The 254,795-nt window shown below is 31.9% G+C and overlaps 31 protein-coding genes and 2 long non-coding RNA genes across 58 annotated transcripts; 17 read left to right on the forward strand and 16 right to left on the reverse strand.

Annotated features, from left to right (window-relative positions):
• The first annotated feature begins 3,913 nt into the window (after positions 1 to 3,913).
• On the forward strand, positions 3,914 to 30,136 carry LOC116765788 (uncharacterized PE-PGRS family protein PE_PGRS54-like). Of its 8 annotated transcripts, none has more exons than XM_061521883.1 (51): positions 3,914 to 4,089; positions 11,512 to 11,686; positions 12,090 to 12,306; positions 12,411 to 12,607; positions 12,777 to 12,956; positions 13,186 to 13,365; positions 13,595 to 13,774; positions 14,004 to 14,183; positions 14,412 to 14,591; positions 14,821 to 14,982; positions 15,212 to 15,391; positions 15,621 to 15,764; positions 17,087 to 17,161; positions 17,474 to 17,584; positions 17,735 to 17,971; positions 18,060 to 18,287; positions 18,372 to 18,539; positions 18,690 to 18,890; positions 18,979 to 19,206; positions 19,291 to 19,458; positions 19,609 to 19,827; positions 19,916 to 20,143; positions 20,228 to 20,395; positions 20,546 to 20,764; positions 20,853 to 21,080; positions 21,165 to 21,332; positions 21,483 to 21,710; positions 21,799 to 22,026; positions 22,111 to 22,278; positions 22,429 to 22,665; positions 22,754 to 22,981; positions 23,066 to 23,233; positions 23,384 to 23,620; positions 23,709 to 23,936; positions 24,021 to 24,188; positions 24,339 to 24,575; positions 24,664 to 24,891; positions 24,976 to 25,143; positions 25,294 to 25,530; positions 25,619 to 25,846; positions 25,931 to 26,098; positions 26,249 to 26,485; positions 26,574 to 26,801; positions 26,886 to 27,053; positions 27,204 to 27,431; positions 27,520 to 27,747; positions 27,832 to 27,999; positions 28,150 to 28,377; positions 28,466 to 28,693; positions 28,778 to 28,903; positions 29,213 to 30,136. In XM_061521883.1, the coding sequence occupies exons 1-51, from the start codon at positions 4,060 to 4,062 to the stop codon at positions 29,797 to 29,799; spliced, it is 10,233 nt and encodes a 3,410-aa protein (XP_061377867.1). In that variant the 5' UTR covers positions 3,914 to 4,059; the 3' UTR covers positions 29,800 to 30,136. The 8 variants fall into 8 exon arrangements, with proteins under 8 accessions (XP_061377867.1, XP_061377868.1, XP_061377870.1 ...); XM_061521884.1 differs by having other exon boundaries at positions 14,821 to 14,976; XM_061521886.1 differs by lacking the exon at positions 15,621 to 15,764.
• Positions 30,137 to 34,781: 4,645 nt separating this feature from the next.
• LOC116765994 (uncharacterized) lies at positions 34,782 to 36,039 on the forward strand. Its single transcript, XM_032655648.2, has 2 exons — positions 34,782 to 34,951; positions 35,049 to 36,039. The coding sequence occupies exons 1-2, from the start codon at positions 34,807 to 34,809 to the stop codon at positions 35,642 to 35,644; spliced, it is 741 nt and encodes a 246-aa protein (XP_032511539.2). The 5' UTR covers positions 34,782 to 34,806; the 3' UTR covers positions 35,645 to 36,039.
• LOC116765550 (peptidyl-prolyl cis-trans isomerase G-like) lies at positions 36,032 to 44,621 on the reverse strand. Of its 4 annotated transcripts, XM_061521821.1 has the most exons (14): positions 44,352 to 44,621; positions 42,823 to 42,912; positions 42,165 to 42,287; positions 41,119 to 41,289; positions 40,878 to 41,008; positions 40,346 to 40,452; positions 40,058 to 40,214; positions 39,765 to 39,850; positions 39,548 to 39,650; positions 39,221 to 39,346; positions 38,891 to 38,965; positions 38,147 to 38,272; positions 37,795 to 37,919; positions 36,032 to 37,670 (listed from the first exon to the last, which is right to left on the reverse strand). In XM_061521821.1, the coding sequence occupies exons 1-14, from the start codon at positions 44,364 to 44,366 to the stop codon at positions 36,307 to 36,309; spliced, it is 2,799 nt and encodes a 932-aa protein (XP_061377805.1). In that variant the 5' UTR covers positions 44,367 to 44,621; the 3' UTR covers positions 36,032 to 36,306. The 4 variants fall into 4 exon arrangements, with proteins under 4 accessions (XP_061377805.1, XP_061377807.1, XP_032510939.2 ...); XM_061521823.1 differs by lacking the exons at positions 41,119 to 41,289; positions 42,165 to 42,287; XM_032655048.2 differs by lacking the exons at positions 42,165 to 42,287; positions 42,823 to 42,912; positions 44,352 to 44,621 and adding an exon at positions 41,867 to 41,883.
• A 1,969-nt stretch (positions 44,622 to 46,590) lies between these two features.
• Positions 46,591 to 49,152, forward strand: LOC116765946 (uncharacterized). Of its 2 annotated transcripts, none has more exons than XM_032655597.2 (5): positions 46,591 to 46,872; positions 46,950 to 47,085; positions 47,242 to 47,421; positions 48,176 to 48,281; positions 48,811 to 49,152. In XM_032655597.2, the coding sequence occupies exons 1-5, from the start codon at positions 46,823 to 46,825 to the stop codon at positions 49,137 to 49,139; spliced, it is 801 nt and encodes a 266-aa protein (XP_032511488.1). In that variant the 5' UTR covers positions 46,591 to 46,822; the 3' UTR covers positions 49,140 to 49,152. The 2 variants fall into 2 exon arrangements, with proteins under 2 accessions (XP_032511488.1, XP_061378047.1); XM_061522063.1 differs by having other exon boundaries at positions 46,591 to 46,812.
• A 1,650-nt stretch (positions 49,153 to 50,802) lies between these two features.
• On the forward strand, positions 50,803 to 60,680 carry LOC116765600 (phosphoribosylformylglycinamidine synthase). The gene is made up of 23 exons (XM_061521970.1): positions 50,803 to 51,212; positions 51,296 to 51,609; positions 51,704 to 51,840; positions 51,930 to 52,042; positions 52,133 to 52,386; positions 52,462 to 52,593; positions 52,671 to 52,799; positions 53,257 to 53,385; positions 53,607 to 53,681; positions 53,869 to 54,060; positions 54,463 to 54,636; positions 54,718 to 54,866; positions 54,955 to 55,158; positions 55,456 to 55,651; positions 55,876 to 56,005; positions 56,249 to 56,364; positions 56,927 to 57,195; positions 57,445 to 57,577; positions 57,644 to 57,745; positions 57,886 to 58,032; positions 58,279 to 58,489; positions 59,015 to 59,241; positions 59,771 to 60,680. The coding sequence occupies exons 1-23, from the start codon at positions 50,935 to 50,937 to the stop codon at positions 59,944 to 59,946; spliced, it is 3,987 nt and encodes a 1,328-aa protein (XP_061377954.1). The 5' UTR covers positions 50,803 to 50,934; the 3' UTR covers positions 59,947 to 60,680.
• A 1,102-nt stretch (positions 60,681 to 61,782) lies between these two features.
• Positions 61,783 to 63,439, forward strand: LOC116765971 (uncharacterized). Its single transcript, XM_032655623.2, has 5 exons — positions 61,783 to 62,034; positions 62,110 to 62,242; positions 62,432 to 62,608; positions 62,748 to 62,847; positions 63,065 to 63,439. Exons 1-5 carry the CDS (start codon positions 61,985 to 61,987, stop codon positions 63,409 to 63,411), a joined length of 807 nt encoding a protein of 268 aa, XP_032511514.1. The 5' UTR covers positions 61,783 to 61,984; the 3' UTR covers positions 63,412 to 63,439.
• An 884-nt stretch (positions 63,440 to 64,323) lies between these two features.
• LOC116765647 (fas-associated death domain protein-like) lies at positions 64,324 to 65,571 on the reverse strand. Of its 2 annotated transcripts, none has more exons than XM_032655208.2 (3): positions 65,457 to 65,571; positions 65,027 to 65,347; positions 64,324 to 64,825 (listed from the first exon to the last, which is right to left on the reverse strand). In XM_032655208.2, the coding sequence occupies exons 2-3, from the start codon at positions 65,334 to 65,336 to the stop codon at positions 64,467 to 64,469; spliced, it is 669 nt and encodes a 222-aa protein (XP_032511099.2). In that variant the 5' UTR covers positions 65,337 to 65,347; positions 65,457 to 65,571; the 3' UTR covers positions 64,324 to 64,466. The 2 variants fall into 2 exon arrangements, with proteins under 2 accessions (XP_032511099.2, XP_061378019.1); XM_061522035.1 differs by having other exon boundaries at positions 65,422 to 65,511.
• Positions 65,572 to 68,020: 2,449 nt separating this feature from the next.
• LOC116765536 (glycine dehydrogenase (decarboxylating), mitochondrial) lies at positions 68,021 to 73,863 on the forward strand. The gene is made up of 18 exons (XM_032655021.2): positions 68,021 to 68,338; positions 68,524 to 68,602; positions 68,684 to 68,819; positions 68,896 to 69,060; positions 69,140 to 69,368; positions 69,463 to 69,686; positions 69,757 to 69,932; positions 70,370 to 70,599; positions 70,680 to 70,856; positions 70,971 to 71,155; positions 71,229 to 71,430; positions 71,561 to 71,710; positions 71,928 to 72,040; positions 72,230 to 72,377; positions 72,542 to 72,749; positions 73,248 to 73,420; positions 73,491 to 73,571; positions 73,651 to 73,863. The coding sequence occupies exons 1-18, from the start codon at positions 68,138 to 68,140 to the stop codon at positions 73,759 to 73,761; spliced, it is 2,988 nt and encodes a 995-aa protein (XP_032510912.2). The 5' UTR covers positions 68,021 to 68,137; the 3' UTR covers positions 73,762 to 73,863.
• Positions 73,864 to 73,979: 116 nt separating this feature from the next.
• Positions 73,980 to 82,338, reverse strand: LOC116765535 (uncharacterized). 2 transcript variants are annotated; one of them, XM_032655018.2, is made up of 14 exons: positions 81,956 to 82,338; positions 81,762 to 81,847; positions 81,607 to 81,692; positions 81,384 to 81,536; positions 80,139 to 80,275; positions 79,138 to 79,263; positions 78,919 to 79,010; positions 78,757 to 78,850; positions 78,513 to 78,669; positions 78,147 to 78,318; positions 77,766 to 77,982; positions 77,564 to 77,656; positions 77,318 to 77,465; positions 73,980 to 77,167 (listed from the first exon to the last, which is right to left on the reverse strand). In XM_032655018.2, exons 1-14 carry the CDS (start codon positions 82,142 to 82,144, stop codon positions 74,352 to 74,354), a joined length of 4,566 nt encoding a protein of 1,521 aa, XP_032510909.2. In that variant the 5' UTR covers positions 82,145 to 82,338; the 3' UTR covers positions 73,980 to 74,351. The 2 variants fall into 2 exon arrangements, with proteins under 2 accessions (XP_032510909.2, XP_032510911.2); XM_032655020.2 differs by lacking the exons at positions 81,384 to 81,536; positions 81,607 to 81,692; positions 81,762 to 81,847; positions 81,956 to 82,338 and adding an exon at positions 80,575 to 80,871.
• Positions 79,231 to 85,810, forward strand: LOC116765706 (piercer of microtubule wall 1 protein). 3 transcript variants are annotated; one of them, XM_061521945.1, is made up of 5 exons: positions 79,231 to 79,347; positions 84,026 to 84,184; positions 84,565 to 84,651; positions 85,098 to 85,223; positions 85,634 to 85,810. In XM_061521945.1, the coding sequence occupies exons 1-4, from the start codon at positions 79,311 to 79,313 to the stop codon at positions 85,220 to 85,222; spliced, it is 408 nt and encodes a 135-aa protein (XP_061377929.1). In that variant the 5' UTR covers positions 79,231 to 79,310; the 3' UTR covers position 85,223; positions 85,634 to 85,810. The 3 variants fall into 3 exon arrangements, with proteins under 3 accessions (XP_061377929.1, XP_061377928.1, XP_032511178.2); XM_061521944.1 differs by lacking the exon at positions 85,098 to 85,223 and having other exon boundaries at positions 79,239 to 79,347; XM_032655287.2 differs by lacking the exons at positions 79,231 to 79,347; positions 85,098 to 85,223 and adding an exon at positions 81,077 to 81,147.
• An 868-nt stretch (positions 85,811 to 86,678) lies between these two features.
• On the reverse strand, positions 86,679 to 136,118 carry LOC116765789 (synapsin). 3 transcript variants are annotated; one of them, XM_061521799.1, is made up of 15 exons: positions 136,006 to 136,118; positions 132,527 to 132,615; positions 132,246 to 132,372; positions 131,151 to 131,266; positions 130,701 to 130,907; positions 129,833 to 129,993; positions 128,360 to 128,445; positions 127,915 to 128,041; positions 127,209 to 127,313; positions 91,486 to 91,578; positions 91,135 to 91,247; positions 90,798 to 90,894; positions 90,495 to 90,662; positions 89,857 to 90,073; positions 86,679 to 89,660 (listed from the first exon to the last, which is right to left on the reverse strand). In XM_061521799.1, the coding sequence occupies exons 5-15, from the start codon at positions 130,891 to 130,893 to the stop codon at positions 89,437 to 89,439; spliced, it is 1,584 nt and encodes a 527-aa protein (XP_061377783.1). In that variant the 5' UTR covers positions 130,894 to 130,907; positions 131,151 to 131,266; positions 132,246 to 132,372; positions 132,527 to 132,615; positions 136,006 to 136,118; the 3' UTR covers positions 86,679 to 89,436. The 3 variants fall into 3 exon arrangements, with proteins under 3 accessions (XP_061377783.1, XP_061377782.1, XP_061377784.1); XM_061521798.1 differs by having other exon boundaries at positions 131,151 to 131,287; XM_061521800.1 differs by lacking the exons at positions 129,833 to 129,993; positions 130,701 to 130,907; positions 131,151 to 131,266; ... (1 more) ...; positions 132,527 to 132,615; positions 136,006 to 136,118 and adding an exon at positions 129,119 to 129,263.
• Positions 97,373 to 127,145, forward strand: LOC116766016 (tissue inhibitor of metalloproteinase). The gene is made up of 7 exons (XM_032655670.2): positions 97,373 to 97,595; positions 124,044 to 124,164; positions 124,361 to 124,443; positions 124,533 to 124,641; positions 124,819 to 124,940; positions 125,983 to 126,101; positions 126,532 to 127,145. The coding sequence occupies exons 2-7, from the start codon at positions 124,056 to 124,058 to the stop codon at positions 126,587 to 126,589; spliced, it is 600 nt and encodes a 199-aa protein (XP_032511561.1). The 5' UTR covers positions 97,373 to 97,595; positions 124,044 to 124,055; the 3' UTR covers positions 126,590 to 127,145.
• A 1,025-nt stretch (positions 136,119 to 137,143) lies between the features above and the next one.
• LOC116765922 (uncharacterized) lies at positions 137,144 to 153,291 on the forward strand. Its single transcript, XM_061522123.1, has 12 exons — positions 137,144 to 137,349; positions 147,032 to 147,153; positions 147,467 to 147,575; positions 148,794 to 148,910; positions 149,095 to 149,206; positions 149,366 to 149,444; positions 149,612 to 149,742; positions 150,865 to 150,978; positions 151,123 to 151,268; positions 151,761 to 151,867; positions 152,241 to 152,342; positions 152,432 to 153,291. Exons 1-11 carry the CDS (start codon positions 137,290 to 137,292, stop codon positions 152,326 to 152,328), a joined length of 1,185 nt encoding a protein of 394 aa, XP_061378107.1. The 5' UTR covers positions 137,144 to 137,289; the 3' UTR covers positions 152,329 to 152,342; positions 152,432 to 153,291.
• Positions 153,292 to 154,180: 889 nt separating this feature from the next.
• On the reverse strand, positions 154,181 to 162,440 carry LOC116765999 (carboxypeptidase E-like). 2 transcript variants are annotated; one of them, XM_061522122.1, is made up of 9 exons: positions 162,345 to 162,440; positions 162,031 to 162,252; positions 161,753 to 161,949; positions 161,478 to 161,633; positions 161,104 to 161,270; positions 160,832 to 160,980; positions 159,995 to 160,255; positions 157,161 to 157,303; positions 154,181 to 155,278 (listed from the first exon to the last, which is right to left on the reverse strand). In XM_061522122.1, the coding sequence occupies exons 2-9, from the start codon at positions 162,248 to 162,250 to the stop codon at positions 155,147 to 155,149; spliced, it is 1,425 nt and encodes a 474-aa protein (XP_061378106.1). In that variant the 5' UTR covers positions 162,251 to 162,252; positions 162,345 to 162,440; the 3' UTR covers positions 154,181 to 155,146. The 2 variants fall into 2 exon arrangements, with proteins under 2 accessions (XP_061378106.1, XP_032511544.2); XM_032655653.2 differs by having other exon boundaries at positions 162,031 to 162,398.
• On the forward strand, positions 155,211 to 156,566 carry LOC116766000 (uncharacterized). Its single transcript, XR_004353206.2, has 4 exons — positions 155,211 to 155,346; positions 155,436 to 155,542; positions 155,985 to 156,150; positions 156,379 to 156,566. It is a non-coding gene; the product is annotated as an uncharacterized LOC116766000 (long non-coding RNA).
• A 1,337-nt stretch (positions 162,441 to 163,777) lies between the features above and the next one.
• On the reverse strand, positions 163,778 to 167,465 carry LOC116765727 (glutamate receptor ionotropic, kainate 2-like). Of its 2 annotated transcripts, XM_032655307.2 has the most exons (9): positions 166,664 to 167,465; positions 166,472 to 166,596; positions 166,312 to 166,405; positions 166,077 to 166,236; positions 164,922 to 165,149; positions 164,744 to 164,852; positions 164,487 to 164,671; positions 164,310 to 164,414; positions 163,778 to 163,986 (listed from the first exon to the last, which is right to left on the reverse strand). In XM_032655307.2, exons 1-9 carry the CDS (start codon positions 167,365 to 167,367, stop codon positions 163,897 to 163,899), a joined length of 1,800 nt encoding a protein of 599 aa, XP_032511198.2. In that variant the 5' UTR covers positions 167,368 to 167,465; the 3' UTR covers positions 163,778 to 163,896. The 2 variants fall into 2 exon arrangements, with proteins under 2 accessions (XP_032511198.2, XP_061378105.1); XM_061522121.1 differs by having other exon boundaries at positions 166,077 to 166,405.
• A 1,674-nt stretch (positions 167,466 to 169,139) lies between these two features.
• Positions 169,140 to 172,864, reverse strand: LOC116765987 (protein THEM6-like). Its single transcript, XM_032655640.2, has 3 exons — positions 172,613 to 172,864; positions 170,389 to 170,603; positions 169,140 to 169,427 (listed from the first exon to the last, which is right to left on the reverse strand). The coding sequence occupies exons 1-3, from the start codon at positions 172,752 to 172,754 to the stop codon at positions 169,197 to 169,199; spliced, it is 588 nt and encodes a 195-aa protein (XP_032511531.2). The 5' UTR covers positions 172,755 to 172,864; the 3' UTR covers positions 169,140 to 169,196.
• A 1,241-nt stretch (positions 172,865 to 174,105) lies between these two features.
• On the reverse strand, positions 174,106 to 175,092 carry LOC116765852 (protein THEM6-like). The gene is made up of 3 exons (XM_061522026.1): positions 174,893 to 175,092; positions 174,540 to 174,754; positions 174,106 to 174,404 (listed from the first exon to the last, which is right to left on the reverse strand). Exons 1-3 carry the CDS (start codon positions 175,035 to 175,037, stop codon positions 174,168 to 174,170), a joined length of 597 nt encoding a protein of 198 aa, XP_061378010.1. The 5' UTR covers positions 175,038 to 175,092; the 3' UTR covers positions 174,106 to 174,167.
• Positions 175,093 to 177,215: 2,123 nt separating this feature from the next.
• Positions 177,216 to 181,370, reverse strand: LOC116765854 (doublesex- and mab-3-related transcription factor dmd-4). Its single transcript, XM_032655478.2, has 5 exons — positions 181,070 to 181,370; positions 178,488 to 178,661; positions 178,253 to 178,350; positions 177,772 to 177,931; positions 177,216 to 177,685 (listed from the first exon to the last, which is right to left on the reverse strand). The coding sequence occupies exons 1-5, from the start codon at positions 181,226 to 181,228 to the stop codon at positions 177,416 to 177,418; spliced, it is 861 nt and encodes a 286-aa protein (XP_032511369.2). The 5' UTR covers positions 181,229 to 181,370; the 3' UTR covers positions 177,216 to 177,415.
• A 2,239-nt stretch (positions 181,371 to 183,609) lies between these two features.
• LOC116765627 (integrator complex subunit 12) lies at positions 183,610 to 184,582 on the reverse strand. The gene is made up of 2 exons (XM_032655175.2): positions 184,071 to 184,582; positions 183,610 to 183,917 (listed from the first exon to the last, which is right to left on the reverse strand). Exons 1-2 carry the CDS (start codon positions 184,494 to 184,496, stop codon positions 183,627 to 183,629), a joined length of 717 nt encoding a protein of 238 aa, XP_032511066.2. The 5' UTR covers positions 184,497 to 184,582; the 3' UTR covers positions 183,610 to 183,626.
• Positions 184,583 to 184,791: 209 nt separating this feature from the next.
• LOC116765905 (uncharacterized) lies at positions 184,792 to 187,615 on the forward strand. 2 transcript variants are annotated; one of them, XM_032655542.2, is made up of 5 exons: positions 184,792 to 185,287; positions 185,460 to 185,681; positions 185,832 to 185,969; positions 186,053 to 186,272; positions 186,735 to 187,615. In XM_032655542.2, the coding sequence occupies exons 1-5, from the start codon at positions 185,030 to 185,032 to the stop codon at positions 187,136 to 187,138; spliced, it is 1,242 nt and encodes a 413-aa protein (XP_032511433.2). In that variant the 5' UTR covers positions 184,792 to 185,029; the 3' UTR covers positions 187,139 to 187,615. The 2 variants fall into 2 exon arrangements, with proteins under 2 accessions (XP_032511433.2, XP_061378013.1); XM_061522029.1 differs by having other exon boundaries at positions 185,155 to 185,287; positions 185,441 to 185,681.
• A 937-nt stretch (positions 187,616 to 188,552) lies between these two features.
• On the reverse strand, positions 188,553 to 192,142 carry LOC116765900 (GTP-binding protein Di-Ras2). The gene is made up of 4 exons (XM_032655532.2): positions 191,783 to 192,142; positions 191,499 to 191,594; positions 191,162 to 191,422; positions 188,553 to 191,084 (listed from the first exon to the last, which is right to left on the reverse strand). The coding sequence occupies exons 1-4, from the start codon at positions 191,918 to 191,920 to the stop codon at positions 190,950 to 190,952; spliced, it is 630 nt and encodes a 209-aa protein (XP_032511423.1). The 5' UTR covers positions 191,921 to 192,142; the 3' UTR covers positions 188,553 to 190,949.
• Positions 192,143 to 192,279: 137 nt separating this feature from the next.
• LOC116765898 (constitutive coactivator of PPAR-gamma-like protein 1) lies at positions 192,280 to 205,267 on the forward strand. Of its 3 annotated transcripts, none has more exons than XM_061522028.1 (19): positions 192,280 to 192,524; positions 192,712 to 192,924; positions 193,249 to 193,427; positions 193,582 to 193,695; positions 193,824 to 193,970; positions 194,043 to 194,204; positions 194,269 to 194,464; positions 194,577 to 194,686; positions 194,965 to 195,141; positions 195,430 to 195,712; positions 195,917 to 196,076; positions 198,389 to 198,514; positions 198,786 to 198,897; positions 199,681 to 199,914; positions 200,684 to 200,887; positions 201,583 to 201,755; positions 202,110 to 202,198; positions 202,270 to 202,400; positions 202,522 to 205,267. In XM_061522028.1, exons 2-19 carry the CDS (start codon positions 192,777 to 192,779, stop codon positions 202,588 to 202,590), a joined length of 2,814 nt encoding a protein of 937 aa, XP_061378012.1. In that variant the 5' UTR covers positions 192,280 to 192,524; positions 192,712 to 192,776; the 3' UTR covers positions 202,591 to 205,267. The 3 variants fall into 3 exon arrangements, with proteins under 3 accessions (XP_061378012.1, XP_061378011.1, XP_032511421.2); XM_061522027.1 differs by having other exon boundaries at positions 192,280 to 192,452; XM_032655530.2 differs by having other exon boundaries at positions 192,280 to 192,452; positions 199,690 to 199,914.
• A 726-nt stretch (positions 205,268 to 205,993) lies between these two features.
• On the reverse strand, positions 205,994 to 207,993 carry LOC116765899 (GPN-loop GTPase 2). Of its 2 annotated transcripts, none has more exons than XM_032655531.2 (2): positions 207,832 to 207,993; positions 205,994 to 207,334 (listed from the first exon to the last, which is right to left on the reverse strand). In XM_032655531.2, the coding sequence occupies exon 2, from the start codon at positions 206,905 to 206,907 to the stop codon at positions 206,008 to 206,010; it is 900 nt and encodes a 299-aa protein (XP_032511422.1). In that variant the 5' UTR covers positions 206,908 to 207,334; positions 207,832 to 207,993; the 3' UTR covers positions 205,994 to 206,007. The 2 variants fall into 2 exon arrangements, with proteins under 2 accessions (XP_032511422.1, XP_061378014.1); XM_061522030.1 differs by having other exon boundaries at positions 205,994 to 207,061; positions 207,832 to 207,991.
• LOC133319028 (uncharacterized) lies at positions 206,907 to 207,323 on the reverse strand. Its single transcript, XM_061521910.1, has one exon. The coding sequence runs from the start codon at positions 207,321 to 207,323 to the stop codon at positions 206,907 to 206,909; it is 417 nt and encodes a 138-aa protein (XP_061377894.1).
• Positions 207,994 to 208,463: 470 nt separating the features above from the next.
• On the forward strand, positions 208,464 to 209,390 carry LOC116765981 (large ribosomal subunit protein eL37). The gene is made up of 3 exons (XM_032655634.2): positions 208,464 to 208,578; positions 208,744 to 208,879; positions 209,214 to 209,390. Exons 1-3 carry the CDS (start codon positions 208,576 to 208,578, stop codon positions 209,351 to 209,353), a joined length of 279 nt encoding a protein of 92 aa, XP_032511525.1. The 5' UTR covers positions 208,464 to 208,575; the 3' UTR covers positions 209,354 to 209,390.
• Positions 209,391 to 212,846: 3,456 nt separating this feature from the next.
• Positions 212,847 to 220,921, forward strand: LOC116765567 (PDZ domain-containing protein GIPC3). The gene is made up of 4 exons (XM_032655080.2): positions 212,847 to 213,399; positions 219,013 to 219,243; positions 220,060 to 220,311; positions 220,434 to 220,921. The coding sequence occupies exons 1-4, from the start codon at positions 213,160 to 213,162 to the stop codon at positions 220,671 to 220,673; spliced, it is 963 nt and encodes a 320-aa protein (XP_032510971.1). The 5' UTR covers positions 212,847 to 213,159; the 3' UTR covers positions 220,674 to 220,921.
• Positions 220,922 to 222,475: 1,554 nt separating this feature from the next.
• LOC116765566 (succinyl-CoA:3-ketoacid coenzyme A transferase 1, mitochondrial) lies at positions 222,476 to 227,579 on the forward strand. Its single transcript, XM_032655079.2, has 9 exons — positions 222,476 to 222,806; positions 222,932 to 223,130; positions 223,226 to 223,344; positions 223,532 to 223,672; positions 223,756 to 224,176; positions 224,672 to 224,827; positions 225,715 to 225,836; positions 226,172 to 226,342; positions 227,211 to 227,579. The coding sequence occupies exons 1-9, from the start codon at positions 222,735 to 222,737 to the stop codon at positions 227,361 to 227,363; spliced, it is 1,554 nt and encodes a 517-aa protein (XP_032510970.2). The 5' UTR covers positions 222,476 to 222,734; the 3' UTR covers positions 227,364 to 227,579.
• LOC133319050 (uncharacterized) lies at positions 225,711 to 227,215 on the reverse strand. The gene is made up of 3 exons (XR_009752746.1): positions 227,059 to 227,215; positions 226,156 to 226,807; positions 225,711 to 225,834 (listed from the first exon to the last, which is right to left on the reverse strand). It is a non-coding gene; the product is annotated as an uncharacterized LOC133319050 (long non-coding RNA).
• A 16-nt stretch (positions 227,580 to 227,595) lies between the features above and the next one.
• Positions 227,596 to 229,687, forward strand: LOC116765569 (peripherin-2-like). Its single transcript, XM_061522017.1, has 6 exons — positions 227,596 to 227,832; positions 227,906 to 228,032; positions 228,512 to 228,725; positions 228,802 to 228,929; positions 229,120 to 229,273; positions 229,373 to 229,687. The coding sequence occupies exons 1-6, from the start codon at positions 227,730 to 227,732 to the stop codon at positions 229,565 to 229,567; spliced, it is 921 nt and encodes a 306-aa protein (XP_061378001.1). The 5' UTR covers positions 227,596 to 227,729; the 3' UTR covers positions 229,568 to 229,687.
• Positions 229,688 to 232,543: 2,856 nt separating this feature from the next.
• LOC116765916 (large ribosomal subunit protein bL20m) lies at positions 232,544 to 233,330 on the forward strand. The gene is made up of 2 exons (XM_032655557.2): positions 232,544 to 232,692; positions 232,790 to 233,330. Exon 2 carries the CDS (start codon positions 232,791 to 232,793, stop codon positions 233,265 to 233,267), a length of 477 nt encoding a protein of 158 aa, XP_032511448.1. The 5' UTR covers positions 232,544 to 232,692; position 232,790; the 3' UTR covers positions 233,268 to 233,330.
• LOC133319065 (protein PET117 homolog, mitochondrial) lies at positions 233,268 to 234,007 on the reverse strand. 2 transcript variants are annotated; one of them, XR_009752759.1, is made up of 2 exons: positions 233,788 to 234,007; positions 233,268 to 233,469 (listed from the first exon to the last, which is right to left on the reverse strand). XR_009752759.1 is itself a non-coding variant. In XM_061522065.1 (2 exons), exons 1-2 carry the CDS (start codon positions 233,872 to 233,874, stop codon positions 233,340 to 233,342), a joined length of 225 nt encoding a protein of 74 aa, XP_061378049.1. In that variant the 5' UTR covers positions 233,875 to 233,994; the 3' UTR covers positions 233,268 to 233,339. The 2 variants fall into 2 exon arrangements, 1 of the variants encoding a protein (XP_061378049.1); XM_061522065.1 differs by having other exon boundaries at positions 233,780 to 233,994.
• Positions 234,008 to 234,332: 325 nt separating this feature from the next.
• On the reverse strand, positions 234,333 to 239,186 carry LOC116765915 (pancreatic triacylglycerol lipase-like). 2 transcript variants are annotated; one of them, XM_061522094.1, is made up of 15 exons: positions 239,100 to 239,186; positions 238,372 to 238,535; positions 237,913 to 238,033; positions 237,675 to 237,822; positions 237,143 to 237,295; positions 236,886 to 236,975; positions 236,649 to 236,784; positions 236,139 to 236,351; positions 235,814 to 235,889; positions 235,602 to 235,738; positions 235,360 to 235,421; positions 235,213 to 235,289; positions 235,067 to 235,136; positions 234,869 to 234,993; positions 234,333 to 234,789 (listed from the first exon to the last, which is right to left on the reverse strand). In XM_061522094.1, the coding sequence occupies exons 2-15, from the start codon at positions 238,517 to 238,519 to the stop codon at positions 234,684 to 234,686; spliced, it is 1,662 nt and encodes a 553-aa protein (XP_061378078.1). In that variant the 5' UTR covers positions 238,520 to 238,535; positions 239,100 to 239,186; the 3' UTR covers positions 234,333 to 234,683. The 2 variants fall into 2 exon arrangements, with proteins under 2 accessions (XP_061378078.1, XP_061378077.1); XM_061522093.1 differs by having other exon boundaries at positions 236,139 to 236,369.
• Between the last annotated feature and the right edge of the window lie 15,609 nt (positions 239,187 to 254,795).

A 254,795-nucleotide genomic window follows, 5' to 3' on the forward strand; every position in this document is an offset into this window, starting at 1 on the left:
CAACGAAATTAAGGGTTACTCAGAATAATGGCGGTGTAAAATTATTTCACTGTTGCACATTTAAAGCCAAAAAATAAATAAAGCATCATAATACTTTTTCTTTGTTTTATTCAGAAATTTACGTTTAAGGCTAAGATCTTTTCCTAAAATATTTTAAGCTACACATAATTTAGTACTTTATTTTTCTTGTCACTTACTGAATCAAAAAGATATTACCAAATAACAACGACAATATTTTTGAATAAAGACGTTTCAATCAATTTTTATTAGCACTAAAGCTTCATAATTTATATTATTATAAATTATATTTTTCAAATTTGCAAAACTTTGGTTGGTTAAAATTTTGAGAATCAAAGGCGAACAGATTTATGATAAAATGAAACATAAATATAATTTACTTTCGATCCTTATTTGAGGTAGGCACTTCCAAATATTAAAAACGTTATGATTTACCTGATGATGATATTTACCTTTACGAACAGTACATATAATAATCGAATGTAAATTAGATTGAAAATTAATGTTATTTGATATGGTTTATCAAAGCATTCTTTATGAAGGATTTTTTTATTAAAATGTTTGATTTTGTCCTAAAGTATAAAGTAAAGTTAAACTAAAATATTTTATATGTAAAATTTAATTATTAATTTACAGCCGCAAGCTATAACAATTCAAAACTATTAAGCACGTTTAATAAAGTCGCTTGCTTTATGCACTGTAAAAAGTATCAACACAACTATAGATCTCTTATCTCAAAGAGCCAAAACGCCCATTATTTTTTTTTGAGGTGAATATCCTCTCTTATATATGTATATTTCTTAAAGTAGAAACGGCTCTGTGTTAATATCTTATTTTACCGAAAAACATAAATTTAAAGGATGTTCTCATAAATATAAAAAAAAATGTCACTTAATTTGTGACTAACAGAAAATACGGTAACTAAAAACAATGAACGGTATTATTTATGTATTTTTTATTATTATTTTTACATAAAATATTTTAGAATGTTCCATATATCTAGTGTTTGTAGGTGGGGAGAGTTTAATGTTCACTATTTTATTCACAAGACGTGTATTTACTAAACAATAAGTAGCTATCTTTTTAATCTTAATGTGTAAGTGGGTTTTTTGGCAGAATTTTTGTTTAACCACATATCCTGTAACTTGATGCACAACTATTAAGAATGTAAAATAAATATCTTAATACAAATAACACGTCTTATACAAAAGTTAAGTTCATCAATTCAATTTCTTTGTAAATTTCATGTTAAAATCCAAGTTTTGTAACGGCATTTACATAAATATTATATACATATAAATTTCACAACAAATAAATCATTTGTCGACACACCGATTGTATATTAATTAGTTTGTAACGTTAAACTCTTGATATGTACTAGATACAAAAAAAAAATGGATAATATCAATGACAGGAAGTTCAACAACCGTTTACATTGAATAACTCTACCTAACCAACGAAAAAGATTTAATATGAATTATTATACTAACTTGGACTAAATGATTTATTTAGCTTTATATGTTAATGAAGCTTTTAACAATTTATAAATTAGAATTTTGATTTAGATAAAATCTACCAGTTCAAAAAAAAATATCGCAAAGGCGCTGACTGCAATTATTTTAAATATTTAAGAGTCAGAACAAAAGATATTAAAATTTTTTAAGTAATTAACTTGTAAAAATTTGAGAAATAAAAAGATAAAGGTGTGACGAATCATATATATACATATTTCTTTAGGGGTTTTGATAATATTAATCTAATATTAAAATATAACAAAAATTAAAAAAAAAATATTATAAAATTTTAAACACATCCTCAGTTCCTAAGACCAAAAAGGTTTTCCATATATGTATGATGTACGTAATATTGTAGGTATGAAAGTTGCGAGAGGATTTGTGTTGCCTCAAGTTTAAGAGTAGGGTTTTACCGGTTCTGGTTTAAAACGTATTAAATACTCCTTGACATGGTGTTTATTCTTTTAAAAGATTTTCGATGATGCAATTAAGAAAATAAAATGTCTTTATAACCAACAATTGAAAAAAGAAGCCGACTTATTACATTTTTAATTTTTATGTGTAGTTAATACAAAGATTTATTTTAAGATTTAAAATCTGTTACATTTGTTCACAAAAATTTTATTAAATTGGATGTAGAATCTATGGACACAAATAGTTTATTCTGAAAAGTATTCATGATTAATGAAAGAAGGAGAATTGAGGAGAGAAATGAGGAAGAAGGATGCAAAAAATACGAAAAACCAGACAATTGAAAGCTTGCCTTGTAATCCAAATGGGTTTCTTAACAAAAACAAATTAAGCCCTGGCCCTTTGTTTACAGTTATAACGTCATTCAATTATGAAGTACGTAATAAAAGTTTCGAACATTAAATTTAATAATATTAACATTAACATTTAGCGACGAAAACTATTATCTTGATAATTTACTATTGGCTTGTTTCCTTTCCTTATATTACATGACATTCTTTCATCCAACATCACGACTGTAGGCTAACGGTTACACTGTAGATTTTATTTCCCATCCGAGAGAACAAACATCTCTATATTGCCAGTATGTCAACTCAGTCTTGCATACTTTATGCTAACACCTGTTTGATGCCTCCGGCTGCTTCTAAGTATATGTCTCTTGAAAGGCTGATATACGAAAGGAAAAAAATAGAACAAAGGTTTATATTTAATAACAATTTATATATATTTTGTCACATTAATATGCAAAGTATTTATAAACTTTCAATTTATATACTTTCTATAATTAGCTATAAAACTCCAGATAATGTTTGTTCTAAATAGTTTGTGTAACTAATAACATTTTAAACAAGAAACATATCAACATATTTTTGGGCCTTTAATTTTGGTCATTTTTACAATGTGTAGCGGTTTGCAAATAACTCGCTTTGCTATTGCGACATATTTTAAATATCCTAATTTTAACACTAAATCTATGCTTAATTTTTTACTTTTTTTCTATAATATAACCGGAATATCAACACACAAGAACTTTCAGTGTGAGACGAAGTAAATAAAAATGTTGGTTGTTTTTAAATTAATGACAAAATATGAAATTGTTCAGATATTATATATATATATATATATATATATATATTATTTCAATATACCTGAATGCAGAAAAATCATAAAGAAATATAATAATATACAAAAGGTTGTCTAATAAGCTCAAAACTTGAGTAGTCCTTGGGTTGTTTAAAAAATTTGCTTTCCCAGTAAAATTGTTTTAATAGGATTACGGAGCAACTTTAGACGGTAAAACTTTTTCTAACGTCACAATAATAACAGAAGACAATTATAATTTTTTATACATTTTATGTAAGAGTTATTAAAGCTGTAATTATTAACTTATAATATAGTCACACCCTAAAAAGGTTAGACCAAAAATTTTGGACATCGGATGCTTAACTTATGATTTTTGTTGGATAATATAAACATTGCACACGCTACGCCGTATAAATTGCACAGAAGAATCTATTTTGCTCACAAACGAAATGTATGTGCATATGTAATTTAATGACACTGTTGAACGAAGTAATTAGAATATTTCCATTTAAATTTTGATAAATACAAAGCTCAATGTCAAGATCAAAGTTATTTGAAATACCTACAAAATCTTAGTAATTAAAAAATTATAACTTATTTCAAACATAAATAAGCTCTAATGGTAGCTGAATAAAGACAAGAAGCTTACATGAAAAATTATGGTAAAAGGATGCAGATAGCTTTCGGCAAACAGCTATCACACACACATAGACAAATCTCCAAAAATACTCACACACACGCCGTAAACGTATGCCAAATACGTTGCGGTGTCATCGTATAGTAAGAAGTAATATAAGAGGCGCTTCTTCGAGTTTGCACAACTTAGTTTTGAAGTCAACCGCTGGTGAGCGGGGCACGTTAGCTAATTTTAGCAAGACATGAGTATAGCGGGCTCTGTGTAGAGGCCTAATTGTGTTGTTGCTGGAGCTTCTTTTATCATCTCGAATTGGCCAGCCAGGCCAAAACCCGGGCTATGGCTCCGGGACTCCTCTTTTATTTTCTGGTAAGTTTAATTAAAAAAAATAGTTTAAGTAAATAAACAATATAATAATATTAAAACCAGTTATAGTATCTCTGTACAAGTACTTAATTTATTATTATTATTCCTGAATAATAATAATAAATTAAGTAAAACCAATCAAATTAATTAAATTACTCTTGACATTGGAACTAAAATTAAAAATGTTGTCTTATTTATTAAAATTAATACGTATTAAAAATAACATTCTTTAGATGTCATGAATATTAATAAATATTCGTATTGGTGACTTAATATTTTCCGTTTCTAGAAGTTTCAATATCATGTGTAATAAATTTTAATATTATAAAAAAATATATATTTTCTATCGACCTTGACCTTATCACTTACATTGGTTTCGTCTGAGTCATAGACTACACGGTAGTCTTTATTAATTTATATTGATATTGCATACAACTAAAATATTTTCAAATCAGTCAACATTTATCTTAACTACACTAATCTTTGTTGGTATAAAAGTAGGTTTTAGAAAAAAAAAAATCACGTGTCCGTAAAGTTATCACTTAATGCTATTTTGACCAAGGTCCTATGGATATTAAATGTATAATTTGTATTATGAACATGTATTTTACTGACGTGACGCAATCATGGGTGTCGCCAACCGCTGGATGTGTAAATCTTTTCTAAGCATCTTGTTATCCAGCTTCTTGTATATCTTACAAGATTTCTTGGCTAAATAACGCCTTTGCTAGTGCAATAAATTATGATATCAAAAATTATATTTCATCAATAGCTGATAAGTTTTAATACTCTGCTTCTTCTTAATTGCTCTTTAATTTCACGTCCAAATAATAATGTGAAAAATATTCGGTGTTTAAACGAACGATAAAAAAATTATATCAGACAAAAAGACATATAAAACATTTTTTAAATTTTACATTTTACCTGACTTCTGAAATATTAAAATAATTAAATGTTCTTTATCGATGTAAAACCAACATAAAAATTCAAAGCTCCTACTAACGACTAGACAACATGTAAATACAAGAATAAAACTGAATAAGTTAACTACATATGTCGCAAAATATAAAATGTCCAATTCCAAAAGCAGGTATGTCAGGTTATAAATTTTTTCCGACTCGCAATAACAAAGGAAGATAAGCGTGTATGATGGATCCAGCCTCAATAAATCAACCAAATACAGTGTTTTCTTAAAAGCGCTAAAGTAACAATATATAAAATTGAACATCTTGTGAAATATTAAGTTACAAAAATTTCGAGTTAGCGAGAAAATTTTCGTTTTTTTTTCATCAGCCTATCGGAGCCCACTGCTGAGCAAATACCTCTTTTTACATGGAGAAGGTTAGAGCATTAATCACCACGCTTGCTCCAGGCGGATTCGTGATTTCAAACTTATAATTTGAAATTTTAAGTCCAGGTTTCCTCACGATGTTTTCCATGACCGTCCGTCTTTTTTTTGTATTTATTCATATTATTTACAGAAGCTATAACAATGCAACATTTTATAACAGTATCAAAACTGTCTTGAAAAAAGTTCCCTATACTTATTTCATTGAATATAATTAGTAAATAATGTTATTTTTATAACAACCTTTATTTATATATATATATTTAATTGAAGCTATAATCGTATCATAATATTAATCTGCAATTTAAAACTAAGTTTAGTGTAAAAAAAGTAGTTATCAAATGAACACTATAATAATAGTTAAAGATTAAAAATTACACGTTGAAAAACCATAAAACTCGCGTTCAGAAGTCATTGAAATATCAGTCTTAATTTGAGTTTAACAATCGTGTCTAAAATTTTTAACGACTTCCCATTTAAGGATATCTACTACCAGATGAAACACTAGATTTCCTTGGCGATCTTTATAATTTATTACATATTAATAACATAAAAATTTTTTGTCTAACTAATTTGAATTATTTTATTTGTCTTAAAAGGTCATAGAGCCGCATAACTCAATGTAATCTTCCGTTATCAAATTTTTTGATATTTATGAAAGATATGTTTAAATTTTATTAATGATAATGATGTTATATAATTTATGATAGAATAAAATGTTAATATCGAGAAGTGCATATTCATCACATGCAAAACGTAACTTGTGAAAACTTGATCTCCTCTAAACTGACTTATTTGAAACTAGTATGAATTCGAAAATTATTCCATTGTTAGAACGTACCTAACAAATTTCTGTTGGACAAATAAATGAACGACTATTAAGTTATAAATATGTATAATATAAACTATAAATAAATAATATAAACTAAAAAAAATAGCTATAATAATATATGTGTTTGGAGTTATAGGTGGTATATAAAACACGAGACGAAATCCAAAATATAAATTTAAAAAAAAATAATGAACCATACAATAAACCACACCTGAAAGTTTCTCGTTCACAAAAAAATACTTAAACATTTAACAATTCGGGAACAAAAAACATACATTCATGATTAACATTACGATTGTCTGAATTAAACAATGAGTTCCGTAAGAAAATAATTTATACCAAATTAATATGAAAAATTTATGAATAATCTTGTTGTGTTCAGTGTTGGTTTATACATTAATTGCGTAACATTTAATCTCTCTTATTGATTCCCTTTATTAAAACAACCTGTTGCGAGCCGGTGATGCAAGGGATATAACATAACAGGACATTGACATCGGCATCGGCATCGGATGGACAGATTTGCACAAGTATTTCCTCTTTGTGCTGTCAATCATTTAATCATTCAGTGGGCGGCATAATGACTGAATTTGACATAACTGGTTGCGTATAACGGTATCCATATAGTATTGTGACAAAACTGGGGTCGAATTCACCCATATGGGGTACTATTGAGGACTTCGTTACATAAGGGACTTTCGAATAAAAGATGAATCATATAGCAAAAACATCCAGCATTAATAAAATTACGGTGTAATTGTTAAATTTCATCCAAGTTAGAGATCCCATTTATGACAAAAGAAAACTTTAGTTTTCTGCAGTGGTTGTAAAAATGTCTGTCTCTCTTTTATTTCATCCCGCTCTAGACAAGGCTTTGACATTTTATAATTCCATTTATTAACTTGAACTTTATAACTTTAGCTGTGGAATTTTAAATAAAAAACGCGTTAGAAGGTTAGTCATGTTGAATTTAAAGTTTTATTTTAAGTTCTCAAAATATTTCCTTCAAATTGTATACCTGGGTATTATTCGCCACGATTTAGACGAGGTTGAGTCATTTCTATTTTTACATCATACGTTTTATCCAGGTTGTGAAGGTGAATGTGACAATGTAACGGTTAGAGTATATGTCTTAAAGGTTGAGGATCCACTCTAACTCACCTTTGATATCTTATATGTTCGATTGTAACGATGACGTAAGTGACTCAAACGGCATTCCAAATATATAAAATATCAAAGCTATAAAGACATCACAACAACTAAAGAAAACTAGTATAGAAAAATTATATATAATCTTCACAGCATTTGCATTTCGCTTGTGAAATGCGTTCTGGGTGTAGATCAAATGAATATTAAATTTTGAAAATTATTTATATTTAAAATTAATGCTATAGATAATTATTTAATTATTGAGGCTGATATCGAGTATTACTTCAGAAGATAGTGATTTATTCATTTGAATAAATTTTTAACAATATAATAAAATATGAAGCGACACTTAAGGTTAGAGCTTCATAGCTCTAACCTTAAGTAACCTTATTAATTATATATAGGAACCTTATTTATTTCCGAAGAAAATAGTTGTGATGCTTATTTTTTTTTTGCCTACATTTCCTGCTAAATATTAATTAAAACAACAAATACAAATTATACAGAGAACTACAGGAAATTAAATATTAAGGTAACGCGACGACACAAGTGGTTTTTATTTTAATTTATTATTAATTTCAAGGCAGACGATCAGTGTTAGCAATTTAAATGGGGTCCTTCGTTAAGCTACTCATCTTACTATAGTCTTTTTATATTTATTAGCCGTGATTTTAAATATTGATGGATTAAATGAAAGAGAACGAATGTTGCAAAAAATTATAAACCTTATGATTTATAATATAAGAAAAATGCGGTCATAGTATTAAAAATATTTAATAAATGAAAAGATTATTAAAACTGATCAGTTAATTATAACCATAATGGAATATACATGCCTTGAGAATACAATAAGCCTGAACAGAAATAATGTTTTAAAGTATATAGAACGTACAAATATAATAAAATTATATAATAACTGACGCTTCTCAAATGTTGAAATACATATTTCAATAGAAACATATATATATATATATATATATATATATATATATATATATATATATATATATATATATATATACAAGCACCAACTATACTTGTTTTCTTGACCCTTCATTTAAAATATTTTTTACTCACGTATATTTCATGTAGTATAGACATTCAAGCATAATATATTAAATGATTGAAAGTATTTAATGAGTCCAAAATTAAAAATTTGTTCAGTCTAATGAAATTTTGCATAAAAAAATATTCTTCTAAAGCTTTTTACTAACATACTTTCAATTGCAATAATTCAATGCGCAAGTGTTTTGTGAACAATCTTCCATTACTTAACTTATGTAGCAACATATACCAATATTTCATGGCCCGCGCTAAATAAATACAGATAGTATGCAACTGTTTAAAGTTGCTAACAGCGTTAGCAAAAATATGTTTACATTATTAAACATTATACCGCTTATCGTGATCAGATTCTCGCGTTAATATCTAACGATTAACATCCGTCAATGTCAACTTTAAAAATGTCCGAATATTTTAATATAGAAGAATATATTAACAAACACAAAAATTTCAAAGATCTCCATTACTTTATCGAGGTACATTGTTGATGTAATTGTGCAACTTATTGAAAAGAGAGTAAAATTTGTTACTGTTTGTACTGGCTATTAAAATCCTTTGACAATTATAGGATTGCAAAATACTACAAATATATATATAATACAATTCCATTACAACAAATATTATAGGCTTAAGAAAAATAATATCTTCTTACATCAGTTCTGGTCATACAATGAATAGGGTTGAGTTACTGTTACCGATTAAAACAGGCATAAAATATTTGAATAAAGCTGAAATAAAAATACAACTTTCGCCGCGTCTATAATATTATATTCAATAGAGCTGCCGGATCCCAGCGACCTTCAGCGTCGTTTACTGTCTAACACAACACACAAACATACATTCTCCTTATGACAAACTTCTGGCGTCACTCGCCGCACCTTGGCACTACCAAATTACAAATGATAAATGGATTTAGTGTTGATATATCTACATACACAGAAACATAAATTGCTGGTAATATTACGCAGATGAAATCACTATAGCATTTTCTCCTGGTAGTTAACTTTGACTTTCAAGCCTTAAAAAAGCTAGAACTTAAAATAGAATCATTCAAAAAAAAATCATTGTAAAGAAAAAGTAAAGAAAACCTAATTCTTTTAATTTTGTCTTAACCGCTGTTCAATTATTATTTTGTGTTTTTTGCATACAAAGACTCGGAGCAGAAAAGCCAATAAAATATTATGCAAATTTTCTGCGAGACGCCAATGTCGGAGTTATGAAAAGTTTAAAGCAGCCAAAGATTTATCTCTCAGGAAGATAAAGTTATATTCACTTCTTTTGTTACGATAAGCGATCAGACATTTTAAACAAAATTATGTATTTTTCGCTACTGTTTCTACGGTCTGATTTAAGAGTTGTTAGTATTTATTGAAATATAGAAAATGCCTTAGAGTAAAATGAATATAAAATTGAGAATAGAAATTATTATGTTACATTGTTTAAAAATAGGTGATTCTAAATAATTTTACATGTTCTCATTACTGATTAAATAAATATTTCCATAAATTTGTTTACAAACTTTCTTCTAGAAGTACTAGTAAAATGTTTTTTTTTTACATATGGACAGTTCGAACGCTACATCGTAACAAAATATTCTTGCTACGCACAACCTTTTTTTATTTACTTACAAAAAAAAATGTAATAGGCAACAAATTTTGTGTGAAATTGCAAAGCTTACTACTGTCTTAAATTATTGCCAAATACCTACGCGTGTCAACGTATCAAACTCTATTTTCTCGATTGTTGTCTTGTGTACGTGATCCTGAAACTTAAGATGGTTTGTTTGTGCCGAGGTTACGGTCAAGAACACCATGGTCGTTACTAAAATATAAACCGTCCGTGAGCCGAATTTTTAATCCGTCTTTGTATGGAAAAAGATTCGCTATTGACCTGACCGAAATCTCAAAAGTAATCCGTTTCCGTAAAATTAATGTTAATATAATCAGAATTCTGTTTTCGTAAAAAAAAATATTCTCACATAACCCTAATACATTATTAATTTTTTTGTTAGGAATTAATGTGGATCTTATCGGTATTTTACACAATATATTACATAATCAACTAATATAAGTAAGTGTGAACAGCAATTACAATGATAGTACTTAAACCAAATTATAAAAAACACTTTTCTCGTTTACATTCAACTTTTTATATATTTTTTAAACCACTTCCTAAAATAAACTACCAACAAAGTACTCAAAGAGCGCCAGCAACTTTGAGAAATAAATAATTATGAAGGTAAAACAGAAAAATCTAACATTTCTCTTCGTCTTTGCTGTTTAATGTTGTATTCGAAATGAGTTTCATAACTTCAAGTGGTATTTAACTAAGAATTAATTATGTTAACTTTTATGAGCGTCACATGGTTATGTCACTTCTTACCAATTATAGAAAAAGTTTCTTTAAGGCTGGACTAAAAGAAGAACTTTTTTATTACATATAGAGTGATAAAATACATATATAATGAGATTGCTATGTCAATAATTTTGCATTCACAGAAATTTTCTATTCACTTTTCTCTATACTTTCTAAAATTAATTAAAATCAAAAAAGGTAAATAAATAAGGTACAGGTATTGTTGCTCTTTGGAAACATTTTCTTTACAATCTAAGATTGTATAAAATATTCATAACAAACATTTTTATTTTTTGCAAATACCTTTAACAAATTTCAATGATCTATTACGTGATAAAAGTAGAGTTAGAAGTTATTTGTATTCAACAATCAATTTAATGAAATATTTGTTGATTTGTGTGACAACAACGCCCTTAAAATTCATTTTCATAGCATATTTTGTATGTTATTAAGTCACATTAACATGAATTAACATATCAACTTTCGGACTCGTGATTATAATATACAAGACCTCTTACAATTATTTATACCAAATGTAAAAAAAAATAATGAGAAGCCTCTAAACAAGTAACTTGATTTGAAAGTATTTCTGTTGCTTCATAAAGAATATAATCCATTTAATCAAGAATTGTAATGTTACATCTTTGTTATATCTGAAATAACTTATATCTGTTACTAGGTGTCTCTGGTAGTAGCGCATGCTACCGAAGATGCTAATGAAACGAGAGCATTGATTCAAGAAGACGCCCGCGAGGCTCGAGATTACGGAACGTATGGCGATAACAGTAAGGAGACCGTAGTTAATATTGAGGACGATGAAAAAACACAGTACTATGAAACCAACTACGACACTAGTGAGTATAACATATCTTTATTGTCCGATAAAGTAAGCGTTTTAAGTTATTAAAACCAAACATACCTAAACTATTATCCGTCTCTTAATTTTCCTGTATGTCATATTTAAAAAATCTCAAAACATATAAATGAAACTAGTATTTTTCGGATGAACTACACGTGATTTATTTTTGTAAAAAACTACATACTCCCGGGCAGACGAGATGTGGTGATATCTCGACTGCCCGTGATCACGGTTGCTGCAAAGTAACCGAAACGTCGGGAGTATGTAGTTTTATACAAAAAAAAATCGCGCGTAGTTCATCCGAAAAATACTAGTTTCATTTAAATGAATACTCGCGAAAATTTTAGATCTCATAATCTCAAAACATAGTCTGAATGGAATGTAAACGTACATTTTAGGTGCATACGGATTCGGTTACGATGTAGGCCCCAACGGTCAATTTCACCATGAAAATAAAGGCCCCGATGGTGTGACTTACGGTTGCTACGGCTACGTTGACCCTGACGGTTACCTTCGCGTCACACACTACGTCGCTGATAGCCACGGCTACAGAATTATAGAACCCGAAAAACCTGTGGAAGTTTTCCCAGAGGAAAACCATGAATACGATGAAAAGTACGTATACTACTCGTTACTTGTTCATTGCATATTACATATTGGAAACAGCATTCATCCTAATAATAATGAGTAGACTATTAATACATTATTCATATTTCTAGTTTGGTGACTCCGAGTCCTCTTCCTGGTCAGATAGTACCATGGAAGAAGCTATACATGCCACGAGGATGTGGTAAAACTCCTGGTGGAATTCCTCCTCGCCCTCTACCAAAACCGAAACCGACAAGCCCACCTCGTCCACCACCAGATAGCGCTGGACAAAACAGCAACCCAAAACCTGGTGTTGTGTATCCAGGAGGTAAGAATTCATTACATAAAATCGTTTTTTTTTTCTTAATAAAAATTAAATTGTCCTTAGATTAAAATTATTTTGGTATTGATGAACAAAACAATGAAAAAAATAAACATAGAGAAACACTACTTTTTGCAATGAATTTCAAAAATCGTTTACAATAAATATTCTAAAGGACAAGGTGGTTACTATCCTGGCACGCCTGGTACCTCTGGTTCCCCTGGTACACCCGGCAGCCCGGGTATACCTGGCAGACCCGGTAGCCCTGGAACCCCAGGCAGTCCTGGCGGACCCGGAGGTCCATCCGGACCATCTGGCCCAGGAGGACAAAATTCAGGCTATTACCCCGGTCAAGGTCAGTTGGTTTTTTATAAGCGCACTGAAAACTCACTTCAGTACCATTATTGTACTGGATTTCATAGTTAACTACATTCTAAATAGATATGTCGTCAAGTAATTCTAGTCTTCGTATAACTTTGAGATCAATTTTATCATGTTACGCCAAATTGACGAGGTGGGGCATTGAGATAAAAAGACAAAATTTAAGTCACTGGATTAAACATGTGCCAAATATCTATTAACAGGACAAGGTGGCTCTTATCCCGTGAGACCTGGAGCACCCGGAAGCTCTGGAGCACCCGGAAGCCCTGGAGCACCAGGAAGCCCCGGAGCACCTGGCGGTCCTGGCGGACCCGGTGGACCCGGAGGTCCATCCGGACCATCTGGACCAGGAGGACAAAACTCAGGCTATTACCCAGGTCAAGGTCAGTCGGTTTTTTATAAGCGCACTGACAACGCACTTCAATACCATTATTGTACTGGATTTCACAGTTAACTACATTCTAAATAGATATGTCATCAAGTCATTCCAGTCTTCGTATAACTTTTAGATCAATTTTATCATGTTACGCCAAATGGACGAGGTGGGGCATTGAGATAAAAAGACAAAATTTAAGTCACTGGATTAAACATGTGCCAAATATCTATTAACAGGACAAGGTGGCTCTTATCCCGTGAGACCTGGAGCACCCGGAAGCTCTGGAGCACCCGGAAGCCCTGGAGCACCAGGAAGCCCTGGAGCACCTGGCGGTCCTGGCGGACCCGGTGGACCCGGAGGTCCATCCGGACCATCTGGCCCAGGAGGACAAAACTCAGGCTATTACCCAGGTCAAGGTCAGTTGTTTTTTTATAAGCGCACTGAAAACTCACTTCAGTACCATTATTGTACTGGATTTCATAGTTAACTACATTCTAAATAGATATGTCGTCAAGTAATTCTAGTCTTCGTATAACTTTGAGATCAATTTTATCATGTTACGCCAAATTGACGAGGTGGGGCATTGAGATAAAAAGACAAAATTTAAGTCACTGGATTAAACATGTGCCAAATATCTATTAACAGGACAAGGTGGCTCTTATCCCGTGAGACCTGGAGCACCCGGAAGCTCTGGAGCACCCGGAAGCCCTGGAGCACCAGGAAGCCCCGGAGCACCTGGCGGTCCTGGCGGACCCGGTGGACCCGGAGGTCCATCCGGACCATCTGGCCCAGGAGGACAAAACTCAGGCTATTACCCAGGTCAAGGTCAGTTGTTTTTTATAAGCGCACTGAAAACTCACTTCAGTACCATTATTGTACTGGATTTCATAGTTAACTACATTCTAAATAGATATGTCGTCAAGTAATTCTAGTCTTCGTATAACTTTGAGATCAATTTTATCATGTTACGCCAAATAGACGAGGTGGGGCATTGAGATAAAAAGACAAAATTTAAGTCACTGGATTAAACATGTGCCAAATATCTATTAACAGGACAAGGTGGCTCTTATCCCGTGAGACCTGGAGCACCCGGAAGCTCTGGAGCACCCGGAAGCCCTGGAGCACCAGGAAGCCCCGGAGCACCTGGCGGTCCTGGCGGACCCGGTGGACCCGGAGGTCCATCCGGACCATCTGGCCCAGGAGGACAAAACTCAGGCTATTACCCAGGTCAAGGTCAGTCGGTTTTTTATAAGCTTACTGACAACGCACTTCAATACCATTATTGTACTGGATTTCATAGTTAACTACATTCTAAATAGATATGTCATCAAGTCATTCCAGTCTTCGTATAACTTTTAGATCAATTTTATCATGTTACGCCAAATAGACGAGGTGGGGCATTGAGATAAAAAGACAAAATTTAAGTCACTGGATTAAACATGTGCCAAATATCTATTAACAGGACAAGGTGGCTCTTACCCCGTGAGACCTGGAGCACCCGGAAGCCCTGGAGCACCAGGAAGCCCCGGAGCACCTGGCGGTCCTGGCGGACCCGGTGGACCCGGAGGTCCATCCGGACCATCTGGACCAGGAGGACAAAACTCAGGCTATTACCCAGGTCAAGGTCAGTCGGTTTTTTATAAGCGCACTGACAACGCACTTCAATACCATTATTGTACTGGATTTCCCAGTTAACTACATTCTAAATAGATATGTCATCAAGTCATTCCAGTCTTCGTATAACTTTTAGATCAATTTTATCATGTTACGCCAAATGGACGAGGTGGGGCACTGAGATAAAAAGACAAAATTTAAGTCACTGGATTAAACATGTGCCAAATATCTATTAACAGGACAAGGTGGCTCTTATCCCGTGAGACCTGGAGCACCCGGAAGCTCTGGAGCACCCGGAAGCCCTGGAGCACCAGGAAGCCCCGGAGCACCTGGCGGTCCTGGCGGACCCGGTGGACCCGGAGGTCCATCCGGACCATCTGGCCCAGGAGGACAAAATTCAGGCTATTACCCCGGTCAAGGTCAGTTGGTTTTTTATAAGCGCACTGAAAACTCACTTCAGTACCATTATTGTACTGGATTTCATAGTTAACTACATTCTAAATAGATATGTCGTCAAGTAATTCTAGTCTTCGTATAACTTTGAGATCAATTTTATCATGTTACGCCAAAATGACGACGTGGGGCATTGAGATAAAAAGACAAAATTTAAGTCACTGGATTAAACATGTGCCAAATATCTATTAACAGGACAAGGTGGCTCTTATCCCGTGAGACCTGGAGCACCCGGAAGCCCCGGAGCACCTGGCGGTCCTGGCGGACCCGGTGGACCCGGAGGTCCATCCGGACCATCTGGCCCAGGAGGACAAAACTCAGGCTATTACCCAGGTCAAGGTCAGTTGTTTTTTTATAAGCGCACTGAAAACTCACTTCAGTACCATTATTGTACTGGATTTCATAGTTAACTACATTCTAAATAGATATGTCTTCAAATAATTCTAATGTTCGTATAACTTTTACCCGTGGCGTACACACCATAGATGCAAATTAGCACTGCTTACCCTACCCATATCACAACTAAACCCACATTGGTTAATTCTTAATTACATATTTTTAATAATACATTACGGAAAACGAATTTTTACAGATATTTAATTTTTTATTTGATTCATGACTTGTTAAATTTGTAAAAAGTGCTATCTATCAACGTAAAAACTAACATTGTCAATCGGATGCTGCTAGCAGCTAGTGCCGCTTTCCAGTCAAAGTGGCCGTAAGCACAAGTACTCAGTGTATATATTCTATACAAATAATCTCAAGGACAATGTACAAATCCCGAGTTGAATGCAGGAAACATTTGCATGTGTGTGTGTGCAAAAACTATGCATATGTTAGTGTTCAAGAAGCACTGCTTCCATAACCCTACTCGTTTAAAACTTCATAGAAATTGAGTTGATTGTCAAATGATAAGGGACTATTTAATATGTCGGTTTACCATTCAGATATTTTTTTCGCCATTTTGTTACTATGGTCTTTCTAAGCGCAAGTGAATAACATTAAATAAACTAATTAGAAAATTTAGTAAAAAATTACGGAAAGTTATAGCTTCGAGCTCTGTACTAATTATTTATCTTTAACGATATTAATTACGAGTACATTTTCAATGTTGTCATTTGATGATAAAAATAAAATTATTACAAAGGGAAAGTATGTGACCAGTTTAGATTTAACTAAAAAAAGGTAAAGTTACTCGTATTAATAAAAAGTAATATGATAATTAAAATTAGCTAGCAAGTTATGTAAACACAGATACATTATTTTGTTTTCCTTGTTTGTTGTTTTAAAATAATAATTATAAGAATGTTTGGATCTCCTCTGGATATTCCGATTTAAATAACTTTCATAAGGCAGTGATCAACAGATCGTTCTAAGGTAATAGCGGGCCTCAGAGGTAGTTGATAGATTTATAAAATATATGTTAGTTCTGTTCGGACTCCTGTAACTTTATGAGCACATATTAAAAATGTCTTAGAAGAGGAAATTATTATGAATTTTTTTTTTTTCAAACATTCTGTTTACACTACCCCAAATCTCTGTGTACGCCCCTCCCTTACACATAAATTTTATCGTGTTACGCCAAATTGAAAAGGGGCATTGAGTTACATAATCAAAATATAAGTCAGCAGATTCAACATTTGCCAAATACCTATTAACAGGACAAGGTAGCTCTTACCCCGTGAGACCTGGAGCACCCGGAAGCCCTGGTGCACCGGGTAGCCCTGGAGCACCTGGTGGACCCGGTGGACCAGGAGGGCCTGGCGGTCCCGGTGGACCAACTGGACCAAATGGACCCGGCGGACCCAATGGACCGAATAGACCCAATGGACCCAATGGACCGAGTGGGCCAAATGGACCAAGTGGACCTAATCAACCTTTAGGACCTGGTGGACAAACTGGACCTGGTAAACATTTTGCAACGTTGTCTCAGAAAACTTTTACAAAATGTGGAAAATATATCTTTAACTACCCAATCCATCTGCTTACAGGACAAGGTGGATCTTACCCGGTTAGACCAGGAGCACCCGGTAGCCCGGGAGCACCAGGTGGTCCCGGTGGACCCGGCGGTCCCGGTGGTCCCGGAGGACCAGCAGGACCAAGTGGCCCTAGCACACCTCCATCGCAAGGACCTGGTAGCGGATATTATCCCGGACAAGGTAGGGAAAATACTGATTTAATTTCAATGACATATAAATTGACCGTCACTCTGCTATAGTCGTAATAAAACCAAAGTTAGTGAACAACATATTTTCTGTCTACTCTCTTTTTAATAAGATTAATTTACAACATAAAATTTCTTATTTAAGGACAAGGTGGGTACTACCCTAGCGGTCCTGGATCTCCCGGTCAACCGGGAAGTCCTGGCAGCCCCGGTAGCCCTGGCAGCCCTGGCAGCCCCGGTAGCCCTGGATCACCAGGTGGACCAGGTGGATCTTATGGACCCAGTGGACCTAGTGGACCGGTCGGACCCAATGGCCCGTATGGACCCAATGGACCGAGTGGACCAAATCAACCATCAAGCCCCGGTGGACAAATTGGACCCGGTAAGGATTTTGCAGTTTTCATTTAAGGAAACTTCTAACATATCTACATTTTTATATTTATCGACTGACCTCGATCGTCTCTTTGCAGAACAAGGTGGATCTTACCCTGTCAGACCTGGTGCACCTGGTAGCCCTGGAGCACCTGGTGGACCCGGTGGACCAGGAGGGCCTGGCGGTCCTGGTGGACCAGCTGGACCAAATGGACCCGGCGGACCCAATGGACCGAACAGACCCAATGGACCCAATGGACCGAGTGGGCCAAATGGACCAAGTCGACCTAATCAACCTTTAGGACCTGGTGGACAAACTGGACCTGGTAAACATTTTGCAACGTTGTCTCAGAAAACTTTTACAAAATATGGAAAATATATCTTTAACTACCCAATCCGTCTGCTTACAGGACAAGGTGGATCTTACCCGGTTAGACCAGGAGCACCCGGTAGCCCGGGAGCACCAGGTGGTCCCGGTGGACCCGGCGGTCCCGGTGGTCCCGGAGGACCAGCAGGACCAAGTGGCCCAAGCACACCTCCATCGCAAGGACCTGGTAGCGGATATTATCCCGGACAAGGTAGGGAAAATTATGATTTAATCTCAATGACATATATATTGACCGTCACTCTGCTATAGTCGTAATAAAACCAAAGTTAGTGAACAACATATTTTCTGTCTACTCTCTTTTTAATAAGATTAATTTACAACATAAAATTTTTGATTTAAGGACAAGGTGGGTACTACCCTAGCGGTCCTGGATCTCCCGGTCAACCGGGAAGTCCTGGCAGCCCCGGTAGCCCTGGATCACCAGGTGGACCAGGTGGATCTTATGGACCCAGTGGACCGGTCGGACCCAATGGCCCGTATGGACCCAATGGACCGAGTGGACCAAATCAACCATCAGGCCCCGGTGGTCAAATTGGACCCGGTAAGGATTTTGCAGATTTCATTTAAGGAAACTTCTAACATATCTACATTTTTATATTTATCGACTGACCTCGATCGTCTCTTTGCAGAACAAGGTGGATCTTACCCCGTCAGACCTGGTGCACCTGGTAGCCCTGGAGCACCTGGTGGACCCGGTGGACCAGGAGGGCCTGGCGGTCCCGGTGGACCAGCTGGACCAAATGGACCCGGCGGACCCAATGGACCGAACAGACCCAATGGACCCAATGGACCGAGTGGGCCAAATGGACCAAGTGGACCTAATCAACCTTTAGGACCTGGTGGACAAACTGGACCTGGTAAACATTTTGCAACGTTGTCTCAGAAAACTTGTACAAAATGTGGAAAATATATCTTTAACTACCCAATCCGTCTACTTACAGGACAAGGTGGTTCTTACCCGGTTAGACCAGGAGCACCCGGTAGCCCGGGAGCACCAGGTGGTCCCGGTGGACCCGGCGGTCCCGGTGGTCCCGGAGGACCAGCAGGGCCAAGTGGCCCTAGCACACCTCCATCGCAAGGACCTGGTAGCGGATATTATCCCGGACAAGGTGGGGAAAATTATGATTTAATTTCAATGACATATAAATTGACCGTCACTCTGCTATAGTCGTAATAAAACCAAAGTTAGTGAACAACATATTTTCAGTCTACTCTCTTTTTAATAAGATCAATTTACAACATAAAATTTCTGATTTAAGGACAAGGTGGGTACTACCCTAGCGGTCCTGGATCTCCCGGTCAACCGGGAAGTCCTGGCAGCCCCGGTAGCCCTGGCAGCCCCGGTAGCCCTGGATCACCAGGTGGACCAGGTGGATCTTATGGACCCAGTGGACCGGTCGGACCCAATGGCCCGTATGGACCCAATAGACCGAGTGGACCAAATCAACCATCAGGCCCCGGTGGACAAATTGGACCCGGTAAGGATTTTGCAGTTTTCATTTAAGGGAACTTCTAACATATCTACATTTTTATATTTATCGACTGACCTCGATCGTCTCTTTGCAGAACAAGGTGGATCTTACCCCGTCAGACCTGGTGCACCTGGTAGCCCTGGAGCACCTGGTGGACCCGGTGGACCAGGAGGGCCTGGCGGTCCCGGTGGACCAGCTGGACCAAATGAACCCGGCTTACCCAATGGACCGAATAGACCCAATGGACCCAATGGACCGAGTGGGCCAAATGGACCAAGTGGACCTAATCAACCTTTAGGACCTGGTGGACAAACTGGACCTGGTAAACATTTTGCAACGTTGTCTCAGAAAACTTGTACAAAATGTGGAAAATATATCTTTAACTACCCAATCCGTCTACTTACAGGACAAGGTGGTTCTTACCCGGTTAGACCAGGAGCACCCGGTAGCCCGGGAGCACCAGGTGGTCCCGGTGGACCCGGCGGTCCCGGTGGTCCCGGAGGACCAGCAGGGCCAAGTGGCCCTAGCACACCTCCATCGCAAGGACCTGGTAGCGGATATTATCCCGGACAAGGTGGGGAAAATTATGATTTAATTTCAATGACATATAAATTGACCGTCACTCTGCTATAGTCGTAATAAAACCAAAGTTAGTGAACAACATATTTTCAGTCTACTCTCTTTTTAATAAGATCAATTTACAACATAAAATTTCTGATTTAAGGACAAGGTGGGTACTACCCTAGCGGTCCTGGATCTCCCGGTCAACCGGGAAGTCCTGGCAGCCCCGGTAGCCCTGGCAGCCCCGGTAGCCCTGGATCACCAGGTGGACCAGGTGGATCTTATGGACCCAGTGGACCGGTCGGACCCAATGGCCCGTATGGACCCAATAGACCGAGTGGACCAAATCAACCATCAGGCCCCGGTGGACAAATTGGACCCGGTAAGGATTTTGCAGTTTTCATTTAAGGGAACTTCTAACATATCTACATTTTTATATTTATCGACTGACCTCGATCGTCTCTTTGCAGAACAAGGTGGATCTTACCCCGTCAGACCTGGTGCACCTGGTAGCCCTGGAGCACCTGGTGGACCCGGTGGACCAGGAGGGCCTGGCGGTCCCGGTGGACCAGCTGGACCAAATGAACCCGGCTTACCCAATGGACCGAATAGACCCAATGGACCCAATGGACCGAGTGGGCCAAATGGACCAAGTGGACCTAATCAACCTTTAGGACCTGGTGGACAAACTGGACCTGGTAAACATTTTGCAACGTTGTCTCAGAAAACTTGTACAAAATGTGGAAAATATATCTTTAACTACCCAATCCGTCTACTTACAGGACAAGGTGGATCTTACCCGGTTAGACCAGGAGCACCCGGTAGCCCGGGAGCACCAGGTGGTCCCGGTGGACCCGGCGGTCCCGGTGGTCCCGGAGGACCAGCAGGACCAAGTGGCCCTAGCACACCTCCATCGCAAGAACCTGGTAGCGGATATTATCCCGGACAAGGTAGGGAAAATTATGATTAAATTTCAATGAAATATAAATTGACCGTCACTCTGCTATAGTCGTAATAAAAACAAAGTTAGTGAACAACATATTTTCTGTCTACTCTCTTTTTAATAAGATTAATTTATAACATAAAATTTCTGATTTAAGGACAAGGTGGGTACTACCCTAGCGGTCCTGGATCTCCCGGTCAACCGGGAAGTCCTGGCAGCCCCGGTAGCCCTGGCAGCCCTGGCAGCCCCGGTAGCCCTGGATCACCAGGTGGACCAGGTGGATCTTATGGACCCAGTGGACCGGTCGGACCCAATGGCCCGTATGGACCCAATAGACCGAGTGGACCAAATCAACCATCAGGCCCCGGTGCACAAATTGGACCCGGTAAGGATTTTGCAGTTTTCATTTAAGGAAACTTCTAACATATCTACATTTTTATATTTATCGATTGACCTCGATCGTCTCTTTGCAGAACAAGGTGGATCTTACCCCGTCAGACCTGGTGCACCTGGTAGCCCTGGAGCACCTGGTGGACCCGGTGGACCAGGAGGGCCTGGCGGTCCCGGTGGACCAGCTGGACCAAATGGACCCGGCGGACCCAATGGACCGAATAGACCCAATGGACCCAATGGACCGAGTGGGCCAAATGGACCAAGTGGACCTAATCAACCTTTAGGACCTGGTGGACAAACTGGACCTGGTAAACATTTTGCAACGTTGTCTCAGAAAACTTTTACAAAATGTGGAAAATATATCTTTAACTACCCAATCCGTCTGCTTACAGGACAAGGTGGATCTTACCCGGTTAGACCAGGAGCACCCGGTAGCCCGGGAGCACCAGGTGGTCCCGGTGGACCCGGCGGTCCCGGTGGTCCCGGAGGACCAGCAGGACCAAGTGGCCCAAGCACACCTCCATCGCAAGGACCTGGTAGCGGATATTATCCCGGACAAGGTAGGGAAAATTATGATTTAATCTCAATGACATATAAATTGACCGTCACTCTGCTATAGTCGTAATAAAACCAAAGTTAGTGAACAACATATTTTCTGTCGACTCTCTTTTTAATAAGATTAATTTACAACATAAAATTTTTGATTTAAGGACAAGGTGGGTACTACCCTAGCGGTCCTGGATCTCCCGGTCAACCGGGAAGTCCTGGCAGCCCCGGTAGCCCTGGCAGCCCTGGCAGCCCCGGTAGCCCTGGATCACCAGGTGGACCAGGTGGATCTTATGGACCCAGTGGACCTAGTGGACCGGTCGGACCCAATGGCCCGTATGGACCCAATGGACCGAGTGGACCAAATCAACCATCAGGCCCCGGTGGACAAATTGGACCCGGTAAGGATTTTGCAGTTTTCATTTAAGGAAACTTCTAACATATCTACATTTTTATATTTATCGACTGACCTCGATCGTCTCTTTGCAGAACAAGGTGGATCTTACCCCGTCAGACCTGGTGCACCTGGTAGCCCTGGAGCACCTGGTGGACCCGGTGGACCAGGAGGGCCTGGCGGTCCCGGTGGACCAGCTGGACCAAATGGACCCGGCGGACCCAATGGACCGAATAGACCCAATGGACCCAATGGACCGAGTGGGCCAAATGGACCAAGTGGACCTAATCAACCTTTAGGACCTGGTGGACAAACTGGACCTGGTAAACATTTTGCAACGTTGTCTCAGAAAACTTTTACAAAATGTGGAAAATATATCTTTAACTACCCAATCCGTCTGCTTACAGGACAAGGTGGATCTTACCCGGTTAGACCAGGAGCACCCGGTAGCCCGGGAGCACCAGGTGGTCCCGGTGGACCCGGCGGTCCCGGTGGTCCCGGAGGACCAGCAGGACCAAGTGGCCCAAGCACACCTCCATCGCAAGGACCTGGTAGCGGATATTATCCCGGACAAGGTAGGGAAAATTATGATTTAATCTCAATGACATATATATTGACCGTCACTCTGCTATAGTCGTAATAAAACCAAAGTTAGTGAACAACATATTTTCTGTCTACTCTCTTTTTAATAAGATTAATTTACAACATAAAATTTTTGATTTAAGGACAAGGTGGGTACTACCCTAGCGGTCCTGGATCTCCCGGTCAACCGGGAAGTCCTGGCAGCCCCGGTAGCCCTGGCAGCCCTGGCAGCCCCGGTAGCCCTGGATCACCAGGTGGACCAGGTGGATCTTATGGACCCAGTGGACCTAGTGGACCGGTCGGACCCAATGGCCCGTATGGACCCAATGGACCGAGTGGACCAAATCAACCATCAGGCCCCGGTGGACAAATTGGACCCGGTAAGGATTTTGCAGTTTTCATTTAAGGAAACTTCTAACATATCTACATTTTTATATTTATCGACTGACCTCGATCGTCTCTTTGCAGAACAAGGTGGATCTTACCCCGTCAGACCTGGTGCACCTGGTAGCCCTGGAGCACCTGGTGGACCCGGTGGACCAGGAGGGCCTGGCGGTCCCGGTGGACCAGCTGGACTAAATGGACCCGGCGGACCCAATGGACCGAATAGACCCAATGGACCCAATGGACCGAGTGGGCCAAATGGACCAAGTGGACCTAATCAACCTTTAGGACCTGGTGGACAAACTGGACCTGGTAAACATTTTGCAACGTTGTCTCAGAAAACTTTTACAAAATGTGGAAAATATATCTTTAACTACCCAATCCGTCTGCTTACAGGACAAGGTGGATCTTACCCGGTTAGACCAGGAGCACCCGGTAGCCCGGGAGCACCAGGTGGTCCCGGTGGACCCGGCGGTCCCGGTGGTCCCGGAGGACCAGCAGGACCAAGTGGCCCTAGCACACCTCCATCGCAAGGACCTGGTAGCGGATATTATCCCGGACAAGGTAGGGAAAATTATGATTTAATCTCAATGACATATAAATTGACCGTCACTCTGCTATAGTCGTAATAAAACCAAACTTAGTGAACAACATATTTTCTGTCTACTCTCTTTTTAATAAGATTAATTTACAACATAAACTTTTTGATTTAAGGACAAGGTGGGTACTACCCTAGCGGTCCTGGATCTCCCGGTCAACCGGGAAGTCCTGGCAGCCCCGGTAGCCCTGGCAGCCCTGGCAGCCCCGGTAGCCCTGGATCACCAGGTGGACCAGGTGGATCTTATGGACCCAGTGGACCTAGTGGACCGGTCGGACCCAATGGCCCGTATGGACCCAATAGACCGAGTGGACCAAATCAACCATCAGGCCCCGGTGCACAAATTGGACCCGGTAAGGATTTTGCAGTTTTCATTTAAGGAAACTTCTAACATATCTACATTTTTATATTTATCGATTGACCTCGATCGTCTCTTTGCAGAACAAGGTGGATCTTACCCCGTCAGACCTGGTGCACCTGGTAGCCCTGGAGCACCTGGTGGACCCGGTGGACCAGGAGGGCCTGGCGGTCCCGGTGGACCAGCTGGACCAAATGGACCCGGCGGACCCAATGGACCGAATAGACCCAATGGACCCAATGGACCGAGTGGGCCAAATGGACCAAGTGGACCTAATCAACCTTTAGGACCTGGTGGACAAACTGGACCTGGTAAACATTTTGCGACGTTGTCTCAGAAAACTTTTACAAAATGTGGAAAATATATCTTTAACTACCCAATCCGTCTGCTTACAGGACAAGGTGGATCTTACCCGGTTAGACCAGGAGCACCCGGTAGCCCGGGAGCACCAGGTGGTCCCGGTGGACCCGGCGGTCCCGGTGGTCCCGGAGGACCAGCAGGACCAAGTGGCCCTAGCACACCTCCATCGCAAGGACCTGGTAGCGGATATTATCCCGGACAAGGTAGGGAAAATTATGATTTAATCTCAATGACATATAAATTGACCGTCACTCTGCTATAGTCGTAATAAAACCAAACTTAGTGAACAACATATTTTCTGTCTACTCTCTTTTTAATAAGATTAATTTACAACATAAACTTTTTGATTTAAGGACAAGGTGGGTACTACCCTAGCGGTCCTGGATCTCCCGGTCAACCGGGAAGTCCTGGCAGCCCCGGTAGCCCTGGCAGCCCTGGCAGCCCCGGTAGCCCTGGATCACCAGGTGGACCAGGTGGATCTTATGGACCCAGTGGACCTAGTGGACCGGTCGGACCCAATGGCCCGTATGGACCCAATAGACCGAGTGGACCAAATCAACCATCAGGCCCCGGTGCACAAATTGGACCCGGTAAGGATTTTGCAGTTTTCATTTAAGGAAACTTCTAACATATCTACATTTTTATATTTATCGACTGACCTCGATCGTCTCTTTGCAGAACAAGGTGGATCTTACCCCGTCAGACCTGGTGCACCTGGTAGCCCTGGAGCACCTGGTGGACCCGGTGGACCAGGAGGGCCTGGCGGTCCCGGTGGACCAGCTGGACCAAATGGACCCGGCGGACCCAATGGACCGAATAGACCCAATGGACCCAATGGACCGAGTGGGCCAAATGGACCAAGTGGACCTAATCAACCTTTAGGACCTGGTGGACAAACTGGACCTGGTAAACATTTTGCAACGTTGTCTCAGAAAACTTTTACAAAATGTGGAAAATATATCTTTAACTACCCAATCCGTCTGCTTACAGGACAAGGTGGATCTTACCCGGTTAGACCAGGAGCACCCGGTAGCCCGGGAGCACCAGGTGGTCCCGGTGGACCCGGCGGTCCCGGTGGTCCCGGAGGACCAGCAGGACCAAGTGGCCCTAGCACACCTCCATCGCAAGGACCTGGTAGCGGATATTATCCCGGACAAGGTAGGGAAAATTATGATTTAATTTCAATGACATATAAATTGACCGTCACTCTGCTATAGTCGTAATAAATCCAAAGTTAGTGAACAACATATTTCCTGTCTACTCTCTTTTTAATAAGATTAATTTACAACATAAAATTTCTGATTTAAGGACAAGGTGGGTACTACCCTAGCGGTCCTGGATCTCCCGGTCAACCTGGAAGTCCTGGCAGCCCCGGTAGCCCTGGCAGCCCTGGCAGCCCCGGTAGCCCTGGATCACCAGGTGGACCAGGTGGATCTTATGGACCCAGTGGACCTAGTGGACCGGTCGGACCCAATGGCCCGTATGGACCCAATAGACCGAGTGGACCAAATCAACCATCAGGCCCCGGTGGACAAATTGGACCCGGTAAGGATTTTGCAGTTTTCATTTAAGGAAACTTCTAACATATCTACATTTTTATATTTATCGACTGACCTCGATCGTCTCTTTGCAGAACAAGGTGGATCTTACCCCGTCAGACCTGGTGCACCTGGTAGCCCTGGAGCACCTGGTGGACCCGGTGGACCAGGAGGGCCTGGTGGTCCCGGTGGACCAGCTGGACCAAATGGACCCGGCGGACCCAATGGACCGAATAGACCCAATGGACCCAATGGACCGAGTGGGCCAAATGGACCAAGTGGACCTAATCAACCTTTAGGACCTGGTGGACAAACTGGACCTGGTAAACATTTTGCAACGTTGTCTCAGAAAACTTTTACAAAATATGGAAAATATATCTTTAACTACCCAATCCGTCTGCTTACAGGACAAGGTGGATCTTACCCGGTTAGACCAGGAGCACCCGGTAGCCCGGGAGCACCAGGTGGTCCCGGTGGACCCGGCGGTCCCGGTGGTCCCGGAGGACCAGCAGGACCAAGTGGCCCAAGCACACCTCCATCGCAAGGACCTGGTAGCGGATATTATCCCGGACAAGGTAGGGAAAATTATGATTTAATCTCAATGACATATAAATTGACCGTCACTCTGCTATAGTCGTAATAAAACCAAAGTTAGTGAACAACATATTTTCTGTCTACTCTCTTTTTAATAAGATTAATTTACAACATAAACTTTTTGATTTAAGGACAAGGTGGGTACTACCCTAGCGGTCCTGGATCTCCCGGTCAACCGGGAAGTCCTGGCAGCCCCGGTAGCCCTGGCAGCCCTGGCAGCCCCGGTAGCCCTGGATCACCAGGTGGACCAGGTGGATCTTATGGACCCAGTGGACCGGTCGGACCCAATGGCCCGTATGGACCCAATAGACCGAGTGGACCAAATCAACCATCAGGCCCCGGTGCACAAATTGGACCCGGTAAGGATTTTGCAGTTTTCATTTAAGGAAACTTCTAACATATCTACATTTTTATATTTATCGACTGACCTCGATCGTCTCTTTGCAGAACAAGGTGGATCTTACCCCGTCAGACCTGGTGCACCTGGTAGCCCTGGAGCACCTGGTGGACCCGGTGGACCAGGAGGGCCTGGCGGTCCCGGTGGACCAGCTGGACCAAATGGACCCGGCGGACCCAATGGACCGAATAGACCCAATGGACCCAATGGACCGAGTGGGCCAAATGGACCAAGTGGACCTAATCAACCTTTAGGACCTGGTGGACAAACTGGACCTGGTAAACATTTTGCAACGTTGTCTCAGAAAACTTTTACAAAATGTGGAAAATATATCTTTAACTACCCAATCCGTCTGCTTACAGGACAAGGTGGATCTTACCCGGTTAGACCAGGAGCACCCGGTAGCCCGGGAGCACCAGGTGGTCCCGGTGGACCCGGCGGTCCCGGTGGTCCCGGAGGACCAGCAGGACCAAGTGGCCCTAGCACACCTCCATCGCAAGGACCTGGTAGCGGATATTATCCCGGACAAGGTAGGGAAAATTATGATTTAATTTCAATGACATATAAATTGACCGTCACTCTGCTATAGTCGTAATAAAACCAAAGTTAGTGAACAACATATTTTCTGTCTACTCTCTTTTTAATAAGATTAATTTACAACATAAACTTTTTGATTTAAGGACAAGGTGGGTACTACCCTAGCGGTCCTGGATCTCCCGGTCAACCGGGAAGTCCTGGCAGCCCCGGTAGCCCTGGCAGCCCTGGCAGCCCCGGTAGCCCTGGATCACCAGGTGGACCAGGTGGATCTTATGGACCCAGTGGACCGGTCGGACCCAATGGCCCGTATGGACCCAATAGACCGAGTGGACCAAATCAACCATCAGGCCCCGGTGCACAAATTGGACCCGGTAAGGATTTTGCAGTTTTCATTTAAGGAAACTTCTAACATATCTACATTTTTATATTTATCGACTGACCTCGATCGTCTCTTTGCAGAACAAGGTGGATCTTACCCCGTCAGACCTGGTGCACCTGGTAGCCCTGGAGCACCTGGTGGACCCGGTGGACCAGGAGGGCCTGGCGGTCCCGGTGGACCAGCTGGACCAAATGGACCTGGCGGACCCAATGGACCGAATAGACCCAATGGACCCAATGGACCGAGTGGGCCAAATGGACCAAGTGGACCTAATCAACCTTTAGGACCTGGTGGACAAACTGGACCTGGTAAACATTTTGCAACGTTGTCTCAGAAAACTTTTATAAAATGTGGAAAATATATTTTTAACTACCCAATCCGTCTGCTTACAGGACAAGGTGGATCTTACCCGGTTAGCCCAGGAGCACCCGGCAGCCCAGGAGCACCAGGTGGTCCCGGTGGACCCGGCGGTCCCGGTGGTCCCGGAGGACCTGGTGGACCAAATGGACCCGGTCAAGGTGGGTTGAATATATATGCTTATAATTTTTAATGCTTATAAGTATTACTAGAATCTGACACTTTATTCTTACCTGCTTTCATAACCTAGGATCCAGTAGTACGAATCAGCCATCATGAGTTAACCTTACACTTTTCTTCTCAAATTAAGATTAATTCAAAATAGGCATTGATCTCTCCAAATTGAATTGCGTACTAGCAATGGAGAAGCAGCAACTAGACACGATTTCAAAACATGCATATTTTTATATTTATAAACAAAAAAATTAAAAGTGTATATTTTTTAAATATTTTTTTTAATGTTATTTCAGTTCCCGATTCCGTCGGTGCACCTTCCGGAACAGGTGTTCAACCACCAGTTTACCCCCCGCCCAGTCAGCAGCCGCCATTCCCTATATATGTTATACCATATCCATTGCCGATCGTGCCAAGCCCCGCATCATGTCCCTGTTATCTCTTGAATCCAGGCCAAAATAATCAACAATCTTCTCCACAAATGCAGTATAACCAATACCCTTACCAAGGGTACCAACCTTATGGCATTATAGGGTTCATACCAGTCGTATTCGTTCCCAACTGTCCTGGAAATAATACTGGTATGCAAACTGCGCAACAAAACTTCCCTAATGCTGTATCTGTTCCCTATAATTGTGGCCAATGTCAAGCGTCGAATGACATTTACCGGTACTTCGGAAGATTAAATGGAGGACGTAGCATTGAAATGAACGACTTAAAAGAAATCAAATCTCTACCAGAACTGGAGAATCTCTTGAAGAATCAAATTAAACCTCCAAGAAAGAGTTTAAGGAGGATAGCCGTGAATGCCAGAGTTCTGGACGACATGACGAACGACAAGAAAAATAAAAAGAATTTGATAATTAAGGCGAAAGAAGATTAACGATATCACTTTGTGATGCATTAGTATATATATTTAGACTATATATTATTACAGAATGAATTTTGAAATCGTCCGACAATACTTGGACGCTTTCAAAATAATTTTAGTTGAGGTAAACTTATATTTATTTACTTTTATTTATCAGAATGGCTGATTAAACACTATTATACTATGAAGTAGCTTATCACTGTTCATATGTCTGTTACTGCCAAGTATGTAATATTTACATCTTCAATTTATGCTCAACTCAAATACTTTTTTTATATTCTTTGTAAAAATTACTATAATGTAGTTGGAAGTCTTAAAATGCATAAATATTAAACGAAATAATTTTAAACTGTCTTTTATTTCACGCTTCGGTTAAAACCATATTATTTTATATTTTATACCAGGGAACGTCAGCCGTAGCACTATCCATTCACTTTAGTTGTGATCCTGCATAAATCATAATGTGCATTTAGTCTTCATATTAATTATCCATACCCTTGTTTTTGGCTTGTGTCTGTGAGAGGAAAAATGTATTTTCCAAACGCAGTGTATGGTGTGAGAGATTAACAATAATCTTAAAATAATTGATCACGTACAATAATTACACAAACATGGAGTAATCATTCTAAACGGGATTAATAAGTATATTTTAACTATTTTAAAGAATTGGCAAATAATTACCGGAGCTATATATATTAAATCAAATTTTTAATTGCATATTTTTAGTAGTTTCATTTAACAGTATCTAGGTATTTGAAATTAATGTAAATCAGGCCGTATAAGCAGAATCTACTGTATAATAAAATATAAACGAAAACCAATCAGGTTTTTAGCGAGTGTTAAAATAATCTGTAACAAGAATTCAATTTGTATTTTAGCTCTCAGTTTAAATAGATTATTATCAATATACGAGTATATTGTAGTAAACACTATAAAGATTTTGTACACACACTATTCAGACGGCCGTGACTTAAATACTTCGTCATGGGTCACTGCGAGGTCTTTGTTTTCCACTTACAAGACATACCACATACCTGCTAGTCAGCAGAAACTTAGTAAAACAATTAAGCTTTAAAGGATAACAATTTCGTAATGATGTAATAGTATCTACCCTGTCTAAAATATTTTGTACGAAAGTCACTATATTTGACTAGTGGCTGACAGTAATCCGGTAAAGATTGTTATGCTTGAAACGTTTCTGTATAAAAGTGTTTGTTTGAATAAAGAATAAATATAATAAACATAGAATAAATAAACGGTTTTGAAAATGTTACATTGTTGAAGTGTTAGTGATGATGAATATTACAAAACATTAAGAAAGTAGTAAAAATCCTTTGACGTATTGATTACAAAAGCGGCTCTTGTGGTCTACAAGCAAAGCGATATTCTAGCAACTGTGTTTAATATCCATTTAAACCTAAACATTTTCCGTAACGGTCTGGTATACAGTATGAACATTACCTAAGCCTAAAAAGAGATATGATATCTTTAAAATCGAAATAACTGGTAATTAGATCACTAAAATGAGTTTTGTTTGAATTGGTTCCTAAATGAATTAAAAAACTATGCCAAAAAGATCTTGATATCTATTTTTAAACCTTAAATTCACAACTGAAATTTATTATTTTCAAAATTATCAAGATCAATCAAACAACGTCTCCAAATTAATTAATCCGTTTTCACATACACAAATTTCTAAAACATAACGTTATCTCCCGGTTTCTGGTCCAATTGTATAAAATATATTAATTTTTGGGTCTCTTTCCTTTCGGTAAATTAACTTAAAACTAAATAAATTTATTTGAACAAAGAACGACAACGACGATTTTTATGTCTATCGAGAAGGGCTTATAAGTAAATATCATAAAAAAATTAACATATTGAAACTTAGATAGTTCATACAATCTCAAAGTTCCTTCACCCGTAATGGTGGGCTTATATATTTGTTATATGTTGATAACCAAGATAACGTCACGAAATACGAAATTTATATAGCACTTGTTCATGTGACAAATGACAACTAAATCATTGCTTTAATCCTTGTATGAAACGATTGATCTGTGTGGATGATTCATGTTAAGGAAATAATTACAGCAACAGATACTTCATTAATGCAATACACGAAGTATTTTCGAAAACAACTAAGGAAGGACTGTTATGTGTACCGTTTATATTATCAAACAATTTAGTGTATATATTAATAATTACTTAGATATATTTAAGTACCATGTCATAAAGTATCTTAATTCCAAAAGCATTAACCATAAAAACTTAAAATTCAACAGCTTGTCAGCGGTAAACCTCAGAAAACCATATTAGAAACTGAACTGCAGTTTTAAGTACGAGATTGCATCGTAAAATGACACACTAAGAGTTGGTAGGTATTAACGTTTTGGTTCACAACCATCCAATATGTATATCACAAATGATATAACAACTTTAAAGTGTGAAATCTTTTTGTTACAGATGAAAAATCGCAATAAAAACGGAATTTTGTGTTACTAAAATTAGAAACAATCATCTTTTCCGACCTTGTGGCGACATCCTCTACGCAGTGGAGCATAAGCAAGACGTCATGCATTTCACTGGTTTGTTCAAAACTGATGTCTGTAAAACCTACATAAGTGATCGTGTAGAAGTAATGTCCTAATTTTATAAACCTACTTTATCCTGTAAATTAATTTGGAAATCTTTATCAAAGTAAAAAATCTAAATGGTTTAGTAATCTACCAGCTTTTCTCAGCTTCCTGATATAACCTTAAATATTATCACAATAAATGCCACCTTTTTCAGGAAACAAATGAAGCTACGAAAAAACTAAAAAATATATTATAAATGCCTAGGCAGATTCGTTTTGACTCGACATAGCAATATATTTGCTCCTACTTTCCATTAATAAAATAAAAAATTTCAGAATTACTTTTAAATGGAGATATTAATACATTATTTTAAAAACACTTAATTTTTAAAACACTTCCAAATCCATAAGTATACTGTTGAATAATTTTATCACCGTATTTTTTTAAGTTGTGGCGTCAAAAATCTTTCACAACTCTTGTGAAACAGTCGTTTAAGTAAATACGTATACATAATATATGTACGTGTAGATAACGACTTAACAGCTGTGGCAGCACCTTTGTTAACATTCGGGTTATAATTTATAAAGGATTCTTTTAATCCCTTTGAAAGTACCTAAAACAATCCCCATGTAGACGTAAGCATAAGAATATAAGACTCAACCATATTTCCTTGTTCATTTAAAGTAATATACTTTTGAACATACAGATTTAAATGTCTAGAGTGTTGTCATAATACTTGTGACAAAAATAGCCGGAACTCATTAAATAATTAACTCCACAAACATATAAGGTTCCTGGCCTCACTTTTAACTGATATTATTACTATGATTTTATTGCTGAATGGCATATTGTATTATTCTAAATGTAGTCTGCGTCATAGCATCTTCGTAGAAGGACGGATCGCCTACAAACAGACTCATTACCTCCAAGCAACCATTGTCAGATCCAAGACAAAAGTCTCACGGTTTATAAACGTTGGAACGTATGATCAAGCACGCAGAGCGCATCTAAACTCATCCACAATAGAAGTGGACAGTGAGCATTTATTGGACAGATTAAAACAAACGTAAGTATAAATATATTATTTAAAAAATATATACTTTTTATATAGATTTGGTAATGGGAAATACTTCCACAGTTTGTAATGTTTTTATCCTAAGACAATGTACAAATGAAGACGTTATAAACATTTTTATAAATCTGATTTCAAATAATAATACATTAATTATTATATGTAGTGGGATAATTCTAAAGTTTAAACGGGATGGACAGTATGTGTAACACCTTAATTGTTTCATTACTTATTTACTTATGTGTACTTTACAATAACAACATTGAGCAATCCTGAAATCAGAAACAAAACCAAACATACAAACACATGTTTCTACGCTTTTAATATATGAAGTCTAAAATTTAAACAAAAACAAGGCACGTCACTATTTTCATGTAATAAAATTTAATAATTCGAAGTAATTGAAACAGCTAAGCTAAACGTTAAATTTCTCGATGTATATCATTTTTTTAAAACGTGTGTTATTTCGCGCTTCACTCAATTTTTAAGTTGGTTTAGTTTCTTTAATATTTTTCGATATTTTTTGTTAAAATTCATAAGCATTTTCAGTATTGTTCAAAGTAATTTTATTAATTTGCGAAAAGAATCAAATATCATAGCTTGGACAGAGATTTGCATTACGTAATTTTCGTGGTAATGAGATAATGTCCAAAAACTAGCCTTCATCAATCACCACAAACAACTTCGTTGCTATAGCTACATCTTAACGAAACTAATTCATTAGTTCTCTAAATATTAAACCAATTAATTGTTTTAATTACAAACTTACTTTACTGTTCGTCAGATTCTTCGGTAAAATGATATAGTAAAATATAATATTAATATAATATTTTTAAATTAAAGATGTAAGTAAAATTTAAATTGAGCCGTTGAAATGATACATACATCAGGTACCTTTGTCCTTCCATAACAATAGGTAAATTATAAAAGTGTATGACAACCAGACCAAGCGTGAAGGCGTAACTAATTTATTTTTTATTCATTGAATTAAGGAAATATAAGAATAAAAGTCTAGACAGCCATTTAAAGAATGTTAAATGTTAAAATATGGGAATTGTGGAATGCGATTAGTCAAATATTTTTTAACAATATATTTAGTTCGAATTTAATGTGAGAATAACAAAACAAAAGGTGATTATTGCATTGAGGGTCAAAATATTAAACACCTGTATTTAAGATTACCTTCATGGTGTCATAATTCTTGTTAATTTCCAGCATAAAGGCCCAATTATGACGTGAATCATTACCACAAACTCATTTTAACAGTATCTCTTTATGTCGCATTTTAATTTCCTTATTAATGTTGTAATCTTTTTCTGTAGTAAAAACGTTAAGCAAATTGAGGTCTTATTCATTAAATGGTTTCAGATGGTATTCCAGCTGTATCTGATATTTGCATTAGCGACGCTAGCATACGCAGTTCCTGCACCCGTTGCTGATGAAAATGGAAAGACTTTAATAGATTCTAAACAGATAAATGAAATCAATGACCTCAAGACAGCGAGCAGTTCATGTAAGTAAAACATAAAACGTTACTCCCTTTAAAAAATATATATAGAATCAGACATTGTATTATTTGTAGATATGGTACATCTTAATATATTTTTTAGATTCTCACCAATACTCGGATTGGGGTGGCAGAAATCCTAGCGGTTACAGTTATTCGGTAACAGGTTTCGGTACTATTGACGATAAATACACCGCAGATCCTTTGTATAAAGAATTCAATGGCTATGATAATTCACTCAAACTCAATAGTTATCCTGGTCTTGGAAATGATGGCTATAATTCCTATGGTGGATATAAAGGCGGTTTTGCCCCCAGTAGATTTGAACCTGTAGACAGTGTGCGAAGTGGATATGGAAATTATGGGTACAATAGTAATGACTATGATGTAGGCGGCCGTGGATACGGATTAAGCAACAACGGCTATGGAATCGGCAGTAGTGGATATGGAAAGAGCGGTAGTCCATACGGATTTGGAGGTAATGGATACCCCGGAAGTTATGGCGGCAATGGCGGTTACGGTGGTTACGGAGGTAACGGTGGCCTTAATTCATACTCCGGATATAATAACCCATATTACCAAGGAGGAGGCCATCTTGGATATGGATATCAAACAAAAAAATTAGGTTACGGAAGTATCTACAATAGTGGTGTTACACCGAGTTTAGTCACCGGTTATAGGGGATACACACGGAGATAATTATTAAAATATATCACTACATTTAATTCGTAAACGGGACAAAAAGACATTAATTTTACTCACATTCACTGGAGCTAACGAGAGGTGATAAATTATATCATGCGACTTAAGCTAGCGCCACAAGGGACTATAGCTCACTGAATCTCAATGTTGTCACAAATTATTTAATTTCATTGTCCTTAACATAGATGTGTAGATCATAATTAGTTTTAATTTATACTAACACAATTGTATAAAGTAAATAGTAAAGCTAGAAAATGTTCAATGACAGTTTGTTACTTCATATATTTAATAACCAAAGACAACCAAATGAAACAAATTCTTTTTAAGTTACCCTCTATATAAAAATATATTTTTAGTCCGTTAAGTATTGTAAATAAAACTATATTGAATAATTAGCAAATTTTATTACTAAACAAGACATACACATATTACTAAAATCATATTTGCTACTGCACTTCAAATCGTAGTTACCAGCGTAAATAAACACATAAAATGTTCTGTAATAAAAAAATATGTCAACACTTGAGATATGAAAGGACTGGCTTCTTATATTGTTCATCGGTACATTAATAGCAAATGTATGTACTGTGTTTCATCAGACGTGCAACTTGGTCGGACAAAGATGGGGCCTTAGCAGTAAATCTTAATACGAATCTTATTTAGTCGGAGCCAGACACGCTCGTTTGTTTCTTCATAGACTTCAAAGCCCGTTCGCGTAGTTTCTTTTCCAGGTCCTCGTTGTTTACTTTGCCGTCTTCCTCCTCTTCCTCCTCCGCTTCGTCACTGTCGGATGAATCGTCTTTACGCTTGGACGATTTCTTGTGTTTTTTGTGTTTCTTATGCTTCTTTGAATGCTTCTTATGTTTCTTAGCTTTCTTAGACTTCTTAGGTTCGTCGCTTTCTGAATCGGATTCCGAATCGGAAACCTTCTTGCGAGCTTTCTTCTTTGAAATCTGATCACTGTCCGACGATGAATCTTCTTTTTCCCTCTTTTTAGCTTTCTTTTCAGTTTCTTCGCGGCTCTTAGGCTTCACATCATCTGCATGTTTAGCTTTAGAACCTTTATCATCGCTCTTTCTTGGTTTAATTATTTCAGGGGAAGCAATCTTTTCTTTAAGCATTTCAGCCTTCTTACGCTTTACTTCCTTTTCCGAAGATGTAGAGTCATGTTTAGCTTTCTTTTTAGCAGATTTTTCATCGCTGTCAGAACTGTCATCTCGCGAGTCCTCAGAATTGGCTACTTTCTTGGACTTAACCAGTTTACCGTCTCCTTTTTCGGTTCGTGGCATACTGGCATCTTTACTCCTCTTCTTAGACTTCTTGTCCGCATCTGATTCTTCTGGAATGTTCTTCTGCTTACTTTTAGAACTCTTATGTTTCACCTCCTCTTCAGAACTTGAATCAGAACTGGAGGACCTAGCCCTCTTCTTCCTAGACTTCTTTCCCACTTTCTTTTTACCTGCCCTCTTAGCTTTCTTCTTTCTATCTTCTTCGGAATCACTAGAAGAAGAGTCCTCAGATTCACTGTCGCTGGAAGAACTCTCCTTTTTCGGTTTTTTCGACTTCTTTGATGTACTCTTTTCTTTACGCTTAAGCTTGGACTTAGTCTTAGATTTGGAGAGCCCCTCACTGCTTTCGCTTTCCGACTCCGACTGACGTCCTTTACGTTTCGATTTCTTCACCTCCTGCACTTTAACTTCCTCTTCATTCTGTTCCCTGCCGGATGCGTCATCGCCGGATCTGTCGGATTTCTTATTGTTTTCCATTTCATGTTTCCTAAGGAATGGCGAGGGTGTTCGCGATAGACTCTTTGAATACTCTCGAAGCACGGGGACGGGGATAAAGTCATCGCGCTCTTCGTCGTCAGATGATTGGGGCGGTTTATCTTGAGTCTCATTTTGTACAACACTTTTATCATTAGCCACGGATGATTCCCTGCTAGAACTTGACACATGCTCTTTGGAACGCTCCCTCGGTATTGAGACGCGTTCCGGTGACTTCTTACGCAACTTCTCAATATTTTCTGTAAAACCATTGTATGTTGCTATAGTTATATACATTTAGCTGGTTAAGTATTACAGTTTCGATATATAGGACTCGAATTAGATCAATTTTATACTGACAAAAGTAACTTATCAAAACCTTACCTTTACGCGGGATAGAAACCGATTTTTCTAAACGCTCTTTAATCAAATCGCTCGATCTTCTCTCACGGGATTTCCTGTCTCGTGATCTTCTATCCTTCACAGTCCTATCCCTTGATCTCTTGTCTCTAAAGTAAATTCAAATCAGCTTGAATAATATGTCCCGATCGTGGAAAACTTATGGTATAATATTCTTGATCAAATAATCAAGAAATTAATACATAAATAACACTTGAGAAAGAGTCATTCGACATGTACTTTCCTTTAAACATTAATCGAATAAATACCAACAAAGACAAATTAAAACAAACGTTACTAAACAATATAATAAGTATATGATCATTAAAGTGCTAACCTAGATCTATCCCGGGATCGCCTATCGCGTGAGCGACGGTCCCTGGATCGTCTGTCACGGGAGCGTCCCGAGCGGCGGCGAGAGCGGGAGCGGCGGCGGGAGCGAGAGCGACGGCGGTCACGAGATCTGTTAATAAATAACCGTACAATAACCACAAATTGAAATGAAACTCCTATTTTCGGATTACAAAGTTTAATTTTATTATTTTTAAAGCTACATACTATTGACATTTCGGTTAATTTTCAGCAACCGTTATCACGATCGACTCATCTCGTCTATCCGTGATCACGGTTGCTGCAAAGTAACCGAAACGTCGGAAGAAGTACGTTTTAAAAATAATAAAATAACGCGGGGTAGTCCCTAAAGTATTAGTTTCATCAAATGAATACTCGTAAAGGTCTTAGAGCTCGTTACACCACAAATTCGATCTCTACACAACTTATTTTACACATACATTTAATATTATAAGAATGAAATATCAGAAACATACATTGTCATATTGATTGTAATAACATCTAACTAAAAAACAACATCTACGATAACCAGCTCGCTAACTACACAATTTTAAGTTAGATTTTTAAATTCTTTATAAATGTATGTCTTTATAAATGTATTTAAATTCTTTATAATGAGGCACATTTTTAAACGTATCTGTGGTCGAATTCTGTGTATTTGGATTCACGCAAAACTCTCTTATACTATGTATATTTTAAAATAATAATTAATTTAAAATAACGAAATTACCTGTCTCTTGAACGTCGTCGAGAGCGTGTACGAGAACGTCTACGTCTTTCGAGCGATCGGCGACGTTCACGCGACCTGGTGTATTAAAATAAAAAATATAAAGTCACTTTATTAAAGTGAAAATGAGCAAGAGAATTGTATTCGCTACTAAAGCTGATTGTAAAAGTTCTCTAAAATCTACATTATTAGAAAAATACTAGAAGTTCACTATAAAATTTAAAAATATAATGAATTAAGCACGTAAAATTGTTAAAGCGTATCATTATGATGCAGAATTCTATTTACATAAGCAATATAGTATAAAAATTTATTTATAGAATTATGTATTACCTTTCCCTCCTCTCCCTCTCTCTTCGTCTTCGTTCTCTCTCCCTATCTCTTTCCCTCTCACGTTCTCTTTCTCTATCACGTCTTTCTATAGAACGTCGTCTGCTACTACGGTGACGAGATTTACTCCTGTCATTAGAAACGTCAATTAATTACATTTATTTTATTTATTAAAATGATAAGAGTGGGATTAACTACTATTTTATGTATATTTGTATTGAACAAGCTGGTAGTTTGTTTCATTGCACTTGGACTTTGTTTGTTTCATTGTAATAGTATTTGGCCTTAATTTGTACCTTAATTATTAACATATGTGTATTCAAAGGTTACCTTTCCCTGCGAGAGCTACGCCTCGGGCTGACACTGGTTGAGGAATCACGGTTGGAACGATATTGTCGCTTTTTGTGCGATGATCGCTTTTTAGCGCTTCCACCTGAGAAAACATGTAGAAAGTTAGTCATAGAAGGTTAATTCAAAGCCTTTTCTCATGAAAGATACCATATATGCATAATAATTGGATTACAGTTATAATTTAATAGATACTTACGCGATGAAGCTGATGTAGAGCGACGTTCGCTTGAAGAATTTCTAGTTTTATCAGCTGGTTTGTCTTCACGTTTTTCCAAAATAGTTCTGTCAAAATAAATTACATTAGGAATTTATTAGAAAAAAATGTGTATAAAAATTACCATCTTATTATAACAAAATATGGTAGAAAATCTATCTAGCCGACTAACATGTTACATACTGATGCGGTTCGACGAAAAATTGTTAAAAGATCCCTTTAGGTTATCAAGAAAGCTAGCTGCATTAAACAACTAATCTCAACCAATTACTCACTTATCGGCCGAAGCAGATCTTGATTTAGGTTCATCGTCTTTTTTTTCTTCCTTGACAGAATCGTTGGCTTGTTCATTAGATGACTCCGTATCAGGATGGTGGTTGACCTCCTCCTTCACTTCCGGTTCTTCCTTCTTTTCAGGTGACTTTCCGTTTTCTAAAATTAAAGCAAATATTATTTTTGACCATGCATTCGAATAGGTCGAACGTTAGATCGCACTTTTTGTATACGACGAAAGGAGTTGTTTCCGAGTGTTAATATTATAGGGGGCCACATAAAGGTAATACCTTTTGGTTCTGGTAATTTGATGTCGTCAACCTGCGACGGCTTCGACTGACTGCTCTTGTCCCTACTGCGCCTTCTCGATCGACGAGGGCTGCCTCCACTTCTATGTCTATAAAAATTTTACATAACCTTAAAAATTAATAACAATTTTTTTTACACAATTATATATGAACCTTTTTATATGACAATTAAATAATTAATATATATTTCAGTTTCTGAAATTATAAGTTGTCCAAAAAATAGACATTGATAAACTCTTTGTTTGGCAAACTTTTTTTAGGAAATTTTAATGTTATCATGTTGGTGAACTTGTCAACAATCTGTGTGAATGATCGATACAAAATTATTTATATCACTGAAAATATTGTACAATGTATTATGTGAACCGTTAGTCTGTTGAAAATTAGTGCTCTCGTACTGATTATTATTGAAATCGGTCAAGATATAAACTCAAGAATAACTATATATGTAAAACTCAAAAACGATACAAAGTAATAGTAATAGTGTTATATATAGTACAATTGTTCGTCATACTTTCTATCCGAAGAGCGATCTCTAGAGCGTGTGCGCGACCTGCGGCGATCCCTGGATCGTCGTCTGTCCCGCGACCTCGAACGTGACCGGCGACGGTCTTTTTCCTTGTCCTTATCCTTTTGTTGCTCCTCCTGTCAAAAATAACCTATTAAATATAACTTTCACTAATTTGATAATCACCCTTACAATTTCGGCCCCAACAGCTAATATATAATTTATTTTTAATATGTATATACATTACCATGCGTTTTTTAATCTCCTCCTTCTTCTGTTGCGTGAATGACTCCGGTATTCCGTTCTCGCTGGCCTGAGCGCTCAGCAGCAGCTCCCACAGCTCGCCCATGAACAGCCGCGCGTTCTTGCCGTTCAGGAAACCCGTCAGGTTGATCTGCATCTTCTTTGGACAAGGGAACTAGAGGGAGGCGGCGGAACGGGAAGAAAAATATCATAATTAATCTCATTCGTTAAACATTTAATACATCGGATAAACCCATACTGAATATGGCATCGTTATGAGGCTATTATCGGATTTTCGTATTTTCGGTTCGGAGAAAATAAAATATAAAACAACTCAGGGAGACGTTCAGAGCGTCGAACGAAAGAATACCTGGAACGAACAGAGAACACAGAAATGACTCGGGTAGGGAAGCGACAACACATTATAAAATGTACATGTTATTAGTATGTTCGGTGAGGTCGCACGTCGATGGCGAGCGGCACAGCTGCCCCGCCCGGCAGCGCTGCCAGCACCCACACGCACCAGGCGACACCGCACCGACAACCATCCACTCTTCATTTCTTGCATCTGTAAGGGTTTTGCGAACACAACCATATAATGCTGACCGCAAAGCCTAACGGGGACTTCCCTACCTCGAGTCAAATCTCTCTCTGAACGTCTCGGAGTTCCATATTTGACACGATTCATGTAGCCACAGCGCATTTCTTTATATAGTTAGCATTGTTTAAGTATTTAATTTCCCCGTAAATACCGATTGAGAATGCTAACGGCCTCCGAAAGAGTGTGGCGGGCGGGCGGCGGCGGCGGGCGGCGGCGGCGGGCTGCGGCGGCGGCGCGCTAACCGGTGGGGACCATAAAAATAGCCATAGGCAATCAATATTGATACATTTTATATTAAAACACTTCAATTCCAGTTCCTTTTATTTTAGCTGTGTATTTTTAAAGTATAAATGTTTCTTTTAAACATCGCTATTCAAACTAATTTCAAAGGAACTGCAATGATTACATGGGTTTATAATTATCGATAGGTAATAGTGTTTGCTAGCCACCTTCTCCTCGAGCTGGTTGTTGACGTAGTCGATCACGACGTCGTCTTCCATCTTAAGTATTTCTGTGATCTTCTGAGTTATCCACGGCTTCAGCACGTCTAGCTTCACCTTCGACATGTCAACCTAGCGACAACAATTAATTTTTGTTTTTGGATTGGAATTTCTCTATCAAAGTAACATAATAGAATTAATGAGATCTAAGATTTTCGCGAGTATTCATTTAAATGAAACTAGTATTATTCGGATTTACTACGCGGATTTTATTATTTAAAAACTACATAATCCCGACGTTTCGGTTACTTTGCAGCAACCGTGATCACGGGCAGACGAGGTGTCACCTCGTCTATATATATATATATATATAATACTAGTTTCATTTAAATAATAGAATTAAGTTAAAAAGATAATGAATTAATTATGATTTACAAAAAAAATAACTATCGAGGGCCAAAACATAAGGGTGATTAATGTCAATGTAAAATTATGTACATTAAATTGCAACCAAACAGTTCCCCCCTGTTCCACATATCAGAGCTAATTCTATCGTTTAAAATTTATCTTTTGATTAATCTTTGTAGTTTTATTTTGGGAATAAATTTAAACAAGTCTGACATGTTGTAAGGGTGAACAGATATAAATATTCCGCAATCAGCCTTACCTGTTGTGTTAAGCAGTCACCAAACTTCATTTGCTTCATGAGTTTCTTTTCTTTATCGCTGAAGCGAGTATCCTGCTCTGTACTTGTACCCTAAAAATAATATGTATGTTAAACATATCTCTAAAATAAAAACAAATTTATTGTACAAGTATGTATTATACAAGTGTGAGAAGTGTAAGACAAACACTATGTATTATCTTTATCTGTCACATGAAATTAAATAATTATGAATATCAAAAATACTTAGAATCATATACAAAAATTGTGATTTATTGTTTTTTTTTTTCTCATATACACGTATACCACTATGAAATTCATAATTATATCATAAAATTTTTGTAAGATGTCATAATTTTGATGATTTGAATCTTATCTTTTTCTATAATTTTGGCAATGTTCACTACAAAATTTTTATAAACAAAGTAAATATAATTTAACTTTGTATTCCTAACATGATACCAGATAATAACATGAACATGTAACCATGTAATGTAACAGTAATTCAATCTATTAAATGTTAAATAATATCTATTTATTGATAATAAAATGTATTTATGGGTGTAATTTTCTTAATTTTAATCATTATTAAAATACAAAAATATACAGCAATTTAAGCAAAGGATTTAACTGGATGCAACAACACAGACAGTAATATTGTGAATACTCCTTCAAATAATATATCACTTTAAAAACAACTTGAATGTATGTTATTATTTACTCAAATACCAATTTAAAGTCACTAGAATTCCTCATCAAATTGGCAGTTATATTCTGCATGTTTTGCAATTTGCTTTTACTGAAAAGTATTATCTAAAATGATAATTGCAATGCAGTACTAATTTAACAATATGGGGTCAGGAGTAAATTATTTTGTAGAATCCTTCAACTAGGAGTCTTTTATAGCTTCTTAAATATTTTAATTTTACAGGATCAAATTCCGAATTTCACTATGAAATTTATTGGTTACTAATTGAGTAATACAGATTGTCCAAGGAAGAAATGGGGTAAAACTTCATAATTATGACATCAATTACATATATTGTCCTAATAACGTTATCAAATTAACACATCACGTTATACTAGGTTAATATTTTCCAAGCTGGCAGATTTCTAGTGAATAAAAGGTTTCAATTGATGTATATTGATTTGTAAAGTCCAAGGTGAAATGTTATTAAATTACAAGACTCAAGACAATACTTTTATTTTTTTTTCTCGTTATTGATCATACGAAAGTACGATAAGAAATATAAATTTCTGAGCAGCGAATCAATTTATAACCTAAAATTATAAAATTTTAAACATCAATAACAAAAGAATAAAGGCAGTAGATAATAATTATTAAAAACCACAAGTGAAATTTAATCCTTATATCAAATGATTGGTGTATACTGTATAGGTGTGCAGTATATAGGACATTTACTGAACAAGCCCCGTTGTAATATGAAAATGGTTATAGATAATAGTAAAATTTGCCTGCAGTGTTAGTTGAAAGAGTTACAAATTAAACATAAGTGACAAAAAAAACTTACCGTATACATCATCATATTGGCATGGGTTGAATAATCAATAATATATAATAATATAGTTTGTCGGCGGCTTGGGTAAAAACTTCGCCAAATGGCGTGTTGACGCCTTACTAATTACAATATATATTTATGTTCTTATTATTTAACAGTGTGTGAAAAAAATGTGACTTATTTTCTACTAAGCACTAAAACCTTATCCATTTTAAATGAAATTTAAAATATATGACGCGCACACCACCTTCTCTAAATGTGATCCACCGCCATATTAAAACAAAATGGCTGGTTCATGGAAAATTATAGTCTGTGAACTACACCGCTTGCTTTTTTAGAATAAATATTCTAGTCACATATAGGTTAGAAAAATAATTCTCTAAATAAAATGCGAGAACTTAATGAACAATTGTCTTTATATTATGTTGCGTAAACAAATATTTTACTTAGATTATTTTTAGTCAACCTTAATAAATTTTTTTTAAGTCACACAAATCCTTTTTAATACCTAAAATTTTTGCTTTTTGAAGTATAGTGTCTATGATATGTTTTTATTTTAGGACAAATTACTTTAAATCCATTATTCAATGGCAGCACTACAAAAAAAATGTATTACAACAGAAGATACTGTGTACTAAAGAACCAACCGACTTTTTGTCACACTGATCACAAAATTTGAAACGAGAGATATATTGGATACATTTTATGTATGATTAATTTTGTTTCAGAATATATCTGAGTTCTTAACTTGAATGTAGGGTTTTAGCGACTCTAACGATTTAAAGTGTACTGTGTATGTGATGTGAGCCTCTTAATTAGAAGATTTAAAATAAAAATAAGAGACACTTTAGTATTATTTCCTTACAAAAACGTTTATTTCATGATAAGATTAAAAATACATTTAGGAATTACTACGCATGGCTAACATTACTACACATGTACCGTATTTCTGGTGTAAGACTCATTATAGTTATATTAAAAAAATTAAAAATGTAAATTGAAGATTTAATATAAAAGTAAGGGGCTTTTTATTATTTTTTCCTTGCAAACACTTGTATTTCATGATAAGCTTAAAAATACATTTAGGAATTACTACGCATGGCTCACATTACTAGACATGTACCGTATTTCTGGTGTAAGACTCATTAGTTATATTAAAAAATGTAAAAATGTAAATTGAAGATTTAATATAAAAGTAAGGGGCTGTTTATTATTTTTTCCTTGCAAACACTTGTATTTCATGATAAGCTTAAAAATACGATAAGGAATTACTAGGTATGGATCACCATCACCTATTTATAGCTACTACCCTTCTTACAAAAATTTGTTTGCGCAAGAAGCGTAGGTGTCATTAAGGAATAATATATTTGTAGTACCCAGTAAAATTTTCTAATTCTCTCTATTTTTTGTGACTGTCTAAATAGATCCAATATATATCCTTATTTACAGTGACTTTAGTGTTGGTTTCAGACTACATTTCTAAAAGAATTTTTTAACCAGTTCATATGAGACATATTTTTTATAAAGTCAGAGACAAATCCATACTAATATTATAAATGCGAAAGTAACTCTGTCTGTCTATCTGTTTGTTACTCAATCACGCCTAAACTTCTGAAACAATTTGCACGAAATTTGGTATGGAGATATTTTGATACCCGAGAAAGGACATAAGCTACTTTTTAGCCCGGGAAAATGATTCATTCCCATGGGAACATTCAGGTGGACCGATCGCTTATACGCCTAAACTACTGAACAGATTTAAATGAAATTTGGTAAGAAGACAGTTTGAGACTTAAGAAAGGACATGAGTTACTTTTGATCGCGGGAAAATAACGCAATCCCATGGGAAAAATTACTTTTCTGGCCAAGGAAGGAAGAACAAAAAACATCGTATATAAAAATGTATTGCAGTATCTTCTTCTTAAAATGTGTTAACCTGACCTAACCTATGACAATCATACTTAGTATGGCCTCATCCGAAGTCGGCACAATTCAAACATACGTACAAAAAAGTACAGCTTAGGTTTTTTCATACTACTGTACAAAAAAACTATCTAATGCGGACGAAGTCGCGGGTAAAAGCTACATATTACTAATTCTGAAATTTATGCGGACGAAGCCGTGGGCAAAAACTAGTAAAATATATATAATGTTGTTATTTATAATAATTAACTAACAAAAAAAATACCAATGTCTAATACAGTTTTTGAACGTTCTCCAAGATTATGCTTTTGATATAAAATAAAGTCAACGTCAGTCATCAAAACAGATAAAAGTTAAAACTACATACGATGTTGATCAGTGTACTTAAGGGAACACATATATTGTTATTAAAAATGGAATACTAATCGTAAAAATGTAAAGAGTGCCAGAAGTATTAAAATAAGTTTTTCCACATAAGAAATAAATGACTTCAGTTTTGCTTTATACAAGTTTTACTTTGCAAATTCTTCTCCCCAGTCAACAACCTAAGGTATATAAAAATGAAAACAAGTACTGCACAGTTCAAGACTATTGTAGATTTTATGGAGAGGTAATGATAGTCACACAGTATATTGATGAGTAGAACTAGAAGTCATAGAAAAGATGCCTTTATCTTAATTTTTTTAGGCATGGAGACCTTAACAGGCCCTCCTATGATGGACTTCAGGGCAAACTTGAAATAATAAAAAAGTGGCAGATGTTGGCAAATTCTCTTAATAGGGAACACGGTGGAGACAGAAGGTCACTTGAAAAATGGAAGAAGGTGAGAAGTCTCTGGATCCAATACCTTGTTTCACTTCACACTTCAGACATTCTCAAACAATTGTAACTATAAACTACTAAGGTCTATATTTAATTATTTTGTTTGATCTCCGAATACTTGAAATCTTTTGTAATAAGAATACATCTGATAACATAGGTTTGGAGTGACCTCAAAAATAATACCAAGAGAAAAAAATTAAAAATTCTAAAAACATCTGGTTTGCCTGAACATTTAAGGCCTAAGCTGGCTTTAAATGAATTGGAAAAAAGGGTGCTAAATATTGTGGGGCAAGGGACCCCTTCAAGAGTGGATAATGCAGAAGAAATGGGGGTCGAGGTATGCTTATATAAATAAAACTTTTATTTTATTTAGTCACAAAAAGAGTTTTTTGTATATTTTGGCTCTATACTCTGTACTTAGCGGTAAAGATTAGAGTTGGTTGTTGATTAGATGAACTGTTTTATTAGACTGTTTATGTGATGTGAACAATAATAGTAGTTTACCCTTAAATGGTAAACTAGTTGAATCATAAATGACATGTATAAACTGTCAATGATGAGTGGTGAACAATTAATAAGTCTTACACGAACTTAGTTGAACTTATGACAAAGTTAATAATCTATGAACAGTCCATCCACTGTTTGTTTTCCTTTCTTTTTGATATGTCTTACTTAAACGAAATTTAGCAATCATTGTGATGGCTGTTATTGAGTTCTGTTAAACCAGGTTTTTGTCAAATATTTCCTTATTATATGTAGGTCACTGTTGAAAGTAACGTAAATATTATTAAAAAAATGCGAATCACATTGGTGTGTTAATAAATATGAAAATTGATTGAACATATTAGTATTAATAATGGATAAAGTATGAAGATTCATTTGAAATAATTAAAAAGCATTGAAAAACTAATAAATATTTGTTGCAATATAGCATTGCTAAATGTCAACGGTTCTGTCTTTAAACTAGTTGAAGATTGAGACTGTTTTATAAACTACTTCATTTCTATAGTGCTGTGTAACTATTTGATAGAACTATAAATTGTAATAATTTTTTTCTTTGTATTTACTTGTAATTATGTAAATTTTTGCAGATACAATACACCGACAATTTAAACCAAGATGAAACTACTCCTGCACCAACAACAGTACAATTTCTATCAACAGAATTAGATCCCCAAATGTTTCATTTGGAGAGTAGTAAGTATATATATTTTTTGACAGTATATGTAACCTACATGAAAATTTTTTGTATATACATATTTCCATCATTAAATTTGTTTGTGGCATATTGTATTTTTTATTTTAGATTTAAGTATCACTGCTATGTTAAACTACAAATTACTTTTTTAATTTCTGAACTTGATTTTTTTTTTGCTAGTTTTGTTGCATTTAACAACACATCAGCCTCTCAATAATTTTGGGTATTTATTAATTTATACAGATTAAGATAGTCTCAAAGTGGGGTGTCTATATTTTGTACATTTAAAATATTTCTTTTTATAACCTATATTAAACATTTACTATTAACGGAATATTAAAAATAAGAACCAGACGTTCCTTATATTAATTTAAATAAATTGAACAAAAACAAAAGAACAACAAAAAGTTAAATTCGGAACATATTTATAGGTAAAATTCTCTATTTTTAGACTCGACATTCATAATTTATATTTTATGATCACCTTGATATGATACAACTTATAATTTGTTATCAATGTTTTTTCAGTGTCAGAAGAAAACAATAGTCAACATTTTACTTCCACGGAGGGATCACAAGAAAAGAGTTCTGATGCATCTGTTGAGAGTCGTAGAAGACTGTCTTCCCCTCGTTCGCGGCACATTAATAACCACGGGTCCGTGTTTCGTCGTACACGTCGTTCGAGAGGCCCATCTCGTCGTACATTCGAAGTCAGCGACAGTCGTTGGCGCAAACTATTCTCAGAACTTACAACTGAACACGTGCGACTGCGAAAGAGAGAACTCCGTCAGCAAGAACGGTGGCAAGACCTGTTTGAAAGATGCGTCGATTGTATGGAAAAATTTATTAATAAATGACTTTATAGAACTCTATTTGTTTATTATAAAAACATGGTAAAGAACCTTGTTCATAATAAAAAAATAATGTAGTTATTAACTTATATTATCTATTGTTGTAAAATTCTGCTTTTTTATGCACTTATTTATAAAAGAAGATATATTTCAATTGCTCACGTAATAACATAAAAGTAAAAAGAAAATATGTAGGCGTACATCGCGGCTTGCACGTATGGCCAAGACACGAAATGGCTTTTGAAAGTCATTTTCTCAATTTTCTGAGAACATCTGATGTCAGATTAATCAGTGACGGAGAAATAAAGAGTATGTAAAGCCTCTTAATAGTGATATAAACAAAAAAACTTATGCATCAATAACCTAAAATTCTTAAAGTTTTTTTTATTGTGATATTTCTATTTATATACTACATTCTAGAAGATTTACGTTTCGACTATTATCCCAATTCCATCTTTACTGAAACTTCGGTGTAGCTGACTTTATTTGTAAAGTATGGTATTATAATGTTGTAATTTTTGTTTTTAACTAAAATAAAAATCAACGACACCCGTTCAAACTTTCAAATAGATTCTACGTATTTCTACAAAATGTTTAAGTTAAATAATATAAGGCTTATACTCCATAAAAAATAAATAAAGACTTATGAACAAGTAACGAGTGTCGTGATTATTAACTAAAAATCTTATTATTGATTTAATAAGCTTATTATTATTAAAGTGTTATTGATCTATTAAGTACTAGTGTATCCTCTTACTTAATTAAGTAACCAATCGTCAAAATTGCCTCACATGATTTCGGAGAAGAGCTGATACCAACTCTTACACTGCTGGACCAATTTTAAGTAAACAGTTAACACAACAAAGAACCCCGGAAGGCACACTGGCTTTTAATGAAGAAATTGGTCGCTCCGTTAGAGTTACGATACTACATAAATCGACATCAAACTTATAAAACCCCTCTTTGATATTGTAATAACCATCATGCAATAATTAAAATAATAAAGTAGAATGTAAATCCTCAAAGCTGAGTTATATAGTTTTATTTTATAAGGGATATTATTTATTCCATCTATGAGTTTTTCATAATTTTATAGGCGGTATTTGATTACTTTTATAAATATTTTCATATCAGCGACCGGAGTCGTCGCTATTACATAAGAAAAGTCGAAAACATTTATATTTACTGCATTTTTATATGATATTTTTTGAATCTTGACTTGTAAACACACTAAAGAGCCGATATGTCCAGTCATATTTAAAATGAATAAATGTATTTTAATAAAACTACTTATACTGCGAATTACCTACTACTCAAAAATAACTCTATGTATAGCGACTTAAATGAATCAAAATTATCTAAACTAACAAATTTTTAAAATAAGTCTATCGCAGAGTAATTTTTGGTTCTTTTTAAAAAATTATAATAATTAACAGACATTCAAAGATATATATGTAAACAAAACGACATAATTAAGACAGGAAAAAGATCTATTTTAGTTTTATTAAATGAATCAGAATTTGAAACAGCGAATTCGTATAACATTCAAGTTTCATTTATAAATTATAATCATATATTTTTATTGCGTAAGCATAAGTCAAAGTATTTGTAATTTATTTTCGCCTAACGTATAAATAACTTATTGATACAGATTGATCTTTGACATTGATGTAAGATAGGAATTTAAGCAACACTTTACTGAAGGCGGCACAATCATTCAGTTCGTAATTCGTATAAGAAATTGAGAAGGAACAATTATTAAGTATACTAGTACTTGTAAATTGTTACGTTTTCGTTAACTATGGCTATAGTGAGGTTCTTTACCTGTGAAGCTTTTAGTGTTCACAAAACTAAGGAGATATTAAATAAATTAAAAATTGTCGACAATGATGTAAAGGAGTTGTCAACAGAAGTTTGCTACCATGTGGAACTTGCTGAAGGTTGTGACAATCTTTCCAATAACCAAATTCAAATTCTTCAATGGCTTCTTAGTTCTCCATTGCAACCACATTCATTAAAAAATGATTCTGCATATAACTTTGTAAAAAATAATCAAGTTATAATTGAAATTGGCCCCAGGTAATATACATTTTTGAATATTTTTTTTTTTAAACAAGATAGTGTTGTTACGGTATTAACAAAAATTATTTACTTAATTTCAGGTTTAATTTCTCAACAGCTGATTCAAGTAATTCTGTTCAGATTTGTGATAGTGTTGGACTTCATCAAGTGGTTCGACTTGAAGTGTCTATAAGATACCTCATTACATTTAAGGAAGTAAAAAATGTTGATAACAGCTTATTTGAAGCTCTGGCTGCTCCTTTGCATGATAGAATGACACAATGCATTTACACTAAAGAAAATTTACCACAGAAAAGTTTTAACGAAGGCCTTCCTAAAGATTTAGAACCTTGGTATGTGGTTCCCTTACTTAATGAGGGCATGGCAGCTATGGAAAAAGTTAATACAAAATTAGGTTTGGCCTTTTCACTTTTTCATGATTAACTTTTGATAATTTAAAATAATTTTAAAATAGGCTATCAACACCTTAATATCAATTATTATTCTAGGATTGGCTTTTGATGCCTGGGATATGGAATTTTATATGGACCTTTTTGTTAATAAACTGAAAAGAGACCCTACGAGTGTTGAGTTGTTTGATCTTGCTCAAAGCAATAGTGAACATTCTCGGCACTGGTTTTTCAAAGTAAATATTTTTAAAGATATTAATTTTTATTAAACATATGCCAGTATATAATCAAGTTAATATTAAATGTCATGATTTTATTCTAATAGGGTAAGATAATACTGGATGGAAAGGAAATAGACGAGTCCCTGATTGATATGGTTGCTTCAACACAGAACACTTCAAATAATAATAATGTCATAAAGTTTGGAGATAATAGCAGGTATAATTAAATATATATTTTCTCAATTATGTGTAATTGTTTAGAATTATGTTCTGTACTAATGTTATTAATCCTTATACAAAATTACAGTGCAATCAAGGGTTTCAATCACTTTAAACTAACTCCACTGGATGTAACAAAGCCATCTCAAGTGATGAAGGAATTGACTGAATCAGATATTATATTTACTGCTGAGACACATAATATGCCAACAGCAGTTGCTCCGTTCAGTGGTGCTACCACTGGCACTGGTGGCAGAATAAGAGATGTCCAGGGAGTGGGAAGAGGTGGTCATACTGTTGCCGGTACAGCAGGGTATAGTGTTGGCAATTTACTTATACCAGGTATGTAACTGATAGGTTAATAAAATATTGATGTAAAGAGGTTTTATATTATAACAATTTTAATTTTTTAAACAGGATATGATTTACCTTGGGAGGAAAAAAGCTGGAAGTATCCGAATAATTTTGCTAGTCCATTACAAATTATTATTGATGCTAGCAATGGTGCTTCAGATTATGGTAACAAATTTGGGGAACCTGTTATATGTGGTATGTATATATGTACTTTTAAATACCACAATAAGTAACTGTGTAATTTTTTTTTATTTAACATATTTGATTTTTAGGATTTGTACAGTCCTATGGTAATAAGAATGGGGACAACATAAGAGAAGAGTTCGTAAAACCAATCATGTTCAGCGGTGGTATTGGATACATGCCTCACAATATGATTAAGAAGGAAAAACCAGATAAAGGTAAACTGTTATATAAGAGGAAAATTATTATAAATGGAATTACATAAACAAAAATTTTCATATAAAATTTTTATTTTCATCAATGTTAAGTGGCTAATATAAAGATTTTTTTTTGTAATTCATTGTGTTATAAATAAAATGTTGAAGTATTATGATATATATGGTAAATTAATAAGTTAATTTATATTAAAATTAGGTACGGCTTGGGTTTTTTTAATCACCAGAAGTTTTAAAACTTTTATTATAATTAGAAAGATGTTGGCTAATTGTATTTCGCATGTATTATTAAGATGTACCGTACTGTGATGCAAGTAGTAAAAATATTTCTTTATATTAAGACTATTAAATTTAAACCCTGTCAAATTATTATTTCTGTATTATAATTTATAATGTTTCTGTAGTCGTGCGGCTGGCTAAGGCTTTAATCACTATAAAGTAACATTATGATTTATCACAGGCATGTTGTTGGTGAAGATTGGTGGACCGGTGTACCGTATCGGTGTGGGTGGCGGCGCAGCCTCCTCTGTGGCCGTGCAGGGTGGAGACTCCCGCGACCATGCGCTAGATTTTGGAGCCGTACAGAGAGGTCAGCACTCACACACATTAGACACAAACACACACACACACATATCTAAATAACTATATACAGGCCTATGAAATAGATTTTTAATGGTACTTATTTGAACAGTTATTTGAATTGATTTGTGCCAATGATTTGTATATAATGTACACAATTTATTCCGTCCCCTGGAATAGTGTTGGCTTTAATATTTCTAGTTAGGTAAATATCTACGATTTTTGTTACAGGTGATGCAGAAATGGGCAACCGTCTTAACAGAGTAGTGAGGGGTTGTTTGGAAGCCAAAATTAATCCTATCGAGTGTAAGTTGTTTCATTTATATTTTTATTTAAATACATCATTCGCTATTCATTTATAAAAAATAATATTTGTACTACATACATGCTTTCCTGGATGTTTTTAAGAACACGGGTCAGTATTCTATTGCAAATTAATTTTAAAGTTGTGTTGTATATATTTGTAATTAAGTTAAAAATATTTTCTTATTAGCAATCCACGATCAAGGAGCCGGAGGAAATGGCAATGTATTGAAAGAGTTAGTAGAACCTGAAGGCGCTGTTGTTTTTACTAAGGAGTTTGAACTTGGTGATCCTACGATCACCACTCTGGAGTTATGGGGGGCAGAGTACCAGGAAAATGATGCTTTACTATGTACTAAGAAGAATAGGGATGTCCTTGAAGGTTTGTATGGATATTTATTTATTTTGTGTAATAGACTCTAGCTGTTATCAATGAATTAGATTCTAAACTAGTTATCAAAGTAAATTAATTAATTTTCCCATAGAGTTAAAAAATTTACAGGGCATTATTGGTATATTTACATAGCTTTGGTTATACTTGCAGTTTCTTTTCAATGCTGTTTAAATATTGATTTAACCTCCAAAATTAATTTCTTCCCAACAAGAAAATATTTTTGCTTGATCTCACTTTTTAATAAGGTGCATAAACTATTTTTTTTTTTTGGTAATATTGATGGTAGTCACATGTTTGTAGAATTTTTATGTAATTTGAGTTTATATAAAATAATGAACGCCTCAAAAGTATAGAATTCCTGTATGAGTCCAAATTTCGTTTTATTTTTAGGTATTTGCCGCCGAGAAAGGTGCCCTGTGTCGTTTGTTGGAGAGGTGACCGGAGATGGTTTCATGAGTCTCGTAGAAGATAAATATAACAATGAATATTTGAACAGAAATAATCGGCTGAAGCCGGAAATTAAGTCTAAAATGCCATATGATCTGCATTTGGAAGCCGTTCTAGGTACAATTTTTATAAATATTTGGTAAATTTTTCATTTGTACTTAATTTATTAAAGATAAAATTGCTTTAAAATGTTTGCAGGTAATATGCCTCGTAAGACATTCGACTTGAGACAAGATAAACGCACTAAGCTACCACTAAACTTGCCCGCTGATGTCACAGTTGAAAAAGCCTTAGATAGAGTCTTGAGGCTCGTGAATGTTGCTAGCAAGAGATATTTGACTAACAAGGTATTTATAAGCATTTAAACGCATATACTCTTCTATCTATATATATATATATATATATATATATATATTTAAATATGTTTTTTTCCAGGTTGATAGATGTGTAAGTGGATTGGTTGCACAACAGCAATGTGTGGGTCCGCTTCATACACCGTTAGCTGATTGTGCCATAATATCTTTATCCTACTATGACTTGGTCGGATCTGCAACATCTATTGGTACCCAGAATATCAAAGGTCTGTTGGACCCCGCAGCTGGTGCTAGGATGTCTCTTGGTGAAGCTCTTACTAATCTGGTCAGTCTAAGTTATTAAAAGCTATTAAATGTTTGTAATGTTGCAAGAGATTATTAGTTATTGAATAGATTTTGATAGTTTCGCATATTTGAGAACAAAGGGATGGACACACAAAAAAATCTTTGATGGTTAAAGTTTTTTTTGCGTTCAATATGCGTTTTACTGTATTATTATTTGTCCTTGCTATTAACTGTATAAATTAATATCTTTCGCAAAAAATTTCAATATCTTCACAAAAATTTACATAAAACTATTTAAATATTGAGAATTAAATAATAGAAAATATAATAATGATAGGTATTTGCGGGAATATCTGAGTTGGGTGACGTCAAGTGTTCTGGGAACTGGATGTGGCCGGGTAAGACGGGTGCGGAAGGCGCGGCTTTGGTGCGAGCCTGCAGGGCGGTCAGTGACGTCATGAGTGTCCTCGGAGTCGCTATCGACGGAGGGAAGGACTCGTTGTCCATGTGCGCCAGCGTTGACTCCGCGCCTGGTACTTAGACTTATTATACTCCTAGCGAACCCTTCCCCTGGCGTACTCCCAACAATACCTACCCTTTTTGCACTCCTGACTATCCCTACCACTGGTATACTCCTAAAAATCCCTAAGGCACTATTAAAATTAATAAGTATTACCTACAATAGACAATTCTGTTTCTTACATGTAAGAAAATACTTCAAACCTTGAATGTAATGAGTTGTCTATAATTCCCTCAGTTAGGTCTCCCGGTACCCTCGTAGTGTCAACTTACGCCCCTTGTCCCGATATAACTGTGAAAATCGAGCCCGCACTGCTCGTAGAGGGCGCTGCAATCATTCACGTTCCAGTAACTCCAGGGAAATACAGGTATACTTGATTAAATATTTAATAACTGTAAATATAAACCCTTCATGGAGGAATACTTTTTCAAATGACAATAATTTTCGGATACAACCTGCGTTTCATTTTACGTTTGTATTATTTATAATCCTAAGTTTCGTTTCAGTGTTCTCGATTACGCAAAAATTGGATGAAATGGGAAATAAAAAACGCTAGTCATATCCGAAACTAATTTTTTTTTTAATAATTAATATCTATATTGTTCCACAGAATCGGCGGTTCATCTCTCGCTCAGTGCTACAAGCAACTCGGCGAAAACCCGCCAGATCTAGACGATCCTAATGTTTTAAAATCTTTATTCAACGTCACTCAGAAACTTTTGAAAGGTGATAAATTATATATATATATTTTATAATGATACATGTTATTGCATCAATTAAATAATATGAGATAATTATTATCAACGTAGGTTAAATGTCAAGGATGACTCAATAGCAAATAGATATGTGTAATGCCTTACAAACAAAAATATGCGTAGAATATTCAGGCCATTGAATTTACTACAACTACACATACATACATATATGACGCTGATTTCACTGCCATCCTTATCTCTTCATCCTATGAGTTACACGAGTAATTCAGACATACGAATAACATATAATATTATATATAATTGTCATAAAGCTTGATTATACTTACAATAGAAATTTTCGTAAACGCTGTCTGTACATGAAAGTTATGTGAGGATAACTACCGGTCTAATGGAACCCAAAACAGATATTGCTACAAAATCTCGTCGTATTCGTTTCGAGTGTGATTTTGACTTTTTTATTTTGGGAATTGGTTCATAAGTAACAGTTAATAAAGCGATTAAAATGAATATTGTTAATTCCAATAAAACATACAAAGTTACTCTCATTAATACTATTAAATATGTGCTTTCAGAGAAGAAATTGCTGTCTGGTCATGATATAAGTGAGGGGGGCTTTATAACAGCAGCCTTAGAAATGGGTATCGGTGGTGTTCGAGGGCTGGAAATAGATTTACAAGTGGAAAAGAATATTACGGCCATAGAGGCTTTGTTTAACGAGGAACTCGGCATACTGTTAGAGGTGGCACAAAGTGATTTGAGCTACGTATTAAAAGAATACAGCCTACAAGGGGTTAAGGCCAAAGTTGTGGGTAAAACTGGAAATTATGGCATGGAATCGCAGGTAGGCAATAATTTAAATAATTAATTCAAAGTTAAAACAAAACTGATATTTTTCGGATAACTACGCGTTAGTTTATTATTTTCGAAACTGCATACTCCCGACGTTTAGTTTTTTGCAGCAGCTCTCTTTTTTGCGGCAGACGAGATATCACATCAATACATTAGTTTCATTTAATGAATACTCGCGAGAGTGTTTCAATGTTTTCGTGATATTTGAGTAAATGATTTTTGCTAAAACATTTTTTTACAGGTCACCGTGAAGGTAAACGACGTGTCAGTTTTGAACTCCAAGCTTATAGATGTCTATAGAATGTGGGAGGAGACGAGCTTCAGACTGGAATGCCTCCAGGCTAATTCTGATTGCATCAACCAGGAATGGGAAGGTATGTTCAAGAAAAATAGTTTATAAAACATAAACCATATTATTATTAATAATTCGGATTCCGTAGGTCTGGCAAAACGTAAGGGTGTTACATACAACGTCACCTATGATCCGTCCGTGGGTTCCGTGAGGACAAACCCAGTAAGGGTTGCTGTGCTCAGAGAAGAAGGTTTGTGTAATAACTATATATATAAGGTGAAATGTGACCACATAAGTCAGCCCTCGTCTCTCCTTGCTTGAGACCCTGAGGCCTATATGAATTATTTCATATACAACTATATTCTACAAAATAATGTAAATACTCAACAGGTACAAATGGTGATCGTGAGATGATAGCATCTCTAATGATGGCTAACTTCGATGTTTTTGATGTCACTATGAGTGACTTGCAAGCAAACAAGATACATTTAGATTCATTCAGAGGCATTGTATTTCCTGGTGGATTTAGCTATGCCGGTAAGAATATATAAATAAGCTATTTGAAGCCTATGCTAATAAAATAGTTCAGTTCAAGGTTTATGAATGACAATAATGGTATTTGTTTTTAACTTGAATACTGATTTAATATTTAATATTAAGGGACCAAAAAAATATATTTTATCCGACTGAGTTTTTTTTTTCATCTTTTCGCTGGATAATCTACTTTTAAGTTTATTACTTCCTAAACAGTAAAGTACTAATTATTAATTACTCCCTTTTAAGATACCTTGGGATCAGCAAAGGGTTGGGCAGCAGGAATAATGTTCTCGGAATCTCTGAACAAACAATTCACTCACTTCAAAAACAGAAGCGATACATTCTCATTGGGTGTGTGTAATGGATGTCAACTGATGGCGCTACTGGGCTGGGTTAATGTAGATAATAAAAAGGAAGAGAGAGCTCAGATATTCTTAGACCACAACCAGTCGGAGAGGTCAGTTACACTGCTTTGAAACTTTAGTTTCATGAATATTAAATTAAATAAACATAAATCTCGTCCTTTTATGAACAATTAAAAATAATGTTTATTCTAAATCATCTACAACTCACATGTCAATAACTAATTCAGAACATCTGCAACTTAAATAAACTCAATTAGACGGACTCGATTTTTTTTAATTATAGTAACGTTTATTTTACTACTATTTTTTTGTGCGCGTCTTTCTTTGATACTTAATATAATACATATTTTAACCAATCGTCAGCGACATCTATCGTCTTGGTCACGTGACTTTATAAAACAATTATAATGTGCTCCCATAAACACGGAGTGAAGGTATAAATTATATCAATTATATTATTCTGATGCTTGAGCTATATTATTCGAAAGTTTTATCAGAACCCGTTCAGTATAAGTATTAAATAATTTTTGACTTTTTTTTGACCTCAATTTTCCAATTATGAGAGCATTTATTTAGTGTAATATTAATAATTAAATATTGAATATGTTTATAAACAGATTCGAATGCCGTTGGAGCGCTGTGAAGATAAACGAATCGTCGTCGGACGTGTGGTTCCGTGGTATGGGTGGGAGCGTCTTGGGGGTGTGGGTCGCTCATGCTGAAGGACGTTTCGTGACCGACAGACTGCAACAGTTGAAAGACAATGATCAGATAGCGTTACAATATGTCGATGATGAAGGGTCACCCACACAAGTATACCCCATGAACCCCAATGGAAGCATCGGTTAGTTGCACTAGTTATATGTTGCTGTTACTTCAATTTCATAATAATAAAGTTCAATGCATAAATAGAATGGTGGTTAAGTATTTAGATCCAAGGTAAATCAATTCAAAATGTGACTAAATATAAATGACTATGTAGAATATTCTAATAGTTTCGGAAGGTCATTAAGTCAAAACATAACAGTTTAAGAATAACTGGTCTATCATATTTTTGTTTTATTAAATATTGTAAGAGATACAGTTACTGATGTAATTTATATATGCTAATTTGTTTTTCATTAGCTGAATAGTAAATCTCTATTTGATGGCCATGTAAAAACAATCTTGAGCTAACTTCTCAAAAAAACTTCAGTTTGGATTTTGGGGCTAAATCATTAAAAACATTTGATTGTAAAGATTTTTTCTGGTAAAAGATATTTAAACTATATAAATCAAGATTTAGCTTGATTTGTATAAATTTTCATTAAAAATGATGGTGTCTTAGTAATTTTGTAAAAATTTTGGCCCTTAACGGCATTTTTTACTTACAGAGGGTATAGCGGGTCTGCGATCTGTAGACGGTCGGCACCTGGCGATGATGCCTCATCCTGAACGGTGTGTTCTATCTTGGCAATGTCCAGTACCACAGTCCGCAGACAAGCAAAGCAAATATTCACCGTGGATGAAACTATTCAGCAACGCATACACCTGGGCTTCACAGAATTAATGCGTCAAAAAGTAGTGTATTGACACTATACTGACAACGAGAAGCTCATATGGACCTCATAGCACTAATAAAACAGTAAATAATAGCAAATAGAAATTGCTAACATTAAAAATATATAATGATAGCAAGAATTTTGTTACATGTTATGTAATTATATATCATTTTAATACTAAATTTTTCTAATATTCTTAATTTTATTAATTTTGTTTTAAAAGAAATATGTCTTGAAAAGCTATGTGAGTTATCGCTCAAATGCCAATGGGAAACAGCTCATTCAGATGTTTACATTATATGTTTTTAATGTGTTTCAGTTATGTGGATTGTATAAACATATCAAGATATTTGTTACATTTAAAAATCATTCCATTTTGATGTTAAATAAATAGTATTAATATTGTCTTCCAAGAGTGCCAAATTTTACATGGAATTTATTTGATATCTTTCCATTTTGTATCATATATTAATGAAATCTCATTTAATGAAACTAGCTTCTATCTTAAACGTTTTTATCTTTTGTTATTGTAATTAAGTTTTATAAGAGAAATATATTTTCCTCGTCATAAAAATAAAAAATGTAATTTGCGCTTTTTGATATTGTAATTTTTTTTATGGGGATATAGATAAAAAATTGCATTCCTCCTTGATATTTATTTCTAATACTTTTTTTGTGTTAAGTTTTAAAATTAAACAGAACATGAAATCATACGTTCAAAAATATATTTTTTTTTATTAAAGTTTTTTTATTCACCTTAAAACACAAACGTCAGGTATTTTAAAATTTTCATACTTGAATACACCAAAATTTTATGTACAATGGCTTTTTTCCTGTTGGTTACTGATGCCACTACTGAGACCGGATAAGCTGCTTATAAATATTATTCAAAATACTTATATATCTTATAAATAATTTGTCAAATTCCTCTTCTCACCAATTATTACATAAAAAAACTATCTTTTACAATATTAAAATATATTCTTATAACCTATAAAGGAAAGTTTATTCTTAATGTACCAGTCTATATATAGGTTTTTTTTAAATTAAGGTTTTTATAGATTTATTATTTAAAATAAGACCATAAAATTTTGGCTATTGACCGCTTTATTTTTTAACAAAATGTATGGTAAAGGAAACTAAATTGACAATCTTCTATTATATGTTTTTTTATTGATATAAATAAAAATATAATAATTGTTAAAGTTTAAAAAGATGGCCTGTTAAGATCGGTGAACAAATAAAAAATTCGAGATATTTAGGCACTTGAACGAAAATATATTAAATGATAAAACATATAATAATGTGTTGACAATCACAGTTTACAAAGTAAAAATTGCATAATAAGTTGAAGAGGAAATAAATTGTTGAAAACGGCTATTTATGTTTATTGAAGAAAGAGCGATCAAAGCAATAAACATTTGGGTAGTCTTCCCATTAGAAAGCGAACAGTGATATTATATAGTACCTAATATCGTTACAATACGTGAGAACATTGCGAATTTTTCGTAACTGTAAAAGTCACGTTTCCGGTTTTCTAGATTCTTTTCAGCTTATCAAAAAGGGGCTCCTTTTAAAAAGGTAATACAAAATTTTAGGTAGGGTCCAAAAGACGAATAATAATTTTTAATATTGACAGCCATTAATTTATTTATAAATAAACTTTTATTATTTAATTATTTCCCGGTAGAAACTAAACACTAAATAATGAAATGACAATAATACATAATAACATATACTTTAAAAATTTATAAAAGTAAAAAAAAAATTAAACTTTAAAACCATAATCAAGTATGCGTGTCGTTACCAATACTATCAAAGTTTTCGAACGCTCCCCAAAGTAATCGTTTTCGTGTAAAGTATAATGACCGTCAGTGGTCAAAACTGGAAACGATATCGACTTAACCGTGTACTGTGAAGTGATTGTGTTGTTTATTCTTAATATTTATAAATACCCCATACTAAAATCTTATATTCATGAAATTTATGAATAATCATATTTCTTTACTGTCTTCTTTTTATCATAGAAGTTAAAGTGACATTAAAATGAAAACTAGTACGACACAGTTTAAAGTAATTGTAGATTTTATGGAAAGGTATTAGTTACAACAATAAAATATATAATCTTCCTTTACATTGTTTCTTTTCCAATCATATCTTATTTTCTTTAGGTACGGAGATCTTAGTAAGAGCCAAAATGGGCTTCAGGGCAGGCTAGAATCTATAAAGAAATGGCAAATGTTAACAAATTCTCTAAATAAGGACCCTACGGGTGATAGAAGGTCTATTGAAAAATGGAAGAAAGTAAGATCTTTTTTGTTTGGTATATTTCATCCTATATATGCAGTATTTATTCTTGATAATGATAAAATACAATCATTATAAACTTTGATTTATTAAACTATCACAAGTTCTTCTGTTTATTTATTTTAAATATTTTTAAAATTACCATGTCCTCACTCCGCACTCTACAAAAATCTTATTGTTCATTAGGTTTGGAGTGATTTCAAAAATAATACCAAGAGAAAAAGAACAAAAATATTAAAATATGCCGGTTTACCTGAACATCTGCGACCTAAGTTGGCATTAAATGATTTAGAAAATAGAGTTCTTAATATTGTTGATCAAGGAGCTCCTCCAGTGGATGATAAAACAGGTGTTGGGGTGGAGGTAAGCTTATCATATTCAAGTTATTGAAGGTAATAATTTAACATTTTGTATACCAATTTGATACAGATTTGAATTTTTGGTGTGATTTTTTAAATCTTTATTTTCTCTCTTTATTATAAGTGGTTTGATAATATTACAGATACAGTATATGGACACTGTACCTCAGGAAGAAACTACTGCGCCAACAGTGCAATTCATATCAACGGAGCAGAATTCACAGACATTTCATGCTGAGAGTAGTAAGCATAATAAGCAATAATAAGAAAATAGTTCTCAATTTTTTTTATACAAATCTATTCAAATATATATTTACTATACAATAGAATATTATATTCATGTAAACAGACTAAATGAGACATATTGATCATATAAATAGGTTCTGAATATTGAAAACTATTCAAGATTTTATTTTATAGGGAAAATGATTACTTTATGTTAAAGTGAACTTATTTTTAGTGTCAGATGGAAACAACAGCGATTATTTCACTTCATCCGATGAGTCTTCAGACAGGAGTTCTGATGAATCTATTGAAACTGATGAGCAGAGGCTGTCTTCGCCTCGTTCTCGTCACGTTAATAACCATCGTCCTGTGTTTCAACGTTCACGTAAATCCAAAGGCAGTCCCGCAGGACCGTCTCGTGTGGACCCATTCGAAGCCAGTGATAATCGTTGGCGGAAACTGTTCTCAGAACTTACATCTGAACACATACGACTGCGAAAGAGGGAACTCCGACAGCAAGAACGGTGGCATGCTCTATTTGAAAGATGTGTCGATTGCATGGAAAAATTTATTAATAAATGACTCTATAAATATCTACGGAAAGAGATAACTATTTTGATTTTAATGCACCTAACAAACAAATATGATAATTTCTGGAATGTTTACACTGAGGTGATAAATCAGACAACTATTAAAATATGTAGAGAATATGGTTAAACATTTTCATTCATAAATCACAATATTAAAAATGCAGTTATTAGTAGAGTATTAAAAACTCACTGCTTTAAAAATTCAGTTATTTATGTAATAAAACAAACCTTTTACAACAAGATCTTGTATGTAATCATCAACATTGCAAATCATATTAAAACTGAAAAGTATAATTTTGAAGTCTCTCGAGATTATTTAGCTAGGAATTAAATAATAGTAAGTAATAAGAAATAATATGTAAAAATATTATTCACATAAGAAGGTATTACTTAAGACTTTAAAAATTAAAAACTGGTTTAAACCAGTATTAACACAGAAAAACATGTGACATTAGCAATTGAAATGGATTTATGAATAACAATGTTAATCTCATTGGGAAGATTTTAAATGAAAGTCTCTTTAACATTAAAATGGATGTATTTGTTTATAACATCAGAAAAAATTAAAATTGAATTTTCAGTTGTAACTGAATAATTATATATATTCATATATATATATTTTAAATAAACGTTTTTATGACTTAAAAATTTGTAAATATTATATTTTAAGAAAATTTAAATAAATTATATCTACCTGTTCTTCACAAGAACTAATTTTATTTGAAACAAAATTCTTATAATAACAATGAAATACTGCGAAGTTTGTGAGTATGCCACTTGAATCAATCAATTAAACGATATGTTTCAAATTTTCTTATAAAATAACATAATAAGATTTTATTATATTTATCAACCCACAATTTATCTGCTTAGGAGGTTTAAATAATTTGAAATAAAACAAGGCTTTTCAGATTTCTTTATGATCATAAGTAAAATAATCTTCATTAAAAAACTACATCTTAATACTTATCAAAAAATTGTAGTATACTTTCTAATATATTTGTTTTCCTTAAAATTGTTATTTTTTACTTAAATGCCTAAGCGACATTAAATGTTCATTGCCATAATATTTTGCAGTGATTTACTTATATCTTTTCTTCTGGCTTTCTCTAAAGCATTACAAAGGTCAAAAAACCATCTCTGCGGATCTGCTTTTTGGTTGTAATATATATCCAGTATCTCCAAAACTTTATCAGCCACATATTGGTGATTCAGATCAATATCATCTATTTTACCTTCTGGTATTTTAAGATTTCGTCCTAGTGCCCGCCAAAAACTTCCGATTCCTTCTACAATTTGATTATTAATTCTATTTTTTTTAATTATACTAATGTTAGCGTAGGGATGGGCATAATTATAAACTTCTTTAATATCATTCTTTGATGTATTGTCTGTATTATCCATAGCTGTGGGAAAAATGAATTATTTCAACATAACTTCCTTATTCTTACTCTAACAAAACAAATTTTTATTCAAATTCATGCTAGGTATATAGCCACTCATTATATTTAATTTAAAAACTAGTAACAATGATAGCTTTACACAACATCATAATGGAGGAAGATTTAGTAAAGAAATACTACTATTATAATATTTAGTATACTCACAGTAGTAATTAATATATTCTCTTTCAACATGGTTAGTTTCATAGCAGTTTATTCTTTTTAACAGCTCATTATTGTTTAAACGTCTAGCTATTTCCTTTAAAGGTGCTACATTATCCTCTGAAAGTACATCGCGTATCTCCAATACTCTCAGCAATTGACTCATTGTAAATATTTTTTCAAATCTCCTATCCGAGTCTATATCATCTTTATAATATTGTTTTAATTTATCCAATAAATAGGCATGGTTATCACTTTTACTTACATCAAGCAGAACTTGTTGCTTTAGCTGTGAATATTCGGATAGAGTCATTTTTTAATTTACTGAAATTAAATCTTCGAGTTATAATCTTTCATTAACATTCATTAACATACACAAGGAGAAGAGAATTACAAACTTTAAACAAAATCTATTCTAAATAATATCACTTACACTATCCTTCAACATTATTCACTTGACTTCTGAATTGTGAATTCTGATTTTAATTTTTAATGTTATTATTTTTGTCTCTTCTATTCACGTTTCGTTTCACACAAACATCGTTAGAATTTAGACTGCTAAAAGCTTTCATAAACAATGTATAGATTAAATTTGAAAGTATTAACGAAGTAAATCCTAATTTTCACAAAAATAAAAGTTACTTTATACAGGGTATTACTTATTCAAACAACATTGTGTCATAACTTAAATAATAATAATAATAATAATAATTCTTATTGTTGTTTTTATTATTAAGTTCTAGTAATGGACAAATAGATACAGAAAAGGACAAACTTTCCGCATTCCCATTTATATTAGTTTGATTTGTGTTCAATTATGTTTTATTTAATTTTAATCTTAGTTTTTTATTTGTAAATTATTGTTATTTTTATATGTTATTGATTAAAATTAAAATACTATACTCAATAAAAAAGTTTTTTTTTACATCCCAGTATATGGTTGTTACAGGTGCCTGGCAGTTTAAGAAAAGTTCACATTTATACACCTCACTTTTTTAACCAAATGCTTTTTTATTAAATTTATAAATGTATTCCATACCAATATCTAATGTTTGAATTCTATTTTAACAAGAATATGAGAAGCATCTGCTCTTTTCGAAGTTTCTGATATTTTTCTTTTATTTTGGAAACTTAATCAAAGAAAATAAATAAATAAGCAAATAAATAAGATCAGAAGTTATAGCATAAAGGACTAATACAAACAAAGTAATTATACCTAAGCAGGTAATAAAAACATTTGTTTATGTTTTAGAGGTGATAGAGCCTAGTTATGGTCAAGTGACTACAGCTCCAGCTACAGGGAAGTACCACCCTCTTACAATCGACTGGCGTGAAGTAGGCTTTAATGGCTGCGTTTCGTCTGTCCTGCATTAGTCTATATCTGTTTTGTCGTATTGACCATGTCTCATTGGCATGGGGTTCACAAAGAGCCTGCAAATGGAGTCGGATCGGAGGCTCTTTCGTACCCCGTGGCGATACATAAAATTCGACTCTCAGATCAGACCAAGGGCAATGCTCTTTGACAAGATGGTTATTGGAACATCAGCGTCGTTCCATCAATCCCTTCATTGATTGTCTATGACATGTATATAATATGTTTTTATGATAATCTTTTTATAGTGGGGGCATTTATCACAGGTTTTGTTTTGAGATTGTTAAAATGCATTACTCAAGAAATAATGTGAAAAATCTTTAATTTTATATTTTTTACAGTAGAGAATTAAAGTCTTTAGTTGGGGTCACATTTTATAAATGGACCATATTAAAGACTACTATTTTGAAATTATCTTTGCCATCACCTTATTTTACAGATACGATGTTTTGTCTCGCACTTGATTTTAATTTTCGTCCCGTTTATGGATTACGTATTGATTCAATATAATTCCTCTTGGACAAATCCTTTGGCTTAACTACTCGCTTTCGAGACTTATTAACATTTTTAACAATTTGATCTTAATTCTACGATTGATGTACCAAAGATGAGATGCTATTAAAAGAATTTTCTTTTACCTCTAAAAATATTTCACTGTCTTGGTCTATTGTGCCCGTTTTGTGTGCGCAAATTTTTGTTAGTGTTATTTCTATTTTCTCGCTTCTTTTCGTTTTACTTTTCTAAAAATTTAAACGAACCTTTTCATTATTGTGACAGAAAGAATGTTTTGACTGACTTGCTAGAAGGCTCAATTGTTATTTTTACAAATCACGAAATATTTGCCCCACGCTATTTAGAGCCATTAATTTTTAAGACCGCGACCATATTACAAATAAAGTTTTTATAACATTTTCATATCTTTTGACTGTGTTGTTGTTTTTTAGAACCATACCATTAAATTACAGATTTATATATTATTTAAATTGGAAATGTCACCACTACCGTCATTTACATTGTAAGTTAAAACATAAAATGTGGTCTACATAAATACTAACTGCGTTATAATGTGTGATGTAATTGATTATATTGTTTCATTTTTGTATCGTGAAGATTTTATTTGTACGAGCACTCTGTGAGCTGACGAGATGCAAAATCCCTTCCAGAGTGACACCTTGTCGACGGTTGCAGTCTGCTTTTGTCCATGATTTAGGGATTTCACAATTTATTACATGTAATTGATATATGTTGGTTCGGTAAAATTACAATATGTATACATTCTACTGTAAAAATATTATATATCTAGATGAAGCACTTAACGTTATATTTACTTTCTTCAATATCGCTGAAATCGGAAACGTTCACATTTTTTTTACATATTCCCTGTACGTGAAATATACCGTAAACACCGTACACACATTTGCATTATATGGAGGGGTTTATAAAATAAAGGTGATGGACTAAAAATTAATATATATGTAATTTGCTAAAATAAAACATTTTAGTTAATTACGAGCACACAAATTAAAAGTTAATTTAGTGTATTTTGATAAGGGGTCAGAGATTGTGTTTAAATAAACAAAATTTACTAGTTAGTCGAAGTGTATTTGTATTATTAGTTTGCCTTATCAATTGAATAGTACTCTTGCAGCAACATTTCTGACCTCTGTATCAGTCTTAAATTCTATCTCTTATTATTCGGACCGTATTATGACCAATTATAAGACCCTGCTTTAAAAATTATAATGATTCGAATAATTAAACGAGGCATTTTGTTAAAATACCGCAATAGTAGTAGGGAACTTCAGCACAATGTGAAACGATGTGTTGCCACTCAGATTTCAAAGTCGGATGTTTTGTTTCCTGAGAGGGTAGACTTTCCTTCTCGCCACATCGGACCTAGGGATCAGGATGTAGTGACTATGCTGGATCTCTTAGGTTATAAGGTAAGAATTTTGTATATTTCTCTATATGAAAAAATAAAAACACGTGAAAGTTAATTCAGAAAATATATATTTTGGGATCAAATTTATTTATTGCTATTTTTATACAACGTATTGGAGAAATCTTTTTTGTAGTTACACCCTTTTATGTAATGTCTTAATAGGAAGAATATATTTTTGTCTTGTAGAGTTTAGATCAACTAACTAATGATGCTGTGCCTAAGAAAATCCAGTTAGAAGGTCTTATGAACATCACAGAACCAATGAGTATGTTTTCATATAACATTTAAATATCATATTTTTAATGGAACTTTATTTTCAAGGACATTTTAAACTTTATAATTTCAGGCGAATATGATCTTATTAAAAGAATTCGCAAAATAGCAGAAACAAATCAAATATGGCGTTCCTATATTGGTATGGGATATCATAATTGCTGTGTGCCGCATTCCATAATGAGAAACATGTTTGAGAACCCTGGATGGTAACATAGGTTTTAAATAAATATAACTGATTGAGTCAATGTTTTGGATAGAGGTACTAAATAACTAACTTTTTAGGACTACACAGTACACTCCTTATCAACCCGAAGTGGCTCAAGGACGGCTAGAAGGTTTATTAAACTATCAAACAATGGTCAGTGATCTAACAGGGTTAGACGTTGCCAACGCGTCTCTCCTAGATGAAGGAACTGCTGCAGCTGAGGCTTTGTCTTTGTGTCATAGGTAAAATTTTACTGACAATAATAAAATCTCTTTTCCTTATGCATTTACAAAGTTAATAAATAACTATTTTAATTTTCAGACACAATAGGAGGACAAAATTTGTAGTATCAGAACGATTGCATCCGCAAACTTTAGCTGTTGTTCAAACTCGGTTAGATGCGTTGGGCCTAGAAGTTATGGTAGTACCTGATGTTCGACAAGCAGACTTCGCACAACGAGACATATCTGCTGTATTATTACAATGTCCAGACACAAGAGGATTGGTTTATGATTACTCAGGCCTTGCTGCAGCTGCACAAGAACATGGGGTAGGTTAAAAAGAATAATATAAGTTTAGGCGAGAATTGTATGATATCATTATAATATTGCTTCTAATATCAGCAATTTACTTTTATTATTTAGACTTTGGTGGTCGTTGCGACTGATCTTCTAGCTATGGCACTTTTACGCCCCCCCGCAGAGTGTGGTGCTGCTTTAGCAGTTGGCACTTCACAGAGGTTGGGTGTTCCTCTTGGATATGGTGGACCTCATGCCGGATTTTTCGCAGCTGAACATGCGTTAGTTCGTTTGATGCCAGGTCGCATGGTTGGCGTGACTCGGGACGCGGCTGGAAGAGATGCTTACAGGTATAAAGTGTAAATCCATGTCCTGTTCAGCGTTTTTATTGCAATAACTAATATAAGGCCTTTTTTACAGACTAGCTCTCCAGACAAGGGAACAGCATATCCGGAGAGACAAAGCCACGTCAAATATATGTACAGCTCAGGCTCTTTTAGCAAATATGTCAGCCATGTTCGCTGTTTATCACGGGCCACAAGGTCTGAGGGACATTGCGGTGCGAGTTCATAACGCTAGTCTGGTTCTTGATGACGGTAATACATATTCCTATAAAACAGAATACTTTGATCGTATGATTCACTTCTGTATCACCAACAACAATACATACACTGAAATTAACAATTTAATCAGACAATTTTATTAAAAGTATTAAATTTTTTATTGTTACCAATTTCTATAAATAATCTGGTTAGCTTTGATTCAATAAAAATTTAAGGTTTAATTATTCGTGCTATAAAAAGACTGTAGATTATAATAAGTAATCGTAAGTGCGTTTAATAAATGTTAAAGGCCTTTTAGATAGTTGTAACAATGAATTTAACAGCTTCGTCGACCTTGAAAACAAATGTAGTTAAGTATTTGTGAAGAAAAGTTAACAAAAAAATTATTTTAGTAAATCACGTTTAAAGACTGTTATATTCAATAAATTGGGAAGAAGTTTATTAATTTTCACATAAAATTATCCTTTTAGGAATTCAAAAACGTGGTCATAGGCAGTTGAACGACGTATATTTTGACACACTCTACATCATTCCAAGTGCGGATCATGATGCCACTGCTATAAAGGCAAGAGCTCAAGAAAAGAAAATTAATTTGCGATATTTTGATGATGGAGCTGTCGGAGTAGCATTAGACGAAACCACTACAATGGAAGACGTTGATGATTTGCTCTGGGTATTTGACTGCGAGAGGGTTGCTGAGGTTTTTATTTATAATGCACCATTTGAATTTTTGAAACTACTAAAGGAACTACAATTAATGATGGGGTTGTTTGTTGGCAGGTGATGAAGAGTGGTGATGTCAAGTCAAGAAGTATCTTAAAGGGTCCGTTCAGAAGAACTTCTCCATACTTAACACATCCTGTGTTTAATATGCATCACTCTGAAACAAGAATTGTAAGGTATATGAAGAGACTGGAAAATAAGGATATATCATTGGTTCACTCTATGATTCCTCTCGTAAGTAGCGTCAAAAATATTAAAAAAAAAAAATAAATTTATAAAAAGAACTTTCTCTAAATACTTTCGCTAAAAACATCATCTGTAATTTTAAATATATCATATATTTTTAAGGGTTCCTGTACAATGAAGTTAAATTCTACAACCGAAATGATGCCATGTTCATTTAAACATTTTACTGACATCCATCCATTTGCACCTCTTGACCAATGCCAAGGCTACCATACACTTTTTGAAGAGCTTGCTAAGGATTTGTGTGCTATCACAGGTTACGATCGTGTATCTTTCCAACCGAACAGGTATGAATCTTGTATAGAGAAAAACGAGTCCATTAGGTTATAGATATATGTAAGTAATGGTATTGTATTTTAGTGGAGCTCAAGGCGAATACGCTGGTCTTAGAACAATCAAACGCTACCATGAATTCCGAGGTGACACAGGGCGTAACATATGTTTAATACCAGTTAGTGCTCACGGTACAAATCCAGCCTCGGCACACATGGCCGGCATGAGGGTCTGTGCAATCCGCGTCACACCCACTGGAGATATTGATATGGCACACCTTAAAGATATGGTAGGAAATTTTGCATCTAGATTTCTTTTAGTGGTACTAATTGCTAAAAATCTTTAAATTGAAATACTTTATGCAGCTTGATATAATATTCAGGGTAACAATTTAATTAGTGTTATTATTGTGTCATTAGGTGGAAGAACATAGTGAAAAATTATCATGTCTGATGTTAACTTATCCGAGTACATTCGGTGTGTTTGAGGAACGCACAGCCGACGTGTGCTCGCTCGTTCACCAACATGGGGGACAGGTCTATTTGGATGGTGCTAACATGAATGCACAGGTCTGATTGATATTAGCTAGTTTTTTGTTAACTTTCAGTCTATTTAAATAAAATATCCAAGTTACATTTATAGGAATTAATACATAGGACACTGTTCATAGTGTTCATTATCAAAGAATAGGTACTGGTGTAAAAGTAAAAAGAGAGACTATAGAATATGACTTTTTTTTGGAATATATATATAACATATTTGGGTTAACATAGATTTAACTTTTAGGTTGGACTTTGTAGGCCAGGAGACTATGGCAGTGATGTATCCCATTTGAATTTACATAAAACTTTCTGTATACCACACGGCGGAGGCGGCCCAGGAATGGGTCCAATAGGAGTGTAAGTATAGTATGAAACATTGGATCATAGAACGTAATTTTATAGTAGAACGTTGCTTTTATCAAATATAGAGTTAATATGAAGGAATTTTGATCTAGAAAAGGTATCTGGAATTTTAAACTATTTGCCTATATCAATGCAGTCTACCTACAACCTAAAGGAATTAGGGTAATAAATTTAACTCAACAGAAAAGCTCATCTTGCCCCATTTTTACCGTCACATCCCGTGGTGAATCCGTTAGCTGACTTGGGTGAAGATGCCCATAGTTTTGGCTCCGTCAGCGCAGCGCCATTTGGTTCATCTGCAATATTACCAATATCATGGGCTTACATTAAGGTCGGGATTAATTTATAAAATAGTGAATTCAATTTTGTGTCCGCTTCAATACTTTTTGAAATATATTTATTTTGTGTTAATTTATAAAAATCAAGTCTAGTCAAATAAGTTAAATATAACTTGCAAAAGTATACTGTAAAATATCTTTGTAATTGATTTTTTAGATGATGGGCCCTAAAGGCTTAAAGAGGGCGACTCAGGTGGCTATTCTTAATGCTAATTATATGTCGCGAAGATTAGATGGTCATTACAAAACTTTGTACAAAGGTGAAAGAGGACTTGTCGCACATGAATTCATTATAGATGTCCGAGATATGAAAAAAACTGCTAATATTGAACCCGGAGATATTGCGAAACGTCTTATGGACTTCGGTAAGAAGTTATATGTATAAAATATACTAAAGTAAAAAAACCACTTTATAAGAAGCTTTGGTAGACAAGAAATTAACAGGATAAAAAATAAAGAAACAAAACTTAAAGAATATTCTTACTGAATAGACATAAAAAAAATTATAGTAAGCGCTAATGGTAGTCACAATCAGATTTATGTGAGGGCAGGACGGGTAATGTAAACTTATATCAATTAAACTCAGTCTACCTCCGCAACTGATTCAAACATTAATTATTTCGTCTCGCTTGTTTCTTGCATACAATATGAGTATATAAATATTCTATAGTGGGTTCAACAATAAAGAAAAATATTTTTTTGAACCTAAATACAAAATAGGGTAATCGTTTTGTATATAGCTTCGTAAACATCTCGTATTCATTGTGATAATCACGCCTGCCCCCGTCTCATCGCTCAAATACTTGACTAACATTATCACTCAGACAACATTTAATAATAATACCCGAACGTTTTACTTAAAGGTTTTCACGCACCTACAATATCTTGGCCGGTGGCTGGCACCCTTATGATTGAACCTACCGAATCTGAAGACTTACAAGAGTTGGATCGCTTCTGTGAAGCCCTTATTGCTATTAGAAAAGAAATTAAAGATATTGAAGATGGTCTTATTGATAAAAGATTGAATCCTGTAAAGGTATTATGAGGAGTACTCTTTAATGATGCAAGTTTGTACAAAGTAATATAAAATATACTTCTATATACAGATGGCGCCACACACACAAGAAGAAGTGATTACGGAAGATTGGAGTCGTCCTTACACAAGAGAACAAGCCGCTTTTCCTGCGGTAGGCGTTGTAATATTTTATTATTTTATGATAATTCTGAAAATATTTATTAGAGTTCAAATGTATTTCTTTTGTTTAGCCATTTGTAAAGGGAGAAACAAAGATTTGGCCTACGGTTAGTCGCATCGACGATATGTACGGCGACAAACATCTTGTTTGCACGTGTCCTCCGGTAATCGATGACTTCTAAAAGGTGAGATGCTGGTATATGTAAATAAAATACATTTGCTGCGATTTCATAATGTATTTAATTTTTCAATATTGTCATAGAATAAATATTATCTTTTATCAACAGGCGTGTTTTTTTTGTGACGATAATTTTTTCTATCCTAAAATCATGTAAATAGTTAATTGCCATTATTACATTGACATCATAAGGAAATCTAATCTATGTTTATTGCGCATTTACTTTACAAAATAACGAAGATAAAGGCAACTTTCCGTAGTGTTTTCTTAATAATAATTTCTTCAAATATAATACGAATTGCTTATTTTTATCAATTTTAAAATATTTAATTATTTATATGCATTCTTTCGTATTCCAAATAAGCTGATAAAGCAAGTCTTATTAACATTATTTTGAATTATTTTATCTAATAAAATATATTTATGGCATATATATTTTTATTGCATAACAAAACAGTCTGCGAAAAAAAGCAGTAAATTAATCGAAAACCATCACAAAACAAACGCATTTGAATTCAAATGCTTATAAAACACATATTAACATATTTATTTCTGTAAAGGTATTACTATGTAAAAGTGGCAATATGCAAATATTCATTTCTGCGGAGAAGGAAAAGATTCTTTAGGATACATTCCTAGTTTAATTCCAAGATCTTTTGGCAGACGAATAGCAGGTCTCGTCGGAAAAGGATGGTAAGATCCAGTCGATGGACTGCGAGGGTAAGACAAAGAAGATAATGTATCCGTTTCTAGAAGAGAAGTAATGGCGCTGCAAGTATCGTCTGATTCTAGTTTAACAGTGTCACTTTTTTCTGTTGAATCTTTAGGCAAATTTGGTGTGTCTCTATTGGGAAAAGTTTTTGGTGATATAGGTGTAGATATTTGATCTAAAGAAGTAATTTGACACAATGTATCACTAGAATTACTTTTTGCACCCATTGGAGAATCGTCTTCCATTGATGGTTCACATGTAAAACTAATAGATGATGTAACCTTGTGTGAAAAGTCACTAAATTGACTATTTTCGGTTTTTATTACATTATCGATAATTTTAGGACTTCGATCTATTATTTTACTACATATATCACTAGCCTTTGATATAACAAAATCATTATATTTGCTGGAATTCGTCATAGGATAGTTATAATCGTCCGAAGTGTAGCGACGATCAAATGATGAAGTGTCCTTCATTTCTGATGAAGGAAGTGTGACTGATATTTTCGACTCCTCTGAAAATGAGCAACTGGACCAGTCTCCTTTTAAATTATTTTGATTCCTTATGCTATGCTGCGAATCATGACAAATGATGTTGGTTCTCTTTTTGTATTCATCCTCCGAAATTTCTTGTCGATTTAGATTGCTTCGAAAATCACATTTTGCTAAGAACCCCTTATTTTCCCAACCGTAATAATCTGGTTTATTTACGAGGCATTCAATGCTCGGTGTTTTTAAATTTTTAATATCAAATTCATCGTTTGATGTTAAGACATTACGAATTTCAAAAGAAAAAGGGTCATCAATTGATATAGGTCTTTCTCTAAGAAAATCATTTTTATCCTCTGGTTCGCCTCTTGAAGGTCTTCTTAAACAACCAATCAAAGAATCAGATGTAGATTCTTTAAGTAAATTAAGTTTAGCAGCGCTGTCTTTGACTAAAGAAAAATCCGTTAATATTTTACTTGTGTTGGTAGGTGTTACGTCGTCTTCGACTAATTTTGTTTTTGTAGTATCTATAATTTCTTTTTCTTTAGCTGCTGCATTAGAGTTTTGTTTTGTTAAAATTCTGCTCAATATTTGTGAATTTTCTTGTATAATTTGTAAAGCTCTTTCGCTATTTTTTCGGCCTGATTTTAGTACATACTCTTTGACACATGGAGGGCTTTCATTTACTTTATCTATTACAATATCTTCAATAATAGGTTTTTGAAAATCTTTTTCTACGTGTTCAGTGTGTTGAAATGACTTTTTCCTTAATTTATGGCCTTCTTTTTTCTCTTCCTTTACTTCTGGACTTACAGACTTTTTACATACAAAAGTATGAGGTTGTGGCAGAGATGAAGCTCTCTCTGCATCGTTTTTAACATTTTTTCCACTGTTATGAGTTAAAGAGTCTGTTTTTTTAGGTAAACGTGAATTTCTTTTTGTAGCTCGTCTACTCGGTATGTTTGAACTGTGAGGATCAGTTAATCGTGCTCCGAAAAATTCAGGGCTATGTTCAAAATATTTATCTACTTTTAATGGAATAGGAGGTTCATCTTCACTGACAATGAGGCTTTCGGATTCAGGGCTTCTCAAGGGACTTTCTGGGTCTGACATATATTTATCAGACAAGTCAATATCGGGTACGAAATTCGGGTAGCTTGCAAAAGTATCGATTATATCTGGAGATGTATATGAAACATCATCACGTTTATTTAAGGATACTGTTTCTAATTTATTGTGATTTTTTGTAGGTGCATGAAATTTTCTTACACAATTATGAGGGGACAAGTCGATGGGACTTAGGTGTATTTTATTTTTGGATTTTAATAAATTTGTATTTTTTTTATTATTCCTATGCTCATATTGTAAGTGTTTAAATGAATTATTGCTTTCAACGTCTATCTGTGGTGAATGAACGGGTTTAAGTGGACTAACAACTGTATAGGATTTGCTGTCATTGTTAACCATTTGAGTGTCTTTTAATTTCATTTCAAACCCATCTATATAAACGCGTAATGGCTCCCCGGCAGCGGAGCCAAGATAATCTGTTATATTCTTTACACTTTTATCGTCTGAATTAGATTTTTGGTTTGAAGTAGGCGATGGTAGCATTGACGTGTCTTTAGAAGAAGGCAATACATTATTTTGCTTTTCTATGTACAAAGGGGGGGAGTTTGTGGGTAAATTTATTTTGTTTTTCGTGCTATTTATATTATTTTCTTTATCATCATTGGGTAAATCGGCTTCAGAATCACTAGCTTTTTCATTTTCATCACAAAGACTTGTGTCTGTACTAGATTCAGACCGCGAAGAATATGACGATGTTTCACTAGAACTTCGTGATCTCATCGATGCAATCATTTGATTTGCTTCTATTTCAGAGACAATAATTCCATCTCCAGATTCATCTAAATCAATAGATGGTTTTCTAGCAAATTCTAAGGCCGTATCTTTTTTTATATCTTTCCATTTTACAGAATTTCTCCTATTGAGTGTTTTGCGAGTTTTTTCTTCTTCCCAACTTATAGTATCATTTGAAGATCTGCTACTGTACCGTTCGAATTTTTCATTAGAATTTGTAGTTTGACGAGATGGTGGTACTGCACCCGGAGGAGGTCCAAGTCTTCGTCCTCTTGAACTCACAATAGCACTTTTTCCCAGGAGAAGGTTGTTGACTGTAAGGGATGTTGGCGAAGTCGGGACACCAACTGAAAAAAGAAGATAGCAAACTTTTTTAGTGATAACTAATTTCAAGTTAATATTATTAGTTTAATTTAGCTTCATTAGAAGCTCCGTAAATAAACCAATTACTGTGTGTAAATATCTGCAAGTTTTAATAAAATATTAAAAAAAATTACCAGCTGCGTGACGCGCGCAGGCCGCCGCTAAAATGACATGAGCCTGTCGCTGCCTCTCACGAAGTCGAGCATATTGTCGTTTTAAGGCTCCAATATCGAGAGATAACCTATCACCAGCACCAGGTCTCTGTTCTCGTCTTGTAGCCACCTGGATATATGTATGATATAAAGTTATAATGTTAACATTGATACACGCACAATCATAATCAAAATTTGATTTAGAGGTAAATTTTAAAATAAACGTACCGTTGCTAAAGCCATTTTATTTCCTTCGTCACTAGACTCTCCTTCGTCTTCTGAATAGAAAAGTCTTAAACCTCGCTTAGTCATAGACTGCATCTGTAAGTGTTTCATTAGGTTTCATTAGCATTATAGTAACTTCGAATAAAAACCAGAAGAGATAAATCAATGGAATGGAATAATCATAAATTGTCGTATGAAAACGTACTGCTGATTGCAAAGGGGGGTGAAATACTGGGGGTGCATTTGGAGGTGCTGGCGGTGTTACTCTGTATCTATGTAGACTGCGTAATCTTGGCAACTCTGGGACAGAGTTAAACGCAACGACCCGCACTACCAAAGATTCTCCAGCTTCCCATACAGCTCCCACACCGCCACCCATACAGCTGTAGAACTCGTCTGCAGACCGCGCTGATAGAATCCGGCTAAAAATTATAACTTTTAATATAATTTTTAACAGTTATTCTTATTTTTTCACTGTTACACTCATTTCACATTATATGGTAAATACTAAATGAGAAAAATGAAAAAAATAAATGACGTAATGTAAAATATTGTAATAGATATTTGTAAAATGGCATTCACTTACTCCTGAAGCATATCCCAAATTGCCAAAGCAGTCAGTAACAAAACTTCATTGCCATCAAGTAAGATTAAGTCCCAAATTCTCAACAACGACTCACGAGGTAGCCATGTGGCGTATAATGTAAGAAACCATTGCATAGTGAATACATCTGGCAAAGGAGGCTCTACACCACCACCTTAAATAAAAAAAGTTTTGTGTTCGTAAAAGATGTGTTTTATTGGAATTCCTTTAACGCTGGCCTAAACTGAAGAATACTTTACAAGGTTTAAAAATTATTAGAATAAAAGTTATTTCCATTAAGAACTAAATCTTAAATTTAGCTTTAATACTAGGAAAGGTATAATATAAACCAGTGCCTCTGAATTTTACCGTCAGATATTCTTTGCAAGTGATCCATATGTTGTGCCAATCTCGGTAGTCTTAATCTCAAAAGATCTCTGAAAGCCGCCATATCAGCTGATAAACCTCGAAGATCATCTGCAAAGTAGCCTTCAGGTAGAACTGCCTCTACTAAATAAATCATTACCTAGAATGTAAAATAGAAAATATTTAATTTAAGATTACTTGCGATTTGTGAATAAAAAGAAATATTCGGCTTTGTTGTTGCTATTACCTTTAAAGAATCTGATTCCGATTTATCCATAACTTCCAAAATAATAGCTGCTAACATATTAAAACCTTGACAATAACCAACATCCTTATTCCACCTGAAAAAAATGTTTTTGTATGCATAATATCTTTCAAATATTATATAAATATAACACTTAGTCCTTACCTGGCGTAAGCTAACAAAACTCTTCTAAGCATTGCTTGATTCTCGCGACCTTCCACTCCACAAAAAAGGGAACAGCCTGTTCTGTGCAGATCCTGTAAAAAATGTTAATAAAAGTATGTTACATGTCGCATATGACCCGTTTTCAACAAAAGCTGAATATAGCATAAGAGTTCTTAGTAGTGCAATGTTCTTTTTAGTGTAATGCGAAGAAAAATGCACCTTAAGGATTTGAGCACTCAGTTCAGTATCATCGGGCTGGGCGGTGCCTCGAAAACACGCGCGCTCCGCGGCCGGCCAGTCTACCCCGCGCGCGGTCAAGTGGCGCTCTGCTAGCGTCAACCATAGCTGAAAATAGAAGTTATTAAACATAATTAATCATTTTGATATCAAATATGCCTCTATGTGACATTAACTCATTTAGAAGAAAAGGTGTTCGTGATGTTTTACAATTTCTGAAAAAAAAAAATATATACACTACTGAATTTTTTAAATATAACTTAAGAAACAATTGTTACTACATTTACTATATATGTATATTAGTGGAAAGTCATTACTGTTAGGTGAAGCAGGGAGCAAACTTAAATAATGACGAGAAGTTTCTTTAAGACTTTCGCGTGTATTCATTTAAATGAAAGTAATATTTTTCGGGTGACGCGTATTTTATTATTTTTAATAAACTACATACTCCCGACGGTTTGGTTACTTTGCAGAAACCGTGATCACGGGCAAAATTTTAAAATTTATGTTTAACTGACTTTTTAATAGAAAAATAATCTATGAACAGTCTATGACGATTATAACTTTAATGCACTCTTTACGCATATTGCAGTATATACATATGCCATCACATTGTACTATTCACCCTTTTCATTTGTTAAGGATGGTTCTATTTATAAAATGATGTAAAATTTTTACAAAAACTCTTACGTTAATGGAAATACTGAATTAGTAACAAAGAACTTAATCTGAGGACATTATTATAATAATTCTATAAGATATAAGAGATGTATATAAATTGTCCAACATGATTTGAAGGCTTTAAACATTAGTTGAAGCTTATATTATTAAAAGGATTTATGGTAATAGCGAATAATGATGTCTTTCCAAATAATCTATACTATCATTATAGTATAGATTATTTGGAAATATATTTTTATTAAAATAATTTCATTACAATGAATGTTACTATTGTCAAAGTGATATAAAAATGTTTAAGTCACCTTTCTGCGGAAGTGCTGTGGTACTCCAGCAGGTAGGCGAGCAACTAGACGCATAGCGTGTAGCCACTCCGTAAAACCACCCTCGCCGGGGGCTTCGCTGCCTGGCGTAACCCCAAATCGTATGTTTGCATCGCCAGCTTACATAAATAAAATATAGTTTTATAAAGAGCTTTAGAAACTAATGCTTTATCTTTAGTCGGAATAAAAAGGAAGGCTTTGAATAGGTTTGGTTTAGGTTTTATTATGAACAGTAAGAACAAATCTAAATTAAGAAATTCTAACACAATTCAACGGCATCATTTATCACGATAAAGCTATGCATGGGTATGGATCACTTTACGGTAATTTAATTATACACAAATATTTCAGAAATAGATACTGAATAAAATCAATATAACGTGTCATAACTGTTTTTGTTGCCTTTCATGTTGTATACCTGAGGCAGTCTTCGCAGAACTTGCCAAGTTCCTGAGAGAATTCAGAATAGCACTCATCTGTCCTGTACAACGCGTACATTTGACACTGAACGCATTACTTCCTTTTAACACTAAACACTGAGTTTATAATCGAACTTCATTTAATTAAACACGACATATTTATTTCGGATACTAAAAAATCTTTCTGTTTGTTATTCTCAACACAATAGTTACAAAAAAATCAAAATGAATCACGCAGAAAGCCATTTCTTTCAATAATTTATTGCTACGTTGTCGACCAGCTGATTTGCTGTTTACTGGTTGAGGCACGGATCAAAGTGGTAGGGCTGTGAACCCACTACTACATCATTGTGATGGTTTTATATATATTAAATCGATGCGCGGACAGCAGCTAAGGCAAAATGGGCTAAAATGCCGATATAGCATGTAGTGGTAGATGCCTGACTAGAGCATGCGCAATCAAGCTGTTAGACTTTATCTGTGTGAGTTGTGTATTGATTTCGCACAGTTGTGTACGTTAGTTACAGACAGAGGGGCATCGTAAAATGTTCTGTGTACAGATATACTTTTATGTGCGTATTTATTTAATACTTTGAATGGTATCGTGGCGTCTCAATTCTCTAGTCATGGGTATTGATATTTTCAATCATTCATGATACCCTCATTACAAAATACAGAGTCTATTCATTCACACATTATTTACGCTCTACCTCAAATTTACTTTGGTAAAGCGTGTGTAATTCGCAATTATTTTTAATTTACAATATCCAAATAGGTATTACTTATTATAAAAACTATTACAACTTACTTAAATGACGTAGAATTACTGTGAATGCTGCACATAGCTTTTTCTGTTGACGGTGCAGACGATCACGTAACCGTAAACATTTGGCTAAACGTTCCCCAGCTACTTGCAGACACCTTTTCCATTCCAGAACTTGGTCTTTGAGTTCATTGATATCTAAAAGAAATCCCGTCTCATAAAAATTTAAATTTAAAGAAACATTTATTAAAATATACAAAAAACATACCCAAAGATTCCAAATAGCTGATCTCGATGAAATCTGATTGTTCTCCACAGTTTGATTGCGAGGAAGTAAAAGATGCAGCAGTCGATCTGAAAAAGCACATTAATTCTAATATTCTATTTACATCGAATAATATCATAACAACCGTCTCTTCCTACCCGTGACCGCTAATGGTTGTCCAATCTCGATGATCAGCATAAATATCATTTAAAAGTTCTTCTACCAATTCTTTTACGTTTTGCTTCTGAAAAAAATGTAATTATAAATATAAACCGATAGAAGTATTTCCACAATTTGAAAACATAGATGAACACTATCTCTTAATTAAACTTAAAATACCCCTTTGTTATACCTTTTGTTTACATTGTATTTCTGGTGGATTTGGTATCTCGTTTTGTTTCTTTTCACAGTTTATATGCGGGACATTGATTGCTTTGCTTTTCTTGCGATGTTTAGGTTTATAGTCGTATAGCGATGAAAATTCGAGTTCAAACTTAACTACTCTTAAATTAATAGGCTCAGTTATAGTAATTGTTTTCATTGCAGAACATATGTCACACTGACGTATCAAGAGTTTAATGTTAAAAAATAAATATTAAAAAAAAGTTTAAATTGTAATTTTAAAAGCTTGTTTATGTGGAGGACGATTGTTCTGAACTACACATTGTGAAAAGGGGGCGCCCGATAACGCCCACTGAATTGTCTGTTCGTCCTGATACTACTGATAACGCCTAATATATTATTCATTCGAATGCATGCCAAATGAGATAAAGAGGGAAGCGTACTAACCATCTAATAAGTGAATATATTTAAATGTATATTTATTTATCATGTGTATCAGCGTTCAATATATATTGGTTGTTAAAATGTATATATTTTGAACTTTTTTATTTTAATTTTATTATGTTAACAAACATAACATTTAATTAGTTGTAAATCAGTACGCTATAAGTAATAATTTTGTAATTTTATATTGAAATGTAATTTCAACTAAAAGGAGCGAATTAATCGGAAGCTTAGGTATAAAACGAGACCAAGCAAATAAATATGTCTAATTACCAACTCTATCTAATTTTCTTTTTTTTTAAATATATTATTTGGTTATTACCGACATTTGTAATATACGTTTAAAATACTGTATTATTATTTAATATTTCAGTGTCCATTGTTCTTTAGATAAGATTTTCAGTAGCTCTAATTTGTAGATAGCGTTATTTACATTAGAATTATATTTTTAATTATAATGAATGATTATAGATAGATATTAGATTATTCATTAAAATACTTTTATATTTATACTTAATTCAGTTAAAATATGATTCACATACATTGACCAATAGTTGTACGTAAAAAACAGTTGTTAGTAGGAAGACAAGAAATACAAAACGTTCTTTTTTGGCTTGGCTTCGACACACCGGAATAATTTTTTTTTTCATAAATATTTTGATCCTTTTTAGCTAACAAGTTTATAAGTTAGCTCACGTTTTGGAGAACCCTTCATTAATTTGACATCATTGTAGGTTAATGTATCCCTCTGTAAATTTATCTGATGAAATAAAAAGGGAAATGAAAGCATCCTACTTTTATTTTTTTATGCTAAAGGGGGCAACCGAGCAGATGGTCTACCTGATGAAGGTAGTACCGCCGCCCCTGGACATTCATAAGATAGTTTTGCGGATATGTTGCCACCCTTGATTAGGGAAAAGGGGGAGATAAAAGTGCGAAAGGTTAGGAGAAGGTGGGAAAATAGAAACGGCGACCGGCTCTCTCTCTCATCGGACGAAACGCAGCTATTAAAGACTACTTCAAGCCGATCTTCTGTGAGAGGGTGGTACTTCTCCGGTCGAGCCAGCCCATACTCGGACTGTAGTTACTTGACCACAGCTAGGCTCTACCACCTGAAAAATACTTGGGCTGATAAATTTTTAATTTTAAAAACGTAGTACAATAATAGAAAAATATGTTCGGATTTCATCAAACTGTTAACGTTAGCGTTAAACATGAACATTGTTACATGTAAAAAGTACTGAATAAAAAATAAATATAATACAATAAACAAAATCTCCACGGATTTTTTTGTAAATTAAATCTAAAAATTAGTTTCATAACAAAATCAAATTATTATGCTTTAAAAAGCTATAATAAAATTATTGTATTATGAAATTATAATTATATTACAACTGGTGAAAGTAGTAATAAAATATGAAAATTTATGAGAATTCTCACAGTTAATATAAATAATGTTTTACTAGGTTATAGAAAAAATTGCGAAGTCACCAGTACCGGATGTCGTTGCTTTATAAACATTTTGATATTAATCTATAGCATAAGAATCTTTTGTTGATTAATAACCATAGCGACGTAGACAGTCACTAGGAAGAAAATTTTGAGCTTTGATTTTATTATTTTTTGCGAATTTTAGGAATGAGTGAGGCTGAAACATCAGATAATGTAGAACCCGGTTTCTGTTCCGCAATATGTACGGACAGAGAAAGTTTGCAAAGAGAGATTCAGAAGCCCGAACTGAAGACGTCTGATATGTTCGCAACTTGCAATCTACCGAAGAGATTCGAGCACCCTCGTGAGTTTATTCAAAAGAAATTATAATATAGGACACTTAAGAATATGTTAGATAAATGATTATGTTTGGTGACCATATTAGTCACAAAAACGCTAAGCATAAGTATTAAGTTTGTTTCTAATGTTTTTATTCTATACTTAATTGAAAAATTTAATTCATAGCGGTCGGGTTCGTTGATCCTTATTTATTCAATACAACACTAATGGGCCATGCGGGCAGACGATTGAAGATCAATTAATGATCTCACACCACGCTTACTTAACGAATAGCGTTAAGTTTTTTAAAAAAATTCCTTGCATGCTATTCTTAATATTTTTAACAACACAGTCTAATCCTCGCCTATATAATATTATTTTCATTATGATTTGTATATTTCTCAGATTGGTTTAATGGTTATGGATGTCAAGTTAGCAAGCAGCACCCGTTTTATAGAACTTCAGCCAATGAATACGGCTGGTATCCACCGGGTAATATTAACTTATATAATTATCTAATAACTAACAAATATCAGTTCTCAGTATATAAAAGTACTCTTGCTTAAATTGGTATTACATTTTCACTGATCTTGCCTTTAAAGGCATTTTGCCTTTAAAGGCAAGATCAGTGAAAATGAAATTAAATAACAAATGAAATTAAGTAACAAATCAAATTAAGTAAAATGAAATTAAGTAACAAAATGTTAACATAAATACAAAACATTAAGCTGTTTATTTTCTTTGGTATTCAAGCAAAGATAAAAGAATGCATATTTATTACTAAGACGTTCGACCGATGCTTTCTGTTGTTACCTTTTCCTTTGCGTTAAGATTCTGGAAGAAGAATAAATGAAAGGAAAGGATAATAATAAAGAAAAACCCGAGGAATTCAACATATCTGTGTATGACAAATGAAAGATTGAATACAAAAATTATAGGTCAACATTCAATACCGTCCGTGTTTTTTCCAAAGAGTCAAAAGTTTTCCAATCAACTAGCGAATGCTGGCATGTACAGGAATTACTCTCTCAACACATCCATGGATCCTCCTCCTCCTAAATAAGGTTTACGATAAAAGCAATTCGCACCATGCCGTCAGCTGTATGTTCAATTGTTTGCGAATTCTGCGTTTGGTTCTATCGCTTAACCCTTTTTTTTTACTGACTGTTTAAATGTAATTCTTATCTTGCTATTTAATTTACGCTTGTTTAAGTTATATTTCTAGAATTTTAAGAGAAGAATCCCTAGTTATGTATATGGAATATTTTGGCACTGGCATATTGCACACATTGTGAATATTGTTAACATTATTGTAGCACTAATTCTGTTAAGTTACGGATTATGTCATATGTTAATGATTAAAAGACGATATATCGTTAATTGAGTTTCCATTACACATTAAGCCTTTTTGTCACTGCACTTCAAGAGTAGTATTTGCTTGTGTGTTTTATAATAACTGAAATGTTTTGTTTAGGTTTCTCGTCAGTTCCCACTGTATTCTTTCCGGCTGGTCAAACGTTTACAAACCGCCTAGCCGCCGCTGGCATGTACCGAAACTACAGCCTCAACACCGGCATGGATCCTGTTGGTTATCGATAAACTTTTAATATTAATGTTTTAGAGAATCTTGAAATATATTGTATCAAACATATCAGGCTTTTAATTATTTCTTCTATACTTGTTTACTTTTCTATATTTACCAATAAAATGATATCTAAATTACGCGTTTTTTATTATTTCGATAACTACATACTCCCGACGTTTCGGTTAATTTTCAGCAACCGTGATCACAGGCTGACCATTACCATTACCTTATTTACAAATCTTTTATACACACTCGTTATTTGGCCTTTATTTCTAATTCATTACATAAAAGAAATATAATCTATGAAATTTATGGAATATACATTGATTTTAAATACCTCCGTTTTCGTTTTTAAACCCTAACATATAAAATATTGAAAAATATTAGGCACGTTCTTCATTTTTCGCAGACATCCTCTAAAAGTAAAGATTCTTCATCTTCATCTGGTGATTTCAATGATATTTTGAATATCATGTAATCAAGACATTCACAAATTTCAAAAAATATGTGTCCTCTATAATAAGATATAAGGGATACTCTATAGAGACGTCGTTGCTTTATTTCATGTAAAAGTAGTTGCAGGTCCCGATTACATTAAGCTTAAATTATGAATTAAATAAACTATGAAATCTAGTTTTATTGCACGGTAGTTTTCATTCCACTAAATTCACTGAAAAAACAACAGTAATAGGAAATTTGTTGATTCATCCCTTTTTTTTTATAAAAATAATTTCAACAGTCAAATACAAAGAAAAATCCTAATGTCATGAACAGATAATATATAATAATCATATTTAGCAGAAATGATGTTATGATATGGGTCAAAGAGGTTTTAATCTTGTATTATTTCTTTTGATTTGTTAAGTTGAACATTTACTAAAGCACTGGGTAATTAGGCATGTGGAATTAAAATAAAACCAAGTAAAACGCATAGTCATTACCGACTTACCAAAAGAGGTATTTATTAATTATATATTTATTATAGTATAGATTAACATGCATTCAAATTCCATTATGATATTATATTTCAAAAGACATGGATGTCACTTTTATACTTAACAAAAGGTTATTGCTCTTCTGTCATAACTATGACATTTGTATTTAATATCAAACTAAGAAATATGGAATTTAGTTGAGAAAATCAAGTAAAGTTTAATCGGTGACGACCATGTCTGTTGTAATTAAACTGAGATCGAGCCACGATAAAATCAAGGAAGTATTGTATTGCCTATTTTGCCGACAATGATTTTATCGTGATCAATCTTCAGAGCATTTCCATATGAGTAGACATTGTATAACTTGTTTAGCAACAACAACAACAGCATTATATTTAGTGTTTATTATAATTCTAATAGTAAACGCAGAACAATCTAATATAAAATTATCATTAACAACTCATTAAACTCAACCGTTTAATAACGTATCGTGATATCGATATAATTATAGTCATCTAATTGCGCATTTCATAGACACTTATTCATTATGAGCTAAACAATTTGTGTCAAAAAATTTTCCTACAAGTGCATATAAATTCTATCTAAGAATATTCGATTAGGTTGTCCATTACGAAGAGTTAGTTATGTTTAGAAATGTAAGTAATTGCCCTTAATGAATGCCACTTTGAAAGCTATAAATGCTTAGATAGTTATTTGTACCTGATTGTCACTATTTTGACGAAAAATGTCAAAACTATAACAATGCAAGGCATTAGTCCGCACGAAAATATGCATTTTCGGGAAATTTAGGTGGCTTTTAAATTTAATGAAAATGAAAAAATATTACAAGCTACTTCTCTTTTTATTAATGTAATAAAATTGTATGAACTAGCGTATCTCATTTTATATCACCCTTTTGAAACGATTTCGTTGTAAAATACCGTTTATCTGAAAATCAATAATATGACGTGAGTGACTTCAGCAATGTAGTTCTGAATATGTTTTTGAAATAAGACACGATATTGTATATGACACACTGTGTGGCATTGAAATACACGTTCAAGTTAATGAGAATGTTACAAAATATTTATAAACTATCGCAACTGGGATAACACATAAAATGTATTAGGAATAATGAAGTACTACTTTGAATAAAAATATAAAAAAAAAGCTTTCTTTAACTTATTGTGTATCATTGAAAAGCGCAGCGTATAACCATATAGCGTTGTATAACAATCCATTTTGCCGTATTAATCACGATTTCAGTTCCTAACTCCGTTTTTATAATTAAGGAGGTCCCGTTAAAATGTATATAAATGAAAGGAACAATTTATCAGAGTAAGAATCAAACAGTATACTCAGTTAAAATTTGTATATTATTAACAGTTATTTATTCATATATATTCGCACATTATACTATAAACGTAGGTTATTGAATAAAAAACGAGCAACGCTCCGTATGTAGCGTAACGAAGCAAAACTTAGACTAAGCATACTGTTTTATGTAAGTAAAGGGTTAAACACATTAGACTAAGCCTACGTTATAAAGATATTGCGTGAAGAACACTCGAATACAACATGACTAACCTTACGACTACAAGATACGAACTAGCAATAAGATATATAAAATGTGGAATATATTTTGCATTCAACAATATTGTCTTCAATAACATTACTTACACACCGTTGCGAACGAATCCTGAGACCTTTGCGTCTTCAGCAAAGTACTTCGCTACTAAGACACGACATTCGATTTCGATTCCTTTCCATAAAACAGATTTCATACCAACTTTCCAATCTAAAATGTTTGTCTTTTTGTTACAAAAACGTAGGACATTTGTTTTTAATGAATTCCAATCATCCTTGATCCGTACAATATCTTATAGCGATAGAACGAAGAACTCATGTCATATAGAAAGGTGAAGCTAATATCGAAGTTAGTTTATAAAATAGTTACTACGGTGGAAGTTTCTAAAGTTTTATAACGAGACGCAACTCGCGCACGAACGGAATCGATCACAATGTAGCTCAGTTGATTTATATTTTTATAACAAACTTATTGTAAAAAATCTATCTTTATATTATATTAATACTATTCTTAGTTTCTGTTGTATGATCTCAAGTCCACGTCTATTAAAACCAGTCGTGTTTTAATGGTTTATGAAAAAATTATAACGGATTGTTGGCTTTTATTATTTAAATGTCTAATACAAAGTATCTCTTATGACAGTTTGTTTGTGTATATAGATCAAGATTTTATGGCAAGCATTTAGAAATGCATTCGTTGGATTTCGTTTTGATTTTTTTTTAATTTAACACATGAAACGAAGCAGTGACTCCTTCTTAATGGTTTTGATTTTTTTAGGTAAATCTCTGTTTATTTATAGGATTCATTTCACTTTTAACTTTGTGTTAATAAAAATGATAACGTGGTTTATTACATTTTATGATGCAATTAATGTTAATATAAATATCCTATGATCGAAATAAAACTTTCCTAAAATTACTTCATGACATATAACAATTTTTATATATATTTTAATATTTGTTTAAAATTTATTTGATGGTAGCCATGTACTTATACGTATGCTTTCAATACATGACGGCTGGACTACTTATATCATAAAGTAATTTTAACTAATCTCCCTGCTAACTAGATCGTTCATCGAATAAAAAAAAACTGACGTTTGACAGGTCCACTTTAGTTTGACAAAGGGTCAATTGGTAATATCAATGAGAGCTTTTAATGTTTTTTGGTTACATGTCTCCGAAGATACCGGCGAAGGTCTTACGAAGGTTCTTCATGGTGTCTTCCGCGTCTTCTGTTAGTGCGGCGCTAAGAGAGCCCTGTCGGGCGAAGCCTCCGCGGGAGGGCGTACCACCTGCACCCGCGGGAGCTGCAGTTCCCGTCGCAGCTCCCGCCGCTGAGCTGGTCGTACTAGGAGCCGCCGACGCAGACGATACCGTTGATGATTGGGAAACTTTAACAATATTCAATTGACTTTCATCCTCAGATAGGTAGTATTTTAAGAAATACTGACATGTTGAAAAGTTGCACTAAGAGACATTAAAACCATTTATATGCACATCGTTGTCAAAATAAAAAATTATCCCTCAAGCACAATTTAAAAAAAAAAAAGTGTTTAGATAATTGCTAAAGAATACAAAGAAGTGAACCTTGTGAATCTCTCCGTGTGAGCGGGGGTGGTGGTGGTTGAGTTGGCTCCGCGGGTATGGGCGGCAGTGGGCGGTCGATGCTGGCCGCGGTGGCGAGTGGAGCGGGAGGAGGCACTGACGGCGGGCCGCTAACTGAACGCTCCTCGGGAGACGCCGCGCCGCTGCCGGACACGGAACTGCGAGATGCCGTTTTGGTTATACCAGGACGGCATACAGCCTGAAACGTCATAATGATCACATTAAAAGCTTTTTAGAGTGTAAATTCATTTCTACTTTATAATAATTTCATTACTTTGTTGTCTGTTGAAAGAGTACAGGAGGAGGAGAGAAATTCAACGACATTTTTAGCAAAAATGTAATAATATTTCTATTTGATTCTAATTTGAAGACATTTTGTTTTATATATTAATTTATGAGATGAGATTTTCCTAATTATTCCTTATGTTGCCGTTTAAGACACACAAAGAAACATTTTAAGATTGATTGCTTAACGCGTAGGTGATGCGAAGTCATTATGAAATTATTCACAATTATAATTTATGACCAGTTGTAATAAATGACTGTTTATTGACAACTAACATGATTCACGACAAATACTGGAAATTTAAAAAGTGAATAAGAGATGAAATGTATCTTACCTGCATCCGTTGGAAGACAAGTTCAGCAAGATGTCTGCGATCTTCTTCCTGAGAATCGCCCATGAATGATGTCGCGGAGTCGTTCAGCTCAATGATGTGCTCACGTCCATCCTTGCCGACTACTAGTTCAAGAGCGCAAACTTCTAGGCCGCCAAAGATCTCGCTCACCTTTGAATAATACAATACAATATTTCCATTAGATTTGACACCGAAGAATACAATAGTCTAAAAAAGACAAAAAAAGTTAACATATTCTGTGGGGATTCAAAATATCATTTTTAACCATGGGAATTATAACCATACCTCATCTATCCACATCTTGTATCTATCATTCATGCCAATAGCTTCCAGCATAGCCGAGCCCTGATTGGTCTTCCAGTTGCCAGATATAGACTTGCGCCTATAAACATGCATATAACACTATTAAAATCACAGCTTTAATTAATTCCATTGCGTGTGGTGCCTGCCTCAAATATCTAGTATAAATTTCACTAGTGGAAATGTAAATTTTATGTCAGGCGATTTGATTTATTTTATACTTACTAGAGTTTTTGTTTAAACAGAAAAAATGTTTTTTACTTTTCAAACAAAAACATTTATATATTATTTAAAGTTGTAGTTTAAAGTAATTGGTTCTTACATGAAGGCTTTATAGTTTGTTCCAATTTTCTGAATGTGAATGTCATACTTGGCGTCGATGTATGGCTCAACAGTGCAATACGTTCCCAACATGGCTACCACTCCGGCTATATCCTGAAGATTTATGAATTAAGGCTATTGAATTATTATAATAATAGCAGTAGCTACTTGGAGTTTTGTTTATTTTGTACATTTTAATATCTACGATACTCTTAATATATGATCCATCGCTATTAGGAGAACATACATAAAATTACGTATAAAGGTAAGATATTCATTTTTTAATGTCTTAAATATGGGTCACTAGTTTTATATATAATATTATTTCAACATAGTAATATAAAGTATGTACCTGGAAGTCGGCCAAAGTCTCAACTTTCACCTTGGCAACGCCGCTGTGTGCATGCCCAATCTTTATAACCACCGGGAACTTCGGTGCTGATACCTGCCCAAATTTCTCTTTATTATTGACTCTTTACTTATCTAGTCATATCAATTTAGGGTGTCATTAATCATTGAAATATATCCTTATGATTTCGTCTCTATACGTCAATTCAAATTCTTTGGCATTGACTTTCAGAGGAGAGTTTATTAAACTAAAAACTTTTGTTCTTAGGCTATTTCCAATTTTCAGATTATGTTTTAGTATCAAGAAAATATTTGCTATGATTTCTAGGTGGCAAAATAGTCTTCCATACATTTGTGTATGAGTTATCATTATTCATAGTAATTTGTCATGTTAAGTGTTTACAGGAATTAAATAAAGCTGGTTGACTGATGACTGTTTGCTTTATGTTATTGCTGAGAACAGTTTATCTAGTTCAAATAGTATAATTCTGCATTATAACGGTTCTTCTTACTAGCGTTCTAGTGCTCTTGTTCACTTATCATTGATAACAACCCCCTCTCTCATTTGCTTTTCCATGTTTAATAAAACGATAAAAAGTAACAATTGTTGGAATTAAATATTATTAAAATATACAATAAAAATTGGTATTATTTAAAAGTATATGTATATTTAATTGATTATTTAAATCAATTTTAATTATGTTGTCCATTTTGTTCCTTATAAATAAATATTCATAAATTACCTGACGACCAACATCAATGTATCTATTAATAGCAATTACTTCATAATGAATAATGGTATAGCAAAATTCTATTATTAATGTGAGTTATGTGTTAGCGGCAAATGTAATCATAGGTTTGTTATTCATAAATCTTGCTCTGCTAACGTTACTTTACAACGGAAATTATTACATTTCATATATTCAATAACAAAAATATATATACATATGCACGTACATAATGATATAGTCAAAAAATTATTGTGGTTACCTTACGAATGAGTACCTTTAATTGGATAACCATTTTTGTTGCGCACGGTATTGTAAGGACAAAATTTGCAAGGTGATGTAATTTAAAAATGTTAATTTAAGTCTACAAGAGATAAATTTTCTGTATAGGAAATACTAAATGTCAATAAATTTCAAGCTCGTCAATCAACATAACTTATTCAAAGCGTTCTAAAAATTTTAAAACAATTTTTTTTATTATTATTATAAAATATTCGTTTTGTTACAGGGGTGATAACAGTATTTTTAATTGAACAATGATAATTACAGCAAACTTCCCATTTGTGAATTATGTCACTTGCCTCCTTAATGGATTATATACATATTTTCAGGATTCATCGTTTTTTTTTTTGCAAAACGATACCAGGCTAAAACATAATATACATAATGGCTTGTTAAATAATGTACAATAAAAATAAAATGGCTAAAATGTTTATGACTCTCGAGAGAGCTATAAATTCAATGTGAAAATTCTAAGAGATTTTCAAAATAATACTAGAGCTATAAAATAATATGCTTCAAGCGCGATCACTCGACTAACACCTGCTATTAGAGGTTATTAGTTAAATGGTGAAGATTGTTCTTAAATATATTGAATATGAAAATGTATTACGATTTTCAAGAACAAATTTTAGCGGTTAAAAATAGCTAAGTAATTCATGAGTAATACGATTTTCTCTTATAAACATTGAAAATAAAAGCATGTTAGTCAGTTAGTAGCGCAATATAAATTATTTAGACCTCGTCTGGTCAAATTGTCTATACGTATATACATATATGCCTGTCTATGCAGTCTCTATGTCCAGTCTAATATGATTTGCAATTAATATATATATCAGTAACATTTCAAACAATTATATTTATTCTGTTTGTAAAAAATAAAACTTTAAAGATACAGGCGAGGTCGCAGGTAACAACTATATAAGTAATTTTCTAACAAATTTTTTATGTTAAGCTCTACATATTGTTCCAGATGAGAAACAGCTGTGGTTTGGTATCCACCTATATATTATGGACAGAAATAAGTATTAACATAAAAATCGTGAATATTTTCAATAAGCAAGCATTATTTATTGGCACAGAATAACTTTTTAAACTTTATCATTTTCTAAAACGATACGATTTTGACGATCAATAAATCTTCCATAAAGTTATATCATACATATTTCTTCTTTTACGATTCTTAGAATTATATATATTATTCGTTGTAATTTGATACGGTTGGATATATTCAGAATTCGAAAGAAACTTAAAGGAGAAAAAAAAAATGTTTTGCAAATAGAATTAATAACAGCACTCACAAATTTGCTTAATACAGACATTAACAGATATCCTTGTCTATATATAATAAATCTATTTTTGTCTTTACAATCATAAGTATTTTTGTGCGCGTAATAATATTCGTATTATAATCTCATTTACGACTCTAATTACGCAAGGGATTGTGGAGAGGTCTTATAGATAAAAGAAGGATTAAAGTTACAGACAGGACATTTTGCCTATTTTATTAAAGGATCTTTCGTGCTTGTGGCTATAAATGAAAAGCATAAATAATTCTATCGACATGATAAAAAGAAGAAACATGTAAGAAATATCGTGCGTGCAAAAGACGACATTAAATAGACAATATATCATGCAGGGTTTGAAACGTGTGGATTATAGATAATCGAGTTTTTTTAAATACATTTTAAGCTATTATTTGTGATTGTTTTTGTCATCATGTTTACTTGGTATTTTATGACAGTTTCAATAGAAGCGGGGGCGTGCTCGTGGGTGGCTAAGCATCAAGTGTTAGGTTCAACAGGACGAGCTTCGTGTTTCTGGTGATGACGCATTATCTTCGTCCACTCTGAGAAGTAGACATCTGTTTGTGTGTATTGCTATTTATGGTTGTCTCAACTTGTATATTGAGATGTTCTGATTAAAAGTTTTGTCCTCTCCCTTGTAATATCCTTTGCGCTCTGTAAACGCATTGTTACGTGTCAGACGCATCTGTCTTATGCGTAGGTACCACACGGTCAGAGAACGAATTGGCGATGAGTAAGTTTTTACAACACATGGAACATATTTGCACCGTGAAGTCATAGGTTTTTTGAACATTCAAATTATGAAAGACAAAGTTAAATAGCAAAATTTTCTTGTAGCAGGATTTTAAAAAAGAACGGAGTCGTACAGTGTTCTTTTTTGGAATATAATTTACTATCCACAATATAACTACTTCAATGGAGAGAAGTCATTTTGTACCTACTGTTTATTTAATACAGAACCCGCAGCGTTCGAATCTGATTCGCAGCTGGTCAATTGTTAATATGAGTGAGGACTTTTGAGTGACCCAGCACCGGCGCCGCAGTGTCGATCGATAATAATTAATTTCCACCATAACAAGAACTTATCTAAGATCGATCTGTTTGATAACTTTGCGGCGTTTATGGAAGCATTCAATTCAAATATCAATACCAGCGCTGACAGTAACTCTTAATGACTATAAGCAAGCGCAAAATAGTATTGCACGAGTCGATGGCATATATTGTCCTCAAAGGACAAGACAATTGTCATTTATCACTATAACGACTGCCTTTGATGTTATCTTTCCGCCACACAAGTACAAGAGCACACAATTATAAATCGCACATAGATATGAATTTGCTATAGTTGTGTTTATTATCTAATCGTTGAAATGGAACGCAAGTTTTGCCTGTGTTATGTGAATGTGAACTCATTACCACAGCTATTGACCGTAGCCAAGGTGAGTTGTATGTTCATCGACTGAATTAACACCTCGGAGCTATTTACATTTTTCATCCATCTTAATGCATGGTAATTTGAAATGTTTTAAGCTTGGCGCCGGGATTTCTGTTTAAGTAACTTAACAGATAAAACATATCCGTAAATGTGCAAAGATACTTTACCAGGATCAATTTAAAATACCATAGTTGAGCTATACGACATACAAATATACAAATTGATAGTAATCTTGTTTTATAAGGTTTAATGTATAATGAAACATCTTTATAGAAATAACAAACACCTTTTAATAAGTGCTGGTGGGTCATTAAGCATGTAGTATGTTTAACGTTTCTTAAACAACGAAGCCTATTGTTCGAGGGGTCTTTAAATGAAAATATTTTCGTTAAGAAAGGTGACGGGTTATTTAAATTGTTTTATATTATTGATACGGTGAAATTTTGTTGACCTTATATCATTATGCAGATTAAAAATAAAAGAAAAGCTTTTCAAAGCCAGTACAGGTACCACTCACAATAAAGATAAAAATATTGAATGGAAATAACACGAAGCTTTGTGAACCACTTAAAGAGTCTTTTATTTCACGAATCTTTGTATTTTGCTTTTAAAATTCTTTTTTTTTTTTTTAAACAATAATACTGATGTTTTTGTGTAGTATAAATATATTTTTATTATTATTTCTGAAGCAAATCTATGAAAGTGGCGATATAAATATCTTTGGGATTTGGTAGTTAAAGCTATAAAAATATATTGACGTACAATTGTATTATATACACTATATATATAAGAGGTAGTACTTGAGATCAACAGTACGCCCTATTACCAAATGTAGACACATTTTCAGACATCATATACATTAATGGTAGTTTGTAGCAAGAAATTATGTACATGATAAATCAAAATTCAATCAGTTTAGTTAACAACGTCTTAAAGAAAACATTGCTGCAACTTTGCTCGACCCATATTGATAACAAGAAGCATCAACAAACACTTGTATCATGCAACGAAATTAATTGAAAACTACTTCACATACCCGACTTGTACTGTAGTAATTTTTTTTTCAATCATTAACAAAGTAATTCTTTATAATAACTAAAATAGTCGCGGTATTTTTTCAATACCATTGAGTTGAATTGTTTAAAACAGATTCTCCTGCGTATTTAAACCTCAACGCAAAAATAGGGGTCTTATAAATTCGAGGTCGACTTTTGTGTGTTCGTCTATGACATCGTAGTTCTTAAATGTCGATGTTGATGAGATTTTTTTTAATTTAAAAGTCAGTTTTTTTGCAGTGTTTTTCAGTCCAGTATTTGGTTAATATCGATGCAGTTATTTAAGAGATCGCCTCTTTTCCAAAATGCAGTAAGGCTATTTCGGCATTAGATTATCTGACTTGACACGATCAGCCGATATGATAGCTAAATGACAATAAATTAAGATTTTTTAAATTTAACAATTTATTTATTATTTAAATTATTATTTATTGCTTAGTTAGCTAGTTTTAAAGCGATAAGTAATTTTTTTATATAAATGTAATTATATAATATTAAACTATTTATTTAAGTAAAAATATTTTTTTAATCACTTTACAGCTGTTTATATATCAAATATTTATAAATAGATGAAAACCAACGTATATCATTGATTTTATAATAATATACTGAATATTAATTTGTATGTTATTCTCCAAATATATTTAATATTTTTGTTTGCATATTTAATAATAATGTACCCAAAGTTACGTTATATTTATATTTTAAAGATATACATATGTATAAATTTGTTTGGGAGGACGTGTTACTTAGGCAGGTGATAATTTTGTTAGCGTAAGTTTCAGCAAACTTATGCAATACACGGCCTGTAAGTAAACGCCGGCGACGTATTAAAGTAAAACCCCACGTTATCTTAAAGAGAAACGTCTATGAGTTGTTTAACATTCTTAGACTAAACATTCTGTATCGTCTGAGTAAAGAAGCCGCTGATGTCATGCGCAAAATCTAATTGCGATGAATCACAAGCTTTTACTGCGATGCACCGATAAGCGTATTCTTCGTGTGATATCAGTGGTTCCCTCTGCATACCGAGGCCCACGTGTTACTGAAGTTATTGATGGCAGCAGTGGGCGCATAATAACTGGACCGATTCTAAAGAACGCTCAGTCGTTTATCGTCCGCTACGGAGAACGCATGCCGTTCTGTATTTGAAACCGGTACGCCGCGAGAACACATACGATAAAAAAACATTGTTGATATTTTGAACTATAGTTTAATATTAACAGGACGTATTGTGAATTAAAGTGGGTCACGTTGAATCAATATTATTCAAAAGGCTGAAAGTGAAACTGTAATATCGACGAGTGCAGGTGCAATGTTTACTTCTTTTATATACGCTAACTTAAATCACGTTCCACGATGTTCAATACGTATTTTTTGCAAATATACAAATATGTGTTGATTACATATTTACATTAACACGATCTTAAAAAGCCGGTAATATGTATATGAAAAATACTTCAAATAGTACTGTTACGTATTACTGGAATAATTAGGAATTATTTGATTTGATTGAAACTAAGTTGCTACCAACGGTTAGTTAAAGCAAACGTGACAAATTTTGTAAACATCGTTAGTGTTTAGTTACACAGTAATTCTTATCCTCAATTCGCAAAATAATTTCAAACTAGAATTAAGTAGTAAACGATCTGATATCACACCTTATTATTGTACTCACCAAAACACATTTTTTTAGGTATTTAACATACCTATTTATAATTAATATTATTTTTTAAATATAAAATGAAATCCAACTAATATAAAATATATCAAAATTTACGTACAATTTAGGCGACTGTATAGCTTAGCATGTCGACCAATCGTTCAGTAATTTGTTAACGTTTTGACATAAGTGCAAAGACCGGTAATAGTGGCGAAGGAAGAGCGTCGTTAGTACGAGTGAAGCAGGACCCACTACTTGCTCTATTGATTAATAAAACGCCTTTATTACATAATGACATTCGCGATGGATCTTTTAAAAATATTTAGAACTGAGAATAATTTCGAAAATAATTCAAACTTACATTAATTTTTAGTATTTTTTCTTTAAAAAAATCTTTTATTGATCGCCTGAATCGATCGCACGTCAAAATTATATGGGCGTGTATTAACATGAACAACTTCATTAACAGTAATCACGTAAAATTTTTGACTATCTCTGGAATTTAAATTTTTATAAAAAAAAAAAATTATATACTTACTACAAATTCTTTAATCGGGATGATTTTTAGTAAATTTGTTAGTGCTACGTAAAAAAATTTTTTTTTAGATTAAGGTTTATTAATAATTATTATTATTGTAACGAAAAGAATATCAAACGTTTACAAAACAATATTTGGTCATATAATCAATTAATTCTCGGTAAATTTCAGGTCGTTTTAATTTTTTTTTTAGCAGCCTGATTTGCAAGTCTGCAACATTTATAAATATATCATATAAAACAGAAGCGGCAAATCTACACATAATTAACCAACCACAATTAAGGGGCCAATGAGAAAAGATAATAAAACTAAATATATTGATTTAAAAATTATAACAACCTTCGAATTTTTATTACCGTTCAGAAAACTGAACATATTTAAGGGACTCTGCCACGGGCAGTTTTTGTACCTTTTGACGAACAATTATACTTTACGAGTTGGCTGTAAAAATGTCCAATTAAAACATAAATCTTTACTACGCAATTGAATACATGAATATTTGCTATTCATTATAATAATGAATACAGGTGCATTCAGAAGTAATATTACTCTATATTACGGTACTTATTTTTACAAGCACCCTTTGCATAGTTACTATGTAAAGGAAATTAGCTGTAGAGTTTTATACGAAGTACCTGTTTTGAGGCAATTACTGGAAATCGTATAAAGTATACACGTGAACTGAGGCATTTTAACACTCGACATTTAATATTATGTATGTTGTATCTACAAAACGGTTTTACATAATTTAAATAATTCTTTCTTCCCATAAACTGCAAGCTCAAAGCGTATAAATAGAAACTCCTTCGTAAAGTGACGTTTAAAATATATTACAGAATGCTTATTCACCGATTTGAGTAAAAGCGAATTGGGAAAGAACTGGGACGCAGTGTCCCGAATCGAGGGTTTATATTTTGGTCGTTTATATTTGAAACTGAATTTAAGTATAATACAAAATGTATAACATGTCAGATGACGTTAGCATGGCTAAGAGTGTGATAAACATAATGCTTTCGTTTCACAGTACTTGAAAACGATAACAGGAAATACCTGCACAAAATACCTAGTTATAAGAACAGGCGTGCATTACATGCATGTAATCGCAGAGATGGCTGAGACACGTTTCATTTATTTTACTTAATAAATCTCGACTTTCTAGAACGATACATAAATTATTAATAACAACGCCGCAATGATATTCAAATCAAAATGTAATCAAATCATGGTCAAGGGCCAGACAACGTGGTCCCACGCCATAAAGTTTACATTATAATGAAATAAAGATATCGGGAGGTAGACTCAGATTCTGAATTTAAAGTATAATCGCTGGAGACAGTGAAAGTCGTATATATTAACGGTATTGGAGATATTCCCTGTTCCGTGACCCGTGATTGTTGACCCTGTACACGGAAAAAGTTAATCATGAACCAGACCCGCACTCTGTTACTATGAATTACGACGACATCGATACTATTTCACGTGTCCGTTAAATTGAAAGGAAGTTTTGGTACCTGTTTTGTGTGTATGTGATCTTATGTCCTTTGAATTCATATATTAATATTCATTCTCTGTTTTCAATATTCCTCTGGAATTAATTATGCGATAACATTAAGCTGAAACAGTTGTTTTATTCATTTTCTTGGAAAGAAAAATGTAAAATCTCTAAATTGTCCAAAGGAAGTCGCTAAAGCTCGCTACAAAATTCAATTCAAGTTACAACTCTTAAAATAAAGAGCAAAACATTTCAGGAATTCTATACAATGTCTAGAATCACATTGAACAGATTAAACAGGATCTTCTGATGTATGTTTCTGAGAACAAAACTCTTAGCTGATAGTGGTGTCGGAATCAATTCTAGAAGACATCGCCTATTCACTGTTTTATGAATTAAATAGTTATAAAAATGATCGTAACTATCAAAAATCTGCAGTAATTTTTTAAAGAATTTCATGGTTTAGATCAAGTAGCTGCAGAAACAGGACAAAGATCATTTTAAGAATTTATATAGATTTTATACGTCCTGGCTTTTTTATTTATATTCCATTAAAAGTGACACTTTTGGAATGAACTAGAAATCTACGTATCGAGAAATATGTGTTTAAATTTATTTACAAGAAAAATGTTATCTTATTCAGAATTACGCATAGACGGACAACAACATGATCTATACGCATGTAACATTTTTGTTCCATCAAGGGTTAAATTCTTTCAAACCGTCTACTTCACTTCTAAGTCACTTTTTATGTACATAAATCCTACAAGAGAAAACCAGTATAAACACGTGTAAATATTCATATGCACTTATATATTAATAAGATACTGTAAATCAATATATAAATGTGTAATAAATGGCAAAAGATGTAAAACTTTATTGGTCCATCCTTCTTAAATGACTATATGGTCAATCTGTCACATATCTGCATACAATGAGAAATAGAACCACACACGTGTAGCGACATTGTAGCTTTAAACCTTATTAAGGATCCAGCCAGCAAGTACACTAGACAGATTTATGACCCTATAATATTAATTGTTTCAATGAATATTGTACATGGAAGAAGGAACAATCATTTTTACTTGACCCAATCTCAACTAATCATAGGCCAAGTTCAAGAAGCAAGGAATGTTGCTGGGAAATACAATGTGTGCATGCAAGCTCAATTTAAAAAGAATTCCCGTATGTTACGAGTAAATATAGATTCTTTATTTCAATTCACATTTATTTACTAATGATTTAAGTGGACCCGTTCGTTTTGTATCTATTTCGTTATCCGGAGAGTGAATCCAAATTAATTATATATATATTTTTTGTCCTAGAGATTTTGACGGTGATATATCGTTCAGGCATTTGTATTGGTATCTGTTGGTATCTATTCGATGTATTCAGAATGTCCGACAAACCTAATATATATCATTGATTTGGAGATTAAAGTTGCATCTTCATTATATTGTTGTTAGAATGTGAAAGTTAAAAACAGCTTTTTTATCAGCTACCAGTAAACCTTTCAAATATTACTTATGTCGTATTTACGATAAAATAAATTTATTTCATCATAAAGCATATTTTAGCCTAAAATAAACAAAACATTCTAAATGTAAACAAAAATGTTAATGTTAAATTAATGTATATCTAAATTAAAATGAAATTTATTTAATGAATATATTGTTTGTGCATCTCGAAGCTATAAATTAAGATATTTATGTGAGTTTCCACACAGTTTGAGAGTTATGTTAAAAATTTCGTGAAAGTACGTAAGTGGTTGAGATAAAGAAAAACATTTTACAAATTGAATAACAACCTAATAAAAACCTTATCTTAATTCAAAGCCGCTTGTTGTTTTAATTAAAAACTATCACCAATGCATACCGGAAACATATTTGTTATACACAATCGAAATTGTTTTTTTTGTCGTATTTTTATGTAATAATTATATTACATAAGGCGTGTTCGATTTCTTAAAATATGCATATGTTGCATTCTATAACAAAAACTTTCGACGATACCAGAATAATCAATACAATATAAACACGTAATATACAAATTAAAATGACTTTTTTACGTTACGTATCATGAATACGAGAAACGAAGTGAAATCATTCAAGTAGAAATAGATATAAGTTACAGAAACCGAGTATTAGCTAATATTACCTTTGGAAATGATATCACTTAACTCAATATTACGTCTACATATACGTAATATTGATGTTTGATACTACGCAGCTCGCCACAAGTGCACACGACTCTCATTTCTTCCGCGGAATTAATACAATGGTTCTACACCATACGGTTGATTTGAATTACGGTATTTCCCTTATTATAAATATTTTAAAATACATTTTTATTTTTATCTTGATTATTTATATTCAATCTTTTATAGCAATACTTAATTGAAGCCTTTAGTTTCAACGTCATTTCCATTTTGAAACACTACGTCTGCTTCTTATATCTGGAACACGAACCGTTTAGGTCCTTTGTTATTTAATCGACGCTACTTTAGATTTAAAATAGTTTCGTAATTCCGACTGTACCAAGTAAGGAATAATTTCATATAATGTAAGATGTAATAGTTGTTTAGCGCTTACATTTTAGTATTAGGTATGACCGAATTATCACCATTACGATACATGTCTCGTTTATAATAAAATCACAAAACACAATACATTGAATAGTTATACATGTATTACGTAACGACTCAAAAACGATAACTTTTTTCATTTACTCGACAAGAACCCCATCAATATTTTATCATTAGTTGTTTTAGATGAAAATCGTATAAGGCGTTTAATAACAGTTGTTAATTCGTAGGTAATATTAAAAATGCACAACCTTAACGGACTCTGCTGCAGTATAGCTGAATTATATTGGGAACATCGAGCTCTAATTACTTGTAACGCTCCAACAATCTCGGGGAGCGTTGTATCTAAATGTCAATTGTAACCGCAGTTTTTGTTATAAAGCACTTCTAGTATTCACATATCACTCAACCGGACAAAAATTTGGATTTAGATCCACTACATCTTTTCACCAACTTTCGTCTTTTGGGCTACTTTTGTAATTTGTGAGTCTTAAATAAACAAAAATATTCATAGCGCAATGTATATAATGAAAATCTTTTATTATTTTAAATAAATTAATTTAATAAATCATGTCATTTATACTCCTTTGTTATACTTTGTCTCCCGCAGGTCGTCTTAGTCATGTGGGTTCGTATTGTGGGATCAACAATTGGAACCCACGCAGATCTGGCATCAAACGAAGCGCTTGACGTCTATCCCTTTCGAAATCTTAACGATTCATATCTATTAATTAAATAAAAAAACTGTCCTTTAGTTTCGAGAAAAGGCTGTTGGTGATATTTTACATTTACTTTACCATTTCTAATAGATGTCGACATCAAAATAAATAAATTAAGACATTAAAAATCAAGTCAATTTTGATCACATAGTTATGTGAGTACCGACATAAGTTAAATCACCTGTACTTTGATATTTCAATCTGTTATAAGATGTATAATAACCAAATCTTAACTGGCAGTTAGTCGTAAATAATTGAGTAGTTTTTCGAACTTTGACCACCGAGAAATGTTAATTCGACAAAACGTTCAGGTGCGGGCATCAAATATCGCTATGCGGAATATGAGTTCGCACTGCGAGTACACACTACTATGACTGGCGCCGCTTTGCCGCTAACGGTAATACGAGATGCCTAACTTAACTTCACTTTATGTCATCTTTTTCCATACAAATAAGAATACTGGCTGACTGACAAATTTTCAAAATGCAATAAACGGTTTGAATTTACTTTAATGGTTGTCAAAAACTTATTTGGAACTTTTTATCGGAGTAACATTCTTACTAAATTAAAGCTTGACGGAGCATGACGATAACTTGCAGAACAACACTGCTTTGTTGAAGCACTTACGATTGTCCTAAAAGAGAAACGATATATACTCTCCAGTTTCGTCCGATGACAAAAACAATGTTGTATGAAAGGGAGAGTAACGAGCGATGATTCCTGCTATGGAATTCAATAAATGTTAAATGCTTTGATAAGTGTAATGGAAGTACTCTTAAGGATATAAGTGAATACTTAACAGTATCGTTGAAAGTTTTGTGATCCAAAAGAATTATAACGCTGAATCACGAAATCACGTTTGAAGCAAATGCATTTTGAAATGTTTCCGTGCCAAAACCTTAAGTCGAGCCAAGGCATACGCAGACGTGATCCATCCAATATCTAATAATAACCACAAATATCGAGACACATCACCGAAGTTTCGACTGCTTCTTGCCTATTAAAAGGTATTATGTAAATACGGATATCCTTTATTCACTAGCTTACTTTTATATTGTAATCAGCAAGCAACGAAATTAGAGCAGAACAGGGCTTGCATTTTAATCTGTGTGATTAAGTTTTATTATTTGCTGCACGGCTAATGATATATTTTCATGACAGGCAGCTTTAACATTCCTAGCTTTCACAAGTCTACTAAGACTTTTGATATTTATTGTACCAACATTATATTTATTGGGCATGGTCTAAAAAGTTGTTGTTTAAAACATGTACTCCAATAAAATGTCCATAGATATTATTACAACACAGTTTGTAATAAGTATTTAGAGTTTTTTTTTATGATGGCGTATAAATGACAACAATTAACATGTAAATTTATGTTGCTTAATATTATTTAAAGGTTTTATTTAGGCATGTATGTATTATATAAATGTAAAGTTTTCGTGAAAGAAGAATCCATAAAAAATACGAATTTATTTACATTAGAAGAATGAAAGTCATAAAACCTTTACTGCTGGAGATCTTGCCAAATTATTTCGTATGTATACTATTGCCAACCACTAGGACATAACACAGTTATTTAAGGATGCATTTGTTCTCTGCGTTATGGACTGCGACAATGTGTGACCTGGATTCATATCTGAACATTATATAACAAAAGACTTGGCTTTTGAATCGAAGTAAGATATTGGAATTTAAATAAATTATTTTTATTAATATTATATAAGAAGCATTTCGTTAATTGTCTATAATATTTTTGTATGTGTCACTGCAAACTGATTAATTTGCATTTGCATTTGATGTTCAGTTATTTTTAAATACCATGTAGTATCGCTTAGCTAAGGAATTCCATTTATGTTAACTTCATTGGCCACTTCTTTTCATATTTTAATATTATTTACACAGAATATATACATTATACAGATACTATAGAAGTACCGTTCATTTTATTCTAATTTATAGAAGTACCGTTAATTTTATTCTAACCCCTTGTATATATAGATAGCTATAAATAATGAGATATAAGTCATACTGACCTTTACGGTGTTCGGTAATGTATATCCAGAAATAAACATGACGAATGTAGATTTCGATAAAGCGTCACAAACGATAATCTCAATGCAGCCACATAAATAAACGGTAGCCGGATTAAATGACAAACATTTTTTTTGTACGCTCCTTTATTGTCCGCTACGTTGATGAAATGTTAGGGACGAGACGAGATAAACAAAGGTATAGCGTTCTTTCCTGTTATTCAATTACTCCTTGACATGAGATTTTAGTTTTCCCCGAAATTTTAAAATACATACGTCACATAGATGATGAATAAACTTTTTAAAACACACCAAACATAACAAGATTCGAAATTGATGATTTTAAAAATGTTGAATGAATTAAAAATATAAATGACGAGATTGTAGTTACGGAGAACGATATTTAGAGCCAAATTAAATCTCATTCATGACGTTATAAACAGAATGACGGTAACATAGCGTTACTTCATCTGTTTTTTAGTCGAAACAATTTTATACTGAAGGTCAGTTTTGCTATTATGATTGTTTACATAACTTTACCTAAGTTATTGGAGTCGAGCTGTCGGTTTTGTTCAATAAATCACACTGTTAGGCGAATTTATCTAAATTTTCGGGGAATAACCGACACTTTTAATTGAAATAGCAGGTATTGTAAACATCCTGTGGAAAATACGATCTAATCCAGGTCTAAGCGTCAAGGTTAGGTATATGTGAGTTTGGCAAAACAGACTGTTTACCTGCACATTTTTATGAGCCAGTTTACATTGAGCATTCTTAACATTATTATCAGCAAATATTTCACGTCGTAAACGATATGAGTTGTTTACCAATACAGCTCTCCTTATTCAGGTAGCCAAGATGATAGCAATTATAATTTGTTCTTACCTTTTTTATTTTATTTCAATAATACTTGACTACTTCTACACTGCTAGGATTAAGATAAAATGTATCAATACAAAACAAAAGTATTCGTCAGAATTTTTTTTGCTTACCAAATTAATACATGACCCAATGTTTGATCATCAATGTATGTCGTCATAAGTAAGACGCGTTTGGACTTTATCTATTTGACATTTCAAAAATACAATGCTTGTATAAATACTATTAATCTTCTCGTAGTCATAAATATATCTTAATATATCACTATTTAAGATTAACAAGCTGGCACGTTCTCATGAACTTAGCGATAAGACGACTGGCGGCTTCCTCATATTAAGAACAAATATATGACTATATATATATAAACAATAACATTGGAGTGTATGTTTGTAATATTAAAATATACTAATTTATTAAATGTGTATGGAGGCATGCACGGTACATTTACCAAAATTTATTCACAACTTTTGTCAGTGAGTTTGTTTCAGCTAAACTCTGAAACATCTGGATCGATTTTGAAGGGACATTCGGTGGTGTTATAAAAATGATATTTTATTTTAGTTAAAATAATAAAGAATTTATAAGCGGACGGACTCGAAAGTAAATCTAGTTTCAAATAAAATCAAAAAAATGTAGTCATGAAGGTAGGCGTCGTGTTATATAATTACTATACAGTTAAACTAATTGCTCCAATTAAAAATCATTTTACTCAGCTATAAGTATTTTATCGGTCTCAATGTTGTACTCGTTATTTGTATTAAGAAGTGCACTAATGTAGCCACTATTATAAGTGGGTACTGTAACATCAGTTTAATGAAAATGCCCCGGAAGGTATTCCCATGGGCACAAAAACGAGTACTGCTATTGTTCAGGGTTTTACCCTTTACAAAAAGTTATATATTGGATTTGTTTACAACGGGTTCAAGTTAAATTATCCATTTGTATACATATCCATCCAAATCCGATGAGTGTCGTAGCATATTTAAGGTTTTATCCGGCTAAGTCGACATTATAGTAACATTACTTTTATTGTGTTTGGCCTATTGTTAAAAATGTAAGCAAAAAAAATCTTTCCAAATCCCCTTACACCGTTACCAAAATTATTCGAAGCGATTCAATATCCAGATTTTATTATTCCATATTCGTAACCGCAACCAAAAACCGGTAAAATCTTATTAACATAATATCTTTATTAAACATTTAATATCCGTAACTTGTCCAACATAAAATACATTTTTAATATAAATAACATTTTTCATTAAATTATAAGTAATTACTTTAAGAAGTAGAATACACATGAGTGATTACTAAAACGTGTCAAGCCTCACCCTCGTTACATTTTAATAGATGGCAAATAAAATCTAGACAGTTGTCGGATGTTTTACATTTACGTCTACATATTGTATCGGCTTCTTGTAACTACAGGGTAATTAAAAATAAAAACAGCCGGGCGCCAAGCGTCGGCTAGAGTAACCTTGACCTTAGCGATGAACCAAAAATCCGTGCAAGTGTTTTGTACCCACCACTGGCATACGTCCAGAGCTTTCTAAAAACGGGTTAGCTGCAATGTATCAATTAAAACCAACTGTCGGTGATGAGCACTTGCAGTAGGCAATAAAACTTTGCCCGTCCAAACTCACTAAACAACATCCACAAATTAAAAATATGATTTATGTTCTCAGCGTAATTGTTTTATAAAACGATATCAGATGCTCGCTTTTAGCCATTCAATAATTACATGTTTGGGTTCGTGTTTACGATTCGTATTAGAATTACAATTTGAGCGTTTAAAAAGTTAAGACGTAGTTTTTTATTCCAATTAATGTAGCAGCGGTGTAGTTAATCGCTTTTATACATAATTTATTGTACATTACTCACATTATCTGTTTTATAGATGCTAATTAAAGTCATTATAAAGTTATAAAGTGTTATTCCAACATAATGAGAATTGAGGATATTAAAAGAATAAGATACATTTTGCTAAGTCGTAATCTCCCAGTTAGACGACTAGTGTAAACATAAAAAGTAAATGTTATTGGTTATTCCACAGTAACATTTAAGTGCTAATTGAAGTAACAAGATTTTACGTATTTTATTTCTAAATGTTTTTGTTGGGAAGGAAAAAATCTTGTATGTAATAATTTCGCGTTACTTTTTATCAGTCTTATAAAATTCAATACGGAACTTTATCATTTCAATTAATCTTCTTTGATAAGATATAATAGGAATGCACTTATTTTTATGTCTATTCTTTTATTTTTATGTTAATACTTATGAGAAAGATTACTATTGGCTTGTGAGCAAATAATTGGCATATTTAGTTATTATGATTGTTTAAAGTATGTGGCTTCTGTTTACGTCACCAGCATCTTTATATTGATTTTTATTATTTATTTATACACACATAGTTTTATTTTTCCATATGTAATATATAACGTATTAAAATTTAATAAAATATTTAAATCAGATCACTTGAAATATACATATGTAGCATAAAATTGAGCTAATGAAGTTATTACCATTCTTAAAAGATAATAAAGTGTATGTAAATAATCTTATGCTTTCAACCCTTTATAGTTTTCTAATACAATTGTATACACGGAATCTGAAAAAAAATAATTTCTTAAAATATGCAGTATGATACAAGGTCACTTGATAAGCGGTTTTTAGAAGCATACAACGCAGTACGCGACAGATATGGAGAAACAAGATACAGTATAAAAAAAAATAATCATATGACGTACGAGATACGAAATGAATGTGGCAATTAAATTCATTGAGCGTTGGATGTCGCATCACAGATACAACTGCACTATAATTAGACCACTAGTCAGGTTTCTCTTACGCAGCTCTTCATTCCATTCCTGGCCCATATACTACAATATCACTTGGCAAACGCCTCGTAAAAAGTATATTTTAATTTGGTCTCGACTTGTCTTCGAGTTATAAAAAATACATTTTCATATTAATTACCCTTTGATCGTTATTAAAAGTCTGTTATGATTCTTTATAAGAATTTTAAGGCATGTTTAACATGATCTTTTATATTTTTTTATATCTCTGCAAAAAAATAATCTTTGGAGACATATGAATGCTATTATTATTTTATATTACTTAAAACCCTAGATTATTATAGATGAATCTTTGTATATTATTTTGTATACAAATTTTATTATTTCATTCATATAAATTTTTTATGTTTTATCCCAATGTTATCACCTTGATATTAATATTGTCTCTTCCATAATGATGTTTACTATCGAGATGATTATCCATCAAATTATGACAGACGGATAGTGTTGTATCACTGTGACTATTTCATATTTTTAACAATTTTACAAAAGTCTGGGAGGTCCTAATAATTATTTTCGAAATATTTTACAGTTCCAGAAAATCAAGGAAATAAAAAAACACCTATTTGTATTCTCTATCTGTAACGTGAAATTTGAACTTACCTTTCATTCATATTTTTTGCTTCATTAATCCCTTTCTTAGGACCACCATTAAGATTCGGAAGAGCAAAAAATTTAAAGATATGTCAGAAAATTCTTCGAATCCATTATATTCTTATATAGGTACATAATTGTGTGTATTTAAACATGTCTGTTGATGTTGGTTATATAATCAACTGTGGAATGTCATCCCATTCAAGATCAAATTAAGGAGCGAGGACATTTAAAGATTAAAGGTGATAACTTTATTTCTTACTGAATTAACTCCTATCTTATATTTTAAACCAACTTGTAGAAATAAAAAGATTACGTTTAACCTGATCAAAATAACATAATTCAATATGCTAGTTGTTTTAAAGTTTCTTTATGTTTTACATTAATAATCCAAAATATGTTTTGATATATATTTATAGCACTGATTAAACAATATGTAGGGCAATGCCACCAACACAACACCTACATGCTAACTACTATTAAGTGACCGGAAATTACCAACCAATCGAAATTATTTTCTTTATCCGCACGTCACAGAGGTGTATAATTAAATAAATCTGTTTATTTAGGTATTTAAATTGTTGACATTGATTCCCTTCACCGGACAGGTGCCAAAAGCATCAACAAATAAACGTTTATTAATGTTTTTGGCATCTATTTGGTGCATATTTAAGTAGATTTGATAAAATTGTCGGTACAACTCAACCCACGTAATCGGATTATTATATCAAGACAATCTATAATTTTCTCCTTTATGGCCCTTTATGGGATGTAAACTTTGTTGTTTAATATGAAAATGAATATCGTAAATAGCAACAAACCGAGCAATTCTGGAAGTCTCGTCTTGAATGACGCATTCTTCAAGCTAGTATAATGTTCATAAATGTATCGAGATCGTCTATTGTTTATCAACCTTGGCTGTAATTCAGCCGCGATAAGCCAAGAACGCTATATGACTTTCGAGTCACCGCGGAGTCAAATAGTTGCAGCTACACGACCGCGGCGTGCATAAGATTAACTCGATAATAATGTCTCTAATCTGTTTACATAGTTTGGAATTTTTTATGACTATTAAAACAAATAAATGATGTTATGTAATTGTGTTTATCCTATGAGCTGGAACCACAATGATCAGGCAAAATACTTCATATTTTCTTTTATATCTACTATAACATGATTAAGGAGATACTTTTAACTTTATAGGTAAAGAAACTCAGGAGTTCTGTCACTTTTAAAGTAATTGGTTCTTATTAACAATTTTGATACAAGGTGCACTTAGCAACATTCCCCTTGGCCAAATAGAAACTAGGCTAATGATCGTCCGTTCTGAGTATTCAATGGCGCCATAAATTGAAATACACTATCGAATCATCAATCGCAAAATAACGAACCGTTTTATTGTGTCAGGCAAATGCATAAGGTGCAGCCGGCTATGAAGTCATAGCTTTAATGAAAATGTTTTATTAGTTCCCCACCAGTATGTTTGTACATCCAATAGACTATTCTGCATAATGTTACCTCAATAATAACATCTATTTTAAGATAAATTGGCAGAAATATCTGACATACGCGGTAACTGACACGGGCAGACAAGGAGCTGTTAAAATAATGTTCTGTTTATTTCGTAGAATTAAAAATTTATTCACTAGCAATTTACTTGATCATTTTTCTTTTTAATAATAATAAAATGATGTCGTCTTATTAATTCAATATAATGGGTATACAGAACAATTCAAGTAACGTGATTTGCGACAAAGTGAACAAAAGAAAATCAAAATAATTCTATCGTTTTGTATTCCAGCGGAAGAATTCCATTTGTCACAGCCGAATGTTTTCTCAAATTAAAGAAACGTAAGCGGCAGATTTTATCGTTTTGTTAATTTTCCTGTTCCATTATAATGCAAAGAACATTTCTTCACAGTAACGCTATTATGTACCATGTTAAATAAATAGTGATTCATGCGAAATGTGACTGGCAGTAAGAGTTCTACGAACAGTTAAAATTCGCCCTCAGAGCGTCTTTGATTAATCCGAGCAATTAATAAACCGTGAAATAATTCGTAATATGATTCACTTGAATGCAATCATTGATATGAATATATCATGAGATTTATTAAATCAACTTTATACATGGACGATACTTCTAAATAGACATATTTCTGTTTCACGAATTAGATTACGGTAGATTTACAATAATGTCTCAGGCATTACTTGGTATAGAAATATTTAGACTAGAGTTTAGTGGAAATATATTTGATACCTTTAAAAGCGAAATTACCTTGTTGACGGATTTTGTTTCTATGTTTTTTTAACCTGTCATTGGTTTAAATCATATCAAGATGTATTTTTACTAATAATTTTCTCCTAAAAGTTAACGTGTCAAGGCGATGGATAAATATTTTAAACATGAAATATCTTTTTTTATACACTCTTCTTGTATACAATGCATGTCTATTTTGCTTATTTCTGATAGACTCGTAGGCTAATACGGCTCTTAGTTGTTATCAAACCTGCCTCAACCTTGACAGACTGGACATGTTACAGATTAAACTGTATAAAGTCAGAGGTGTCAACATGCTAGCCTTAAACATATTACATTAATTACACAGCGAAAATTTTTTACAACTTATAGAATAAGAACGTTGTGTTATATTCCTTACTAGAATTATATTCTTACTTTTGAAAATTTCGTATATTTTATTCGCACGTTTTTTTTTACTGAAAACATATCTCACAATCACCTACCTGAAATGAACAATAAAAATAGTATAATGTTTTTTGTATCACTCAAAACTTTTTTTCTCACAAAACAAAATGTTTTTAAAATCTCTGAAAACATTTTATTTATAATTTAGTTATTGTATTCATATAAGGAAAATATAAATTAATTTAATTTATAAACGTCGCGGCATCCGACACAATAATTGTTCGAAATGTCGAATGCTCTCAATATTTAAACGAGGTGTCTGTATCCCAAAATTAGGTCGAGGCTGTGTCCATTACGACCTAGAGGAACGGCACTGGAATTAGATTCGCATAATGCACACTACATGCGCTGTAAACAAATTATTACGCGAAATGAAGATATGCCAATAAAATTGTTACGGCAGATGTTTTGATTTTATATTACTTAGAAACAATAAAACGTCGGAATATTTAATGCGTAAATAATAAACCAATATATATGTGTTTTAATGTTATTACAAAACAGAATATAGCGAGATAGGAAAGTACCGTAGGAAATAAATTTAAAGAGCGCTTGTAGGTCTTGAGATCCTGTTTCGTTTGGGAGAAAGTAAACACGCCAAATTTTGTATAACTACGATATATTAATATCATTCGAATTAGTAACTTCAAATCTACAACAAATACGGTATTTTAATAATCTTTGAATTTGTATGCAATTTGTCTTACATGAAAGATAGAACTGGCAACAAATTATGCAACAAAGTTAAACATTTGCAAGGGGAAATAACCTTTAAAAGCTATAATGAAGAAATGCGAAAGTTTCACACAATGTTTATTTAGCGCATCACTTACATATGTAACTTCATCTTTTGGAAGCCTTATGGGACAAAGAATGCTAATATACTATGCTCACACGACAGTTGGGAAAGCTGGAAAACAATTTAACAATACAATATTTATGGTAATGATCAAAGAAAGTTGCTGATGTAGGCCACAGAGAAAATCTGAGCAAACTACACGATATGTGCATTGGTGAGCGTTCCGGCTCGTGCGCATGTGGCAAAATCTAGACAACGTTAATGAATGTCCTGAATTTATAAAACTGTTAATATATTTTTATAAACAAAGAAATCAAGTTTCAATTGTTAAAAATAACCGACGTATGTAGACATTACGCAGTCCGGGCTCTCATTTCACACTTGAATTGTATTCCAAAACAAATGTAATACTGGTTGCCACCGTATTTACTGGAGTCATATTATGTGAGAATCTCAATAAAATGCGCCGTAAGCACCTCGCTGGCGGGTCCGGTAACAAAGGGTAATAAGTCTTGGGATCGACGTTTTGAGCGACGACCTCACCTGTTCAAAATGCCGTCATTCTGAGACTAGCCGCATTCACTTTTCTTCCAGACAGCCGAACAGCAAAAATAAATAACGAAGGCCGAATGCTGTTTTTATTTCCATGCCCACCTGGTTTTATGTTCCAACGTATTTCAGATTGTTTTGAGCATTCTTTCATAACCTAAGCTCCGTTTAAAGACTCCACCGGTCGTAAAGACCACTTTATGTCGGCACATTTCGAAGTCTCAATTTAGATGTTACGTAAGCATTTCTAGAATATTAAACAGCAATAATTATTGACAAAACTTTAATGATAACACTTTTTTTTAATGAAGATTATATATATTTTTTTCATTTGATTTTACATACATTTTTTGCTTATTTAAGTTTACAAGAATATCTGATAATTTAAAATGACAGGTTGACATTTATTTCGAAAGACATTACTGAATAAGATTTGTATGACTATTGTCTGATGCTGTAATTGGTAAATTATTTTATAATCATGCAAAACAATAAATGTTGGAGCCGATGCGCTTTAAAATTATATTTGTGCAACATAATGAACGTATAATTAATACTGCTTATGCATAACATGATGCACGATGATATCGAGTTCTCTAAGAGTGTCACGTCTAATTTAATTTGTTGTCCGGCGATAATTTAGTGACGTTAATGTCGCGTTTTGGTTCGTCTCATTACATACAATGAGAACAAATGTAGATCACGTGACGTAATATCAAAAATATATATATTCTAGTACATTATGTTTCTTCAATTAAGTTATTTTATGCTTCCGCTTGCACAATAAAATTAAGCGTTCGTATATTTTTAAATGTAATTTCATAAGAACAACTTTTATAAAACCGTCCGTCTCGGTTGAGTGACACAAATCCTTTCACGAATATATTTGGACTACATGTTTTTGACAAACGTTAAAGTCGACAACTTCGCTTGGCTCCAACAAAGACAATAAAATACGTACATATATATTTGAAAAATAGACAGTCAAATGACGAGTTGTATGCGTTATGCAATGTTCATACATGCCGGCCACAGTAGTTTATTGACATGACAGTTTGCTGTTTTGTTAAATGTTTGATTTATGACTAGAGACCCACGACAAGCGACTAACATCTTTACGACAGTTTCTGTAATTATCATAAATCGTTTCAAACCTAAAAACTTTCATATGTTTATTGTGTATTTAATATTATTGTTTTCTATACTCATCCTCTCACCTGAGCTATAGACTTTTGTTAGTAGTTATAAGCAGTTTAGTAAAGATATTTTATTATAATATTTATTTAAATTTTAAAATCATAACTAGCGTACTGACCCAAGTCTATTCAAAGTGACATGAGGAATATTCTATTTAGTAAACTGATAAAAGTCAAAACAATGACTTTTATTAAGAAGATAATACTGCTTGTGTTGCTTTTCTTTCAATAGAACAACTACGTCACAACATCCTATATATATAAAAAACATAAATAATATAAAGTAAAATATGTTATATGTGCCTGACAGCATTTTATACTTTAAAATATCCTAGTTAGTGTTGTACTCAATAGTATGACAACAACATAATGACGGCGTTAACATTTATGAACGGTTTTTATTGGACCAAGACCCGGTATTATAAGGCACAGCGTACACAGATGTCGCTATCTTATTGATCGACGTTCAATCTCAAACCGTTAAATTTATATTTGTGTGGAATAATGTCTGCAAACCGTTGAGATACTTGTATCGAAATTGATTCGGTTGGATATTATTAATTAAATTTAACAAATATAAATTAAAGCTACCCGTTGGAACTTTTTGAACGTTAATATCGATACCAAAAATCGGTCTCATAAATGACAAAAAGATATTTTTATCTTGAATGAGATGCGACATATTTGGACAAAATGTAGTTACACGGCTTGTCAAGACGATGTAATTAGCGCTATTGTTGGTATATTTTTTGTATTATCAGCTACCTGCGTGATCAAATTGGTAGACACATCCATCAGAGTTGATGGGAGTCAGATAAATCAGCATCAATCGGCTGAACAAGTGGACAACCTTGCTGATTCGAACGCCATGACTCATTCTGTACACTAATATATTGCTTAAAGGCATATAAATATCATAATTAGTGACACGTAGACAATGCTGAAGCACTCAGAGACCCCATGAATAAAAGATACAACGGAATGATAGATCCAGCAGATAGGGGGCATTCACGATAGAGTTCCATTCTGTTTTATTTCGTTTAAGGATTTCAGGGTGAACCACACATTCCAGACGGTAACGAAAAAATAAAAATTCCTTTGTTTAAGCTCTTTATAAAATTTTCTAGATATTCAATGGCATATACTAGTTTTTCTATAACGCCATATCGTATAATTATTTTTAACCACATTGTGCTTAAATTGTTGAATGTATATGAGCAGCTTAATTTATAACGTTACGAATCATTTCGATGAAGAACAACGTTCCTAAAATGGTATCACACACTCGTATCTGCACACATTACCATATTAATTAAACGGGCGTGGGAATTATCGTATTCCGTAGTAAATTACACAAATACCGCAATATACTAAAAATATGAATGTGAATCATGTTCCATTCAGCGTGGAGACGAGTGACGCAGCTTTATAGCGTACCTCGGTCGGGCGATAAAGGGAATTTCTACGAAATTATTAGATACCAGTTTTACGAGTATCCGCCATGGTTTTGCATCGGTGTTTGTTATGTTTGAAAACAAAACGTAATTTGTGTAGCGGCTGCTGTATCTTGTTCAGATAACTCAATGCTCCCGAGACTATTCCGATACTTACGTTATCTTACAGCTGCTTAGGAAATCATTATTATTAATAAAAAAAAAAATCTTCAATAACTTACATGTAACTGATAGTTAAACAAATTAAATGACGGTAGTCATGCAAAGGAGGAAATTTTATATTTTAGAAAACTATTACTATGATATAATGAAAAAAAAAATACAAATATCTTTTTTTATTTTTGAAAGCAAGGATGTAATGTTACTATTATGTCAAATTTATAGCTATTCTTATTGTTTTACTAATTATGAATTCATATTTTGAATGTCGATGAACCAAACAGGTTAGAGGCGTATACAATATTTTTTTTCCTTTAAGCTTTTGATAAATCAAATACTAATGTAAAAAAAAAATGTGACTATATTATTTTGTAATTAAGTCTATATTTAAAGTCCACATCGGATTCAACAGGTAAGAGTGTTATAGTGTGTTTTAGAATTCTTAATGACATATATTATAATTATATATTCCGAGCTCTGACATCATCTATACCAGAAATACTTATTATCATGTTTATAACTGTGTTTAATGAAATTGTAATTGTAATTACCACCATATGGAATAATGTTTTTAAAGGTTGACTTTAAACTTCAATTAATCCTGTTTTATTATTCAGAACACCTCTAGATTACCTTGTCCCATAGCGTGTCTGACTCATAGTAATGTCATAAGTGAAATCGGGAACCATTTAAAGACTGCTATTATTCAGTACCGTCAAATGCATTGGAAAGGTAGTTAGCCGCGAAAGTTAACACATAGAGTAAGATCAAGGGGGAACTCTACGGACCGCTTTCGCTAGCAAATTAGTATGGTGCAGCTAGTGAACTGATTTATAATAGAGATATATACTAAGTATCCTCTGCAGGGTACACTATATACATGCTGTTCAGAATTAAATAAAATAAACATAACAATGTCATGAGTCACGATAAGTCATAAATATTTATAGAAGGTTATTTGTAATGCAATTGTTGCAATTCGATTCACTCCGTCCACTTTTTAATAAGTATAACAAATAAGTTATTTTTATGAAATAATATTTTTGTTTCTCTTTCTACATATTATGACAAGATGTATATTTTTATAAGTAACTGTATTCAGCACATTTGTTGGTGTATTTGAATAATTATTACGAGACTAATACTTTGTTATATTTTTATATTAATAAATAAAGTAACGGAATAACAAAAAATATATACCTAAAAAGATTTTTTATTATACAAATAAATTTATTTGTAAAAGTTTTTTACTTGTGGTATAAATTACAATAGATTTGTGATTGACGTGTTGATTCCGTTCAGAAATTGGTTCGATTTATTACGTGGAGTTATCACGAGATCTCTCGACATATGTCGACAGCACCTTGATATCATCTCATCAAGCCCGGCTCATTATAATAATTGGAACGCTGTTCCGTGTATCAAAAAATTTTTTGCTTAAGTGATGTAATATCAAAATTTAATATTCATATAGACTTCCTTTTATTCAAGAATAATATTTGTTCGAATGCATAAGTTTTTGTACAATACTTTGTTTAAATACTCACAGGAATTGGAAGTAGAAACCAAAAAAATATGAAATTTTAATGCAATTTAGTATGTTCCGCATAAAAAAAATCTCAGTACGCCCTAAATATAGTTTTTAAATAAACGTTTAGAAGAAAAGGAATAAAAAACTTTTTAAATGAATTATTAATATGTATAAATATTTGTTTTCATAAAACTAAGGTTTAGAAGTTATAGTTAATGTACATACATACCTTTTTATATAAGGGTATGTTAATGTACATACCTTTAATAACTATCATTTCATAATTTGTTAGAAGGAAGATCTTCTCGGGCCTTATCAAGTAATGAAGATCTATGTTTATAAATGTGTAGGCGGTCAAGTCTGCTTATTGTTGTTGCTTGTTAACACAGAGGTTCAACAGTTCAACCTCTTAGAGCCATGAGTCATGGAATTGTTTTAACATAATCCTCTTTAAATTCTCGGTAAATGGTCAAATGGTGGTCAAATTGAGGTAAAAATAAATATTTTTCAGTAATATACACGACCATTTCAATTTACATTTTATTGTTGATCTGGACGAGGTGAAGTGACGTTGTTTTTGTAACTAGCCTTTAATTATGTTTCCAAATGTTTATTAGATTCTTGTTATTAAAGATATAATAGCCTTGTTTCAAGTGGTTTGTGTTTACTTGTGACATTCCAAAAACCTCAAAAACGTGAGTTGGCTAAACACCAAAAATCACATATTTTCTTATTGCTTCACTAATCTTTGTACAGAATGAACAAATTTATACTTGACTAAGCTTCGCCGTTCCAACCTCCTGAGACGTGTACGTTTTACTCAAACAAATTTAGTAAACCAAGCGCAATATTTGATAATATTGCTTTGTGGGCAAGATTTTAATTTATTTTGTCAAAATGTGTCATAGAACACTTCACTTGTTTATGATGTACTCCTTATTTAAACAAAAATACTCTTGAAATTCATCTTTAAAAAAAAATATTATATATTAATTTATTCTTAAAAAAAGATGGAGGATATATTTCACAATACAGAAAAGAAGATAAGAGTAGTTTCTTTGATAATTATAATTTCGAAACGTGCGAAATTATCAGTGAACGGAAGATTTATATCTTAATGATTCCATAGATCATGTTCTCAATAAAGATAAGGAATTGACTCAATTTGTATGATCATTAATTAAAATAATATTTTGTTACATTGCACATAAATATACATAATAAATTGAAGTAAATGTGTTCAGGGGAACACGAGGTGATCTTGTCCGACACTCATCAATTAATGTATCAATTTTAAACCATAATATAATTGTATGTAAACGAATTTATGTATCTAACAATTTGTTCTGAATATATGTCATTAAAACTCGACCTAAAGAAACTGCACATCATGAAGTGGAAAATAATAAGAATTCCAACGCCACGAATGTACTTGAATTGTATATGTACAGGCATTTCAATAATTGCATTCACAAGTGTCTTTATCCCGTCAACTTCGGGATTAAAATTGTGGCGTGCGTCTTGTTAAGTGATGTTATATCGATTGTATTTTAAATTCATTAAGATTCGATTGTAATTTGCAAAGTAAATTATACGTAATATTAACGAAACTAACAGTTTTCCTTGTATTACTCGAGTCGTTTAGTATAAAACGTTATTTTAATTTTGCTGCTATATTCTTCATACCTCTCAAGGGTGCTATTCATTTCAATTATAATTTAAATGTACTTTTAAGTATTAACACACTTTCGAGGTACTTCTATCATATGATTAAGAAATCACTTTCGCTCTTGCACAATTTGAATTTTGGAATTTTAAATTTCGTTATAACAAATAAGAACGGCTCGTATAAAGACAAATTTATATGTTGTTATGTTTGGATGTATCCATGTATCCGTGTATGTATGTATGTACATGTAGAGCTCCGGCGCCGCGTCTGTCAGCGGTTGGCAGGTTAAACATTTGGCTAAGTTAATTATAGCAAGTGGAAAATTATTTCAACCGTTGTAGTTAAAACCATTTTCGCAATATTTATTTCAACATTTTACTCACGAATTTTTTAGTAATTATTTATTATTGTCTTAAATATATTACAAGAATGAATACAACACAGCCTTCATTGTACAATTCTTCTAAAACAAACTTATAAACCACGTATGTATACCTATGACTTAACTTATATCTATTTATTTGATGAAAGTATTTGCAAAATTTATTTATATGTCCATAAAATTAATAAAACATTTGTTTCATAGTTTTTTGATTTGGACATTTGATTATTTTATAATAAATCTAACTCCATATGATTGTAACACACCTGTAGGTATACAGGTTACTGATTAATAGACGTTAGTGCGATGATAGATTGATTTGTTGCGATAATGATTGAGATGTCACGAATGAAATAATAATGTTGACACACTTTGTTATATATAGCGTGGATTACTCCCAACAGATGCAGTGCCGCCAAAGAGCTATGTTTACTTTATATACACGGTTTTATTTGAATTATAATTTGCACATTTCTTAAGCGGCTTAAGCGGTTTGTATTTCTTTGAAATTCATGTACTGTTTTCACAACATGGCCGACAAATAACGAACGTAATCATTTAATGTTGAATAATGTTATTGTTTAATCGGTTATCTTATATATTGTTTGAATTTAATTATTTCGTTCGAATTTTCATCGTGATACATACATGATATATTTTTATAACTAAAATATTTAAAAAAAAGTCAAGTTTAAAGGTTCCTTCTCAGTTTGTGAGAAATTTTGTTCAGATGCTTAACATCTTACTAAGCGTTGTTTACTGTTAATTTGTTATAGACTTATTAATTACTAATGTTCATTGCGGTTAAATAATGAATTCCATTAATTTATCTAGTTTAATGGTATATTTAAATAACAAAGTGCTATGTCCCAAACACCATTCATCACATACAAACCGCAGTTTGGAAAATTTTACACATCGAACGAAACCGCAAATTATTTTAATATATCTATCAGTATTAATAGATTTTACATACCGCTGAAGTTACAATGTAATGCTTACTTGCCTATTACTGTTGGCATGTAATACTCAAGCTAATACATGTTGCATATTGCGAAAATGAGGATTCATCTTTTAAATATTGACAAAATATTCATAAAATTTAAGTTCGCTATGGAAAGTAATTACTAGGCTTAAATGAAACTAGTATTATTCGGATTTACTACGCGGATTTTATTATTTAAAAACTACATAATCCCGACGTTTCGACCTCGTCTGCCCGTGATCACGGTTGCTGCAAAGTAACCGAAACGTCGGGATTATGTAGTTTTTAAATAATAAAATCCGCGTAGTAAATCCGAATAATACTAGTTTCATTTAAATGAATACTCGCGAAAATCTTAGATCTCATTAAGTAATTACTAGGCTTGTTATAACATAAACATAAGAAATTAACTCAATACCTACTATATTGTTAACAGTATAATCACATATAAAACTCGGTTTACTCAGCTTTATACCGTGGCTTAAAAAGTTGATACTATCAGCAGTTCCGCTAATAGACATGAATTGTTGTTCCGTGTGGGGACGCGTTCCAATTATATCAAAGCTAACTGTTTACTAAAACAAAATGGAAGTAACATTGTAGACAATTTTAAAACTAAACGACAAAATACCCCGGTGACAACACAGTTGTCGAAATAATAATTTAATTGTATAATTATATTTATTTTTGATCGTAAATTTTAAGAATCTGTTTTTGAAATTTTTGTTTTTGTTTTGCGTGTGTTATTATCATTAAGATTGTCTTGTCGTGTGAAGTGATTTAAGAATAATAAAATTAAAACGCTCTTGGTCAGCCGATGACGCAACTCAACAAAACGGAGGACACAACTTCATAGCCTCCCAAAATATTTCGATTTATATCAATTATTTTTTTATACGAGTTCTGCAAACGAAATCCAATGTATCTTTTTAGTTATGTAACAACCCTAACAAATGAGGTATTGTTGAACCGGAGTCAGGAGATACATGAAATGCAGCATTATAATTTCGTACTTCGAAGACGCATCGTTAGAATCTCAGTTTTCAATCAGTTTTTCGAACGAATAGTGCTGTTTTGTGTTTTTTATTTTTTGTCTTTCCATGTAAGTTTGATTTATTTTGAACAAAAATCATAGAAATTAAGTTTGAACGTTTTTACTTCGATAAATAAGTGATATTTATAAACCACACAATTCAAACCAAAGTTTATTTTGTAGTTATATATTTAAAAAAAATATATTAAAATTTTATTCCTTAACTCATATTCATTATTTAATATCGTCATTATACAGTTTTATTATATAACTTTATATTAAGATATAACTTTATAGAGAATTATAACCTAAGAGTTGGCTTTAACAGCTTAATCGTAGTAAAATATTTTATCACAACACATCCGACTTATGATAGAATAAGATTATAAAACTACACTCTGACTCCGTTGATAATAAAACTATACCCGTAATCCCGTGGTCCATTCCATTTCTCACGACATCGTGACGAGATATAGATTTTTGAGTCGTTTAAAATATGTTATTGTTGAACGATACAATCTGTAGAGGTCCGAGTAGTCATTGTTAAAAGAGATTATAACGCTGGATCCATATAACTACAATGTGACGACGAAGGTTCAACATTAACACCTGAGAATTTAATTGTAAGCGTTATACAGGTCGAGCAAAAAATAAATCCATGCACATCAACGCTCTAAATGTAAACTGCTATTTATATTAATATGTAAATCTTTGTACGTGAGATAAAACGAGCAAATCGGATTAAAGCAACACTCATGTGGAATGTCATCTATTTGAACATTTGCGCTTCACAGACCTTTTGTCGCATACAAGAGATCGTTTTTCGTTGTCATGGAATAATGAGAAGGGTTTCGAAAAAAGCATAGCTATACAGAAAAAGATTTAACTTTCTTATAAAATAATTTATTAGAGTACCAAGGTTAACAGAAAAATGGTAGGAGATATACAACAGGGTAATTTAAGACGAGACGAAAAACGAAGATGCTGCAACGAAATTGCATTCCAATTAACGAAATTATAGCAACAAATTGGGCTGTTTATGATCTGAAGTTGTTTGTACCATTGTTATTTTGTTGTAAAATACCCTAAACAGACGAGTTAAATACAAGATGGGACTTAATTATGGTCATTTGTAACAAATACCATTTAGAACGTATTTGGCAAAAGAGTAGGTGGTCACCTTTTGTGCAGTAACCTTTTGTATTGATGCATTCAAAATAAACTTTGACGAAATAAAATTCCCGAATATAATGGACAATCAGTAATTTATTTAATGATCCGGATCATTGATTTTCATTTTATGACAGTATTGTTTTGATTTGTTCGTCAATAGTGCTTATATATTTCAGTGTGAGAGATACAACTCTACAAATAGATTTTCTTTAGTATAATTTGGTACACTAATATTACTTCGGGTCGAAGCTGAGAAGTTGTTATTAAGTTTACTTGTAATTCAATTCTGAAAGATCAACTTTACCTCATAAACTTCACACTTTATTATTATATAGGGCTTAGAAGGCGTAGGCAGACCACCCTCGGATAAACATGTGTTTTAACGCAGCGCTGCACCGATTTGCATCAGATCTGATTAATATCTTTACGAGCCGCCTCTGATTTATTTATAAATCGCAAGTTCACGGTCAGTTTTTGATAGCCAGCGGTAAATATATGTGCTTTTTGTAATGGATGGGAAACATAATATAAATGTTTCATATAAATTATCGAATATTATTCAGAGACATAACTAAATCGATTTCTCGAAAAATATTTCTACGTTAGTTTATTAAGTAGTTTATTTGGGGGTTCAACAATATTAGAAATTTCATTTCGATCTAATGACTAAGTTTATATTAAACACGGACGTGTTTTGTAACATGTTGACTTAACCGATTTAAACTGATATTATTTTATGTTTATATTAATATAATAAACGTCATCAGATATCTGAGAGTATGCTGACGAGGCTGCTGACCTTTGCTCTGGTGGCCGCTAGCTGGCGTGCCGACGCCTGCACATGCGAGCCCGACCATCCACAAACACACTTTTGCAATAGCGATTTTGGTAAGCATTTCAAATGTATAATATTAATTTATTTTTAATTAAGAATTATTAACTGCCAGCTTTAGCAAGGTTATGCTTTTTTTAATTTCATTTCAAAGGTCGAACTGTTAACAGAAAGTTTAAAATAGTTTGAATTAGTTTTTTATTATTATTATAACGTTTATTGATTGTTATAAATATATTTTTACTCTCGCAGTGATCGTGGGACGAGTACAAAAAATGTTCAGAGGAACAGATTTCTACGACGCTTATAAGGTTAAAATTCGAAATATATTCAAAGTAAGTATTCCATGTTTCCTGCATTAAGATGCACTTATTCACCTTTATGAGCCCGGAGGCGCTATAAAATGTTAACGTTACTTTTAAAGGCAACCCCGAAGGCCGCATTAGCGCTGAAATCCGGCAGAATCTTGACGCCTTCACAAGATTCGCTGTGCGGAATGGCACTCCAGCCTAGAGAGACTTATGTTATAACAGGTAATTATAGAATTACAACGTTGACACAAAGAAATGATGCTCAGATATCAGATTTAATCAAACCAAAAGAAACTTTACAAGACAAATAGGAAAAAGTTTAATTGTATTCTTGATTTATTTATTTGTGAATAATTTGGAATACATATGTAGAGCAAATATGTTTAAATTAAATTTCAGGTCGTGTAGTACATTTGCAAGCACACATACACCTTTGTGGCTACGTAAATAAATGGCGTGAAGTAACGCCGCGACAACGGAAAGGTTTCAGGCTGCTTTACAAACAAGGCTGCACGTGTAAGGTAATCAATGCATGTATTGTAAAGCACCTATATATAATATTATGTTATTTTATTCGCAAAAGTTATTCTATTCTGTCGTATTGAAGGAATCGCATTTTTTTCGTATGGAATTAAAGTCTAATAATAGGTATTAAGATTATTTCACTTCTTGATGCACTGCCGAAGTTTTAACTTAAATTTACCTACTGAAATCTACAAAAAAAACTTTGTGAATCATAATTTATAGCGCTCGCGAAATACTTGAGGGCGAACAAGGATACTCGAGATAACGACGCTTATTAAATACGCTTGGAGACGAAATAAAAAATATTTTTAGCTTTGCCATCTTTACGAGTCTCAACAGAAACGAGTCACGCTCTTATAATACCTTAATATAAATTAGTTTCATTTATACAGTTTACGTGCTTGAATTATATCCCTACGTTACAAATTATTAAAAATAATACCATGTCTGCTAAGACAGAATAAAATAAGATAAACTTTTCTCAGCACATTTTATATTTATGATATCATTACGGCTATCAAAACTTGCGTTGTGTGGAATAAAACATATAAAATAATCCAGCAAGACAATTAAAAGTCAGAGACAAATAATTGGCTTTAAATACAGTCAGCTTTAATACCAATTAAATTGTAGAAACAAGTTATAATAATCGCTAATGTTCCGATACTAAAAGTTGAAACTTGTCAGCAGGACAGTGCCCAGGTTTACTTGTCTTATATTAATATCTTTACTTGTCTTTTAATATCAAGCGTTCTATATGAGAGCAAATTTATTCATTTATTTCTAATTTCAACCTTATTCTTACACGTACATATATTCTACATTAAGTAAGAAGATTTATGAACGAAACCTTGAAACTATATGTTTAGGTTGGAATGTAAACTTTTACCAGACACGTTGACCTTTATAACGGCTGAGAATTGGCAAAAACTAAATAAAGGATAAATTAGAAAGTAGTAGTAGTGTAGTAGTAATGGGTACAAAGTTCTTGAGAATCATGCGATCATATATTGAAAATTAATATCCTATAACATTAAGGTCCATGTGAAAAGACGCAGCACAAAATCTCCTAACACCTGCGTGACGGGTTACGACGAGTGCTACGAGCGACATGGAGTATGTCTTCACGACCGCGAAAGACGCTGTCGCTGGACTAGGTATGAAGCTTGAATTTGATTTGATTTGGTTTGATGCGATTTGATTAAGTTGAATACTGACGATGTCTTATGATATAAGTAAAATTATTGTTCACCTTAAACATAAACCAAATATTAAGTTATTATAGATGTTTCAATGTCAGTTTATGTAATTTTAATTGCTTTTGTGTAGTTTTAGAATAAGCATCTATAAATTATATACTACGTATCGCTATTAATCCTTTTATCTTTCGTTTACGATGCCGCTGTTCCATGAAAGGTTAAGAATAAACAATGAAGGTCAAATAAAGGGTTCAATAATGTTTCAGTGAACGCTAACCGTATTATCGGAATTAAAGTACTTAGTGAAGCCAATTTTAGATCACTTTGATGTACAGAGCAATGCTTCGGTCACTATCGTTGCGTTGTAAAATTAATGTTTATCTTTCAGGGCTCCAGCCCTCACAAGGTGCCTCCAGAAGCAACACTTCAACAGCACGATGACTTGATTGAACAAACGACCCGACGCATTAAATATTATATGTAACATTTGTATATCACTCGACTCGACTTCATTGAAATTCCGGTTACCTTGTCATTGTTACTAATATATTATACAAATACAACTATGAGTAACTAAGCCAAAATCTTCATCCTAACACGTCTTGTAGGTTAATCCGTGTCTTGGCTAACGTATCAGGAATAAATTGATGTTATTGTTTACACGATGTTAAGTTCTGGCTAGTCACAGTAATGTGTAACAAAATTATATAGGAATGTAAGGCAGCAAGTATGTGGTTACGATATTGATTTGCGAGAGGAATGTGATTCTATGAAATTTATGGCTCTATTAAAGACTTTAGTGACGAATTTACTGAGAATCATTACCAATTGTTATTTGGAAAATGTCTTAACAAACACATATTGTCGTCCCTTGGATGAGAATAAATTTGCCGTTATAATGTATTATTTATTTTAAGTTATATTTATGTTTAAGTTAGATCTTGTAAATTAACAAATGATAGGTATTTAAGTAAATTACAATAAAGACTTAAGAAAATTAAACCAATCTTGTTTTACTGTCGCCTTGTATTTTAAAAAAGCAATGTGCAGTGAAGTAGAACTTACCATATCGGTGTGATTGTGGTAGTAAGTTTGTTCGATGAGAGGGAAGTTCTCTCTGCCGAGGCGACGCTGCAGTTGAAGAAGGTGACCAAACACCCAAGGCCGATCCTATTATTAACAGCAATAAGACTATCAGGAATAATTGCGATAAAGTTTTTCTCAATCATTCTTCATATAAATTGAGTACTAAAATAATTTATTGCTGTCATTATCGAGACATCTGCCCTTCGTATAGAGGTTTCGAACAATCAGTTTGCAAACCGACGTTAAATGCTGAAATATTTATGCGCTAAGTGTGAAGTTACGAAAATGAGTGTGTCCGTTCATCATGTAACGACTACCTTACATTATCACCATAACTACCATCATATTTTGCTGGTTTGACATTTTTATGTTACCCCGAGGACGTAAACAATATATCATTATGCAAATCTACAATTAGGACACTTTTTCTACTCCAACGATATCAGCATCCATAAAACAATTTGATTTATACGTTTACGTAAAACGGTGACTTAAGAATTACGTAAGTTGTAAATCTATCTATGTACTTACAGATGGATTTTTTATATACAAAGTAGTGACAATGATCACCAAAACAATATTATATACTTGAAAGTTGCATTTAAAATAAATTATTACTTACGGCTGTTCCATATGATATCGTAGAACTATATTTAAACATATTTAATTTAAAAATAGGGTCTACCTGGAAGTGATAAATAGAGTTAAGGCTGTTAACAGAAGGCACTCCCCCGAATTTAAGTCCGAGCAGCAGAGCTCTGTGATCAGCACCGGCGTCTCGAACATTCTGACGAACCAGGACGAACTCGGGTCTAAAGTATTACAAGCAATTATTAAGAAATATCAAATAATTCCAATAATCAAAATAAAAAATACTAAAGCAACATTGAATATTTCTACAAAAATATCTAACTTTCTGCCCCTCTCACGAGAACTCTTTTTTGTGAACAACATGTTCGTGATCAAAATAAATTTGAGTAACAACCTATGTAGACTGAATACAAATAACTTATAACACACTTTAAATACAAATCATCAAATAAATAGATATCAAAATAAATACAGACAAAAATGAATTCAACAATTCACAATCAAAAGATTACAATTGTAATTTTATAATTTAAACTTACTTGAAACAACGGGTTACTTTGGTTCCGCTGCGATATACGGCCATAGAAACATTCGCCCCATCAGAACTTGCTGTCACCGACAATTCCTACAAGAAACTCGACATTTGTACTTTATTGGCTTACTAACTCCCGACAACGGGGAGCAAATTGTATTAATGTGTACACTGTTAGAGTAAATAACGTCTAAGTTACGAATTTCTCCGACGTTTATTGAATCACGGTTTAAGAATTGGGTTCATTAAAATAAGACGTTGAAGTATATTTTATTTCAGTTATACTTAATTATAATTGAGAAGTTAAACAGTAGAATTTAAGACTTAATTTCGTGAATTCGTCTACCATTTGCTTTTCCTTTTTTTAATTTGCATATAATTTTAACAAAACAACACAATAAGAACATCAATAAAATATAACGTAAATAACAATAGCTCTGAATAATTATAAAAAAAGAGTATAAAAACGTATGGGAATTAGAACTTTTATACGCATTTTAGAAAAGATTAATGAACTCCTTTGATGAAAAATACTATATATTTATGTAATTTCGACCCAAAAAAACAAAATTTTATATTTTAATCGAAGGCAAATTTAGGTTTTTATCAGAAAATTTTAAACCATTTATAGGCATTGTCTATAAGCATCAAATTACATGAATTTATAAAAATATTTGTTGTTTAAATACAATTAGAAACCTGATCATTGTGATGAAATGGAAATCAATAAAACGATCAGTTTGAAAGCTTTAGTGAATCGGATTACCTCCAAAGTTGGACTACTGAATGAAACATCTGTCGCCGTCTATTTAGTAAACTGAATAATTCATTTTATTTGTCTGGAATTAGCTCTCGATCTCGTTATTCAGCGAAGCCATTAATGTCGTTAACAATAGTTGTGTAACACCACAGACATGTAGCTAATGATATGAAAGCAATCGAATCATTGTATAAATAGCGTAGAACAATTCGATTTGCTTCTATTTAATCGACTGCTATCCTATTGGTTGTTTCAAACTGTTTGAAGTTCATTTTCGATTCACGGTACATGACGGAGCATAAAACTATTCTAGATATAAAATATACCACCGATTTGATATTTTTAATACGAGTGAGTCACAAACAGTCCCATGTGTAATATCGTATATTGGTAAAGCTGATGCCTTAACAAATTGTTGCCCAAGAGACGTAACATGTTAATAATTTGTGATGTATTTTTTTTTTTTTTGTTTTCTGAAATAAACTGTTTTGTGGTGATATATTCTGAAATTTTCTATTCTTTTACAAAAATCAGATTGTATATTTAATTAATATCACCTGCTTGCCAAATTAATATCAATCAAGAGAACAAATCTTATTATTTTATCAACAATTCATCAACAAAATTTATAATGAGTTCATAAATACTAAGTTACGAATTTCAGTGTGTGTAAAAATTATATATCAAAATGTATTTGTCTTGGATTCTATACAATCTTACCCTGAATTCAGCCTGTTCAACGCGGATGTCCCATTCCCCTGGTAGTCGTCGCCCACGGAAATATTTGGACCAGTCAGTATTCTGGTCATCCACAACCAGCAGTGTCACACATCGGTCCCTGTTGTAACCACGGCCAACTGACGCTACTGATGTCACGCTCCCTAATATATATTTTTAGACTTTTAGAGTCAAAACTTAAGTCATTCGATGGCTTTCTTCAAAATATTTGGGAATTCCATTTAGAGTTTAAGAAATCTAGCCATTTTACTAGTAAACAAAATTTCTTTCCGCGGGTTATTAAACATTTCTTGTTCTATTTTATCAATTAAAATAAGTTTTATACAAACTAAAAATAATAAAGCCATAAAAAATGTATATACTTTAAAATATATGTCAATATGAATGTGAAAACATTTCATTAGGTCCAACTTAATATTAAAATACGATCGCTTGTTTAATTACAAATGGCCCACAGTTGTATTTTAGCAGTTGTATTTCATAGTTATTCCCTTAAGTCCGTCTGAAAATCGTTTTCCATTTTGCGTCCCAACTCATTTTAAGGGCACTTAATGGGATCGGGGATTGAGCTAAAAATGGGTTAAGACCTTTTATTTTTATGCCATTGCTTTTAGTAGCATCCATTAAAATATTAGATAGATTAATTTAAAAAAATTAGCTCTATTTGACATTTGATGGAGGTACGCCTGTATTTATTTCGAAAGCAACACCTTAATAAAAGAGGATTTTATTATAAAAAAAAATAAGGCGTTTAATTCTCTAAACGTGAGGTTCTTTCTAAAGATTTTACTTTTTATAAGAAAAATAGACTTTATTCTAACTTAATAAATATTAACAAATGATACTTTACCTAATAAATTGGCTCCTTGATCTCGGGCAGCGCCGGTTAAAGATTGTACACGCTGCAGCAGCGATTCACGAGACTTCGCTGGAGAGGAGGGTGCTGAGGTTCCTCGTGAGCCACCGCGAAGGTTCAAAGATAAATCTGAACCACCGGCTGAAGCGGTGCCAGAGCTAGGCGCTGGCGGCGCACCGCTACCCATACTGCCTCCCGTAACTAAAGCAACAAGGTGTACAATACGCGTAATATATGCAGAATATGTTTCATTAAATCAATTACAAAAACAAAATATTTAAAATTTTAATATCTGCTTAGTAATCACTACTGACTAAATTTCAATATTAACAATTTCAACAATGATAAATAAAGACTCCGAGTTGTGTATTAAATTAAAATCTAATTTCGGTAAAAAATTCCCTATAGAGGCAAAGAATGATAAAATTATATGTTATCAATTACCCTGGGAGGCCGGCCTCTGAGCCTGCGGCTTGGGCTGGCTCGTTGTGGCCGGGCGGCCTGTGTAAGGATCCACTTCTCCCTCATCGCACTCCGACTGCAGGTCCCCCGAGCTGAATCTGCGTAACGCCTCCGCTGAGCTACTCCCGCCGCGAATAGGACAAGGAATACCGACACACAATGTAGCTACCCATTAACGCCCGCGCTTATATCTCTTTGTTTTCATTTCATTCATTATAGATATGGTAAACGTAAAAACATAACATTATTTTAATTTTATAGTATTATATAATTGCAAATACTATAAATCCTTTGATGTTAACTCGATAATAGAATAGTTTTATTTCAAAGGAACACACTAAGTATAATATTAAACATTAGTGATTGCTATAACACAATGAAAAGTAATGTCCCGTATTTTTCAAGAGACCTATCATACTTAAACTATCTGTAAGCACATTGAATGACAACATCGAAAGGAAAGCGTCATGCACTGACAATGATAGTAGTATTTGGTGAACAGCGCGGGCTCTGTAAGATCTGCATATTGATGAGTGCTACACGGTATACGGCGAGGAATGTGACAGGTTAGGTAAAATCAACCTCAATTATCAAGAAATTCATATACTATTTATATAAACAATGAAATTTTGTAATCTACCTTAAATTTCTTGATAATAGGATTGAGGGAAATGGCCGGTGCGGTCGGGGGTAAGCATTTAAAAGCTTTTGTTTCAAGCTTAACAATACGTTTTTAATTTTTCATACGCGAAATAGCAGGCTTTTTATTTCATTTTTTTTTTATTCATAAATAATTTAAGAGTTTACATTTTTCTTAAAACTACATCATGACCATGATATATGAGTAAACAATCGGGTATAAAACATACATATAAACTCGTTTTCAAGGCTCAACTAAAAAGAACTTCAACGTAAAAATATTTCGAAATAAAAAGAAGATCATGCCTTAAAAACATGAATTATGATGATGTATTAAAATTTATGTAAAAACTTAAAAGGGCTCCACAAAACAATTCCTAAAATATATTCAGAACAAATGAGTCCCCCGGGGCTACTCTTATTTCATACTCGACTTACCTTCTTTTCAGGTAATTGACATTGGAGGTGAATGAATTTCGGAAGCTTGAGAAAGACAGGGTTGATGTGGTCGCGGCCTGCGGGCCACAGATTCCAGGACACCCCGAACGATCTATTTTGACCGCCCCTGGTACGTTTAAACAAGATTATGTTAAATTAACAATAATCATTTATTACTTTAATCAATACCAAAATCAAATTATCATGAAATTATTATGAATCTATTAAAACATTAGTCTACTCATAAAAGTCAATGTAAAATATATGTGTTTGCTACATACCTCGGGAATATCGCCCGCAAGTTTAATATTCTATGTTACGGGAATTGATAGCACGACACGACGGCGACCAAGGAAATGCAGATCGTATTCTGTCAACAATATATTACTTAATTCAATTACTATTGAGAATATTCTTTACTCATACAAAATTCGTATAATTTTCACACAGTTCGTTATGTTGTTTTGTTCATCTGTAGACAAAAACATTATTTTCTTTGCTGGTCATTTTAATTTTAACAGTGAACTTAAAAAAGAAATACCAACACACTTTTAAGTTAATTAAAATTGTGATGACATTTCATAAATTTAATAACCCTTGTTATATGGGAAATAAAACGTCAAAATGATGCTTAACTTGACGCTAACAATAAAACGATGTTATCATATTACAGAAAACATTGTTACTTTTCAGTACAAGGATTACAAAGTAGGTATAAGAATTGTTCGAAAAATAAATACGTGCCTTTATTTTCAAAAGGGAAAAGGGTTTCAAAAGGTTTCTATTCTCTTTTGAGAACGTACCTATATATTTCTTTACAACTCTGGAAAATCTAAACCGAATTTGTTAAAGATATCGTCTGTTTCCATATTAATTTTGTATCAAATAAATCTATTCAAGAGCTTATAAATTTTATCATTTACTTTAGGTACTATACAGATAATTGAATGATCTTGCAAAAGGATATTCTGTATGACAACTATAGTTGTATGCTGTATAAAATCACTTAAAATTTTATGTCAATGAATATAATTATGAAATCGCTACATTTATATAATCATGGACAGCGTTCCACACTGATAACTATATCATATCTACTATATATAATCTTATATACCGTTCTAAACAGATTATATAACAAACCAATCACATTTATTGTACGATATCAAATACGGAAGATATTCCACTTTATTAGAAATAAAAATCTCTTTGGTTGGAAACAGTTATGACGAAGGGTTGTTTAAGATATGAGAATTTACCATTAGTTGGTCTCAAGAGATCAGTCCGTCGCTGAAAGCCGTCGGCTACTTGTTTTATACCGCTTTATAATGCTCGTATCTTCATTAGCAGTGAAAAATTTTAAAGATATTACTTTATATATTTTTTAAAATAAATACTTAGTGTTAAACTCCTCCTCCCGCGACAGCCAATGTGACAATTGTGCAGGGAATACCTCATCTTTTAATTTCTAATCAACTCGCAATTTGTTAAGATTAAAACCCGTATAAGATTGAACTTATGATTGTAATTTTGCTTAAATTGTGACTCAAAACCAACAGTCGCTCACTGTCATATTTATCTAAAAATGTTATTGATCGTGAAAAAAGATTTTGTTTATTTTCTATTACCCACCGTTGAACTATGTTTACAATTCATCTACTTTGTTTTTTGATATTTTAGAAAATAATTCTTTATAAACATTAACGCAAACAATAATCTCCTCAAAATTATGCATAAAGTATATTGAAAAATAATTTATCTAAAAGCCTCCTAACGCTCAAGTTTTCCAATATTTTCAAAAGATGCTCACTGCATTTCTATTGACTCACTTCTGAAGTTGGCCCTTGACCTCGATCTATTCAGAGAATACTAGTGCAAGAGACAGTTTTATAAATAATGCTAGAATAAATAATAAAAACATTTATTTGAATTTAGAATACAATATAATCTGTATCATACTTAAAAAAGTTACCAGTTACAAGTCATATTTAGAATTTTAAATTGATTAAATGAAAATTAACGAATAAAATTTATCACAATGTCATGTTTAGTTAAGAAATAAAATATGAGAAAGGAGAAAAGACGGTGCTTTCTTTATAATGAGTGTTCAGAACAAACCACTTGAACATCCAAACTTTTTTAATATGCTCACAAACTTACCTTTTCCATAATAAGTAATAAGGTTTATTTACAATGAATTCAATATAATTGTAAAATTATACGAGCACAAACTTTTGAATGAAATTTTGAGGCGAAAAGATTTAGAAAAATACGCTCAAGTTGATAAATATTTATATGAGTTATAACCAAATCTCGTTCGACAAATAACAGGCACTACCTGGAAAGCTGCCAATGCGAAAATCGATCTTCGACCAGAAATCATAGACGACATAATTCTCTAATAAGAGGATATAACATCCAACATCCTATTGTTTCTCCTATACTAGACGTTTTCATCTATATAGGAATTAATGTTATCTTAGAGAATATGAAAATTATTTATGAGAGATTTGCTAAGAACATACGATCGTCAGATTAATACTTCATTTACATAATCATATATATAGTTTTGAAATTCGATAACGACTCATAATAATTGTCAAAAGTCGAAATCTTTTCCGATTAAAAGCAAAATTGAATTCGAAATCAAAAAATGCTATAGACTAGCAAAATTAAAGAATATAAAAGTTATAACTTTAATAATACATTAAATTTAATTCCGTTAAGAAACTAAAAATATTTTACCAAAACATTAATACCTAATGGACAATTTACAGTTCTAACTAAAATCATTCATTTGAAACATTTTGTGTCAAAAAATCGATATGCCTTCACGTTAATCGTGCTAAAACCATTGGTATTCAAAGACAGGCAACGAGTTACCAACATAATCCTGTAAACCTAAAAAAATACTATTTATTAATAAATTTTTATTTATTTATTAATAAATAGTATTTTTTAGGTTTATAGGATTATGTTGGTAACATGGTATTCTATACTTTGAGGACGTCATATAGCGTATTATAAAGATATTTGATTACGTAATATTTAAATTATATGAAAATCTAAAAATTTCTGATAATAATCATTTTTTACCATATATTTATGATAAATAAAAGGCTGAAAGTTCGCGTGTTATATTTCTCTTTCATCATTTCCGATCATTTCACTACCGCCTTAAGTGCGGACCCGGCGAATAAATGCGTAAAGGAAATTAATTTTCTATTTTACTCTAAAGAATAATTATGTTAATTATCAGGCCATTTAATAACCACGAAAATTTCTGGCTCGGTTTTTTTAAACAACTTTATTTATTTATTCACGGTTATTTCTAAATCATTTAAAATTTTTAACTCAAATTATTTGGGTCTTATTTCATTAAATTAATCTAACCAATTATATACGTCTTATAAAAACATAGACACAATCAGAATGAATTAATGATCCAATCATTTATGACACACAATAATATTATTTATCAATAAAAATGTGGGTCAATCGTAAAACACATTAAAAATTGTTTTGCATAATAAATACCTAAATATGTACGATGATTGAAAATTAAATAGAAATATTATTTGACATATATTTTGTGTTAGAAAGTGTCCAAAGTACTTTAACATATTTCTTTGATCTCCGCCCTACATACCCATTTAAAAGTTTACTGCGTTTTAAAACACAACCATCGCCCCATATATGATATCTATAGTTAATTCAAACTTACTTCAATATAACATAAAATTACTTTAATTATACTCACAGATAGCAATGATAAATCCGGCAGTGAAGATTGTGGAGCACGGGACGCGTTTTAACGGGTAGGGAAATTATTGTAAATGGGGGTGCCTTGTGTGAGACTGTGGTGAAAATCAGCGGGACGGCGCGCGCGTATTGATTTTGGGCGGCAACTTGCGATGTAGACGCCATCTTTAATGGCATGTATCTTTGGAACTAATTTATAGAGTTGATACAAATGAAATATAGATGGTGCTGTTGAAATAAAATTATTAACTAATTAAAAATGCCTTTCATAGAGAAAAGATCTGTTAAAGTAAGACATTTTCAGGGTTGTATACAAAGAAAATTTTAATGGAATTAAAGAATATACATCTAAGTTCTTCATTAATTAACTCTAGAATTTAATAACTCAATAAGATAATGTCTTGATTCAAACAAACGTGCACCATTTGCCAGGCCGTGTGCATCTCTTATTATTTGTATATGAATATGCAACACATTCCTCCGTCCTCGCTTCTTCCTCTTTATTCAATATTCAAGTTGATAACTCTCAAGATTATGCACGGTTCTGGACGCGTTGAAGTCTTTTAGGTAACGGAGTCTTGTCCAAACATTTCTATTATTAGTCTAGAATTTATTCAGTTTTTATTGAATGTTTTATACATCCCTCTGACGAGTGCTGAGTGCTGATAGGCACTTCTAAGAGCAGGTAAAAAATTCTCAAAAGATCCGGGAGTGCCATACCTGCTTTACAGGACTGTGTATGTGTATGTGTGTAATGTAAGGGAAAGGTGCACGCGTGTGTGTGTGTCGTAATGCTGGCTGTCCGCCGACGCAACATTGCGTAGACGACTCTTGTTCACAGTAGAATAAATCTTTAATATTGTTGTCAATTTAACTCAACACTGCAAATGATCTAAATGCTTTCAAAAACGTATGTGACGTTTCTACTAGGACGACTAAGATGTATTAATCTTTTATGAGATTTTTTTTAATTTCTTGGGACACACAGATTACGTTTGTACTTGATCGTTGTCCTTTCATACAGGTATAACTAGAGCGCCGACGAGCGCATTGAATTATTGTTGGGCTTTTCCGTCAAGCTTTAAAATACCGCTCCAACGATATAGTGCACGCGCCGGGCAGTGTGAACGCAGCCGCTCGCAGAAAGTAAATTTTGTCGTTCGTAACTGGCAGTGTAGTTCGGTTGAGCGCTCCGACCGGCCGCCATGGCGCGTTAAGCGAGAGTGTTTTAGACAAAAAACTTAACTGGTTGACTTAACTTGACTGTGACAATACCGTCAACATGTGTCTGGTTCGAAGATGTGCCTTTGTCCTCACGCTGCTGGCGTCTGCGCTTGCGCAGGTATACACATTTTACATTAAATTAATAATACAGATGAAGAGATGATCTCATTGAGTCGTTTTTTAGATATATTAAAATTTTTCCAAGAATTAAAGATTTTAGATCAATTTTGTACATAGAGTCGAATCTCGAATAACAACAGATCTAATTATTTTGACATTGACGAGATTGTGCGCGGTGTTATAACTTAAAATATTGTAGTTACGTATTAATGTTTTATGACATAACTGCTGTTTTATCTTTTACTTATTATCTTTTACATACAAACTATGTAAAATATAAGTTTAAAATGTACAACTATTAAACAAATCAACTAGTTACATACATACCGTAAAACGTAATTAACTATACCCGGACAAAGAGAATCATGAAAGCAAAAATGTTAATTATAGCAATTATTAAACGCAGTTCCTTGATAGTAGAGTCAAATACAAATCCAATTAATATTCATATTGACTTTAAAACATTTTCTTTTTCATTCATACTTAATACACAAAATTCACATGTATGAATGCGGGAGTAACATCGTGTCATAACTTCTAACCCAGATACGCATAACACAAACAGTTCTGTGCTAGAAAACAATAAGAGAGCTGTATGAAAATGCTTTTCCATTACTATTCAAACAATAGGTAATAAACACCATCAGTGAAATTAATCCCAAGATACAATCCGTGTATACTTTATTGGTAGAATGGTTAAAAAGTTTACCTAATCAATTGAAACCTTACATGAAGAAGTTAAACCGATTGGAACGATACTGTAACGATTATGTTACCTCTATTTATTGTAAACAGGAAATAGTTTTTAGAACATTTGAATTACAAAGTTACAAAAAACTTATTGATCTTAGAATAAAAAAAAATTAATAAGTCTCTTATAAATAGTTTAATTGTATATGATTATGAAAATAACTATTTTCTGATAAATTGTAAAGTCGATAACTGTATGATAGACAAGAACATATCACAAAGAAACTACAAAAAGGATAAATAAAAATAAATATAAAAAATCTTCAACAAACATTTGTTATAGCCGTGTTCATAAAACAAGTTTAATTTATGTATGAAAATTCCTGAGATGTTATTAACAGCTGACGCAGTTGAATCAATATTACAATTTTGAACTTAACATAGCTCAACAATATCATTAATGAGTAATAATAATTACTTATTAATGATATTGTTCACTAATTCATTTAGAATAGTTATTAAGAAATAATAAGTAAATGTAAGAAATATCGCTGTTAAATTTAATTTATTATCCAATATACATTAACCTAAATCCCAGTAAAGCCTTCGCTAGTGACTTAAATTTTAATTAAAATCAAAATTATATAAATATTTTGATAAGGGTTTTAAAGTTGGATTATTCTTGTCTGTTCGTTTTATATTTAAAAAGTAATCCATACATTAGCGAGGAGATAATTGATTCGTAATTAAAGTTAATGAAAGAACTTTAATTAAGTAACTTCATAAGAGTAGCACGTACATAAATATGTGAGTATAAATCTTATTCAACAATAATAATATAATAGTAAGAAGAAATACCGCTATACGTTATATAAAAGCCAAGTCCGACGTGAAGTAATCAAACAATCTATTTGTGAACAAACATAACGCAGGACACATTTTGAAGAACAAGTTATTGAAACATAAATTCTGTGTAGGTAATGTTTAACTGTACCGTAAAAGGTTACCAATGCCAACAGAACCGAGGCGTTGGCAAGGCTACAGGCGCCCACTCGTGCCCCAATAAATAATATAAAATTATATCTGCCATTAACGAAAATATAGTTTATATACAAAGAAATGTAGAGGAAGTTATTCTATAATCGTTAAATCATTTAATTATAACATAATTGATTTCAAATCGATGTATGCATTATGCACAGCGACTTTCTGATATTCCTCTGGATTAGTTGTAAGTTTTATTGGCTTTTCTTGTAAATGTATTTTGTTGTGTTGCAAATTCTATGATATCATATATACATTATGGTTAATATAATTCTAAAGGGATTTTTTTTCAACTATCATTGCTATCATTCATGGAAACCAACCGTGACTCAAGAATCTTATTGACTCACAACGCATACATAACAGGTGGACTGCTTCGTCAATGAATCAGTTATTTTAAACCATTATTTCACTTATATCAATAATGAAACAAAAACAATGCATTTTAAATTAGAAATATTAATACTGATATTCCAGTTGAAAACTAAAATTCTGTTCGATTTTGTATTCGTAGTTTTCTGGTTTTCTGGTTCTTAAATACTTTAAAAAGTATATTTAATTTTATATGAACTGATATAGTAAAATGTTATACAAATTAGGATAACAATCACACACAAATTTTCGCATTAATAAGTATTTACAAATTTTAAAACGAATTTAAATAATTTTATGATCCGATGCCAACAACGTGAAACTTGCCTACAATGACGAATTGCACTTTGACCCATTCAATCACATTAGATGCTCTTATATGTTCAAGAAGTCTAACCCTGATACGAACTAAAGGATTTATTATAATACGCAAAAACCAATTGTGTATATATTAATTAAAACGTCTGCCAATATTGTAGTATTATGATATTGCCATGAAGAAATTTATAGTCGCAAAGAAATTATGTACTATTAGATAACATTTCCTTTTGCGTTGCCCATGAAAGTTACCTAATAAAGATTGGTTAAGTATTGTGTTAATGTTAAACGTTAATAGGTAGGAATTCTTTTATGTCAAAAATATTATAATTTCTACATAATGTCTATATGAATTTAGTTATAGTGTTAAAGGTAGGATTTTTTCGCCCTACGTGAATAGCCAAGATAGTCAGTGCAAATATGTAAATAATATATCAGTATAAAAATATATTGTTTGATACTACATGGTTGAATATATTATATAACTATTTAGAAATTTTACAGATTTAACACAATAACACAAAGTGAATAATCGGTACCTATACAATTTAACCAAACTGACAAGAAGATAATAATTATCTTAATAATTGGTTATACACTCAATTTACTTCATTTATTTTATATAATACATTGAATGCATGTTCACTTATATGCATAGTGACAAATACTGAACATACCAAACAACTCATCACGGTTAGCATAACAATACGATACTCAAGGCAACTACAGCGTCACGCTGAACAAATACACTCAAAGCAAATTTATTTTCAATGTTATTTAATTTGTTCGATATTAAGAATACGATCGGAATTAAAGTTCATAAATAAATTTCGTCTTAATAATATATGTATGTTTAATTTATTGAATTCTAGCTACAATTATCTCAACCGACCAGGATGCAAGTGGAGGAAAACAAAAATTGAATATCTGTTTTTATAATCTATCCCTTTGTATAATAAATATACTCATATTTATAAAAAATTTATTTTACGCTTAGAATTACTAGGAAACTAAGAAAGGATATTTAGAAAGATAAAACTCGCAGAAACCGTCCTTACAATTATAAATTGTTAAGTTTTGCTCGCTACTTATTTAGTGTCATTTTGTAACACCTCAACACCTGCCACACATATTTCTAATACAATCCCAGCTTATCTGACATTTTGCGACACGTCTACAAAATGCTCAGTGTCACGATAAGCTTGACAAATTGCGAAACATACAACTTCTGTTTCAAAATAGATGTATAATGAATACTCGAATTTAACAGAAATGACATTCAGTAGAAGTGTGAAAAGAAATGTTCTCTCAATTATGTATATATATATATATATATATGTTTGCCAAATCATAACATATTCACACCTGCATCTTAACCTCCAAAACATGAAACAAGGTCGTATGTACCTCAGATATTGCGTGCATTATTCTTTACTGCTTGAATATTAATTATGAATTCGCATTCAGTTATTTATATCCACTTGAGTCTTGTTAAATAAGCTAACATCCCTTCATACACATAAGTTATTTTTCGTGACGTAAACAAAAATAAAGTTAATATCATTCTTCATATAATATTCGTATAAAACTTAACGATAGCATTGAGTATATGCGGCCCGAAACGCTCTGATAAGCAGGAGTTGATTGTGCCATGATAACGATATTCGCGGAAGTACAATGAGCCTTGCATAAATTACAGAAATTTTAAATATAGTCATTATACTTATAGCAACAGAGGTGAGGTTTCATTAAAATATTATTAATTTAGCAGTACATTCGTTGCACATCGACTAACTTGAGCACATAACATCATCCTTTTCATCTATCAGATAAGGCTAGTGTTTCGAAACAGCCAAGCCGACCAACAAGGACGGCATAATACCATTATCCTCATCAGTGGGGTCATCGAGAAACATAAACGCTCAATTATTTCTATTGTCTTTAATAAAATCGTTAATAATAAATTGAGATCTGTTTAATAGATTTACAGTTGTTCTTAATCTGATTATGACCTGTATTTTCTATGTTTTAAAAGTCATTGAAATAAAACTAATATTTATCGGATTTTCTACACGTTTTTATTATTTTAACAACATACTCCGGACGCGACGTCTCGGTTACTTTGCAGCAACCGTGATCACGGACAAACAAACGCGTAATAAATCTCAAAAATATTAGATATATTTCTATGAATAATCGCGAAAATCTTAGATCTCATTATGTTTACAAGCCATTTCTTTTTGAGTTGAGGAAGTTATATAATTGAAAAGTTTGTTTAACGCTTTATAAACACGATGTGCAAGAACATTATATCCCTATATATGGGTGAATATACGTTACTTGAATTCAATTTGTGTCAACGAATTTTATGTAAAACTTATTAAAATTGTTGTCTCTCTATGCTTAAACAATAATGATTATGGCATTTTGTCTGGTCCACATAGACCATTCACGTAATTATTTAATTTACAGTATTAATAGTTTAAATTAAATAAAAACTTATACTCCTCTGGCGTCCTCATTAATGTATTATAATGATTTTATGACTGAATACTTTCAAAACTTATGCAGTTATTTTTTTTTTATTATCATAAGCTCTTATAAACATCGTAACATGTTTTATCAAATTAATGTGTAATAATATTTCTTTTCATAATATATATATATATATATATATATGTATATATCTAAGTATGGATGTCGAAATATCTTGTAGTCAAAATTTGTACATGTCTGAATTTTCGTAAATATTTATTGTTTGATAAAATTAAAAGTTTCGATTGAATTAATCCCATCTTCACACACTTTCAACTTTATAATTTAAAATATGTTCTACAATTTGTTTTATATAAACATGTATAGTTATAGTCGAAAAAATTATGTTGTTTTGAAATATGGTATTGCAAATACAAAGTAACATCCAATTTCGTACCATAACCAAATACTTTGTTCGTCAAATTATATATTTCCAAGCGTATCTTAAAAACAAAGTACTTTTTTCTGTAACATGACAACATAAATTACGGAGACGAATTTGCAAAGAGCTTGCATAATTATTAAAATTTAATACAAACAATATACATTACGGACATAATGATATATATTTAAGAGAATTGAACCCAAGAAAAATTTTTAAAAACTTGTAGGTAATTACAAAAATATACGATTATTAAAACCTTTTTGATAGGTTTTTATGTTCTGTTTAAAAACGAAAATTATTTGACAATTCTGACAGTTAGAAAAAATATATAATAATGTCATAACCATTAGTTACACCAATCGGTCCGTCTCCGCTATATAGTGGTAATCATCATTGACCGTTTCCTATACACCATCTTGGGTTTCCTAACAATGTATCCGTGAGAAACATCGCATATTTGTTATGATGTGTACGGACTATCATTTTTAGATTTAATTCGCGTGTCATCGGAAATTCAAGGCCATAATATACAATGGCTACTTTAAAACCTCTAACGAAAATAAGCCTATCAGATGTAATTGACATCAAATATAATGATAATGTGTGAGAGAATTGTTATTTTGAATCGTAGGTAGCTCCTCAAATCTTCATCATTGTAATTTGAAACCGTACATTCGTCTTACCGACATAAATATTTCATGGTTAGTAATTGTAAAAAAATATATAACAAAACATTCATTCCTAACTTCCAAATAGAGAGACGTTTGAAATAAATCAATTAATTTGGCAAAACGAAAATTCTGAAACTAGTTTTTTTGATACAATCTTAAGCCGTCCCAAATCAGCGAACATGACGAACGCTTCGCAAACCGGTCGACCCACAGATTATGTCAATACCTACATAGGTACGAATTATGTAATAGACTGCACTCTTACGTATCTGTGCCTACACTGTTGACAATTTCAAATATTTTTTTTCAAACTATTAAAATTATTTTCTTAATTTGTCATATAATGTGAACACAGTTTTTTTTTATATTGGCTGTATCATACACTTTTTATATCAGTATTTTTGTTAAAAAAAGGGAAGCATATATTGAAGTTACATGTTCAAATATCTTGATGATAAAATATTGCAATTAAAAACAGTTAAATTTATATTTCTGACCACAAGGAAATATCGTACTGAAGTATAAACAAGAAATGCGACTTTGTTCCTTGGCTGTGGCAACTCACAGACAACATCTAGAGTATTTATTCGTACTACCTTAAATGGAATTTAGAATGTCCATTTTACAATACAGAGTGCCCCGGTTGACAGGGGGCTTAATTGGAATCCAGGGAACGTAAATTTTAAATACTATAAAACTCAAATTTCTCTTTGAATAGCCATAATCTTTGTGAAATAAAAGTAAAAAAAATGCAGATTATTTTTATTATTACTATTATTAAAGTGTTAAAGATCCTTAAAAAATAAGCCTCTCAGAAAACAAGAGATCATTTTCTTCTAATTAAGTACATCACATAAATTGCTATTCTTGAATTATTTCAATGTACAGTTATCGTAATACGTATCTACCGGTATGTGAATTAATTTGGAACGTAGATTTTATCTGTACAATTACCCATAACGAAATCAATTTAAAGAAACGGTTCTATTCATTTTAATAACAATTCTTAGTGGGTCTCTCATATTAATGGAAGTAACTTTAATTTCCGCTGTAACTGTAAAGGTTATATGTATCAGTAAATCCCTTTTCGTATTTGCCCCGTTAAAGCGTCGTAAAAATTATACATATTCCTTGTATCGCTACTTACAATTCATTTGGTCGTTTAAAAAGTTTCTATTATTTAAGATGACCTCTTTTCTGCTATATAATTTATTTACTTTATGTAGATGATATTTTAAATACGCTAGTCTTAAAATAATTTTTGAACACACTTAAAAATAAGTTATTAGTTTTTAAATTATATATTTTCTAAATTCTTCTTGCTCGCAAAAGCGTTTCGTGTTGAATAAAATTACAAATTTGTATAGCTAATTACAGACACATCTTCTTTTTCCATAGCGTTGAAAATTTACTTAAACTGAACTTATAGGCTAATAGATAAACGAACTACTTTTAATATTAGATTATTTTTTGTTCTATTGTGTATCAATTTATTTTTGAATTATTTTAATATATATACTAAAATTATCTATTAAAAAGAGTATAAGTTTATCATTGGTACAATTATTATAGTTTTAAACAGGCGGACAGAAAAATGAAAGGTGCGTTTATTGTTTTCTGTACCTATTTTTATTTCCCCTATTATATTAAATCCAGACGAAGATTTTTGTTACCTTAAAAATTATTATATAATAAAGATATAGGTACAAGTAACAATTACACACACTTCCAATAAAAAATATACATCCTCTTCACATGTTAATTTTATTATGAATCACTTAAGTTTAATATTTTTTAAATATCAAGCCCTATGTGATTTCAGTTTATATACTATATCTCAATGACAAAACAATGTAGACAGCCAATATACTTAATAATACTTTTTTCCTCAATCGTTATAGTACTTACATAATAAAGATATTTTTGATGATATTTAAAGTTCTTTAATAGTTAACAAATCAAACCTAACACTTTCATTTTACACTTTAAAGAGAAGTTATAGGCAGTAGTGAATTGACCTGTATCTGAGAGGCTAACGTCCGTTGACCCCGGATCTGTCAGGAGAGACCACAGAACTACCCAACGAATACATACAAATAAGGCACACTGTGTAGGAACAGCAAATAATGTAAATATAACAACAATAACCCCAACTTTAAACTACAAGACGTATCTAAACGTAAGACGGAGATCTCTTATGAAAAATTTGACGATTGAATGTTTAATATAGTATCAACAAGGTGTTTCCCGCGACTTCGTCTGCGTTAGTTTCAGAATAAGAAATGTATAGCTGACCGGGCGAACTCTTTTCCTCCTTAAAAACAGTAAATAAGAACATTATGGATTTGATCAACTTTTTTTTTTCTTTTTCGATCGAATTAAAGTATCCTACATATGTTCTTTCCCTATCTCTCTAAGCTATTTCTCTACCAATTTTCAGCATAACCCGTAAAGCCGTTCTTGAGTTATAAATAATGTAACTAACACGACTTTCTTTTTTATATAAAGATATAATAATAGGAAATAATCATAATAATTATTTGAATGAGAAAATGTATGAACAAATTTACCTGGATGAAATTTTCAATTTGGTAAAACCACACGATTACTTGCTAAATAAAATTTTGTTCTTTAAATCAAAATCTCAATCAAAATTTAATCAAATCAATCAATATCAATTTGACTTTTGTTTGTAATACGTTCTGCAGTAAAATCAAAAAAAGCCAGCAATGGCGAATAAACTAAGTCTTTTATCAAAAAAGTGTCTATAAAAATTTAATTTTAATCACAACTTTAATTTCTATTCCCATACTGTTAAAGCTTCCTAGCTTGATCGGAAAGAACAACATTAGGACGCATATAATATTATAATATCGGAAGTATTATTAAAACAATATTTTTTATTTTACCTACGATACCATCTGCGACACCATCAACGATTGTGAGGCTTATATGCCATCAATAAATTCCTACCCATAAACAATATATCGTATATGCGTTTTAATACCAATCATTAAGGTAATTTGCCGGATCCACACTCAAAAAGGAAACGCCATACAAAAGATAATCCGTTTTCCCAGTATAGTTTACCGTGACGTTAGCTTTTCCATGTGGCCGTAATTGTGCAATAATTCCTGTGAGTCAGGCTGTGTCTCCACTAGCTATGTATATGAAGTGATAGTTTTATATTAAACAATAAATTTCTTCCTTCCTTTTCGTCAATATTTTTTACCTTAGGTATTTGTACATATCTTAAGGTACAGTACATTCTATGAATTGTAAAAATATTACCTTTTTTTAATAAAAAAGGTATATTTACCTATTTATCATGAAGAATAAAATTTATATTTCGTTTTAAAGTTTATTTTTGTAATATACATTATTTATAAACTTTGTTCGTAAATCCTGTTGCGAACAAAGCCTTATACTAGGAAACTATCAGACTGAGGTACGTAGATGGAATCGTGAGCGCCAGTCGCCTCCGGGCCGCGACCCCACTATACTAGCTCCTATCTGCCTGAAGATATCTCCGCTATTCTTAGTTTCCTCTACCTTAACACACATAATTTGAATGAAAAAAAAAATAAAAAACAATAACTCACGCATCAACAACTTTTATATAGATAAAAATTTCATATATTTACATATATTATTTTTGTATATAGAATACAGAGAGCAGTGGCGATTTTACACCCGTTGTCAGTGCAACCTGCAAGAATGGTGCTATGTCGATCAGGATTAACTTCAGTCAACCGTTCAATGGAGTTGCACATGCGAGAGAGTTCAGGTGATTATTACACACATAGGTATAACACTTCAATTAAATAACTATAAAGTATGTCGATAGTGTAGAATTCAGACATATATTTTCAACTATAAGATAAAGCAATAGTTTTTATTGCTCGATCGTGTAATTTTGTAATAATTGTAATACACTTAATGTACAGGTATGTAAGAAACTTTATCATCTAATTAACATAATTAATTACACGACATTAATGTTAGTTTAAAAACATCGAACTGAATTCTTTTATACTGTTATTAGTTTTGTTTTGGAAATAACGTAGTTTTAATCTTGCAATATGTATTTATATTTTCAGGACTCTGGCATGCATGGCCACAGGAAATGGATCTGAAAGTCTAACTTTCGACATCAACCTAACAGCTGCCCAGGGATCCCCAGATTACTGTGGAGTGTTCTGGAATAATGTGAGACAATATATTATTCATATATTTTCATGTTTTCGTTGTCATAGCGTGTTCTTAACCAGTATATTTCAAAGTCATTTGTAATAAACATTTTCAAGTATCAAGCGAAGATATGAATCTGAAAACTTGATTTTATTATTTTATTTGTAGAATTTCTTGGAAGAGTATCTTTTTTGGGCGTCCGTTTCTTTGTAAATATCTAGATGAGAAAACGTAGAAAAAAAGAACTCATCCAGATAAGGGATTTATAAAAATGTAATAGCGTCTAAAACGGCATATATTTCATTTTAAATTCTCGGTTTAACCAATACATTTAAAATTTTAATGAAATAAATGACGTCTATACGTAGAATCGAGCGTGTTATTGCATAATGAACAGCTGTGATTAATATTCGTGTTGTCAGGCTTTCCTATAGCAGGTAGTTATATAACATACAACCATAAACCCAATAATATAAAGAAAAACTAGGTTACTGTCGAGTTTAACAGATTATTGCCATAAGCAAATACCCACATGGCGGCAATTTGCATTCACCGGTATTGTACAAAAATTAAAGTAATCCTTGATTCTGTGACTATATTATTTCACATCTGAATCGAAAAACTGATCTGGAAAAAAATTTGTAAAAAAAAAAAAAATTCTGATAATGAAGGTGGGAACCTCGAGCAAAAGCTAGTTGTGACATTGAAACAGCTCACTAGAATTTCTTCTATTTGAAATTTCTGGTCACAAAGTTCCAAGCTTAAAAAGGATTATCCGTATCGTAAAGTTTATTTCACAAATAACAATGAACTTGTTTGATCTAGATTTATGATGATAAGCTTCCACGAAACAAACATAAACTTAAAAACTAGACGGAGCATAAATTTGCTGTAAAGAAAACTTGAAAATATAAATTATAGTGTACCATTTGTTCAAATTTTATATATTTTTTTATAATATCAAAGTTTGCAGCGTCAAACTAAGTACGCTAAATTTTCGAGGATTTTAACAACAGCGCACATGAAAGTGTAGTTTGTAAAACAACAACACACATTTCCCTAAACTCCCAACGCGTCCCAATTTATTCTATACATTATATGACCAATTTCTTTTTCAAATTAAAAACTAATGATAAAAAATAGTTATTGTTTCCAAAACTATTCCTTACATTATAAATCTCTAATTTGATTAAATATTTGTGAGAAAACATTTTAAGATGTATTTTTCGTCGTCAGCGAACTGATGAACGCTCGCTGCCTTTGGCCGTCCGAGTCCACAGGACGTTGGAGTTGGCTGACGACAAGTTTTACGTGATCACGTGTGGGAAGGCCGGCTTCAGAAACGCAAGGTCCGTACACTATACACACCACTGATCCATATCATTAGCAATGTTTAATAATTCCAGATGCTATAAGGAAGTTGTTTTGCATTTCATTACCTAATATTTATCCTTTGTTATGTACGATTTCACATTCTTTGCAAGAGATGTGGGGATATGTTTGATAGGAATTAATATGAGTGTTATAAATATTCCAGAACGAGACGTCGCTTGTGTCTTTGCGGATGCTGAACTCAGATGGACGTAAAGTTTTGAATGCTGCCTTCGGCTTACCTTACACACTGCGCGCGGAAATAAGCAGATCCGATGGTACTTATACAGTAATTAAATTTAAAAAAGGAATTAAATGTGTAATTACTCTGAGAGTTACCGATATTTAAGTAAAAAAGTGTATAGAAAGAATTAATCTAATACAGAATGAAATAACCTATCATTAATAAATTCAAAATGAACATATTTCCATTTCAGGAGCTCACGGCATCCGTCTCAGGAATTGCTTTGCATTCAATATGCGAAACAACACAGTGGACCTCCTGGATAAAAGAGGGTATGATTTAAAACATACTTATATGATTTATAATAAATGTACATATGTAGTGCTCTTAATAACAATTCGTAAATGTTTTCTGTACATTTAATAGACATTATGGATAAGCAAAACTGTCAGATATCACTAATATTAAGTAAAATATAACGAGCATCTTATTTTTGCAGATGTCCCGTTAAAGAGCAGTCGCTGGCTGTGAAAATGGAAAACGGTGCTGCTGAGCTCGCGATAGCTTCCATGTTTAGATTTCCGGATTCCTCACAAGTTAATTTTCAATGCGAGATCGGCATTTGTAAAGGTATCGTTATATTTTGAATAATGAAAAGTTTTTATAGATGCTTTTATTCTATACCAAAAGAAAGTTAGATTTTTCTTTTTTATTATATATTTTAACGGAAATGTATGTAATCCGTCATTGTATACAATTGATAGGAAATGTATGTAATTCCTAAAATCGCACGTAAAAGTGTAAAATAAATTATACTATACTTACACATTACACATTTCCTAGGAAATCTATACATTATGAGATCTAAGATTTGCGAGCGTTTTATTTATTTAAAGGAAACTAATATTTTTCGGATAAACTACGCGTGATTTATTTTTGTAAAAAACTAGGTACATACTCCCGACGTTTCGGTTACTTTTAAAGAGAAAATTTGATTTATCTTATTTATTATATACATATATATCGTTAATAAGTTGACTATACTTACATAGACAATCTCATAGCCAAAAGGAAAAATATGTATCGATTTATTAAAGGCAATAAAGTTGTAAGCTAAAGTAAAAGGGATCTCACATTGATTTATAAGTAAGAAAAATTTCCCGTAAGCATTTCTACTTTTTGTCGAGGATCGAATTCTAATCGTCAAAGAACCTTTTTAGGGATTTCATAAAGTTGAACGGAAACTCGTTGGGTAATTTATAAGAAAGAAATCTTCAAAAGGAATAAGTTACCTAAATAAATAAACATTTTATTAAAAGCGATATTCAAATTAATTGCCGCATTTTGTTATTTTAATAATAAAAAAGTGAATTCTAATTGTATGGGATATGACAATTTTTAAAATCTAAATTTCTATAAAAAAAAATGCGGTGACAATACTTATATTACATATAAAATGCGTAATGTAACAAACTGATTGTAAAACCAAAACATTGTCAAAAGTCATACTATTTTAAATCTAGGTACATTGCCCCAAAGCGGTTTAACGATTTACATATCTCAGAGTTTCTTTCAAGATACGTAGATTATCTAATTGTATTCTTTTATCAGTCAGACAAATTAATAAATATTAATATTCTTAATACACGTGTGTGTATATTTGGAAATATTCGGCCCAGAGAATTATCGTACATGCATTATAGTCCCTAATTTTAAGGGTTTTTATCGTAACTATTTTCATTTTATAATAAGGCAGTTGCACACCATCCGACTGCACGACAGAAGGCCGCACCGAGCCAGCAGACGAGGAAGGTGCCGTCACCGCCTCAACAGGAATATTTGTATTAGATCCAAACGACAGTGCCGGTAAGACCATTAAAGATACTTTCATAAGGATATTATATGATTAGGGTAATATATTATAATTTTCATTACTTCAGTACAATAGATTTTGCATGAAAGAAAAATCGATAGTTTCATACTATTTTATAAATATTGATAACATTACAGTGGCAGCTATGGCGTGTACTGAGAGCGGCGTACGTCCTCTCTGGCTGTTGTATCTGGCGATCGCGTTGGGGGTCATGTTCCTCGTGATGTTACTCATTAACTGCTTCCTTTGCACTGCCATGACATGTTCCTGCGCTAGAACTGATGTGAGTGATACCCTAAAGAACATTTTGCCAAACTTTACTTTCACGTTTCTTTTTGTTCAGTCATACTGTTTTGGTTTTTGATCATGCATATTTTTTTTTATTTCAACGAACTTATATTTCGAATAATTTTATTTGATATGTTATTTTTTCGACTATGGTGTAAATTTGGTATACCATAGATTACAAACCATTCTTCAATTAGAAATAGGACATTGTATTATTTTAACGGCACTGTGTACTGGACAGAATATATGTGTCACTATTAATAACTCAGTCACTTATATATGTGTCGCACAATACTAATTAATACAATTTATTACACGTGTATTATTCGATATCATTAGTGAATAATATTGATTAATTGTAACAAATTTTTGTCATTAACTAAAACCTCATACGAGTGTCTTTAATTTGAAGGGTATTTTATGTCTGTATACATAACCGAGGCAAATAAATGTGAGGTATAGGTTAAACATTAGTAATTGGTGACAGGTTATAGAAAAGGATCCTTCAGTGGTCGAGGACTATGACCCTTATCGCAGCTGGCACGGGAGCCAATACGGAAGCCGGTACCCCTCATCCACTATACACTCCGCGAGGTAAATGACTTTAAATTAAAGACGAAATGGATTTCGACAAGCTTGCCAAACCTCAATTATGAACGCTCTTCAGAAAATTACTTTAAAAGGATTTTTCATCTGCCAACACTAAAGTAATGAAGATATTTAGGTAAACTTCAAGATTAAAACAAACATGATTCCGTGTTTTGGAGAACTGACAAGTTAAGTTTGGGTTCCGGTTTCGATTCATTCCTCATAACTTGTCTGTCAACTTTATGGTCGATTATATTTGTGTTATCATTTGTTTCTAATATTTAATTTTGTTAACATTATGCACCGAATCACATCATATTCTTTTTATTTATTTTATTTGAAATTATAATATGTATTTTGTAACTTGTTTTTTCTATAGGTCAGTATCAGACAACAGCGACCACTACGCCATAGTTCAGTCGAGGCCGGGGAGTCGACACTCCGGTATGCACCGAAATAGACACTAATACGCACTAATAAGGTACATTATTGGAATCATTATAAATATCTGACTTTCAAAATATACTTAGATTGGTACGAAAAAATAACTAATACGCTAATTGTTTCTAGTTCTAATTATGGCGCTTACACGAAGAACTAGAATTTGGAAGTGATATTTAGTCATTTATGAACGAAAGTTTTTTAACAGCACTACTGAAATATTTTTATATTTTTACAAGTGTACGAACTCGAATATTTAACGTTAACTGAAGATTACTTTGTCATGATATTCAATTATATAATAATATTTTTAAACATATTTTAAATACACTCGTGCCATTTTCATATGACTATGAAATATTGTAAACGTATTTACATTTTTACCTGAATTATGCAACGAATCCATCCGTTAGTTTTAAGATATGTATATAACTATTTAGCTTGTAATTTAGTTAAGTATTAACTAAGAGCACAATCAGTGCATTTAAACATAACCACATCAATACTGTGAAATAGTTAATTTTTAAACAACAGTATTAACTTCTCGCTAATTGTTAACCACTTTTTTTAATATTAAGTACTTTATTTTGATTTAGATCATTGAATTAGTTTAAGAGTTTAACAATATACATAAATTGACAATGGTTAGAATCTGCTATAATTTTTTTTCTTCTTAGTATAAAATACGGTGCCTTTGTTCTTATGTATATTTATATAATTTTGAAGATTTTTTTATCTTGATTTAGCTTACGTTTCAATATTTTTTTCTATCTTTCTTATACATTATACCTCTGGGTGCTACATATAATATGTTTTTATTCTCTTTATTATCTTCTGTATAAAATAAGTTTATATTGATATTTTATCTATGGAAAAATACTTTTGGCCTAAAATACTTATTCTGTGAAATGTAACAAACTTATTTAGGAGTGTAGCTATGTTAAAGAAATGAGTGATATGAATGTAAAATGAATAAAATATAACAAATATCAAGTGCATTTTTTTATAAGCTACGGTTTCATTCGCACTGGAATCGTGAAATTTTACTAATGTCAACGTTTTTATTTGTTGGACGACAGAATCATTGAATTTTGACACTTAACGTCATTTTTGACAGGATAAGTTTCGTCTTGCATTATCTAAACCCTGTATTGTCTAAATCCAAAGAAAAGGATTTCTCTAACCATTTCGCGAAAGTAGCGAATCATTTGACTTTCATCTTGTATGTACATATGTTGTATGTTTTCTGTTATTAAAAAAATATATACAACAGTCACACTACACACGGAGCGTTCATAGTTTTTTCATTCATAGATCTTCACCCATTAAAGTATTTATGTCAAAGTAATAATAAAAAGCTTTATTGCACACCGTGTAAGTATGCAAGTACCTAATTAGAATTAAGAGAGAAGGCCTCATCTTTAAGCAGAGATTTCATGCTGACAACCTTTGTATGAAGATATTACGTTTCTCCTGATTTTGCCCTGAAAAAAAAAGATAACAGATATCCCTCTAGGGAACTATACCATTAAAGTTTTTAACGCGATTCGTAGTTTAACGTTTTTAACGCGAAAAACAATTGTTGGGTCTAAAAGTGAAGATCGATTTGGAGTATTTTGTATATAGATAACATTGTGTGTAGATTAACGCCATCTAGCGTACTGTCCAGAAGGGTACATCTGTATTCTGTAGCCGTCTCTAAGAAAGCATGTGTTAGTGCTCATCATGATGATCCTATTATTATACAATGAAACGACTACTAATGTACTAGAAAATAAAGAGAAAAAATAAATTAATTCCAAAAACAGGTAGTAAAAGATATAAATAAAGATATTATCATCACACAGATAATTTAATAATTTAAATGAAATACTGATAGAATTGCGCATTATTTATTAGAAGTGTCATACACAGAGTGACTAATATGAACTATAATTATATATTATATAATTGTTTTATTTGAGAAAACATTTTTATTATTCATGGGCTTTTAAGATGTAGAACTTCCCCTTATGACTTTTAGCCTGACTTGGCCTTAATAAAAAAACTCACGACTAAAAAAAAAATCCATTCAGTGGAATTATTTTGATAGAAAAGTAAAAATAAATCAATAGGCATGCAAGGAAAGTATTGACATTTTCATAACTTTTTGCAAAATATCTCAAAACACAGATACATAGTTATTCAATCAAATCATAGAGCACCAAAAACATTATTTATTGCCTTAAAAACAACTAACTCAAGATAATTACCTTTAATATGAATAAGATCGAAATCATTTATTTACAAATAATTTAATTATAAAACTGGTAACTTCATATAAAATTGATCTACAGTTCTAGCGTATGGATGTCACAAACAAACATACACTTAATGGACGATCTAAATATAGATCTCACAGAAACTTATTACACTGATATGGCACATAAATACGCTACCACAAGTTTGACTCGACGCACTACAAACGTGTTAAAGTTATAATTATTTTTGAATCAGAAACGCGAAACGCTTCGTATGTAGCGATGCAAACTCGTGTTAAGCATACACAGATCTATTTATTACCAAGGATGTGAATGACTTTAAACACAAAACACCTATTATTATACAGTCGAGATACTTTTTCTATAACGCATTTGGTATTTAATTACAAATAGAACGCGTATTTGAAAAACCTATTTCGATAACACGCATTTTGAATTTGGAATATTTTTAACTAATTATTTATTTATACTCTGTATATTGGTTTCAATCTAAAGATGATAGAGTTATTGTTACATAATATAAAATAAATTACAAATGTTATGTGTGTGTGTGTGTGTCTGTTTGTGTGTTCTCGTTCCATATTCAGTGCGTCTTATCCAGCATGGCGTTGGCGACTTTGTGGTAGAGCGATCGCTTGTAAATCCTCGGCTGGCCGTCTCTCAGACCGTGAGGGTATACGCCGAAAGTATAATCATCGAACCAGCTCGTTGTAGGCTGAAACAGTTTAGAAGATTCGAGTGTAACATACATACAAACATTACACAACACATGGTCACTATTACGTAAGTTCAGTTCACTCTTATCGTTTAAGGAAATTACAAGAAGAATTGTTATTGAAATAATTTTCCCCATTTATGTTTATATAATATAGTTGATGAGTCAGACGTACATTGTACTTGCACGAGAGTCGAGATTCGATTACGAGGGAATTACCCAGTATCATCACAGGGGTTCGCAACGAGCTAGCCACAGACGAAAGTAGTTATGAAATAAATACGTTTATTCTATAGTATTATAGAATTATATTAAATAAAAAAATTGTGCGTGGAGTCCCTCCGCGCGGAAGAAGTGTAACTTTGCAAATGCAAACAATCTTATCCACTAAATTTAAAATACTGCCCTATTATATGTATATCAAATGAAACAAAAATAATAATGAATATTATAGATAAAATATTTCTATATTTTCGCTGAAATACGTATTTGTTCTCAACAAATATGTACGTATTTCAGCTAATTTAATGACGCTCACACTGTTTGCTTCGCTACATAGCAAGAAAAAACTCCAAACTGTCAGTATTAAGTTATAATTATAACCTCGTGGTTATAATTCTCTATGATGCATATTCCTATAATAGGACTTTAATATTCAAATAACGTCTATTTAATTATTCATTATTATGACTCTGATATTTTTTAGATGATAATTTAAACGGAGGCGACCGTCGAACCAAATACGCCTACACTAACGACGAAGTAATTATCCTTAACCCAAAACAGATGTGGACGTCACTGACGCCTACTACACTGTTCACAAGCGATTTCTAACCGACGTCAAAAAATGGAGATTTGATTTGCTATTCATTGTAAGTTTTTTTTTTACAATGTAACTACATATGCATGTACAAGATGAATATATTTTTCATTATATACTCCCTACATTTGTCATAATTAGTCTAATATTGGAACTATATATAAATTAATAATATATCTCTTAGATAAAAGATAATAGTATATAGAAAATATAATAAATTAATTATATATTGTAGCCTTTTATTAGCAAAACTTGTACGATTTATCATTGTCCTATAAAGCTGATACCATGATCAATACCCATCAAGTGTCTGCAAACATCGCTGTGACGTCATTGTCGCGATCGATGACGTCATCGATGACGTCACGCCCACCCGAGATTGACACGAGATTTACGTTTTGATATTGAACGAGTATCAAAATGGATTATTCACAGCTGTTTACATTAATTTATTATGATTATGTTTTATTGGATGGAAAATAAAGTGTTAATATTTTTGTTTCATACAGTAATCTTATCTCAGTAATACCTATGTATCGTCTAACAGCTAACTAACTAGTTTCGAGTATTCGCCTGAGAGTATCAATTTAGATCAAATAATAAAAAAATTGAGGTTGCGATCTAATGGTAGGGATATTTTTATATTCGAAATTGAAATTTCAAAGGTTAAATTAAATATAATCAAAGTAAAGAATAATGGAATAAAAAAACTTATTCTTAAGAGTTACTTTTACTAAGCGTTATAACTTATAAGTAGAATATGACTTAACTAGAAGTCAAAGATCTCAACCTATTTACATCGTCCTTATAAAATTTCAAACTACATTCATAAGGCTCGACTTATTCAATCAGAGTTTCCCAAACTTTATACTTATTACACTTTCAAAACATTTCTAGATTATAATGAACCGAAAAAGTGAACCTGAAAGCTAAGCTTCTCAACATATCTGCCCACATTAAGTTAAACGAACATTTTAGTTTTTCACTATGAAGGAGGTATATGGCTCATGACAAACTATTTAGTTCTCCTGCATCAGTTTGGGAATCACTGACATTTCTCACCTCCAGCTTGAAGTTGAGTATCCTGGCCGACGTCTGGTGTGTGGGGACGGTGACGACGCGTGACACGGGGAAGTACCCGGGGTGACTCGCGGTCACCTCGTAGTGACCAGGGGTCAGGAGTCGGTAGTAATCACCGTATATACCTACATTAATTTAAGTATATATAAGACTTACGTATATTAATTTAAATACTTATACCTATATTCGGATGTACTACGCGGTTTTTATTATTTTAACCTGCATACCCGACGTTTCGGTTGCTTTGCATATGGCAACCATGACCATGGGCTGATCAGATGAAAACGTCTGACAAGTTGTCTTGTTATTTATAAACGATGTTTACAATTTATAATAACCGTGTAGTATATCAGAAGATCTTAGTTCTATTCATATATATTTTATTAATATTATTAGTCTTGGTCTCAATCTGTCTTAGTCTATAGAGCAGAACCTCAAGAATAATAATCTTACACCAAGTTTGTATCGTCAAAAAACGGCACTGTCAAAGTTTTTTATTCACAAATCATCGCATTTTGTATCAATATTCGTTTATATGTATATTAAATACTATTAACGCTCCGTCATTATCGTTACGATGCAGGTTTGTGGTAAGGAGTCCACAAACCAATAGCGACCTTAGTAACGTAAATCCAGTTTACGATTTAAACAAAGCAAATAAGTTATGACGAATCTTTTGGACCGTATATTAGTTGCCAATTTCATAGAGCTTAGATTTATTGGAAATATTAGAAGAGCACATAGATATTAACAGTTCATTTTATGCTGGTAACGTTGAATCATATTATTATTCTTGCTCTTTCTATTCCGATATATCTAGCTTGGCCAGTTAAAATATACCCTTGGACATTCAAAACACATTTCCGAAAGGTTTCTTTAAAAAAGAAAAAAATATATATTTGATGTGAAACATGTGTTTACAAGAAAATATAGAAAAAACTTAAAAAGTCAATCAATCAATCATCCGTCAATCAATCAATCATCGACAATACTCTTATACAAATAACTCTTCTACTTATAGAATACAAGTGACTTTTAATTATAGATACATCTTAAAGCTAACCGATTGTCACTTTCAGTTCTAAGTTATTTTTAAAAATATGTATATCGAAATTATTTATAAGCGCGATGGTAATACCTTTTACTTTGTATTAAAATAACTTTAGTACAGACATTAAATAACTGTAGCAATCTTCAGCAAATAATCACATCTATTATATCTGCTCTTATTTTTACATTAAAAGCATGTCTGGTAGAGATCTCTACTAAGGGGTAAGTCATCTTTTGTGAATCACATTTCTTTTATAATAAATTACTATTATTAATTACTACTGTTTTTTTGGTATATAAATAAACAAATATACAAAAACATAAGAAATATATATATATATATATATGTTTTCTATACAATCATTCATATCAAAGTGCATATAGATTTCAGATAACTGTTTTAATAAGGGTTTTTTCATCACGTAAGCGAAGTTTGTGAGTGATCCCTTATGAGGTCACGTGTTTTGTTTCAAACGTTCGTAACAATGGCTATATTTGTTATCTCTGATTATTCATTTCTAATGACCAGTCCTACTATGGCTTTTACTTCAACAAACCATTGTTACGTTCCCGTTATGGGTATTGTGAGCAAAAACATAGGGATTATGGGCTATATATATAAAGAGACATATTTTCGTTAAGATAAATTATATGACATTTAGTTACGAGAATGTTAATATAAGGTTAACTTGCGAGTAAAAGTTCCGCATACACGAGCTATTTATTTGGACATTACAACCATAATTTAATGAAAACTGTATCCGCTTCGTGAATATATGAATTAAAAAGACGTCGCAAATTAACTTAAAAATATTATCTTTTACATGTAACTGGCATTATTCTCAATGAAGATCTATTGCCATTTACCATTTGGAAACGTCTCAAGGTTCGTACCGCATTCAGCATTATAAGTAAGTACGACATTACGACAAACTTAAACAACGGTTACGCAATATTTATATAAACATTACCCAAAAGCCTTATATGTAATATATATACGAATAAAAAACTGGATACTTCACGTGTTCAGTTACATACAAACAAGTGGTAGGTGCGTCCAATTAATCTCTAATCTACATATGTATATACATATATAAAATATATTTCAAAGCAAGGAAAATAACTAAATATATTTTTAGTAATATAAGTCTTTATACAAATGATCTAACGTATTCATAATGTAATAAGTTCAATGACAAACAGGCGGATGTTTTATTGTTAAGAGTAATCATATAATTGACATGAACAATGAAATGTATCAGAACTGTAAGGACTATAGACTTGTTTTTATTTATATGAAAAAAAAAACTTAATTTTTAAAAATAGAATTATACAAAAAAGTTTTTATATAACTACTAATTATTATTATTATTAATTAATATGAAATTAATTTCGATAGTCATACTGAGTTATTAGAGCACTAAATATGCACGACCAGTTGTACTATTTGTAAGAGTAGGTTTAATTAAACGTAATAGTCCAATAAACGGTTAACGAGACGTTTCCTTGAAATTACCGGACTTGTGAGATAAGAGACTAATTTTTAACAAAGAAAAAACCAATTGCTCAATACATTAAAAAAAAATCGATAACATATCACTATGTCAATATTAACAGAATATATACATATAATAATTCTTTATTATTTCTTTTGGTTATAAATACCGAGCATAACGATAGATTATTATGGCACAAAAAATATTATTAAATTAACCCACCAAGCCATTTGTATTGGCGTGGCGGGTAATAAGTAATGTAATGCTCACCGCTGGTAATGTCGTGTCTTATCGGCCGTGGTACAGATCCAGTTATGTTGACGACGGATATCACAGCGTTTTGTATGAAGCCGGAGTCATCTTTCACAATACCCTTGATGCCAGTATGGGCTTTCCATATATAAGCTAACAACGCGTCCTTGTTACGAAACCACTCCTTTTCCAGGTCTTTCTCGTAAGGATACTTCTGGCATCCCAGCTCTAGAGTCACTTCGAAAGCATTCGTCGCTAGATAATTAAAATCCTGCATTCCTGAAAAAAACAATTTTGTTTAAAGAATTCCCTTCTAAAAACTTATACATTATGTATGACATTTAGAACAGTATACATTTTCTTTACGAATAATACGAGCATTAAAATTGTTTATGTGAATATTCGAAAAATATTTTAACAATAGTACATAATTAGCATCATAAAACCTGTTTAAATCTCACGGCTAACAAGTAAAATGTCAAAGAGAACTACAATTATAGCCACTGTTTCCTGTTATATAATTACAATTACTTCATTATTACCAATATACAACAACATAATATATTCATCAAAAAAACTCAGATTTAAAGTAATTAATTATTTTTTTTATCTGGAATGTTTAGTTTGAAAGCATAGCTTTTTTTGTATTATTTATCAAAAACTATCTAAAATTAAAGAAAAAATAAATATTTGAAAATGGAATATAAATTTAGATATTTGAATTTGAAATAATTTCTTATGAAAAACATCTGTATTAAAATATCATTAAGTAACATATTAAACAAAATATTCAATTTAGGAATGTTAGGATTTATGTAAAGCTATTTTTACTGTTTAATAATTTAGTACACTGACCTCCTCTCAGACTATACCAGGCTGCTCCGTTAGTAACACCTCCTTGCTTTCCAAAGTTGTATGCATTAGTTTCATCCCCAAAACGACAGCCTGGTCTATTAGCAGATGCCATATCTGCATGAGCTTCGGCATATGTCATAGCTAACTCCCTGAAAACATTCTCATTTATTTATAACTCTATTATAATTGGCTGAATAAGATGTATGTTCAATACCAATGAGGCAATAAAAAAAAGTTGAGATAAACTATTCAAGGAGTTTTTATATTAATACCTAAAAGTCTCATCATCCGGACTGGCTGAATATTCAGACACAGGAGCTCCACTTCTGCTCTCATCATAAGGATAGTTTGCTACCAAATCTCCACCATGCATGGCTGCACTCAGTACAAATGGAACGGACATTATCCATCTCATAACAGCTCGAGTTTCCGGCTCCAGCTATCAGAGCAAAGTATTGATTGTTCATTATATTATAGAAATTTCCCATAAATTTTGGCTCAACAGGTAACAAATATATTTCAAATTAGTTTATCCTGTTAAAATAATTTTGTCTGCACTTTCTAATTAAGAAAGAATCTGTATAATCAGAAATGAAAATAAATATAATAAGTAAGGGAATAAATGTTGATATAATATGTATCTTACTGGTGCTGCAAGACGTGTGAGGTCTTTGAGTAAATGATTGTTGTGACTGATGCCTTGTCTTTCAAATTCAAATGTTATTGCATCCAGATCTGGGAAGTTCCTGTTTAAATCCACTGAATGATTGTTGTTACGTCCCAACAAAAAATCCTGACCACCCTACATACATGAAAACCACTTTTAAAAATTTCAACAATATGTACAGTAAGTGTATCAGTTTAGCAGATATAGAAAACTTGTATTAATAATAAATAGTTCAAGTTATTGAATGAACTTACTGTGTCAGTTGATAACTGCCAGCCATCAGGGTTCATGGAAGGCAATAAATGTATGCGAGTGTTGTGAATCAAATTTCTTATACGACGATCGTGTTTATTATATTCTTCACAAAGGTAATATGCCAGGCCCAAAAGTAATTCACGTCCCAAAACCTCATTACCATGTATATTTCCGACATATTTAACTTCTGGTTTATCTATTTGGATATATACATTAAAAGTATAGTTAATTCTAATGTTTGACATAATGTATTTAATTTTCATTAAAATTTACTTACATGGTTGGTGAAATCCCGGGGTGTCAGAAAATTCAATAACATACAATGGTACATTCCTCACTGATGGTTCTGTTAAGGCATAAACTCTAGTAATATTAGGGCAGTTTTCGTGAACTTCTTCCAGTATCGAAGATAACTCCTCATTATTATGGTGTTTCCAAACAAATTCAGTTGATACCCCAAGAAAAAGAGCACAGTAGAAAAACGCATACATCGCCATAACTATTTCGAAACAAACTTTTTATAAATTCAAATTCTGGAAATTAATTTAACATACTACCGATAAAACCGCTGAATATTATAAAAGCGCTCACAATACAATCTCACCAACGTCCGCTACGCTCAGAACAACTAGAGACTAGTTATCGATCGATTTTCCCGCGATACCCGCAACCTTCGATTCAATTTACGCACTTCCTTTTACAATTTATCTGATTGGTCAAAGGTAGAATGTTGGCAGCATTGTGAACGCAATGTTACAAGTGAAATACTAAACTCAATTCCACAACATTACAAAATAAAGCATATTTTTAAAATATAATTAAAAATCATTCTTACTTATATAATTTCTAAAATTACCTAATGAAACAAGCAAGTTATTTTTTGATGTGGTTACATCATGACAAAGCAATATAATGTTGCCAGTTTATATTATTTTCAGAGTTACTGCTATCAGTATAAACAAAACTCGTTCAGCAATATTTAAACTAGGAATTTAATAAAAATAATTGTTTATTAGAAGAAAAAATATATGATTGAAAATATTTTTATTAGACATTACAGAATAAATATTATAGGTGACTACGTGTTTGTTACAGCAATATCGCTGTTATTCTTTTACTTTACTTTCTTTACACATTTACTTCTCTTTTTAACTGCTGCTTTTAAGTGATATTCACGATAAAAAGTAATATAAACCGTATCCAAGGATCACAAAGTTATACCAGGTAGGCATAAGGGGCCATCTATTACATACGTCACACGAATTTTAGGACTTTTGAACCCCTTCCCTCATCCTTGTCAAAGGTTGTCACATTTTTATAACCCCCCCCCCCTTCCTCATGTGACGTCACTTATTTTTTAAATATTTGCATTACAACCCTGTGGAAAAAGTCTTATAAATTCTGATACAAAACAGCTAACAGGGTATTAGAATTTATCAGTTAAAAAAATATTTATAAGATTGAAAAAATTTCTTATACAGATTTCTATACGAATCTATCAGTTACGAGAATTTATGAAACCGTTTCCACAGGGAACTTTCTCCAGATGTTAAATGACGTTGTATGAAAGATTATCTCATTGTAAGAATGCTAAATTATTAATTAATATAGATCGAGTTCGTAAATATAAGTTAATACTAGGTATTTGAATAGAGAGACATCGAGCTTATCTGAAAGATGAACAGGAACAAGATGTAAGTATTGCAGGTATTAGAATCTATTATTATACTCAAAATGTATAGCAACTTATATTTTTTTAGTACTCATCCAAGGGCTCTTTACTAGCTTATAACAATACTTTTTGATATACATATATAAAGGTATTGTTACGCAAGCGCGCATATTATAGAGACAAAATTAGGTAAGACATTTGTAAATTAATATTTTTAAAAGAATAATAATTGTAAGTTATAATATAAAAATTTCCAAGTAGTACATATGTTTAACAGATTATTACACTTTTGTATACAATTAAACTGATTGATTAATGATGCTTCTTAAGATTAAATAAATCGGTGAAATGATTATAAATGACTCAACAACTTTATTTAATTATATTTTAATAAAGGTTGTTCGAACCTTAACATAGCTATGCCTTAGTAATTACGTTTGTTAGAGAATTAAATAAATGTATAGTTTTCTTTCATTGTACTTTTTTTTTACAGCATGTAATTTCAGCCAGGAAAACAACGAACGAAATTGTTACACCAATACCATATATGATAAAAATTCCCTGCAAAAGAATATTTAAAATAAAAATATTTACCTGATGTTTAATAACAAAACTCAAACAAATATCATTTTAATTATGTATTATGTTAGTACAATGTAAATAATAAAAAAAATATACATATATTTTAATAAATCTTTATAATAGGACACTAACATTTTAGCCTCTGATGCTACAAAATTAAAAAACAAATAAAAAAAATCAAAAACAAAAAACATACTTTGTCGAACGTTGAACTAACTTCTATTAACTTTTATTTGATCTTTGTTATTAAAAAATCATATATACAAATCGATTATTATGATCTAACTAAAATAATATCCTACCACAACGTGGCGTATCGCAAGCGGTTCAATATTCTCTACGTCTCTTTTTGAACGTGAAAGTTTCACTTCTAACTGAACTTCATAATCCAAATGTTGCAGTGCTATCTAAAAAATATAAAAAAAAATAAATAGTTTTATTAAATAAATCTTAATAGATATAGTTTATTTAAACATTACTTGGGTCTCCCAAGCTAACAAGAGCCCGGATTCGTGAAGTCGCCCAATGAGCTTATTAATCTTATCTGTGAACACCGAACTCTTCCTCATCATGATAACACACTGCTCAAAATAGAATTGTTCAAGCATAATAGTTAAATCCAAAGACGCCTCTTTCGTGATGTATTCTCCGATAGCAAAGTAACCTTAAAAGTTATTTCTCTTGAAATTACGGATAATTTGTCTCTATTTCATCAATAAATTAAATATATTTTTACCTGCCGGCAATATTTCAATGCTGAACGCCAGGTTCCTCGTAAAACTCTTCTCTACCAATTCTTCGGCCGAATAAGTCTTAAATTGGCTTATCAACTGTTTAATCAAGGGCTGTGAATTCAATTTATCATCAAGTTAGTATTAAAGCACAACTTATTATATAAGCGTAAGTGTTTTTACCTCTTGGGAGAGAGTAAGAGAGAATGTCCAAGCGGTATGTGTAGCTCCCCATTCAAGTTTTCGGTCAACCATATCTCTGATAGTGTCTACCGTGGGCTCATATTTGGGGACTGTAAAAGTAGATGCTAAACCTCCTCCATAGGCGTTGTCTAATACAAGACCAGTTATCATCATCCATCCTAACACGCTGCGTATACGCCATGGTTGGAAAAAAGTCGAAGACACTGACTAAAAGAATATATTATTGTCCCTAATTTTAGAAGCCCTTAAAGTTTGCTCACTTTAAATATATAAAAATATATTAAATATTATATTGTATTATAACTCCCAATTATTTACTTAAATTTGTTAAAATAACACATGAAAATATGTTGCTATTTGTGATTAGACATTGATCAAATTTATATAGCTCTTGCCCATACATATAAAACAAAACAAAATTGAAAAAGCTATACGTTTAATCGATTTTACATCAAAGCTTCGTTGGCATACTTTTTCCTTTTATTGACTTTGTAAATAAAACAGTGGGTTTTAAACCATTATGTTTTTTTTTGCTTAAAATTAATTTGCGTTTATAAATATCTAAATAAGCAAGATTTTATAAGAGAAAAATGCAAACTCTTTTGTTTCTAAAAAACAAAAAGTTACACTATACACTACGAAAATATTTTCAAATTACTTTTATTATATTTTTTTATTTCGAATGGATAGTGCTGCACTGTCATTCCACCTGTGAGAAAGTGGAAATGAAGTCGTTGGCGGTGAACGCACAATCTCAGTGACAGCCTATTAGTTTTTTTCTTGACGACGCCCAACAGCCAGATGCGAGGAAGGTTTCCAACGAAAGGATGGACCCGCTCCCTTCGTCTTTTCCACCGATGATATAAAGGGGATGCAGCACCCGTCTTCGGATCCCGTTACCCTCCACTACCAAGAATTCAACATAACAAAGTTCTTGGCGCTTTGAACTCGGTTCAAATTACAAAGCAGCTATTCAGACCGACCCCAATACGGGTCATCAGACATTATGCCGGAAACTAACAAGTCAGTTAGCAGCATGACTTCGTCTGATGGACGGTAAGTATTTCGGCGGCCGATGTTATGGCCCTCCACCAACATATTTTATTTTAAATTAAAATAAAGTAAATGACTCACCTGTGTTATCAGAATAGCAAAAGTCGTAAAAAAAACCTTATCCAATTTAAAGCCTCTAGCGATACTAAGTGCCAGAGATGAATAAAGAAATGTAAAAAATATTCCAATCCACATATACAGACTGAAAGGCAATAAAGGCATTGTCCAGCTCGCTAATAATCTAAAAATTATAACGAATGGTATCAAACTGTACAGATTTTTTTTTACTGCGATGATAAAATATTCGGAATAAAACCTAGGCGATGGAGCAATACATGTTATACCAGTTCGTATATAGGGTGCGGAGAAATCCATCTCAACATATTCTTCATACCACGAATATAGTGCAGCTGGAAAATAAAGAGCATAAATTTTTCATACTTTCTTATGTAAGCGTTTTAAAATATTTTGAGTACTTATTCCAAGATCCGCTCTGTCTTCGAACACCGATCCTAAAACACCTATACCAGTTTGGTTTGCGTATATTTCACCCCATTCTTCTTCATCTTCTCTTATTATCTCAATGGTACAATTTATCCATCTATACAAAAGGAGGTGTTAATTTATTTATAAGGAATTGCTCGGATATATAGATATTGCAATTATACCTGCAAAATTCTTCTACAATTCGCACATCTATACCATCTTGTCCTTGTGGCACAATACTTTTGTCAATATCTAATATAACGTATGGTTTGTAAGTAAACGCGGCTACCGTAACTACTTTTCCGTATAAGTTAAGCATATTGTGAGGAAACAGATCAACGTTGTATGCAAATTGAAGAGTGCACGAATCCCATACATCGAGATATACTGGCAAGTCATTGTTGTCTCTACCCACGAATTGGTGCGTAACTAAATCGTACTTTTCACATTGATTTTCAAATCTTCCAAATTGAGGTAAAACAAGTAGAATATTTGCCACAAAACTCGTTTCCTTCATAGACAATACTTTGAGCAGTTCGTAATTGGAGTCATTCAATGGTAACTTCGTCGAAGGTATCATAACAATCTTTCGATCGCTCCTCCTGACATTCCCCATGTGAATAACCTTATCGAAATTCATCATAAAACTCTGTGGATCATCCATTTGAACAATGTAATCGGAACAGCCCATTTGCGACGCTTCGAGCATCATATTAAAGAGTTCTTCAGTATCATTATTATAAAAATGAATCAAACTATTATTGAATTTTAATTTGAGCGGACCTTCCGAAATCAAAGTCATGCAACTAGACGAAATAAGATATTTGTCTATTAACAGTTGTAAAATTATTTCAATTGAAAAAACAACATTTTCTACCGAAATCATTCTATCGCATTATTTCTGCAAAAAGTATATATACATATATATTCTTTTTTTCAAATAACGTAAACTTGTGTCACATATCAGGCGACTTTACATTTACTGAATGTATTTTAAAGGATTATGGAGACTTAACAATGGTTGTGATGACAATAGTCAAGCCTTTTGACTGGTAACATTATAAATAATACATCTTCTTACCTAATTGATACTTGAATGATAATGATGCAAACATAAACCCTGAATTTAGTTCCATTATGTATTCTGAATGACGATAATCAAATGATAACTATTTACCATTGTTTACGAGGTGGACTCTTCAAAAGAAATTAACGATTTGTAATTGTAGACTATGAAATGGAATCGTAATATATATATGTAAATGCAATGTTTAATATTTAACTGTCAAACGTTTTACAAACTGTCACCTATCTGTCAAGTGATATTTAATAGAATTGGGTATACAATTATTTTAAATAGCCGAACATATTACCAAAAAAAGGTATGTAACAAAAAATTGTTATCCCGCATTTCATAATTAGCCGTTTTATTTACACTACAAGTAATAATGTATTTCTAAGATGTTTTGCCGCCTTGGCCACTGACTGAAAAGCTAATGGATATTTTATTATTGTTACGCGACAAAACACACGCGGTGGTAAGCGCCACCATGGTATAGAGGAAATGATTGATTTTGATCATTTACTCATTTTAAAATAGGAACTTTTTTATTTTAAAAAATTAATTTATTCTTACAATAATTTTGGTAATTACCAAGGAGTAAACTACAAATTTAGCAGCTTTACGCATTTATAAACGGAGTCTTTTTATCACTGATTTCATTTTTATTTTAAAAACATACTATTCATTGATTTCACACAGAAAATAAATTAGACAAACGGAAATGTTACGTGATATAACTCATAATATCAAGATTTATTTAGCTGACTTAGATGAGTGTCACTTGTGTGGTCCAGTTTGTATAACTTCAAATATATCTGACAGCAAAAGAACAGATTGAAATACCGCTACAGCTTCTACTTACGCAACGGAATGTGAAAATAAATTAGAAAGACGATATATTATTATAAATTAGTATAATAATGTATGTCATATATAGTTACTAATTCAATAATGGAGAACATTACTTTTAGTATTGAAAATTTTTCAAGCAGTATGGATGCATTTATATTTTTTATTTTATTAACAATTACGCTACTATCAATTACACTTAAAAGTTAAATGATATATGCTTTTTACTTCCGCTTATATTCATCTAGCACTTTGTTAACGTCTGATGTTTATATAATTAAAACTAAATATATTAACGTATTTTTTTTTCAGTCTTATACTTAAAATAAATAATAAAAACTTCTTTAACAGAGTCTATTGTGAAAAAACAAACGAAGCAGGTGAATTTTTTGACAAGGCGTAACTTAAATATGTATATTCATAAATAACATAGTTTCCAACGTCATTAATATTGAAAAGTTTTGCATATGAACCAAAAACTTAACAATTCAAAAGACGGAATAAATAAGTTTACATTTAATTTTATTAAATACTCGTGTGTGTGTGTGTGTGTAAATGAAATATAAGGATATTTATAGCTTTATTCCCTGTAATCGACACCCCAAAGATACACTTAATACCCTAATACAGTTAATAATGTGCAGGTTGTGTAAACAGTAACCCGAAACTAAACGGCGAAGCGACATAATGTCCCGAAATTCAATATCCTACACGACATTGGTTGAGCTTAAAAAAAATGATAAATATGCACACTTTAAAAAATACATTTATTTTCATTAAATAATATATACAGTAGAATGAAATTAATCCTTCTTGCGCAGTCTCGCGCTGGATATCTCAATGGCCTGCAGCCAGTGTTTGATCTCTTCGGGGCATTCGGGTTTCTTCTCGACTCCCGGAATGTTCTTGAGAAGACCATCAGCGTCGATGTTAATAAGGTTCTGACGGGATAGTACTATGGCACGGACGAAACCGTCATGCAACGTTATGAACTTTTGTTCTATGAACAGAGATTTGTCTTCCCAATACACCAACTAAAAAATATATATTAATAAGTGACAAAACTTTCATATGTGCAAATCGTATAATGTATGACGTAAGTAATATAGAATTTTAATTTTAGAACTCAGATTCTTGAACGGTCTTATAAATTATATGAACCTAAATAATTTTATGTTTATAGCGTTTAAGTGTACAAATAAAAAAAACCTTATTTTTTAAGATGAAAACATCGAAAGAATTTGGATACGGGGCAAAATAAAATTTATATGCATGTAACTCTCTGGCAAGCATAGCAATTGCACTAGACAACTAGAAAGTACACCTAGCAGATATATAAGACGATAAGTCATCATCAAAAACGCATCAGACTATTTATAAGAAACTTAATAGCAAAAAAAAAAAAACATTTTAATACAGTAGTGTATTTAAATTTAATTACTAATGACTTTGCATTAATTTATACAAAATTATAAGCAATTAAAATTGATATAAAACAATAAGTTCATCAGTCAAATGAAGTGTGTGATTTTAATATTTTTATAAAGAAAAATATCTCCAATATATTTAAATGAAACTAATATTTTTCGGATATACTAAGCGTGTTTTATTATTATTATTTTTTTGTTTCATTTAAATGAATAAAACTCGCGGAAGTCGCGAGACACATCTCGTCTGCCCGTGATCACGGTTGCTGAAAAGTAACCGAAACGTCGGGAGTATGTAGTTTTTTACAAAAGTAAAACACGCGTAGTTTATCCGAAAAATACTAGTTTCATTTAAATATAAAATTGGAATCTGACTGTGGTTGACATTATGGTGTAGGCTTGTGAAAAATGTACTTAAAATATTACGTAAATATACTGACGTCATAACAAGAAATAATTACGAAGATATGAAATCAATCAATTAAAAACTAATTTCTTAATATACATTGGTATCAATGGCATTCATTTAAATAGTAACCACTAAAACAAATATGTTATCAATAATCACCCTCGTCTCCACTTTGTATGCATTAAATATGGGAATGGTTCTACGGTATCGTATACTGGATGCGCCCTGGAGGACATGTCCGTCGACTGCCTTAATATTCCTATAGATGCCGGTCCTGTCATAGAAATGGAACCTTGCGAAGTCCAAATCTCTCACGTAACGAGCATTATTCATGTGTCGCAAGAAGATGTCGACATCCTGGGTGGTACATATTCCTGAAATATAAATAATACATTCTACTCAGAAAAGAAGTACTTCAAGAGGGTTTAGCCTAAGTTTGACGTCTTTTAGTTTTTTTGTCACAATGTACATATAAAAAAATTTACTTTTGCGTTTTAGGTAAGGAGCAACTAGCAATTTTTACAGAATAAAGTATAAGACGAAGCACTTAAAGCGAGTGAAAGTGTTGTTAAAATACTTGTCCCATATACACTTTGTTCTGAAGTTAACAGTACATGGCAACAACCACCCGTGATGGTTCAAATATTCAATAGACGACTATTGGGAACGATCCCACATTTTATATATTATGCATTTTTCAGGTAAATCATGACAAAACAGTTCTGATAATTAACATACAAAGGATGTGTATACATTGTTTTGTTTATTCTTTACGTAATTTTATTGATTTGTATAGCGGCTATTGAAATTTATTTCACTTTAAATATATGACAATACAATGGAATAAGCCACAAAAATTTTAAAATAAACTTAGTTCATTATACAATTCTATAATACTCTTAATATTCTTAAGAATTGTAGATACTTTGAATTGATTGAAGGATTTTGTAAAAAAAAAGACGCAGGAAGCAAAAACATACAAAGTAAATTTATTTACTCTTCTTAATATAATCATTATTTAATATTTATCATAGGTGGTCAATCATTATTAGAAGGTTCTACATCAAGTTTTAAAATCACACGTCATGTATTTTCAAAACAGACTCCTTAGAAAGATCGGAAATTTTCATAATTTCGCCAGTTCTGAGAAAAATACCAATACTTAGTAGCATTTCATAATTCATTGACTTTTCCAAATCCACGACCACTGTTGAGACTTGTGCAGGAGGTATACCCATGATCGTAGACTGATAAAGGCTCTTATTTCATAACAGCTAGTAGAGTGACATATTTCCAGAATTAATTATTTTTCATTATAATATTGATTCAAATCTTGTCCGGACTAAATTAAGAATAAAATCCAAAAAAAAATCGTATTTAAGTTATAAGAGTATAATTAATACAGTTGATAGACAAGACTTTCATACAGAGGATGAGCACAATCAAGGCTATGGAAATAATTTACGCGAAAGTTTTGTTTTATTTTCTAAAAAAAACTCAACAATTTATATATCTTTTGGCTAACATCGCTCTTACCCTTAAAATAGGTTATTCCTTACGATTTGGTTTATTACTATATAGTTTATTTTAGGTTTTAAGTGTTTTATATAAAACTGAATATCGGAAAAATATTTACAAAAAGTATAGTTTTATAAGATATAACTTATTATATTAACTTAAAATTGATTAACATCAGAATCCGTATAACCACATATCATTATTAGTACCCTAGTCGGATACAATAATATTATTATTATTATGTTATTATAACTTCTTTAAACAGTACTTAAATACCATATATAGTAAAAAAAATGGTTGCAATCTATACAAAATATTTTTTCTTATATGAGATATTAAATACCATTAATGATATATTTATCATATTGTTCTTTATCTAATATGTTTATACATTTAAAACGTAATTATTTTTCTCATCAACCAATAGCGCTAAGGTTGATTGTAATTATATTTTGAGAAAACGTCCATATACCTATTATCTTTTATTAAAATAATATAATAAGCCCAGTGGTTATGATCAGACAATCCCAGATTGATCTCTTATTGGCCTATGTCAATATACAAAAAAAAAATTACCCGTTTTTGTTTTTCATTTTTTAACAAAATAAATAACTTGAATCTTTGACAAGTCAGAGCTAGTTCACATAGAACTATTAATAGCCGCTTACCGTAAATGTGACGTGATCAAAAGATTCCATAGAAAGATACAGCATAAAACAGTAATATTGAATTTAAACTTTGTAAGAAAATAATGAGTAAAATACTGTGATACAAAGAGAAAAAACATATCTGTTATTTACAGTGTAAAATAGATATTTAAACTGAAGATATTACATTATAGCTACTTAATAAAACTCACACTCACCGTAAATTGTTGTGGAGTCATTAACACCGCATTTCTTTTGAAACAGTCTTCCAAACAAAATTGTGAAAGCAACACGAATAAAATAGTTAACGTCGAAGAATATATATGATAGCAGAACTAACGCTACAATAAAACAATACATTTTTAATAAAAAAATAACTTTATAATAACAAAATTACGATATATTAATTTATTGCAAGGTAAGTATATTCCGGACAGGTGAAGTTTATATGACTCAAGCTGTTTGTACAATACACAAACCAAACAAGCGAAGCTATCGTACGAAGTTCATATCTGTCTTGTATAATAAATGTGTGCTGTACAAAACTAAACCTTATGTACGCGCCTGGCGGTGAACTCTAGGTAGGACTACATAATAAGTGAGCATAAATTAATTTTAATCTCTAACATATACTGTTTTTATAATTTTTGTTCTCAATTCATTTCTTATTTATCGAAAAGTTATTCTCATAGTGGGTGTCTGTGTTTTATAATTCTACATCTATCAGAAAGTAGTAAACTAAAGTAGTTAACTTAAAGACATAAAGAAAATTCTAAACGGTTCTTTAATTTTACATGTATTTTTTTTTCAGTTTACTCATTTTTAATGTGACTTAAACGAAAGGGAACAGTTGTATAAATAAAATATGTACAGTTGTATAGATAAAATATTTAATAGGACATATCGTCATATCCGTAATATATTAAAAACATAATAAGCATCTCCACAGATAAAACATAATAGCATTCTATATTATTTGAAAATTCCTTTTTATTCCGTTTATTTCAAGTCATCGGTAATCTCAATGTCATCTTCCAGTGTATTTTTTGTTGCGCAGTAAGTTTAAAATATAATTAACGTAAAAAAATACAACATTTTCGTTCTATGGATTTTGTGGTTGTAGTTTTTTTTAAAGTCTAAATAAAATACTTTATCAATTAAGACTACGTACTTGGTACATTATAAATATTTTACTTCCAAATCTATCCTAGTAAAGCTACATTATACTAAGATACAAAATTGTAGGTATATCTTATTGTTTACATGTTAAAGAATTGCTATATCTCTTTTAAATACAAATAATGATTATCCCATTGAATAACATTCTTACCTATTGACTAAAACCACAATGATATTATAATAAACCATGAAATATAATATTATTTAATAACTTTGAGATATTCTTTTGATATAAAGTATGTAAGATAACAATTTTATATTGAAAATGTTGTCGAAATATCATAGTTGTCGTACTTATTTTTTTTATTTCCATATATTTTAATGTTTTATGTAAGTTTACGAATGACGACATAGTTAAAATAAAATATTTTACTTTTATTAATTTTCCTTCTTGTTTCTATTTCTTTTTTTATTTATTTGTGAGTTACAAGACAAATTTAAATAAAAGATATCTAGGTATATGGGATATATTAGTTGAAACATTTATGGAAATAAAATACGATTTACTACTTACAAAACATTTTATTCAGAATTCTTTATACAGTATACCTACATTATAATTAAATTATTAATTTAATAAATTAAACAAAATAATTATATCCTGTTAATTTTTTTACTGGACATTTCCATACTTTGCAGCCATTTGGAAATGTAATTTGGACAATCTGGTTCACATTCGGATCCTGGGAGACCTTTTATGAGATCTTTAATATTGTTTGTGTTTTTGCCCATCGCATATTGCCGAGAAACGAATAAATATCTTACTTTTCCATCATGTACTGTTATCACTTCGTGTTCGAAGAAAAATGACCTCTCATCCCAAAATACCAACTGAAAATAATAGTGTAAATTTTAATAAGCTGATTTCACAAATATAACATACCCACTTAATTAAACTGTAAAACAAGTATTGTCAGGTCAATGACCTGACTTTTAATCTAACAAAAAATTAAGCTAATTTCTCACTTTTGTATTAATCTTATATGGAACAAATATCGGCATGTCTTCTTCACGTAAAATCAAAGTAGAACCCTGCAAAGAGTGAATACCTAAAAGCCGACTCCTCTTATAAATACCAGTTCTATCATAAAAATGATATTTCCCAAAGTCAATGTCGCGAATCAAACGATCCACACGCATTGAATTGAATGTTAATTTGCATTCCTTAAACGTACACATTCCTGCAAATAAATATAAATATGCATAATGTTTATTCAAATAAAACGATACTTTGTCGATAGTATTGTAATCAACTAGATAAAATTTATATTGAAAATGTTATTAGTAACATTACATTTAATAAAGTTTAATTAATATACCATAAATCACTGTAACATCTGCCAAAGAACAGCTTTTCTCACATAAACGCCCACTTAACACGGTGAACAATGTTCGTATACCGTAATTTATATCACTAAACATATAGATAATTGTTATAAAACATAAAATACATAAAAAAATCATGTTTAACAGAATTGGATGATTCTACAAGATGTTGGCACACGATCTTCCTTTGTCTTAACTTGTTAACAGTACCACAGTAACTGTTATAGTGTTGCTACTCAGTATGATAATGATTTTAGGTTGACCTTTGCACATTTGAAAATGTCTAATATATTCATAGAATGACTATTTTCAGACAATCTTTAAATAATTTTTAAGAAAAAGATACAAATTGTATAATATTTATTTTAGTACTTTACAATTCACAAATCTATACGAAACGTTATTTGAAATGCGGACTCGCTAAAATCTTAGATATCGTTATAATACATTTTTGACCAAATATAGAAAAATAGGCACAAAATAGACTCATAATAAGTTTGGACTTTGTATAGATTTGTATTGACTTTGTATTTACTTTTAATAAATAATAGACTTATAAAAAAGTTTGGACCTGAAACATCAATAATAATCCATAAAAATCAATGTTTTTCAGTTTTTTTTTTTATAACAAACCTTGAAACTGTAGGTATAATACGTCAGTTGCAATTTGTACTTTGGCTACTAAACACCTTCCTATTGAATAACTTATGCTTATTGTTTACAAAATTCCATGAAATTCTATTGTTTACATCAGAAATACCTTGTTATAGACAATTTAAAAGACATTGACCTAAAGACCTCTTCTTGCTGAATTTGTTCGAAGAACTCTATTACAACATGATAAAAATACACGTAACGTTATGTCAAATAGAATCATCAGCTACGTATTATCAGATTATAAGTAAATTCTGCATATTAATTTACGCGGTAAATATTATTTAATAACGAAAAAGTGTTCATTATAATTTCTTAGCTTAGCTACTTATTTTATTCAACTTTATACGTATAACATATTGATTTAATAACATCAAAATTTTATTCGGAAATTTAAATTATTAAAACATCATATCTAAATCTTTATTATATCTAAAACTTGGCAATATTATTTCATTAAACATAAACAACCAATGCTAAAAGGAATAAAAGCAAAAATAAAATCGTAATAAAATACGTGTTCCTTGGGAATATACGTCTTAATTTTAGAGTTGTATCACGAATTTGTTATTGTCCGTGATAATAGCCCACGGCGATAGGGGCTCGGTAATTGTATTTACTTAACTGATTTATATTAATTCGTTCAATCCGTGAGCTCTGTTTTCTTATAATACATCAACAATTGCTTATATTCAGTGACACTGAGCTGAAACTTTAGTATAACCTTTATTGCTTCAATTGAAGAATCATATTATTAAAAAAAAAATCCAAGTTAACTTATTCATTGTAACTCAATTAAAATAATTTAGTCCTTACTAAAAACATTGCTGTAATTTTGTTTATCCAACTATCTGTTTCCAAACCGTTTCAATCTTGAAATTTATAGAAACAACAAGGAATTACCAAAACTTTGTAATTAAAATCTTATTTGCAGTTGGTAATGAACCCAAGTCCGTAGTAAGATATGGAGACGACAGATTTCTCACGGCAAAGTTTAATTCACTGTTAAGTTCCTTATAATTCGCTTATAAAATATTCAGTGCTTCCAATGCTACGTTTTTCAAAATAATTACTTCAATACTTACTAACTACTTACTGCAAGACAGTATAATTGTTAAGTTTTCTGTAAGTACAGAATACTCTGGTCATAAGATTTTTCACAAATTTAAACCTAAGAAGTTTTTATTTTGTTTGCAGCAAACCGTTCTTATGATAATAACTACCCTCCCTACCCTTTAGTAAGTCATAGCATTTTCACGCGAGAATGTAATTTTCTAACGTATTATTTTTGATGCAAACTATAAGTACAATTACCATAAGTTTTGAACGTCAAACTAAACATATTTTAAACTATTTGTTATCAGTATTATCCACATACACATTGACTGTTACAACATGTTCAATTTGTATTTAAATCATCACCAGGTATCCTATTAACTATTAAGCAGTGGCGAAATATAAATACTTTTACAGATCAGACTCTGAAGAGATTAATAATTTTATGTGACTGAATCTTCCGTTTTGAACACTTGCCAACGATATTCTATAATACATAATGTTTTAATTTTAAATAGGTATTTATGTGTAGATGTGTTTATTATTATCCGATAAAGATAAAAAAGCAAACAAATTATTAATATTATTATATTTTATTAACCCAATAACACTTTTTTGGCATTAATCCTTTGGCATAATAATAATTATACTAACATTGCAGTACATGGAAATACGTAGCTCATTAGCCAATTTAAAAAATAATTAAGCATAGAAGACATTTCACTTAATTTATACTTAATATCAATAACATATATATCAGAGTCTGGATGTATTGTTACATAAAATAACTTTTCACAAGATATGTTCTAATGATGACTATTACACTGCCTACAATCTGGGGCGCAAGCTGGTGGAGTGTGTTGCAGGGGCAGTAACAAAGGGCCGGATAGAGCTGGGAGTGCCGGCAAAGGCACAAGCCATTCAGACCCGCACACGCGACCCATCACCAACGTTGGCAGCAATGGACGTGGCCCCACAGGTCGAAACGCCGACCATCGCGATTCAACTTCTTGAGAACTTGATACGTTCTCATAACGAACACCGCTTGAACTGGCAGTTGATTTGTCACGTTGAGCCTAGAAGTACATTATAGAATTAACTTAACGGACAAAAAGATAAAAATCTGTTTTAAAACGTTTACGAAACATTTTTGTTCTATTACGTGTATAGCATTGCAGTGCTCCACAGCTCGAAGCAAGTCATGGTTGCATCTTCGTAACACCAATTCAAGAACCGATCTCTTCTTCCCCGGGAACAACTTCCTGAGCATGTCCAGTCCTGCTGTACTCACGCTGCTCAAACTTTCTTCGTTTTCACTAGCACTAAATGAATGATTTATAAATTTTTCTAAATTGTTTTAACATGTTATTAATTATCCTAATAGCTAATAAGCAACCCTTACGACCGTTTGACTTTTATTGAAAGACAATCTGATCATGAATAAAAATTTTTTATTGTACAAATATTTTTATATAACCGTATCGCCGCGATTATAACTTACCTAGAGCAGCGTACTTTTAAAAATACGGGAAACTAAGAATGACTCAATTAACAAGATTAGAAATCGATAAAAAATTTAAACCTTTCCAATCTGAGCGGTCTCTTCTTGTGATTTAAAGCAACTAATAAATGATATTATATACCAAGATCGCGCATTTGCATTCGAATTTCCGTCGTTGTCTTGAGTTGCCGTGCAACAGTCAGGTAAAGAATCGCTCGTTTCACTGTCAATGTGGATGGGCTACAACAACAAAAAAGACAAAATATTGGCCTTGTAAAGACGTAATATCTTTTAAGCATTTATCTGCAATCACAGCGTCTTCTTCCACTTTCAATCTCTCTCTTTCTTTTTCTCTATCCCACTCTCAAATTACTCACGCTATGATCATCAACAACGGAGTCTGGATCAGGTCCCGAGCTGGGTGAAGGTCCTGTAACTCTCATGCCGTAAATACGACCCGGAGGCAGCGACGCGAGATTTGTGCCGCTCTCGACCGACGCCAAATGTAAGGCTATCTTGTCCTCCGCGGCTTGTTGTCTTTTTAAGGCTACCTAGGTGGTAATTTCGTCATCATTGCTTTGTTTTTACCATATCATGCTATATTCGATTGGCCTAAAATTATGTTTGCGATCTAATAGATAATTAATTATAACACAATACTTTGTGTAGTGTTAGGTAGTAATTAACTTGTTATAGTGAAAATACTTCAACAATAGGAAACTTGAAAAATATATCCCGTAATATTATCCATTAAAATGTTACACTAAAATGGAAATTCAGATCAAAAACTTTCATCGTCAACAAGATTTAAGACATTGACCGATTGGTAAACTGATATATAAATTAATTTAGCAGAAAATCAATGACAAACAGACAATGTTTGTGTTTGGTGAGCGGTCACCCAAGGGATCTCTGGGCGACAACCGTCGGCCGCCTCATTGGAAACGAAAATAAAACTTGATCCCTACAAATTAAATAACTAAGTCCCCGGAATACTTATACGGTAAATTCGATACTAAAACATTTGCTACTAAATATTTCATATTATCTCTTAAATAATACTCAAAAATGATAATATTATTCGTTCAACTAACGTTTTAGTTGTTTACAATGGAAAAAGAAGTTTTACAACTTATTAAATTCATTAATAAAAAAAATCTGTTTAAAGTTGAAAAGTAGGTACTGTTTGAAAACCGCACTTTAATCGATCTTATCAACATATTTAAATAAAGGAAGTGCCTCATAGTATTCAGTCCCGTAGGACATCGACAGCGATGCATTACTGAACAAACCGATCGATGTTTCATCCGGCGTCGACATAAACACGTGCCACTTGTTTAAATAAACCCGACGCATTAGCTGGTCTCGATTTCACTACATTAAAACACATTAACGCATCTACTTCGCGTTTTATTTCTGAACTAGGTAATGCGATGTCCGTGTCTTAAATATGAAGTTTCAGTATTTTTATATTAAACTTTAAAGCAAGATCAGTTTGTTATAGATACTTATATGAGAACCACTTATCTTAAATACTATTTATTTTTTCGCATTTTCAATTGAAAACATCTAATAATCTCTTGTTATGTAATATTGTATCTGTTCTATTTTTTTAATTACATTCTAACATTCAAGACGATCATAGGCGACACGGCTTGTCAAATAGAAACGAAAAGAATGTAGGAGTATCTATCTATTTTATATAATGTAAATAATGTGTCTGCAGTAACAAGGAAACAAAAATTCTTGGAACAAGACTTCAAATTAAATAGGTTTAATAGTAGTTGCGTTATATTGTGGACTATTATTATTCCCTCAGATTTCTTAAGTTTAGCAATAGTTAAGTAACCATTTTTTTTGTCTATGGTCGTAGTAGAATTCTACATAGATACTTTGGGATTTATAGATATATATGCTCAATGATTGTGAAACATACTATTCACTCGTATCCTGGAGGTGGAGATGGTCTTATAAAACTTATACTACAAGTGACAATATTTTTCTTATTGTTATCAAATTAGCTCTATTAAAACTGATAGAATAATTTTGAAGTTGTACATTAAATCAATTATAGTCAGCCGTATCATACACATATGTAAAAAACTAAATTTTATTCTCAACTATTGTTTTCATGAAAGGTTAAAGCAGTTGTGACACTATTCATAAGTGCAACATATATTTTCTGAAAGAATTCTTATTGATATCTTAATACCAACGGTTTTTTTATTGACAGGCTCGTAACAATGTATAAATAAAGATACTTATAACATCGATACTAAATAATGAGTACTAAGACTTTAGCGAGTTTTATTTTAATCGATACTAAAACTTAATAATTGCTCATTGATAAATTCTTTTAGTTTCTGACAAAGTTTCTTTCGAAATCGATTAGCTCATACACCAGTGATGCAGAAAAATCATTTATTAGGTTATATAGAATAAGCCTTATATTAGAATTGTTTTTATTTAGGAAATTAAAATAATTAGATTTTATTTTGAGACAAACGTATATTAAAACAAAAGGTATTAAAATAATTTATTATAAGTATTATTTACTAAATTTATTTAATTAAAATTTTATGATTATAGCAACACATATTTAAAAAGAGTTTAATTAAGTAATAATATTGCTTTGAGTTTTTATACTCTACTAAAGTGATAAAACAATACTTATACGACGGCATTATTGCTATTATAAAACAAAAACTACGACAATGTTAACGTAAAAAAATATATACGTAACATGAAACGTGCAGTGCATCTTATGTTTAGTTCTCTTCTCATCTCGTCTGTAACCAAAACGTCGAGAGTACGTTTTTAAAAATAATTATAAAAGCATATCTAGTAGATCCGAAAAATATTACCTACTCGCGAAAATCTTAGATCTCATTAGTTCTCGTATCTTTACAGTGCATCCATCTTATTATAAGTTAAGTTATGAAAACTATTATAATCTCACCTGTGCGGCCATTATTCGCTGCCGCTCCTTTATCAATCCACATTTCGGACACTGACAATCTCGATAAGCACAAGACTTCTTGTGTCCCCTGAGACTAGATATGAGACCGTGGTTGCGACATCGAGCGCACTTCGGAACACGGGCTCTACTGTTGTTCATTTTAGAGTCAAACTCAATAATATATAAAGATTAAAACTCACAAATGATATTAATTAAAAATGTAAAAAAAATCACATAGTAACTTTAAAACTGTTATAGGAATATAATTAGACAAATCTTCCGCCCACACAACACTCCGCCCTGAAACTATCGGTAAGCTTGAGTATTTATTTCTAAGCGTGAGACGGTAGGCGTCGCTACAATGAGTTTGTATCCAGAGCGGGAGAACATCGACTTCATATCACAGGAGATAGAGTCAAGTTCCTGATATCTTCCCAGCATCCCGTTCACCCCAAGCCGCCCCGCAAAGCTAGTCAACCAATGGGAATCGAGAGCAATCTTCATTGGTTACAAACTTCAGTTGGAAAAACAACGGAAATTGTGTAGCTTTTGGCTTGTATTACATTTATAAAAGCAACAATGACAGTGTTGTAGCCTATAGGTGTATTTAAGAGTGTGTTTACGTTATTATATTTCATACATATAGATTTAATTTGTTTCGCTTTGATAGTATGTACACTATTAATTTACGTTTGGGTACTTTCATTTTTCTTGGAATTTGTTTAGTAACAACAATTTGTTTAGTAACAATGTACTTATTTATGATACTCATGTAGTCCTTTCTAGCTATCCCAAATGCCGACAGAAGTATTTTATATTCATGTTATGGACATGGACAGAAGTATTTTACATTAATGCTTACTAGTTATATTTATTCTATCTGAATTACGAATTAAGGTTTTTGTTAAAGTACGGTACCTTTCTTGGTAATGTTGATTTAAATTTTACAAATTTCATAAAAATCTGTGAGGGTAGGTATAACTTAATAATCCACTTTATCATTTATTATTTAATAAATATTTCGCTAGTGTGGGTACTTATGACACTTGAAATCGAGTTTGAAAGTTAGTTTCATTCTGAAAGGGATTACAAAACTCTAAGAATAGAAGTTGATCTTCTTCACTCCTCTGATCATCGATGAAAGGATAGTAATATAACTTCGGGCTATTTATGACACCTTTAAAAGCTTAAAGTCGATTTTGAGCACAGAGCGCATTACGTTTTATAATAAAATTTAAATATTTCTATTATAATATTTAATAAATATAGGGTAATTTAGAGCCAGAACAATTAGTTTAGCGACGGACTTAACTCTCATGATGGTAAATAAAACATATGAATATATTTATTTAACCGATAATAAATATGATTATATTTCATACTAAAAATATGACAATTCCTTAAATAATAAAGTACTTTTAAGTTTGATAAGTAAGAACATTAAAGGTAATAAATCAGCCTTTATTGAGATGGAATAAAATAATTCGTCAAATGTTTTATAAACATTTTCGTTTAAATTATCGCTTTTAAAAACGATTACAGTATCGAAATCCAAATAATATTTAAAATCTCCAAAAATATAACAATATAAAAATACGTATTTAATAAAAATATCCAAAACGAAGATGCAACCTTCCATATTATATACCTAACCAATGCTTTAATTTTAAAATATCTCAATTTAATTATTAAGCAACTTAAAGTCCTCCACAATATTTAGAAATAACAATCATGACCGGTACAATACAAACGTATCTTCGGGATCCGTTCCAAAAAATAGACTAAACAGTATCTACCAATTCAACCGCAGTAGTTCTAATAATAAAAAGATAGATTACAAATGTCAATGTCAACACATGTGACATGACAGCACTCAGCAGGAACTTTCACATTATTTTTAACTTTTATATTTCGTTACATTAAATAATATACTGGTATGATATCAAGCAAATTCAAATCGAATGAAGCCATAGTTTAAATATAGAAAAAATGTCATTCTCTGGAAATGTTTCATATTCATCTATCGAAATACGTTGTGATTAGTTTTACTGCCTGCAAACGAATTACAAATCGCACATAAAATATAATCTCATCTTTGGATCGGGTTAATATAGAAGTTATATATTTCTATAAAAGTTATCAGTATTTTTTCGTATTCCTTCGACCTAATGCTTTACACGTTAAGACAAAAAGGATATCAAGTACCAACCAACCAACCCACAGACAATTGGACTTTACAAATCCTATTACGTCCATTTTGATGATTGAAATTCTAAACTCCGAAAGCTATTATTATATATTACATTTAAAAATATCTATATCAATATTCTTAGAGATCATATTATTATAAATCAAAACTTATCATGAAGTTATGAAAACTTTTTTAATCTTGATTTTAAAATTATAGAACAGTTAAATATTTTTTGTTGGAATGTAAAATATATTTATTTTTTTCTTAAAACCTTTAACAATTATTATTAACTTTATGTCATTTAATATAAGCAAAACCAAGAACTATTAAGTAATAATGAGACACATAATTTACATTACAAATTCTTTATTTGTTTTTCTTTTTTTCATGCTGTTTAGCTGCCTTTTTCTTCATAATTTGTATTCTTTTATCAGCGGATATGATGTTAATATTAGGTGTCACCACTTTGGACGGGGATGAGGAAGCTGAACTACTGCTAGATATTTTCACTGGTGTGGTAGACCCTGAGACTTGAGTGGGTGACTTTGGTTCTGAAGCCTTGTTTGGGAAAGCAGTTAGAAACTGAGATGACAGACATGATGCACACTTCCATCCCGACGCCATGTCATTATCACTTATAACAGGCTTGTGACAATCCTGACAACAATTAATGTAAAGTTACAGTAATTTTATATTTATAACAATATTATTGCTAACTAGCAAACAGGTCTAAAAGCTTCTGGAGTGAAATAAGTATGGTTAAATTGTAGTAATTAGTTTACAAGTCGATTTATAACAATTTAAAAATACCTGATGGTAAAGTGCATGGCAAACATCACATTCCACTAAACGATTTCCAGCCTGAACTGCAATTTGTCTGCATACAACGCAATTCAAATCTTCTTGTAGGAAATCGAAAGATAAATCTCCATCCATCACGGAACCGTCATCGTTCTCTCTTTCAGGTATTTGTATTTGTTGGGGGCTCTGTTGTGGAATTGCAACTGTTTTCGTAACATTTTTGTCACCTTTGTGCTTTGATCTCGAAGGTGATTCCATTTTTTCCTCATTTAGATATTTTTTTGGGAGTACATTACCTAAAGTTTTTGAATTACCGTAAGTTTGTCGAATCATATCATCCAGAGTCAAACGAAGTTGCTCTGTTGAATCTGACGCACTTGAATGTAGATACTTTAAACATAGTTTAATCGAAGGATCGAAATCAATCGAAGACATTATTTATATATAATTAACCAATTTCAATTTAATAATAATCCAAGTATTTTCAGTTTGTAATTGGCAAGGGAATTGACAGCTCCTAAAAGTCATAAACGGAAATGTCTTCACATAATTTATTTGTTATTCAGGTTGAGCAAATATATGCATTTAAGAATACTTGATTTTATGAGAATTAAATAAAATATGTATAATTATCAGTACAATAAAAAAGTAAAGTTTCCAACTCATTATTTACCTTAAAATTATGAAATAGTTTGTTTTAGAACTGATTGTTTCTTTCTAAAATGTCAAATGTCAGTAACAGAAAATGAGATCAGACCCTTAAATTCAAAAAGTAAACGTGCGAATAGTTATTCATGTTTTTTTACAATAAAACTTAAAGTATTTATAATTTCCATTTCCTAGACTTAAACTAGAGACCCTTCTTTTTTATGTTTTAAATAAGTATCTTTTTATGGGGAAAAACATACTGTGTTAGTCACTACACCTACGATTTCATTTGTTATCATTTATGTTTTTCTTACAATACAATGATGTTATTCAAGTGGACTTGTTGCGGTGTCCTTATTTTTTTAATAAATATTTCTGGGCGACAATGTAACGTACAAATAGGACCTGATCCTTGGGATTACGTTAGTCCTATAACTTTTGACACAAATAACAACGCAGAAATACCACCCGACCTAAGAACTGCGCCACCAAAGAAAGTGCAAACCAATAATTTGGCGACAGGAGAATGGTTTTACAAACGTATTCTAGCTTTTGTTTTAAAAGGAGGGCAGATTAAGGTAAGTTGTAATTTTGAAACATTTTCAATTGCTGCAATTCAAACTTGTATCGATTCTAAATAAAAACAAATTTTACTTCTAAACCAATGTTGTAATTTAATTCAAGCTATCAAAATTTATGTGTATTTTATCTCTACATTTCTATGGAAACAGATTATTAATTTTTCTATAGAAAAATGAAGATGGCAGTGTTGAAGTATCACTACAAATGAGATATAACACAGAGCATTGGAAAGTTCTTAACGAATATGTTCTGCCAAGTAAAGCTCTCTCTGAAGACATGTATAGAAGATCAATGGGCTATATTGAGGAGGCCATCTATAAACCGACCATTACTGAAAAAATTGTTATGGCTTGGCATGAGCATATTCAACTTTACATCACTGAATACAAGGTAATAAATTTGTAAGATAAAATTATACAAATTTCATATTTGGATAGAATAATTTATTTGATATTTATAATAATAGTAAAAATATTACATTTAAATTGTATGCAATTTATTTATTTTTTATTTCAAGAATATTACTTTTCCTTTTTCCAGACAGAAATCACATGGCTATTTAGTATTATGGCAGGTGTGGGTACAATTGTGTGGTTATGGAATCACATGTCTCATAAACACTTGATATTTGTTGTAATTATTGGACTGTATTTGTATGAAGTATTCACATCATATAAGGTTAATAAGCATTTTTATAAAGCATTTTTTTATAACAAGTAATTTCTAAGATGGTGTAACTTTCACTGATATTTTGACTTCAGGAGGCAGAAAAACAGGAAATGGAAAAGTTTATGCAGGCCATAAACACATGTAAATGGTATATTTGGACCTCAGAATGCGAGGTCCCACCACCCGATCCATTAATATTCATAAAACATATGAATCCTCTTAAGATTGGTGTAAGAATGTTTACAACATTACTATCAGAACCTATGTTATGTATCAGCGAAACTACTAAAGTTATGATACATGGAGTGACAGGTAAATGTACTATTAAGTTAAATATACTATTTCTGTTATAAACAATTCTTTTAACACTACATTAATGAGTTATGTATGTAATTATGCAGAATGAAACACTACAAATTTTTAATATCCATTATACCTCCTTAGAATTGCTTTAATGATTAACTTTTTTCATTTGCATCAATATTCTAAATGGTAAAAAATAAGTGACCTCATGAAGCAGACATGTGCTTTATAAACAAAAACATAAGCCAAACAATTGAAAACAATAATCAGTAATCTCATATTATTTACCAATACATATATTCATAACTATTGCTATGTAATTGTTAGTACAATAGACAGCGAGTTTGAATTTGATATGAAGCACAAAGATTTTTTTTTTAATTTTATACGTTTTTATTTAAGGTTTTGATACACCAAAATATCCAATTCTAAATGTGTTGATTATATTAATATAGTATATTATCTCAACAGATGGTCTGTGGTATCCGTTTGACAAGATCATGTATGGAGTTCTAATGATATCCTTCAATCTAACATTAGTATTATTGCTTGTAATGATTTTATTCAATTTTGTACTCAATATACCATTCAACCTCAGTTTTGGATTGGTAAAAATTGCATTAAAGCAGCGAGATCGATCCACACCGATAATGAGACACCAAGAAAGTCCACCAGTACAGGCAGTTGAAATTGGTGATAGAATTAGCGGAGAAAATTTAAATAAACTTCTGGATATTTGTTCAAGATCACAACTAGCTCAGAAAAAACACAAAGAAACCTTGGCCATAACATGCGATCCTAAAATTAAAAGATCAGCCAGCACCGGTAGATTGCCTAGTCTGGCTGCTTATGATGGAAATCAGAATAAATTATAAATTTATTTAAAATTACTCAAAGCTATACCTATATGTACAAATTAATTGGCATCTAATACAATAATTGAAAGTGTACAATGATGTTAATGTAAACCTACAGCTTTCTTTGTAGGAGTTTTCATGGTTTACTCAAAAACTAACAGTTTAAAGATTTTTCTTCGACACTACTATTTATCGGATATTTCCATGAAGCTAACGATATATAAATGATAAAAATTAAAACAGTTCAGGTTGAGGAGTTTTGGAAGAGTTTTTATCCAAGTTAAATTTGTCAACATTTTTTGTCGCGGGACGGAAACCCTGTTCCAATTTCTGTATGTTTCATATATTTTTCGTTAATCCGCCATAATAACTTTGTTGTGATAATTTTTTTTATGTTTACACTTAATGAATTGTGATTTTTTAATTATGAGTAATGTTAGAGTTAAGGGTATTTATATTTTTAAAGCTTGTAAATAAAATAACTTTTTTATGTAATATTTTTTTTTATTATTTTCATTTCGTGTTATGATGCTCGATGACAAGTGGGAAAAAATATTATGAATCGCTTTACCTTAACACGTTTGGTTCATATATAAGCATTAATTTATACAATAATCAGAAGCAAATTCTAACCTCAATTCAAATACAATAATTGCTATTGGTCAACAAACATTCGAAACCTCGTGGTAAATAACGACGTAATAATAACAAAAAATCATTTATTTCTATACAAATACTCCATAAAGTCTAAATTTTTCAATAATAATAATGAAACGGTTATAGATAAAAAACATTTTAATTTCAATTCTGGAAAAATAATCAATAATATTGACCCAAGTTTATTTAGACTTCCACGCGAATATATGGAATAATTAAAAATAATAAGAAGAAAATGCTATAACTGATGTTTAAATATATGTAATAAAAGATTTTTGATTATTTATTGCTAAAATATGTTACGCTGTTGAAATTTTTCTTTGACAAAGTAGGTAGCTCACTCGATTCTAAGAAGAGTTTAATAAGACTCACTATCTGATATATGACTATTGATTAGGTACTAATATTTTACCGGAATGATTTGAATTCAAAATAGTTAAAAAAATTCTTTAAAGGGATTGGGATTGCTACCATGATTACTATTATAAACCCCTATTTAATATTATTGCCATAATGTTCGGGCACCACGTTGTTACAGATAAAACGTTAGTATTTTATTGTGAATATTTTTAACCTTTATTGTGAGGTTACTATACTTTAGATTTTATTTTTATAAGCTTCTACACTACAATACTTGGAATCCACTAAATCTTAAGTTTTTTTGGCATAATTATTGTTTAATATGATACCTTTTATAGACTTATTATATCTAACCCAGAAATTTTATTACAGAAGGATTTAAATGGATGTCAAACTAATAAATGTAGTACTCATCGCTGTTTTATTTTTTAATCTGTACTTTTTAATAGTAACATAATTCTGACAAGTGACAACGGCCCGATAATTTCAATTGGTAAATGACTGTCATAAATATTAAATATATTTTTTACAAAAAATCAGAGCATGTTAAATTCGATGTGCCATTTATTATTTAATAACAAACTATTTATTTCAAGAGAATAGTCGGAAAGCTAAACTAATCAAGCTTGTGCTAAGAGTAAGCTTCCATAATCGCATCTATATAAATAGGACAATTGCGCCAAACTCACCTCCCTCTCATACGTCTTTTAAAGAAATGGAAATCTTAGAACTATTAAGAATGAGATCATTTATTAGAAGCTTAGACAGAGAGCAGAACTTGACTTCAAAGATAGATATTTTTGAAAACAATCTGAATACACTCAAAAATGTGTTAAAGTTTTAACAAACAAAACATAATCGCGCTCAAAACAATGGAAGATAGAGGAAGCTCAATCATGTAATTTATTAATGAATATTATATCACCATAATTAAAGAATATTATTAACAAGTAAAATGTTGTAAATATCATATCATACAACATTTTATTATATGATTGAGCCCCAAATACAACTAACATGTACATACCACATTAAACAAGATTCAATCATAATCAACACATAATATATAAAACAAACAGTTAAAAATACATCAAACAACATTAAAAAACTTTGGTCCAGTTTTAACTATTCAACAATCTCTCTTTAATTCTAATTCTTTGAATTCTGATCACAAGGCAATGTTTGGTATTTATTTGAATAAGTAATTTTTTGTATAACAACTGGAATGTCATAGACAAATACCGCTCTTCAAGCCTCGCGAATTGCCCATTTATAATAATAATTATCACCTACCGCTGCTTGCTAAGCAACACTATACAAATCAACTTTCCTATGTATAAATACCTTCCCTAAGGATAACCTCACTATGAGTTACATACATGATAAGGATAATCGACTAGATAAAATGTTAATCTATGGACAATTCTAATTGGATATGTAAGTGAATGATATTAAATAAAGTGCATTAAAAACTAGCGAATGCTACATTTAAAATACTCATTAATTATGACAGTTAATAAAAAGAAAAAGATGTCATTGTGATAGCAATAAATGGTTTACTACGGTATCTATTATTCTTCAAATAATATTCAATGGAAACTATTACTTAGATAGTAAACTCCTTGAATGTTTGACCTGTATTGAAGAAACTTTACGGTTGTAAAAAAAAAAAATTAAAGCAATTTGTTTTCTTTTTGGCACATTGTGGTATCTAACAATGACATCTTAGGGTCTAAGCATCTAATGATATTAAAAGCAAGTATTTATTACTTCGTAAATAAATTTTGATTATTTTATTTGAGCTGCTCATATAGTAAAAATCACAATTTCTGACTAATATACAACTATTAATGTTGAACTGAGAAGTTTGTTTACTAACTGTTAAAACGCAATTCAATATTAACCTAACTAAAACATATCTCTATAACATAAATGACTAGAAAAAAAAAGATTTTGTCTCTTATTCAAGTGTACCAAAAGCCGTAATGATTATTACGATAATTATAGTCATGAAAGATCAGTGAGTTGACAGTTACGTTATGATCCACATTCGAGGCAAGCTTGAAACAGTTCTATTTTCAGGTACTATAATCATTAACCATCCTTAATGTTACTTCAAATACAACATGATCATCAATAAATCAGCATATAATGCATAACAGTTGTCCTAGAGACATCATTTCGTTGTAATTTACACTATAAAATGGAATTTACCATTCGATAAGTGTCATCTCAGTCATTATTAATAATAATATTATGTAATATGCAACTAGTGTAAATAATTAATTCTTAATAGCAAAATATACATTTCAACACTAGGGACCATAAGTACATGAAAAATAATATAATAGGCATGAAATTATCATATTAATGTAATGTAATGTAACAAATAATTTAAATCCTAATAAATTTGGATTTGTGACTAGAAAAATTACAATATTTATCGTATAAGTAATAAACAACATCAGGCATTAATCATATAAAAATCAATCATTACAACTGATATAAACAGATTATAAATAATATCCACTACACGAAAAAAAAAAAGTGTGTAATTTTATGACAGTGGCATTAAAATATACTAATTTAATAATATTTTACAGTAGAATATTAAATTGACTTACATGTAGCTAAATAGCATAACAAGAATTTACATTATGTAATGAAAGATGTTTTATATGGCATGGATCTGAATTGTGATGAATCTAAGAGAAACTATCTTAATATACTCAAATATTGTCATTTTTATTACACAATGTTGCTTATTACTTGATACTTTTAAGATGTTATTATTACCAATTAATAATAATAATTACATGACAAGGCATTTCTCTCTACCACTAGCCGATGGTTCACCACCATCTTTAACAACTTTATCCTTTTTCTTCTTACCCTTTCCATCAACTTGAAGTGACACATTTCTATTCTTTTCCATGTTAAGCAGCTCCTGAAATGTAACAATAGTATATATAAGTTTCAAATAAGATTAGAAAAAAAACGTGTGTTTAATATAAATATAAACACCTGGAAAAGCTGTGTGACATTATGATTAGTTTTCGCGGAAGTTTCCATGAATGACACTCCCCAATTTTGAGCCTGAGCCTGACCCTCGGCAGCTGATACTTCCCGTATCTCAGGAGTCTCATCACACTTGTTACCAGCCAACATGACAGGTATATTTGGTAATTCTGCACCTTTAATCTCTTTTATTGTCTGCCATATTGGCTTCAATTCCTCCAACGATTGCCGACTGCTAACTGAATACACCAGTATGAAAGCATGCCCCTGAATTTTTTGAAATAATTTTAATTGTTATAGTAAAATCTAACATCTTCAATGGAAACTGATGTGAAATCATTACCTTACTAATAGATAACCTTTGCATTGCTGGAAACTGGTGTGACCCTGTTGTGTCAGTTATCTGAAGAGTGCATATAGTTTTGTTGCTGCTTATGACCTATAATTACATAATATTAAGTTATTTTCATATTTATGTAGAATGTATTTTTTTAAAGATAAGTAATAAAAATTCTACATTTATCAAAATGTTCTGTAACAATAACTATTTTGTTAATAATATAAGTAAACCATATTAAACGTCTATTACTGAAATTTTATTATTTAACAATAATCGGTATAACCTACTTGTCTGTAAGTATCTTCAATCGTTGGAATATATGATTCCCTGAAGGTACCTTTAACAAATCTCAACACTAACGAACTTTTACCAACACCGCCTGCACCAAATACAACAACACGGTAATCATTGCTTTGCTCCGGCATCACTACTTTTTGATCGAGACACTTTTGTAAAATCAATTACAAGATTGCAGTTTAATAGCAATGAACGCGAACCGTTTATAGCATCTTAGGCGTTGTGAATGAGATATCTAGACCGGACAACTTTATTTATACTTTACAATTGCATGTATTGGTAATTTATACTGCCTTTAAATAAAAACACATCCTTAAAATCTCCCATTTACAACGCCCAATCAACATACACAATGATATGACCGCAAAATGCTAGACGACAGCTGTCAACTGTAAAACAGGCTTGCTAAACAAATCCGAAAAAAAATTGTTTCTGTAAATAGTGATTTTAGTAAGAATATATATTTTTTTATTTCTTGTTAATATTAAAATTTTACTTATATACTATCACAATTTTTAAACGTGACGTTGTTATAGTCTGTTTAGACGAACATTGAGCATTGAGCAAGGAACAATTTAGAAAATTACTAAATTACAAATGGCTTCCGTTTTCAACTTTCGGCTGCCGTATTTTATTGTTGGCATGGTTTTTTGAAATAAGGTTCGTGGTCAATTTTAATCGTCATGAAATAAGAGATCCATTGCGGTATTTCCATGCACACATTTTAAAATAGTGTAATATCACATTTTTATATTGTACTAAGACTTAAGAAGCGTGCCGGTTATGTGTTGCAATTTGTGCATGTTTTTCTAATCTATTTCGCATATATTATGGTGATAAAGGAAATAAGTGAAACAAATTAAATTCTTATTATTTTTTTACCACAATCACATCACTTTAACTTGTCTTTTTTTTGCAGGCTGCGTAATTAATCGAGACGAACGTGTTCGATCGAATTTCTAGGTATTTTAGTTGCCAATAAACATGGGCATACAAGATTTACAAATATTTTTAGAAAATGAGGGTGTAGGAGTTGATTTGTTTCGAATTGCCCGGACACAACCAGGAGGCTTTAGACTTGTTCTTGATGCTGAAGGATGCCTAGACAGACTTTATGGAGGATATTTTTCAGGTAATTATTACTGATTTTTAAAAAAAAAATAACAATATCTATTCGAGCCACAATTAATAGCATATGAAGGTAGTTGAGTTCTTCCCTTATGTTTTTATACTTTTGTAAGTGGACAACAATATGTAGCATTCAAAGATTATAAGAGAAGAAAAAAATCCAATTGTTAGTAGATTATAATAAAAAACAAACCATTCGACATTTATTTGTGGTGAACTAAAAAACAATTAATTTTATAATGTACATATTTATGTTCTTTTAAAGACATTTCTGTTAGATCATAAAACAGCTTCTACTGATTATATAAAATCGGTAAACTTTTTATAGATTGGGCATGTGGCGGACAATGGGCTCGTTGTGTTCAATTCCTTACAACACTAGCACAAGCTTTAGCTGAACATCAAGTGGCATTGTGTGTTTGTTTCAACGGAGCTCATCCCACCCCTCCCGCTTTACCACAACACTGGATCCAAACACAATCTACCTATAGACAGCGAGTTAATTCGGTAAGAGACCTAAAACATGACATTTTCTTCTGGTATTAATTCTTTTCCTTGAAATAATACTTTGCCATGACTGATCTTAAATATCTCAAATTATAACTTGGAATATTAACTTATTATTATTAAGTTTAATTTTATAGAATATATATATTTATAGGTATTACGCCATATTGCTACAAAAGGTACTCCACCTCCAAAAGTATGGTGGGTTCCACCGACAGGACTCCATTCATGCCTAAGAACAGCTTTGCGATATCTCAATATACCAATTGTAAGTTTTTAATATTAATATTATTAATAAGTGATAAAAAACATAATTTTATTTTCTTTCAAAGCTGTAAATGAACAACCTTAATCAAATGATATTTTTTTGATAATAATCATATTTTCAAATTCTAGATGGTATCAACAGATGATCATTGTCAGGAAGTCGTTGGTTTGTGTCGTGAAAAGACCTATGCTGGCCTTGTAGGCTGTTCAGGGGAATACCTAGTATTCCAACCGCCGAGATATTTCAGTTCATCGCAACTGAAACTTACATATAGAGTGTGTATGAACATGTTCAATATATATTTATATAAAAAAATTGGTTTTAACTTATTTATATCATTGTTGCAGTCCTCACTGGAAACCAAAGAGTACATGGTACATGAATTACCTAAGCTTCTAGATGTTCCCCAAGATCGTCTCTGTTTAATGGCTGCATTATTAGGAGGTGTAATTCTATCTGAGCAGAGTCTCACTGATTTTTATAAACGTCTAGGGATTGCACAGAAAAAGGTGAGACAAACTACAGATCATTTAATGATTAGGGATGACATACATTGATGAGGATTATTTTCAGCAACAAATTCCACCAGAAACTTTAATCAAGACAGTGAGCCAATTTGTACATGACTTACCATCGTCTGATATTGATGCTGCCTGTATTGAAATATTTGGTGACCTTAATGATCTCCGTGCTGCCAAATTAAAACAAGCTGTACAATATTACCTTAATGGCACCAAAGATGGCTTCCTTAAATACAGGACTGCTTCTGGTAAATCAGATTTAATATGTCATCATCATTACAGATGTATACGTTTTTATTTGCTTCAACATTTCGACCCACAGAATGTATTGAGATAATATCAAATATTTTAATTCCCTAGGTCGTCGCCCAAAAAACAGCAAAAAAAATCAAAAATCAGATTTAAGCCCATTGTCAACTTCAACGGATATGGACACTTCTAAACTAGCAACCGAATCTTCGGAGCACGAGGTTAACATTCTGTGATTATTTAAGCTTTATTACATCGCTAAGGGTCATCCACGCCTTTTACATCTACATAGAAATTGGTATCCATTGGCATAAACATATTTGCATGTATAACAAAATTGAAATAAAATTTTCCATGTGCTGGGTTTGAGGAAGTTTTCACCTTTTTGTCAGCTAAAAATATTCTTTTCATACAACCCACGTCATTCACGCTTCATTTTTACTTCCGAAAAGCACTTGGAAGTTTTGAAAGAAAAAAAATGAAAATAAATAAATTCCAGCAAAAAGGCTTGGAAGATTACAAATTGGCTACAGCAAACGCATCGATTAACGCGGACTTTAGTATGGAAGATCACTGTCACGAGCTAGTTCAGGGCGTAGCGGCCGCGTCCCTGGAGGGCGGCGACGCGACTAACGTGGCCGCCAAACAGGAAAAGTCAGAAAAACACGCTAAAGAGGTCTGGTACTATATGATTTACATCGCTTTTGACGCTTTAAGTGTGTCTCTATAAGTTGTGATGGTAAAGATTAATCAATGAAAAGAGATAATAAACGTAAACAAACTTAATCCTTTCTTATATTACCATAACGAGGAAAGCTATATAAAACAAGCTTAAACTTTACTCTGGCGACCATAAGTAAATTATTGATAAATAGAACTATTAAAGTAAAACAGTGTGTTTACAAAATTTATCTCATTTCGTTGGCTCTATTTGGGTCCTAATTTAACGATCGTTTCATTGCAGGCTCCGTCAACGTCTGGCAGCAGTAGACACAGTGATGACAACTGTCCGCCCGCACCCGCTGAAGTACTAAGGACTTGCGCCGAGCGACACACGCGTGGCCTCATGCACCCTCAAATGCTGTCAATACTGACACACAGACAGATCACTCTGCCCGTACTCATGGAAGATGATAACCACAGAGAGATACCATCCATACATCACTTCTTCAGACCCATCCGCCAGAACGTTTACGCCATTCTGTACAACATGCACCATCACCGCTTCATGGCTCAGAAAGCAAAAGGTTATATTTAAAGCGAGATCTATAATAAAAATACGTTCAATTAATGTAGGAAACAAAATTGCTCTTTAGACGTAGATGATATTCCAATGATATGTCTATAAGCAATAAGTCTGTTGCCTTATCCTTAACTTATATGAACCTTCTTATCCTTAACCTATTTTTTTTTTATTTTTTTTTTATCCATATACCTGCATATCTTTTCAGACGAAGGTATGGCGAGTACATCGAGTGTCAATGATCGACCGTGCACAGTGCAAGTGGCTGAATGGATTTATTCACGTGTAAATCCCGGAAAAAGTCCCGAAATAGTTCACGGGGTCGTACTCGACTGGCCTGTTCCTACCGTGCAGAGGCTTTGGTTCGGGTGAGATTAAATGATCTATACTAGCAACAAAACTCACAAATAATAATGTTAACACTTTATTACCAAGGCGCTTAGATACAATTTTATATTGAATTTCACAGCTCTCCAACAGTAATTGACTACTTAGGAATAGTTAATAGTTATTTATATAGTCCATGACACTAATAATTATTCAAATAAGTTAAAAGCTATTACTTTTATTTCATATTGACTTTTTTCGCGGTTCGTTTGTTTGTAAACGTTGTATTATTGTTAATACAGTCTCTTTTAAAAGCTAAAACTGTAGCAAATAAAGAAAACTAATGTTTAAATATATTTTCGTTACAAAGTAAAAGACTACTTATTTAAAAAAAAAATTATGGAAAAAAAAACTATTTAGTATACAAGTCAGGTGACTTAAGCAAATGAATAAATACTACAAAGAGTATTACTAAGAATTTATTAGGTATAAATGCGAGATATTATTTTATTTTATACGTGATTCGATTAGTGCGATTCTTCAGAAGCGATATAAAAGATATTGAAATGTGTGCACAGTCTTAAAACTGACCTCTTTACGTGGAACACTTTCCTTCCTACCACGAAGAGTGTAATAATGAACCCGTAACGGTAGCAATATATCGAATAATTCCTTAGAGCATTAAATCATTCTCCTTACTCTCTTGAACAGAATGAACTTACGACCAGGCACCTTTGAATCCTTTATGATTTTAGATATAAAATATTTATATTTAATATTAATTGCACAAAGTTATATGGAGTCAAGTAAAGCAAGTTGGTATTAGACTAACATTCCTTGTGAGGACAAATTTTTCATTTGATTCAAAAAAGATGTTCCGCCATAAAGTATAGTGCGTGAGGCGTAAGCTGAGCTTTGCATTTGTGCGAGTGCATACAGATAGTGTAGGTGTGATGTCAAATCTGTGCGTGCCACGTGCTCTTCTAGGTTTAAACCGGTTTATACTGCTTTCACTCCGCCCCGCACCTTCCTCACTTCACCCTTTGTACTGGTAGCAGCGTGATGTTATTTTTTAGTTTCTGCATTCTATTTATTCCTGAAATGGATTCTAACACAAGTAAACGAAGCATACTTAAACCTTTAAATAACCAAGTAAAAGAAATTTGTGTTATTTAAATAAAGAAATTAATGACAAAAATATAAATAGAGAAAGAAATCGTATAATTTTTTTTAACATGAATTCATAAATTAGTCTATTTTTCTTCACGTAATATTCACACCTGGCCCTTAGCAAGCTTTGATTATTTTATTTTAAATCTGGAATAGCTCTCCCATTTATGTTATGTAGATAATTAAAAAATAATAAAATTTATATCTAAAAGCTCAGCTTAAACCCGGCGGACTATGCTTGTGCGTTCTGCTTGATACGCCAGTGTTTTCAAACTAATTTAGCCTCATTTTCAAAATGATTCCGAAATTACAATGACTGTTTAAAGTACTTCAAAACTAACTGATCTTTGAGGAATGTTGTAAAATTGGCGATCTACGATAAATTGGCACCCTTTAGTAGTTAAAGTACAAACATTGGCCTTAAAGGGTTTCAAAAGAGCTAAGTTTTCATCTTTAATATTTAAATACACAGCTTCATGGAGGCTTCTAGTACAGTTCTATTTTATTCTTTTCCACTTGTTTGCGAGACATATATTCGATCCTTGAGTAAAATACTACCCTATCTGCTTGAAATACGCAACTACTCATAATGATTGCTGCCTATCGTCGCGTCTACCACCGCAAAGGTTTAGATATGTATATAGTAAATATCCAGTAACGCCTTTATAAGGTAACTTAACTGTCTTTATATGAGACTAAAGTTAACTCGTTGTATAAAAGTGCGTTAAAATTTTATTCTTCTTACAAAATACACCGCTTTTAATGTTATTCGGCCTTTAAATACGTAATTCGTCACAAATTATATATTTACATTCTGCTGTATATTATTGACATTTTGCTTCAAATTGAAACCAATAGTTTTTGTGGTAATCACTAACAAACATTGACACATATAAACCCATGTCTTAACGTCATACATCGTAGACTTGTGCTAAATAGCAGCCGCTTTTTGGTCACAACCAGAAGGAGCATCAATGTATAGATTATTTTGCTTTAAAATTAAGACTTGAAGAATATGCACTATCAACTTATACAGAAACAGAGAGAGTAAAATCCAGGAATATGACATTTGAAAAAATATGCCTTTGTTTTTTATCGCTAACTAAATATTGGTTTTTGTAAGGCTTGATAAGTTTTCGAGAATACACACAGACACAAACTTATTATAAAATTATTGTTACAGAACGGCTCAAGACGACAAGTGTCGCCGAATGCGGGCGTTCCTGTCCTGTATGCGATCGGATACACCACTCATGCTTAACACATCATACGTGCCACAACATTTACTTATTTTGGCCGCAGTTTTGAGGTAATTACAATATAATCTGTTTGCTATTGATGGTTTCAACTAAACTGTCATGTTGAATTGTATTCAATATTTAAAAAATATATACACATTACACATGTATAAGAACTATTGTTTGCTATAAAATATTTTTCTGCAATATCTCTGCTGCTATTTTTTTAATTATAATATTAAAAAAAGTACAATATAAGATTAGAAACTAACTCAATGGTTACTCTTCATAATGTATCAGCATTTCGTTTTATTAATTTACTAATATTTTGTTTTCTCGTAGGTTCATTATGACATCTCAAATACAAATCCTACGTCGGCAAGAGCTGGATGCGTTTTTGGCAACAGCTTTCTCCAATGATCTCATGAATGCTTTGCATCTTCAAGAAATGACGGTTAGTACTAAATATATTACTCTTGAGTATAAAATACTTATTCAGTATAAAAAATATATGATTTATTAACATTTGTTGATTCTGTGACTTATTTTGTGTTGAAGTCATCATTGTAGTAAATTGATTAGGCCTTATAGTGGTGTGTAATATTATGATTGTGTTTTATGACCACTCCACTTTAATACACCGCTTGCAGGACTTGGGTCAAAAAATACCTCTCATTATTCATTTGTATACTTTTTTAAGTTTAATATATTAAATGACACCAGGGTCAAATAGATGTTTGTCGGGTCAGGTAAATTGGATGCAAACATGCAATTTTGATGAAGATGGACACCTGTTAGGTATATTGAAATAATAAATAGGGAAACTCTCAAATAACATTAAACTTCTTAAAATATTACAGCAGAATCTGTAGGACAAACATTTTTGTTTACACAGATGGAAGAGTTTCTTTATTTAATACTTTTACGAGCTAGTTTGATTAATTATAAAAACACTGTATTTACCAGAAAACACATATATTAATTTTATTGTTTATTTTTTAAATATATATTGAAATACTATATCAAATAAAAACTAATCCGTTGTTACAACCATTATGGATGGTTAAAAAAAATACTTGTGGAAATAGTTGACACTCACTTAACACAATTTGATTATATATGTATATATAATTTTATAACATTATATGTTGCATATTGACAGGTATAATTCTTCAATACCATTAATAGTAATGAAAGAAAAATTAAAAAAGATATCCACAGACGAATTAAAACACAGTGGTTGCAGGTGAACGGTATGAGTTCTCGAGGTGTACAGCTGGGTGCTTTAGTGATGGCCGGTGCTGAGGCTGCTCTGCTGGCGAACGACGCGTGCGGCGCGCCCGTGCCCTGGCTGGTCGCCGCTCCCTGGCTGTACTTCGACGGCAAACTACTACAGCGCAACCTGCACAGAGCCGCTCATTGCAAACATCTGGCGCAGCTGTGCGATAACCATCTAGATACCGTTGTCAAGGTGCACTCATAAACATTTATATAATTTTTTGTATTTACTACGCGTTTATATTTATTTTCACTACATACTACAGAAGTGTAAGTTACTTTGCAGCAACCGTGATCACGGGCAGACGAGATGTTTGTTAGGTGGTCTTGTTATTTATCTAACGCCAGCGAATGTCGGGTGTGTGTAGTTAAAATAATTAAAATCCGCGTAATAAATCCGAAAATACTAGTTTTATTTCATTGAATACTCGAAAGTCTTAGATATCATTATGTACATATATTATTATTTACTTATGAACAATGCTTATGGCGTCATTTTAGACCAGTAATGAGTACAGGAATGAAGAGGTTTTCTATTTATTGAAAGATTTTTTTATATGGATAGACATCAGATTGTTTATTAAACGTATGTCATTTTGGTATCAGAACTTTACAGTACAGTCGAACAAATTTACGTTTTAAACTAGAAACCACTCGCTAAATACTTTCCCGTCTTTTTAGTATAATCTATAACCACTTTATTAGTTGTTATATTTTTAAAGTTATTAATGTATAAATAGATAAATGTCTTATTAACAATCTATTATTACTGACAAAACATTGCGAAAGTATCGATCCTTTTTGTAATTGGTGGTCATATGTGTTGTGATATATAAAAAACACAAATTTTAAGAAATAGTTGATTCCAATATTTAGAAAAGATGGATTAATTTTATAGTGAACTTTATATAGAAACTACTTTCTGGGTTCAACATTAACAAATATGTATTTAACGGTTTCAGGTTGAGCGCATGCGTAAAGCAATTTTGGAAGGCTTGGAGGTGGAATTCGCGATGCCACCGTTGCCGCTCGTCGGAGTGGTGGGCGAGCCACTGTCGTGGCGTGGGCGAGGCCGCGGCGCTAGACTGGAGATAGCCGGCGTCGTGGTCGGCCAGTGGGGTGGTGGGTCATACCCCACACACCCACGAACATCCAGATACCCTCAGGTATCCTATGTCACATAAAATAAGGTAGCCATGACGTACAACTATAAATATAAATTTTTTATTACAGTTAGTCTGTCAATATATTTCTAACACCCATTATTCTTTGCCAGTCTGTTTGCTAGAGGGCAACCAAACTCGCAATATAAAGGGGCCATCAATAAAGTACGTCACACGAATGTTAGTACTTCTGAAACCCTCCCCCGTCCTTGTCACAGGTTGTCACTTTTATAACACCCCCTCCCGGTCCTGATGTGACATCACACATTTTTAAATTTAAGTATGTATTTAAAAGTAATCGAGAGGAAACCGCTGTTTTCATTTTATGCTTAATTTTATTAAATAACAATCTAATCAACATCAACATAAAGTCCAACATTTCATAAAACCGAAAAAAAAATTCAATTTTCAAATCACATCCAAACTTTGCGTTTTAGTATTTTAAATTTTAATATCACAAAACTATGGACCCCCTATGCCCCTTGTCACAAGATGTCACACCTCGGTGATACCCTCCCTCGCCTTGACCGTGTGACATATTTTCAGATGGCCCCTAACCAGTAAAATGTAAGCAGAAATTTTATGTTAAAACGCTTTTACTTTATCATGAAATAAATATAACTGAAATTTAGACTAAATAATATAGTCATTTTTTTAACCTAATTCTGTATGATTAATAGTAATGTTTAACATTCCAGCAAGTAAGCTACGTGGGTTATACTCCGCCGACTCGTAACGCGTACGGCGGCCGCGGGTGGCGCGGCGGTCGAGGGCGAGCACGCGGTCGAGGTGTCGCACGAGGAACGACGCGGGCCAGGAGGAGCCGCTCCGAACACGAACCCGCTAAACCCACAACGCTCACTATTAACGGGTGAGACAAAACAAGATATCTTCACTTTATCTATATCTATTAATGTATCGTTATAATAATTATTGATAGAAACTCATTTCTAAACATTCACAGAAAAAGAGGGACTGTTTTTTTTTAACTATAAACTCTTAGGCTCACCTTTACGCAAAAATGATATTGTTAAGAATATTTTTTTTTTGTGATACACTAACTAATATTATTTTTATTGGTACCACACAAAAAATGCTAAAAGATTAAATTTACGTACGTGTACGTGTACGAGATTTAAATTTTGTCTTCGAAAAAAAAATATATATAAAATGTCGAATATAAATAGATTTGTTTCAATTAAATATTTGATTAATAATGTTACAGTAAAACCGTAAGGCCCGACGAAATGAGCCCCACAGCGGACAACGGTAGTCCCCACGAAGATAACTCCCAGCCAGACGATGACGGTGAAGGTATCCGCTTTAGAGAGAGAATTAGTGCCTAAGAAACAAGAAGAACGTTATACAAACATTTAATTTTACAGGAACACAACCACAGAAAACAAAGACTGGAAAAAATATTAAGAAGAATATAGCTAGAGGAAAAAAAAAGAACTACAGTCAGAAGAGTGACGTGGCTCAGACATTAGACAACGGACCCTTAGATACGAGCCAGGTGACTGCGAACTAATATTCGACAGTCCCATATAATATATAACACGATCACACAGAAAGCTCTCCTCTATACATAATATATGCACACGAAAAACGTTCGTTAATTAGTTGAATATTTTTAGGTGGAGGAATTTAATCATAACTCTGAACAAGAACACTTCGGCCAAGGTGATGCACCAGTTAGTAACTAGTTTGTTTTATGATAAGGTAAATTAACGATTAACTTTGAGTTGTAGTAGTCATTACTTGTTTTATTGGTTTCGTTTGATTTGTTTGTAATTTTTTATTTGTTATTTCGAGGAAAGCTCCTAGACCTACGATACATATGTCGAGATGCTAGTGCCGTTATTATTTGTATTTTATTTATTATATATATATGTGTTATATTCACTAGTCGTTTCGACATTCGAACATAAACAAACAAAAGTATGTAATGGGAATTAAATTTCGTTTAGCACGTGATATTCCGAGCTTGCACATTTGATACGGAAGAACATTAAAATTTATGAGATTCGGGCGGTTGATTCCCATCGACCGACATGTATACGTGCCTCAAGATCTAAGACTTCCCAATGTTGAGACTGATTTTGTATTAATGTAATTGTCACAACGCGTGTACAATCAACTATTGGTATACAAGACGAGGTTCAAACCTATTTGAAGCAATATCTTCAATCCCTGTTAAGACGTCGTCCCTCTGAACGTTCTGATATCCGATACAAGTATGTTAATGTTTTAGTTAATTGAATATTTTTGTTTATGTATCGGGACAACAAAACGTCCAGAGTGGGACATGAACTACATGTTGTAGTGGGATGCATCTTTTTACAGATGTATCTCGTAACAGCTATTATTTGACAAGTGATATTTAGAAAATATATATAAAGAGGAACATGTCGTTTGTTAAGTCACGTGTCATTGATATGGAGGTGACTTAGTAGGTGACATGTTTAGTGTAGCATATGAAGTACTGAGTCTGCGTTATTTATTTACACATAGTATATTTACAATTTACCAAATTATTAATTTTATTTTCTGCGTTTGGTTTGGTCTGTGCGATCGCTTATTGATTTGAAAAAAAAAAACTATTTTATGAGTTGTGATATTTTTGTCTCGATTGTCACTATTTTGGCAGGAATTTTTTCGATCTCATAGACTAAACCGACCATATTCAGACTTGTTTTTAGGATTTCTTGTTGTATATTTAGGCTTTATTGAATGAGTGAGAGAGTGTTTTTGTTATTATCATCCGACCGTCTAATACACTGCTGTCTGGTGAGACACGGGTCTAAGTCGTACTTACGTTTGGGCAATACATTAAATGTGTGAGGGACAAAGTCTCGATATCAATTCATGAACATAACATGTTCGTCGTCCGAGCGTAAGGCATACTGGATACGACACCTCGTTGGGAACATCTCTGATTGTTTAGAATCTCATTGAGCAGTGAAATTATAGCGTCGGTTGTTTGATGCGGTAGCGAGGAAGTGGATGATAAGATTAGTATAGAAATTGCATTTATGGAATGTTGGTGGTGCTTTCAAATTTAGTCTGTGGGACTGCCTGAAACGAGTCTGAAACTCATAGAGTTAAGTCTAATTATAGACGAACTATGAAAATGAACGAACATTCGAATGTTGAGATTTCCACATCCTATAGGGTATTATTTGGATAGAATATCGTAGACATGTTAGTGATATATTTATATGCATTTTAGGAAACTCAAAATGTCGAATGTTCTTCAGTTTATATGTATTTTTGTAAATTTGTTATATTGTTATACTTAAAATTAGCTGGAATGACTAACAACAAATAATATAAAGACAAACACGATGTAACCTAACGGTGGTGCGACATCGGACCATCAGCATAATACAAGTTACATTCCATTTGATAAAGAGGATGAGTCGCTGTAGACGCGAGCGGTCGACGTCAGTAGAGAATGGAACATAATGAAGACTTTACAATTTGCTTAAAACCCGGCCGGGACTAAATATGTTGCCACAATAACGTGATAATTGATTTAACGACAACGTGATCAGGTTAGTGAATGACATTCGTCGCAAATGATCGCCAAACAAAGTTAATAAAATGTTTGACTCGAGTCGAGGGCCGTACGGCCGTACTGCTATAGCTGTGTAGCGCATAGGAAGTCGCGGCGCGACCCGACACATGTAAACGTATATTATTGCTTGCTTATTAATAAACACGATGTGTAGCATTTAGAATTTTAACTCCAATGTATTATGATTTGTTTAAGAATTATGTGTAACTACATTAAACGCATGTTAGAGGTTTGTTTATATTTCGTGGGAGGTCAAGATTTTTATAATAACCGGTCTGTACTCAGAGGCATTGTCTACTTTTAACTGTTCTTTGATATTTATTAAATATAAACGGATGCCTTTTACGTTAACGTACCGTATTTGTGCTGCTTGAATATATATACTTTGTCACATATTTTAAAGTTAATGTTAGTGGTGAATCCGAGAAGGATGTAGTTTTTATTTTTTCTCTTAAAACGTTTATTCAGTATAGTTTTAGAATATTCAACAGTGTAAAACCTTTAATCCATTTTATAACTTGTTTGCTGACAATGCTCTTTTAAATATTGTCAACGTATAATAAATATATTAGAAAATATTTGTCATGTAATACATAACACTTTTCGTAATTGAAGTAGCAACATGGAACTGTGGCTTTTTTGAAAACACTTATAACTTAACTACATAAACCCTGCTGTATGTGAAAATATATAAAATGTTCAAATACTATTTTAGTTACTTGGACACAAAAAAAAAAAAACAATTAATAAATAAAATTGTAAAGAGTTGTATTTGTCTTCAAATAAAACGTTCCATTATTAAATTTGTGGTTTTATTTCAATCTTTCAGCTCCAGACGCTCGTGGATCTCTGAAACAGAAGTCCCTTCGATATTGGCTAACTGATTAATGATAATCTGTGTGGCGTCTTTGATATCGTTATACTTGTGTAACAGTTGAACTTGAATGGCTTTTGTGTTCTCGTGTTGAAGGAACTGATCTATCTTATTTTCGACTTCTAACAGTTTGTAATAAGTATCTTGTTTATTCTTAGACATCTGAAATAGATATATTATTATCAACAGATTATATTAGTCACCAGGCCATATAAAACTTTCTCTTCTTTCATTAGAACTTGCACCATGTTAGAAACAAAGCTAGCGAGCACAGTTATAATCTATTAATTCAACTAATTTTCAAATATACTAGTAATGTTTTATTATCACACTTTCATTTCTTGTCAATGATCACGGTTGTAAGTTTAAATTGATACGTTGTTAAAATGTAGATTAATATAGTAAATTCAGATTTTTATTAGATATGTCGATTATTACAGCTAATCGCTCAGCCACCGGTTCTATTCTATAAAATTTTGATTTAATTGTTAAGCTATTATTTTTAAGAAGGCAAAAAAATTGCTAGATTCAAATTGGGTAATACATTATATAGATATTTAAAATAAAATTAGTAACAGATTTTTAAAGAGGGGATTTCAAAAATTTTTTTTCTTTTCTATTCAAAACAGCTTTGATTGGAGAAATGAAACAATAGTTCTTATAAACGGTTTATTCAAATTCATTATTTAAATTATCTGTAACACCCATAGCGCAAGCTAACATGCTATTAATATGTCTACCCTCATCTGATTTGAAAACATAACCGTTGGCTTTATCCACTAATTTCTTAACATTGATCAAACTCTGCTCTTTGAACATATCTACTAGGTGGAATGAGACCAAGCTGTAGTCTTCAATTATAGATACTAATGCACTGTTCAATTTCTTATATTTATTTGTGAAGTTATCGGAATCAAGACTATCCAAAAGATAATTTAAATCTAAAACTTCTGTATAGAAATCTATACCAAATTGGATCTTATCAGCATGTTGCTTCAGCAAATCTACCTTAGTGAGCAAATTAATGTGCGGTAATCCAATTTTCAGCATGGCATTCAGGGATAACATCAGTGCTGCTATAAATTTTCCTGCATCAGAACAGTGGTGTGAATCTATTAAGTGCACAACACAGAGCTGCATATGATTTACACTGGATAATTTACTAAAAATATTACTAAGGGAATCATGATGGCTGTAGAGCTCAACTTGACCCGGCAAGTCAAATATAAAATTTGTAGCATTATCGCCTTTTATTTGGTCTAGTAACCAATCTAAATTTTTCTCCAAATATTCCATACAATAAACCAAAGCACCATTAGGTCCCAGACTATGTTCATCCATAACATTTTCAAGACCGATAAGATCTCTTATATCAATATCTGCTTTATATGTCATACATTCATTAGCTGGATCTAAATTTACGATGACAACTTTTCTGTCAATTTTTCTTAGTAATTTTGACATTTCACTGCAGTAAGTTGTCTTCCCTGCTCCTGGTGGGCCTATTACTAATTGGCCATATAATTTATTTACAGACTTAAAAGTATTTAAAGATTTTGTTGCAAACATTATTCACTTTCCTCTTTTTTCAAATCAAGTATAATATCTTTGCAAGCTTTTACAGTCTCAATATCATATGATTTGAGATTTATGAATATGTATAGCGGTTTAGTAATTTGTATAGCCTCCGCCAGGTACCTTGCTGCAACTTGTTGATCTTCTCCTGTGGCACCAAAAATAACTTTTGTTGTAAAAATATTATTTGTACCTAAGGGACTGTGGACTTGATCCCTAGTTATCATCAACATACTCCCAATTTTTTGGTATTGTGATACAATGAGCAAGATTTTTTCAGCATATTCAGCAAAAACTATTTCTGTTGAAACTTCATCGATATCTGCAGCTATTGATTTAAAAAAGGTTTGTTCACTTTTACTACCGGAATGTTTAATCGTCAAATTTTTCATAATATCTAAAAGTTCCATATTGCCGTTATCTAAAATGGAAATACAAATCATATTGAATTTACAAATGCGTTATTTACTATCTTATATCAATTATCAAGTTTTACCTTACATACATGTATTTTAAAAAAGTGTATTACATTAACCTAATACTTAAAATATTTTATTTAAAATTGAAACAAAAAATTATTAAAGCTCTTTAATAGACAAATTAAACCTTGAAACCGTATGCGGTATGTCAAATGTTTAGGATTTTGCAATGCTGACTGCTGTAGCATAGTTTCATTTATAATATGTAAACATGTCACAAATATAGTTATGCGCACACCCGGCATTTTGTTTGTATCGCTATTAAGACGTAATTTATTTCCCAAAAGCATAACATATTAAGAGTATTTTAAAGAACCACGGCAAAATTCCTCACTTAACAGTTGTCCTCGACGATGCAATATTAAAACAAGTTAAGTTTAAAAATACCAAGTATAAGAATTGCAACATGACAAGTTAATATTATGTATAAGTTTCTCACCTTTAAATACTTTTTGTGAAACGAAATTTATTATTATACACGAATTATCTCATTAGCTGGAGTTAAAGGAAGTTCAAAAATCCTCCGAGTTCTGATTATTTCTTATTTTGTAAAGATTATTGCCTTGATGCAGCCGAAGTGACACCATTAATGACAATTGTAAATTGTATTGAATTATATATATACTATAAATTAAAATCCGCTTAATAACATTTTAACAATTTATAACTTGCAAAATATATTTAAACAATTATAGTACTTTATAATTTAGCACTTCAAATATTTAAATAGAATTTATTGTAATTAGTAAGTACAAGAAATCTAAATTTTTTTTAATTAAACAAAAAACTCAGAACTGTATATTTTTGTCAATAATTTTTAATTGAACCTATTATATTTAATCAAATAAAAATATTAAAGAGTTTTAATATAAAATTTAAACATTTATTAATAGCATATACGTTTTTAAATTATTAACTAAATAAAAAAAATATACAATGGGATTTCTGTTTTCTATTTTTAGAAGTAATGACATATTTTTAAATATCTAATAGTAATATTAATAGGTTGATACTGCCACTATAAAAATCCAGAAAAAAAATTCATAACTTTGTCTCCCTTCTCTTTTAGTATTATACCATATAAACCAAGCATTATTTTTAAAATATAGAGTAGCAACACTGATATAATATCAGCTTAAATGACGTTTCTTTCATCGTTCTTTCATTGTCAAATTCCGCCAAAATGGTAGTGTATTTTTGAATATTTTATATTTAATCTCAAATAATCGTGTGTTTTATTATATTTAAGTGCTACTTATTTTTAACTGTGGTTTATGATTCTCATAATTTTACTGGAATTAATAATATTTTTTGTAAAAGTGAAGTTATAATGTTCTGGTAAACATTTCAGACGAAAGGTACATCAAGTTTCGGTAAACGCCGGAATAAGACACATACATTGTGTAGACGATGTGGAAGATCGTCCTATCATATTCAGAAGTCTCAATGCGCTCAATGCGGATACCCTGCAGCTAAACTGCGTTCCTGTAAGTTATAATTTGCCACATTAGTTTAAGGTTAAGTTTATTTTTTACTATAGCTGAAAATAACCTGCAGTGATTGAGGAGATGTTGTTTTCATCTAATATTTCCTTGTATGTGCAGGGAGATCATATTTGCAGTGAAATTATATTAAAAATATGACATACAATTTGTCATGTTGAATTATGTTTTCATACATTTCACAGACTGAAATAAATATTCTATAAAAGCTCAGATTCTTCTATACTCATATAAATGTTATCAATGTTACGGGCACGGTACTTGCAATATTTAATACATTTGGTGTTATTTTTGTTGACATCATAAATTTTTTTTTCAGACCACTGGTCAGTTAAGGCCAAGCGCAGGAAGACCACAGGCACTGGTCGCATGCGTCACCTTAAGATTGTAAGAAGGCGTTTCCGCAACGGCTTCAAGGAAGGAAAACCCACCCCCAAGAAAGCTGTTGCCTCATCGTAGACTTAATGCTTAATATCAATAAAAAAATTAAAAAGTACTTGGCTTTTCACTTGAAATATAATGAGAATAGGTTACAAAAATAGTTGAATTTATTAATGTCTCTTTATAAACCAGTGTTGTTATTAATTATTAATTTAAAAAGCTTAAGATTTATGGGTACACAAATATGTAAGATGGAAATTTTTCTTTATGTATTCTAGCAATATGGGCTTCATATTATAGAATTATATAAAAAAGATACAAAGATATCAGCTATTATTCAAGACAATAGTATTCAGCTTAAAAATTAAAAATATATATATTTCAAGGGCTGAACTTAAAAAAAAAATCTATTTATAAATCTCGGTGGGCCAAGTACATAGTTTTGATGGCCATTGCAAAGTTGCATTAGTGGTAGTAACTACATAAAATTATGTAGACCTTACAAAATGTATACCTAGTCCCTTGTGGTCATATGAGATTGAATCGCAGGACAGAAAATTTAATATGCCACTGAAGCCTTACTGAAGGTGGGGGAAATGAAATGAGATCCAGCTATTATCCCAAGTATCTTACTAATAACAACAGGACAGGACATACATGAAACGTAAATTACAAAAAAAAAATTGTTTAGTTGTCATTAGTTCTTGATGTGATAGTATTTAAAATTCATTATAATAAAAAAGATAACTAGTTTTAAATGTTACCTCTTTGTATGGGTCTTGTCACTTGCTTTAAGGCCTTATTTCTGTGCTGTGATATATGTTAGATTGATGTAACATCTCCAATAAAAAGTAAAGGAAATCGTGTATGGAATTATTGTGAAGAGAATCACGATAAGACAAATTATAAGAAGGTATTTCTTATTAAATGTTTGTTCTCTATACATTTATATTTTATAAATGTTTCCCGAGACAGATTTATATTTTACAATTAATAAACCAATTAGTTTTTTTTAGAAATTTGGTCTTACCGTATTATCAAATAGTCTAAAAATTTCTGATGGACGTAGGTTACACCTCAAAGAAAATCCAAAGGTCTCATATATTTATTATACAAGGAACATCGTTAATCGTTTTCATTATCAATACAATATATATGTATGTGTGTATATATATATATATATATACATATATATACATACACACAACATATATATATATTTATACCGTCATGTTAAAAAGTTATCTATTTATTATAGAGCAGACGAATCAATTTTAGGCTATGGAATATTTGCTCCAATTGAATAGTAAAAATTTATTTCACACCAAGTCAAAATTGTTATTGTTCTTTTAAATTTTTAATAGATAGTAATTGGTCATGAAGGACTATAGGTACCTTAATTGTTATTACTTTCCTAAAAAAAGTATCACCTTCATATGATCCTAATCACACATTGATTGCTATTGTTTTTAGTAAACGATTTTGTTATAATTCACCAGTAACTCTCAAATTTAAGGAGCTTCCTTGATATAATTTTTTGGTGTTAAAAGTAATTTAATCGACGGTGTACAATGCTAACTCACTATCTTACAATAAATAAAATAGGTGCGTTGTTATTATCATCAGTACTCATGACATTGTAGATACGTATATTGAAAATAATAAGAAAAATTGAGATAGACTAAGGTGGAGAACTTTTCTTTGAAACCTTTCGAATGAGGGTAAAAAACATACAAAAAGGTTGAAGTTAATTATAAAAAAATTGGTCACGCTTTTACATTAACAATTGTTAATTTATTTAACAATTTATAAAGTACAGACAATGGTTTTACCGGCTTGTAATTAATATTTACTGACCATACATTAACAAAAACAATACAAATTATTTATTCGGTTTTATTCTAGAATTAATAAAATCAAGTATAACTCCGTAAAAGGATTCTCCAGATATGGACAGAACTGGTGCAAAAGCTGTTATCTATTTTAATACAAGACGTTATGTTTCACATTTATTTAATCTACTGAAGTTAAAATGGTACATCTATAGTGAAGTACATTACAAAAATAAACGCAGTTTACACTATTTTAGTGTAGACTAAATAAACCAACGGCGATCATGTTAAAAGGTTGTTTAATGTCCATGCATATGAAATCGGCATTATAAATAAAACTGGTCACAGATTTTTAATAATTATTGTTTTGGTAAGAAAATTCTTATCTACTTATTTTAAATTGAAGACTCTGTATGTGTTAATAATAATTGTTACTGGATATTTTTTTTGTCTTCAAATTAAAATTTGACTTTAGCCCCCTTCCACAGCACCTGTACCTACGTGAGAAATAGCTCTAAGGTTTAATAATGTGTGTCCAAAACAAACCTTCCTGAGTTTTCTGGAATACCCATTTTTTGGAATTTGTAAGAAAATATAAAATAATTTCCAAAAATATTCAACTGTCTTAACGAAATTCATAACATTCAAAATTGTTCTTAGTTTTTTTCTACACCATCTATTTTCATAGAATACCAGCGTAAAAACTTACGTTAATCATAGAGTAGAGAGTTTGTTTTCTTATCAAAATAGTTTTAATGACAGATAAAATTTGAAGAGTTAGTAAAAATAAAAAGAAATCTCAAAATGACTAGTATAAATAAGTATGAAATCAATATACATATAAACGTTTATGATGAGATACATAGCGTTCAGAAAAAATATTTCAAAGAAATGCTTAAGTTTCGAAGAGAATTTTAAAGTCAGGTATAAGATTTTATTAATATGTATTTAAATAAAAATATAACGAAATAAGCACATCCCCACTTCAAACTTTTCTCATGTCTTTGAAGATAACATTGATATAAAAAAAATATCACGAAGTTTGTAACAATTTTAGTACCAAATACCGATGTTATGTTCAACCTCTTAAACTTAATGAACATAAATATCATGGCTATGTATGGCTAAAAAAAACGTTTAAAATAGGCCCATGTTTACTTTCTTTCTCATATTTATTTTTAAATATATTTCTACGAAAACACTCTTTTCTTATTTTCATACTTAATAACCAGTATATTGATTTATTATACCTATTCCTAATGACATAAATCACGACAAATTCGCGGTAAGGCATTAGTGTATAATAATTAATAATATGTAACACATTAACATCACATCTGTCACCGTGCAATATCTTATACTTATAGTATTGAAGTCGTATTTTGTAGTTTCCTTAATTTTAAACTTCTCTTTTGTTTTCGATTCAAAATTTTCTTACATACGTGATACATAATTTAAGTTGAAACAAATATTTTTTTTAATAATTATTCAGTGCATTTAATATGTGTTTAGTGAATGTGTTCATATTTCATAACCTTCAATTCAAAGCGGACTGCTGTGGTGTGATTCATATTTTTAAAACTTATTGAAAAATAATATTTGAAATCAGCGGCAAATGGTATAATCTGTCTCATTCGCACACTAACTAATCGGCTATTTCCGTACTGCTCTGTTTCAGTGCCTACTGCTCTCACTCGTCAGTTATAGCTGTCCTCTCGTGACCCGTCCTCTGTCGACTTACGAGTTACGAACTAAGTTTCGTTTGTCAGTCGGTCAGCCGGTTCGTGGTAGTCAAAACGTATTCATTTCAACAGTGTAAATAACACTTCGCTTATAAGAGTTACTTTAGACACTAGTATTGAGTATAATCTTATCCAACATCGTCATTGAGTGATAAGTTATCGTGCGCTCTGACGCTATGATAGCCACATTTAAAGTGCCTTCAAGTTATGCGACTGTTCGGTGATTAATTTTACAATAGGAAGGCAAGTGTTATGTTGAGTTCTCGTTAACAATATTATAATTGAGTTGAATTGAGTGACATTTACCGTGATGTCGTTATTTAAGAAGAAACCTCCAAAATATACCGCGCCACCGGTTCCTCCCCCTCCAGAAGAGGTTCCTAACCATCAATCTAACGGAGTGGATAACAACAACGGAACTCAAAAGTCGCAACTTGTGTTCCACTGCCAACAGGCACACGGAAGTCCCCTTGGACTAATTTCTGGATTTTCCAACGTAAAAGAGCTCTATCAAAAGATTGCTGAATGCTATGACTTTCCTCCTGAAGACGTAAGTATCTTTCTGGAACACAAGACGATAATGATAGAATATAATTAATTGTAAAAAAAAATCTGTAGTTTGTAAAATAACTGATATATAACTAATCTTTACTTTTTCCACTAAATGACGAATTAAAGTTTAGAATAGATAATTATAGATAAAATATTCTCATAACAAAATTTAAATTATCTTTGAATCGCTAAATTCAATTTCTATGAAAACATCAGCTAACATACCTACCTATTGAATAATATATGATCGTTCTATTGCCCTTCAGCAGTGCTGTATGCCCGAACATACCTTCCTTTACTGCGTACATATTATGTCCTTGTTTTACGTCCTTATATACTGTGTGTGTAATATATAACATAATATTTCGATCCATTCGATTCATTCCATTTTCGATTCGGAACTTGGGTTAGCATTGAAAAACACTAAAATCGTAAAAGTGATTTTCAAATAGGCTTATCTTGATAAATTTCTTTTTAATTTTTTATTCGCCCTTACATATTTGTTTACTATCTCGTTAATAATACGCTGAAAGTTAAACGAAAAATGGTTTACCTTAACAGATAATGTTATGAAAATTTTTGAAGTTTTTATTTGTTCTGATATCATGTAAATGATAATAAGCAATTCAGAATACATGCTCTTTTGAAATCACATACAAACACTTAATGTTTTTTTATATATCAATTACAGTTTCTGGCATTAGATATTTCAATAGTATAGACATAGATATCTAGATTTTAAATTACCTAACATTTTTCAAACTTTAAATACATGTAAAACCTAACTGTGTAGAAGATAAAATTTCTGTAATTGATTATCGATTTAAAAAGGAATGTATGACAGAATTCTTGAGATTAGAACCCTTATTGTTTTGTAAGTAATCATCGATTTGAGAACAAAAAAATTGTAACAAAAAAAAATAGCTTTTCGTCATATACATTAAATACCATAATATTTTATTACATCGTGTCCTAGTTCAAAAATATATGAAAAAAAAAATGTTCTCTCTACATATAACAATTTTACTACGGAGAATGGCGTACGAGCTACGAATTTCTGATTTAACGCTTTCCAATACTTAAATAGTACAAAGAATAAGATTTGAATACAAAATAATTGGTGTTTGAAACAAAATTAGATATCGGGGCTTTGTATGAAATGAGCTCAGAATGAAAGATGGAAGCAAAATTTATAATTTAAGGAATGTATAATATTGCAAAAAAGTAAATAATATTCTTCAACATTATATAAGTATTATTATTTTCTATTGGTTATAGCTTTCAACTCGATTTTCCTTGTTAATGTCATAATTACGTATAAAATTCTATAATATGACAAGAATGACGTATCATTAAAGAGTAAATATTTTTCCTCCCACGGCGGTTAATTTTTTTTTAAATAATAATCAAAGGATGCGTTGTAATCAGTACTTATGTTATTAATTTTCTGTGGTATAAGTGTAACTTATCACAAAAGCATTTATATGTTCATCACAACGATCGAACATTTGATAAAACTTTAATGTTTATTATATGATAATAATTAATAGTTATAACAAACACTAATAACCTATTGTAACAATGTAATTACGTTAATAGATTCATTTAATGATATGCAATTTAATGAATATATACTTCTAAAAAAAAGTAATTGGAACATCTTAAGAGGTTATTTTAAATCGATTAAATGTAAGTAATAATTAATGTAATGACTCGTTATCAAGTATTCGGTATTATTATGACAATTAATTTATATCATTGTAAATATTTATATGAAAAAACTGCATGTCTTGTGACGCGTGTTTATAACTTTATAACGTGTATTTAAAATATTTTTATGTACTTCTATCCAAAAAGTTTTTATTACAAAAAGAAATAATTACGTAATTTAACGATTGTTACAATGTCTGCCTTAATCCCATTATTAAGCTGACGTCAATTCAATATTACTGTCAAAATAAAAAAAAATAAAAAACATTCTTAAAAAATGAATAATTATTCTTTTATGTACTTAATAAAAATATGCTGACAAAATGAAATCTTTTTCTTTCAATAGAATGATAAAAAGTTATATTATTACGAACCACTTAACAAGCAGAAATTATGTCATACTTTGTGAAACTGTTACGGATTTTCTTTGAAAGTTCTTATAATATCAAACAAAAATTATCGTCGAAATAGTTTAACATTTTCTGAACTAAAACAAAAATATATTAATAAGTTTTGAACGGAAATATAACTATTAACTCTATAATAATGACTTTATATACTCTGTGTGTATATACAATATCTAATACAAAAATACCGCAAAATTTTGTTAATTTCTTAAATACTATATTTATATATTTTCAAGTAACGTATTACTCGTTAAAAAATCACGTTAGTAGTGCTGAAAAACATTGCGATAAGAGAGAAAGTTATTTGAGAGGTAAACATGCCTGTGGTTATCTCACATGATACATTACATATTATGTAAAAATATATAGGTAGATTTCCAACTTTTATGTCTACGCTGTCAAAAAATACAGTTTAAAAAAACAATTGACGTATTTTTTAAATCTGTGCTTGAATAAAAATCGAGTCCATCTTTATACAGCCACGAGAATTTCTTTTAAAAATATACTACACTTCTCGGCATTTTTATGATTTCTTTGACGGTCTCATCACTTTCACTTTTTTACAATTGACATTATATAATAATTCTCATTAAATTAGAGTACCTGAAATTATTTGGCATCTCGAAGCTAAATATCATAAGCTGTTAAATGTAATTTAACCCTGACGAGAAATTAACACTATACCTAAAACTTGATTTGAACGATAGTGTATTCTGTATGCTTTACCACAAGTTTGAATTATCATGGTACATACAAAGTGTCACGCGTTTTACATTCAATAACGTACGTTAATACTTTCGTGTGTGGAGTATGTTGAATGAGCTCTTATGCAGTGTGACCGTGCAAAACTTGTAGTAAGAATATTGTAGAGTTTTTCGAACAGTTTATAGTCTAACAAGTATAGAATATATCTATTTAAAGGACAAATTAAATCCTATCTACTCACCACTGTTGTTCAAGTTAAATATTCTACATAAATACCATTTAAATTTGGTATAGCCTTAACAACAACTTATACGCCATATTTATAAGGAACAAAGTTTCGTACATCATTTTTATTAAAGCTTTAAGAATTACAAACATCCATAAATACTATATACTCATATATAGTGCGCTGTAACATAAGGGTAATGTTTAAATAAATATTATTTAGTTTTGAAGTCGGTAACATAATACGGTGAGTAATTATGTTTAGTTAAACAATATAACGTAATCAGCTGCTACTGTTTCTCGCCGCCATATTTTCTAAATAATATGCTTATATTATGCTAAGGTCTTATAAATAATGACGTAATATGCTCGGTAGCTACTAAGGAGTATTTATTGTGAATCAGCTATACATTCCCATTCTTTTGGTATTACCTGCATATTATATTTCTCAATACGTATGCAGTGGACGTGTCACATAAGTAACATACAAACGGAATATGTAAGTATATTTAATAAAATGATTATTAAATTGTCGAAGTAATTTACGTGATATATGTATTCCACATAATAAATCAACTTTGTTAGTTTGTTCAAGTATATATATATTTGTATATAACTCTGAAACGTCAACGGCCGTGACGGATCCGAACGTCGTCATAAAGGTCGATGAAAATGCCGTCTGATATTTCATTATACTTCACGGCCTTGTTAACAAAATACATTTCTCGTTGCTGTGTGCCTGAAGTGTTTCGCAAACCCTTTCCCCCAATGCAAATGGAAACCGGCTAACTGCTCTAAACTAACTCATCAATGCCGGCTTTGTAATCTAAACCTTTGAATTTTGAGCTCTCTTAATTCTTAATTAACATTTAATTAAACATTCCATAAAATATCGCAGAGATTAGAAATGTTCACATTTATGTAATTGGCCTCAAAGTGACACTGCGGAAGTACGCACGGCTAAGCCAGGAAGTAAGTGGATATGTCGACCAGGGGCGCAGTCTCTCGTGTTATGAGCACCTACAGTTCGCCTAAATCTGCACTAAACTATTACTTACACAAAAATAATTCCTAGATACATCGATTTAAGAACTATTTTTGCCTGAACAATCAATAAATCGGCCATAAAAAAGAAAGTGAAGCGTGATGCCTTGTAATAAAGTTTTAATTTGTAGTATACGATTTGGGGGAACCATAACTATAGCTGTGTGATGACCCAGTGTTCACCGGTCAAGGACCCGAGCGACGAATTGGTGGCATTCCATAAAACTTTTATTATGAAATCTACACAAAATTAATAATAAACCAGTGTATTTGATTTTACCAACCGACTTTAAAAATGGAGGTTATCAATTCGTCTGTATTTTTTTTAAATTTGAAATCTTGTGCTTACCGCGTGGTCCCTTTTCAGTTTTTTATCATAATATCAACTGCTAATTCTCATTATTCTACCATTGAATATTCTACCGTAGTTGATCCGATATCCAAGTGTTACTGATTCATACAAATACAAAGTTTATAGGTTAATGAATAAGTTCTATTATGATTCTTATAAATGCCAATATTTTTTTAACAACTACAAAAAGTCAATATTTTTTCAATAAACCATAAAAGTAGGAGATAATATTAGTTATCCGAGTCTTTTTAAGTTGAAGCGTGGGTTTCTAACCTAAACTTTTAATGGTGTGGCATTCCACACCTTTTTTTTTCTTTAATAGTGACAAATCTTAATAGGTAATAATAATGAATAAATGGGTAAATAATAATGAATAAATGGGTACACACACAAATATTTATCTGTGTACAATTGGAATGTTACACTGTTTCTGAAGGAATTTTAAAAATCCTTAATCGTAAATTTACTACACAGTCGTTTCAGACATTTTTATGTTGAGTTAAGGTTTGACTTATATATTCTTAAATACAACTTTCTTTTTACTGTAACTGAGTCACTGTCTGACGCTTAATTGAGTCAACATTTTTGTTCACTGAAATAAATCAAAACTAGATTTATTGTTCACACATTCTATTGTTTTCCTCGTATTACGTTTCCTTATTACGAAATCAGACCCATTAGTGTTCAGTAAGCATTGGAGTACAACAAATATAACCATTTGGTTAATTAGGAACCAAATTATGAACCTACATTACCAATTTAACGAGACGTATCTAATTATTAAACGCTAATCGTTCTGATGGAAAATCTAGTTAACTCCACTTAGTAGTGTTCTTAATTCCATTCCAATTCAAATACATTTTCCCTCTTTGTTTACTATTGCATAACTTTATATTTGTGTAGTTTTCCTATTTTGTATCCTAATCTAACAGAACATTTCCGATATACGTATTTTTTAAAGTATAAAAAAATAACATAAATCGTATGTTTTTTTTACTAGTATTAAACGAAATATAATGTCATTCATAATCTATATAAATTGAAGAAAAAACACCTCTACTGATAAATAAATTATCATTAGACACGCTACAGTTAGGCGTGTAAAGGAATGGTGTTTTAGACGTTCTAATCTACTTAAGAGGTCTAAGTACGTTTTGTATGGTTTCAGATATTGTTTTGTACCCTGAACACACACAAGGTGGATATGAAGAAATTGCTAGGGGGACAAATAGGATTGGAGGATTTCATTTTCGCGCACAGGAAGGGCCGGCCGAAGGAAATCGAAATAGTCAAAACCGAAGACGCACTCGGCTTGACGATAACAGACAACGGCGCAGGATATTCATTCATAAAGAGAATAAAAGAAGGATCAATTGTATCCAGAATACCGCATATAGATGTGAGATTATTATTACCATTATTCTGTGTTACGTTAACTCAGCGCACATGCTATAAATATTTTAATGCAGATAAAACAAAGAATAGGTAAAAATAGGATAATGTTATCTAAGAAAATGCACAGATAATTATGGAATTTTATCGTTACACAGGTTTTATTGAAATTAATATTTTGTTTCATAGTCTGACTCTTGCTCAATAACTCGGTTGACGCTGAATATATCTATTCATCTAAGAAAATATAATAAAATAATAATAGTCTTGTTTTCTAAAGTATCCAAAGTATGTATGTATTTATGCCTCTGTTAAATTTTCTTGTATAGTACAGTATGTGTATAATAGATATTATATTATTAATTAATGAAATGACAGTCGTTATGTATTTATATAGAGTTGGTTGCATTCTATTATCTGCTTATAACACGCCGAAGCTTAATATGGGCAGCGTCCGGTGTCATAGATTGCACTGGAATTTATAAATACCAACTTGTTTCTCTATTCTGGTAACATCAGAATATTAGTATTGCAAAAAGTTATAAAATTATATTTAGATTTTATTTTTCTGACTGGCAATGATAAAAAACGTGTTGATATTTCTTGACTATGTATTAATTATATTAGGTATGTTACATTATTAACGTAAAATTAAATTAAATTTGCCGTGTATATTATTATTAGAGAAAGGAAATGTTTATACAATTAAAAAAAAATTCATATTCGTCCCAGTGGCCCGTATTCAACGTATGGTCATTCCCCTCGTTAACGATGTTGGAGGAAGTAAACTATTATAGCATTTAACGTTCATTTTAATCTTTAGGTTGGAGATCATATTGAACGGCTGAACGATGAGAATATGGTCGGACGGCGTCATTATGAGGTCGCCAAACTACTAAAAGAAATACCAAAAGGGACCACTTTCACTATAAGATTAATAGAACCACTGAAGTCAGGTTTCGGAAGTATCGGACCCAAAACCAGCAGTGCGAGGTCGGGAAAGAAACAAAGTTATGGTTCGGGTAAAGAAACACTCAGGTTCAAGGCCAATGGACAAGCTACAATAGAAAATGAGGTATTACTGAAGCATATATGATACTACAAAATAGCGAATAACAAATATTGTCAATATTACTAGCTTGAAAAACATATTTATCCATAAAAATAATAATGATTTAATTTATAAATATTTTTTAGCCTGATGACAAGTCAAAAGCTGGTGTAGATAAAATAAACGGTCTACTTGAAACATTTATGGGAATAAATGACACTGAACTGGCAACGCAGATGTGGGACCTAGCAGAGGGGAAGACAAATTCCATGCAACTCGCAGATGCCATAGACAACAGCGATTTACAAGAGTTTGGTTTCACTGATGAATTCATTATTGAATTGTGGGGTGTCATTACAGATGCTAGATCTGGGAGACTCAGTTAAAGATATTTTTTATCTTGTATAAATTTTTTAAATTATTGTAGTTGTATTAACCCAACCATATATTTCTATTTGCCTAGAAATTGTTATTGCAGTGGTTTTTTACATGCTTTTTTTTTTAAATAACAAGGGCTTGAATTATTTCAGTTGTAAAACATTTAAAAAAACTCACTTCAATAACCTTTACATCAAGTAGCCGGAACATTAGTATGTTTTTTATATCTAAACTGAAAATACAAAAATTTATTTAAGGTTGTTTATTTATTTAGAATTTATAAATTCTGTCAATTCTCAAATTATAATATTCTGTCATTAATTTTTTATATTAGTAATTGTTGGATAAAACTTAATTATCAGAAAATTTTGACTTTCTGCAAATAAAGTTGTATTATATTTAAGATTATTTATAATTAACAAATATTTTTTGATATATATAATATAATAAATAATAATACTTTATCTTAAGCATATCAAACTGTTTAGGTATAAGAAATTTCTTTAAGAAAATTGAGTTTGCCATTACAAGGAAATTATGTATTTAATTCTATTTCATTGATTAAATAATGGTAACATATTTTCCTAATATTATGTCACTACTTAAGAACAATTAAATTTTCTGTACATTTAAAATTTATGAGAGAAATGAAACTATGCATTAAATAATGTCTTTTCTTTATAATGTTCATCCAATTCAAAGTTATTTTTAAAGTAACAATTATAATATTAAAGGAATATAAATTCAACTCAGTTGGTAATATATAAAAACAAAAATGAAATTTCCATGAACCTTACATAAGTAATTAATTAATTAACCATAAATATGATAAGTATTTAATCAATCGTGAAGTATTTTCATTTATAGTTATTTACTACCATCACCAAAGAATAAGGGCACAGACCAACAAAGAATACCTGATGAGATCTAAGACATTCATTCATTGAAATCAAACTATTTTTTTGGGATTACTACGCGTATTTTATTATTTTTAAAAACTACATACTCCCAACGTTTCGGTTACTTAGCAGTAACCCTGATCACGGACAGATTCATATCTCGTCTGTAATGTAATTATTCATAAAATGGAAGACCCAGCAATGTACCTACATTGAATTTTCTACTCTTGTCATATAAAACATATCAAGCACCCATATTATTTAAAATTTTTAGTTAGTTATCATGTGTATAATACATAACTTGATACTTTTTGATTTAAATAAAAATATACTTCTAGCAGATAAACAGAATCTTGGAAGCGGATAATAAACCAAACTCAATAAGGTGTGGACCTCCGCGACGATTACATGGTTCTATTTTTTGTGGGTGATGGTTCTTGAGTCACTCTGTATAATATACTTCGACAGCTCTACCAAGTTCACGTCCAGTGAATGCTATTTACAAATTTTCAGTTTTATATCGTTTATTGCTTTATAATATTCACTCATTGCTTTGCTGTATGATCTAAAATTTAAGTCAGAATCTAACATTCATTATGGCAGATTTATCTCAAATATTTTTTGGTGCGTCAAGTCTCATCTCTCATATATTGAATGCGGAGCTAGCATTAAAGTAGCGACCAGTATAAAAAATATAATCTATGATTATATCTGTCTCAAGAAATTACCTAGATTCAAATTTCATATAAAATTTTTGGTAATAACAATTTTCGATTTTGTCAAATTAGGTAATAAGTTAGTTAGTTACTTCAATAGCCGCTACAAAGGCATGTCAAAAGCAAAGCGGTTTTTTGACAGTATTAAAGAAATAATTTAAAATATGGCGCGTAATATTTGACCTTGTATTCACAATGTGAACTGTGCTTCAACTTTCCGTGTTATATTTATATAAACATTTAAAATTATAATCAGTGGTATAACGTATCAGTTTTATCTTACTTTATTCGAATGGAAGGGTAAACCTACTATTCTTAATGAGATAACGTATTTGTTCTGTGTGATATTACGTAGAAGTTTATAAGAGGCAATTAAACATTTTGGATCCATTTTTGCGATAGTTGTTTATATTTATTATATATAAAATTTTATTCTAAATACACAACTTTGAATATGGCTGTTACCGCTAACAAGTTTATTATTTTAAAATCGTTTTCTAAAGTTAAAATATTTACCGCTGCTAAGGTATGTTTTCTGTAATTTACTTGATATTTCTTTTTTGTAGGTTTATATTAAAAATTATATTATTTCATGTCACATGCTTTTTAAGATAGATATTGAAAAGGGTACAATTTAAATATTTTTTACAGATATTGTCATGTGCGTCATATAGCACCTCATCAGAAACTAATAAAATATATAGCAATATAAATGAAGCTGTAAAAGATATAAAAGATGGCTCCAAAATCCTTGTAGGTGGTTTTGGTCTGTGTGGTATTCCTGAAAATCTAATTAAAGCAGTCAACAATAAAACAGTATCTGGTCTTACTGTTGTCTCTAATAATGCAGGTTTGTATTAATTAAAAAAAAAAACTTGTGTACTGAAACTTTCTTCTATATGTGATAGTATATTTGGAATATTTATAAGACATATAATTATTCAGGAGTTGAAGATTTTGGTTTGGGTATCTTACTGAAGAAGAAACAAGTGAAGAGGATGATTTCATCCTATGTTGGCGAAAATGCTGAATTTGAAAGGCAATTCTTAAACGGAGAGTTGGAGGTAAATTTATTTCATTTATAATAACCTCTATGTTTCCATTAAAGAAAATCATAGGAAAAAACAGAATCATTTGGGATTAATCTGATACTAAAACTTTTGATGCTAGAACACTTAAAAACAAAATAGTTAACTGAAGTCATTAATAAATTAATATTTTAACAAAGAGAGATTTTTTTAATGACTTTAGGTAGAACTTACACCACAAGGAACATTAGCAGAGAGAATCAGGGCTGGCGGAGCTGGCATTCCTGCATTTTTTACACCCACTGGGTATGGTACATTAATACATGAAGGTGGTGCCCCTATCAAGTATACAGCTGATGGAAAGGTAATTCTGACTACAAAATAATAGAGGTTATTCAAAAATGGAAGCAAATGGAATAAACAATAATAATGTAGATATATTTCTAGATAGACATACCAAGTAAGCCACGACATGTCCAACAATTCAATGGCATTAACTACATTATGGAGGAAGCTATAACTGGTGATTTTGCACTCGTTAAAGCCTGGAAAGCCGATAGACATGGTAACTTGGTATTCAGAAAAAGTGCACGTAACTTTAATCCTGCTGTTTGTAAGGCTGCAAAGATAACAATTGCGGAAGTTGAAGAAATCGTTGATGAAATTGAACCAGATTTTGTGCATGTACCGTCTATTTATGTGCACAGGATTATAGTTGGAGAAAAGTATGAGAAACGCATCGAAAGAAAAACTATTAGTAAACCTAAAGAAGATAAGCCTAAAAGGCCAGCGGATCTGATGAGGGAGAGAATAATTAAGAGGGCAGCTTTGGAATTCAAGGACGGAATGTTTGCTAACCTGGGAATAGGTAGATTTCATATTGTAATTACATAAATAAAAGCCATGTGTTTAATTAATCCTAAGCAAAAAATATTCTCAAATATAGACATATTAATTGAACATTTATCTGCACCTCTAATTCTACTAACAGCATTGAATAATTTATCTTATTCTTGGCTATTATAAATAAATAGTATAAATGAGTATTTATATGAACTTATATACATTAAAAATATTATATATTATATTATAAGCAAAAAATCAATCTTTAGTAATGTAAACATAATAAGTAAGTAGGGTTTATTCTGATATAAACAAACAAGTCCTAAAGTTAAGGGTGTTTAAAAAAAATTGTAACTACATATATTAAAAAAATCCTTTTTATTTCTTTATTAATTTTATATTTTAAATCTTGTGTTCCATGACAGGTATGCCAATGCTGGCCAGCAACTATAAAAAAAAATCTGTTGTATTTCTTTATTGTATATTTAAAAATTTTAATGTTGTGTTCCATATGTTACAGGTATGCCAATGCTGGCCAGCAACTATATCCCAAAGAATGTTAAAGTTTTATTACAATCTGAGAATGGGATACTTGGCCTTGGTCCATTCCCAACTGAAGATGAAGTAGACCCTGATTTAATTAATGCTGGCAAGGAAACTGTCACTGTTCTACCTGGTGAGTCTATACTAGTATATTAATTATGATGAAACTTTACAGTTCTTGAGCTGGGACATCAGAATTACCTATAAGCTATAATTTATCTTGGAATCACATTTGGTTTCCCGGGATCATGGTAAAATAATTGTAAGTCATATGACATTGATGGAAAATTTCTGCTGTAGTTTGTTTTATACATGTATTTTTTGAACAAACTTTATATATACCTCTTTGAAAAAATTTTTTAAGTACTCGGGGACAAAGTCTCTAGTAAAACTAACCTAAAAAAAAGTTTGCGTATTAATTATGCTATCATATATAAAATTTCTATATATTATTGACATAGCAACATTATTGATAATAATGTTTACATTATTGATAACAATCTTAGAATTCTGTGTGTCGATAATGGGTTCTTCTAATAGCGTAATATGTGGGCCATTGACAGTGTTCAAATAAATATTCACGTAATATGTTATGAATAACAAATAAACATATGTATATTTATATAGTAAAAGTGTTGGAGATCCTTCGCATTGTTTCTTGCTTCGTTAAAAAAGAGAGCTCTCAGTGCAAGTTGAGTGAAGCAAGCTCAGTTTTTCTGGACATGGGTTCCGTATTCCGTCCTTAAGATTGAAATTGTTGGTCCGATCTAATTTTTTTAGATAAAATCCACCCTAGATAACTGGACTCTCAAACGAAAAATCTCGACCCGATTGGACATCCGGTGGTCGAGATCATCTCCGTGGTCGAATGACCACTCGTTTCACTCAATTAAAATATGTTACATAATATATGGCTTAAAATAAGATGCTATTAATTTTAAACTCTATATATAATACTTATTCAACAATATTATTATTAGAGTACATATGAATATTATATATGACATATGTATGTTACAGGCGCTTCATACTTTTCATCAGATGATAGTTTTGCTATGATCCGTGGTGGTCACATAGATCTCACAGTCCTGGGTGCTATGCAGGTCTCGAGATACGGCGACCTTGCTAATTGGATGATACCTGTGAGTAGAATACAGTCAGTTAATGTCAAAGAAAAATAATCGTCTGTTTGTCACATTGCTGTGAAAGTGTAAGGGAACCTTAGTATATATTTAGTAGCCCTGAAAAAATGTACTTTTGATGCTTTTATCTAAACAGCTAGAGTTATAGAAGAGTTTTATATTTATTATAAGCAATGAGAATTACAGAAAATTGAGAAATAAAAACCAAAATTTAAATACGATTATCCTTAGTTAATACATACATTAAATGTCCATTTAAGCAATCAAAAATTCTTATATAATAATTATTAAATATTATATAGTATTTTGCAATACATACTCTTTCAAATTTCCAGGGTAAAATGGTGAAAGGTATGGGAGGCGCAATGGATCTGGTATCAGCGCCTCGCACCAAGGTTGTTGTGACAATGGAACATGCGGCCAAGAACGGCTCACACAAAATATTACCGGAATGCACTTTACCACTCACCGGCAAGAACTGTGTGGATATGATCATTACTGAAAAGGTATTACATTCAAGTTATTCATTTTACAGATACAAGTACATAAAATTGGTGTTGATCATGCTATTAGAATAGCCACTTAATACATAAACTAAAATATTGTCTGCGTAAAATGTTCTTCGTCTGTCTGTTTGTTCCTGTTTATCTTAGAATGGCTCGTTTGATGTTGACAGGACATTCACTTGTAAATAGTTGATGCGTCCAATAGAAATTTAGGCTACGGTTTTGGGTTTTCCATGTAGTTTGATCAATATTAATTTTACAAAGTTGTCAGTGTGGCCAGTACAGGATAATTTTTTATTTTAATAAATGCTATACCCTACCTTCACTATTATTATTATTGTTCACATATTACTAGTTTAAGTCTCAACTATATTTCATGTAAAGATCACTTCTTATGCTATAAAAAAGTTTGTCTTTGACAAAAAAATATATTTCAAAAATATTTCCTTTATACAATTTTAAGACCTGAAAAATATTTAAAACATTGAAATTTTTGCATCTGTAATTTAATATTTTCTAATCATATATATATAAATATAATTCCATCATATATTTTGACCTTGATATTTGTGAGCATAACAAAGTTTATTAACATTTTATATAAGAAACAGGTTTAGGTGATTATGTAATATATATACATATATACATATATATATATGTGTTTATGAAATCTTGCATATTAAATGGTTCTTCCAGTAATAGTTATCGAAGATTACCTCCATCTGTTCGTCGTTATGATTTCCTAATAGTTAATCATCGCGTAGATTATAGCTTGGTCTTAATCGAAATGCGATAATTGTTATTTTTTATGCCAACCCAACATTTCTTTGTTAATTACCATATTTAATTAATATATTTTATTTTTTAGTGTGTCTTCGATGTCGACAAGGAAAAAGGTTTGATCTTGACGGAACTGGCTGACGGCGTCTCCATAGAGGATGTTATCGTGAGCACGGGCTGTGAATTCAATGTATCTGATAATATCAAGATAATGGGTGACGTCACAAAAGTCACCGAATAATTTTTTTTAAACGGTTTTATTTTTTTATAAATAAATCTAACGTCTTCATCCGTTATCATTTACTTAAAATGTATGATTATTGTGTTCATGTTTTATATTTTAAATTTGATATATAAGTTTCAAATGTATGTATTGTTGTTGATTAAATTTTTTTTATATATACCAGAATGAAATATTTTAATATAAGTGATATGTCAATAAATATTTTATATCTTTGGGTTGTATTTTTAAGTTTGGACTTAAGCAATGAGGTTTTATTGTTGTAAAAAATCAACTGAATCTGAAGTGGTCATATGACATGTTGGACTTTTGTTTAAATATAAGATAATGTTTATTGTATCTATTTTATATTTATTGTAACTAAGTATGAGCTCTCAAACTCCAAATCGTCCGTACATCGTGTGGGCGTCGTGGGTGCTTTGGTCCATATCAATATTTTTTATAATATGGTCGCTGCTCTTATTTTTCTGTGAGTATTTATTTTCCTTACATTTTCCTATTTCGTTTATTATATATGCTATGTTGAATGTCTTGAGTTTCAGATATCAGTGACATGTTAGTTTTAACAGGCACTGACTTAGTGAACGCCGTGGTTCTACTCTCGGGTATACTTATGGTACCTACGAATGTCTATATCGTCTATTCTATAGCGACTGGCCAAAAAATTGTGTATGTATTATTTTAGGCTAATTACTTACACAAATAATATTTATTAAAATGACGATTAAAGGTTTTAAGAGTGAAACTTCTTAAAATAAATAGATTTGTTGTCACTCCTTGCCATTTATCAATAAATGTGCATTTTAAGGATCGTACGTAAGGTCCTCAACGAATTATTTACTTACGCTTAAAAAGACTAATCTACAGTATGGTTGAAATGAGAACAAAAAAAAAATATTTGAATCTAAGATTTTTACAAGTATTCATTGAAATAAAACTAAGATTTTCGAATATACCCCCGACGTTTCGATTACTTTTCAGCGCCCGTGATCACGGGTAAATGAGATGGAAATTTAAATATAATAAAATTGATTTGTAGCAACTTAAGGTTTTTGGAATACCTACCTGTAGTATGTAAATCAGTGTATGATAGGATTTTACCTCTCGTCTTATACATTTAAACGAGGAGAATTGGTTCCTTTTTTCAGGTTTGCGGGGAAAGTTATATGTTGTCGTTTATGGACATGTATTGTGTGGATCATTATTATAAATCTCATTGGAGTCGTTTTATGTATCCGGAGAATTTACGTCTGTCAACTCATTATCCACAACAGCCTTTACACCAGTATGCAGAATTATAAAACAGTGCCAAAATGCAAACACTTCATTGACCATATCCAATGGGGGTTAGGTTGTTGTGGAGTATGAATATTATTTTTATCTGTTTCATAAATATTTTTTTTTACTGGCAATCTTAATGAAAATATTAATGTTTCAGCTCAATTCTTATACTGATTGGTTTACTCATGAATGGCACGACAGAGACCGTGACTTTGAGTGGAGTTCTGTAAGCGAGAGTAGTGAAACGATTACATCACGTAGAGAGATTGACAGTGTGCCATATAGGTACCTAAACAGTGTTGCTATATCTGTCGATCGGTTACCCAAATTTATTGTAATTTTATTTATGAAGATTTAAAAATTACGTATTATTTATTACAATAAATCGCTATTTTAAAATTTTACATTAATAATTATAAATTCCTAGTTCATTTGTGAAATACTTATACGTCAAACATAATAATTTTTATCACAGCTGTTGTAAGAGCGGATCCTGTGTTTCAAATTACTTGAAAGAGCTCGGGACTTATTCGATAAATACTAATGGGTGTGCATATTCCGTGTACCGTATTGTTCTAATATCCTTGAACGCACACCTTATTTTGTTCGTCACTGTCGTTGTTCTAGAAGTTAGTATAACCTTAATATCCAGACTTTATTTATTTTATATTCTTATATTCGATACAATGCTTTTTTACGACATTTCGATAAGGCCCATTATTTGACAGGCGTTTCTGTTGAGGATTTTAATGTTAGAGAAGAATGAGCCAGACGATACCAGAGACGCCTCGAGAGGAAATATAAACAATATCATGAATGTTAATGATAACTTTGAAATATCAAGCGGGTCCTACCAATTGTATGAAGATGACAGCGATGAGTTGGAAACTTCAAGACAGAACAAAAGTATAAGGGAAAATTAATGGGTCTTTTTTTTATACTTTTACTAAATGTATAATTACTTAATGTCTTATATGATTATATGCATTCAATGTAAATGTAACAAGCTTATTAAAAGAAACTTTAATTTTTTGTAAAAATGACATACCCCTTTCTTTGAAATCTTTTGTCCGGTGACTTTAAATATAGTTAAAAAAAATCAGTAAATTACATTATACCTAAAAAAACATTAGACGATAAGTTAAACGTAAATTAAAGTGATGTAACTTTTGTAGAACTCTTGTATGACGACTTTTGGACTTATTTTGTCCGATTGTGAGAAGAAACTTCCCAGCATTCAATGGATTTACCTTACGGGTGCCGGGTCCATCGCGTTGCAGGGAGAGGAGTTTCAACAGTTCCTGGGACTTGCGACCCAGGTGTAGATTTAAGGGGCTCCTATCTATCTCCACCGTCCAAGCTTCTCTCTCTACCTTAACAAATTTGAAACGAACCTACTGACGTCTGGTCTGCCTTCGACGCACGTTCCAAGAATGAACTGATGCTAGTTTTGGACAGGCCCATGTCTTTTAGTAGGTTGTAGAGAAATTTGGCTGTTTTACCTCTCGCTCCCTCGCTTCTACAGCGTACAAATTTACTACGAACCTATTTTTCGTAAGTTCGTTAGTGAGCTCGCAATAGCTGTTGTCCTTGATGGCTTCTTTGGGGATGTTCGTTTCCCAAGGAACCGTGAGCTCTATTAGCATAACGCGCTTTAAAATTTGCGAATATAAAAATGTCATGTCTGGAGGCTGACGCACAAATATTCGCTGGGATTTTATATTGCTTCTCAAACGTGTCCATCATTATAGTTCAATCCGAAGTTGCTTTAATGATAGAGTAAGGTTATATGTTTGATTTTGTAGCCCTAGTGCCTTCTCTCACAAAACGTATTGATCGCTGGTGTGTGGTTATTTCTTTTTGCGCTTTTGCTACCGAAAGACAAACAGCTTCACGGGCCATTTCTCAAACCCTATCGTGACGACGCGAGTATTGACTGCTATCCTGGGGTACTCTATATCTTACAAGTAAATACTTAGCAGTTCCAACTACCTCTCTGCTGATATAGTAAGTTTTTTCGGTCCTTTTATCCCATCGTACTAAATTACTCTGATCTGAGAGAGTCATCTGAAAGGTATTGGAATAAAATTTTAGCTGCGCTGGCGATCAATCATGCAATGAGTGCATGGATCTTATTATAATAATTCTCTTCTTGCCGAATTAGTGTTTAATATATCCGTATCTTTGGCCTTCCTACTTGATCCTAATCCTACTCTGTTACTTTGTACTCCTATCATATATACTGTCTATGGAATTAAAGTCTTGATCCTACCTTTAGGACATCTTTGTCTTTTGGGAGTGATGTTACGACATCATCACGGGATTTCCCCAGGATATGTCTCTTGGAAACTCTTAGGTGTTTATAGATTAGTTTTAGGAGCTCCGATGGCCTTAATTTTAGATTCATCCCAAAATTATTGCGATCCCTGATCCCTGTTCAAAAAGCTATCTACTATTCGTTCTAAGGATGGAGTACGACCTATATTCAATCTTAGGACCTAGAAATTTCAAAGGAGCAGTTTCCGTAACCGTTGAAAGGCTATTACCTTCAACGATAATCCCGAATCCTATGTGGTATATCTTGTATTCCGCCTACCGGGACACATACAGTGACATTTATTTGTTTTTGTCCGCAATCCATCCGTCAACTCACAGAATTTATCCACTTCATCTTAAATACTTAACAGTGTTTAGTATAGTGAGATCGTCAGCGAAGGCTAAAATGGATTTTGTATATTTATTGAAAAAAGTTAAAATATGCAATAAAAAGTTTATTTTATACAGCAAATATTAAATTTAAGAGAACTTAAAATTTTTTGGAATTTTCGTTGGGCAACTCATTCAATGCTCTATGGTAAGCTTCTAAATATTTCTTTTTCTGATTCTATGGATATAGCTAAATATTATTATATATTTTTTAGCCAATATTTAGAAAAAAAAAAACAAATATGTTTAAAATCAAGTAAAAGGCGGTTCATTTCTGGGTGGCGATATCTATGAGAATACCTCTGGGGGTATAGAATATTTTGATAAAGTAGATAGCTGATTGTGATGAATAAAATAAAAACAATATATTCTACAGAAAATAGCGTGGAAGTGCAATAAAACCATACGTACCTACATAACAATGTAAAATGAATAGTAAGTAATGAAGTAAACAATTGAAATAAAAAGTATCAAAATAAAAACTACCTTAGTTGTTGACTACGATTGTAGTAATAACGGATGTTTTAAATGTAACTAATTTGTGTGGGAACAGTTCGGATAAATTTTCCAGGCTTACAAGCAGGTACTACTAAGACAAATATTCCGCAGAGGTGTGATTTTGATTCCTATTTTAAAACTATAAATCGTTATATTCAGAATCCCAACTCGACAAAGAAAAATATGTAAATAAGCTGATTTCTACCGATTTATTAAAAAAATGATAATATCTGCAGGAACATACTTGAAATATTAGAAAATCGAAAATAAATTACATTATTATCTGTTTTTAATTCTACATTGCGACATTATATACATTAATTCCAAAAGATATAAGAAAAGAAAAAGACGGGGACAGGGTACGTTTTACATGATTTAAATTTACTATTGTTACAATTAAAGAATTAGATATTTTCTATTTAAAAATATAAAGAAACTAAATGTAATTTTAATCAAATTTTGCAAAATTTATTCCGATGATAAATGAGATGAATAAGTTTAGACTACAACTAAAACCATGTCAGAAAACTTTTTAATCCTATTAATTCAAATGATAGACAAGAAAAAAGTAATAATTATGATAAAATTTTTAAAATAAAAACTGATTATTCTTATACATTTATTTAAATATATTTCAAATTATCTATAATAATATGATTAATAATATTTTAATAATGCTACTGGCAACACATAATACTAACTGAACCATTTTATACGGGCTTTCTATATTTTTGATATCTGTGTGTTTTAAAAGAAATAGGTTATGTTATTGTCCAAATTGGACATACATATTTTCATTTAAATAGATATTTCTAAAACATAATTGAATTCTTTAATTATTCAAGTAGGTATTTTTTGCTTGTTCGTGTGTTTTAGAGACGCTATTTTGAAAACTACAGATTCTTAATGAAATTCTTATATAAATAATGATATTATTTCAGGATGGTTTTCTTAAATGTAGTCAATTTAGTGCGATCTCGCGGACCAGATGAATTCTGGCGGAAAAGAAAAATATTCCGTTTAGCGGCACATTTCGTTGGGAGACGTAGAAATTGCTATTCAGTTGCAGTCCGAAATGTACATCGAGCTTTGGCTTATGCAAGTAAAGCACGTCAATTAAAGAAGGAAGATATGAAAGATTTATGGCGAACTCGTATCACTGCTGCTTGCGAACAACACAACATTTCCTCTTTTACCTTAAAGGAAGGATTAGAACGCTCTAACATTATGTTGGATCATAAATCATTATCTGATCTCGCTGTGTGGGAACCGAAAACCTTTGAATGTTTAGCTGCAGTTGCCCAAGAAAAATTACGTCTTGATGGATTTATTGATTACCTCGATAAGAAACAACCCACAGGAGTAAATTTAAATCTTAAAGATGTAATGTTAGAAGCTTGGCTTAAAGAAAAAAAGTAGTAATTAAAACAAATGTAATTTTATTAATTTACTTATAATAAATAGTATTACAGTAACAATTGATCTCATAGTTTATGATTTTTCTAAATCCCTTTTAAGTTGTTTTGCAAATTCATTTTGCTTTTCTATTAAATAAAGATTTTCAATTTTTCTTTTCTGCTGCCGTTCTACATCTTTTATAACACCTTCATGCATTTTGTCCCTGAAATGAGTATAATGTTAATTATTTGCATTAATTCTGCCAAATAACATTATTTTACTAATTTAATAGCATTGAAAGCTAGTCATCATAAAATTTAGTTATGCATACCACAGCAATAAAAATTCAATAAGTTTGAAACTTCATAACTTTTACATTAACTAACGGAAGGCGTAATAGGAGCTAAAACTAAACGAATATCAAACAGAAAGAAGAAAATGTACATTTCTGAATTGTAGGTACTGAACAAAACTGTTGTTAATTATATTAAATAAATACAAATTAATATAATAAAATTAATATTAAATAATACCTATCGACCTGTTGTTTTACATGTACATAGGTTACCGTGGCGGCTGTTAAAACACATGATAATCCTAGAACAATCTTTGATGTTATTGACGACATAATTTTATTAACATTATGTTAGTATCCTTCAAAATAGAAGACAATATTTTGAAGTTAAAATTTTCTCCGATAAATTTTTCTATTTGACAGTTCATGTCAGTCTAAAAATGACAAGTCTTGTACTTTGATGTCAAATTCATTACGTTTTCGCAGATTAAACAATAGTGTTTACTGGCCTTTTTAGATTTATTGTAGAATTTTAGTGTCTTGAAACAAATAAATTAATACATTTCTATTAATTTCATAATAAAACTATAAAAATAAGTATATAAGTTTGTTTCATAACTGGAAGTAATATTATTAAGGGGTTTTAATAATAGACATAATATGAGAGGAATTATTTTAATAATAACTTCTAAAATGTAATAACTATATTTTAATAGTTTATTATACAAGTCAACAAAATATAAAAATTATGTACAGAAGAAACTATTTACAGAATATAAATGTATGTTGTCATATAAGAATATTTCTTAAATAAGCGTTACGTAATTTATTAAATGAAATTAACGTTAAATTATTAATTAATGCTAAGAGCATTTACATTGCATATATTTTTTTGTTTTTTAAATAAATAATTCGTTGGTCCAGAACAATTTCGTAAAAATATTTTTTTATTTGTTATATAATTTATAATATTTTTCCACCTATCTACGAAATGGAATTACACTATAACTATACACACTGGAATTATTTAATTCTGAATGAAAAATGTCCTTTCTGTTTTCAGACACCAAGTTTAACAAACCAAAGGCGAATCGCCTAATGTTCCAACTAAAATAATCACAGGGTGACACCTAAATATGGCACTATCTTCCACAGCTATCGTAGAAACTTGCTGATCCTCGGTTGGGTATTTCAGCAAATTCTCGCTTCGGTGTACATAATTTGCTGCTGAAGTCTACGTTTCTTTTCCTGTTAAAAATACGGGATAATATATTGTAGCTACGACGTTAATAATAAGCTTGAGACTTATGTTAATTATAATACTGACCCTCTGCTTGGTAGTTCCATTTGGTCTACGAGAACAGACTTGACGTAGAGTCGATCATTACACCACAAAATACAAAGAGATCGCGGTTCCAGTACATTCATATCGTACTCCCATGACAACTCTACCTGTTATATAAAATATGTTTAAAACCAATTGTAATATAAAATTAAACAAGACATCATATATTTCTGAACATACTTTTCTCACTTTACCACCTAAATCCATAGGATTTGTAACAACAATTGTGTAAGATGTGCCATGTTCTAACCTGGAATGTAGGAATTTATTTAGTCCCTTGAAATTGAAAAGAAATTCTAAGAGACAATATTTACTTTATCACATACTTTACATAATTAGATGGAGTGAGGTCCATTCCCCTAATAACTCCTTTGTCAGATTGTAAAGTAACTTTTAGGAAGCCCTAAGAATAAAAAGTGATTAAAAATCTATTTAAAAAGAGGGAAAACTACTATATATATTATGTTTTTTACCTGCACCCATGATTCAGCTCCTTTAGGATTCGCCAAATGTATAACTATTTTGTAATGACGTTCTGAAAAAAGAAAATATTTAAATGAATACTAGCGAGAGTCTTATATATTCTTGAAAGAAAATATTGGTATTTTTTTTATTGTTCAGTCCATTTTCATACTATGGTAACATTCTACAAATGTACGCGTATATTATGTTATTGTAGTGTAGAATTACTATTGTTTTATATGACTATACTCACGACAGAAGGGCTGTTCCTTGCCAGTACTCAGGAAGTATTTTGCACCGATCGTGTCTTGTTCTTCTGAAGGATATACCTCGTTTTCTGTCTGATTGTTTTTATTAGTTATCAAACCAGGAGAACTATCAGCGTGGAATCTATAAATAAATTGATACAATCGTACATAAATTAATAGGGATAACGGAAATTCAAATGAGTTTTGAAATACTAACCCCATGATTGCACAACCATGACCGCAGTGGAAACACTTCCCGCTAATAAAGTGTTGATAAGAGGGACATTGATGACCTACACAAAGATTAGACAATACATATAACAAAGCCAGACTTAAGAAATAAAAAAAAAAATACATGTAGAAATCATTTTATGATTTCTACTTGTATATTATACGGTTAAAATTTAAAACTTGAAAAAAGAAAAATACTTTTTATTACTAAAAATATTTATTCATGAAAATTTCAGGATATACCAATTACTTTGGTACATCGAATTTTAAATATGAGACATAAAAAAATTGTTTATACTGTGAAACCTTACCTATGTACGGACATTTGCTATTGATTGATTCTGTGAAGAGTTTAATAGCTCGCACATGATTGCAAGCTACCAGTACTCTTGAAGCTTCCTCTAAACCTTGCTTCACCAATGTCAGTGGTATCAAAGGTCCCTCTGTCAAATCGCAACCCGGTTGTTCTTTTCCGTTGTTCGGATAAAAGTCCAAATGACCAACCGGTTGAGACATTCCATATCCTGCCATAAATACAAAGTCTGTCGCACGCGTGGAATAAACACGTCTTTAAATTAGTTAATAGCGATAAATATATGATATATATACGAGGTATAAACGACACGAACCAGCAGAGAGGCGGAAATATTTACATATAATACATATATAGGAAAAATGTTATTTTATTATTGAAAGTTCAGCAATAAGCGTAACCATTTTGATGTTGTTAATGAAGTGAAAGAATGATAATGAAGATTATTGTGAGTTTTAAAAAGCACAGAGTGAGAAATCCATATAAGTGATTACATCCAAGGGTTTACCTAAAAGGAAAATGCTCTTTCCGTCCGTATGTATGACATCGACGAGCTGCGCGTCTGTAGGATCAAGCCTTATATGTGTTGGCATTCCTTGAAAGTAGGGCTCTGCGGGATCTAAACCGGTTATTCTTCCCAAGTTCTAAAATTAAAACGGCTAAATCAAAGACAATATGAAGACGAAGGACGTCATTGTTTATGAATATAACTTGATTAATAAGATTCAGTTATAATAACCCATACCTTTATTCTCTCTCCGGCGTAACCGGCTGTGTGAGCGCCGAGAGAGTGTCCTATTATGTGAACATCCAAAGGATTCAATCCGTGATCCTTCTGTTGAATAACGTTAGATAAGTATATTAATATTGTTGAGGTGCTCTGGGAATTGGTTTACACTATTGTTACCGAACTCTTACTTTATAATCGGATGCGTAAAGATTCTTTATGTAATGCTATATATTTTGATATTATTATTAAGTTATACATAAGATAGGGCTTACTTGGAGTGTGTTCACAAAATGGGCGACTTCGAGACCTACTAATCTAGTATTAGCGGTGGCCTGTGTATAGAGCGGCAAGCTTCCACCAGCCCAGTCCACTACCACCACATTGAAATCATCCGCTTTTACCAATTCATCTTTCATCTCACTAACCTAATAATAAGAATGACAAAAAGCGTCCATTAATACTCATAACCCTGTCAAGTTGATCATTTATGTAATGAATTAACTTCTCGGGCTCGCTTTAATAACGGACGATTAAACAAAAGCTGTATAACGTAATATCAAATTAGGTATATTTATATCTAATGTGGTTACAATACGTGAATTCAGTTTCGTGCAATCGACTGGAACAATTTTTTTTATTGCCACTAACAAGCGACCGGTCAAAATTATGTAATACAATAATTTCATCGTGCAAGAGCAAATTATTATAGAACAATTTGAGATAACCTTTTAAGTTGGTTAGTGTACGGTTTGCAGTCGTGTTGATGTAATATAAAAACAAAACGTAGCTATTATTTTAACGTACCCAGTTAGAGAGAGGCGTGTCTATGAATCCATGAATAATCATTTTAGTTAGTCGATTAGGATCGAAGTTTGATTTTATTATTGTCTTATTTAGATTTACGTTCAACAACTGTCCGTCTGTTGGATTTTTCTTTGTGTATAGGATGAATCTGAAATTGATCAAAAAATATGTCAATATTCTTATAATACAAATTGTAATTAAGCATATAAATAATTAATATATGAATAAATTATCTTGCCTGGTGTTAATAACGACTCTAGGAAGTGGGAACACGTTGAACGGTCGATGTATCAAGTGGTACCAGCTGCGGGTTATGTTCAGACATCCCAATTCATCATAGCACCTCGTTTCATTTTCAACTAAAACAAAAGACGGTTAAGACGATTCGAATACTGAAGCAATGTTATGAAACAATAAAAAGTTAAATAGGAACTATTGCTGAGATTGAGATTGTGTTGTGTTTTATTTTGTATCGATGACGAAATAAAAAAGTTTTTATTTCAAAACTATTTTTTTACAAAATGAGGTATTTTTAGCTGGCTCATCACCCAGTTAGATGCGGAAGTGTTTTGCATTTTGTTAATATACTGGTAGTAGATGTATGTAATGAATACGACACAAGTAGCATCTTTGACACCAATCTCTTCATGCTCCACTTATTTATTTCTGTGCTAAACTTTATGGTTTATAAACATACATGGCAGCCACGGTATGTTGACCTCAATTCGATCGGAGCGCGCCCAGTTGAAGGGGTCAAGGATACCAGCGAAAGCTGGTTGGAGTCCGAGCAGAATGCACCAAAGCATTACACGAAGATGCCTATCTGTCAAGTACAGCCTTCGCATAATACGTCCACGACACCTGAAAAAAATATGAAATCCTCGTGGATGTTTCTCTTTTAAATTCAATAATCCAGATGTAGATTAGAATCGGATTTTTAATAATTCTATTAAATATCACTTATCATCCAGATTTGTACAGTAAAAAAATATACCGAAAGAAGTCTACAAATATAAAAATTTAAAAGGATGGATAGTTCGTGACTTGTAAGATATATTTTTTTATTGCAGATAAATAGTTATGAAAATTTATTTTTTATTATAACAGTTATTGCTTCTTAATATTTCATATTTCATAAATTTCTCAGAAACTACTTAATTTGTTTTGTAAGACTTCATTCATCATTATTTATTTTAATATCTATTGGTTATCCAATTAAAAATATACCGCTGTTATGTTAATAAGTATATTAATTTAAATATATGTTTATATGATCATAGAAATAAATCAATATATTTTTTTCGTAAATAAAAAATATTCACATTTTTTATACACAGAACGTCGAACCATTTTTTTGGTCTGGTAACAAACTCTCAATTTGCCATATACTATTTTTATTTTTTTATAATTAAGTAATATACTTACGTGATTTGAAATTTCTTTCGAACTTTTAGTTCCACTTCTGCGTGTGATACTTGCTATTAAAAACTTCTGGTTTTGATCTCGAAAAGTCTGTTGATAAAAATGTAGTGATTTAATACGAAACAACATTTTCAACAGTAAAAAAGACTTACTGAAAATTGTATTTAACATAACATGGTATTATGAAAAATATTCGACTTATTTCTGCATACATGGAAAAAGTATTCATATATTTGAATGTATTTATTTTGTATGAAAATCGCAACTTTCCTCGTTTTGTCATGCAAGACAAACGAACAATGGCGTTGTATGAACAAAAAAGATTCTGCAGATATTTTTTTCTTCCGACGTCTATTCTAGGGTGTAGAGAATTCTCACGTTCAGGGTGTTGACATTTGTATGTCATTGTCGTAACTAAAATTATGTTTTGAACTTTCACTGTGCAACAAAAGATCTTTGTCTGAAACAATTCAGCACTTCAAAATATATTTCGTTGAAGAAACTCCTCCGACTTCACTTAAATATTACTTTTGTGTAAAGTGCTATGTTAATATCGACTTATTATTATAATGTACTTATTTAGTTTAATGAAAAAATAAAAGTCTCTGTAATAAAAGTTTGTGTTTTATTTACAGTATTTTAAATATGCCTACTTCGTTATTAATAGATAAATTTTTCTAAAACAATATAATTTTGGTAATTTTTAATCGATATCTTTAATACAAGTCCAGTCGATTAAAATCGTTGGTTCGTACCAATTATTGTATCAAAAGCGATGAGATTACTTTAATTATTGTGTTACCTTTCACTTTTATTATCAAAACTTGATCGTAAGACAGCCTAGGCGAAGATTGTAAAACATTATTCTTAACTGCAGGCCGAAAACCCTTTTTTCGTCACTAAAACTCGGACAACAGAATCATTTCCTATGTGATGCAACATTAAGACTCTGATATAACTATTATAGTGCACCGATGGTAATACAACTGTAAAAATTACAATAGCAAATTTTTTTTTGTATTAAATTATACCGTATTCGACATATGTCCGAAAGCTACATGTTTACATCACGCACAGACATTTCAAACTTGTAGTTACTTTAATTAAAGAACTTTGCAAGTAATTGTTCGAACGGCCTTTACATAACCAGTGGCTTAATATCACTCGATTTGTAAAGATGGCATAACCAGGACTAAAGTCGTGTTATTGCGAATTATGTTGTGTGTTGCAGTTGATATAAGATAGATTTTATAATACCTAAGTTTCATCATAATATTCGATTCAAGTTGCGACTCCTTCTCTATGATAGGTGTTCCTTTTCAATTACATAATAAACACAAGCTTTATACTATTTAACGAGAACTAAGACTTTCGCGAGTATTCATTTAAATGAAACTAATATTATTCGGGTTACTACGCGTATTTTATTATTTTTAAAAGTTACGTACTCCCCACGTTTCGGTTATTTTGCAGTAACCGTGATCACGGGAGGTGAGATGTGAATGTCTCTTGGAATACGCGAATCTGAACAATATTAGCTTCATTTATACTATTTCATAATTTTCTTGTACATATAATTTTAATACGGCTTGGACTTTACGGAATATTTGAGACAAATGTGACGATTGTTATCCCAGCGTTATATTGAGATATATAAAATTTTAATAAAGTCTAATTGCTTATGGTGTTATAGGCGTTTAAGTGACATACACATAGAAATATTTCCTATTTATACGATTATATTTCCATCGTAACCAAACTTTAAACATATCAATGTCGGATATCACAATAAACTAATGAAATAGACATAAAATATCTGACATTTATTTCTTTCCACGCTTAAATTTCGATGTAAATATTGTTTTAGACTTCTCGTTAAAAAAAAAATATATAAGTGTTATTTCATTCAGAATCAAATGTCTAGAATGCTTCAGACATTTGTTCCAGTATGCGCGTGCGTGGAGTGCGGTGAGATTTTTTTTGCAGTTTGGATTGTTGTAGTTATGTAGGGTAGTGTGTTAAATGGCGTGTACTGAGAACTTTACAGAGGAAGTGTTTGCTGATTATAATTTAAGATTTCATTTCCCAGATAGAAACTAAACTAAATATATTACTAGTTAGTACGTGAATATTTCTTATTATAGTTATTTATCATAGTAAATTCATTTACTATTAACTTTATGGTTACATATTTTTATAAATAACTAAATTATAATGTTTTAATCACCTTAACAGATATACAAAATAAAAGTAGTAATAATTATTATTATTTAACAAGTAACAAGATTATAGCTATGAAACAAAAACCTTTAAAATATAAGAGAATTATATTTTTTAACAATAAGCATGTATAAACTATGTCATCTGCCTTTCTCTCAATTTAGGGTTAGACTTTCAGATCGCAATAATTTTAAGAGTAACGTAATATGAAGATAATAGATTTTCGTTCTTACTAAAAAATAAGAAAATAATAATAATAACACTTAGTTATAAATATTTTTGTTACTTTCAAATAGTTATATTATTTATTTTCACTATAACTATATTTCCTAGTGTAAAAATAATTACTAAATTAGTTGTTTACATGAAAAACAAGAATAATAACAAGGAAATAACGTGAAGGAGATAGTGTCTAAGTAATCATTACGTTGTGTTGTAACTTTATGTCAGAATAATATGCATAAATGTAATTATTATTTTATTCTCTTTCTCTATTTCTAATCACATAAGACACTATTGCCAATGATAGTTCTGTGTTGCGGACGAGACCAGCAGAGGTAATCTAAAATCTGGCAACACAAATAGCAGGTATTGAAATAAAACTTCCATTTAACATAAAAAATAGTATTCTTTAATAAACAAAGGTTGCCACATTCTGAAATCGAAATTGCTCTGACTCAAGAGATCAAACAATGAAAAGTTAACTTAAAAAATGTTTTTCAAATTTCTTGGTGAACTCTAAACTAAATTATATTTTCCGAATTTAGGGAAATTATAGTTGACAACTATAACTTCATTGGCACATAGCTCTTATTTTAGCAACAATTGTAAAGACAAAAAAAAAACCTAAAGCTAAAAGTATGAAAGTAAAAGCTACGTTTGCCGAGTACATTAAGTTGTGCCAACATACTTTTAAAAAGAACTTTGTATGCGTCTGTTATTATATATTTTACTAAAATAATTCGTGTTACAAGTGTTAGATAATGCCACTGAGTGATACAAAAGTACGCTCTATCTAGATACTTAGGTATTTCTGTTATATAACAGCACTTTTGTGATACTATCTACATACATACTTATATTTAGAAACATACTAACTTTATTATATATATACAGAATAAAATAGACTGAATTTATTTTTTATTTACTCTTTTATAGTCTAACATTTACGTTTTATATTTATGCAATGGTTATGCTGTTGTTAGAATGAGATTTAGGAGCGCTGTTTGTTTTAAATGAGTAAAGATCTGTTAATGTATTGCCATACATGCTGATTAAGTGTTTGATGCACTCTTTCGTTTTTTTACAATTATATTTTAGATATTCAAAAGTATTGTTTGTAACAAAATATAAAAAAGTTAAATGCTTCTAAGGTCCTGATTATTTGACACGAACAAGTTAAAATAACAAAGGATAAGAATAAGAGAGCACTACTTTTTAAAGCAGTATAAAAAAAAGTAAAAATTTCTAAGAGATTGCTTTCGTTAGTCTTACAGAACCTCTTTTGGTAGCAATTACATGTTTTAAAGTTGGTTACTTGACAGATTTATTTATTTAAGATTTTCTATAAATGAAAGTCATATTTTCTGTCCGCTATTTATGACTTCATAATAACAACAAATATAATTCTTTCAACTGAATGATAGAATATATTTTTTTAACCTTGACAATTATCTTTTGTTTTCATTTTCTAAGCTGCAACTCTCAAAAAAAAAACAAACTCGATTACCAGCGAAAGTGGCAAAACGAGTCTGAGAAAGGAGCTTGACACTGACTAGTCCGTTTAATCTACTTTGTGTTTTGTTAATTTTGTTTTACATGAAAAATCAAATAATTATTCAAAAATCGAACATTTTATATGCTTTGTCAGATTCTTAATTTTTTATTTGTGAAATAATAAAAAAGTCAACAACCGAAAGCATTCATACCATATTTGATTATTAAAACTTCTTTCTTGTTTAAAGAAAGGAATTTTTCTGACGTAAAAATATTAAATCTTTTGCCTGATTCAATTATCTATAAATGGGTTGACATACAGGAGCTACAGGACATACATACATTTACTCTACATTTGTGACTTATAAATCTAAGAAAAAAAAACTTTTATTCCTGAGTTATTTTTGATTGGTGGTGATTATTATGAGCCTTAGAAATTGTTTTTTTTTTCTAATAACCGGTTTTGAATTTATGTGTTTCGTCAGTGCGAGTTGAATTTTGATCAGTGGGAGAGTTCTCACAAGCTTTAACAGTCTGTTGGCGCTTTCTACTCCTGTCAAACGTAATGTTGCTTTTATGTCTTTAAGCTATGGAAGCTCATAAACCAGTGCTTTCAGAAATATGGTAAGCATTTGTATTGCGGTGGTTAGAACTGCACATAAATTTTAAAAGTGGCATTTAAAGTATATTAAATATCATAGCAATAAACAAAGTATACCTCAAAAAAAAACATAAAGCTTTTTCTGCCTTTTGTACATCGATTATTTTCTACCTGATGGTTGACGGAAATGAAATTGTGTTCATACAAAGGCTATAATTACTTCCACATAGTAAAGCCTTATAAAAAAAAATATTTATACTTAAAAAGTACATGAGGTTTCGCTCTTGTATTCCGATACCTCCTATTTATCATGTCTGATAATATTCTAACCAAAAAAATATAATGCCTTCAGATATGAGTATGAAATTATAAAATAATAAAAATACGACGCCATCTTGTAAGTTTAGATAAAGTGTAATTTGATACATCCTATGTTTTAAAGGTTAAAATAATTTTATCTTCCTCTATTTTAATGTTATGGCGTAGGAATTATAAAAAAAGATTAAGATAATATCTTTTATTATGAATCTTATCCTTTACTTCTAAATTTGAAATAAAAATTTGGGTAAGTCAATAACATTTTAAAAAGTTATTTTTCCTTGACACAAATAGTCGCTAGCCGATACAAGATGTCAAACGATAGCGAATGCGCAATCAGAATAATCTAGCATTAAAAATGTTATATTATAGCGACTTTAATAATATTCAATAAAGATAGTGATGTTTGAAGTCTGTTATTTTATATAATAATTTTGTCGAAATATCTTTCAAATGTGTGAGATATTATTTACGATATCATAAAGAAACTTAATTTTTGTTTGATATCGTATTATAATATGTAAATGTAACTTCCCTAATCAATCTCCTAAAGGTACTTATGTCGGATCTCATTTATTTTAAATGTTAAAAATTCTCAAGAGAATTTTTAAATTAGACATACCGACATGTATAAGGATATTATTGCCAGCGGTAGAAAGGTAGAGCGATCGTTAACCTTTCTGCCAGGCTTTGACTGAGGTGAAATTACACACCTGCTAGTAAAACTGGTAATCATACAAATGACTAGAAATGCAATATAAATAATGTTCAGGAGAAAACTGTTAAAATTCATGTACACTAAGTTTTTTTTTATTTTGATTATAAATAACTGTTTTGAGACGATTTGAGATACGGCTATCTAAAATTTTATGATATTACGAAAGATGTTACATAAAAGCCGTCAAAATACTCGGTCATGAGTTCAAGGATAACAATTCTTTAGCTCAATACGACTGAAAGACCAAGCGGACTTTATTGTACTCGTTTGTACTGAATATAGAGTTTTGAATTGAGTAAATAATGCTTTACATTAACAATTATAATTTGACCAGTTCATGAGTGTTAATTGATACATTCAATGTCTCCATCTTATTTGGTTTTTTAATCGCTTCGCCACCACGAAATTGACAATCGAAGGTTGATTATATTAGCTTTTCTACTTCCTATTATGACGTCTAGATTATTGTTAGATACGTGCGTGATCGCCCACATTTCCAGTGAAAGTAGCTAATATTATGTTAAATTTTTTTCTGGTAATACAACTTTTTATTGAATATTTATTTAAAAAGATTATATGGAATATGAGAACTATTTATTCATGACTGGTACATAAACAGGGCAAGTTGTTAAGAATTTAGTTTAATGGAACTTTAAACGGGCGAAACGGTAGGTGAAAACTTGTTGAAGATAAAATATATTGTGTCTCAACAATCGTTGACGGTGAGTCGGTAAATCACAATAAGTTTAAGTAAACTTTGCAATGACCTCGGCATCACTGGCGCGGTTACATAAGTAACATCAGAGCCACTGACTGGGTCACACGGTTCACATTCGAAATATTCAGTTTATCAGTTTATATGATATATTAAATGAAAACTTTGGGACACAGCGCATTTTGCCGGCATCCAGAGCAGTACGCCAGAAAATTAAGATATTGTTGGCGGCAGACGATAAGAACCAAACGAAATGACAAACATTCTCTTCTCGTCTAACCGTGATCACGGTTGCTGAAATGTAACCGAAGGTCGGGAGTCTCTAGTTTTTAAAATAACAAAATAACACATAGTTCATCCGAAAATATTAGTTTTATTTAAATAAATATTCGTCAAAGTCTTAGATCTCATTATATAATACATTTTACTATTGAACGCTTATAAAGAAGTAATCATATTTTGAAAAGACGTTTGTTAAGTTTGAACTCCGCGGCACAGATTCAAAATCAGGATAATTATTTGCACCAGTGCCGATGAAGCCGGAGTTTCAAGTTAGTATAATGAAATAATTTACATATTTTGTTTGTCAACACTTATACGAGGTTTTCAGCTACACTAGCTGCTAAGTTATTACGCAAGTGAGGGAAAAAGTTAAAAGAATATTATAAGAATAACAATAGCGTAGTTCTTAATGATATTTATAATAACGATAAGAAATAATATGGAGGCTGTCCCGCAGACGGTTTAGACTATATAAAATTGAAATTGTTTTAATATATTAATATATGTCAAATAATTAACAAAGTAATTATTATTTGATAAATAATTGAAAACAAATGAGTCTCGCAGCGAAAGTGTTTTGTTTTCTCCTGTGAGGCGGTTCAATTACTTCCAATGATGAAAGTTATTAGAAAATTTATTAGTTTCTTTAATATAAAGTGACAGCAAAATTCATTGAAGTATGAGGTATAGATATAAATGATTTTGTTTAATTCAATATACGTATTTCAATAGGGTTGTTTTTTGTTTTAGAAGAGAAAAAGTAGTAAAGTATAGGCCTACAAATATAATCAATAATTTTACATTACATAAGGTAAGTAATAATTATTAGGAACGACGTACTCGTACGAACTCCGAATTGTAATAAAATATATATTTTTTTAATAAATATAAAAGAACGATAATTCAGATTTTTCGTACCTAAAATACAATGCACTACTTACAAATGTCAGATGAGAGCTTCGAAGTTAAATTAAGATTCGATTCGCTCCAATAATAAATTCAATCAGTGACATTTACTAAACTAAAAAAAAAAAATGCGTCTAAGAAAAGAGTTTCACTTATGTTATAATTAAATTGAACTAGAAAGTTATTAAAAAAAAATATATAAGGTAAATTTAAAAAGTATATTAAGATTTAAAAAATATTCTTTGAAAATTGTTGTTCTGTTACAGTTATTTGAACGTAGTTATGCGTTTTATGTAATAATGCGGCAACCAATACAGCGATTGTATGACATTATGAGACAATAGCGATTTTATGTGGTGCCCATAACGTAACGGTTATGTAATAAACGAGGTTACTATATGGTCATTAGGCCATTTTAAATATGACATAGAAAAGAAAATCACTATGTTCCTAATCGCTGGATTGCAGGAATTGATGCAACTCTCATTTGTAAATTACGTCATAATTCTGCGGTCATACGAATTATCAGTTTTATTTCTGATATTGCAAACATATCAACATTATACTCCGTTTGAGGAAGAAATTACCTACAACCAACTTATGTATTACGAAATCCGGTTAATAGTTATAAATACGATATTTTTTCAGTTCGTACATCACCAGTGTCGTTATATTCGTAAACAAAAGACAGTAGCATTTTAACGATGGAATAGCGGTAGTTAAATACAATGAGATATTGTTCTTCAATACTATTATTATTGCAAATTCAATGAACGCTCGTTTGACTACGATACGATGTAACCTATGCAACAAGGTCGACACTTAAAAAGGTAAACATTTGGGTTAATGACGACTAAAGATATTAATTAACCGTACCGTTAGTACAGGTTGTACAGTCAACTTACACGGACAGTTAAGCGTTTTTGAGTCATGAATCACCGGCAATAGGACTTTATCTTATGATTTATGTATAGAAAACGTGAACAACCATCGACGTTTTAAATAGACAATGAAAACTCGTACTAATTTCGCCGTATATGAAAGTTCCTTACAAGTCCAAATAATGAAATGTAAATGTTTAAAAAAACTCCTGTATTTTTTTTTAAGTCATCATCATCACATCTTTAATGACAGACGTAGAAACATTAATAAGCATTTAAAATATATTATTACATATATCCTGCAGGTGTTATACTGAGGCGTGAGTGATATGTTATTTTGGCTAACACTCGGTTATAAACAGTTCATTGACTGGTTGCGGAAAGCTTTAGTTTTGTGGACATTCTTAGAATAACAAGAACCATACAATAATCAACATATGAAGTATTTTATTTGTTATTAATATCAGGGTTTAATATGAAGAAAGGAAAGAGTTAGACGCTAGTATTTTAAGCTTAACCTTTGACATATTTGAATGTGGAATGTATTTAAGAAGTTATATATATATATATGAATTTAAAGTATTTATGATATCTCAGTAAGTAAAATTGAATTTCTAATAACCGGTAAAATAAAATTCCGGTATTTTAATCATTTTCACATAACGGTTTTAGTAGGGTATACAATATATAATATGGTACTACTCTCTGCGGTTTTATTAACAATATGTAGTTTTTATTTCACTTATTTTAGAAAGTCAGTTAAATGTATCAAAATAAACTATGTTGATGAAAAGTATTTCATAAAAATCTTTTCAACATGTCGAAGTGATACTACGGTTTGTCTAATGGCTGTTTAAACAATCGGCAGTGTTCTTTTTTTAAATTTATACCTTTTTTTATGGATACAGCCGAACAAGTACTTCAGTGTTGGATCAAATAACTATTGTGCAAGTAATTTTTTTCACACCACTGAGTTTTCCTGTAACTTTACTGGTATTCGATATAACCTGCCCTAAATAATGATACAGTATTATCTCACATGATGTATGAACATTAGACATATACGTTACGATATTTATTAACAATATATAAGACCTCCTTGTATGTACTATTAAATACATTTATCTGACTTTAATTTAATTTATTTCATTACCGGGTACAGTTAGTGAATGTTAATAAATATATGATCATATCATACATATTCAAACCTACATACTATAAACCTATATACTACAACACTTCCGATATATAGCCTATTACTTTTTTTGTTATTCGTACTTTTAGATGAACGTCCCTAGTATTATGTATTTACTATATTTATTAGTGAAGGTGAAAAAGTCAAAGAAAATATAGTTATATTTATAGTTATAACAAATAGCGAATCTGGTCAGAGCATCCCACAATAGAATTGCAAAAGCCAGCATAGACTTCGCTAAGGACGATTGGACGCGTTCTTTGAGTACGTGAGAAGCATTTTGATAAAAGAAGATCATGACTTGCTCTGACTGCCGCATAGATGTTATTAATAAACATATATTGTACGAAAATTTATTGTGTTCCAAATTTGAATTGGCAGTGTCTCAGCGTGAATGTGGTATACTTTATAAAATTATATTTAATGTTTGAAGATGATTATAGAGATGTAAAATGTAAAAGTAGATAGGTCTCCGATAAGTTATTTCTTTTATCAATGTTGAAATATCAACTTTAAAAATTAAAACATAATTAAGAAATACACACACAATTTTAAATAATAATTATATTAGACTAGGACGTTTCTTGCAAGCAGCCTTTATCTATAAAATAGTGTAGTGTAGAAAGGGCAATAAAAATAAACAAACTATTAAGCAAAGCTGTGCAACACCTCATATTATAATGAGATCTAAGACTTTCGCGAGTGTTTATTTATATGAAACTAATATTTTCGGACGAGATGTGTCGTCTGCCCGTGGTCAAGGTTGCTGCTAAGTAACGAAACGTATGGAGTATGTAGTACATATTATAAGTAAGGATAATATTAATGTGAAATTCAATATGCAAAAGTTAAAAAGTAAGTGAAATGTGCTGTGTGTACAAGTATGATGGTGCTACCTGTACTTATATTATTATGTTAGAGCTTTCTCATGTGATTAATAGATCAAGGTGCGGGTTGCAACGTTGTATCTATTCGTTGATATCGACATCTATTTATACCAGACGATAACGGAGGCGACGCGGAACCGACACGATCTTCCGTAAGATTGTATCTAAATGCCTGTGAAATTGTGAAATATACGGTAATTATGTACGGTTATGTAAAAATTATAAGGATCGGTTCTGAATTAGAATACCAACGCCTGACTTATTCGATGTTTCCGTAATTATAATGTTTATGTAATTAAAACATAAGTGCCGTGTATTCAAATAAATGTGTGCTCTTATTATTTATTTTATATTATAATTTAATTTTATTAATTTAAATAAAATCACCACCTACACTGCGGGGTAACTTCTAAAGTTTTAGTTAATTAGAGAGTGAATTTAAATTTATTAAACATATAATTTTCCACATTTTCGAAGGTTCCAGAATAGAAAGCGCTGTTGCAAAAATCGCGTACGCCATGCTTGCCTAACGCATACGTGCTCGGCTTTCGTAGTGGACAACCAAGGCCCGATATTGTGTAACTAATCAATAAAACAATTAATGCATTCGTTAACCTCTACACTATGTTAGTTAAGCCCGCGATACAATCGTCGCATCTGAAAAGACACTCGAAGAAAAATCGATATCTGACTATAATGACTGTATACAACTATTATAAAAATATAATTACATATATTATATATTTCTGAAAATAAAGAACTGAATATATTGAAATGATATAAAACCTTTTGATCTTGCGTTGTTTAAAAAGTTATACTTGAATAAAACTATTTATGTGACTGAATGTAGCGCCCGTTTATGTCTTTTACACAGAAATAAGGTCTCCGCGTACGTCCGCATGGAAATTTGTTTATTTTCTTATTTCAACATAAAGAAGGGAGAAACTGTTGTCCTAGAATTATACTTTTCAATATCTTATTAATTAATATATACATATAATATAAATAATTTTGGAATTATCAATATTTAAACTGTCATCTCACTTGTCATCAATAAAGTGTGTAATTTTTGACTATTATTATTTAAATCTGTTTAGAATGTTTTATTTAATAGGAAAAGACAAGCGGTTTTTGTTGTTAAAACAATCTGCTGATGGTATATTTATCAATTGGACCGTAATTCTAATAGGGGCAAAAATTATACCTTTTAAAAGGTATTATATAATAACAGCGTTTTAAAAACTGGTTGAACTGGAACACAAATTGGTGAGGTGAGAAATGTTTAACTAACTTATTTACTTTATTATCATATTATAGAGTATCATTAGAACAAAAGCCTCATAAATTATTACTTTAAATTATAATCTTATTTAACACATTGGCTGTATAACGTCAAGTATGGAAGGATTAAATAACAAAAAAAAAATCAAATCATTTCTAAACTGTAGACAATCGAAGTTTAAATCTGTATTTAATTAAAAATATATTAGATTTATTTGTAATATTTTAATATTGTGTTTTTTTCTGTTTCCTTTCGTGAATTGATGTAGTGTTACGATAATTTTTTTACCAAAATGATTGCGATCAAGAAAATACATTCTAACACGTAATTTTAATTATAATAAATACACTATTTAGTGTAAAAAAGTGATTAATTAACAATATATACAGAAAAGAATCCAATGTTTTTGTTGTTACGTGCGTGAGGCGTATTACGTTTGATATTCGATGTACATAAATTATTATTCGGAAGTGTTTCCTACAATTACTTACATTTAACGTGTTTTCAGAATACAAAATGTGAACTGGTGATGTAACTTGGTTTATTTTTAAACAATCGCGCACGTATCCACGGATTTTAAGTGCTAAAGTAATGTTGAATACCTGCCATTGATATATCAGATATATATAACAGTTAAAAGCTGTTTTCGAACACGATTTCAGGACACGTCCTTATGTTTTAGAGTATTTATCGTAGAAGATTAAAATATTTTTTTAATAAGCATTTTGTAAATGAAAAATTATTGTTATGATTTCATAGCTCTGACGATTAACGAATTTTAATTATCATACATTGGTATAAAATATATTGGTTGATTGGTAGATAAAATCTCAAGAAAGTACGCAGACTTAGTGGCGTGAAAATTGACATCCGTGCGACCATAACGAAAACTAGTCCTCTTTAAAATTATGAATAGTTTTTAAGTTATAGTATTTATAATATTCGTGAAGACGGTTGTATTTTTTAATAACTATATGAAAGTATTTACCTTCTAGAACATAACGTAATATATGTGTAACTAAGCTAGCGTCGACGGTCGTTAAGTAGGTTTGTATTACATGTATGATACTTACAAAAAGAAACAAAAAAACAAAAACAGCTGATCTGAACCGCTTCTGGTTTCTGAATTTATAAAAATCCACGGACACTTAACGTTCGGTGTGGAAATAATTTATGAAGCCTAAATTTAGTGAAGAGTTCAGTGCTTACACTTTGAATCGAAATGGCGTATAAACGGTATCACGTAATTTTTGTTGCAACTTTATAACGGAGGACGCGTGCGCGGCGCGGGAAAGTTCTACCACAACTGTTTCTTGTTGGTTTGTGACTGCAAGAAATGCTATGAGAATAATCCGGCTACGAACTTGTCTTTCAGATTTTAATTACATCTTCTCAAACTATCAGTGTATTGGAATACAGATGGAAAGTGATATAAACAGATACTTACATATACCTATATTTGTATATTATTCATTTTAGAAGTATTTCTATGAAAATTATGATATTTTATTTTTAATTATAATTAATATATAACCTGATAAAATGATTCATTATATTTCTAACTACCTTATTATTGTAATCAAAAATTAATGTATATATATGAATAAGTGTGGTAGTAAATTATTAGTATATAAAATCTTTCAAAAACAAAATATGATAGAGTTGAAAGATGCTAGATTTAATTAAAACCATTACACAGCAGGTTCATTGGCTGTACTTTGAAAATACCGGCGAGAAACTAGGCTGTTATCGCTTATAAACTCATAGGAATATTAAGATACTTTAAAATGTCCACAATAAGTGTCAACAGTGTTATGAGTAAAGTAAATATATTTTGAATTCAACCTTGACAAAGCGAAGTCATATATATTTTTGATATTTGCTTACTCTGATTTGTAATTGTTCACGTTCTGCATGCTCATCCCCAACACAACCGTAGTTTACCTGTTAAAAAAATTAACATACTTAAACGCTTAACAAAAAATATATTGTAGTTTCGGTGTAATAAAACAAACATCATTCTTAGAAATAGGCGATTAAAATATATGTATTTTTTTTGGATCCTGTACTTAATATCTTGGTCAATGTTATTTTAGTAGGAAAACCTTTTTTGTTTCTTGTCCAAGAGTATTTTTTGACTGACTTAGAAATAGAAAGGATCAGAAAAAGAGCACAAAGTTAATTCATTACTTTCATTGCTTTTTTTATGTAAGGGATTCAATGTATATTCGGATCTAAGTTTACGAAGTTTTAAATATGAATATGAATAAAAAAAAATGTTTATGTTAGAAAGACGAAAGACTTAAATTTTAATCTTAATAGTTGGCGGTGCAAGAAAAATCTGAGATGGTGGTGAGCTATCCTGGCTTAATACAGAGGTGTAAGTTTAGTTCTAGAGAATAAACAGTATTTACTTTTAGAAAAATTTACTTTTAGAAAAATGAAAAAAAAAAAGGTTATTTATTTAAGAAGATATAAAAGAAATAATTTAGACGCAAGAAAGTAAGTAGTTACAATAAAGCATCTTACAACCGTGATGATTAAAAATAATAATAATTTACAAGCTATTTAGGTTTTAATATTTCTATGTTCTTAATTTAATCTGACATTATTTTTTCTTATTCTTCATTTATTTGACACTTAACGCATTCATGTTATAAATGTTGCATGCTCGATTATAAGACAATTGCCAAATATTACTATAGTCTCTGCGTGACAAAATTTGTAATCAAAGTGTTATAAACGTGTTTTATAACATATTGACTATAACGTTATAAGTAATTCATGAAATTTAAAAATGACTGTGTTTTAACACGCTTTTATATATAGTTTTTTTTTCTAAAAACGTAAGTATATATATAACATAGTTAATACAATATTGTGAACACATAACACAAATGTTTGCGATTTAAATAAAACGATTCGTATAATTATGTTTTTAATATTAATGTTAAGTTAAATAAATACTTCTTTTTGCAATTCAAATTTTATAGTCAGTTTTAGATGCGTCCTGTTGTTTTGAATTTTTGTCTAAATATTTTCTAAATTGAATTTCAATTTAAACAAGAAGATGTCTTCCTTGTACCCAGAGATTTCTGCATGTTTCAAAGAGGAATAACTCGTTACATTATAATATTAAAAGTCGAGTATTAATACTCTCATGCTTTATCTAATATGCCTGACGTTTCAGCCAGGTAACACTGCTTATGGTTACAATGTTACGTGTTTTAACTTATATTTGTAGTGGTCTATCCTCTAACCACTTAACTCTTGCTTAAACGACCTTTCTCGACGCTCAAAATACTACGATATTTAAAGACTGAGAAGTACTCATTAGACAACATAAATAATAGCTTCTAAATTTGGTTTTGAGAGTCAGAGTGTCTTAAATGTTTTCTGTATGGCGGTTTTGTCCTAGCTTCGTATTACACAAGCGTAGGAGCGAAATTCTTGTGAGTTAAAAAACATGTATTAGATTTTTTAGTAGATCCTTTGAAGGTTTTCTCTGGCTTCGCTTTTAACATGTTACAATTATTATTTTTTAACTAGCTCCATTATTTCTTGTATTAAGATGTAGATATTATCAAAATCCCATGAAGAGGCTAGGTAATGTATATTGATACTGCAGTATGATCTTAGCCAAAAGGAGAGAACTTAATTTTGCTATTAGGCTAGTTTGATTTAACTGTTAGGTGTTATGTCAAAGATGCTTGACAGCGAGACCGACCGAGCTGGGGTCGCCATGACCTTCTTCTTAAAGAAATTCATCGCCGCAAAAGGAAACCGCGGAGCGGAGAGTGGAGTCAGCTTAATCCGCTGATCTGATCCATAGGGCGAGACCAAGTTGACGGAGGTGGGACTATACCCGCCCCTTCCTTACCTATTTGGTAGAGTCCGGGTGAGAAGTGGTTATTCTCGGCAAGTCCCACATACAACTCCAACTTCTACCTTGGGTCAGAGTAAAGTAATAGGTGCCCC

The sequence above is a fragment of the Danaus plexippus genome, chromosome 11 (assembly GCF_018135715.1).
Source record: "Danaus plexippus chromosome 11, MEX_DaPlex, whole genome shotgun sequence".
Taxonomy (NCBI): domain Eukaryota; kingdom Metazoa; phylum Arthropoda; class Insecta; order Lepidoptera; family Nymphalidae; genus Danaus; species Danaus plexippus.

Excerpts from the sequence above, each read along its gene's own strand:
- LOC116765536 (XM_032655021.2), top strand. The coding sequence starts at position 68,138 with ATGATTCGAATAATTAAACGAGGCATTTTGTTAAAATACCGCAATAGT. Across the intron at positions 71,431-71,560 it reads TGGCACACCTTAAAGATATG|GTGGAAGAACATAGTGAAAA; the intron begins GTAGGAAATTTT and ends TTGTGTCATTAG. Across the intron at positions 71,711-71,927 it reads GTGCTAACATGAATGCACAG|GTTGGACTTTGTAGGCCAGG; the intron begins GTCTGATTGATA and ends TTTAACTTTTAG.
- LOC116765550 (XM_061521821.1), bottom strand. Across the intron at positions 39,347-39,547 it reads CGTAGCTCTCGCAGGGAAAG|GAGTAAATCTCGTCACCGTA; the intron begins GTAACCTTTGAA and ends TTCTAATGACAG. Across the intron at positions 37,671-37,794 it reads GGTTTCTATCCCGCGTAAAG|AAAATATTGAGAAGTTGCGT; the intron begins GTAAGGTTTTGA and ends ATGGTTTTACAG.
- LOC116766016 (XM_032655670.2), top strand. The coding sequence starts at position 124,056 with ATGCTGACGAGGCTGCTGACCTTTGCTCTGGTGGCCGCTAGCTGGCGT. Across the intron at positions 124,642-124,818 it reads AGAGACTTATGTTATAACAG|GTCGTGTAGTACATTTGCAA; the intron begins GTAATTATAGAA and ends ATTAAATTTCAG. Across the intron at positions 124,941-125,982 it reads AACAAGGCTGCACGTGTAAG|GTCCATGTGAAAAGACGCAG; the intron begins GTAATCAATGCA and ends TATAACATTAAG.
- LOC116765971 (XM_032655623.2), top strand. The coding sequence starts at position 61,985 with ATGAAAACTAGTACGACACAGTTTAAAGTAATTGTAGATTTTATGGAA. Across the intron at positions 62,609-62,747 it reads AAACAGGTGTTGGGGTGGAG|ATACAGTATATGGACACTGT; the intron begins GTAAGCTTATCA and ends ATAATATTACAG. Across the intron at positions 62,848-63,064 it reads GACATTTCATGCTGAGAGTA|TGTCAGATGGAAACAACAGC; the intron begins GTAAGCATAATA and ends ACTTATTTTTAG.
- LOC116765899 (XM_032655531.2), bottom strand. The coding sequence starts at position 206,907 with ATGTTTGCAACAAAATCTTTAAATACTTTTAAGTCTGTAAATAAATTA.
- LOC116765981 (XM_032655634.2), top strand. Across the intron at positions 208,880-209,213 it reads TGCAGCTAAACTGCGTTCCT|ACCACTGGTCAGTTAAGGCC; the intron begins GTAAGTTATAAT and ends TTTTTTTTTCAG.
- LOC116765706 (XM_061521945.1), top strand. The coding sequence starts at position 79,311 with ATGCCTCTATGTGACATTAACTCATTTAGAAGAAAAG. Across the intron at positions 79,348-84,025 it reads TAACTCATTTAGAAGAAAAG|GAATGAGTGAGGCTGAAACA; the intron begins GTGTTCGTGATG and ends TGCGAATTTTAG. Across the intron at positions 84,652-85,097 it reads ATACGGCTGGTATCCACCGG|GTCAACATTCAATACCGTCC; the intron begins GTAATATTAACT and ends CAAAAATTATAG.
- LOC116765898 (XM_061522028.1), top strand. The coding sequence starts at position 192,777 with ATGGGCATACAAGATTTACAAATATTTTTAGAAAATGAGGGTGTAGGA. Across the intron at positions 192,925-193,248 it reads TTATGGAGGATATTTTTCAG|ATTGGGCATGTGGCGGACAA; the intron begins GTAATTATTACT and ends AACTTTTTATAG. Across the intron at positions 196,077-198,388 it reads GTGCAGAGGCTTTGGTTCGG|AACGGCTCAAGACGACAAGT; the intron begins GTGAGATTAAAT and ends TTATTGTTACAG.
- LOC116765788 (XM_061521883.1), top strand. The coding sequence starts at position 4,060 with ATGGCTCCGGGACTCCTCTTTTATTTTCTG. Across the intron at positions 13,775-14,003 it reads AGGCTATTACCCAGGTCAAG|GACAAGGTGGCTCTTATCCC; the intron begins GTCAGTTGTTTT and ends ATCTATTAACAG. Across the intron at positions 28,694-28,777 it reads TGGTGGACAAACTGGACCTG|GACAAGGTGGATCTTACCCG; the intron begins GTAAACATTTTG and ends GTCTGCTTACAG.
- LOC116765569 (XM_061522017.1), top strand. The coding sequence starts at position 227,730 with ATGAGCTCTCAAACTCCAAATCGTCCGTACATCGTGTGGGCGTCGTGG. Across the intron at positions 227,833-227,905 it reads GTCGCTGCTCTTATTTTTCT|ATATCAGTGACATGTTAGTT; the intron begins GTGAGTATTTAT and ends CTTGAGTTTCAG. Across the intron at positions 228,726-228,801 it reads GGGGGTTAGGTTGTTGTGGA|CTCAATTCTTATACTGATTG; the intron begins GTATGAATATTA and ends TTAATGTTTCAG.
- LOC116765915 (XM_061522093.1), bottom strand. The coding sequence starts at position 238,519 with ATGCGAAGGCTGTACTTGACAGATAGGCATCTTCGTGTAATGCTTTGG. Across the intron at positions 238,034-238,371 it reads CAACATACCGTGGCTGCCAT|TTGAAAATGAAACGAGGTGC; the intron begins GTATGTTTATAA and ends CTTTTGTTTTAG. Across the intron at positions 236,976-237,142 it reads ATTTTGTGAACACACTCCAA|AAGGATCACGGATTGAATCC; the intron begins GTAAGCCCTATC and ends GTTATTCAACAG.
- LOC116765852 (XM_061522026.1), bottom strand. The coding sequence starts at position 175,037 with ATGATTTTTTTATGTATTTTATGTTTTATAACAATTATCTATATGTTT. Across the intron at positions 174,755-174,892 it reads AGATGTTACAGTGATTTATG|GAATGTGTACGTTTAAGGAA; the intron begins GTATATTAATTA and ends ATTTATTTGCAG. Across the intron at positions 174,405-174,539 it reads CATATAAGATTAATACAAAA|TTGGTATTTTGGGATGAGAG; the intron begins GTGAGAAATTAG and ends TATTATTTTCAG.
- LOC116765854 (XM_032655478.2), bottom strand. The coding sequence starts at position 181,228 with ATGAACAACAGTAGAGCCCGTGTTCCGAAGTGCGCTCGATGTCGCAAC. Across the intron at positions 177,932-178,252 it reads AATGCAAATGCGCGATCTTG|TGCTAGTGAAAACGAAGAAA; the intron begins GTATATAATATC and ends TCATTCATTTAG. Across the intron at positions 177,686-177,771 it reads AGCACTGCAATGCTATACAC|GCTCAACGTGACAAATCAAC; the intron begins GTAATAGAACAA and ends ATGTACTTCTAG.
- LOC116765600 (XM_061521970.1), top strand. The coding sequence starts at position 50,935 with ATGGCTATAGTGAGGTTCTTTACCTGTGAAGCTTTTAGTGTTCACAAA. Across the intron at positions 51,841-51,929 it reads CTCGGCACTGGTTTTTCAAA|GGTAAGATAATACTGGATGG; the intron begins GTAAATATTTTT and ends TTATTCTAATAG. Across the intron at positions 52,387-52,461 it reads TGGCAATTTACTTATACCAG|GATATGATTTACCTTGGGAG; the intron begins GTATGTAACTGA and ends TTTTTTAAACAG.
- LOC116765999 (XM_061522122.1), bottom strand. The coding sequence starts at position 162,250 with ATGGCGATGTATGCGTTTTTCTACTGTGCTCTTTTTCTTGGGGTATCA. Across the intron at positions 160,981-161,103 it reads CCGGATGATGAGACTTTTAG|GGAGTTAGCTATGACATATG; the intron begins GTATTAATATAA and ends GAATGTTTTCAG. Across the intron at positions 157,304-159,994 it reads AAGACACGACATTACCAGCG|GTATATACGGTGATTACTAC; the intron begins GTGAGCATTACA and ends AAATTAATGTAG.
- LOC133319028 (XM_061521910.1), bottom strand. The coding sequence starts at position 207,323 with ATGGAACTTTTAGATATTATGAAAAATTTGACGATTAAACATTCCGGT.
- LOC116765566 (XM_032655079.2), top strand. The coding sequence starts at position 222,735 with ATGGCTGTTACCGCTAACAAGTTTATTATTTTAAAATCGTTTTCTAAA. Across the intron at positions 223,131-223,225 it reads TGTTGTCTCTAATAATGCAG|GAGTTGAAGATTTTGGTTTG; the intron begins GTTTGTATTAAT and ends ATAATTATTCAG. Across the intron at positions 223,673-223,755 it reads AGTATACAGCTGATGGAAAG|ATAGACATACCAAGTAAGCC; the intron begins GTAATTCTGACT and ends ATATATTTCTAG.
- LOC133319065 (XM_061522065.1), bottom strand. The coding sequence starts at position 233,874 with ATGTCGTCAATAACATCAAAGATTGTTCTAGGATTATCATGTGTTTTA. Across the intron at positions 233,470-233,779 it reads GTAAAACAACAGGTCGATAG|GGACAAAATGCATGAAGGTG; the intron begins GTATTATTTAAT and ends TACTCATTTCAG.
- LOC116765567 (XM_032655080.2), top strand. The coding sequence starts at position 213,160 with ATGTCGTTATTTAAGAAGAAACCTCCAAAATATACCGCGCCACCGGTT. Across the intron at positions 219,244-220,059 it reads CCAGAATACCGCATATAGAT|GTTGGAGATCATATTGAACG; the intron begins GTGAGATTATTA and ends TTTAATCTTTAG. Across the intron at positions 220,312-220,433 it reads AAGCTACAATAGAAAATGAG|CCTGATGACAAGTCAAAAGC; the intron begins GTATTACTGAAG and ends AATATTTTTTAG.
- LOC116765789 (XM_061521799.1), bottom strand. The coding sequence starts at position 130,893 with ATGGGTAGCGGTGCGCCGCCAGCGCCTAGCTCTGGCACCGCTTCAGCC. Across the intron at positions 129,994-130,700 it reads TCAAGGAGCCAATTTATTAG|GGAGCGTGACATCAGTAGCG; the intron begins GTAAAGTATCAT and ends AATATATATTAG. Across the intron at positions 89,661-89,856 it reads CACACGGAGAGATTCACAAG|TTTCCCAATCATCAACGGTA; the intron begins GTTCACTTCTTT and ends ATATTGTTAAAG.
- LOC116765727 (XM_061522121.1), bottom strand. The coding sequence starts at position 167,367 with ATGATTTCGGTAGAAAATGTTGTTTTTTCAATTGAAATAATTTTACAA. Across the intron at positions 166,597-166,663 it reads ATTGTAGAAGAATTTTGCAG|ATGGATAAATTGTACCATTG; the intron begins GTATAATTGCAA and ends CCTTTTGTATAG. Across the intron at positions 164,672-164,743 it reads CATTGAAATATTGCCGGCAG|GTTACTTTGCTATCGGAGAA; the intron begins GTAAAAATATAT and ends ATAACTTTTAAG.
- LOC116765916 (XM_032655557.2), top strand. The coding sequence starts at position 232,791 with ATGGTTTTCTTAAATGTAGTCAATTTAGTGCGATCTCGCGGACCAGAT.
- LOC116765922 (XM_061522123.1), top strand. The coding sequence starts at position 137,290 with ATGTGTCTGGTTCGAAGATGTGCCTTTGTCCTCACGCTGCTGGCGTCT. Across the intron at positions 148,911-149,094 it reads GCTTCAGAAACGCAAGGTCC|AACGAGACGTCGCTTGTGTC; the intron begins GTACACTATACA and ends TAAATATTCCAG. Across the intron at positions 150,979-151,122 it reads AGATCCAAACGACAGTGCCG|TGGCAGCTATGGCGTGTACT; the intron begins GTAAGACCATTA and ends ATAACATTACAG.
- LOC116765647 (XM_032655208.2), bottom strand. The coding sequence starts at position 65,336 with ATGACTCTATCCGAATATTCACAGCTAAAGCAACAAGTTCTGCTTGAT. Across the intron at positions 64,826-65,026 it reads AGAATATATTAATTACTACT|CTATGGATAATACAGACAAT; the intron begins GTGAGTATACTA and ends TTTTTCCCACAG.
- LOC116765905 (XM_032655542.2), top strand. The coding sequence starts at position 185,030 with ATGATGTTATTCAAGTGGACTTGTTGCGGTGTCCTTATTTTTTTAATA. Across the intron at positions 185,682-185,831 it reads TTTACATCACTGAATACAAG|ACAGAAATCACATGGCTATT; the intron begins GTAATAAATTTG and ends TCCTTTTTCCAG. Across the intron at positions 185,970-186,052 it reads AAGTATTCACATCATATAAG|GAGGCAGAAAAACAGGAAAT; the intron begins GTTAATAAGCAT and ends TTTTGACTTCAG.
- LOC116765946 (XM_032655597.2), top strand. The coding sequence starts at position 46,823 with ATGAAAACAAGTACTGCACAGTTCAAGACTATTGTAGATTTTATGGAG. Across the intron at positions 46,873-46,949 it reads ATTGTAGATTTTATGGAGAG|GCATGGAGACCTTAACAGGC; the intron begins GTAATGATAGTC and ends TAATTTTTTTAG. Across the intron at positions 47,422-48,175 it reads CAGAAGAAATGGGGGTCGAG|ATACAATACACCGACAATTT; the intron begins GTATGCTTATAT and ends AAATTTTTGCAG.
- LOC116765994 (XM_032655648.2), top strand. The coding sequence starts at position 34,807 with ATGGTATTCCAGCTGTATCTGATATTTGCATTAGCGACGCTAGCATAC. Across the intron at positions 34,952-35,048 it reads CAAGACAGCGAGCAGTTCAT|ATTCTCACCAATACTCGGAT; the intron begins GTAAGTAAAACA and ends TATATTTTTTAG.
- LOC116765627 (XM_032655175.2), bottom strand. The coding sequence starts at position 184,496 with ATGTCTTCGATTGATTTCGATCCTTCGATTAAACTATGTTTAAAGTAT. Across the intron at positions 183,918-184,070 it reads GCCATGCACTTTACCATCAG|GATTGTCACAAGCCTGTTAT; the intron begins GTATTTTTAAAT and ends AATTGTTGTCAG.
- LOC116765987 (XM_032655640.2), bottom strand. The coding sequence starts at position 172,754 with ATGTATTGTTTTATTGTAGCGTTAGTTCTGCTATCATATATATTCTTC. Across the intron at positions 170,604-172,612 it reads TGACTCCACAACAATTTACG|GAATATGTACCACCCAGGAT; the intron begins GTGAGTGTGAGT and ends TTTATATTTCAG. Across the intron at positions 169,428-170,388 it reads CATACAAAGTGGAGACGAGG|TTGGTGTATTGGGAAGACAA; the intron begins GTGATTATTGAT and ends TATATTTTTTAG.
- LOC116765535 (XM_032655018.2), bottom strand. The coding sequence starts at position 82,144 with ATGAAAACAATTACTATAACTGAGCCTATTAATTTAAGAGTAGTTAAG. Across the intron at positions 79,011-79,137 it reads TGAGTGCTCAAATCCTTAAG|GATCTGCACAGAACAGGCTG; the intron begins GTGCATTTTTCT and ends CATTTTTTACAG. Across the intron at positions 78,670-78,756 it reads CGGAATCAGATTCTTTAAAG|GTAATGATTTATTTAGTAGA; the intron begins GTAATAGCAACA and ends TTTACATTCTAG.
- LOC116765900 (XM_032655532.2), bottom strand. The coding sequence starts at position 191,920 with ATGCCGGAGCAAAGCAATGATTACCGTGTTGTTGTATTTGGTGCAGGC. Across the intron at positions 191,423-191,498 it reads AAAGGTTATCTATTAGTAAG|GGGCATGCTTTCATACTGGT; the intron begins GTAATGATTTCA and ends CAAAAAATTCAG. Across the intron at positions 191,085-191,161 it reads ATGTCACACAGCTTTTCCAG|GAGCTGCTTAACATGGAAAA; the intron begins GTGTTTATATTT and ends GTTACATTTCAG.